The 245,970-nt window shown below is 32.4% G+C and overlaps 1 protein-coding gene across 1 annotated transcript; it reads right to left on the bottom strand.

The window, feature by feature from the left end:
* Positions 1-4,319: 4,319 nt before the first annotated feature.
* Positions 4,320-116,440, bottom strand: LOC127717654 (potassium voltage-gated channel subfamily H member 8-like). Its single transcript, XM_052223393.1, has 14 exons — positions 116,184-116,440; positions 57,364-57,594; positions 39,570-39,722; positions 24,469-24,635; positions 23,418-23,655; positions 22,086-22,243; positions 20,273-20,477; positions 19,535-19,729; positions 18,146-18,345; positions 15,280-15,529; positions 13,996-14,213; positions 10,051-10,241; positions 8,972-9,072; positions 4,320-8,003 (listed from the first exon to the last, which is right to left on the bottom strand). The coding sequence occupies exons 1-14, from the start codon at positions 116,260-116,262 to the stop codon at positions 7,213-7,215; spliced, it is 3,177 nt and encodes a 1,058-aa protein (XP_052079353.1). The 5' UTR covers positions 116,263-116,440; the 3' UTR covers positions 4,320-7,212.
* Positions 116,441-245,970: the final 129,530 nt, after the last annotated feature.

The following is a 245,970-nucleotide window of genomic DNA, read 5'->3' as shown; positions in this document are numbered from 1 at the left end:
ATTCTTTGAGATAGAATTTTGAAATAAATATGAGAATATAGGTTTTATAATATACCTTAGGAGAATAAAGAGAAAAAAATGGTGTCACCGAACTTGTTTTCTTGCTACAAGTAAAAAATGAAAATTTCACTAATATTTCAGTATAAATTTTTACTATACGAGTTATCTCCCCTTATTTGGCTAAGTTGAAAAATTGATTCTAAAAACACAAATATTTGGTATTTGTTTAAACATTTTAGATAATGCAATACATCACTTATTTTTCTTGATACAAATAAACAGTCTTACAAATAAATTGCAAATCTGTCTCAAAATTTACAGATTTAGGCAAAGAACTAGACCGATTGTGCTATTGTACAATCCAAGATGGCGGTATACAGTGAATCTACCTTAAACCAAATGGGCCTTATTAGATGAACTGCAAACACTCTACATGTTATAGAACTCTTGCAATTCCTCTCTGAGGGGTCCGTAGGTTGCGTATTGCCCCTTTTAAACATATACCCTCACAATACCAGTCCAAGTTTGTCGCCATTCATTCCGGTCTGCCTACCTTGCAGAACCTGCACTTTCTAATGATTGTACATTTGTTACCGTCCCGACTAAGCATTATATAGTTGTTTATATATATGTCGCTGGACGTTTTGCATGCATAATTCAATCATCCATGTAATGTAGTCTATACGTCAATGGGACAGCAAACAAACGACAAAAAGAAAGAGAAAAGAAATCTAGAGGTCAACATACGGTGCTGAAACAATAATTAAAATTTATATAAAGTAAGCTTATTATTAAATCTAGAATCGCACATGCATAAATTACACACTTGTAGACTCTGATTTCAACACCAAATTCGCTAGATAATATATATAAGTAAAACAACCACTGACGTGTCAACATACGGTGCTGAAACAATAATTAAAATTTATATAAAGTAAGCTTATTATTAAATCTAGAATCGCACATGCATAAATTACACACTTGTAGACTCTGATTTCAACACCAAATTCGCTAGATAATATATATAAGTAAAACAACCACTGACGTGTCAACATACGGTGCTGAAAAAATAATTAAAATTTATATAAAGTAAGCTTATTGTTAAATCTAGAAACGCACATGCATAAATTACACACTTCTAGACTCTGATTTCAACACCAAATTCGGCCCTCGGGCTGATATTGGTATCTCGGGATGATACAGCATGTGATACGGATTTTGCCATGTAGTATTCTCTATATAATGGATAACACAGTTTAAAGGTATTCTTCAACTCTTATATTAGGAATTGAAAGTTTCTCATAAGTCAGTTGTTGCTGGATACCGATATTTCAACTTTGATTAAATATATTTTTTTGTATTTTTATTTATATATATGTTATGATGTATAATATTGTTTTTATATTGGTATGTGCCACTATATAAAATACTCTATCTGTGTCTCTGTCTGTCGTATATAAGGGTTTCTTTAAATGAACCAGCTACATTTTATATGTTTTTACAGACTACCATTGTCGTTTAAATTGTCTCATGGTGTCACATAAGATAAGTGTTGAACTTATTTTGCTACCAACAATTGGCGATTGTAAAGAGTAGTTTGTTTATTTCCTGTATTAGAAGCTTCCTGAGTCAAGTATGAAGGTTTCGGTATTGGTTTTACATATAATTGAAGGTCATGAACTTTAGTTGTGTACATCCTTGTGCTTCGGTCTATGTGTAAATGGAAATCATCACCTTATTTCTATTTAAAGAAAATTCTTAGCTTCCGGTTATACGCCGTACAACTGACCTGTACACTGTAAAAATGGTGTTTAGATCCTAAATACAATTCTAAACACATTTTTGTGCACTTTTTTTTTACACGTTTTGGTCTAATAGTGTATTAGTACAATGTGTTTAGGATTATGTTTAGGATTTTGTTTAGCTTAGAAATAATATTCCTAAACACTTTCATTCTAAACACATTTAAAAGCGTTTACATTCAAGACATGTTTACATTTAATGTGCTTACTGAGAAATGTGTTCAGAAATAAAACACAATCCTAAACACGTTTAGATCTAACCATGTAATACAAGTGTTTACTTTCTATGCACGATTTTTACATTGTATTATTTGACGTTTTAATCTCGACAGGTACCACCGCACACCGCTCTATACTTGAAGAGAATGTTGCGAAGTCAGTATGTATTTCATTATATTTTTTTTCTCCAAATGAAAAAAAATATTAAATTGACCAGAGTCAATATGTTTCCAACAATTCGTGAGGGTGTGGATGGGGGGGGTTACAGAATAGAGAATAATGGGCAAAAATATAAAGAATAGAGAAAAATTGAACAAAAAAAAGGAGAGAAATAATGAGGTGCTAAAATATAAAGAAAAGAGAATAATGGGCAAAATGTATAACGAATAGAGAAAAATGGCCTAAAGAAAATATAGAACACAGAAATGTAGGACCCCCTCCCAATCCAGACCCTCATCAGTTAAGATATAAACATGGGTTTATACATCTATAATATAAAGTAACAAGCACATGGGTATTAGATTCATGATTACTTTAACTAACATGACCAGTAAATGTTATTCCCTCAAAAAAATAAAAAAACTTCCTCAATTTTGCTCCTTGAAAATATTAACTATCTATGATGGATTATTTTTCATTTTTGTCATAACACACTTATAAAATGGAAATACTGAATTAGTAGTAATACATTCTTTGTTCTCTAAAGGCGTGCGCATGTTGGATCATAGATGTATCATAGATGTATCATAGATGTATAAACCCATGGGTTTATACATCTATGGTTGGATTAAGAAGAAACAGATTCAAGAAAAAAAATGTGACAATTTTGTTGTTTTAAACGCTTACACAAACTAATATAAATATCAGAAAGTCGTCTGAAGCACTTGCTGTACATTATGTCATACAGAAGTTTGTGTAAAAAAACTGTACTTTGTTCTTTAGTAGTTTATTATAATTCGTGGGATAACAATTATGGTGGATTTTGTAGGTAAATGTGAACCTCGAATTTCGAATTTTATAGCCGACCATACGGTATGGGGTTTTCTCATTGATGAAGGCCGTACGGTTGCCTATAATTGCTTACATCCACTTCATTTGAACTTAGGTGGATAGTTGTCTCATTGGCAATCATACCATATCTCCTTATTTTTATATTACTATAAACTTGCAGATAGACTTTGGGAAGTCCATGAAGACAAATATCCTTGAAAATACAATTGTTTTCTGAATCCACGTAAATTGTAATCCACGAAAATAAATGACTCCACAGTATACACATCGTAAAGCACCATATTTGATTGTCTGAGATTGTATATTGCGTGCTAAGATTAAAAACTTCAAGTTGGGACCTTTGATGACATTTTACCAAATTAGTCCACACAAATACATGTATTTGTACACACATATTATATCTTGAAATAACGTCAACCTATCCTCTATTATTACATGTGTTCTACTTTTTTATCCCTTCCTCTCCACATTGGATGACCGATGAATCTTATTTAGACAAAACGCACGTCCGGCGTACTAAATCATTAGCGGTATCTTTGATGTGTTTTTACAATGGCTGACCTCAGTACAAATACCACTAAACATAATTTAACCAACACAATAAATATGTTTTCAAACATAAAATGAAATTATTTTGAACTTCAAATATTTGTTAGAATGCTCTTAAGATACCTACAAACTTTTTCTTAGTTTGCAACTTCAGGATTTCACGCCTATAATGAACTCTTCAATTTCTAGACGTATGATGACTGTATACATATTTATCAGAAGACCATCGTTCATGTCTAAGTCTTGGACTCTTTCGTTTATCTGGCACCTGGTTTTTATGAACTGTGTAATGATTAAATTTTCGAAAAGAAACTGAAATGAATCTGCCACCTTACATTTCTTTCTTCAAATTGAACACAATTTGTGTCTTTTAAACGCCACGGTTATCTTTCTTTGCGAACAGCTGATGTTAAGATGCATGCAATAGACTATTCTGTCGAACCAAATGGGGCTTATATCATGATATGAGTTCTATTATAGAACCAATGTTACTGTCCATTTGGTCTCTATGTTATGTGTAAGTATATGTATTTGTCACTCCTGTTACGCAGGAACTCTGCGTCTGAGTGTATTTTGAATAAAATGTAAACAGTATAGAGATAATTGGATATAAAAATTTTCAACCCATATTTTAACGAATTCAAACAAAACAATATGTTAAATCATGTGACATTTTCTCTCTCTTAATATATAGTATGTCTATATACATGTCATATCGATATGATGAAAAACAGAAGATTAACGTTATCTCAAAAAATTTAATTAGCATAACAAAAAGAATATTTTTTCAGCAACCATTACATAAAACAATACAATGATATGTAAACACGCGAATGTAATTAAATATTTTCATGGAATGGTTAATTTCTCAACAATTAACAAATATGGCGGGCTATGAACTTATAAAACTATAAACAATATCATCGGAATTCTGTAGAGGATCGGTTAAGGGAAACATAGTCGTAGATTAGAACACAGAAGAAATAGGGGTTTATCTGAAGGTGGTATACAAATACTCCGTGTTGAAGACCGTACTGTAACCTTTAATGGTTTACTTTTATAAATTTTGACTTGGATGGAGAGTTGTCTCATTGGCACTCATACCACATCTTCTTATATCTAAATAAGATAATGCAAGCATTTCTTATGAAAGTGGGAAAAAATTGCGCTTGATCTGCAGTTTCTCAAAAAGATTTTATACTGTGTAGTAGACTGGGCTCTCGGTCATAAAACTTTACTCACTTCTCGGACTACACCATTTGTGCTCGAAAACCAAATCCAGTATTTTGATTGGTTGTATTCTGAGTCTGAGTACGATAAATGTACTCGAAAGTTTAATGACCGCATGGTGAAAATCACATCAAAAGGATTGAAAAATCTACCAGCTCTAAATTAAAATATGGACACATTAAATTCTAGTAGAGGGGGATTAATCCTTTTTTAGATTAAGATTTCACCGGTTTTGACCATGTTGTTTTCATTATTCTATTATTAAAGGTCTGTTGACAAAAAGGTTTTAAATTCCGGCAAAATAACTGCCATTTTTCTTCAATAGGAATTCATGAATAGGTAAAGTTACTGTACACAATCATAGTGTATTTATTACATTGACAATACTTTGTTAGATATAAACAATTGAATATATTTTTATGTTTTGACGTAATTTTCAAATAAGTAATTAATTAAGGACCGATCAACACAAAACAGTAACGCATGTGGGTATTCCTAATAACAGGAAGCTGATACGGAAAATAGAAAGAATGAAGCAGGAAACTAGGTTCCTGTTAACTCATGCATCATGTATTGCTTAACACAGACACCAGTTGAATTGGCCTTTACAATAAACATTACATAACAATAAATATTATCACAGCTTCATTGAACATGTAACATAAATAAACACATTGTCATTATACAATGTCTAACAGATGACAATCTATTTACAATGAGCGAAATACCAGGAAAAATCATGAACTAGGTAAGTCTTGAAAACGTCACATTTTGGATTGTTGATGTCATTGAAATTACGCCATAGTCGGGATTTGCTTAATTATAGCATGAAATACATGTAGGCTAAATTCTGGAAAATAATGGTAAAATTTGAATAGAGCACATGCGTCGTTAAAACTAATGTTTTGTCAGCAAATAGATATACACAAAATACACATCTTGTGCAAATATCTTTTTGGGCGAGGCTCGTGCTCTATATAATTTCTTACTATCTGAGAGTCAAATTGTCTCATTGTCTTTGCTAATTCGCCATTTTACTCAATTTACTGTCTGTTCATGTCTGTTTTAACAATGACTGGCAACTATTTTAAACTAACGTTCGATGTTTTATCATAGTACTGGAACATATATTCAACATTTATTTTGCAAATTTGAGAAAATTTCAAATACAATTTATTTCAGTGTCAATTTAGCCCTAAATCGCAACAAGTCTATTCCTATGATAGAAAAACCTAACTAGAATATTAGACCCAGAAAATACAAAAATATGTATAACATATTTTTCAGACGTCTCAAAATATAAGGCGTTTAGATGCACAATTGACACGGCGTGGAAACGTTTGCTGATGCAATGACTATAAAATGCGAGTCATTAATTTCATTACACTTAATAGAAAACAGACCGACATTCTAATAAATTCCAATTTAAGGGCATACGATACATTACAGTGGAGTTAATGCCGTTGCTTACGTGAATGTAGTTATTTTGCGACGTCATAATGTTGCATATCTGACAAAGATGCATTTTTTGACTGATTTTAACCATTAGCTTGAAATGGTGTACATGAACCCCTCTTTTTAAAAATGGCATTTGGCGTGATTATGTATGAAGATTATTTTTACCAATTTTTATGAACAAATTCCTGATGATTTTTAAAAAAAATAGATATATATATATATATATATATATATATACGGCAAACAATGAATAAAGAAGAATAATTTGCGATGAATTGTTGCACAATTTTAGAGAATACTTATGTAAATAAGATTTTCCGAATGCTTTTTCAAAAAGTCGCCTGTGTTTATCTTTTGAAACAAAAAATATGTATGTCTGATCAAAAAACCAAAATTTGTCCTACCAAAACACAATAAATTTTAGTAAATGTCTAAAATTTCGACCCCATTTATCTCTAAAGGTAGCACTTGAAGATATATCTATTTTATTACATATTCAAATTGACTAGATAAACAATGGATGGTATGCAAATTTACGTAAAAAAATGCATCCTGGGATCAAAACTGTATCGTATGCCCTTAATGGATAAGAGATGGTTTGTTCCCTTATATCTTATAGTTAGTTTCAGCATATAATATCACACAAATACAACTTTAAAAATGTAAAGTACAATTATGTAAAATAAAACTAGTAAAATATAATATTAATCAAACGTAATTAAACATATGCCACGTAGGAATTGTAAATAATTACGAACTTTCAAAATACAAATGATTAAGAGATTTGTCGTCCTACTTATATACCCGTTTTCCTTAGCCCTATCAGCCGTCACAATTACAGATTGCTTTCCACTATCATGTGATTTAAACGCATGCGTAGTCAAACTATTTCTTGAAGACGGAGAGAGAGGCGACGCACATTCCGCCGACCCTTTACTGTGTCTTAAAGATCTGTCGTCCTACTTATATACCCGTTTTCCTTAGCCCTATCAGCCGTCACAATTACAGATTGCTTTCCACTGTCATGTGATTTAAACGCATGCGTAGTCAAACTATTTCTTGAAGACGGAGAGAGAGGCGACGCACATTCCGACGACACTTTACTGTGTCTTAAAATTGGAGACAATGGAGATGGGTTTTCCATTATAATTCTACTGGTTCTCGGGCAAGGTGATATACAGGTAGGAGAGCCACAATTATTGTTTCTTGGAATAGGCGAAATAGGTGGAACACAATCCCCTTTATGCAAATTGTCTCTCAGGTCAAGCTTAAGAAATCTATTGACCGTTTCTGTGGTATCATCCGGTTTCCGATCATTGTCTTTATTGGCAAAGATATGAGCTAAAGTGTTATTCAATAATTGCTTTTTTTCAATGAGAGGTGATCTAAATCTATCACCTGAATGTCGTTTGTAACCAGGACTAGGCACGCCCAATGTTAGAGATGTATTGTCCATAGATTCGATACCTATGTCCTCACTAGTCGGTGATCCGAATGAAAAAGATGGCTTTACATAAGGTGAATATGGCGTCGATGGTGGTGACTCCGAATGGAGACTAGGGTTAGGGGTCAGCAGTTGAACAACAAGTTTGAGATTACCACCAATACTACACAGTTCGTTACTGATCGTCGTTATTCGTTTCTCTAACTGTTTAATGTTTGTTTTTGTTCCTTCTACTTCTATTTGTAAACTATCAATAGAATTTGATAAAGGATCATTTGATTTCCCTGAATCTGAAAAAAAAATCCAATGGAAAAACATTATACTTTAAACAGGAAAATATCAAATTAATATGTTCGTGGATTAGAAGCAGACATAATTTGTCTTTTTGTTAGTGCTTCATGTGTGCGTAGTGTCAATCGGATGATTCAAGTCTTTTGCAACTGATTTTAAAAGTTTGATCTTTGCTGTTCCACCACTGTTGCAGGTTAGGTGAGGATAGAGCACTTATCAACACGTTTGTCACATTTGTAATGTATCTACCAGGAGCCTATAAATGAGTGATAGGTTGATGTCTGCCTATTTGTTTTTTTTTAATTGTTGTGGTTTAACTCAGGCAGTTGGGTTTTCTGTTTTAAATTGTTTCACATTTTGTCATGCCATGCCGTTTCATTGCTAACTATACAGTATGGGTTTTGATCCTCATTATAGGTCATATCATAATCTTTTATTTTTAAATAGAAGTAACATGTTCGCTGAGTACTATTTTACGTTGTTTCTTTTTGTCCGTTTTCGTTGTTTTTTGTCGAGGCGTTGCCAGTATGTAAATAGTCGACTTTTGAGTTTGAATTTCCCTTTGATATCTCCCACGTCTCTTTGTCGATCACATGCTTTTTTGAATAGCTTTATGTGACCTGCATGTACCAGTCAACATTTCTAAACCTTTCGAAATACAAAAAAGATCAATCATCAGCAATCTGATCTATTAAAATGCATTTGTATCATAAATAAATTAAGACGACAGTTGTATACCGATGTTAAATCGATTAGAATGAACAAAATATATGTAATAAAAGAGAAACAGAGGGAATGACATGAACTTCGGAAGGATTTAGAAAGAATGCGCCAACAGAGAAGCGTTTCCTGTTATATATGCATGCATCACAAACCATGCAATGTAACAATCGGGATAAGGACAAAATCGGTTAATTGTTTGATGCAACATATATAAACTCAACAAAAAAAGGATTAGACTTTTTACCTGTCGCTGAGTTTAATCGCCGTCGGTCCTTTATGGAAGATCGTCGTTTTGGAGAAAATGAACTATGGGAGCGCTTAGTTCCAAATGCTACTCGTTTTTCCCTATAAAAGATATTACAAAAACGTAATTTCAGAGTATCCTCTCTGAAATGAACCATGTAAACACTAGCAATATATCTAGTATAAATTCGTGTATCGGTATGTACACGGACTCTTACTGAATAACCAATCAGAACACCTATACAATGCAAACAACATATTTGATCCCGGAGAGCTGTCAATAAAGAAGATCGAAGATATAATATTTTTATCGGAGATATATGCAGTCTGATTTGTAGGTAAAGTTACTGGCTATGAAATATATTGAAATATTCATAATACTCATGTTTTTACCGCCGTGCCTAGATTGCCATAGACAGATGTGGCATACACTTTTGGAACTTTTAATTAAATGCGTTTAAAATCTGTTTTTTATTTGGCCTTACAAGTTTTATTTATTCGACCGGCACTGATGAGATGAAACTCGCGTCTGGCTAACAAAATTATAAAGCCTGGTATTTGTCTTAGATATTTTCAATACATCATTTTACATACATGTTATCACCGTAATACACATGAAAATTGAAATTCAACAATCTCATTTTTCTTGTTTTTCTGTGCGCTGTAGATTCTCTTTTTTATAAATTTCTAATCTAAGGTTTGTCACACGGAATTTACAACGTGCTACTTTCATTTACTAGCATTGGGTCAATATCCCTGTTAAACGCAGAGGGTATCACTAGCTCAGTGGACTGTGCTTCGGTACTGACATGATTTGTAACATATTTTTTTTTAAAATTCCCTGTTGATACATTAATAATTTCTAAAGTGCTATTTTCATTTGATATTCATTAAATTTAAACATAAACATTATTATTCTTCTTCCTATGATGATCAAATACTCTATGTATATCTTTGTTGAAAGACATGGGATGTCTTTACAGAAAATGAGAAAAAGCTAGGCAAATAAAAATGTAGGTACTTACTATTATTCAGTTAAACAAAATAGCCATAAAAGCTAGTAAAACACTAATTTCTTACCTTGTTTTTATATCTCCATTAGGTAATGGAAACCGGAAGTTCTGTTTACGAAATGGGGACGTGGGACTTCCGTCGACATTGGAATCTGGACTGGCTGGACTTTCGTTTTTCCCATCACTGTCCGATTCCTCGTCGTCTTCTGATATAGATGGCAGTGTTATTATCCTGTGAAGTTTTGTTTCTCCTTCACTCTACAATTTGAAGTTTTTAAACATATTATATCATTTTCCTACTTTACATTTTAAAATGAAAGTTAACGGATATTTTATCACAACAGCGTGTGATATCCATTATTGTTATTCATAAATGTTTAGAAAAAGGGGTACAAACTCTTTATTTACACTTGCCAAGAAGCTGTATGAAATTTCTGTGTTAGTCGTATAAAAGAACATACACATCAGAAGCAATATACGTGTAGTAGTATTTCCCTGCTATTTGGCCCTTGAATTCATATGAGCATTACATTTTGAAATATACACGTTATCTAGACTTATGAGTGTTGAATTCCTTTTGCTATCTTGAAATCATTCACAAAGTCTTTCTGCAATTTTTCATTTTTAACCAGAAAATAACCAGGTATTTGGTTTAGACTCATAGCAAATAAAATATAAACTAATAAAAAAAACCATCATAAATACAATGATCATTGGAGCTCGAATCAAAACTGTTTGAAGGCCAAATCACTAACGAAATTGAAGAGCATTGAAAATCAAAAGATCAAAAATAACTATGACAATTTTATCTTCAGAACAAATAGATTACAAAAATTTGCACCACATTTGGTTTAGTTCTTAAAGGAAATAAGATAGACAATGTCACACTTCAAACTTCTGTAAAAAGTAAAATAACAAAAATACCGAACTCGAAGGGAAATTCAAAATGGAAAGTCCTTTATAAAATGGCAAAATCAACACTTCAAACGAATGGAAAACAACTGTCATGTTCCTGACTTGGTACAGGCATTTCCTAATGTAGAAAATGGTGGATTAAACCTCGTTTTATAGCGAGCTAAACTTCTTACTTGTATGGCAGTCGCAAAGAATTCCATTATATTGACAACAATGTGTGAGCATAACAAACAGACATAATAGGTAAATATGATAAATATTGGGGAACAGCAGTCAACATTGTGTTATTAAAAAGGATTCAATAACATAATTTAGTAACTTATCATAAAACAGACGACAATACTATGTCCCAAAATAAATCACAACATTTCATTTTTAGTCTCGTATTAATCTAAGATTGCAATCATCACAAATGACTGAATTACGACTTTAGTGATAAACATTGAAAACGTCACTTTCGACCAAAAGAGTAGTGGGCATGTTGCTATTAAACTTTGAACATGTTTAAACACACACTAGGTGCTTATAAAATGTACACAAATCCTTTTGTGTAAAGTCATTATTGGGTAAAATCTAAATATGTTTTAAAATGTTGTCAGTTGTACGAGTCTAGTTGCTGTTTACAGCTATATGGATACTCTTTTATAAAGTTGTATATTTAACACTTTTAAATCAATTAAATACTGAAAACGATTTTTTTTTTGTTCTTGTATATTTGACACTATAAAATCAATCAAATACTAAAAACTGAAAATCGGTCATGAATAAATCTTATGTTTTAGTTTTGCGCTGATAACCTTTTTCAAAATTATTGCTTCTTGCTCTTCAGCGACCTTATTATTTGATACTTTATATGAAAGTTTCTAGGTGATTTGTCCTTTTAGAGTCACTGATTAATATGCATGTATCACAATTTCTTTAAATCGCTTGATGAGGGGATTATACCATTGTCTCGTGAACTTATACAAAGCCTTATCATTTCGACCTGAATCTACTTTGGGCTAGGTTATATAGAAAATGGTACTAATTAACCCATTCAGTGATAAGAAGATTATTATACTTCTTATCAATACCTTGAATAGAAATTACTCTGTGTGAATGTCAGTAAATATAATGAGTGTCGTTTCTCTGCAGAAGTAAACGCTTATTGAGATATTTTCAGACATTGACTCTATGATTTTGATATGAATAATCGATCGTTTGTACAATGTGGTATGTAAATCATTTTGCCAAGTCTAAAAATACATTTCTGTCTTCAATTAAAGACCTTTTCCAATTAAAAAAATGTAGGCCACGTTATGTGCTATGTTAATCATTTGCTCCGTCTAAAGGTACACTTCTATCTTAATTTAAGAATTTTTCTGATTAAAAAAACCATGTAAACTGCCGATATCCGGGAACATGACAGACGATTGTTTTCCAAACCTTTATCGAATACGCCCTAGCATCGGAAGCAATGAAGATGAATAGATATTGGGAGTGAAAGGCTCAAAATATCTAATCCCCAAGTCCATCAAGGCATCAACTGGAAGAAACATCCAGGTTACTGATGGATGCAGTTGTGGACTATGTCGGGACATTGGTTAGGCATAATCCATATGAACCAAATACTGTTCTTTCATTCATATAATTCATTTAGAACCTTCTCAGAAACAAAACAAAAAAGTATCTCGCAAAAAATAGTTTATTTCACCTCACAATATATTGATGATGCCTTGTCATTCAATAACCCACATTTCAAAAAGTGCTTGAACCTCATATACAGCCAAGTAAACTTGATATTAAGGATACTAAGATACTAGTGCATATTGCGACCTTTCCTTGATATTGACAAATATGGAAAACTCCAAAATAAAATGATTGCCAATTCACAAACATGATGACTTCAACTTTTCAATTGTCAACTTCACAATTTTCAGCAATGATATACACTCTGCCACAACATATGGTGTTTACATATCTCAATTGATTATATAACTTTACCATATCTTGGCAGTAACAGGTAGGTCTTCAATCTATGAAGATACGACATGAGAGTGTCCAGGTAATCGAACAAAATACATCTCTGATAAACAATCAATAAGATGCGCGACCTCGTAGGCTAGGCAAGAAATAAGTGCATACAGAAATGACTTTCCATTTATACAAAAGAGCGAGACAATATCCAGGGGGGCATCGAAAATTATAAGTCCAATAAAAACCAGACAACACCAAGTCAATAAATGAAAATGAAAAAAACCATTTATTGATGATTTGAGTTTTAATCTTACAATATGTCAAGTCATACTATACACAGGGAACTTTCGAATCGTATGATGGGTGATAAATGTAAAGCATAAGATGCGTACCCTGTCGGAACAACTGGTTTTGCTGCGTTTAAGATTCCTTTTCAATTCTCAGTATTGTTTGCTTTCACCTTGTCGCCTTCTGATGCATAAACTGAACATCAGTAAATTGCATACATTCAAAAAAGTATCACCAAACTCCAAGGTAAATTAAAAAAGGTGGAAAAATTGACAAAATCAAACGTTAGACTGTATGATTCTACCTCAGTACTTAAAACCTTCCATCCTTTATGGGTGGATTTTACATAGATAAATAAAATCGTATAATAAAAATGCAAAATGAGGATATGATTGATAAATTGATGTATGCCTTTTTGTGCCTCTTTGTTACATTTGTTTGTTTTTATAGTGATTAAGATGGTAACACAATGTTAACTGCAGTACCCCTATTTTTGACATTTTTACCCTATTGTGTTTGTTTGTTTTTTTCACGCATCTTTGTCAATATAATGGAATTTGATGCGACTGTCATACAAGTGAAAGGTTTAGCTAGCTATAAAACTAGGTTCAATCCACCATTTTCTAAATAAGAAAATGCCTGTACCAAGTCAGGAATATCACAGTTGTTATCCATTCGTATGATGTGTTTGAGCTTTTGATTTTGACATTTGATTAGGGACTTTCCTTTTTGAATTTTCCTCGGAGTTCAGTATTTTTGTGATTTTACTTTTTATCCAATTGATGTAATGGATTTAAAGGATTTAAACTGCAATGAAAATACATGTACTAGTAATGTCAAAACACGCTTATACCTCTTCATCTTCATATCCATCCTTGAGATTATATGTCAGATCATGTCGAATGTCCTTCTGAAATTTCTCCGCAAAGTCTGGATACAGTGATAACACATCTACAAATCCTCGTATATTTATACATTGAAGTTCACAGTAGGTCAACGATCTGACGTCACAACAGGAAATTCCAACTGGGTCGTCCATATTTATATCAGCACCAAATAAATCACCCTTCCCTGAAATATAAAGTGACATTAAAGTAAAGCAGATATAAATACCACGTCAACACATATGGATTCTGGAATAATCTGGATAAATGCGTACTGTATTCATGTATAATACATATTTCATAAGTGAATTATTTTCGGTGTTTAAAAATTGTAAAAAATAAAAACAACACTTTATACATGTAATGAGTCCGAAGCGCTTTTCTGGATTAACCTTCATCAGGGACGGTCAAAGCCGAATATTTGAAAGCTAGGGATATATATGAACTGAAACAGTTGAAGAGCTGTATGACCAAAATTACCTTGAATAATAGCGGAGTCCATCTAAGGTCAATTTTGCCTGAGGAATTTGTGAAGTTAAGTAATTACCTTGTATTGTAAGGAACAAGCTTTCAAGGATGTATGATACTTTTCTTGTATACGGAGTTTAGTGATAGTCTGCCCTTTTGATATGAAAAAAAGTATGAACAAAAATACAGAACTTCAAAGTAAATATAAAAAGGGGGAAGTCGATAAAACTTGACAAAATCAAACGTTAGACTATATTAACAATTGGATATATGGAGATGCTAAATGAATGCCAATGAGACACCTATACAACAAAGACCAAATGAGATTGAGTTAAACATCTATTGAACATTCGACTCAGCTTACATCTTACATCAAAATGTCACCTTATAATATAATAAAGATTCACATGCGATAAGTATAGGAACAAACGGTAAATAATCACGACTTATTCATGTAATTACAAAGTTATTAGAATGTGATGCTTTGAGAATAGGTGGACACAATTTTCTTTTATAGTAGAATCCTAAATACTAGTTTTCAATGTGCTGATTGAGAATACTAGTATTTATGACTTTTAAAAAACAGTACTTTTGATTCCTGCATCAGGTCTTTTTTGGTTATATAGCTCTTCAACTGTTTAGATACTTATAAATCCTTGGCTTTCAAATATTCGGCTTTGAGCGTTCCTGATGAAAGTAAATCCAGAATAAAAATACAAAGGCGCTTTGGGCGCATGAAATTTATAACGTGTTGTTTTCATCTTTCAAATATTTGTCCAACATACCTAAAATAGCTACCACCATTTCTTCTTTCAAGACTTCCATAGATCCATTACACAGTAGATATACGTAGTTCACAGCATCCCCTTTGTGAGATAAGAAATCTCCTGGAGCACAAAATGCGCGCTTTGTATGAAGAGAGATGGACCTCAAACATCCTTGTGTGGCATCCTCAAATATTGGTAACGATAAGATGTCGTGATGTAGGTGAAGACCTATTTCTCCTCGTAGTTCATCGGGGAAATCCTTTAAAATCTGAAAAATGTAGTTTTATAATATCTAAATATCTAAATAAAGAAGATGCATATGCATTTTCACGAAGAAAAAATGTAAAAAGGAATTTTTATTTCAATGGGATAGTTCTTTTAACAGAAATATTGAAACATTAATGATATCAATTTAACTGCACCAGGTTCTTGTTTTGACAATTAATGTCACTTCAATTATGACCAAGGCCAAAATATATGAAAATCCAAAACTTAATGCAAACGTTCAAAAAAGATCTGATTAAACCCTAAAGGACAGAAAAATGACCGCCAATTCCGGACATGGAACAAGAGCTATATATATATGAGGGATATATATTCATTTCCAAAATTGTATAACAGCTAAATTTAAATATAACAATATCCGTATTTCAACCTGAGCTGGTGATATCCCCGGGGACTTACAGTTCACCAGCACAGGTATCCACCCCGTGATTTCAACCTGAGCTGGTGATATCCCCGGGGACTTACAGTTCACCAGCACAGGTATCCACCCAGTGGTTATAATAACTGCAGGATTTCGATATTAAGGCTTATAAAATATCTTTTTTTAGTAAAACCAAGTCAGCATGTATTTTCATGGTAGGAACAAGTGACATGAATAAATCCAATTACAGCTGTAAGATAATATGATATTTCAACAATACGGAATACGATATAATATCAATACTATGTTGAAAGTTAATGTCTCTTCAAACCATTAAATAGATAAACAGGTTTTGGTGTGTAAAAATGTCATATTATAAATGTCAAATGTAGTGAAACCGTGACGTAGTAAACATGTGTAACTACCATATTAGGCCTAAAGTTACCATTTTTCAGAAAGAGTTTGGTAACAAATAAATACATATGACGCGAGGCCGTTCCAAAACATTGTTTTACTCACATTCACATACATTTGTGTATTTGTATTAGATACAAAATATCCTTTTTGGGTTGAGCTTTGGGTCATATATTAATATTAAGCATGTTATTTTTTAATATTCAAGATACATTCATTACAGGATGAAGAACATTTGTATGAAGCTTTGCAGTGCACAATTTCACCAAAGATACCTGGTACATCAGATACGCATTTTGTTTACTTTAGACTCAGCAGTGACGCTCGAATCAAATCAGTTGGAAGGCCAAACGAAGTACGCATTAGATGAGAATTAAAAATCGAAAATTCCTATATGTTGTGCCAAATGCAGCTTTGGCAATCTGTGCTCGGTGAAGAAAATCTTCGAGTTTAGAATAATTCAACGAAAACATCATAGTTTTCTGAGTTTCATAACCTCATTTGTATCGATGCCGTTGTTGACAGACCAAGTTGCCTGGATGTTTTCTTACCTCATTTGTATCGATACCTTTGTTATCAGACCATGTTGCCTCGATGTTACCTGACCTCATTGGTATCGATGCCGTTGTTAACAGACCACGTTGCTCGATGTTACCTTGCCTCATTGGTATCGATGTCGTTGTTAACAGGCAAAGTTGCCTGGATTATATCTTACCTCTTTGGTATTGTTGCCGTTGTTATCAGCCCTACTTGCCTCGATGTTACCTTACCTCATTGGTATCGATACCGTTGTTAACAGACCACGTTGCCTCGTTGTTACCTTAGCTCATTGGTATTGATGCCGTTGTTTAAAACAGACCAAGTTGCCTCGATGTTACCTTACCTCATTGGTATCGATACTGTTGTTAACAGACCACGTTGCCTCGTTGTTACCTTAGCTCATTGGTATTGATGCCGTTGTTTAAAACAGACCACGTTGCCTCGATGTTACCTTACCTCATTGGTATCGATACTGTTGTTAACAGACCACGTTTCCTCGATGTTACCTTAGCTCATTGGTATTGATGCCGTTGCTATCAGACCACGTTGCCTCGATGTTACCTTATCTCATTGGTATCGATGCCGTTGTTTAAAACAGACCACGTTGCCTCGATGTTACCTTAGCTCATTGGTATTGATGCCGTTGTTATCAGACCACGTTGTCTCGATGTTACCTTATCTCATTGGTATCGATGCCGTTGTTATCAGACCACGTTGCCTCGATGTTACCTTAGCTCATTGGTATCGATGCCGTTGTTAACAGACCACGTTGCCTCGATGTTACCTTACCTCATTGGTATCGATGCCGTTGTTAACAGACCACGTTGCCTCGATGTTACCTTAGCTCATTGGTATCGATGCCGTTGTTAACAGACCACGTTGCCTCGATGTTACCTTACCTCATTGGTATCGATGCCGTTTTTAACAGACCACGTTGCCTCGATGTTACCTTACCTCATTGGTATCGATGCCGTTGTTAACAGACCACGTTGCCTCGATGTTACCTTACCTCATTGGTATCGATGCCGTTGTTTACAGACCACGTTGCCTCGATGTTACCTTAGCTCATTGGTATTGATGCCGTTGTTATCAGACCACGTTGCCTCGATGTTACCTTACCTCATTGGTATCGATGCCGTTGTTAACAGACCACGTTGCCTCGATGCTACCTTACCTCATTGGTATCGATGCCGTTGTTATAAGACCACGTTGCCTCGATGTTACCTTACCTCATTGGTATCGATGCCGTTGTTAACAGACCACGTTGCCTCGATGTTACCTTACCTCATTGGTATCGATGCCGTTGTTTACAGACCAAGTTGCCTGGAAGTGTTCCTGCATCCTGTGTTTGAGTGGTTTTGGTATATGATGTGTCCTAAAAAAATCTTTCAGATCTTTGGTTTTATAATGATAGTTGGCACGTCTAGAATACATTCGCTGTATAATGGCAGTCACATTACCAAATACTACTGCGTGCATCATGGCTGAAAGTATAACGGAACAATCAGTAATATACATTGTACGTGTATACTCATCTAATTACATAAATACTAAAAAAAACCAGGTAACTGAAAGTATAACGGAACAATCAGTAATATACATTGTACATGTATACTCATCTAATTACAAATAATATGAAAAAAGAAAGTGACTGAAAGTGAAACGGAACAATTACTGATATATGCTCATTTAGATATACAAATAATAAGCTAAATAAGAATTATATTAGAAATATAGCAAGCTGTGTTGAACTACAATCAATGCATAGCTTAACTGTGTAGAACTTTGTTTGTTTTATAATCGTTTTCTATTTGACCATGGTATTGTCTTTTTTTCTTCAACAAACGATTTTGTACTGTATCTTGGTTTGTCTAGATCTGTTGGTAACTGCAATTTGTACTGGCAGAGACGCCACTTATATAAGATGTTGTATGTCATGTTTCATTACAAGTCCTCTGAAATCTGTGATTGTACATTACCAACGATATACATAGAATAATGGCATTTTTGTTTTTGATACTGACTTTATCAGTAGAAAATCAAGCGAGCCCGCTAGGATTTGCTGATATTCGAGCTGCTGAAGTCAGTTTAAAAAAAAATGCCATTATTCTTTTTATCGGCAATTTGTCTTAACTGTATGTTTTTTTTTTTGGTTTTACACGTACAAAACGTTGGGATAGTTGTTCGGTTGTATGAATGAAGTCGCGTTCATTTCATTGATAAATTGACGCGGATGGACATGAACACGTGACGTTGCTGCATTGATACATGACGTCATTGCCTGTTATTTTCGAGTATCAAGTCCTGTCTATGATCTTGAAAATATTAGGCAATAACATCAAAGGAAAAAATATACAAATTGCCTATAATTAGGAATATATCACGGCTATCACACCTTGGTTGTGTTATTTTTAACAACTAATACAAAATGCCTATAATTTATTTAGGAATATATCACGGCTATCACACCTTGGTTGTGTCATTTTTAACACCTAATACAAATTGCCTATAATTAGGAATATATCACGGCTATCACACCTTGGTTGTGTCATTTTTAACAACTAATACAATTGATTTCTACAGTCGGGGTGACTTTATTCTCTAATGAGTCGAAAGACTATAATTTCATAAGTTCCAAACAATAGACCTAACATAATGTATAGACGTACTAACCACCAATTAACATGGCACATATTGAGAAAATTTTCTCTGCATTGGTATTGGCAGACACATTTCCAAATCCAACACTAGTTAAACTACTACATGTAAAATAAAGTGCTGTCAGATAGGAGGTCAATATGTCTGGTTTGTTGGTTCTGTTTGAATCTATGGGATCATCGATTCTTTCTGCCAACTCAAATAACCAACCTAAGAAATAACATCAAAACATCAACCATTGTAAACTTAAAAAGCTACTTCTACAGTTACATCAAGAAGTGACATCACTAGTACAGATTATAAGGTTCTCTGTACGGTATCATTAGACAACCATTTATTTTTGTGCGGTACTCATATACTAACAATCATTTGTTTACTGTATCATTAGATAACCATTTATTAGTGTACTGTACCTTTAAACACAAAAATCATATGTGTACTGTACAAAAAGACAACCATTTGTGTACGGTAACATAAGACGAAAAATCATTTGTTTACTGTACCATTGGACAACCATTTATTAGTGTACCGGCTGTACATTTATACACAAAAATCATATGTGTACTGTACCATTATACAACCATTTGTTTGTGTACTGTACCTTTAGACACATAAAAAACAGATGTGTACTGTACCATTAGACACTCATTTGTGTACGGTACCATTAGAAAAAAGCAAGACCATTATTTAAAATCAATACATAAGGAAACTGATTTCCTCTACCCTGTTATAAGTTATGTAACTCACACATACCTACTGTCCAGTTCTGTGGGTTATTTTTTAACTCCTTATATCCTATAGCGTACCATATGCATGCTAACCAATGGGCACTCATGGCAAACATACACATCAGCAGTGTCACCACAACAGCACTGTATTGCGAATATCTATCTATCTTCTGTAGAAGTCTGGCAAGACGTAACAATCTGGCTAGTTTGAGCAAATGTACTGGTGTTTTCTACCAAAGTGTAAAGAAAACATAAAAACAAATTCTTGAAAGCTAGTTTGATCAAATGTACAAACGTGTTCTATTGAAATGTAAAATAAAATGGCAATAATCTGGCTAGTTTGAACAAATATCCTGGCGTGTTCTGTTAAAATGTAAAATAACATGATAATAATCTGGCTAGTTTCAGCAAATATCCTGGCGTGTTCTATCAAAATGTAAAATAACATGATAATAATCTGGCTAGTTTGAACAAATATCCTGGCGTGTTCTATTAAAATGTAAAATAACATGATAATAATCTGGCTAGTTTGAGCAAATATTCTGGCGTGTTTTATCAAAATGTAAAATAACATAATAATAATCTGGCTAGTTTGAGCAAATATTCTGGCGTGTTCTATCAAAATGTTTAGAAAGCATGAAAATTTAGGTCCCAGAAGCTTGTTTGAGCAAATTTACTGGTGTTTTCTATCAAAGTGTATACAAAAAACATGAAAAAAATCTTCTAAACTTAAAAGGCTACTTCTACAGTTACACCAAGAAGTAACATCATTAGTACAGATTATAGGGTTTTCTGTATGCGATACCCGTATGCAAATAATCATTTGTTTACTGTAACACGACGGGTGCCACATGTGGAGAAGGATTTGCTTACCCTTCCTGAGCATCTGAGATCACCTCCAGTTTTTGGTGGGGTTCGTATTGCACAGTCTTTCGTTTTCTATGTTATGTTTTGAGTACTGATGTTTGTCTGTTTGTCTTTTTCCTTTTTCGCCATGGCGTTGTCAGTTTATTTTCGACTTATGAGTTTGAATGTCACTTTGGTATCCTCGCCTCTTTTTGACATCATTTGAAAATATACGTATCTGACTTTCAATATTGTGAAGATATCTAAAATATGAACAGATTGTTTTGCAGGATATGTTTTCCCTGTGTTTTTTTAATGTTTATTGTGTATAATTTTCATTATGAAACAACTGTTTTATGACTAATATGACACTAAAAAAAAATTTTTATTTGATTTGATGAAAATTTCTTATCTACCCTTTTTCTATGGTGATTCGTCTACCTCGATGAAAACTTTAAAAAGAATCACACGATCACTTATCAAGTTGACATTAAACAAAAACAGGAAGTAAAAAGGAAGTACGACAAGAGGGTCCAATACAAACCTTCCTTCTATAGAGATTCATCTACCACAATGAAAACTTTACATAAAATCACACGATCACTTACCAAGTTGACATTAAACAAAAACAGGAAGTAAAAAGGAAGGGCGACAAGAGGGTCCAATAAAAACCTTCCTTCTATAGAGATTCATCTACCACAATGAAAACTTTACATAAAATCACACGATCACTTACCAAGTTGACATTACACAAAAACAGGAAGTAAAAAGGAAGTACGACAAGAGGGTCCAATAAAAACCTTCCTTCTATAGAGATTCATCTACCACAATGAAAACTTTACATAAAATCACACGATCACTTACCAAGTTGACATTAAACAAAAACAGGAAGTCAAAAGGAAGGGCGGCAAGAAGGTCCAATAAAAACCTTCCTTCTATAGAGATTCATCTACCACATTGAAAACTTTACATAAAATCACACGATCACTTACCAAGTTGACATTAAACAAAAACAGAAAGTCAAAAGGAAGGGCGGCAAGAAGGTCCAATAAAAACCATCCTTTTATATAGTTGATTGCTATCTGTTTTAAATCATAAACTATATGTCCACTTCTACTAAGAAACGATGTACAAAAATTTAATGCTATATCTGAAAGTATAAAATAAAAACAAAATATGTATAGGGTATAGTGTCATAATAAAGATATGTTGGCTTATTTAGTGCATGTATATTTTTTAAATGTCTATCATCGGTTGTCATTTCGACTTTTCAGAATCTAAAAGATTATGGGTTATTTTCATTGTACAAAAAAAAAAGGAAACAACGTCTCGCCATTGGTTGAAAATATTACCCAGAAAGCATTAGATTCTGAAACGGCGTATAAGGCTAGATCAAAATAAATAAATGATACTCTGCATCGAGTATTTTGTACGATATTTCTCAACCCATGACAGTTAATTTTACAAACTTGCATGTCAGTGATGAAAATATCAAACTAGTTAGTTGAAACTGTTCATGCGTTAATCTTCCTGCAAATTTTTACTTTTTCATCCTATGATCTGTCAAAAATGTGTATTACTTCCTTTGGGCGTCATTAAGCACGTTTTCGTAACGTCACAAAATCAAAATCAGAGGAAGGCAAACAAAAATGACGACTTCACTGATTGTATTTTAATTCGCATTTTAAAACTAAGAATTGTTGAACAAGACGTTCCTGAACAACAACAGGTTGAGTATTTAGAAATATTCCACCAGCTAGGAAATTAAGGTGTAATTCGGCTGAAAATTGAAACCTCTTTTACAACTTTGAGCAAACGTGGCGAGTATCTCACCATTGGCTGACAAAATATTTGTTTTACACATACCTGTAGGATAAGTGTTTTGTTCGTTCTTAATTTGTTGTTGTCTCGTTTTGTATCTCAGTAAACCTCGTCACTCACTGATTGTATAATGGCTAGACCGGAGAATTATAATGCTAATTGCCTTTAGGGAAAACTTTGGTTCCAAATCATTAAGCCTAAGGTTGGTTTTCAGTGAATTGTATTCTTTTTTTACGACTATTTCCTTTTTGATTTATAGTTATCTCTTCTGGTTGAGGTGTTTAACTAGGCCGGGATTAATTTGTGGTTAACTTTGGAGAAACAAATTTGAGCCGAAACCCCCTTGCAGATGCATGTCGGGATACATTGAAATTCAAATTATAATGCAATCGTTATGTAACAACTATTTTCATCGGCTGAATTATGAAATGAAAACATCCTACATTTGATCGGCCTATACACAATATGTACACGTAAGATGTCATAAAAAACCCAAATCTTACCTATTATAAATAAAATTTCTACAACAACATCTGAGTAAATAGAATCTCGCGATTCTTTGACGTCTTTATTTGAAAATGCTGCATTATAAGGAACCATGATGGCAGTATAAAATGTACACAACAATATCAACCAATCCCAGCCGACTTTGAAAATTCCATAATGAGCAATCACAAATTTGGATTTTTTGACCTCTTGAACTTTGTACTCTGGCATCTGACCTGATATTGACCCGGTGAACTGCAAAATATATGTTTCAACATGGTTGTGTAATTATATAATATAATATAGTTTATGAAATAAACGTCTTTTTTCCAAGAAGAATCTTATTAAAGAAGAATGTAAAGTTGATCTATACTTGCTTATATCTACTTTATTTGAACTCATTGGCATTGGTTACCATACAATATCTCATTTTGTTATTTAGAAATGTAATTAAACCACCGTGGTGCTTAAAAACATTGTTTGTTTGAATATAAATCGATTAATTTTTGATCAAATGCTTCAAACAGGATCTTATGTATTGTTCATAAATATATCTGTACATTTGTTAGAGTTAGTTCATGGCTAATAAAAACTATAAACTGTGGATTCATTTTTTTTTCGTGGGTACCAATTCTCGCGGATTGAGTTTTTTTTTAAATTTGTCTTGGTATAATAATTTGTGTTTTTGCAGGAGTATATATGCCTATAGAATATTTGTAATTTGTTGACGATTTTAATTCGTGGTCTACTCATTACCACAAAATCCGCAAAAATTGGTATTCTACGAATGATAATGAATCCACAGTAATAATATCACGATTGATAAAGAAAAAAATATTATGTCTAGACACTTGTTTAATTTTTACCTCTTGTAACCTCTTGTAGTTTTTTGGTTATTGTGTCGTTCAGTAACTTTCATATTGGTGCTTATTAATATTTTATTTTTCAAGTCGTGTTTAATTACATAATTATTATATATTTATTATTGTGATATGTGGTACTATGTTACATTGTGTGCATTGTCCCGCAAAGACAATAAACATAAAAATATCATATTATTGGTCTTACATTATTGAGCTTCTGTAGTTTACTCTTTGTTCTGTTATGCTTATGTTTGTCGAACTGACCAGACAGCTGATAAAGGACAGCTCGACTTCTTCGTCTGTCATAATGGTAGTTAGTTGGCATATCAGAGCTGCGTAGTGGAATGGTTGGTGGATCAAACAAGTCTTCTTCTAAAAATAGAAGAAGAAAAAAGCATGGTGGATCAAACAAGTCTTCTAAAAATAGAAAAAAAAACCAATTAGCAACGTTGTTTTAAATATAAAAATCCTGAAGGGTTCTTTCGGGAGAAGTTGGTGTCATCTCTTTAAACGTCATCATGATATCGGGGAGGTTCAAATTTTGTAGCCATTATCCAATCCTTTTTTTATTTGATTGTAACATTGTGACATGATGACATCACCTAATAAGAATTATCATCGGACTTTTTCTTCCAAGAGCATAACAACGAAAGTCGCCAGTAAATTATGAACTGCTCATCCATTCTGAGCACCTGATTTCAGTACTAGTTTTCATCCATCCTGAGCACCTGATTTCAGTACTAGTTCTCATCCATTCTGAGCACCTGATTTCAGTACTAGTTCTCATCCATTCTAAGCAACTGATTTCAGTACTAGTTCTCATCCATTCTGAGCACCTGATTTCAGTACTAGTTTTCATCCATTCTGAGCACCTGATTTCAGTACTAGCTCTCATCCATTCATAGCACCTGATTTCAGTACTAGTTTCAATCTATTCTGAGCACCTGATTTCAGTACTAGTTCTCATCCATTCTGAGCACCTGGTTTCAGTACTAGTTCTCAACCATTCTGAGCACCTGATTTCAGTATTAGTTCTCATCTATTCAGAGCACCTGATTTCAGTACTAGTTCTCATCCATTCTGAGCACCTGATTTCAGTACTAGTTCTCATCCATTCAGAGCACCTGATTTCAGTACTAGTTCTCATCCATTCTGAGCACCTGATTTCAGTACTAGTTCTCATCCATTCTGAGCACCTGATTTCAGTACTGGTTCTCATTCATTCAGAGCACCTGATTTCAGTACTAGTTCTCATCCATTCTGAGCACCTGATTTCAGTACTAGTTCTCATCCATTCTAAGCACCTGATTTCAGTACTAGTTCTCATTCATTCAGAGCACCTGATTTCAGTACTAGTTCTCATCCATTCTGAGCACCTGGTTTCAGTACTAAAACTCAATTTCAGTACTAATTCTCATCCATTCTGAGCAACTGATTTCAGTATTAGTTCTCATCCATTCAGAGCACCTGATTTCAGTACTAGTTCTCATCCATTCTAAGCACCTTATTTCAGTACTAGTTCTCGTCCATTCTGAGCACCTGATTTCAGTACTAGTTGTCATCCATTCTAAGCACCTGATTTCAGTACTAGTTATCATCCATCCTGAGCACCTGATTTCAGTACTAGTTCACATCCATTCTGAGCAACTGATTTCAGTACTAGTTCTCATCCATTCTGAGCACCTGATTTCAGTACTAGTTCACATCCATTCTGAGCAACTGATTTCAGTACTAGTTCTCATCCATTCTGAGCACCTGGTTTCAGTACTAAATCTCAATTTCAGTACTAATTCTCATCCATTCTGAGCACCTGATTTCAGTATTAGTTCTCATCCATTCAGAGCACCTGATTTCAGTACTAGTTCTCATCCATTCTGAGCACCTGGTTTCAGTACTAAATCTCAATTTCAGTACTAATTCTCATCCATTCTGAGCACCTGATTTCAGTACTAGTTCTCATCCATTCTGAGCACCTGATTTCAGTACTAGTTCTCATCCATTCTAAGCACCTGATTTCAGTACTAGTTCTCGTCCATTCTGAGCACCTGATTTCAGTACTAGTTCTCATCCATTCTAAGCACCTGATTTCAGTACTAGTTCTCATCCATTCTGAGCACCTGATTTCAGTACTAGTTCTCGTCCATTCTGAGCACCTGATTTCAGTACTAGTTCTCATCCATTCATAGCACCTGATTTCAGTACTAGTTTCAATCCATTCTGAGTACCTGATTTCAGTACTAGTTCTCATCCATTCTGAGCACCTGGTTTCAGTACTAGTTCTCAACCATTCTGAGCACCTGATTTCAGTATTAGTTCTCATCCATTCTGAGCACCTGGTTTCAGTACTAAATCTCAATTTCAGTAATAATTCTCATCCATTCTGAGCACCTGATTTCAGTACTAGTTTTCATCCATTCTGAGCACCTGATTTCAGTACTAGCTCTCATCCATTCATAGCACCTGATTTCAGTACTAGTTTCAATCCATTCTGAGCACCTGATTTCAGTACTAGTTCTCATCCATTCTGAGCACCTGGTTTCAGTACTAGTTCTCAACCATTCTGAGCACCTGATTTCAGTACTAGTTCTCATCCATTCTAAGCACCTGATTTCAGTACTAGTTCTCGTCCATTCTGAGCACCTGATTTCAGTACTAGTTCTCATCCATTCTAAGCACCTGATTTCAGTACTAGTTCTCATCCATTCTGAGCACCTGATTTTAGTACTAGTTCTCGTCCATTCTGAGCACCTGATTTCAGTACTAGTTCTCATCCATTCTGAGCACCTGATTTCAGTACTAGTTTTCATCCATTCTGAGCACCTGATTTCAGTACTAGCTCTCATCCATTCATAGCACCTGATTTCAGTACTAGTTTCAATCCATTCCGAGCACCTGATTTCAGTACTAGTTCTCATCCATTCTGAGCACCTGGTTTCAGTACTAGTTCTCAACCATTCTGAGCACCTGATTTCAGTATTAGTTCTCATCTATTCAGAACACCTGATTTCAGTACTAGCTCTCATCCATTCATAGCACCTGATTTCAGTACTAGTTTCAATCCATTCCGAGCACCTGATTTCAGTACTAGTTCTCATCCATTCTAGGCACCTGGTTTCAGTTCTAGTTCTCAACCATTCTGAGCACCTGAGCACCTGATTTCAGTATTAGTTCTCATATATTCAGAGCACCTGATTTCTGTACTAATTCTCATCCATTTTGAGCACCTGATTTCAGTACTAGTTCTCATCCATTCAGAGCACCTGATTTCAGTACTAGTTCTCATCCATTCTGAGCACCTGATTTCAGTACTAGTTCTCATCCATTCTGAGCACCTGATTCCAGTACTAGTTCTCATTCATTTAGAGCACCTGATTTCAGTACTAGTTCTCAACCATTCTGAGCACCTGATTTCAGTACTAGTTCTCATCCATTCTAAGCACCTGATTTCAGTACTAGTTCTCGTCCATTCTGAGCACCTGATTTCAGTACTAGTTCTCATCCATTCTGAGCACCTGATTTTAGTACTAGTTCTCGTCCATTCTTAGCACCTGATTTCAGTACTAGTTCTCATCCATTCTGAGCACCTGATTTCAGTACTAGTTTTCATCCATTCTGAGCACCTGATTTCAGTACTAGCTCTCATCCATTCATAGCACCTGATTTCAGTACTAGTTTCAATCCATTCTGAGCACCTGATTTCAGTACTAGTTCTCATCCATTCTGAGCACCTGGTTTCAGTACTAGTTCTCAACCATTCTGAGCACCTGATTTCAGTATTAGTTCTCATCTATTCAGAACACCTGATTTCAGTACTAGCTCTCATCCATTCATAGCACCTGATTTCAGTACTAGTTTCAATCCATTCTGAGCACCTGATTTCAGTACTAGTTCTCATCCATTCTGAGCACCTGGTTTCAGTTCTAGTTCTCAACCATTCTGAGCACCTGAGCACCTGATTTCAGTATTAGTTCTCATATATTCAGAGCACCTGATTTCAGTACTAATTCTCATCCATTTTGAGCACCTGATTTCAGTACTAGTTCTCATCCATTCAGAGCACCTGATTTCAGTACTAGTTCTCATCCATTCTGAGCACCTGATTTCAGTACTAGTTCTCATCCATTCTGAGCACCTGGTTTCAGTACTAGTTCTCAACCATTCTGAGCACCTGGTTTCAGTACTAGTTCTCAACCATTCTGAGCACCTGATTTCAGTACTAGCTCTCATCCATTCATAGCACCTGATTTCAGTACTAGTTTCAATCCATTCTGAGTACCTGATTTCAGTACTAGTTCTCATCCATTCTGAGCACCTGGTTTCAGTACTAGTTCTCAACCATTCTGAGCACCTGATTTCAGTATTAGTTCTCATCCATTCTGAGCACCTGGTTTCAGTACTAAATCTCAATTTCAGTAATAATTCTCATCCATTCTGAGCACCTGATTTCAGTACTAGTTTTCATCCATTCTGAGCACCTGATTTCAGTACTAGCTCTCATCCATTCATAGCACCTGATTTCAGTACTAGTTTCAATCCATTCTGAGCACCTGATTTCAGTACTAGTTCTCATCCATTCTGAGCACCTGGTTTCAGTACTAGTTCTCAACCATTCTGAGCACCTGATTTCAGTACTAGTTCTCATCCATTCTAAGCACCTGATTTCAGTACTAGTTCTCGTCCATTCTGAGCACCTGATTTCAGTACTAGTTCTCATCCATTCTAAGCACCTGATTTCAGTACTAGTTCTCATCCATTCTGAGCACCTGATTTTAGTACTAGTTCTCGTCCATTCTGAGCACCTGATTTCAGTACTAGTTCTCATCCATTCTGAGCACCTGATTTCAGTACTAGTTTTCATCCATTCTGAGCACCTGATTTCAGTACTAGCTCTCATCCATTCATAGCACCTGATTTCAGTACTAGTTTCAATCCATTCCGAGCACCTGATTTCAGTACTAGTTCTCATCCATTCTGAGCACCTGGTTTCAGTACTAGTTCTCAACCATTCTGAGCACCTGATTTCAGTATTAGTTCTCATCTATTCAGAACACCTGATTTCAGTACTAGCTCTCATCCATTCATAGCACCTGATTTCAGTACTAGTTTCAATCCATTCCGAGCACCTGATTTCAGTACTAGTTCTCATCCATTCTAGGCACCTGGTTTCAGTTCTAGTTCTCAACCATTCTGAGCACCTGAGCACCTGATTTCAGTATTAGTTCTCATATATTCAGAGCACCTGATTTCTGTACTAATTCTCATCCATTTTGAGCACCTGATTTCAGTACTAGTTCTCATCCATTCAGAGCACCTGATTTCAGTACTAGTTCTCATCCATTCTGAGCACCTGATTTCAGTACTAGTTCTCATCCATTCTGAGCACCTGATTCCAGTACTAGTTCTCATTCATTTAGAGCACCTGATTTCAGTACTAGTTCTCAACCATTCTGAGCACCTGATTTCAGTACTAGTTCTCATCCATTCTAAGCACCTGATTTCAGTACTAGTTCTCGTCCATTCTGAGCACCTGATTTCAGTACTAGTTCTCATCCATTCTGAGCACCTGATTTTAGTACTAGTTCTCGTCCATTCTTAGCACCTGATTTCAGTACTAGTTCTCATCCATTCTGAGCACCTGATTTCAGTACTAGTTTTCATCCATTCTGAGCACCTGATTTCAGTACTAGCTCTCATCCATTCATAGCACCTGATTTCAGTACTAGTTTCAATCCATTCTGAGCACCTGATTTCAGTACTAGTTCTCATCCATTCTGAGCACCTGGTTTCAGTACTAGTTCTCAACCATTCTGAGCACCTGATTTCAGTATTAGTTCTCATCTATTCAGAACACCTGATTTCAGTACTAGCTCTCATCCATTCATAGCACCTGATTTCAGTACTAGTTTCAATCCATTCTGAGCACCTGATTTCAGTACTAGTTCTCATCCATTCTGAGCACCTGGTTTCAGTTCTAGTTCTCAACCATTCTGAGCACCTGAGCACCTGATTTCAGTATTAGTTCTCATATATTCAGAGCACCTGATTTCAGTACTAATTCTCATCCATTTTGAGCACCTGATTTCAGTACTAGTTCTCATCCATTCAGAGCACCTGATTTCAGTACTAGTTCTCATCCATTCTGAGCACCTGATTTCAGTACTAGTTCTCATCCATTCTGAGCACCTGATTCCAGTACTAGTTCTCATTCATTTAGAGCACCTGATTTCAGTACTAGTTCTCAACCATTCTGAGCACCTGATTTCAGTACTAGTTCTCATCCATTCTAAGCACCTGATTTCAGTACTAGTTCTCGTCCATTCTGAGCACCTGATTTCAGTACTAGTTCTCATCCATTCTAAGCACCTGATTTCAGCACTAGTTATCATCCATCCTGAGCACCTGATTTCAGTACTAGTTCTCATCCATTCTGAGCACCTGATTTCAGTACTAGTTCTCATCCATTCTGAGCACCTGGTTTCAGTACTAAATCTCAATTTCAGTACTAGGTCTCATCCATTCCGAGCACCTGATTTCAGTACTAGTTCTCATCCATTCTGAGCACCTGATTTCAGTACTAGTTCTCATCCATTCAGAGCACCTGATTTCAGTACTAGTTCTCATCCATTCTGATCACCTGATTTCAGTACTAGTTCTCATCCATTCTAAGCACCTGATTTCAGTACTAGTTTTCGTCCATTCTGAGCACCTGTTTCAGTACTAGTTCTCATCCATTCTAAGCACCTGATTTCAGTACTAGTTCTCATCCATTCTGAGCACCTGATTTCAGTACTAGGTCTCGTCCATTCTGAGCACCTGATTTCAGTACTAGTTCTTATCCATTCAAAGCACCTGATTTCAGTACTAGTTCTCGTCAATCCTGAGCACCTGATTTCAGTACTAGTTCTCATCCATTCTGAGCACCTGATTTCAGTACTAGTTCACAACCATTCTGAGCAACTGATTTCAGTACTAGTTCTCATCCATTCTGAGCACCTGGTTTCAGTACTAAATCTCAATTTCAGTACTAATTCTCATCCATTCTGAGCACCTGATTTCAGTATTAGTTCTCATCCATTCAGAGCACCTGATTTCAGTACTAGTTCTCATCCATTCTGAGCACCTGATTTCAGTACTAGTTCTCGTCCATTCTGAGCACCTGATTTCAGTACTAGTTCTCATCCATTCTAAGCACCTGATTTCAGTACTAGTTCTCGTCAATTCGGAGCACCTGATTTCAGTACTAGTTCTCATCCATTCTAAGCACCTGATTTCAGTACTAGTTCTCGTCCATTCTGAGCACCTGATTTCAGTACTAGTTCTCATCCATTCTAAGCACCTGATTTCAGTACTAGGTCTCATCCATTCCGAGCACCTGATTTCAGTACTAGTTCTCATCCATTCAGAGCACCTGATTTCAGTACTAGTTCTCATCCATTCTGAGTACCTGATTTCAGTACTAGTTCTCATCCATTCTAAGCACCTGATTTCAGTACTAGTTCTCGTCCATTCTGAGCACCTGATTTCAGTACTAGTTCTCGTCAATTCTGAGCACCTGATTTCAGTACTAGTTCTCGTCCATTCTGAGCACCTGATTTCAGTACTAGTTCTCATCCATTCTGAGCACCTGATTTCAGTATTAGTTCTCATCCATTCAGAGCACCTGATTTCAGTACTAGTTCTCATCCATTCTGAGCACCTGATTTCAGTACTAGTTCTCGTCCATTCTGAGCACCTGATTTCAGTACTAGTTCTCATCCATTCTAAGCACCTGATTTCAGTACTAGGTCTCATCCATTCCGAGCACCTGATTTCAGTACTAGTTCTCATCCATTCAGAGCACCTGATTTCAGTACTAGTTCTCATCCATTCTGAGCACCTGATTTCAGTACTAGTTCTCATCCATTCAGAGCACCTGATTTCAGTACTAGTTCTCATCCATTCTGATCACCTGATTTCAGTACTAGTTCTCATCCATTCTAAGCACCTGATTTCAGTACTAGTTTTCGTCCATTCTGAGCACCTGATTTCAGTACTAGTTCTCATCCATTCTAAGCACCTGATTTCAGTACTAGTTCTCATCCATTCTGAGCACCTGATTTCAGTACTAGGTCTCGTCCATTCTGAGCACCTGATTTCAGTACTAGTTCTCATCCATTCAAAGCACCTGATTTCAGTACTAGTTCTCGTCAATCCTGAGCACCTGATTTCAGTACTAGTTCTCATCCATTCTGAGCACCTGATTTCAGTACTAGTTCACAACCATTCTGAGCAACTGATTTCAGTACTAGTTCTCATCCATTCTGAGCACCTGGTTTCAGTACTAAATCTCAATTTCAGTACTAATTCTCATCCATTCTGAGCACCTGATTTCAGTATTAGTTCTCATCCATTCAGAGCACCTGATTTCAGTACTAGTTCTCATCCATTCTGAGCACCTGATTTCAGTACTAGTTCTCGTCCATTCTGAGCACCTGATTTCAGTACTAGTTCTCATCCATTCTAAGCACCTGATTTCAGTACTAGTTCTCGTCAATTCGGAGCACCTGATTTCAGTACTAGTTCTCATCCATTCTAAGCACCTGATTTCAGTACTAGTTCTCGTCCATTCTGAGCACCTGATTTCAGTACTAGTTCTCATCCATTCTAAGCACCTGATTTCAGTACTAGGTCTCATCCATTCCGAGCACCTGATTTCAGTACTAGTTCTCATCCATTCAGAGCACCTGATTTCAGTACTAGTTCTCATCCATTCTGAGTACCTGATTTCAGTACTAGTTCTCATCCATTCTAAGCACCTGATTTCAGTACTAGTTCTCGTCCATTCTGAGCACCTGATTTCAGTACTAGTTCTCGTCAATTCTGAGCACCTGATTTCAGTACTAGTTCTCGTCCATTCTGAGCACCTGATTTCAGTACTAGTTTTCGTCCATTCTGAGCACCTGATTTCAGTATTAGTTCTCATCCATTCAGAGCACCTGATTTCAGTACTAGTTCTCATCCATTCTGAGCACCTGATTTCAGTACTAGTTCTCGTCCATTCTGAGCACCTGATTTCAGTACTAGTTCTCATCCATTCTAAGCACCTGATTTCAGTACTAGGTCTCATCCATTCCGAGCACCTGATTTCAGTACTAGTTCTCATCCATTCAGAGCACCTGATTTCAGTACTAGTTCTCATCCATTCTGAGTACCTGATTTCAGTACTAGTTCTCATCCATTCTAAGTACCTGATTTCAGTACTAGTTCTCGTCCATTCTGAGCACCTGATTTCAGTACTAGTTCTCGTCAATTCTGAGCACCTGATTTCAGTACTAGTTCTCATCCATTCTAAGCACCTGATTTCAGTACTAGTTCTCGTCCATTCTAAGCACCTGATTTCAGTACTAGTTCTCGTCAATTCTGAGCACCTGATTTCAGTACTAGTTCTCATTCATTCTGAGCACCTGATTTCAGTACTAGTTCTCATCCATTCTGAGCACCTGATTTCAGTACTAGTTCTCATCCATTCTGAGCACCTGGTTTCAGTACTAAATCTCAATTTCAGTACTAATTCTCATCCATTCTGAGCACCTGATTTCAGTATTAGTTCTCATCCATTCAGAGCACCTGATTTCAGTACTAGTTCTCATCCATTCTGAGCACCTGATTTCAGTACTAGTTCTCGTCCATTCTGAGCACCTGATTTCAGTACTAGTTCTCATCCATTCTGAGCACCTGATTTCAGTATTAGTTCTCATCCATTCAGAGCACCTGATTTCAGTACTAGTTCTCATCCATTCTGAGCACCTGATTTCAGTACTAGTTCTCGTCCATTCTGAGCACCTGATTTCAGTACTAGTTCTCATCCATTCTAAGCACCTGATTTCAGTACTAGTTCTCGTCAATTCTGAGCAACTGATTTCAGTACTAGTTCTCATCCATTCTAAGCACCTGATTTCAGTACTAGTTCTCGTCCATTCTGAGCACCTGATTTCAGTACTAGTTCTCATCCATTCTAAGCACCTGATTTTAGTACTAGTTCTCGTCCATTCTGAGCACCTGATTTCAGTACTAGTTCTCATCCATTCTGAGCACCTGATTTCAGTACTAGTTTTCGTCCATTCTGAGCACCTGATTTCAGTACTAAATCTCAATTTCAGTACTAATTCTCATCCATTCTGAGCACCTGATTTCAGTATTAGTTCTCATCCATTCAGAGCACCTGATTTCAGTACTAGTTCTCATCCATTCTGAGCAACTGATTTCAGTACTAGTTCTCATCCATTCTAAGCACCTGATTTCAGTACTAGTTCTCGTCCATTCTGAGCACCTGATTTCAGTACTAGTTCTCATCCATTCTAAGCACCTGATTTCAGTACTAGGTCTCATCCATTCCGAGCACCTGATTTCAGTACTAGTTCTCATCCATTCAGAGCACCTGATTTCAGTACTAGTTCTCATCCATTCTGAGTACCTGATTTCAGTACTAGTTCTCATCCATTCTAAGCACCTGATTTCAGTACTAGTTCTCGTCCATTCTGAGCACCTGATTTCAATACTAGTTCTCATCCATTCTAAGCACCTGATTTCAGTACTAGTTCTCATCCATTCTGAGCACCTGATTTTAGTACTAGTTCTCGTCCATTCTGAGCACCTGATTTCAGTACTAGTTCTCATCCATTCTGAGCACCTGATTTCAGTACTAGTTTTCGTCCATTCTGAGCACCTGATTTCAGTACTAGTTCTCATCCATTCATAGCACCTGATTTCAGTACTAGTTTTCATCCATTCTGAGCACCTGATTTCAGTACTAGTTCACATCCATTCTGAGCAACTGATTTCAGTACTAGTTCTCATCCATTCTGAGCACCTGGTTTCAGTACTAAATCTCAATTTCAGTACTAATTCTCATCCATTCTGAGCACCTGATTTCAGTATTAGTTCTCATCCATTCAGAGCACCTGATTTCAGTACTAGTTCTCATCCATTCTGAGCACCTGATTTCAGTACTAGTTCTCATCCATTCTGAGCACCTGATTTCAGTACTAGTTCTCATCCATTCAGAGCACCTGATTTCAGTACTAGTTCTTATCTATTCTGAGCACCTGATTTCAGTACTAGTTCTCATCCATTCAGAGCACCTGATTTCAGTACTAGTTCTCATCCATTCTGAGCACCTGATTTCAGTACTAGTTCTCATCCATTCTGAGCACCTGATTTAAGTACTAGTTCTCATCCATTCTGAGCACCTGATTTCAGTACTAGTTCTCATCCATTCTAAGCACCTGATTTCAGTACTAGTTCTCGTCCATTCTGAGCACCTGATTTCAGTACTAGTTCTCATCCATTCTAATCACCTGATTTCAGTACTAGTTCTCATCCATTCTGAGCACCTGATTTCAGTACTAGTTCTCGCCCATTCTGAGCACCTGATTTCAGTACTAGTTCTCATCCATTCTGAGCACCTGATTTCAGTACTAGTTTTCATCCATTCTGAGCACCTGATTTCAGTACTAGCTCTCATTCATTCATAGCACCTGATTTCAGTACTAGTTTCAATCCATTCTGAGCACCTGATTTCAGTACTAGTTCTCGTCCATTCTGAGCACCTGATTTCAGTACTAGTTCTCATCCATTCTAAGCACCTGATTTCAGTACTAGTTCTCATCCATTCTGAGCACCTGATTTCAGTACTAGTTCTCATCCATTCTAAGCACCTGATTTCAGTACTAGTTCTCGTCCATTCTGAGCACCTGATTTCAGTACTAGTTCTCATCCATTCTGAGCACCTGATTTCAGTACTAGTTTTGTTTGAAAGGGGATAGTTTTGGTTTTTATTTATTTTTAAGAGTTGTATTTTGTACTTTTTCAGTGTGTTTGTTGCTTGTTTTATATCCAAACCCCCGTTTTGTCTTATTTCAAGCGTTCGCATATTAGATCAAGTTAGGGTTAGAGAGTTTGTATTAACCTATGATTTTTGAAAATGTGGTGACGTTGTATCGTTGGAGAAGTGACGTGTAACAATCCGTTATCACAAGATATGACTCATCGTTATATTTAAACAGTTGTAGCACGGCGGGTATAGCTCGTGGAACAGGAACGACGGCCCCTTTTTCCCTTGCTTGATTTCACCCCTTTTCTATGGTGTCTTCTTTTTAATCTATCGGTTTCTGCAGTAGTGTACTTGGGCATTTGTTTTATCTTTTTTCACTTTCGCCATGGTGTTGTCTGTCATTTGTTGAATTACCGCTTATGATTGCCCTCATGGTATCATATCTGCCTTTTTGTTATAAAATAAAACCAAACTACAATAACATGTGAGGAATTATTACGTGTTGTTGATCTTAGAAAGAATATAAAATATTAATGAGTAACGTAACCAATATATGCATTTAAATGTAATAAGGAGATGTGGTATGATTGCCTTTAGACAACTATTCACCAGAGACCAAATGTCAGCAACTTTAGGTCACCGTACAACTTCAATAATGAGCAAAAACGAACCGTATAGTAAGTTATAAAGGGCCTCGATATGACAAAATTTAAAGCAATACGTATATTTCACACAATTTCATTTTATAACTGCAATGTACTTTTATAGGTATAAAATTAAAGATAATATCAAACTTTAAATTTTATTTTCGTATTAAGATTATGAATGTCAATTTTATCTTAATGTCAAATCTTATAATTGGACACTGAAAAAGCAACTCATACCAAATAATCCATATTCATTCTTTCCGCGAATTATAAGGTAAAATATGAAAACTTTCTCCTTCGTCTTCCTTATATGAACACAAGACACATTGTATCTTCCCAATCAAAGATTTAATAAAGAAAATATAATAAGGAAGATATGATAGTAAAAAGTAAAAAGTTTTTTGGACAGGCATTCATCAACTCCAAAATTTATACACTGTTATAGTTGAATTATAGAAAATCAATATACCTCCGCTTTTTAAAGATTCAACCTCCGTGTTCGTTGTTTAGCAAACAAACAAAAAACAATCAATCAATCTTTAAATCTTAGCAAATTCGAATAATAAAACACACACATACACACACATACACACACACAAACTTTTAAACTTTGTAATAAGATTTCTTATTTGTAGAGAATAAAAATATTGTCTTTTCCAAAAATGTGTAATCCTTGATTTATTTTTCTTACAACAAAACTATCTTTATTTATAGTCAGATTTTTTTAACAACAACAAAACAAAAATGTCGTTAGTACTTTCTACGTTTATAGTGTCAAATACGTAATACTTGAATTAATATCTCGACATACCAATTAATATATAGTGTTTAAACCATTTCAAAAGTACACCACTCCAAACACGATCATTTATTTTCTTGAAATAAACATAATACAAAACAAAAATGATGAAATGAAATTTGGAAGAAATATAAATGTCAAAAGCTTTCTAGAGTAAACTTGTCAGTGTTACTTCTCGCCAGAACTGTTTTATATATGTCAGCCAACAAATCATTTAAGCTTTAAATGTCAACCTTTAAAACAGTCAACATTATAAAATATTTATTTCAAGCTTAGAATTGAGTTAATATATTTATATTAATGTTTTTGTTGAGATTATTTCTATAGATTTTTAAAGGTTACAAACAATGCAGATATAATTTATCCGTATTTCAATACAATTAAATTTTAGATGTTACACGTCGTCTGATAGGCTGAAAGTTTTTTGTCTGTCAGCTCATAGACATAATTTTGTCATGTGACCGTGACGTCATCAACGTTTTTTTCATGATTTATTCCTTAAGGATGGAATCTAGGATTGAATTATAAGGAAAGACTGTAATGTTTTTTCTGTCTATTCGAAATAAACTAAAAAATGGTGCACACTTTTAAAGCCCTAACCCTAACCGAAACCTAGATAACACGCTACGCGGGTTATTCAGTGTGCACCACATTTTTGAACTTTAAAATTCTCCATAGACAGTCATTCCTTAAATAAATTGCGTTTATGCTTCTTCAAAATAACATGAACCCTAAATTTTGAATTTGTATAGAACTTTAAGCAAAATCTAAAATGACATCCATTTAATTATAATGTAATCTTGTGATCAGAAAAAATGCAAACAAAACCTTTTTAAGTTTTTAATTTTCATCGATATGATCATATTTCTTTTTTGTTAGAAATGTTTACATAAATTCGCATCTCTCATAGATATGTTCTCGTCCTGACATGCAGGTCATAATTGTCACTGGATATTAAATAACCATCAATTCATCTTTTTTGAAGAGGCAAATCTAAAATCACTCTAATATACAAACAAGGGTTGTTGATAATTGTGGATCCCTTCTGTCATAACTTCGGTGATAAACAACAACATTGCAATTAAATGTTACATCTAGCATGACACTTCAATATGTTAGGGACAACCCGCAAAAAGGAGAATAGTTCCTCAAATGAATAACTATTTCTTAAATGAGGAATATTTTCTAGTGTTAAAAAACTTTTTGTTATCACAATTGAATGTCCCTTTGGTATCCTTAGACTCTCTTTTTATATTTGAAATGGCACATTTTAATGTAATATGCATCAAATTTTCCAGTCATGAACTGATGTATTGAGAAGTTACAAACCTATGAAATTTACTAGATATTGACAATGTTAAAGGCTACTAGCTTTGTAAATCCCTAAATTGAATTATAATGGGGTTCTTTAAGGAAATTGTTCTATTACATCGTTTCAAATTATGGCTCAATTGGAGAGACGTTTACTCCATTGGGAAATATAGTACACAATTTTACAGATTGTCCCAAACGTGTTTTGCAGAACTGGACAAAATCCAATGGTTGCTGATATTTGTGGTTCCCCATGTCATAACTTCGGTGATGAACAACAACATTGCAATCAAATGTTACATTTAGCATGACACTTTAACATGTCGGGGACAACCCAAAAAAATGGAAAATAGTTCCTCAAATCAGTATTCCATCTCTAAAACGAGGGATATTTTTTAGTGTTTAAAAACGTATTTTTTTGTCCACATTTTATATTTGAAATGGCACATTTTAATGTAAAATGCATCAATTTTTACAGCCATGAACTGATTTGCTGAGAAGTTACAAGTCTATGAAATCTACTAAATACTGACAATGTTTTGTAAAACCCAAAAACAAATAATAATGGGGTTCTTTACGAAAATTGTTCCATTACATCGTATCAAATTATGGCTCAATTGGAGAGATTTTTACTCCATTGGGAAATATTTCCGAATTTTGCGGATTGTCTCATGATAAACTTGTTTTAAAGAACTGAGAAAAAGTTAATGATTTTTGGGATCATGTTGATGCCTTACCTTCATCTGAGCCTGATTCATCTTTGTTATTGTTGTCAACAATGGACGGTGTTCGGTCTTTGGTAATATCTTTGTGTGATACTAAGAAAAGTACAACTTGACTTTTTTCATTCTTGATTGGCACAATGTCAAGTAAGCACCAAAAACCATTTTCTGGAATGAAACATAATGCATATAAAATAAGATGTGGGATGATAGCCAATGAGTCAACTATTCACCATGGTCAAAATATGTGGAGGTAAGCAACTATTATTATAAGTCACCATACGGCCTTCAACAATGAGCAAGCCCATACAGAAAAGCAGGCCATAAAAAGACTCGACATGACAAAATGTGAAACTATGTGAAACTATTCAAACGAAAAAAATGAATGATTTATGACAAAGATATAAACGAAAAACAAATATAACGGACAATAAACTATACGTGTATACATTTTCATTATGGCAGTTTATACTTTACTATGCTAATGAGTCAAAATTGATAAATGATTAAGTGCCAGTCTTTGTAAGAATCAGGCAATTTTGAAAAAAATCAAAACATGGCCGAAAAAAACCCACCGACCTAACCATCCTATTTTGAAGTTACCCTCATCCTGAGTTAGAAATGGTAGGTCTTTCGTTTCTGCGTGTCTGGTAATTCGAGAAATCTCTAGATAAATTTTGGTTAGATTGATAGCAAATTACGGAGTTAGCTCCCCTTAATTTTTCATTTCTAGTGCATTTCAACCAAATTATATCTTGAATTACCAGAACAGGACAAGGAAAGGAATGTTATATTCATGATCCATTATACATTTTGAACATAAATTAATGTAAACTTGAGTGGGTTTTTGTTTGTCATGTTTTCACCACAGCCTGATTCTTAGGCAGATTGGCACTTAAAAGAAACATATATATCATGAAAATTGTCAATTTGTTTCCATTAGAACATGTGTCCTTCAACAGAATAACGTGAAAGTCAATTGTGACACAATGTAAGAGCAACAACTCATATGTGGCACGTGTAGCTCAGATAAAAAAAAAATGAAATTAGTTTATTCACATCAGTTGAATCTGTATAAAAGAAAAACACCACTGGATGAGTTACCGTATTTATATCGGTGCTGGCATGCCTTGATGTATCACTTCGGTGTTGACATGTCAACACGGTTGACATTTGGATTAAATACGTGAAAAGAACTTTTGGTTCAAACTAAGTTTGTAATCATTTGTCACGTGCAAGAATTCGAGTTACTACTTTTTCGCTGTATGCCATTCAAAAAAGGATTAAATCAATTGTAACGCTGCATATATATTATAATCTGCTGTCTGAATGATCTGTATAGTAATTCTATCCAGGTTTTGTTCCCTAATTTTGTTACCCCTAATGGTACCCAGTGTTATAGTAATTGAACCAAGCTTATCCTACTGAGGACAAAAAACCCATCTCGTAGCTAGAGGTGTCGGCGTTTCAGCGGAATGTTACAAAAACACAGCATGTACTTTGGAAAGGACGTAAAAGGTTGGACCCGCGTTATTCACTCGCTATAGCAAAGAAAATACCACACAATCACCAAACGTTAAGAGTGAACTCTTATGGTGCTTAGGCTAAACTGTCCGATCCCACCCAACTTTTGAAACGGATACAAAATTGCTCGATCTCTCTGTTCTAATTAAGTTATTTACTATAAATTCTGTTTCATCCGTTTCATAGATATAAGAAGACGTGGTATGAGTGCCAATAAGACAACTCTCCATCCACATCACAATTTGTAAAAGTAAACCATTATAGGTCAAAGTATGGCATCCAACACGGAGCCTTGGCTCACACCGAACAGAAAGCTATAAAGGGTTCCAAAAATAACTAGTATAAAACCATTCAAACAGGAAAACCAACGGTCTAATCTATATAAAAAACGAGCAATACTTATAAACCACATCAACAAACGACAACCACTAAACATCAGGTTCCTGACTTAGGACAGGTGCAAACAAATCATGTTCATATGTTGATATTGTCCTTTTTGCGTTTTGGGGTTGTAAAACACCAACAATGTATCCCTTCATGTGAAACACCAACAATGTATCCTTTCGTGTAAAACACCAACAATGTATCCCTTCATGTAAAACACAATGTATCCCTTCATGTAAAACACCAACAATGTATCCCTTCATGTAAAACACCAACAATGTATCCCTTCATGTAAAACACCAACAATGTATCCCTTCATGTAAAACACCAACAATGTATCCCTTTATGTAAAACACCAACAATGTATCCCTTCATGTAAAACACCAACAATGTATCCCTTCATGTAAAACACCAACAATGTATCCCTTTATGTAAAACACCAACAATGTATCCCTTCATGTAAAACACAATGTATCCCTTCATGTAAAACACCAACAATGTATCCCTTTATGTAAAAAAAACAATGTAACCCTTCATGTAAAACACCAACAATGTTTCCCTTCATGTAAAACACAAACAATGTATGTTTTTATGTAAAACACCAACAATGTATCCCTTCATGTAAAACACTAACAATGTATCCTTTCATTTAAAACACCAACAATGTATCCCTTCATGTAAAACACCAACAATGTATCCCTTCATGTAAAACACCAACAATGTATCCCTTCATGTAAAACATCAACAATGTATCCCTTCATGTAAAACACCAACAATGTATCCCTTTTTGTAAAAAAAAACAATGTATCCCTTCATGTAAAACACAATGTATCCCTTCATGTAAAACACCAACAATGTATCCCTTTTTGAAAAAAAAAAACAATGTAACCCTTCATGTAAAACACCAACAATGTTTCCCTTCATGTAAAACACAAACAATGTATGTTTTTATGTAAAACACCAACAATGTATCCTTTCATTTAAAACACCAACAATGTATCCCTTCATGTAAAACACCAACAATGTATCCCTTCATGTAAAACACCAACAATGTATCCCTTCATGTTAAACACCAACAATGTATCCCTTTGTGTAAAACACCAACAATGTATCCCTTTGTGTAAAACACCAACAATGTATCCTTTCATGTAAAACACCAACAATGTATCCCTTTATGTTAGACACCAATAATGTATCCCTTTGTGTAAAACACCAACAATGTATCCCTTCATGTAAAACACCAACAATGTATCCCTTCATGTAAAACATCAACAATGTATCCCTTCATGTAAAACACCAACAATGTATCCCTTTATGTAAAAAAAAACAATGTATCCCTTCATGTAAAACACAATGTATCCCTTCATGTAAAACACCAACAATGTATCCCTTTATGTAAAAAAAACAATGTAACCCTTCATGTAAAACACCAACAATGTTTCCCTTCATGTAAAACACAAACAATGTATGTTTTTATGTAAAACACCAACAATGTATCCCTTCATGTAAAACACTAACAATGTTTCCCTTCATGTAAAACACAAACAATGTATGTTTTTATGTAAAACACCAACAATGTATCCCTTCATGTAAAACACTAACAATGTATCCTTTCATTTAAAACACCAACAATGTATCCCTTCATGTAAAACACCAACAATGTATCCCTTCATGTAAAACACCGACAATGTATCCCTTCATGTAAAACATCAACAATGTATCCCTTCATGTAAAACTCCAACAATGTATCCTTCATGTAAAACACCAACAATGTATCCCTTTGTGTAAAACACCAACAATGTATCCTTTCATGTAAAACACCAACAATGTATCCCTTTATGTAAAACACCAACAATGTATCCCTTCATGTAAAACACCAACAATGTATCCTTCATGTAAAACACCAACAATGTATCCCTTTATGTAAAACACCAACAATGTATCCCTTCATGTAAAACACCAACAATGTATCCCTTCATGTAAAACATCAACAATGTATCCCTTCATGTAAAACACCAACAATGTATCCTTCATGTAAAACACCAACAATGTATCCCTTTGTGTAAAACACCAACAATGTATCCCTTTGTGTAAAACACCAACAATGTATCCTTTCATGTAAAACACCAACAATGTATCCCTTTATGTAAAACACCAACAATGTATCCCTTCATGTAAAACACCAACAATGTATCCTTCATGTAAAACACCAACAATGTATCCCTTTATGTAAAACACCAACAATGTATCCCTTCATGTAAAACACCAACAATGTATCCTTCATGTAAAACACCAACAATGTATCCCTTTATGTAAAACACCAACAATGTATCCCTTCATGTAAAACACCAACAATGTATCCCTTCATGTAAAACACCAACAATGTATCCCTTTATGTAAAACACCAACAATGTATCCCTTCATGTAAAACACCAACAATGTATCCTTCATGTAAAACACCAATAATGTATCCCTTTGTGTAAAACACCAACAATGTATCCCTTTGTGTAAAACACCAACAATGTATCCTTTCATGTAAAACACCAACAATGTATCCCTTTGTGTAAAACACCAACAATGTATCCTTTCATGTAAAACACCAACAATGTATCCCTTTATGTAAAACACCAACAATGTATCCCTTTGTGTAAAACACCAACAATGTATCCCTTTGTGTAAAACACCAACAATGTATCCCTTTGTGTAAAACACCAACAATGTATCCTTTCATGTAAAACACCAACAATGTATCCCTTCATGTAAAACACCAACAATGTATCCCTTCATGTAAAACACCAACAATGTATCCCTTCGTGTAAACACCAACAATGTATCCCTTTGTGTAAAACACCAACAATGTATCCCTTCATGTAAAACACAATGTATCCCTTCATGTAAAACACCAACAATGTATCCCTTCATGTAAAACAACAAAAATGTATCCCTTCATGTAAAACACCAACAATGTATCCCTTCATGTAAAACACCAACAATGTATCCCTTTATGTAAAACAAATCATTAGTGCAAGAGGTCAAGGTCAGATCCAATGGCAAAATGAATTTAGTGTCACCAGATTTAGTTGATCAGTTATTAATGCTTGTCTCAATTTTATACTCCTTATTTGTACATGCTCCCTTGGTGATCGCTATGATTTATACGTCCATGTCTCCGTCTTAGCTATGACATGGCAAGATGTTCCCTTAAGGGTCGCTTAAATAATCTTTCATTCCATTAAAAAGAGATACATACGTATCAACCTTTTCATTAAAATTGACATCGCCAATCAGTCTTTTCACTAGAAATAACTTGATGTATTTGGTAGTCTTTTACAATAATATTACAATGTTGTTTGGTGTAGCCAATTTTTTGACAATTTTACCTATTATGTCTGTTTGTTTTGCTCACTATGTTGTCAATATAATGGAATTTTATGCCACTGTCATACAAGACTAGTGAGACGTTTAGCTAGCAATACAACCAAGTTTAATCCACCATCTCCTACATTAGGAAATGCCTGTTCTTAGTCAGGAATATGACAGTTGTTTTCCATTCGTTCCGTGTGTTTGAGTTTTTGATTTTTTCCATTTTATAAAGGGCTTTCCGTTTTGAATTTCCCTTGGAGTTCGGTATTTTTGTTATTTTACTTTTTACAGAAAATGTATAAAACAGAATAACCAAAGTTACATGTTTTCAGCTTAAGAAAATTACTTATATAATTGAGAATGGAAATGGGGAATGTGTCAAAGAGACAACAACCCGACCATAGAACAGACAACAGCAGAAGGTCACCAACAGGTCTTCAATGCAGCGAGAAATTCCCGCACCCGGAGGCGTCCTTCAGCTGGCCCCTAAACAAATATATATACTAGTTCAGTGATAATGAACGCCATACTAAACTCCAAATTGTACACAAGAAACTAAAATTAAAAATAATACAATTATATATATATTATTGTAATGTTGTATATATAACTCTATGCATTACTACTGGTTCTTAGTGATTTTTTTTCCTATACATCAAATCCTGACATTTTTTAGAACTCAAAATAGTCTGACAATAACAAAAAAAAAACGTGGTAAATAAATAGGGTTAAACAAAAGCAAAACGTCGCTCAAATAAAAAGAAAATCATAGCATAGCCAAAGACACGCTTCGGAAGATGACTGAATTGAAATCTGGGTAGACCAAAAATATATAACATACAATGTACAGAAAATGGGGTTAGGTATTGACTGATATGGGTAACAAGGCTATAAATCATTGTGGATAAAAAAAAAACTAAAAAATTCAAAATAAAAGTGAAAAGGCTTAAACATAAAATAACAGCTCAGGAAAGCATACATACACTGCACACAGGAAATGCATCGTGATTTACATTGACCAGAGGCGAAAGGGACGTCCATTCCCCCAAATATTTTGAGGGAAAATAGAAAAAGACTTTTTATATTAGCCATATACCATTCAATGAAATAAATATTTCATTCTCTATGACAAGTCAGTTTTAGCAAATGTGTTAATGCTTTTTAAGACGCCTGAAATATTCTGTATGTGTTTAAAAGGCGACATTTATATTGATTATTCATTTCTCGCACTTTAATTATAATTTGCCCTGAAACGAGAATATTTCTAAGGGAACTACCCGCTTAATCTAGCGTGAGCTGTAAACTTCTCTTATATATCATACTGACAATTTAAATCATGATTTAATTGTGAAAATGTCGTAAATTGAAATGATAAAATGGTATTCTGACAACTTAATCCAAATTTTCTATAGAAACTGATGAGAATGGATTTGAATTTTTTAAAACACTTTTCATTTGAGGGCTTTTAACACATTTAAAAGAAGAATGATCATGCAAGCAGGAAAGTTAATATCGTGTTATATCATAGATAGAAATGCGTGAAATGTAATACTGTAAATATGATGAATGAGAATGTGGTATATTTAGCAATTATTTTTACATTAAAAAAAAAACCCTGAAATGGGCCATTTTTTCATCAAATTTTACAGTTTTAGTGGAGCTAATGTCTTAAGTTTCCTGTATGGTGTTCTGTAGACTGTTTATGTCTTCTCGTTTTCTTTACTGATGCTAATGTCTGTCGTTTTCCAACTAATGGTTTTCATCTTATCTACTTGTTATCACGTTACTTTCTCGTTATTATCTCAGGACCAAGATAACAAAATAGAACTTCCGGGGTCTTTTATAGCTGACTATGCGGTGTTGGTTTTGCTCATTGTTGAAGGCTGTACGGTGACCTATAGTTGTTAACTTCTATGTCATTTGGTCTCTTGTGGAGAGTTGTCTCATTGGCAATCATACCACATCTTCTTATTTTTATTCTTACAACAGATTAAATACATAAAATATGTGACCCCTCTTCCTATTTCCTATTTGAAAAACAAAATAGTATTTCAGATTTTATTGAAGTTCGCTTACCAGGAAAATGTGTGATTCGCCTAGACACATTAACTTGGTTGACGTATACATGGTTTACAACACTATAAAACGACATTGTTGACTCAAGATTAAAAGGGGACAGCTGAGAACTCGAAGTCCATTTTAACCCCACCACATGTTTATAAGTCCAGAGTTTTGTCATTGTCTGTCGGTTTCTGTCATCATATCTTAATGTTTTACGTCATTTCTTGGATTTGATGTAGATTGCTGATCTTTTAATTTGCATGCTTAATTTATTCAAACCGTTTAAGATTCGGGCCGATTTGAGATATTGTACAGAAACCCGTCTTTCGTTGAAAAATGTTTGTTTAAACTCTAAATGTTATTTTTTGGTCTATTGGCTGCTGTGTCATTCTCATATACCCCTACATCACTTAAGGATTAATAAAGACAAATATATTAAGGATGTTCGCTACTCTGTTTCAAAATAACAAGCTTTTTAAAACACTGTTATTTATTGATATTATATACATAAAGGAACTAAAAAGGCAGAAAAAAATGAAGGGTTCGTGTGCTTGTTTTTGAGATATAAGCCATTGAAAATTTGGCGGGAAATGATTCTCTCTAGATTTTTCATACATTCAACATTGGTACCTTTTTTCATTTAAAAACTATGAAAAAATAACAAGGATTTTATAAGATTTTCAAAGATGGCATTTTAAACTATATGTAATCAAATTATGGGGAAACAAGTAGGGGTTAGTGGGCAAAAAATTTAAATGGCACTGCATGGATAAAACTAGAGGATTCCGAATATCTGGCAAAAATTCAAAAACAAGAGGAGCGAACATCCTGAATAAAAATCTGCAATAGGTATCACGAAATTGACATTGATATCCTTAAGAGCCTGGGGCTCTTTTCACAAAAAATCTTACGACTAAAATCGATTGTAAGTTATACTAAAATGTTCATTACTAACGAGTGTTTTACTCGTAAGATTTTTTTGTGAAATTAGTAGCAGGTACAGAACATTAAATCAACGTTTAATTTGGGTTACAAAATGTAGCACGTTAAATAACCAACATCAATCAATGTGACATTGTTTAAACGTAATTTAACTGTTCCAAGCATTTAGAATGCAAATTCCTATTGAAATTTCAACTTTAAATCAATACTGAATTGGAGCTCTAGCTTTATTGAATTAATCTTCCCTTTCAATTTAAAATCGACGACATCCATCAAATGTCTGGTTTAGATTTTGAATTATATAAATTATATAAATTTGTCCTTATTACTGTTTCTAATTGGAAAAAAAATTGTTTACTGAATTTATAAGAACTTAGAAATGAAAGGGGGAATGTGTTCACTGCCAAAAAAACTCCCTCATTTAATACATAAATGTTGTGTATCATTCATTCTCCGCTACTGTTATAAAACAATGGTATATCGATATTAGTCTCTATCTATTACTTTTTATGTATGTGGAAATTGTTATTACAATTATCTGTTCTCTTGTTATCTAAAGAGCAATCAGTTTTGATAAAACAGGAATATATAGTGCCATTATCTCAAATTTTCCAGATGCAGTAACACTTTCAGGAGATGTTTAATAGTTATAGATTTGGAATGAAATCTTGATTGTGTCTATTTTTCTGTCATCAAATTGCTACATTATCATTGTTTTTGTATGACAATATGAATCGCTGTACTATCTTGTCTTTTTCTGGTTTCATCGCTAAAACCTGAACTTTTTGCTGATAATAAACCCTTCCATGTAAAATTGTGATACGCCAAAAAAAAAAATCCCTCATTTAATACATAAATGTTGTGTATCATTCATTCTCCGCTACTGTTATAAAACAATGGTATGTCGATATTAGTCGCTATCTATTACTTTTTATGTATGTGGAAATTGTTATTACAATTATCTTTTCTCTTGTTATCTAAAGAGCAATTAGTTTTGATAAAACAGGAATATATAGTGCCATTATCTCAAATTTTCCAGATGCAGTAACACTTTCAGGAGATGTTTAATAGTTATAGATTTGGAATGAAATCTTGATTGTGTCTATTTTTCTGTCATCAAATTGCTATATTATCATTGTTTTTGTATGACAATATGAATCGCTGTACTATCTTGTCTTTTTCTGGTTTCATCGCTAAAACCTGAACTTTTTGCTGATAATAACCCTTCCGTGTAAAATTTTTGATACGCCTATAAGGTGTATTGTTTTGGAATAAAGTACTAGTATTAAGATATACAGCCATTTCAATTGATATTTATAGTGTGTCTTTTTATGTTGTAATGTTACACTACCGTCTCAGGTTAGGGTGAAGGTTGGCGCCTGTTAAAACGTTTAAACCCGCTGCATTTTTAAGCACCTGTCATAAGTCAGGAGCCTGTTGTTCAGGGGTTGTCGTTTGTTGGTATGGTTCATAGGTGTTTCTCGTTTCTCGTTTTTTATATAGATTAGATCGTTGGTTTTCCTGTTGAATTGTTTTACACTAGTCATTTTGGGGCCCTTTATAGCTTGCTTTTCGGTGTGACCCAAGGCTCCGTGTTGAAGGCCGTACTTTGACCTATAATTGTTAACTTTTTATACATTGTGACTTGGATGGAAAGTTGTCTCATTGTCACTCATACCACATCTTCTTATTTATATGTTAAACTATATCGTTAATCATGATGTTGACATCTCTTCCTTATACATGTACATGAAGCCATTTGCTCTTGTGAGGGTGAGCATTATTTGGAATTAAAGCAACAGGAAACATGTCACTGATAGCCCCCTAAACTCCCTATAATAAACTTCTGCCTTAAAATTATCCCTGTCTCAAATTCTTTTCCAACTCGATTTCTTCCTCTGCTCCTTTTCCAGCTTTCAATTTGCATCATTTAGCCATTCCACACAAATGAAGGTCAATTGATGCACAACTTTCTAATTCGTGAGTCACTATCCTCCCTTAATTCAGTTACTATCGTCTTCGTTCTTGTTAAGTTGATGTTACAGTAATGAGGGTCAGGATGGGGGACCTCTATTTCTGTATTCTTTTATTACTTAGGTAATTTTTCTCTATTCTTTATATTATTTTGCCATTATTTTCTTTTCTTTATATTCAAGCATCCCATTATTTTCTTTCATATATACATTCAGTGTATGTTCACTGGTGTTAATATGTCTTTTGATTGAGTTAAGCCATTCCAATTGATATTTTATAGTGTGTCTTTCTATGTTGTGATGTTACACTATTGTTTCAGATAAGGGTGAAGGTTTAGTACCATTAAAACGTTTAAACCCGCTGCAATTGTTTACACCTGTCCTAAGTCAGGAATCTGATGTTCACTGGTTCATAAGTGTTTCTCGTTTCTCGTTTTTTATATAGATTAAACCGTTGGTTTTCCCGTTTGAATGGTTTTACACTAGTCATTTTTGGGGCCCTTTATAGCTTGCTGTTCGGTGTGAGCCAAGGCTCCGTGTTGAAGACCGTATATACTTTGACCTATAATGGTTTACTTTTATAAATTTTGACTTGGATGGAGAGATGTCTCATTGACACTCATACCACATCTTCTTATATCTATGTATCTTTGCCCTATTTTCTCTATTCTAAATTTTTTGGCCCATTTTGTTGTAGATTAGGCTCATTTTTTCTGTAGATTAGGCCTTTTTTCTGTAGATTAGGCCCATTTTTCTGCTTTAGATTAGGTCCATTTTTCTGTAGATTATGCCCATTTTTCTGTAGATTAGGCCCATTTTTGTCGAGCCTGCGAGACATAGCGATCCTACATTCCGTCATCGTCGTCGGTCTGTGGTTAAAGTTTTTGAAATTTTAATAACTTTCTTAAACTATCCTGGATTTCTACCAAACTTGGACAGAATCTTGTTTATGATCATAAGATAGTATCCAGAAGTAAATTTTGTAAAAAAAAAATCCTGTTTATCCGTACTTTACTTATAAATGGACTTAGTTTTTCTGCCAGTTAACATAACATTCGCTCTGTGGTTAAAGATTTTAAAATTTTAATAACTTTCTTACAACATCCTGGATTTCTACCAAACTTGGACAGAAGCTTATTTATGATCGTAAGATAGTATCCAGCAGTAAATTTTGTAAAAAAAATCCTGTTTATCCGTATTTCACTTAAAAATGGACTTAGTTTTTCTGCCAGTTAACATTACATTCACTCGGTGGTTCAAGTTTTAAAAATTTTAATAACTTTCTTAAACTATCCTTAATTTGTACCAAACTTGGACAGAAGCTTGTTCAACATCATAAGCTAGTATCTAGAAGGAAATTTTGTAAAAATTTATTTCCTGTTTTTTCCGTATATTACTTATAAATGGACTTAGTTTTTCTTCCAGTTAACATTACATACAGTCTGCAGTTAAAGTTTATAAAACATTTATTAGATTCATAAACCATCCTGGATTTTTACCAAACTTGGACAGAAGCTTCTTACAATCAAAAGACAGTATCTGGTGTCTTAACGTGATTTAATGGTTTTTCCAACTTACTAACACGTTAATTAATATCGAATTAAAATACATGCTTGATAGTACTTTAGCACGCGGGTATGATAGTACATAAAGAATATATGGCAAAATCAAAGGTACTTTATTGAAATCATTTGCACCACGTGACTTTGTCCCTTTTGATCAAATTACTTCCCTTAGCTTAAGATTGAAAATATAATTTATTATAGATTTGCGGATAATCCAGTCCTTTTCCGTCATGTATCTAAAACTAATGTATCTTTAAAAACTTCCTTTGGCGGATATTTACAAAAATGCTGTGTAATTCTAAGGGAAACTGCTTAAAATTTGACTTTTTACGAAATGGGAAGGTTGAAATCATCATGTTTTTAAAAGAATTTGGCCAAAAACTTAAGAAAGCAGGTAAGTTAAAAGTTATTTAACTTTAAAATTCAACCTACAAGGTGTTTCCCTATATGCGAACAAATCATGAACAATATCTTCTTGCATGTGTATTTCTGTTTTGAATCTTGCTATTTTACGATTTTACGTCATTTTATTTGATCTTATATAGCAGTAACACAATGGTTACGCTTCCGATTTTTAAACTAAAAAGGCCGAAAGATTTCAGAGTAGACAATGTCCATTTGTACACGGACAGAAGCCTAAAAACATGAACAATTCACCTATATGCGAACATATTGTTCATTCGACATAGGTATTTGCATATTGGCATTTTTATTAAAAGGGCTTATATAATCCTATTGTAATGGCTGCCGTCATGATAAGGCAAAATGGCCGCTATGCAAATTAGCAAATTACCCCAAATTTTGCCATATGGATGATATATTACGAAAAAAAATATTTTATCATACTTGTCGTCCGCCATCTTTGGACATTACCGTGCGCTACGATCCATCACTAGTTTATAAGTACCAGTTCACAAGGTATCGTGTATCACAGCAGCCATTGTTCTTAAGTCAATTAAAGCTTTTAAGCTCGCAAACAATAAGAACTGATGTTGTTATTAAGAATCGGAAATTTGTATAGCCTGCGATCTAACTATTTCCAAGTAAAAAGCAATATCTATCACCTGATCCGCATGTACCGTTTGGACCAGGTACTTGTTATTCATGAACTATACAATCTAATTTGAATTGTTTGATGACATTTGTCCCAGTCCTAATCCTATTACACAAGGAATAAAGACGATCAAAATTTAATTTATTTTCAAATCCTTACGTAAATTTATTTTTTAAATCAATCTTCCGTGAGGGATAAAACTTGATCCGGATTTGATTTTAAGTTTGATACAAAACAGAGCGCTGTGTCAATGTTAAATTGATTGTTCACTCCAAGTTCGTGAGGAGCTTTGAAACAAGTAGTGTTAATATGCATTTTCTGTTGCTCAATCCTTATTTTTAATTGTAGTGATTATTTGTTTTTAAGGTCTTTCCACTCCGTTAGGAAAGACCTTATTGTTTTTCTAATGTTTTTTTTTTTTCTTTTTTTTTTTTTTTTTCTTTTTCTTTTTTTTTTTTTTTTTTTTTTTCTTTTTTTTCTTCCAACATTTTTATGGGAATGCCCTCCCCCCGTTTCTGTTAAAGTTATCAAGACCAAATATGAACCATCGATAGACCTCATCATGAAGTATTACCACATGACCCTGTTAAGGATTTCATCATCCCCTGTAGAAGTTATCTCCCTTTTATTGGATTTTTTCGACATTGCCTCCCCTCGTTGTTTTTAAAGATATCATGACCTTATGTGGACAATATGTAGATCTCATCATGATGTACTACCATATGAGGCTGCATTTGATTTCATCATCCCCTATGCGAGTTATATCCCCTTAAAGCAATTTCTTTCCTTTGCATTTTTCTCAAAAAGTATTAGGGATAGAATCGATTTGAAAACAGCAACATCTACAGGAACAGATGGCAATGTTAATGAACATATAAAATAATTTTGTTATTGACCCTTATAAGGAGTAATTTCTCTTGAAAAAATATACACAATTTTTGAAAAATTGTATTTCGAGAACCAGAAGTCGTAGAGACTTGGGACCTACACCAATAATCTTAAGTTCATGTGACCTTCAATTTGCACCTAAGGTCAAAGGTCACCGAGTGGAAAAAAAAATTACGCTGCAATTTCAAGCTTGCATATTAAGAAAACGATAAGAGTTTGCTGCATACATACTGTGTATAAAATGTTCCTCTCGACGAGCTCTACATTTTATACATTAAGCTTAAAAATGTCCGACCGTCTGTTCAAAAGTTACATCAAGATAATTCTTAAAACTATAGTAACATATGTATATCTTTTTAAATGTAACAGATATCAACCTTCTATAAACTGGAAAGATGATCAGTAATTCAAGACCTTCAATTTGAGGTCAATGTCAGGTCATGATGAAATTTAACCTTGACCTTCAGAGTGTACTATGACCTTGATCTTGTAACATTTGAAAGGTCAAGTGGTCTTGAGTTGAATGGGGGTAGTCCTATGTCTCTACGACTTCCGGTTCTCAAGTTTGATATTGCATCATATATTTGATAATTCATTGTGACCTTGATGAACCTTGGAATTGTCCAAATGTTTTTTTTTAAATGTTGTCCTTTTACTGCAGATCATTTTTCTTTTAACAGATTTGAGATATCTGTTGTCGTTTAAGAGATAATGCAGTTTAAAATTTTGCAAGCGGAGGCATGTATTTCTGAATCAACAACAGTTTACCACCTGAAATTTTCAGAAATTAAAGAGTTCAACATGATTATATGTTAGACTAAATACCAAAAACATTCAATGAAAAAAAAACCCAAAAACTCAATTTGAAATTTTCATGTTTTGCATTTACTTTGTAAGTTTCATAATTTCTATTTATACAATTGATATTGCATCATTTTTGGCACTTTGCCAAATGGGGTCATTTGATATATCAAATTGAAGGTTTTAACGAGCTCTACTCAAAAATGAAAATGTTAAACCCCTTTTACATCCCAGGGTGATGGGTGGGGTCATTTAGTGCAAACAATTCAAACTTATCAGATGGTTAGGTTGTCGCATATCAAATGAAAGTCCATAAAGCGTACATTTCAAATATCAAATTGACGTCCCCCAAAAATGGGTTGAGTGGGGTCATTGAGTGCAAAAAATAAAATTTTCTTTTAAGGTAAGGTTGTTGTATTTCAAATGAAAGGTCGTAACATGTACATTTCAAATATCAGATTCCTGTCCTCTAGAAATGAGTTGGATGGGGTTATTAAGTGCAAAAATCAAACTTTCTAGAAGATGGCGTTGTCGCATATCAAATGAAAGATCATCAAGTCTACATTACATATATCATACTTCCGATCTCGAAAATTAAGGCGGATGGGGTCATTAAGTGTAAAAAGCGAAAAGTTTCAGAAGGTATGCTTGTCGTATATCAAATGAAAGGTCGTACAAAGTACATTACGAAAACATCACTTTAACAGGAAAGACCTTTCAATTGTTTTACAAACAATTGAGATACTAGTTTGTCGGTTTTATTTTGTCATTGTGCTGTTATTGCGAAGTATTGTTGCACAAATGTTGTAAAATTAGCTACAACCTATAAAATTTACGATATGAATGAAAAGCACATGATATGATTTCCGCACACAGATCACGCGCATCACGAACAACCCAAATCAAGTACATTCGTGACAAAAAGAAAGGTACAATTTCCTTTACTATTTCAATATTTCCATTTAACAATATATGTGTCCATCTTAATTAGATTTGAAAAATAAGTTATCCCAGAAAAGAATTTTACAGGTGCGTCCTTTGTTGATAAAATGTTAAAATAAAACCAAAGAAAGAAATAATCATAATAATAATATAAAAAAAAACAACAAACAAATTGAAAAAAAAATGACTATTGAGAAATACATAAATGCAATGAAACGACCAGTCATCACAGTTTACAGGAATCATTACTTTGGAAACATAAGCCATGATCAAAAATATTTTAATGAACACAATAATGTACATATTTATTGCGAATTGTGGCTTTCTAGATAGGTAAACTCTACTCAAGTAGGAATTGATACAATAGAGTCAGCCTACAATTGCACTTGCTCTCGTGTTATATTGCCAATATATGATTTTCAAAGAAATTTTACAACATTTTTATTCAAATGTCGATGCGAACGGGTTGTAACAACACAATAAATTTCATTGTAATATTATTTTAAGAAATATTGAGAGGGATCAGGTGACTGACGGTGACTAATGTAAATGATTAGTTGATGAGAAATTTAAAATCTCTGATTAATGGCACAGCTTTCCTCATGGATTGTCATACTATCTCAGTCTGAATAGTAAGCCTATCTTTATCTAATGGAACAGCTATTCTCTAAAAAGGTAAACCAATATATGGCTGAAGATACACTTTTTGTTCAAATGTGCTTTGATAGCTGACACATGAGGGTCTGGATGGGGGTCTTCATTTTTGTATTCTTTTAATGTTGAGGCTACTTTTCTCTCTATTCTTTATTTATTTTTCAAATATTCTCTTTTCGATATTTTTGTTGCCCAGTTTCTCTATTCTCTATTCTGAAATATTATCTCCCATTTTTCTGTATTTTTTCAAAATTGTTTGCCCAACTGAATTATTCTCTATTCTTTAAACCCCATACAGACCCTCATATTTATTGCTACACGTAATGACAAAGCCTTTTTCTTTGAATATGCTTTTGATAGCTGACGAAATGTAAAATTAATTTGCAATTATCAGTAAGGTAAAATGTGCGTTCAAATATTCTTTCCATTAAATCATCCAAATTATCTCTTTGGAATTGAAATTGTTAAACGAACAAAAAATATGTAATATTAATGCAGCCTTTCTTTTCATTATTGCTTTAAAGATAGATGCATATGCAATTTGCAATTTCCCGCCACTTATAAAAGGAATTATCAGACATTGATGTTTAAATCACTACGTTTAAGTTAATATTGTTACAACTAACCGATAAAGAATATTATGCAATATCAAAATGACTAAAAGGGAAATGCAATCAAATTACCGATGCCCATTGGACAAATAAAAGAGTACTTAGCAAAGGAATTAAGAGCGGGAAACATTATAATTCTCGTATGTCACATTCCCCCTGTAACGTTGTTTGTGTTTGACAGCATATCATAAGGGCAATCACATATTGATTAAAACGAGAGAAAACAAGTTTTACTATAAATAACAATACACAAGATAAACATACAGTACTGCACTTTTACCCAAGACAATTATGATGAGGTAACCAGGTTCGCTACTGGTACCAATTAACAATCATAGATAGCTGACAGTACAAGAAACTGCCCACCTGGTACAGAGGACACATTTTATCGCGGTTGTACCAGCTAACTATCTGGGCCAAATTCTGAAGAGGTTGGCATAATTTATTCTACCCACGCGATATGAAGGAATGGTGTTTTATCAAGTTAAATTACACCAGATAGCCACCTAGTCAACACACAATAGATATAAGAAGATGTGGTATGAGTGCCAATGAGACAACTCTCCATCCAAGTCACAATTTGTAAAAGTAAACCATTATAGGTCAAAGTACGGCCTTCAACATGGAGACTTGGCTCACACCGAACAGCAAGCTATAAAGGGCCCCAAAAATGACTAGTGTAAAACCATTCAAACAGGAAAACCAACGGTCTAATCTATATAAAAAACGAGAAACACTTATGAACCACATCAACAAACAAATTGTATTATTGATATTACATTTGTACATAAGGGTGTGGATGGGGGTTTACAGAATAGAGAATAACGGGCAAAAAATATAAAGAATAGAGAAAAATGGACCAAAAAAATAAAGAATAGAGAATAATGAGGTGATAAAGTATAGATAATAGAGAAGAATGGGCAAAAAGTATAAAGAATAGAGAAAAATGGCCCAAAAAATGAAAGAATATAGAAATGAAGGACCCCCTTCCAGACCCCCTAACATGTCAAGATAAATATATCTAATCGAAATATACTATTGACTTACTGTTTCTTTGGTATAAATATATTTCTGTTTTAAGTTCTTGTCTTTCTTCCAGAGCCTCGTCTATCTTAGTTTTGTCCGTTTCGTTTGAATCAGCACCATATAAGAATTTACAGGCACAGCTCTTCCCCATAACTTGAGCTCGTGCGTATCCCGTGAGTTCACAAAATCCATCGGAACAATACACAATTGGGAAGCTCGATGCTTGAGCATTTCCAAGAACAAAGTTACTATCTGAAATGATAAATAATATGATTATAAAAAGCTGATACAGAAACCCAACGATACAAATAATGCAAAGTCATCTCGAGGTCAACAGTTATATACCGTCAACTAGAGGTCAAAACAGTCACCTAGAGGTCAACATACAGTCTTGGTCAATAGATATATGTCTATTCTCAATATAAAAATAGACATATATCTATTGATTGCTAATGAAACAACTCACCACCAGAGACCAAATGACGCAGAAGCAAGAAACTATATGGGACACCGTACGGCTTTCAACAATGAGCAAAATCAACACCGAACAACAAGTTGTTAAACTTCAATAATTCAAAAGGATAACAACTTGATAAAAGTTTGTCTAAGAAGTAATTAAATACCAGCAAATAGTCGATCGAACATTGACATTACAACAGCTTCACTTGAAAAAGACAATTTGAAAACAAATTTAAGAATCAGACATAAAAGGTAAGTTAATATGTAAGTTCTTGATTGTCCGAGTCTTAAAAAAACCAATCCAGAAGCGATCAAATATCTGTCCTCAACACTAAATTTCAAATTAATATAAAATAAATGGAGAATGTGTCCATGGGACACAGATGATGCTCCCGAATGCATATAATGTTATAAAGGGGCATAAATCAAGGTAAAAGTGACGCCACCCAAATTCGTACTTGATCTGTGTTTTGTGGTAATAAGCATTGTGTATAAGTTTCATAACATTTGGTTGAGGCAAACTAAAGTTAGAGAACGGAAACCAATTTCGGAACGTATGGACAGACAAGGGTAACACTTAATGCCCCCTCCGGTGACGGTGGGGGGGGGGGGGGTGAAAAATATTAAAATAAGATATGAGACAACAACATGAATATAAGAAAATTTGAATGATAAAATTATTAAGTTTTACCACGTTTCCTAAAGAATTATATCTACCTTGATCCTCCTTTATCAATTAGGCACAAACCTTTTGAAGACAGCTGAACGTTATTTCCACTACGTCATTTTTTATAAAGAGATGTAACTATAACTGTATTCGGATTACATCAATTTTGTTCATCAAATATCAGAACAATATATTCTTATTTTCAGTTTGAGTCCACTCGTTGCATTACGTTTGCACATACCGGATTGCGCAAGTACAAATTTTTGTCATTTTTTTATATCCATACGTTTAAAGATCATCCTCTATTTGAAGGTTTTCTGAGTCGGTGTAACTATTTAATGTCTGTTTCTCTTTTCATCTTCCAACAACAACATAATTCAACAGCAGATGTACAACAAACATTTACAGTACACCACTACAATAAACGGTACACTGAACTAGTTTTTTTTTATATGTACTAGTTTTGTACCATTGAGGAATGTAATGGGTTGCAATTATGTAGTGTTGTGTAGACTTTCATTTGTTGTTTTTGCCATGATTTATGACGTGTTGTGTAGACCTACATATGTTGTTTTTTGCCATGATTTATGTAGTGTTGTGTAGTCCTTCATTTGTTGTTTTTGCCATGATTTGTGTAGTGTTGTGTAGACCTTCATTTGTCGTCTTTTGCCATGATTTATGTAGTGTTGTGTAGACCTTAATTTGTTGTTTTGCCATGATTTATGACGTGTTGTGTAGACCTACATATGTTGTTTTTTGCCATGATTTATGTAGTGTTGTGTAGTCCTTCATTTGTTGTTTTTGCCATGATTTGTGTAGTGTTGTGTAGACCTTCATTTGTCGTCTTTTGCCATGATTTATGTAGTGTTGTGTAGACCTTAATTTGTTGTTGTTGTTTTTGCCATGGTTTATGTAGTGTTGTGTAGACATTCATTTGTTTTTGCTTTCTGCCATGATTTATGTCGTGTTGTTTAGACTTTCATTTGTTGTTTTTTGCCATGATTTATGTAGTGTTGTGTAGATCTTCGTTTGTTGGTTTTTGCCATGATTATGAATTTTGATTTCCTCTTTTTTATCTTCCGCCTTGTTTTTAATAGGAGCTGTTACCGTTTATCAGCACAGCCTCGTTTTGCTTGTTTGAAATTCAAAGGACATGTAATGTAATTGAAAAAATGAAAAGGCGTATAAATTTTTATACATAACAAAAAATCCCTACTCTCATCTAAGAAAATGAAAAGCAAATGAACAGGGCCTTGTTTGATGTCCGTTATCTAAAAGTCTTAGTAAGAACTTTAACATGGAGCAAAACTGAAATCTCAAAGCAGGTTAATAAGACAAGCTCTAGCACAGGTTTTAGCGGGAATCTTTTCTAAATTGTTGATACCGCTGCACATGCGCACTGAAGAAACAGATACAGTGTAATATAAACAAATGGTCTATTCGACAATTCCGATATTGACCTTGTAATTATTATTCCACTGTTCGAGTTGTTTCCCTTAGGAGGAACACACATTTTCATCAAAATGCAGAGCAAGCGGAAAGAGCAAATTTATCTGTGCGTCATATTACAATGTATAATTTGTAAGTTTTTCCAAATATTTAGTTACATTTCATCTTTGATTTCAAATAAAATATTGTTTTCAATAAATATTGGTTAAAGAGTCTATAAATTACTTTCACCTTATTTTACTTTATAAAAAAAAAATAAGAAGTATTGGTATGATTGGCAATGAGACAACTATCCATCCAAGTTCAAATAAAGTAGATGTAATGGACAGCAGTCCAGTTTGTCCAGTATAGAACCAGTCTAGAATTGACAAAGGGAAACAACTTAAATTAAAAGTTTGTAATAACAGACTCAAATCGGTATTGGGTAAATAAGCAATTACGGACTAAAGCGGGCAAAACAATCGAACAAATATTGTTCTTTCTACTACAAAAGTCATTAAACTTTGTTATTGCATCAGCACATTTAAAATAGAAAACGATTGTAATTTTTCATTTCAATTACAAATTATCAAGTCTAGATAATCTAAATTTGTCTGGCAAATATCAAATCTCCATCCATCATTTTTGCTGTTGATTTCCGACAGTTAAACTTCAATAATCAAGGAAAACAACTTGATAAAAGTTGTCTATCATATAATCAAATACACGCAAATAGTCGATCAAACATTGACATTGCAAGGGCTTCACTTGAAAATGACAATTTAAAAACAAACAAAACAAGTATAAGCCATAATAAGTAAGTATATCATCACGTTTCAACATTTTTGTTTAGAAATAAAACATCGTTAAAAATGCTGTCAGCCAAATCGAAGATACACTTTCAATTGGTAACAATGTTTTGCAATTCGAAACAAATCTGCTGTATGGCATATTAAAAGCAAACATATTTTTTGACAGATTGTTGGAAGGACTTTGAATAACTCTCCCAGATATCTAATACTATAAACTGACATGTGCCGTGTTGACTAAAACAAAAGGTTTCAAAACAACATAAATATATGTCTACCATTATAGCCAAGTAGTTGTTTGAATTGGTAATATAGTTTTTAAAACCATCCTTTTTTCATACACTTGTTTCGTCTTTCTGTTAAGCTGGTTCTCGGCTGACTACTACACTTTGTACATAAAGCTGAACGTTAATACATGCGGATTCCAGTTTAGTCTTTCTGTTAAGCTGGTTTTCGGCTTACTACTTTACTTTGTTCATATAGCCTAACGTAAATGCAAGCGGATTCCAGTTTAGTCTTTCTGTTAAGCTGGTTCCCGACTTACTAGTACACTTTGTTCATATAGCTTAACGTTAATACAAACGGATTCCAGTTCAGTCTTTCTGTTAAGCTGGTTCTCGGCTTACTAACTTTACTTTGTTCATATAGCCTAACGAAAATACAAGCGGATTCCAGTTTAGTCTTTCTGTTAAGCTGGTTGTCGGCTTACTACTACACTTTGTTCATATAGCCTAACGTAAATACAAGCGGATTCCAGTTTAGTCTTTCTGTTAGAACTACATCACGTAATCCACATCGTCTACAGCACAAAAAAGTGTCGACTGCAAGGAATTTGACGGTGAAACATGTATGTAAGATTTGGGACCAAACTAGCCATAATAAATATGTAATGAAACTTCTTTAATATACAGTAGCAATTGTCGATTTAAAAACACCTTTGAAGAAGAACACGTCCATGCTTACATTCTCCGCTCGTATCTCGTATTAAAATTTATGTCATGTACACCTTTATATTTATATATTGTGTAACTCAAGAATATCTTGTAAAAATTATTGGTGCATATAAAATTATTATCAGTATATGTATATATCTTATACGCTGTATTTGCTTTTGGAATAAAGTATTAAATACATCTACTTCATTTGGTGTCTAGTGAATAGTTGTCTCATTAGTAATCATGCCACATCTCCTTATTTTTATATCAGACAAATTTCCGTTTTCGTTGAATTTTCAGGGCCGCTTAATTATATCCCTTACCATACTTTCTTCTCTTTTTTAATACATTTTAATAGTGCTACAAAACAATAAATATTATTTTTCATATAAGATCAGAACTTTTCTATTCCGTAAATTAAAATGGAACTAGATTAGCTTTTTTTGTTTCAAAAGAATGTAGAAATTTCGATTGACCGACAAGAGTTCAATTTACAGAGCAGTTAGTGTAAACAATATTTTATAATGAATTTAAATATATCTTATACAATATGAATTCACATTGTGGCAAATAGGATTCAGAACCAAGCAACAAGTGCTTATATTGATCTGTCTCCTGGTTGTATTGGATACAATATAAAAAAAAATAGATCAAAATTGCATACTCTGTTACCTAATAAAAATATTGAAAATGTCAGTTTAGTTGAACTGAAAAAAAAAAAGAAAAAGAAAAATGCAACTATTAAGATGATAGAGCAGTTGGAACCTCAAGTGAATATGTTTTTATGTTCATCAAAAATACGTTAACAATAATTTCGATTACGTCTTAACGTTTTTGGGTTTTCCCTCTAATTCAAGATCTCAGATATTTTATCAATTTTAATCATCTTTTTACAATGCAATATTCCATGTAAAATGTGTCGGATAATTAAAGAAAAAAGATACAAGATATTGAATAAAAGAAAAAAAAACTGTTTCAAATGCAAGTATGGAGAGGCTAAGAAGAACAAATATATAAAACACCATATGACATCTAGATATCAAAATACGGTCTTCAATTATACCCTCAAGTTACAAGTGCCAATACCGTATGCCATTATATGAGGCTAGGGTGTTGATAGAGGTCCTTCATTTCTTTATCATTTTAACCGTTTTTCTCGATTCTTTATTTATTTTGAACATTATTCTTATATTTTAGCACCCCATTATTCTTTATTCTTTTTTTGTTTTGCCTATTATTCTCTATGTCTTATTATTTTCGTATTATTCTATATTATGTAGCCCCATCCAGATCCTCATGTTGGTGAGCCTTTAATATTAAATCGATCATAATCTAGAAAAGCGTTAATGCATTTGACAGATACATCAAAAGATCTGCCTACAACTTTTCATGTGGTTTAGAAGACTTTCCAAGAATAATCACATATGACGTTTAGAAGACTTTCCAAGAATAATCACATTTGACAAAGCATAAGGACTAATATCGTCGAGCCGATCAATTTACACAATACAGAAAGCAAACGTTTGAAATCTTAGGCCAAATCTGACAAAAATAACGACGCATTAAAGTAAGACAATTTTACAAAAAGAAGAAGGAGACACAGGCACTTGTCTGTGGAAGGAGAGAAGAAATTAGTATCGAAGGACAGCACATTTGTTTAAACCAAAGGCGGGGTGCTTATGTTGACAAGCAGATACCTTTGAATGTTTTAATTCGGAATCCCGTGTGCTACATTGCACGAGGGGTAAAAGAAATGATATATGCAGAATCAGCCAATCAAATGTAATCATTTTGTATACCAGCCTTTAATCTAGATTAAAGACAAAACAATCATCCTCATATAACTTAATTTTGAATGTAACACGTCTTCTGATTGGCTGAAAGTTTTTTTGCCTATCAGCTCATAGACATAATTAACGAGTCAATGATCGTTACGGACAGATAATTTCATCTTCAGATATACTGAAAAATGTTGACTATCGTCTTTACACACAAAAGTAAAATCACAAAAAATACTGAACTCCGAGGAAAACTCAAAAAGGAAAGTCCCCAATCAAATGGCAAAATAAAAAAAAAAAACACATCAAACGAATGGATAACAACTGTCATATTCCTGACTTGTTACAGGCATTTTCTTATGTAGAAAATGGTGGATTGAACCTGGTTTTATAGCTAGCTAAACCTCTCACTTGTATGACAGTCGCAAGAACACAACATATCTGTATCCACACAGATAATGACACCAATTATTATCTAAGACACAAGTACACAAATGAAAGCCTCACTACAGTCAACGAGCACACAGAATAATAATCATCACAAGTTGAACAAAAAGAACCATTATTATCACACACACGAAATACAAATAATAAGAAATATATCTATACAAGACTTTTGGTGTCGTTAAATCATTATTTTGTTCTTAATTCAGAATACAACAAGGTAAAGAACAGCTCAAATTTTGTTGTGGCTGATTAAAAAAAAAATTTAAAAATGCAAAAAAAATACAGTAAAACAGTTGACACTGTTGTCCTTAAATATTTAAGCATTTATGACTGAATTCAAGAATAACCAACTATAAATTAACTTCTGGTAAATTTTCTTTCTCTCAAAATATTTAAAATAAATGTGTAGAAGTACTTTAAGATATTCAGGTTGCCAAATGCAATCTTTTACACATAATTATACCGCAGATTAAGTCAAATTGATCCATGTTGACTATAAAATAATAAGTATCTTTATAAATATGAACTTAGCGAACTGAAATATCAGTAAATTGATTTGTTCCTTTTTCAATATCTTTAAATATTCTAAATTAAAACAATTTGATACACTATATCTCGATATGTAATAAAGATAATCGAATGTACAGACAATTGACATCTGTCGACTGGATGAAATGAATAATATCCTTAATATATTGAATTAATGATGTTGAATATAACTGAGTTTTATTGTTTCTTTTCAATATTAAACATTTGTTATGACATTTAGTGTGATTAAACTTAATTCAGGTTACATGTAATATGAAATATGCCCCGCACGTGGCAGGTTCGTTCGACTCCAATCTTATTTGCATTTGATTAGAAATGCTAGTTTTCCTACCGAAGGTCGGTGGTTCTCTTTGGCTTCCTCCACTAATGAAAAACTGGACGTCACGAAATTACCAACAGTATTGAAAGTTAAACACCAAATAATCAATCAATCAATCAATAAACATAATATGCAGTGCAAATTCTATGTACAAAGTTGTTAGAGGGTAAAAGGAATCTCGATTAAGACAAAGATTTTCAGGATTTATTAACTTTTGTTTCCTAAAATTCAGGGGCGGATCCAGCCATTTTTAAAAGGGGTGTGTTCCAACCATATATCCCCATTCAAAAGCATTGATCGTCAAAAAAGGGGGGATTCCAAACCCCGGAACCCTTCCCCCCCTTTTTGAATCCGCCACTGAAGGTCCAGTGGCAAATGTTTCATGCAAGATCAGGTCGAGAACACCTTAGAATACAATAGGTAGGCGGTCGAAAGTGACAAATGGCGGGATATTTGGACTCCCATTAGAAAATGAGCGTACCAAGATTTACAGACTATGGTAGAATAGGGAGCTATTGTTACCTTTGTGTAGCACATGTGTCTTTTTTAAGTAATATTTGTATAATTTAACCGAAAGTCTACTCTCCAATGTTTTGGTGACTATTGTTCATCTCTTCGTATTTTTACTTTAAGATAAGCTGTATTACAAGTTGAGAACCTTGATATTTTTAAATTTAAGACCAATTTAAACAAACAGCAGCAGGGACGGATACTGGATTTTTAAAAGGGGGCGTATATCCTTAAAAAGGTCGTATACCGCAGAGCGGAGCAAGGTGAAATGTTTTTGGAAGATTTTAATGTTGAAAAAATCATATGAATAAGGAAAAACATGATATAAATATTTTTTTTGTGATTAAAAGTTGGGGGTACGACCTCTATTCACCACTGAGTAGATGAAAATTGTGCTAATATAATCGTTTAAATAGCAGGTTCAAATGTATTACGTTTAATCAACTTAATTTACTGAAGTACATGTAACAGGCAAACAATCTGTCATTTGCACAACAACATGATTATAACAAAAATGTCAGTTAATGTAGGAATTAAGTACATGACTCGAACAGACCAATAAAAGTTCATTTTAATGGTAAATGGAATAATACGATAATCACATGAAACATTTTAATGCGAAAACAAGAATGTCTGGGATAACCTAGTAAGGCAAGCTTGAACCTAAACGTCTGTGAAGGCATAAAACGTTTGTTAGAACAAAACATTTGTAAGCAAAATATTCAAATGGGTTGATGCAAGAGTAATTTAAACTATATAAAATTGAACGCAACGCTTTCTGTCAGCAATAACATCTTACAGTGACGCTGTCTGTCATCAATAACATCTTACAGTGACGCTGTTTGTCAGCAATAACATCTTACAGTGACGCTGTCTGTCAGCAATAACATCTTACAGTGACGCTGTCTGGCAGCAACAACATCTTACAGTGAACATAGTCAATGGTAAAATTGCAGTTAATTAAAAAAAAAACAAGTTTAATGTCAGGAAATAAAATCCGAAGTGAGTGTACTGATTCAATGTATAACAGAAAGACTAGTTAAACCTCCCATTTTGTCGAAATAAGCATCGATATAAAAAAAAAATGGGCTCCAAAAGGAAGTTTTGTTGACGTTACAAATATTTCCAAGTGACTGCTAGAGACTTTTACTGTAACTCTGATAAAATCAATAATATGTATTTTGATTTGCATTTCCTTGACGGCTGTTAACATTTTTGTCATATATAGGTCAAAACTTATGACGACATACTGCTCATTTATTTAGTCAAACAAAATAGAATTTTAATCAGCCGGAGTAATTATGGTTTCAAAAACTCACCTAAGATTCCAGTCACGTGATACCAGACATGCAATTTTGTACGCCAGACGTGCGTTATATTTTATTTTATTAGACCGAATCGAAGCCATATACTACGGTAATTAGAAGAGAAAACACTAATTTGTAGATTTTTGTTTAACGTTTTTTTAGACAGTTGTTTTTGCTTTCAGTTCTTTTTTAAAGTTTTGACATGGTGTGGTTCGACTTTCTTTGGTGTACGCATCGCGATTGTCTCCTTTGTATCTTCTTACATGTATCAGAGTCTGGAGGGGGGGAGTCCTTCATTTCTGTATTTTCTATTTTTTAAGCCATTTTTCTCTATTCTTTATACTTTTTGCCCATTATTCTTTATTCCATATAATTTAGCACCTCATTATTCTCTATTCCATATAATTGAGCACCCCATTATTCTCTATTCCATATAATTTAGCACCCCATTATTCTCTATTCCATATAATTTAACACCTCATTATTCTCTATTCTATATAATTTAGCACCCCATTATTCTCTATTCTATATAATTTAGCACCCCATTATTCTCTATTCCATATAATTTAGCACCTCATTATTCTCTATTCCATATAAAATTTAGCACCTTATTATTCTCTATTCCATATAATTTAGCACCTCATTATTCTCTATTCCATATAATTTAGCACCTCATTATTCTCTATTCCATATAATTTAGCGCCTCATTATTCTCTATTCCATATAATTTAGCACCTCATTATTCTCTATTCCATATAATTTAGCACCCCATACCTCATTATTCTCTATTCCATATAATTTAGCACCTCATTATTCTCTATTCCATATATTTTAGCACCTCATTATTTTCTATTCCATATAATTAACCACCTCATTATTCTCTATTCCATATAATTTAGCACCTCATTATTCTCTATTCCATATAATTTAGCACCTCATTATTCTCTATTCCATATAATTTAGCCCCTCATTATTCTCTATTCCATATAATTCAGCCCCTCATTATTTAGCCCCTCATTATTCTCTATTCCATATAATTTAGCCCCTCATTATTCTCTATTCCATATAATTTAGCACCTCATTATTCTCTATTCCATATACTTTAGCCCCTCATTATTCTCTATTCCATATAATTTAGCACCTCATTATTCTCTATTCCATATAATTTAGCCCCTCATTATTCTCTATTCCATATAATTTAGCACCCCATTATTCTCTATTCCATATAATTTAGCACCTCATTATTCTCTATTCCATATAATTTAGCACCTCATATTCCATATAATTTAGCACCTCATTATTCTCTATTCCATATAATTTAGCACCTCATTATTCTCTATTCCATATAATTTAGCCCCTCATTATTCTCTATTCCATATACTTTAGCCCCTCATTATTCTCTATTCCATATACTTTAGCCCCTCACTATTCTCTATTCCATATAATTTAGCCCCTCATTATTCTCTATTCCATATAATTTAGCCCCTCATTATTCTCTATTCCATATACTTTAGCCCCTCATTATTCTCTATTCCATATAATTTAGCACACCATTATTCTCTATTCCATATAGTTTAGCCCCTCATTATTCTCTATTCCATATACTTTAGCCCCTCATTATTCTCTATTCCATAAACTTTAGCCCCTCATTATTCTCTATTCCATATAATTTAGCACCTCATTATTCTCTATTCCATATACTTTAGCCCCTCATTATTCTCTATTCCATATAATTTAGCACCCCATTACTCTCTATTCCATATAATTTAGCCCCTCATTATTCTCTATTCCATATAATTTAGCACCCCATTATTCTCTATTCCATATAGTTTAGCCCCTCATTATTCTCTATTCCATATACTTTAGCCCCTCATTATTCTCTATTCCATATACTTTAGCCCCTCATTATTCTCTATTCCATATAATTTAGCACCCCATTATTCTCTATTCCATATAATTTAGCCCCTCATTATTCTATATTCCATATACTTTAGCCCCTCATTATTCTCTATTCCATATACTTTAGCCCGTCATTATTCTCTATTCCATATAGTTTAGCCCATCATTATTCTCTATTCCATATACTTTAGCCCCTCATTATTCTCTATTCCATATAATTTAGCACCCCATTATTTAGCCCCTCATTATTCTCTATTCCATATAATTTAGCCCCTCATTATTCTCTATTCCATATAATTTAGCACCTCATTATTCTCTATTCCATATACTTTAGCCCCTCATTATTCTCTATTCCATATAATTTAGCACCTCATTATTCTCTATTCCATGTAATTTAGCCCCTCATTATTCTCTATTCCATATAATTTAGCACCCCATTATTCTCTATTCCATATAATTTAGCACCTCATTATTCTCTATTCCATATAATTTAGCACCTCATATTCCATATAATTTAGCACCTCATTATTCTCTATTCCATATAATTTAGCACCTCATTATTCTCTATTCCATATAATTTAGCCCCTCATTATTCTCTATTCCATATACTTTAGCCCCTCATTATTCTCTATTCCATATACTTTAGCCCCTCACTATTCTCTATTCCATATAATTTAGCCCCTCATTATTCACTATTCCATATAATTTAGCCCCTCATTATTCTCTATTCCATATACTTTAGCCCCTCATTATTCTCTATTCCATATAATTTAGCACACCATTATTCTCTATTCCATATAGTTTAGCCCCTCATTATTCTCTATTCCATATACTTTAGCCCCTCATTATTCTCTATTCCATAAACTTTAGCCCCTCATTATTCTCTATTCCATATAATTTAGCACCTCATTATTCTCTATTCCATATACTTTAGCCCTTCATTATTCTCTATTCCATATAATTTAGCACCCCATTACTCTCTATTCCATATAATTTAGCCCCTCATTATTCTCTATTCCATATAATTTAGCACCCCATTATTCTCTATTCCATATAGTTTAGCCCCTCATTATTCTCTATTCCATATACTTTAGCCCCTCATTATTCTCTATTCCATATACTTTAGCCCCTCATTATTCTCTATTCCATATAATTTAGCACCCCATTATTCTCTATTCCATATAATTTAGCCCCTCATTATTCTCTATTCCATATACTTTAGCCCCTCATTATTCTCTATTCCATATACTTTAGCCCGTCATTATTCTCTATTCCATATAGTTTAGCCCATCATTATTCTCTATTCCATATACTTTAGCCCCTCATTATTCTCTATTCCATATAATTTAGCACCCCATTATTCTCTGTTCCATATAATTTAGCACCTCATTATTCTCTATTCCATATAATTTAGCACCTCATTATTCTCTATTCCATATAATTTAGCCCCTCATTATTCTCTATTCCATATAATTTAGCACCTCATTATTCTCTATTCCATATAATTTAGCCCCTCATCATTCTCTGTTCCTTATACTTTAGCCCCTCATTATTCTCTATTTCATATAATTTAGCACCCCATTACTCTCTATTCCATATAATTTAGCCCCTCATTATTCTCTATTCCATATACTTTAGCCCCTCATTATTCTCTATTCCATATAATTTAGCACCCCATTATTCTCTATTCCATATAGTTTAGCCCTTCATTATTCTCTATTCCATATAATTTAGCACCTCATTATTCTCTATTCCATATAATTTAGCACCCCATTATTCTCTATTCCATATAATTTAGCCCCTCATTATTCTCTGGTCCATATAATTTAGCACCTCATTATTCTCTATTCCATACAATTTAGCACCCCATTATTCTCTATTCCATATAATTTAGCCCCTCATTATTCTCTATTCCATATAATTTAGCCCCCCATTATTCTCTATTCCATATAATTTAGCACCTCATTATTCTCTATTCTTGTTTTTTTTGTACGTTTTTCTTTATTCTTTATATTTTTTGCCCACTATTCTCTATTCTGTAAACCCCCATCCACACCCTCATGTATGTAGAAAAATTGTTTACAGGTGCATCATTCGTAAATATGAGATTTCTTTCAGATGTCATAAAACTAAATCCTATGTGTGCCTGTTCAAAGTCAGGAGCTTATAATTCAGTGGTTGTCGTTGGTAGGTGTCTGTTATATTTGTTTTTCGTTTATTGTTTTGTGATAAATCAGGTCGTTTGTTCTTTTTCTTTGAACTGTTTTACATTGTGTCATGTCGGAGGCTTTTATAGCTGACTATATGTTATGAATTATGCCCACTGCTGAATGCCGTATGGTGACATATGGTTAATCAAATTGAGAATGGAAATGGGTAATATGTCAAAGAGACAACAACCCGACCAAAGAGCAGATAACAGCCGAAGTCCACCAATGGGTCTTCAACGCACCGAGAATGTTTACATCCACTGTGTTTGCAATTTGTTAGATAGTTGTCTCCTTAGCAATAATACCAGTCCTTACAATCATCAAACTTTCGAGTACGAATATCGTACTCAGATTTCGAAATCAGACAAACAGAATACTGGATTTGGTGTTTTTACCTCAAATTTTGTACTCCGAGAACTGAGTAAAGTTTTATGACTTCAAAGACAGTTCTCCTTATTCATATAACATCATTTGAATATCATTGGGATACTTTTTCAACAGATGCTGAGTATAATTCAAATCAGAAACAGCAATTAAATTTGAAGAACTTCAATGTGTAAACGTTACGAGAAATCATCCTGAAAGGTTTGATCTGTGTCAACACCACGTACAATAAGAGAATCTAAATTAAAATCAGTTGATAAATAGACACGCACTCGAAATATTAGTAATATCACTTTATTTAATTCATATGCAGATAAAACACTCATCAATCACCTAGCTGTTTCAAAATGAATAACAATTACTATTGTACCAAACATGGTGATGAAAATGATATAAAAACGAGGATTCATATTTCAAAATTGTAGAACAAGCTAATTTAAAAGATATATTTAAGTGCATCCCATTTCCGTTAAAGATAAAAAAAAAATGAAGAGTAGAAAAAAGTGCCTTGATCAAAGCACAATGCGATAAAGTATTGTTTTATAAAATAATTCAATCATATCTATTTGGAATATTGTACAAAATGTTGCCTTCCAGCACTGCTTATAATTGCTGTATGCAATCAGTATCAAGTACTACAGTCAATTTTATAAGAGATTTCAATATTATCATTTGATAAGTACCCGTTCTATACGTATGTGAGATTTCGGATACGGTATCTGTAATATTAAAATGAGGAGATGTGTTATGATAAGAATGGATACGGTATCTGTAATATTAAAATTCGAAGATGTGTTATAATTACGAATGACCGAGACAACTATTCACCAGAGACTAAATAACGTGGACATAATCAATACATTTCGTTTTTTGTTTCCTTCTTCTAATCTTTTCTGTGTTTAATTGTTCGAATGAATCTTGGTAGAACTTTACAAATTCTCATCGTCTTTATAGTATTCATAAAAATAATTCATCGCAAATTAATCAATTTATAACCAAATATATAATATTAAATGAACCTAGCGTTGAACCTAGGTCTCGCGCCTATTTTTGTATTCCCTTACCATAATTTACATTAATATAATGAGACTAAAACATTAATATTCATGAGAGAAAGTTAAGGAAGAAAATATATCCAAGTCGTATCATTCAAATCATCAAAAACGAACCTATGGCACACGTAACGCACACATGGCACACATGGCACACTTTACGCACCCATGTCACACGTAACGCACACATGGCACACGTAACGCACACATGGCACACGTTACGCACACATGGCACACGTAACGCACACATGACACACGTAACGCACACATAGCACATGTTACACACAGATGCACACGTAACGCACATTTGACACACGGTCAACCGCAGAACAACTAATACCCAAACAATTTCATCAATTTCATAAAATATTTCTTGTTAAATATATACGTGATCTTTATAATAGGTTCAGTATAAGGAAAACATATCATGCATTGTATCTATGATCTATTGCAATAGTAAAATAATTTAAGCATGAGCAATTGTATTAAAGTCAGAACAAAGTGCTAGACTGCAATAGTGTGCCCTCTCAACGATGATAGGCAAAGCACTCGTAAAATTTTGAAAAACAGTCAACACCCCCTCTCCCCCCCTCCAAAAAAAGCAAACAAACCCCAAAACGCTACTAAAACAAATAACGATTTAGAAACCGACCAAAACCCTAGAATGAGTAGTTAGGCAGCTACCATTTGATTTTTATGGGGGGGCTAGGATGAAAAATTTTGTCCTGCATTTTTTTTTTAGTTGTAATCTCTGTCCTGCCTTTTATTTTTCACTCTATTCGGTCCTGCCTTTTTTTTATTAGTTTATCCTGACTTTTTTTACATAAATTGTCATCCTGCATTTTTTTTTTGCCAAGTTGCTCATCCTACCTTTTTTTTTTACTCAAAACTCCTGTCCTGCCTTTTTTTCAAATTTCATCCTAGCCCCCCCCCCATAAAAATCAAATGGTAGCTCCCTTAGGATTATTTATTAGAAGAAGAAAAAACACACTCATTTCTTAACTGTTGTTAGTTTGAATTTAACATCTTTAATTATAGGTTTGTTCATTAACGATGTCTGTGGAAAAGGAAATGTTTATCTGCACCCGTAAATACATTTCATTCACTCCAAAAATACAGACAAATAAACAAATAAAACGCTGCAAGATTAAACTATAAAAATATAATCATTCTCGTACAATTAATGAACTACATTAAAAGATTTTAAATATGACAGTATGCCTTCTTATTCTCAAACAATAGCCAATGATCATGTGCATCGAAACAAATTTGAAATAACGACGTCTTCGGTAGTGTTAGATACATTGGTACTTCCATGTCACCACAAAACTAATAAATAGCAACAGGGGCCTGCATTTGATCAAATGAATTATAAAGATTCGTATATTTGAATTGTCAAATGCACTTTAAAACGTCTGAAAACATAACAAAATGATTACATTGATTTGCTAAAAGCATTTTTCTAATAATTTTACTCGATGTAGAAGGTGATTTAGTTTATTATAATTCTTTCAACGATTTATTCCACGTAGAAAGCACTTTAGTGTATAGTGTAGGGTCAGTTTATCCATTCGTTCTTCGTTTTTCATTTCATAGGAAAATATTACGAAAGTGCAATATTTTCCATCACATCTAACGTTAAATAACCAAGAGTCACAATTCTTCAGAAAGAGGGGCGAAAGATTCCAAAGGGACAATCAAACTCACAAATCGAAAATAAACTGACAATGTCAGCTGGCTAAAAAGAAAAAACCAACAGACAAACAATAGTACACAAAACACAACATAGAAAACTAAAGACTGAGCAACACGAACCCCACCAAAATCTGGGGGTGATCTCAGGTGCTCCGGAAGGGTAAACAGATCCTGCTCCAAATGTGACACCCGTCGTGTTCCTCATGTTAGTTCAAACCCGGTCATAAGTCTAATTTGGTAGGTCACATTCGGGAGAAGGGGACGGGATTGTAGTTGACATTAGGAACATATCCGCTATCATATGTGAAACGGATATTCCGTAACGGTCAACCAACTCGTGATGGCGTCTGTAAAATTTTCGAAGGGATGATTTCAACTTCAGAAGCGTCATACTAATTAGTATGTAAGTCTCGTAACATATCGGGGGTCAGATAGAATTAAACTATCGGTTGTCAAAACAAGTCAAATAGTTTTGTTGCAACTAGCTGTTCAAACATTGTTTTTTTGTTGCTCTTGACCCATGATTTCAATCACGTGATTCGCATAACAGCACACTTAGAGCGTTCCATTATACAGATCATTCACATAATTATTCTTGGCGATGGTGTAATTTGTGTTTTGACCATCTGCTGATGTTATTTGTATTTTACCACCTTAAGGATGTTCGCTCCTCTTGTTTTTGATGTTTTTGTCAGATATTCGGAATCCTCTTGTTTTATCCATATAGTGCCATTAAAAAATTTTGCCCGGTAACCCCTACTTTTCTTTTCATAATTTTATAACGTATAGTTTTAAAAGCCATATTTGAAAATCTTATAAAATCCTTGTTTTTTTTTCATTGTTTTTGAGAGAAAAAAAGGTGACAATGTTAAATGTATGAAAAATCTAGAGAGATCATTTTCCGCCAAATTTTCAATGGCTTATATCTCGAAAACAAGCAAACGGACCCTTCTTTTTTTTCTGCTTTTTTTAGTTCCTTCATTTATATACTATCAATCTATAACAGTCTTTTAAAAAGCTTGTTATTTGAAAACCGAGTAGCGAACATCCTTAATACAGGCACTTCGGTAACCTGACGTTGTGTACATCCTCGGTCTTTGTTCTATGGTGGATAGATGTCTCTGGTATTCATAAAACTTTTTTTCTTTTTTATATTCCTTGTTAATGAATCAAGTTGCTTATTGTATAGGATTATGTAGCTTTTTTGGAATTACCAGTTGACGCTATTGCACATTAACAATGTATACAAATGACAAATTAATGGTAATTCAAGAGAGCGCATTACATTCGCGCGCACTTTCATTTGAGAAATTGAGCGAATTTTCAATGTCCTTGATTGTGACATTACCGAATGAGAAATCGCCGGATTTCTACTTGCATGCACATCACGACGGGAACTACAAGTGGAGCCGGAATTGCTTACCCGGGCCCACGAGTTCACTTGAAGTTTTTGTTGGGGTTCGTGTTGTACAATCATTAGTTTTCTGTGTAATGTTTTTGCGAATTTACGAAGTCAATTTAAGGACTTATAACGAAAATGAATTCATCCGTTATATTTATTCAATTAATATTTCGTACTGACAATTTATTATGACTTTTACTGGAAACTAAATATGATTATATAGCTCGTCTAACGGTAATATCAGAATTCAGCAATTTCATATCTCAGGCGAGACGTCTAGCCAAGTTTAAATATCAAGTTTCATTTATTAAGTGTTACCAATTACGTTCCGTCACATAAATAGTTTCAAATGATGAAATCAAACAATTTCCTAGAGACATAAAAGCTTTTAGGCATATTATATAATTAAAAAGGGATATTTTGTACTGCATGTATATAGACTTTATTCTAGTATGCCGTAAGTAAAAATTGTACTTAGATTAAATAAGAAAATACTTGTAACATGCTAGTCATTGTCAAAGCGAATTGATGAAGGAACATTATAACTCATAAGTCGAAAATAAACTGACAACGCTACGACAAAAAAGAAAAAGACCAAAAGTACACAAAACCTAGAAAACTAAAGACTCAGCAACACGAACCCCACCCAAAACCGGGGATGATCTCAGATGCTCTGGAAGGGTGAGTAGATCCTGCTTCACATGTGGCACCCGTCGTGTTGCCCATGTTAGTACAAAACTGCTGATAAGTCTTATGAAACAAGAAATAATTATGATCAAGTAAATAATAATTTGAATGAGAAGCATTTGTTTTTCATATTGTTTGTTACATAAAAGACCATGGTATTCAATAAATTTAGTATATGTGACAGTTATAAATTTTTACTCCTACTCAGACATATAAAATATGGTGTTTAGCTTAATACGGATAATCTTTCAAAATAATTTCACAAGAAAATATAGAAATACAAAAATATAAATATAGGAATAAAAATTTATGCGTTTGCCCAATGAGATTTAATCACTTTTATATTCCACATCAACAACAGGTTTATTATAGTTGAATGGATTTGAAAGTCGAGAATCTAAAAATTTAGTTCGTGATGATATCATGTAATTTAATCGTTATGATCAAATAAATGATAACTTGAATGAGAAGCATTTGTTTTTCATATTGTTTGTTACATAAAAGACCATAGTATTCAATAAATTTAGTATATGCGACATTTATAAATCTTTAAATGTACTTTTACTCAGGCATATAAAATATGGTGTTTAGCTTAATACGGATAATCTTTCAAAATAATTTCACAAGAAAATATAGAAATACAAAAATATAAATATAGGAATAAAGATTTATGCGTTTGCATAAAAGCACTTTTATATTCCATTAAGAAGAAGTTTATTATAGTTGAGTGGATTTGAATGTCGATAATTAAAATATGTTTCACTGCTACCACCATGTTATGTTGCGTGCTTGGCTGTTCGGGCCGTATGAGTAGTAAGGCATATAAACATGTGACTACACGGAGGTAGCCAGTTTTAATGCTATATCTTGAAACAGAAGTGATGAACACAAATAAAGAATACAGATTTGTACAAACGTTACATAGACAAAGAGACATGAAGGGGGAGTTTACTAAAGGGGTAATCCCAAAGCATTAACCGAAGAAAGACAGAAAAAAAAAACATTGTCAAAAGATATAAAACAAACAATAGCCCCAAAAAAACAAAAAACAAATGCACACAGGTATGTTATAAAAATTGAGAAACACAATCCCCACAAAACAGAATGAAATCAGGTGCTCCGGAATGGTATGCAGCTTCTGTTCAACCATCCTGATTTTCAATTGAAGTAAGCATCATGACAAGTGCCAATGCTGACACAGAAAGAAGGAGTTTTCATTTTTTCCTTGAGAACTTTTCCATTTCAATTATATCATCAACGAGAAAAAATTGAATAAGATTGTAGCTACACAAAACTGAAACGTAACCGTGACGAACATGACACATATTCCATAACGGACAGGACAATCACAATGTTGTTCCGAAATTTAAAGATATTTTGTCAACTTAATTTCCTTACTTCAAAAGCTGCCTTGGTGAAACCTTTAATAACAGAAAAATTTTGGAAATGCAAATCCAGGAATACTTTATGCTACATATGTAAATGTTGCTGGAAAGTGGCTCCATTTAAATGGAAAGTTTATAATGAAAATCGAAACCATCTCTTTTGTTGTAACGTTAAGTTCTAAATAGGTCGCGATAAATTTTGAAAAATATTATACAGGAGGTAAAAGGTTTTTAAACAACAGTTCAATGCAGATACATTGTCTTCATTGTGCTACGAATAGTTGCCAAGTCGTTCTGTTTCTACGGTACTTTTTAACACAGATATATACAAATGTATACAATATGCTGTGAAAAGTACTATTTATGTATCAACATTTGGCGTGTTTGTGAAAAATCTGGAAAAAGCGACTATTGTAGATGATAACGTAACTCTTGCGTTCGAAATTAAGGTTCGGAGTTATTTTTAGATTATAAATATTTTGTTTACACATCTTCAGTGAAAATAAGAAAAAAAAAAAGAAAAAAAAACACAAAATGAAACGTCACTTCATTCAGTATGTTGATATATAAAGTTAATCCATGTATCCAATGACCAATAGAACGTAAATAATTATATAAGAAAAGAAAAGAAAAATACATAGTAAGGATAAGTTACAACATAAATCTCAAGATATATCCAGGTTTTAAAGGAGGGTGTGAATGGGGGTTTACAGAATAGAGAATAATGGACAAAATATAAATAATAGAAAAAAAAATGGACCAAAGAAATAAAGAATAGAGAAAAATGAGGTGCTAAAATATATAGAATAGAGAATAATGGGTTAAAGGTATAAAGAATAGGGAAAATGGCCTAAAAATCAAAGATACATAAATGAAGGATCCTCCATCCAGACCCTCTTAAAGGGGTTTTGATTGACTTTAATTGATACTGTTATTAAAAAGCTATCGAAAGATTTTACTGAAATTATATTCTAGTCACGTTTATAATGTTTTGATAATAAAGCCTAGAAGTTTTCTAAATCAAAATAAGTATCTATAATGTGTATGATGTTCATATAATCATATTGATTATCGTGTCTATCCATTAATGTTGGCCGTCCCAGCTAGTAATCATATTAAACGGTACCAAATTTATTGCACCAGATGGGCATTTTGACAATTAATGTCTCTTCAGTGATGCCAGAGGACAAAATATTGAAAGTAAAAAACGTTTAAGAGCTGATATAATCGGAAAGGACTTAAAGTATTGTCAAACCCAAACAAAGAATAAGAGCTATGCATGAGGTGGATACATTCCTTAATTTTTAATGATTTCTAAGATTTACACCAGCAATTTTCAATAAAACAATATCAGTATTTAAATGCCAGGACCGACGTACTGAGCTACTCAGGAATGCTAATTTAAACAAAGAATGATGCACAGTGACATCAATACTTAATAAAGGGTTAAATATACCTAGAAAATTTACTTTTACTAGTTCATTGATTTAAGATGTAAAAGTAACATTATAAAGCTATAGTAAAGGGATCTTCTGTCCCAGGTTAGGTTATGCAGACATATTTAACCGGGCCACATTCTGTATGTGCATGTCAAGAGCCTGTAATTCAGTGATAGTTGTTTGTTGCTGTATATCATAATTGTTTTAGCCTATTCTTTTGTTCATAAATCAGGCCGTTCGTTAGTCTTAAATTTGAATTGTTTTACATTTGTCATTTCGGAATCTTTAGTTGCTATGCGGTATTGGATTTGCTCATTGTTGAAGGCCGTACGGTGAGCTATATATATATAGTTGGTATCTTTTCGTAATTTTGGACACTAACGGAGATTTATACTCAATAACAAACAAGTGCCTTTACCATGTGTTAAACTCTATATCGCTAATTGTCTAAAAGGTCGAGGTCAAAATACTAAGTAACAAACAAGTGTCTTTATCGTGTTTCAAACTCTATATCGCTCATTGTCTAAAAGGTCGAGGTCAAAATACTCAGTACTAAACAAGTGCCTTTACAATGTGTTAAACTCTATATCGCTAATTGTCTAAAAGGTCGAGGTCAAAATACTTAGTACTAAACAAGTGCCTTTACCATGTGTCAAACTCTATATCGCTAATTGTCTAAAAGGTCGAGGTCAAAATACTTAGTACTAAAGAAGTGCCTTTACCATGTGTCAAACTCTATATCGCTTATTGTCTAAAAGGTCGAGGTCAAAATACTTAGTACTAAACAAGTGCCTTTACCATGTGTCAAACTCTATATCGCTAATTGTCTAAAAGGTCGAGGTCAAAATACTTAGTACTAAAGAAGTGCCTTTACCATGTGTCAAACTCTATATCGCTCATTGTCTAAAAGGTCGAGGTCAAAATACTTAGTACTAAACAAGTGCCTTTACCATGTGTCAAACTCTATATCGCTAATTGTCTAAAAGGTCGAGGTCAAAATACTTAGTACTAAAGAAGTGCCTTTACCATGTGTCAAACTCTATATCGCTCATTGTCTAAAAGGTCGAGGTCAAAATACTTAGTACTAAACAAGTGCCTTTACCATGTGTCAAACTCTATATCGCTTATTGTCTAAAAGGTCGAGGTCAAAATACTTAGTACTAAACAAGTGCCTTTACCATGTGTCAAACTCTATATCGCTCATTGTCTAGAAAGTCGAGGTTAAAATACTCAGTACCAAACAAGTGTCTTTACCATGTGTAACTCCATATCACCCGTCGTCTAACATTCAATAACAGAGATTATAGAACATCTGCCATCAATATCAAATTCCCCAAAATGGCAAAAGACTAGTACTTACGAGGTCCCTGTATCATATTATCAGTATATTTAAAACTTTTATAACAAATTTGATTGGAAATTAAGGATGTTCGTTTATCTGTTTCAAATTATTCAAAATAACAAGCTTTTTAAAAGACTGTTATAAATTGATAGTATATATTTAAAGGAACTAAAAATCAGAAAAAATGCAAGGTTCTGTTTTTGAGATAAAAGCCATTTAAAATTTGACAGGAAAATATTTCCTCTAGACTTTTCATACAATTGATATTGGCACCCTTTTCTTTCAAAAACTATAAAAAAATTAACAAAGATTCTGTTAAGATTTTAAAAATTGCTTTTAAAATCATATGTAATAAAATTATGAAAACAAAAGTAGGTGTTAGCAGGCAATTTTTCTTAGGGGCATCACATGGATAAAACCAGGGGATTCCGAATATCTGACAAATAGTCAAAACAAAACAAGACAACTTCTTTAAAAAGATGTATGTTGCAATTACTGTTTCTTCAATATCTTTTATACTTTTGAGACATTGTGCGTATTACCATGAGGTGTGATTGTGACTCAATAAATGTGCACTTTGGAAAGGAAAATTAAAATTTCGACTTTAGATCATTTTTATTTTTAGACAGCATCATGAATATGCACGGATAAACATTTTTTTATTTTAATGCCTTTATAAATCAATCTAAAAATAAAAAAAGGTAGATATCAAGGGTGCATTCAGAACTCAAAAGTCGAAGAAAAACTTACAACAAGATGGCACATAACGTAGTTTCTATATTTAAGAATATTATTAAACCAATCTTTTTAAGGATTTGTGATTCGTTAAAACTTGATCACATGTAGGTCAAAAACAGCATATTGCACAGGGCATACAGCATGTTACTAAAAATACATTCTAGGGTTTCCAATTTTACATTGTTCATGCAATAGTTGTTGATTAATAATATAACAATTGTAGCCTTTGGTTGAGATCAATACGATGTTTTATCAACCTAGAGAAGCATATCGACCTCGGACATCGTCCGCAGTCAATATACTTCTCTCAGGTGGATATAACCTCGTATTGACCTAATATAAAGGCTATAATTGTATAATATAATATCTTATCTTACCTTCTATAGATTTATGGGGATATGATTGATTAATCGACTACACGTGGTAACCATATATATTTCATATAGGGTGTCCTAAAAAATACATGGTTAGTTACCATATACGGTTAGCAACCATATGGGGGTTAGTAAGGGGTTACTTCCCTTTAAAAAAAATGACATCTGGAAGGTTTTAAACAGACGAAGAAACTGGTAATAAACGATTGAAATCCATTCATAAAACAAATTTAAAGCTAACACGTTGTTATTGTTGTCATTTGTTTTTTGTATAGACAAATGGAAGTAGGTTCTTAAACATGTTAAAATTAAGTATCAGTGAAGTCTTTTAAATCACTTTGATAGGCCGCTAGTCTTAATACCAGATGGGAAGATAGTCGGTAAGATAAATTCGTTACACGGTGTGCTACTGACCTAATACGATATATATGGGGTCAGTAAATTCCATATGGGGATTCGAGCTTCGCTCTCACCCTATATGGAATTTACTGACCCCATATATATCGTATTAGGTCACTAACACACCATGTAACTAATATTATGTGTTAATATCTGAGACTAAATGATGTTGTCTGTTAATGTTGGAGATCGTGAGTTAATGAGTTCCCCGGGTACCAGGTTATTTGTTTGCCAAATTGAATTTTATACTAAACTGGCATTCATCATTCTGATACTAAATATTGATTAGCATCATAGAATTGAAATTAACTTATTGAAAAAAAAAACGAATAAACTAAATGTGTCCTGAAGCATTGATTTCTTTTCACTCTTTGACAACAGAGTCCGACACCTGTTTGCTAGTGGTTGTCGTTGTTGCTGTTTTTCACTCTTTGACAACAGAGTCAAGACACCTGTTTACTAGTTGTTGTCGTTGTTGCTGTCTGACATATTTGTTTATCGGTCATTGTTGTATAATTCTTAAAGTTATATGATTTGCATATTTGGAAAAACGTTAATATGATTGGTCGAAAAGGCTTCCGCACGCGGTTTTTGAAGTGAATTATTTTTTTGATAAATGATGTTGACGTTACTACTATTATATATATATTCACACGCCAGGCAAATCCAATGAACAAACACACAATAACGTGTGATAGACGTTACGATCGAGGAAAACAAATTCTTTATCAGCGATTTTTAAGAATTATAAGGATTAAACACTTAGTGAAAGGGCTTTATTGGTGTATAAACTGGACCAAGTCACTCACGAACATATCATAAAAGTCCTGCGGACTTTAATATGCTTGTGAGTGAATTGGTCCATTTTATACACCAATAAATTTCTTTCAAAAGATTTTAATCCTATAAGTACACCAGGAGTTAGGTTTTCTCTTTCGAATTATCGTGGCCTTTTTAGTTTTCTATACGGGTTGTTGGTAACCTTACATTGACATGTTATTTGTGACGTCTTTATTGATAGTTATAGCATCAATCATACCATATCTCATTATTGTTTTCATTCTAAACATGTAAATATTCAATTAATCTTTCAACTGGTTAATTAGTAAGAATATAAAAACGCAAACAGGCAATAAATTATCTAAATATAGCAGCGTAAAACCGATAACAACCTTAATCATTTAAGTTCTTGTTTCATTGAACAAAAATGACAGAAAACAGTGTTTAACAGCGTTAGGCTTATGGCCATCTAAGTAAACAATCTTCAGAAACCCATGAAATTTAGGATCCTAGAGTAAAAAAGTAAGTTGTACTGACAGAATACTCAAAATCAAAAGCTTAGGAATTATACAATCATGTAAATGATGATGATGATGATAGATTGCTGCTTAACGTCCAGCGGCAAATTAATATGCATATTCAGGACGAGAACATGCTAATGTAATATGAAATTTAGCCCTGCTTTTTACTAGACCAACATGCTAAGCCGGATTTTTAACGTGCTAGTTCACAAGGTAATAACAGTCCGCAGGAAGACATGTCACCTTACCCGGACACATTATTCTGACTCCGAGCTAACCTGTCTTTGCTCTTACTCCTTAATGCCGCGTGCTTAGCGGAAAAGCAGCAAATACCAATTGTAAAGTCTTTGGTTTGGCCCGGCCGGGGTTCGAACCCATGACCCCCCGCACTCGAGGCGAACACGCTATCACGAGATCACCGAGGCGGTATATACATGTAAATAGAAAAGTTGCGAAGTTAAAAAGTAAAAAGTGAAAAGAACAACAACAGCCCATCAAACTTCACATTTTAGACAAATGATTCAGTCAGGAATCAAAGTAATATTCCTAAGTAAAACTGAGGAACTTTGATATATTCAGTTCTTCATGTTCCGTTAGTGGGATTTGTCGCGCTGTTCTAAATGTTTACAAACGTTGTGCATATTCAACATCTTGAACTCATATAATGCTATCAGATTTAACAGAAAGAAGTAATAGAATTGAGTAAACCAATGAATGCTTAGAGAGGAAATCATAGAATTTGTTATCGTCATGATCAACATGACGGGTGCCACTAGTGGAACAGGAACTGCTGAACCTCCTATGGCACTAAAGTTCAGGGTTCACTACCACGTTTTAGAGGGATAAGCGTTGCTCATTATATATTTTTCTGTGCAGCGTTTTGAAGACTGTGGTTTTTCTTATTTTATTTTTGTTATGGTATTGCCTGTAGATCTTCAATATACCGTTTTTGAATTCTCTTTGGTATTATCTTCTCTTGCTTAGGAAATATCAATTCGATTAATATGTGTTTACGAATGATTACTGCTAATAATACATGGTCCGAAATCTAAACACCAATTCATTGTTTATAAATTTTGTCTTCGCACTAGATTGACATTTTAAACTTTTATTTTATTCTTGAGTCGCTAATGTGTCTTCTGTAGACAAAACACGTGTCTAGCGAACAAAGTTTCAAGCCTGATATCTATGATGAGTTTATTTAATCAATTAATTTTACATTGATCCCTTTCTAAATTCAAAAAGTCTCTTCTAGTTTTAACTTGTTTCCGTTTCTTAAAGAATCATTTAGTTGAAATTATAACGGCACCATTCGTGTAAGTATCTAAAATAGTCCTCAGTCGTCGTGTCTAAGTGCCATATCAAAATGTAGCCAACAGGCGGTAGAAATATGATCAATCTTGATAAACAATACTATATTCCTGTCCACGATCACGACATTCTCGATATAAAGGATGTGGTGTTTTATAGATTGGCATAATTATCTTTAATTTGTAAGATATCTCTATGGTAATTTTATTAAATGGCGTGGCATCCATTACGGTAGTCTGTTTCCTTCAGGCGCAATATGACAGTCATTAATGGTAACGTTATCTGAAAGTTCAACGCAAAATGTTTTGAAATATAATGTCATAATACGAAACGCCAACACACAGATAAAGCTGTCCTATTGAAAACCTTTGTCGGTCTATTTAGATGGATAAGAGTTTTATATTGTCATGAAATATCTATTTGTTGTTACCCGTGGTCGCACTGCATTCTCTTTTTTAGAGACCACTCGTACACATAGGATGGGCTTGTGTTTGTGTTTAAACAAACATACACAAAGATATGAAATGTTGTGTATTCCTAGCATTAGAATTTCGAACGATACGAAAATTTGCTATAAAGTCAGAAACCACAATAAAATTAATCTTCGTTCTAAAAATATCTTGTATGATAATACTACCTGACAGGTATACTAATGTCTTATACGATATAAGAAGTTTAAGGACATATGCACTTTGATTAGATCCAATATTAATTAGATGCAAAAATATTAATTTTAATTAAAAACTGTTATAATGTTATAATTTTTCTGCTAGGATGAAAAATTGTGTCCTGCATTTTTTTTAAGTTGTAATCTCTGTCCTGCCTTTTTATTTTTCACTCTATTCGGTCCTGCCTTTTTTTATAAGTTTATCCTGACATTTCTTCTAGAAGTTTCCCTTCTACAGTGTTCTTGAAGTTTCCCTGGTACCTATATATATATTAGTTAAATGCGTTTTGTTAAAATATACCTTTTCACTTTTTTGGTCTTTTGGAAAATGTTGTTTGTGCTGTATTTAGACCCCTTTAACAAGAAATTTGTTTTGCATTCACACGTATAAAAATTGCGGTTTTTATCCAACGCAATCATAGGTTTAAACGTTGTTTTCAATTTAGACTGTTTATATTTTTTCGTTTGGGCTTGTATTATATTTGCCTTCGGGTTTATATGATCCGTTCATCCTATTTTGACTCCTCAAAATTCAAGAGTCTATCCTAAATTGAGGTAAATTGTATGGCTTTCCAAATACCGTTTCGATTCCTAACATCACTGAAGAGACATTAATTGTCGAAATCCGGATATGGTGTACAAAAACCTTTGCACCTTTTGTTTGCGGTATACCATCTTTTCCGCAAGTTTATTGTTTTCTGTTTAGTATTAAATTTATAATTAAGATCATTTATTACATCGGTGATCCGTTTATTTGGCAATCGCCAATGGCAGTCAGCAGGGTTTAAGAACATTTGTTGTTCGACCTGTTATTCAAATGCGTTTTGTTAAAATGTACTTTTTCACTTTTTTTGGTCTTTTGGAAAATGTTGTTTGTGCTGTATTCAGACCCCTTTAACAAGAAATTTGTTTTGCATGCACACGTATAAAAATTGCGGTTTTTATCCAACGCAATCATAGGTTTGAACGTTGTTTTCAATTTAGACTGTATATATATATATATAGATGTCTATAAAAAGGACCAACCTGCAAATATACTATGTACCGGATCGTCTAGAATAGACGATACTGTGCAGATAAGGAAAAAATTATTTAAGTCCAGAGATTTGCACAACGATACTAATAAGATGGTATTATACGAAGATGTTGTTATTAAATCGTGTTGACAAATATTTCGGCTTAACAAAACAGTATTGTTAAAATTATTGACACTGAATTTGTTAAGCCGAAATATTTGTCAACACGATTTAATAACAACATCTTCGTATAATACCATCTTATTAGTATCGTTGTGCAAATCTCTAGACTTATATATATATATATATATACACACGCTGAATTGTACTAATATACAGTAATATACAAATATTCTAAGAAGACCTCTGGAGTTGTTTATCGGTAAATTCTACAACGTCATACTAGTATGTAAACTTATTGGACATGATATTCCGTTTGGATTCCGCAACAGTTAAGAGAATAATTCCGGATGAAGAAAAGTCTATGATCGTACATTCAGATATTATTACAGTTAAGGTGACATTTCAATTGGTATAAGATTTCTTGTAAAATTGTATAATAAAACTTATTTTTGTCTTTTGTTGGCTAACATTTAAAGGTGATTTCTGGCCGTAACACTAATTAAACCTTTAATCAGACTTATTCACAAGGGATATTGTTACGATACTGAAGTCATTAATAATTAACTTACGGGAGGGATTGTGGGTGGTTTTCATATTATGACGACATAATCTTTGGATCAGTTTGATTGAGGTTTGGAGCTGGTATGTCACTAACTGCTGGTAGTCCTCTGTTAATTTATGTTGATCATTGTCATTTCGCTTAGCTTTTCTGTCACCTATTCTAACATTGGACTCTTTTAAACTGAGTTCTACTGTGTGTATTGCTGTGTATTTGTTTATTCAAATTATCTAGGTGGGTTGAGATCTCACAAATCATGTTTACCCCGTCTCATGTGTGCGCCTGTCCCAAATCAGACAGCTCTAGCCTTTATTAGTCTTGTGTTGTTTTTCTTTCTGTTAGTTTACTTGTATGTTTCGGAATATGTGTGGCGTCCATTTCGCTAAACTAGTATACATTATTGTTTAGGGATCAGCTGTTGTCTCTTTGACTCATTCCCCATTTCCATTATCTTTTTTAGTATTTCATGCATATTTGATACAACTAACTATGCATTGTTATGCACAGGCACATGAGATGCAGTTCACATTCAGAAAAATATTGATCATTTCGTAACTGACCGAGTTAAGGATGTTCGCTCCTCTTGTTTTTGATTTTTTGTCAGATATTCGGAATCCTTTGGTTTTATCCATGTTTTTAAATTAAGAAATTTTGTCCACTAACCCCTACTTTTCTTTTCATAATTTTATTACATATAGTTAAAAAAGCCATATTTGAAAATCTTATAAAATCCTTGTTATTTTTTCAATGTTTATGAAAGAAAATGGGTGCCAATGTTAAATGTATGAAAAATCTAGAGAGAATCATTTCCCGCCAAATTTTCAATGTCTTATATCTCGAAAACAAGCACACGGACCCTTCATTTTTTTCTGCTTTTTTAGTTCCTTCATTAATATACTATCAATTCATAACAGTCTTTTAAAAAGCTTGTTATTTTAAAACAGAGTAGCAAACATCCTTAAACTCTAAGGAATATCATTTATTTTAACTTAACTGTTATAATAATTATTTAAGTGGACGTTTCAATATGGGTAAGGAAATTCCGTTTGTCTAATTGGTATAAGTTATGAAATGTTATAATTTATAAGCCGCAATAATAAAATCGTCGTTTTCCGTTCAATTTCCTTCACAGGAAACATCCTGATACGTTCATTAATAATCAATTCCCTTGTATGTTCTACCTTCTTAATACATAATTGTTAAGTTTGCAGGAAAGCTACGACTATAAATAGCAGAATATAGCACCAAGATACATCAGAACTGTCCAAAAAATCTGTCATAGAAATGATCAAAAACTTTCTAGTGATAGAAATGTTGAAATCTGTTCTAGAGTAGAACTGTCAGTATCAGATGTAGGGTGGAACTGTTAGAACCAGTCCTAGGATTGTACTGTCCTAGGGTAAAAACTAGGCTAAAGCTGACCAAAACTGTTCTATAATTGGTAAAAAATGAGCAATTTATTCTGAAGATCTATTCAAGATATCGAAAATTAAAATTAAAACAAATGTTTTAATATTGGTGGAAAAAGTACAAGTACCCCAATTTCATCACCTATGCTTATATTTCTAGCGATGTCAACGTTTTATGAACGGTAATTTACAGAAGAAAACCGTATCAGTGATACATAAAAATCATTGACATTACTTGTGCACTTCTAATCAAGTATTCTCCTTTATTTAAAAAATAAGACAATTGAATGCTATTCGCCGTTTCAGAATCTGGAGGACTATGGGTAATTTCATTGTTCGTATCCCAAAATGAAATTATCGCCATATCATTGGATGAATTTCAATTGTTTACATTTGTTTTAACCAATCACAACGTTTAGATTTTAGAACGGATAGCTAACTGGGTCAATGTCAATTATTCGACCTTAATTAATAACGATAAAGTAACAAGCTTATTTGTTTGTTATAGGTGACAATTCCCTAAGTTTATTGGCTTAAATTTATGGTGACATTTTAAATCCTTTCTGTAATCGTTTTCCCGGACAGAATGACATTAAGAAGATATATTAAGCCCTTTGTTATAACTTTAACGGTGACAGAACCAATTTATATGTTAAGTATAACATATACTAGGGCTTTATCAATCTGGAATGCAAGCTACCATCAATGACTTTCCAATACTAGGATTAGATTCAATTTGCTTATTCCGAGTTTTTTGCTAAGGTTTTCAAAGTGATATTAAAGCTTTTAAGCGCAATCATTTTTTTACTTACGATATGAATTTCCTTTAGCTGCCCGTCTTTTTTGAGATCAACCATTCATCTTTTTGTGTTTGAAATTATGAATGGTCAGTACCTTATGAAAACACATCCATGTTATCATTGGCAAATCATAAAAATAGAAACAAGTAGATTTAGTATTGTTGGCATTCCAGGCACAGCTTTACATATGACCAAATTTTCTTGTCTCTTTAGTACTTCATTTCAAGTCCACACCTATATATAAGATGTAAATACTCATAGAAAAAAAAAAATACTTATAATTAAGAGACACTGGCAACGAACCAAGATGCATTTACAAAGAAATCTTTAATGGCCTCCGGTATTTTGAGAGAGACAAATCATAATTATCTAAACGTGTTGATGTAGAAAAAAGATCAAAAATAAAGATTTGAAGTTGTTTTGTATGACAATCTCGTCTGTGCAACTGACGTTATTGTTTAAGTACTGACATCAAATTTTAGCATCACTGCTTTTAGTTAAGAAAATTTGAACATAATTCTTATTTATGAATATTGCACAGCTGCTAACATGGAATTCAATTGAAAAAAGTAACATGATCTGTGCGTATGAAATACCATTCAATCTCATCATTGTATATAGGTGACGTATCAAAACAAGTCTGTATTTATTTGAAATTGTTGCATTTTTCAATTTGAAAATCTGAACCAATTATATTTTAACAATTTCCTTTTTAGATCTTTCAGATTGATTAATTTTCAATGTTTTTTTTTTCATATTAAATATTTATATAATGTATAAACCATAATGATTCCATTAAGGATGTTCGCTCCTCCTGTTTTTGACTTTTTGTCAGATACTTGGAATCCTCTGGTTTTATCCATGTAGTGCCATAACAAATTATGCCTGCTATATTAACCCCTACTTTTCTGTTCAGGTTTTTATTATCTATGGTTTAAAAAACCATATTTGAAAATCTTATAAAATCCTTGTTATTTTTTCATAGTTTTTGACAGAATAAAGGTGCCAATGTTATATGTACGAAAAGACTGGAGAGAATGACTTCCCGCCAAATTTCCAATGGCTTATATCTCGAAAACAACGGACCTTTCATTTTTTTTCTGCTTTTTTAGTTCCGTTATTTATATACCTTTAAAAAGCTTGTTATTTTGAAACAGAGTAGCGAACATCCTTAATATATTTGTCTTTATTAATCATTACTTTATGAGTATGCATGTCTAAACGCTGTCATCTCACGTCTTACGTATTGATATGATAAAATTTGTGCTCGAATTCACAAAAGGAAATACAAATATATATATGCCTTACTTGAAATAACTCACGTATTAGAAGAAATGAAATTCAAAGGACACGTATTGCTTTGAATTATTTATAATTCATGCATCAATACATTTGAATTATTTATAGAGCAGTCATTTTATAAACGAGTACAATTATCTACGGACTGCTTTGAAACCTTCTCAATTATTACAGTTAAATGTCTCATCAAATATTCAGAAATAACTTTCCCAGACATGTCAAAAGGTCCCAGGCAAAAGTTCTATTTAATATGAGACCGTTCAAAGTTTTACATAAAAAAACACAAACAAATCATTTTATCTTAATCAAATAAGGTTTTAAAGACTTCCATGCACAAATTATATGAAAATGTCACAAGTAGAGGCGACAATTTAACGTTTATCGGATAGTGAGGAAAGTAATATCAGTCTACCTGGGAGGTATCTAGATCTTGCGATATGCTTAATACGACACATGCTCATTTTTTGAGATACGATAACTTTTTATCTACCATTTGTTTTATTGCGCATTAACAGCCATTAATGAAATATCTGAAAATAAATCAAATGTCAGTCTGACTTCCTTTTCCAGGAACATGTGATTTTTAAATGTCATCCTTGACCTTTATCTGTAACGATACATTGAATGTAAAATACCTAAATGAATACACACACAAAAGGGATATCTGGTGAATTATAAAACAGAGGCGAAAGATACCAGAGGGACATTCACACTCATAAGTCCTAAAATAAACTGACAACGAACGCCATGGCTAAAAAAGAAAGAGACCAACAGACAAACAAAAGTACACAAAACACAACATAGAAAACTAAAGACTGAGCAAGAAATAACTTTCCCAGACATGTCTGATACCTCAGTCATACAATTTACAGTATGAAGTTATACCAGGCAAATTATTTCCCTATAAGATTGGCGATGAGACAACAATCCCGAAAATACCAAAGGGTAAAAAATTAACAACCACAGGTTCTTAACAATGAGCAAACCCGTAAGTAAATCGGGAGATCTGATGTCTCCGCCATATTGGAAATAATCGGTCTCGATCGTTACTGAAATATGCAAGTTGTGATAGAGGAATGCAAATTCTTTGCAAGGTTTTTTTAATTTAAACGAAGAAAATTGTGTGTTTTATCTTATTATAACAATTGATTTTACCAAATACAGGAATTCTAATGATTTTACCAAATACAGAAATTCTAATGATTTTACAAATACAGAAATTCTAATGATTTTACCAAATACAGAAATTCTAATGATTTTACCAAATACAGAAATTCTTATGATTTTACCAAATACAGCTAAGGTATTCCTGGGGAACAAAATCCTTAGTTATCATTTCAAAGTTTTATAAACAGTCAATTTATTAAAATCACCTTATCAATGATAATTCAATGTCAACGCAGAAGTGCTGACTACTGGGATAAGTGAACTTTATTGACTTTAGATTATAAACCTTTAAAAGTCGACATGATAATAAAATAATATGGAAAAAATTGCAACAATAGTTTACCGATGTTCAATCTCAATAAGAAGATGCACATCAAAATAAATAAACAAAAAACTTAAGGAATCGCATCAACTCCAAAACCACTTATAACTTATCAAATATAAAAGAAAAACTACATTCAATATTAAAGATTTAAGAACATTACAATTTGATTCCCAGTAGGTTTAGTTCTGTTAGTATATTATCACATAAATAACAACCGTAATCACTGCTGTATGAAAGTACATGATTATTGAAATAAATTCAACATAGCGGTATTTAATCCGATTGCGATCTCCACGTTTCTAATATTTCAACAATAATTCTGACATGAAGTTATTTGCTGAGAACAAAAGATGCCAAAATGACGATGTTTTGGACGGACATGATGTATTGGTATTCCACGTCAGCATGTAGGTTAATGTACAAGAATCCCATAAAGCGATTGCTATTATTCAAACTCGACGAAAATAAGAAAACCAATTAAAGGAGCCATTTCCTCATTTGAAAGTGTTTTAAAGGATAATAGGAAACAACAGAAAACGTATTAACGTCTAATCAAGAAATTCTATTTTCAGCATACAAAACAAACAAAATGTTAATTTCAAATTTAAGAAATAAGACGAAAAAAGATATTCAAACATACTTCCAAGTGAAAAAGGATATGCCTACTCTTCTAGACCCACACGTTTTGAGGGGTTTGTTTCAGTCAATATTACTTTTTCTGTTTAGTATTTTTGGACTGTTGCTTGTCATTTTGCTACTATTTAATTTAACCATGGTGTTGTATGCTTTTATTCGACTAATAGGTTATGATTGCGTCTTTCGTATAGTCGTCCTTTTTTACCTATCGGAATTTTGGGTCCTTAATGCTCCTCAACTGCGTACCATTTTTGGCCTTTTTATATTTGGTACTTCGAGTGTCACTGATGCATTTTTTTGTAAAGACGAAATGCATGTATGCAGTACACAATTGTAATCCTGATATCTAAAAAGAGTTTATTTAATAGTATCATAATAACAAAACCGAATAATGACAATAATGAAACAGTATATGTCTTTGTTACATGATTTTCGTATTATAACAAATGTTTACCTAAAATATAAAAAAGTTAAAGAGTCATAGAGGTATGTAATGATATACAATGTTTGAATTTGTGCATTTTTTGTTTGTTTATGGTTTTTGTAAACTAAGAAATACAATTGTTCTTGTCTTAGGGCTGTTGTTTTCTTAACGTTTACACATCATTTCCTTTTATTAATTTCAAATTATGGAAAGGAAGAAAATTATTGTATTATTTCATAGCACAAAATCTTAAAAAGCAAGTGAGAAACACAAGTCTGTTAAAGGGCTCACCAGAGCTCATGCTATGATTGTTATGGTATACATACATTCCTACTTAAATACAATTTACTTACTAATTTACTTAAAGCAAAGGAAAAAATACTTTTATTAATAACAGATAATAAGCTCACTCCTCAATGCAGGTCAATAATCCGACCAAAGAGCAGAAAACATATATTTAAATCTAAACTATGAAAAATACACCTTTGCTGTCTGGTTGCAATAGTTGATATTTAAAGAGATTCTTGAATACAATCTATTTACCTGCAAAGGGAACCATTGTCGTGGGGAAGAATATAAGTAAGCGATATATATGAACACAAGCTTCTGTGGAGTTTTTATAATTTATAGAGACAAAGTCTAAATTATATAACCGCCTCGGTGATCTCGTTGTAGCGTGTTCTCCTATAGTGATTCACCCCAGCCGGGTCAAACCAAAGACTTGCAAAATGGTATTTGCAGCTTCTCCCCCAAGCACGCGACATTAAGGATGAACAGCAAAATCTGGTCGAAATAATGTGTCCGAGTAGGGTGACATTTCTTCCTTCGGACTGTTACCTTGTTAGCTAGCACGTTAAAGATCTGACTCAGAGTGTCGGTCTAGTAAAAAGCATGGTTCATATTGACATGTTCCCGTCCAGAATATGTATATAATTTGCCAATGGACGTTGACGAGCCATCATCACCATCTGAACTGTATTGTATTAAATCATAGGTAATGTAGAAGGGAACGCACAGCTTTCAACTATAAACATGTGTTTTTACAACATTTCAATATCTGAATCGTTCCAAGTCTTAGTATACTTATAGTTGTGAAATTATTAAACAGGAACCGTGTAAACACAATCAACGATCCCGATTCAATAGCTTATTAATTTATTACATATTAAACATCAATGAATCGCTATCGTTTTGGGGAAAATCAACATACAATGTACTGTTATTAAGGAAGTTCATTAATGGTTATTTTTATTATTCGATTATGTCACTGACCTCTTAATTGCTGTCCAACTATTGATAAAATAGGCAATTCAATACAACGCTGATTAATTGTAATTCAAAGTAAAGAAGGAACTATTGACAATATACGTTTTACATGAGTTGACAAATCAGTTTATTCTTTTTTTTTTTTTTAAATATGATGGAATGATGACAATCAAAAGAAGAAACATCGTTTGTTGACTCCAAAATCGGTATAATTGTATCCGAGCATTTCTATCTTCAACAAAAATCTTTTGGGTTCTACTAGCTAGCTAATCATCGTACCAACATATACTATATCATTATCTAAGATAAGGCCATACACCGAAGTCTTCATTAAAGTATGATGACACGGTCTTCTGTCAAAGTAATATATGGGATATTTCTTTTCCAGAATTACAGAGCTGACCTTGATGTTGTGGTACTAATGTTACTTATGAAGATGGAATGAGGACAATCAATAGACGAAATAAGTTTGTCGCCTCCTGTATCCATATATTTGCAGCTACAATGTATCTTCAACAAAGATCTTTTGGGCTCTATTAGCTAGCTATATAATCATCGTACCAATATATTCTGTATCATTACCAAAGATAAGGTCATACACTAAAGTTTCCAATAACGAAGTATGGTTACACTGTTTTCTGTAAGAGCATTACATGGGATATTTATTCTACAAACAAAAATGACCTTGCTGTTTAGTTACTTATGTAGACATTGATTTTATATATTCCTCTTTGGTGTCCAATATCGATGGCAGATAATTTATTGGACTTTCGTCAGCTACGTAACTGGGTCACATTTTTTCATTATAGTATATTTCCATAGGTGTATACTTATTTACAGAAACTGTATGTCAGCTGAGTAAACATATATGGGTTCATTGATGAAGGCCGTACGATCGCCTATAATTGCTAGCACCCACTTTATTTGAACTTTGGTGGAAGGTTGTCTCGTTGGCAATCATACCTCATCTCCTTATTTTCATATTAAAATTCTAAACTACTGAATTAGTGGAAATCGTTTGATCACATGCTATATTGGTCAGTAATATTATTTCGATGTGTAAAACATTTAATACTATGGTGTCAAGACAGATTTTTTGGTGTATCAAAACTAAAGGTACATTTATTTTAAACATATATTAATTGCTTAAATACGAAAAAGAAATAACACTCAAATTAATCATAATGATAAAGTTTTCTATCAATTTTGTACACGTATATTCTTGCAGAATTCACATTATCGATCCTTAATTTTGTAAACAAAACGAAACCTAACGTCCAAACAACTTCACACCAAAAAAAAAAAAAACAAAAAAAAAAAAACAAAACAAAACAGAAGAAACAAGAATGTGTCCATAGTACACGGATGCCCCACTTGCACTATCATTTTCTATGTTCAGTGGACCGCGAAATTGGGATCAAAACTCTAATTTGGCATTAAAATTAAAAAAGTTCATATCATAGGGAACATGTGTACTAAGTTTAAAGTTAATTGGACTTCAAGTTCATCAAAAACTACCTTGACCAAAAACCTTAAGCTGAAGCGGGACAGACGGACGAACGAACGTGGGGCATAACAACATTTTACGTAATCAAAAACATATATCACAAGACAAGGGTTTGGTTAAATTCAGTCATTTCAAACACTCTGAGTAAATTATTTAAAACAAATGACGTACATCATAGCTCATCCATAAACTCCAATTCTATTGTAAAAGTCTATCCGTTGATAAATTACTAAGGATTAGTAAGAGAGAAAAAAAAGGAATATACGGGGTGTTGTTTTGTTACATGTATCACTGACTAATGTCATTGTCATAATGATTCAAGGATGAAAGTACATTCAGTGCTGTCATCAATAGTATGACAATAATCTTAATTACTTACTGAAACGGAAGTTCAAAAATAGATTTAAAAACCTGAACCAATCTGCTGATCTGAATTCACAATGTTTGATATAATCGGTTAAAGGAAGTATTTAAGTAATAATACTATAATTTTGAAATAAATCAACAGCTCAATTGATTAAACGCTTTAAATTGTCAATATGAAAAACCCTCAACTACTCGAATATCCGATATAGTTATATGATACTACAATTATTAGAAAAAGAATGATGGTTCTGAAGTTTAGATGAATTTTCAACCGATTTAAAAGTGAGAGGAAAAAAAAAAGAAAACATATATGGGGCCCTTTATAGCTTGCTGTTCGGTGTGAGCCAAGGCTCCGTGTTGAAGGTCGTACTTTGACCTATAATGGTTTACTTTTACAAATTGTGACTTGGATGGAGAGTTTTCATTGGCTCTCATACCACATGTTCTTATATCTATGTAATATATAGAATAGTATAACTCCAATCGACGATTTAGAAAGTGTGTAAATAACCTGTATGTTGTTTATAATTGTAAATCGACCTCTGAATGACATTTTTTTATTTTGTTGTTCGACTGCTTTCTCTTTGACATATACCCCACGAATAATTTTATTTATAAACATAAATATCTTATATGCGCATTGATAGATAGTAAAATGACAAAATTGTGATTTTACTAATGGACTTTCAAAAACGTTAGTTGACCGTTCAAAACATCCTGCTTAGAGCATAAATCAATAGAGGTTTTTCATTTACACAATAATAGACTACAATAACCGCCATAATGATTCAAGGATGACTGTCAAATAAAACTGTCGTTCAATAGACAATAATACATGATTTCATTTCATTGTTAGTTTTAGTTGTAACTGGTAAATTAACGCAATTGTCGGCGACTTTGTACAGTCATGATATAAAAGATACATTGACATTATAAATCTTACGCAAAACAAAATGAGCTAGTACTAAAACTAAGGTTTTCTATTCCCTAAGGAAAAGATAACGATTAACCTATATTGTTTAAACATTTTCTGAAATTGACTCTATATTTTTTTATTTGATTGGCTTTCTGCACTTTTGTTGTACAGCAATGTATTTATCCATTCTGGCAGCAGCTAGATATGAGATCCTACAATCAGTAGACGTCGTAGGTGCAGTCTCTAAATAAATAAATGTTTGTTTAAAAAATCAATTGCTTTGTCAAATCTTGATAAATTTTGGATTAAACCTGGTTTTTATGGCTAGCTAAACATCTCACTTGCATGACAGTCGCATTAAATCCCTTATAATGACAACAATGTGTGAGCAAAAGAAACAGACACAATGGGTAAAACTGTCAAAAATTGGGGTACAGCATTCAACATTGTGTTATAATCTTAATCACTATAAAAACAAATAACTATGTCAACAAAAAAAAAACAAAACAAAATGGCATGTAGACAATCTATAGACCTAAGTAAATCACACAATGTACATTTTTTTTTATAGTACATTAGTTACAAATCACGGTCATTATGTACATGACATCATAGTTTATTACTTTCTATTCAAAATTAAAAGACATTGGCAATACTTTCTCGGGGTAACAATTTTCTAGATCACCGTCTGATCTATGTTCTATTTATATAATGTTCTGTGCAAAATTCTTAGGTTCAAAATCTGTCAACAATGTTGGAGAGGTTACAAATAAACAAAACACAAAATTGAAGCGCCAACACTGGTCACCAGAGTTTCAATTGATTGTTTTACTTTTCGCAGTACATTATGCAAAACAATATGAAATAAAAGAAACGTTAGGTATTCGTCAACAAGACACCAATATATATATATATATATTTATATATATATACATATACGAGAATATATTGAAGTACAGTAAAAAGGTTCTCATATTAACAGTTAACCAATAGTGGTACCGAACAAATGGATAAGAATTGTACTTAAACAATTTTAATAGAAGCACCGTTTAACATGCCTTCTGAGTTATGCACGAATTTAAAAATTAAAGTAACTGAATAAAGGCAATAGTAGTATACCGCTGTTCAAAAGTAAAAAAAAAAACGATTGAGAGAAAAAAAAATCCGGGTTACAAACTTAAACCGAGGGAAACACATCAACTATAAGAGGAAAACAACGAAACAACAGAATCACTGAAGTGCAACAAAAGCAAACGCCAACATACATAAAAACGGACTATTTGATAACAACTGCCATATTCCTGATTTGGCACAGGACATTCTAAGAAAACATGGTGGGTTGAACCTGGTTTTATGGCTAGCCAAACCTCCCACTTATATGGCAATGTTAAATATGATCGATAAAATGACAACACTACATGACAGCAATACAGTACAAACAAACGCAAGAACACTCAGCACAGAGAAACGCATAAATAAATAAAATAAATATACATTAGTAACATGTAAACCGCAGAATAACAACGAACATCTTCCATTAACGACAGCACAGGACTCCACAAACAATGACGTATTATTGTGACGTATATATAATCTTGAAATTCATACAATTAAATGGAACGAGATGGATTGTTTGAATTGATGCAACTGCTAACATGGATGGACGAATGCATGAAAAGTTGTGATCAAAAGTTTAAGATTCTGAAAAGACGAATTATCTCATTAGATAACAATAGTTTATAACAGAGTCACCGAAACAATGTTGACGATGACAAAAAGTGTAAAATGTAACAACATTTCTCGTGAATATTGAATCATATCTTTTCAAGCACAGAAAAACAAAATTGTCACTTAACGACTTATATAATTGGCAGATTCAGTACAGTATGTAAATTCAGTGTTAGACTGACTGATTGAGCTACAGATAGAGGTAGTACTAAGTTATTTGACCAATACTCGACACTTGAAAGTGTGACGAAGGCAATTTATATATTCACAATGTATTAAATATTCATTTTTATGATGATAAGTTTGAAAATAATATGTTAGTACTGCTTAACCCAAAATCTCTTATTACATGCAAGATTGACATAAAAGGGATATTCTCGAAGATATGAACAACTGCAGACAAATATAGCTCGTTTGAAATATATTTTCCATATCACTGAGGGAATTAATGAAATCCACTAGAAATACCAACTTTCATTCAACACTTTAAAGATTTCTTGCGAAGGCGTACTAAGAACACTTGACTCAGGATAGGGAAAACAATGGGTAGAACACCATTAACATCAGCTGTATAGATAAACCGTATGAATTAATTTGTGTAAACCTCAACTAATTCTTATACGAAATTAAGTTAAAACTTCAATGAATAGAAAGCTACATACAGAAACGAGGCTTCATGTCACGTGTTACATCAGATACAAAAGAAATTATATCCGATTCAAAGGATTATGGATGTTTGGACACAAAGAAGGAATTAATAAAGATTAGGAATTTCCAGAAGAAAATCGCAATATTTATATCTGATCAAAGAATAAGATTCAGCCGTTGATTTGATTTATTTTGAAGTCAATGAACTTATCAATTGTATTAGCATAATATCAATTTTTGCAAAGTTAAAGACACTATATTATAATAGTACAAAGAAGAAAACCAATTTAAAAGATTTTGCCGCTGTTGCTGTAATATGTTGTCTTATGAATAGAAAGCTAAATACAAAACCACATGTGAGTTTGTTTGTGCCAAATGTGGAGCAGGAACCATTTATCCCTCATGAGCACCTGCATTATCCCCCTCCACCCCCCTCCCCCGTTTTTTGGTTTGGTTTGTATTGCTCAGGTTTTAGTTTTGTATGCAGTGTTATGTGAACTTTTCGTCGTTTATTGGAGTTTATTTTGGCATGGACTTTTTTCTTTTACTTATGTCTCATTGGCAATAATACCACATCTCCTTATTTCATATCAGGAATGTTTAAATGTCCCTTTGGTATCTTCTGCCTCGTTTTCTTTTCTTATTGTTATCTTTTAATGAATGCTCTCTCATTGTTTAATTTTTAAGCTATATAGATATATAAGATATAGAGTCACTAATTCGGGCCCGGTCTGAAAGAACATACAAGAAAGAAGTAGATATTTGAACAAAATAGTCCCTATTCATAGTAGTAACTTTGTCAATAAGTGAAATATTTGGGTAATTTTGGTATGAAATGATAGCTTAAGGACTTTGGATTACTGTAGAACGAACCCTTGTGAAAAGTTTCTGATTAATAATCAATATATATACAAATCAAAATAAGAGGGCATATTTCCCTGCTGTTTATATCAGAAGTACCTGTTTTTGCACTATCAAACTTCCGGGAACCAGTGTGCTTTAATGCAATTAAAGGTAGGTTGAAATTTACAGCACAAGTCAGGGTAAGGTATAGTTTTGACATGGAATGACTGTCACTTTTTTAACTTAAGACAAAATAGCTACGAATGCTTGAAATTGCAGAATTTAACATAGAAAGCAAAGAGGTTATGAGTTCTAGGTTTTATTCCATAAGCGATATGTGTTAGTAATACTAGAACGCATCCGCGGGTCCGTGACTGAATTAAAGTACTTTTTTAAGCCTGGATTTATAGTATTCGTATTGTCATCTGATAAAGTCATGCTGATTTTAAGGTGCACGGTTTTCTCTGCTTTCAAAATCTTTCTACCCATCCTTTTTTTTAATTTTCTCTAATTGACCAAAATCAATAGTGGTATTGAGGACTTGTTAAATAGTGTACTATGGTGTAACGTGTATACAAAAACAACTAATGGAAGAATTCCTGGTTCTCCTGATAGAGGTGGGATTTGCAGACTGTAACAGGTAACAACCGGAAACTACATGTGACATAAACTATTGGTATCGGTATCGGATTCGACCCGGAACTTGTTAATATTATATTGGTAATAAAAGTAATAGCGTTTCTAAAAAGCTTGCCGTTTTATAGCTTATTATATTGAAAATTGTTTTTTTTTATTTGTAGTTTCATCCATTCAGAATATTCCATTGCACATAAATTGTATTGGGGTAAAAAAAATGGAACATTGGAAAGGCCTATATAGTATTATAAGGGTTACAATTTTCTCTTTGTGCGTGGCTATTTTTAACCACTGGAAAGAGCTTAATTTCTAAATCACTTGCGTTTTTGTCTATACTTATTTCTGTAAACTTTTTTATGAATAAATTTTTTAGCAGATATGTCACTTATTTACTCTCACTTTGATTGTTTGTGTTTGAGAAAAGTGTGATCAATGTCTTTCATCAATTGTCTCGATAAACCAACTCACAAACGTTTTAGATCGTACTGAATTTTTATTATACCAGAACTAATTTTCCCTTTATTCTTCTTGAGCAAGTTTCAGTCGTTTATTAGGCACGTTATGAAGTAAAATGAATACACGTGTGACTCTCTGATCGTTTTGTCAATTGAAATTGTTTAAATATGTCATGTCGGATCCTTTTATAGCTTTAAAGCTTGCAATGTGGTATGAGTTTTTCTCATTGTTAAATGCCGTAGGTTGAGTTGACGTATATTTGCTAACATCTACGTCATTTTGTCTCATTTGGATAATTTCCTAATTGGTAATCATACCCCATCTTCTTATTTTTATGTTATAAATATATGACTTGCTTATTTTCTGGACCATGGCAAACATATTTACTAAATTATGTTTTTTAACATTCGCTAACACTATTCACATGCATCGATCAAAGTTCAACTATATACCATATGTTGTCAGAACATTAAAATGCAAACATGTACATGAAGCTGTGATTATTTTTTTCTCAGATTTTAGCAAACGGAGTTCGTTCCTGTTCATTGCCTCAAGGTCTCATAGATTTAGAGCTTGAAATAATGTAGAGACATGTATCCATTGAAGAAACCAGAGTGTTGACCTTGTTAAGCTTTGGTGTTACTTTGGTTTCTGTCTTAATTATTAGGGAGCTACCATTTGATTTTAAGGGGGGGGGGGGGTACTCATCCTGCTTTTTTTATACTTAAAACTCCTGTCCTGCCTTTTTTTTAAATTTCATCCTAACTCCTATACAACCTGTACTAATTGCAATGACTGAAACACGTGGAAATTGTATGAAATGCATTGTTTAGTGGTTGTCGTTTGTTGATGTGATTCATAAGTATTTCTCGTTTCTCGTTTTTAAAATAGGTTATACCGTTGGTTTTCCTGTTTGAATTGTTTTACACTAGTCATGTTGGGGCTCTTTATAGCTTTCTGTTCGGTGTGAGCAAAGGCTTCGTGTTGAAGGCCGTACTTTGACCTATAATTGTTAACATTTGATACATTGTGACTTGGATAGAGAGTTGTCTCATAGGCACTCATACCACATCTTCTTATTTATATACTTCTTGATTAGTCAGAACGAAACAAAATAAGCGAAACATCTATACGGCTGCTGTGAATGAGAACAAGAAATGAGATGGATCACTCAGTAGGTGGTTATTACTGCAACTGGAGAAAATATTAAATGTGTGATATTTATATATAGTAACTATTAAGAAAATAAAACTCTCATGATAATTGGACATCTGTAGATTTTACACTAGTAATTGCGGGTCTAATAGAGCATCGCACATCAACGAAAGGACCAACGTACTTCGGCGAAGACCATCGCTTTTCAGCGTAACCATTGCACTTCAGTGTCCTTTTTTCCTTTGAAAGTTGACCTTATGAGTTGACCGTTTTGGCATCAGTACTTCACTGTACCGTGCTGGACTTTGGTGTGAACAGGAATTCAACGCATGTCTACATCAACCGACCCCTCGTCTATACTATCTCATAGGCCCGGGATAAAAGAACATTAAAATCAATTTTAAAATAAGTCATTGGAAAATACCTGTTTTCAGATTTTTTTATGCTTTTGAATTTTATCAGTTAATAGGTACTAAGCTTTAATTTGTGTTAACTACAGACAGAAGCATACGCGATCCTTCATTTATTCATAAGTTTAAATGGACGTAACATATATGAATGCTCTGCACAATCACGAGACTGGGTTACTCGGTATAGCGTAAATTAGTTAAATCACTACGTGTGTATTTTATACACCTTAAAACGAAATCACTGTTTCGGGGTATTTATAGATACGTGTGTAATATTATTATCCTGTATAACGATACGCATGAGTGATAACTGTAACTTTATTGATGATTTGTTTGTAGCTCAGGAACTTATATAAAATACACTAACAAATCAGTTATGAATATGAAAGGTAAAATAATATTTATATCTGATGCAAACAAAGACAGAACAAAACTCAATTCACCTGAATCACTTTTGAGTTTGACCTTGCGTCATTAAAATATTGATTCAACCCTTGACTATCAATCTTTATTGAACACTTCACTGTCATTTTCATGACCTACTATCATGCTTTTTTCCGGCCTCACTTACGGATACGCTCACATATATTAGATGCACCCCAATATTAACCAATCACACTTAAGAAAGGTTTTACATCATACGGAACAAGCTAATATTTACCAATGAGAATCCCTTAACAGATTTATCCCATAGTGACCTGAAACGTATGACTAATTAGACCGAGTCTCATGTGACTCGGTTAATTAATTATATGGAAAACAAAAGTGCCTGGAATGGTGTAATTTTTAAACAACACCATTGTCCTATATTCGTTATATATAAAGTTGAACATTCGAAATGCAAAGAGCCAATTGATTATTTGACAAACACATGTTTTGTTCAGAACGTCATTTTATACTAAGCTATAAAAGGGAATTAAAATGTTTTAAACTTCAACTTTTTTTATTTTTGAAGGTGCACAATTTATACAAGGTTTATTTCATTTACACTATTATCAGCTTTTAGAATTCTAAACTAAATGCACTAAGTTTAAACATTTGCGAATTGCCATTAAATAAACTTCAGCGTTAGACAACATCACGCAACAAATTTACGATGTCATTATTTCACAAGGTCTATTAAGCAATTAGTAAAACAAATACTGCATTTTAAAGGAAGACTTGGTAAACAAAGTGTGTATTTCTTCTACATAATAAACAATGTAGCTAAGTGTTTTTAGAACTTGTATTTTAAAGATGAACCATTTTCTTTTCATAATGTCTATTAATCAATTAATAAAACAAATACTGCATTCTAAAGGAAGACTTGGTAAACAAAGTGTGTATATTTCTTCTTCATAAAAAACAATATAGCTAAGTGTTTTTAGAATTTGTATTTTAAAGATGAACTATTTTCTTTGCAGAATATTATCTTTTAAATGGAATGTTGCGTTGTGCTTGATGCAGATGTAGAAATAAAATGGCCTGAAGTATAAATCTATGGTGTTTTGTTTTGTGTTTTTTTTTGGAAAACTTTTTTAACATTTCACATTTTGTATCGAAAAGTGATGAAAAATTATGAAAATTCCGCCTGATTATTTAACATTGTTAAAACCATTTATCTCTGCAGAGCAAGCAATGTTAAATCATAACAGTTTCTTTTGTATACATACTATTGTAGCATATACATGAATTTACTCTAAACTGAATATATGAAAATAAGATGCGTTCTGTTTTTAACTGCTTACAAACATAAAAGATATAGGAAAAAATCAAGTTCATTCATAATGGCGGGTATCTATTTATGACATCACAACATTCAAACCATATACATAAAAGATGCATCACAAAATCGACAATTGCACTCACTTGCATCGTATCAAAAATAAACAAAAAATTATGTGGTTAAACACCAAAGTAACAGCAACCAAACGACACAAATACTCAAAATACATCAAGAGGTCAACAAACGCCTTTCTCAATCAACAGTTGTCAATATATTATGTCAATCTTAAAATCATTACGGGTCAATACACAGGCTGGGGCTCAACCTACAATAACCTTGTATTACTTCATTGTTATAATTTTTCATTAATAAATACTGTTTAAACTAACCTACAATTTTGGTACAGACGTACGGCTTGGGTTTGAAAAACACCCCCATCCATATACTGATTGATGCAAAAATCCCTAACCATTCATATATTTTGTAAGAATATCACAACCCATTTATATATATTTCCGAGCTATCATGACATCGTATTTCAATGAGATATAAACCACATCTGTGATTCATATTATGAGATTAAAATATCAGAACGTAGTTTTTACAGACATCTTAACAGAAAATGAACATGTATGACCCATTGACCTATACATTTCTACACATTGATATATTACTTCCGTGAAATTGCACCCAATTGATATATTTGACATTCCAAAAAAGGTGACCCATACAAGCGGCACGTATGTGTAAACCTATATTAAGGAATAGACCTCCCCACCTTCCGTGGGTCAATACAAGTAGTGAATAAATTTAACATAAAAGATCTACCATCACCATTATATTTTGTCAGATAACACAATAACCATTTTAGAGCCATGATTTTACTCAAAAGTTATTATTTTGATTTTGTAGTATTTGCTAACTGCGCCAATTTAAACATTTGCGTAGTGTAACATATCTTAACTTATTCATTACGGAGGAAAACAACAGTTAATGATAATCCGATAAGTTATTTCGTTAATACTATTCTTATAAAAAACATTACACTTTAGGCCTGTTTGCATTGATATGATATTTTGCCATAAGATAAATCTTACCGCTAAATGTGGAATATTGAAAGAATTAATCGAGATAAGTCAAAAGAAATACAATTCTTGTAATACGGATATATGTCTTCGAAATCAAAGACAAACGTCTTGATTGAAATTTATTAGGATTCAAGTTCAAAGGGATTATCTAGGAAATCACATTTTCACCCATTAAATTAATGATAGAAACAAGTAAGACAAAAGATGGTGGTTAACAAGATTGATAGGGCGAAACAATTTCTAAATCTATTTCTGAATGACAAACTGAATCATATATGTTGCTTTCACGCGATTCATTCTCATTTCATTAACTATACAGATATTTGTTTTTAAATTTCCTTAAACTCAAACTTGATTATTTGAAAAGAAATGTTAACGAATTTTAAATCAGTGTGAAACTTTCTCATTTCTAGTTGTCATAGTTTGTCCAAAGCGTAGATTGTTTTTATGTTTTTACTTTTGTCCTAGCTTGTCGAAACCGTAATGTGTTTACTTCTTTTGTATGATAATGTAATCAATGATGTCGTGTTTGAGGTCAAGTAACGTGTACAAATATTGCATATATTGTTTTATGTGCTTTCGATGTAGTTGTACAACAAATTACTTAGACCTAAGTTAGTAGTAAATCGTGTCTTCAGTTTAAGATCTCATTGACGTTTACCAATATATACTTTTATTAATATTAACTACTTTTATGGCACCCTTTTTGTCTGAATAAAATCTCCAAATGTAAACACCTCCCTATTTTCTATTAATAACCCGGATCTCTCTAACTTGAATTATATTTGTATGGTGTTGAATGTTATGAATGTCATTAGTTTTATTTGCTAAGCAATCAATAACACAGATATTTCAATAACTGCAAGTCTGAATAAACAAAAGGTTCTTTTCCAATTATTGACTTTAATAATTGTGTTGTTGTCGATTTTGTCTGCTAAACGTTTTGCACGTAAAACTTTACTAAGATTGTAAACCCTCTTAGTTAAGCACTCATAAATCATAGAAAACAGTTTGAATATCAACCATAGACCAAATGCCATAGATATAAGAAACCATAGGTCAATGTTCAGCCTTCTTAAATGAGTAAAACCTAGTAGGGTAGCTATAAACGGTCCAAATATGACAAAATGTAAATACTTCGAAAAAAAGTTAACCAACAGCCTAATTTATGCAGAAATCAATAAACGAAACACAAATATGATAGACGGCAACCAATGACAACCGCTGTTTTCGTCTGTTAAGCACCATAGTCTTCGTATCTTCTCTTATTTATTTTTCCAATTTCATTTTATTTCATTTCAATTCTATTACTGTGCAAAATCAAGTTAACTGATGTAAATGCTATTCATTGAAAATAGGTCCAATGCAATTACGAAAACAAATAGTGTTGTAACTGCATGTCTGCTGATATGCTAATCGTACATGTTAAGTTTGACTTTCATTTCCCCAATCGTAATTACCAGATTTGAAAAATATTATTACACTTTGAGACAGTATACAGACCTGTATTCTAACAGCCATTTACTTGATTTTATTTTGATACAAAATGTTTATTTTAATTGTTAACTGACGAACAAAATTCGCTAGTCAACAATGGCTACAAAAAAAGGAATTTTGTCGCTTTTCTAAAGCCAGTTATCCGTCTTATATTCTAATAAATATTCTTCGATTTTCAAAACGTCACATATAACTCAAAATATTTAAATCAAATATAATGATTTGAACTTTGAATAAATGCTTTCTTAATTATCCGGCAAAAACATTGGAACTTTAGATTATGCAAGAAGAAATTTATCTGTTAAAGTACGTGAAAAGTATCGCATCGTTTTTCTTGGTTACTCATTTCCCAGAATGTGGCCTAACTAATAAGACTTATCACCGGGTTTGTACTTATATGAGCAACACGACGGATGCCACATGTGGAGCAGGATCTGCTTACCCTATCCGGAGCACCTGAGATTACCCCCGGTTTTCGGTGGTGTTCTTGTTGCTCAGTCGTTAGTTTTCTATGTTGCGTTTTGTGTTCTTTTGTTTCTCTTTTCTCTTTTTCTTTTTTTTTTTGTCATGGCGTTGTCAGTTTATTTTCGACTTGAGTTTCAAAGTCCCTTTAGTATCTGTTGCCTCTTATTAAACCAAATTTACATGATAGCTTGAAGAAATCTGAATTACCACATGAGATGTTGTTTTGATTTTTTTAAAAATAGAAGAAATCTTGATTATTTTGTTCTTCTTTCAAATTTTATATGGGAACTGTAGATAATAAACGTAGTTTGTTCGACTAAAAAAACATTAATTTGGCATTGTTCTCAACTATTTCGTCAATATCATAAAATATTGATTATTTTATAGTTTTAATGTATAAAATTGTCTAGCGAAGGCAAAACATCTAACTAATTAGCAGAACAACACCGTAACGAACAAAAGATCATTTTTATATTAATAATTTATTTGATTTTTAATTAACGTACGGAAGCAATTCAAAATCCTATTTTAAAAGATATATTATATCACTATTGAATTTAATAAGTGTGGTGTTGAATGTTGTCAGTTCCATTTATATTATTTGCTTACCAATCAGTCAAACAGATTTTACAATAACTGCATGTTTAAGTACATAATCGCTATTTTACTAGTTCTTGAATCAAATAATTGATGTTTGTATCGATATTAACAGATATTATCTGAATTTACAGCTAAACGTTTTGTATTTCCAATATAATCATTATAATCAAATGATTTGTTATTTAATGTTGATCATATCAAAGTAATAAAACTAACACATGGGTCTTCTATGCTCTTCAACTTCGTACTTTATTTGGTCTTTAAACTTTTTTTTATTCGGACGTCACTGGTGAGTCTTTTGTAGACGAAATACGCGTCTGGCGTACAACGTTACAAGTCTGGTATCTCTAATGAGATTTTTTTAATACACCCAAGCCCGAAAATTAAAGACCATGACAAGTAATTTGAAACAAAGAAAAGAAGGCGACTGTATTGAATGTTATCATTTCAATTCTTTTATCTCAAAAAAAAACATTAACAAAAAGGTCCAGTGAACTACCAATTCATAATCATTAAAAAGAAAGACCTCAAGTTTAAACATTTTTTATTTGCAGAAACACATATTGGATTCGACACAAGCCAATCAGACTTATGAAGTCTTCTCCATTTAACATATTTAATTATACATTACACATGTATGAAAAAGACCGGCAATACGACATTGAGGCGAAACTTTTATATCTCTGTCAAATTGTAACTTGTTAAAATCTGGCTTATCTCTTGAAAAAGTCATGATCTTTTTGCAATGAAATTATCGGACGTCTTTGTGTATTACTGATAGCTATTTTATTCTATTTTTTCCTTAATATTTTTTTGTCAACCGTTGTTTGCTTACTGTTCGAGAAACTTGCATTTTAAATTCTTAATTTCCTTTAAAAATATATGAACAAAAATACCGAACTCCAAGGTAAATTGAAAAAAAACCCCGGGGAAGTCCATAAAACATGTCAAAACCAAATGCTCCACTATATCAACCAACGGAACGAATGGAAAACAATTGTCATATTCCTGACTTCGTACAGACAGCTTGTAATGGAAATATGATGTGTTTAATCTGTCTAAAAATGGACTCTATGTATCTCTATGTATCATCCGTTATAGTAGTCCATTTTCTATTTATTAAATTTTATTTCCATTACTTGGCAAGAACACGCAAAGTGCTAAAATGCTATTACTTTAAACTATTTGCGATGCAATTAGAAAAACAAATTTTGTTGTAAATGCATGTCTGCTTAAATTGCTTTTTGTCAATCGTACATGTTAAGGTAGACATTCATTTCCTCTATGTCATAACTGTAATAACAAGAATCAAGACTATGATAACATTAGTCCCTCTTTGACAAAAGAAAACCAAGACTGATATTCTACAACACGCTTTCCTTGACAACATATTTACGCCATTTCAATTCTTGATATTTATCTAGACAAACTTAAATTTAAATGTTGAAGTCTACAATTAACCAAGTAAATAGATATTGTTTACTATAAAATATTCTGAATTTGGCTTTATTAAATTTTTTTTATTCATTAGAAATGCAATCTTTTCGATACTTTATTTTTCGCATTTATCTTGTCTATGATTTCGATCCTTTTAAGATATCAAATTAACGCAAGGGGATTTTATCTTAATCGGGAATTGATTTTTTTTTAAATCTTGGTGTTTGTTTAGCATAATTTATAATAATAACTGACACATCAGATAAACACAGACAACATAAATCTTATAAATTGATTGAGAAGACAAAGTAAGGTAACAACAAAAACAGAGGAATCAAATGACTGTATTTGGCAAAAACTTTTGAAATTTTGGGTCCTCAGTGTTCTACATCTTTAAAACTTTTTTTAGCCTTTTTAATTACTTTGATTCGAGCGTTACTTTTGAGTCATTTGTAGACAAAATGTGCGTCTGGCATACATTTTAATTCTGAAATTTAAGATGAGTTTATTACCTCAAAAGGAGGGATACATTGAACGTTAACAAGCTAAGCGTCTTCTGTTATTCATATATCTACCGACATGCAAATCCACACTCAGTCAAAAAGTCAAAATCGGCCAAACTGCATTGGACATCATTTTATGAATCTAAAGACTTCACTATGACTGCGAGGCATGTCGCTAAAGAGTTGAGATACAGACTACGATATAATGATACATGGTTGAGAGCTCCATGTTGATTGTTATTTGAAAAAAAACCGTCACGGGATGTATTTCCCAATTAACAATAAAGCGTTCCCGCAGACAATCTGATACCGTGCATGTGAACAGGATACATTATTTCAAGGACAATTAAATGATTGATATACAAATACCACAAGGCTATACGGATACAACTACATTATTAACAAAATATTGATTTGATTGATAATTACAATAAACCAAAACACATAAGGTCACATATGACAAAAATCAAATGATACGATGGCTGTAAAATATAATGTATGTGTTGAAATCAAAAGAATTTAATTTCATAAAAACATTATAAACAGTAAAAAAAACAAACATAATACGAAATTCATATATTTTTAGTACAATGTATTTGTTATTGTAAATAAAGGCAATAGTAGTATACCGATATCATAGGATAAAAATGAATTTCAGAAATAGATGAATTCAACTAAGTTCAAATTTACATGAGGGAGTAAAAACCTTTTCTTTTTATATAAAATAGTTTCAAAATTCATCAACAGATTGTTAAATAAAGTTGTGGTATAAATCATATCAGTATTGAAGCACTAACTGCTGAACTGATTTATTTTTTTGCCATTAAATGAATTGACAGTGGCCATTTGTGATACCTCCTATGTTTATTCATTCATTATTACAAATATCATACCATATAGTTATTCTGGTAAACATATATCGAGTTGCTGTTTCATTGTCCTATCTTGTAATTATATAAAATGATACAATATTATCTCTATTTTATATTTTCTTTCTTCTAGTGGTGATACAAATGCTTTTGTAGCCAATCATAACATTGTCTATATTGGACATTTTGTTCTCTTTACAAAAAGTTATCAGGGAACAATCATAAATATATATATATATAAGAACTGTATCGTATCCATGTTGATGTGTTATTAAATGTTATTTCCCCGAGAGTATTAATTTGAATGTGATTAACAATTGTCTATTTCATTTTGTACGATTAGCACGAGGTAATCATGCCGTACTGCAATTCTTTAGCTTATATTGTTGTAATCTAAAAAGTCATAATTTTCTTAGTAGAACTATTTTGAAGGTTTAATTGATGAAATGACTATTATTACAGTCCTTATCAAATTAATTATTTGTGATATAATAGATAATATATATTAAGTAATCGAGTGTTGTTTTCGTCGAATTAATATAGAAATAAATATCAGTGTTTACGTGAAAGCAATTATATGTGTCAATACACGACCCATTTTATGAAGTCTTTTACATCGTTAACGTAACGCACTCCAAAACATATAAATGAACTAAAATTAAAAAAACATTCAAGTCTAAGAAAGGCCAGAGGCTCCTGACTTGGGACAGGCGCAAAAATGCGGCGGGGTTAAACATGTTTTTTGAGATCTAAACCCTCCCCCATATCTCTAGCAAATGTAGAATAAAGAAACACACAGCAATACGCACAGTAAAACTCAGTTAAAAAGAAGTCCGAGTCCGATGTCAGAATAGGTAATAAAAAAGCAAAATGACAATGATACATGAATTAACAAAAGACTACTAGCAGTTACTGACATGCCAGCTCCAGACCTCAATTAAACTGATTTGAAGATTATGTCTGCATCATATGAAAATCAAGCACAATCCCTCCCGTTATGGGTTTAGTATCATACCATTATAAATCATATGAGAAGAACATAACCCGGATCATGCCAACAACTGGTTTTAGAATAAATGTGTTTATGTCCGATGCAAAGACCCTATAAATGAATCAATATTAATACCAAAATGCCTTCCTTAATGACCTGACAACAGTATCGTTAAGCTGTAAACCCTAAATGATAATGATAAGGTGATCTCAACATGCAGTTTTGCACAAAATGTAAGACGTTTGAAGTCCTACTGCAAATATGTAATAAAGAATTTTGAAATATAGCTACTGATGTTCGAAAAACTTAATTCAGGTGACGCTTACCCTGTCGATTTATCCTGTCTTGATCATGTTTTTGGAGTTCACGGATTCCCTCTGTTCATATGTGATGCGTTGATTTGTTCCTTCTTAATCTTATGAACATTTGAATGATATTGATAGTAGATAGATATAGGAAGATGTGGTATGAGTGCCAATGAGACAACTCTCCATCCAAGTTACAATTTATAAAAGTAAACCATTATAGATCAAGGTATTGCCTTACATTTATAATACGCTTTTTATAATTTTGAATTAAAAGTATTATCATATCTACTTATTTTACTATGTATTTTACAAAATAACGTACCAATTTACTACTTATTTTGCATTATGGAAAAAAGCAATTGTCCTGAACAAATAATAAAGTAAATTAAGGAAATTTTCTAAATCGATGGACAAAAGACCCATTAAAGTAACAAACACAAACTAAAAGAATCGCACAAAATGTTTAATTGAAATAATCATTTCAATTTATCAAGTTTAATCTGAAGAGTCTTTTATTTTTAGGGAAATGCAGGAATACTTATTCATATGTAAAAGACAAAAATCAATCAAAATATATAAAAGGCACAATAATAGGATTGTTAGACACTGAAAGCACAATTTATAAATAAATCATGCTTCAACCGTACAAGTCAAATCTATCAACAAAGATGTAGACAAAGATTAACAATAGCTCATATCAAGTGTATCAAGTGTACAATCAGATTGTACATAATTAAGTTCAATAAAATCTATAGACATAACTCTATTGATAACTGTGAACAAAAAGATTTACAATGAACTACTCGATTACTGATTACTGTCAACAAAAAAGATTTACAATGAACAACTCGATAGAACAATTCATAGCGAAGAAGAATCAAAACTATACTGTTGCACACATATGTTTTTTATGGAATAATTACAGGGTTTAATAGGCATTAGCTGTCAAATTCATGTTCACCGATGTACTCAAATTCTCATATATGATTTATAGGACACTAAAACGTATAACAAATTACAAAAAGTCTAAAACAAACAATTAACAATGCGTGGTCTCGATAATATGTCTCAGCATTTCGTGTGTATTTTAGTCTAAACGCTATCTAATTAACCATCGAGATGGCCTCCGTAGACTGCCGACGGTCATACAACCCAATATAAATATGGATATAGATAAAAAGCGAGCACGTACAATTGAATTTTTCATAGATTAAAAAGATAATGTTTATCATCGTTTTTACCTGTACAAAAATGATTTTTTGTGGATCGAATTCATCAACAAAATGGTTCACCTTTGGTTCACTTTCAATGTTGACATTCTTTTCACTTAAAAAGCTGAACACGCCTAGTACATGCGTAAACGATCTCCAACTAAGTAATTAGACTGAAGGTAAAATGAATACGGATTAAATATGGTTAAATTTTTGACTTGCAAGTCAATAATACACCAGCAATGCTTTTGAGTTTATTATGTCAAATTTGGGCCAAACTGACTTCTTATTACGAAATTCCGCTTTTATCTATACCTGAAGCAAAAAGAATCGTATTTTGATTTTTTTGTTATTATCGTAGCTAATACACCCTCAAAGAGGACAATATTCAATCCTGTTATCCTAGTGTTTTAAATTGATCCGAAATAAATTTTCAGGGACCACTATCTAATAACTGTTTCCTTCTTTAAAGAATCAACATCAATTGTTGATGTATTTCTGTGACCAGTACTGTCAATCATGAATAGAAAAAATATAGCCTGCAGACTTTGACTTTGCTACGGTAATAATAATAATGGCAACAGCGATAATGACTTTTGAAAAGTATAAAACGTGAATTATCTTTCTAATCACGAATGAAAGGCTAAGGCATGATTGAGTGGCGTTATTTTCCCTATAAGCAAAAGCGTATTAAGCTTGTTAATAATCTCATTATATCTTATTTCTATAGAAAGCTCAGCAAGGAGTAGTGTAAGTGGAACGTATCGGAAATAATCTCATTACATCTCATTTCTATAGATAGCTCAGCAAGGAGAAGTGTAAGCGGAACGTATCGGAAGATGTATCAGGCACATATAATTATAGTTAACCTTAACAATTGAACGACTTATCATATTATGTCTATTTATACAAAAGTCAACTGAGGTTTAATATGTATTTCATTTTAATTTCGTACAAGGTGGACAAAGGTTGATGCAAGTCTAGCCTTAGTGCCCAGTTAAATGTTTGATATGTCATTTCAGTCAATCCTAATAAATATCATTCTTAATGAAGCGGTTATAATTGCTATCTTATTGTACGTTGAAGACCCAAGATGAAATAATTTACGTAAAACAATGTTTTTTAGAGAAGTCTTGTAATATTTTTAAGAAATTAATTGATTTAATTGTAAATTTTTGATGCATGTCATGATGATGAATTTAAGTAATGCATATGTCGCAATTCCGCGAATGAAGTCCAAATTTGAGATATCGGCTATTTTTTCACGTAATTTTTGTTTTATGCTTTTTTATAGTTGATACGTTTGGCAAAGAATACAATTGGTCAAACATTTCATGTTTTGCGCATTGTGAAATATGTGTATTCAATATGAAAGTTCTATACATTTTCTTATCCACAAGAATGACATGAAATGCTACATTAGGCAAGAATATATAAACACAAGATAAATGTTGTTTTAATACTACTATTTTGTAGTTTTTGGTACTTTACATGTAAAATTTGATAAGACATTTATGTGATTGATTACACATTGTTTATACCTACTTAGATACTTAGGTTCTAATATGTTTGTCATTAAACATTTGATGTGATAACGTTTTGTTTTATTTAAAATCGTCGACATAGTTACTAGAATATGCCCATTAGAATAGGTAATGAACCATATTTAATAACCAATATAGGTATTACTATATACTATATATTACTATATATCCGCATACTAGTATAAGGATAGCGTAAGGATACACTAATGACTTACAAGTCAGGTTTATATACAAAACTTTTTTTATATTGTCATACTGGATAATCGAACACGTCAAGTTTATGTCCACTACTTTTTATATTGTCATATTGGATAATCTAACAGGACATGTTTATATACAATACTTTTCTTATATTGTCATATTTGATTATCTAACAAGTCAGGTTTATATCCAAAACTATTTTATATTGTCATATTAGATAATCTTACACGTCAGGTTTTATGTATAATACTTTTCTTATATTGTCATATTGGATAATGTAACACGTCATGTTTATATCCAATGCTTTTCTTATATTCTCATATTGTATAAACTAATGAGTCAGGTTTATTTCCAATACTTTTTTATATTGTCATATTGGATAATTTAACACGTCACCTTAATATACAATACTTTTCTTATATTGTCATATTTGATGATCTAACGAGTCAGGTTTATATCCAATACTTTTTTATATTGTCATTTTGGATAATTTAACACGTCAGCTTAATATACAATACTTTTCTTATATTGTCATATTTGATGATCTAACACGTCACGTTTATATCCAATTTTTTTTTTTATATTGTGGTATTGGATAATTTAATACGTCAGGTTTCTTTACAGTACTTTTTTAATCGTCATCGGGATATACTGTCATGTATAAGTTAATATTCGGATATGTTGTCATGTATGAATTAACATCCGGTTAGGTTGTCTTGTATAAGTTTACATCCGATTATTTTGTCATGTATAAGTTAGCATCTTGGTATGTTGTCAAGTATCAGTTAACATCCGGGTATGTTGCCATGCAGGAGTTAACATCCGGGTATGTTGTCATGTATAGGTTAATATCCGGGTATTTTGTCATGTATTAGTTAACATCCGGATATGTTGTCATGTAAAAGTTAACATCCGGATATGTTGTCATGTAAAAGTTAACATCCGGATATTTTGTCATGTATTTATTAACATGCGGGTATTTTTTTATGTTTTAGTTAATATCCTGATATTTTGTCAGTATTTAGTTAACATCCGTATATTGTGTCATGTATTAGTTAACAAACTTGGATAAAAACAGTAGTTACAATTCAATGTATAGTGTTGTGTTGCATTTTAAGCATGGCACACGTTACACACAGATTTTACTGTCGCTACTAAGTGATCATTAATCATTAATAATTTTTCCTAAAAAAAGAATTAACAACAACAATCTCAGTTAAGTAAGTCAAATTGTACTTACGTGTGCCATCAAACTTGGTTGCTATGGTATCAAGAAATGTGTTTTGCTGTTGGGCTAAAAAACCCTTTCTTGCCGTCATAATCCCTGTTAAAGTAACTTCTTTAATCCATCATATATTGGCACAATCGGTTTTTTTTCCACAGAGAATTACAATGATATCCAGTTTTATAGTTGTCGATCACAAACAATGTTTTTTCTGTAACAGACTACTAAAACACCATATAAAATACTTCTGAATAAGATGAATTCATGCAGTTCGTCAGCTGAAAAAATATGTTCGAATGAATAAATGACTTTAAAAAAAGATAAAAATAGTCATATTATAAATTAAGTCTAATTTTCAAATTTATTAAATTTGTAAGTATCAAATCACGAAGATTGCGACTTCGTTTAGGTTAGAGTTACCTTTAAATGTATATAAATAAATAAACTCATCATAGAAACCAGAATAAAAAAATTGATACGTAAAACGCTCGTCTACAATAGACTGATCAGTGACGCTCGAATCATAAAAGTTTAAAGGGCTAAAAAAAGTTCAAAGTTGAAAGCATTGAGGACCCAAAGGTCCAAAAGGTTTTGTTACATGCATCTAAGGTACTTTTTTTGTGGTAGAAAACCCTTTGTATTTCGAGAAAAAAAAGTTTTGTTAACACTTAATTTATGATTAATAAAAACTACAGGTTAGTTTCGTCAATTAATACTAATCAAACATTTTTTAGTCAAAACAAACAGCTTAATTTAAAATATAAAACGTACAAACGAAAACAATAAGGGCAAATCAATACAAAATCATAGGAATATATCCTGCACTTCACCAAAATAACTTTAGGTTATTTTATTAACCTTGCTTTATTTTGACGGTGTAGGGAATACATTCTGACCAATTAGTTTCAACATTTTAGTGGTAGGGTGATATTTCTCATAAAATCATTTCATATATTTACTTATATTTCATTAATTATAATCGTATAAAACAAATATTGTGCATATTAGTACATTGTATAAACTGAAACTATATGGTAAGTCACAACAGTTTCAATATAAGGCGTATGACCCAAAGATTAAAACATACAAGCGAACGACATCCTATATAAAATTATAAAGATATGGTTTGATTGCCAGTAAGTTAAACAAGAGAACAAATGACGCAGATGTAAGCACTTATAAGTCACTGCGATGCCTTTATTAGTGAAAAAACCCTATAGTAAGCTTTAAATGACCCTGACATGACAACATGTAGAATAAATCTAACGAGAAAACTATACGCTTAACTGTTGATAGAACAAACATGACAGACAGCAAGCAACCAACGTCAGCCACTTTGCTCGGGGAAGAACCTATTTTATTTTTTATAATTACTACAAAATTATAAACAAATTACCATAGTCAAATTATATATCCCTCAATTCCTGCTAGTACTAAAGTATTTGTTACTGAGGAGATGTCTAATGAGTGATGCATGCAGTGATGATAATCCATGCCCCGTTTGGTAGTAATACTTAAAAATAAAAACATTAAACACAATTGAGAACATTGCAACCAATAGAGCCTATATTGAAGAGCCTAATGAATCCACGATCATTTTTTATTGAGGGAGTTGCACCAATAGCTTATATATTAAGTTAAATAACATGATGAAGTGAAAGTTTTATCATTCAAACGATGTGAGACATGCAGTATTGGCTATCAGACAGAAGTAACCATCGAATAAAAAGATTACCAAAGGAAGCAATATAAACTTAAAAAATCAAGGCAACAATGGTTAAGCGATGTTCAAATTTGATAAATCCCTTAAAGTTAAAAAAAAAACAAAAAACAAACAGAAACTTATTATGGTGCTTGTGACACATTTTACTGGATATACTTCATCAGGCACACTCGTGGTTAGACTGATACATGTAATAATTGTATGCAATATATTCATGACACACAAACAGTATTGATTATAGGCATTTCGGGGCCTTTTATACCTTTTTATAGCTTTCTATGTCGTATGTGATTTGCTTATTGTTGAAGGCAGTATGATAACCTTTAGTCGTTAAATTTATCTCTGGTTGAGATTTATTTCATTGGTAATCATACCACATCTTCTTTTCTTTTCATAATGATACAGTTATTATTTTATTTACATCTTCAGAATTTAAATGCAATGTCAACTTATATAGATATAAGAAGATGTGGTATGATTGCCAATGAGACAACTCTCCATCCAAGTCACAATTAATAAAAAGGTAACCATTATAGGTCAAAGTACGGTCTTCAACACGGAGCCTTGGCTCAGACCGCACAGCAAACTATAAAGGGCCCCAAAAATTACTATTGTAAAACCATTTAAACGGGAAAACCAACGGTCTAATCTATATAAAGACGAGAAACGAGAAACACTTATGAACCACATCAACAAACGACAACTACAGAACATCAGATTCCTAACTTAGGACAGGTGCAAACAATTGTAGCGGGTTTAAACGTTTTAATGGTACCAAACCTTCACTCTTATCTGAAACAATAGTGTAACATCACAACTTAGAAAGACACAATATAAAATATCAATTTTTGTTTTATGTTTGTTTATAGTGTTTAGCATTAATTAATGCGTTATGAAAATATCAAATAATAACAAAGCAAAAATAAACAATCATTTAACGAAAACCTAATTAAGTGTGAACCGTATTTGCCGAGAAATATTTTTCTGTGGCTATTCCAGTGATGGTTTTATTGACTTTGATCAGCTATCCTTATTATCAATTTTACAGGTGAAATGGTTCTTTCCGCTTAACATGGTATTCAATATACATATTCTGTTAAAACGTTTACTTCAAAAGATTTTTGATTTGGTTTTCATGTATGTTTGAAATGTCATATGTTACGGACTAAAATTGTGAGCAAATGTGTCATATAAAATATTGAAATCTGTATTAAGATAACGTTCACTTAATATCTCTACGCCTACATCAACATTTTTTTATATTTAATTATCTTCATTGGAAATATTATATCTTATCCATATTGTCGGATGTGTATAAATCTGTTCCGTGTGTTCTTACTTCAGAACTTAAATTCGACTATTAGAATTAGAAAAAACCCATAGATATTTTCATTTGTTAGCAGCACTTATAAAATTGAGAATGGAAATGGGGAATGTGTCAAAGAGACAACAACCCGACCATAGAACAGACAACAGCAGAAGGTCACCAACAGGTCTTCAATGCAGCGAGAAATTCCCGCACCCGGAGGCGTCCTTCAGCTGGCCCCTAAACAAATATATATACTAGTTCAGTGATAATGAACGCCATACTAAACTCCAAATTGTACACAAGAAACTAAAATTAAAAATAATACAAGGATGACAAAGGCTAGAGGCTCCTGACTTGGGACAGGCGCAAAAATGCGGCGGGGTTAAACATGTTTATGAGATCTCAACCCTCCCCCTATACCTCTAGCCAATGTAGAAAAGTAAACGCATAACAATACGCACATTAAAATTCAGTTCAAGAGAAGTCCGAGTCTGATGTCAGAAGATGTAACCAAAGAAAATAAACAAAATGACAATAATACATAAATAACAACAGACTACTAGCAGTTAACTGACATGCCAGCTCCAGACTTCAATTAAACTGATTGAATTTCATTCTAAAACGTCATTTTGATAACAACCTCTTCTGAAATGTCTGAACATGAATTATTTAGTCATGTTCATTCTTTCAGTGTATTTTCAGACTTATCCACTACAGTAATTTCAATACTGTTCAGACGTATTGCTTGCATTCAGTCACAGAAAATACCTTAATAATCTATTGTTTAGTCTTTTCAGAGCTATTAAAATCAAAATAACCGTTTCAGATTAAAATGACAATTTCGGATCAGGATGACTGTTTCAGATTAAAATGGCTGTTTCAGATTAAAATTGGTTTACCAGTAGGGATGAAATTGTTATGAGTGTTAAAATGACCCCGTCGTCTTTTTCTTGAAAAAAGTGTCTAACATTGCCCAAACCACAATCTAGCTACGATTCATAGTTAATTTAAAACTGATGTCAGCCATTGACAAGAATGCTATGTAACCTACAATATGTCTTTAAAATAATAGCTTCAAAATGTATGCAATTTTATAAGACAACATATATAATGACCTTTTTTTTGGCCCATAAAGAGGATATTTATTCATTGGATCTTTAAGTGAGATCTTTTTTGAAAATTGTACGGACGAAATAATGATTAAATTGACAGTAACTGTGTACCAAAATAACCTTTACTCTCTAATTTTATCGTCTGTTGCTCCTTTCCCGATGGTGACATTTTGACTGATCATGTATTCCTAAGGCGGGTGATGCAATCATAACAGGATGCGCTTTCCATGTGTCAACACACCCGGTCTCGCTTCTTTTGGATTTCACACCATTCCTATAGTGTTTTGTTTGTCATCTTGACTTGTCTTTTTATTCGATTCATTCGATTTAGGAAGTTTATTCGATTTAAACATTGATAAACTTATGTAGCCTCTAATAAAACACGTGTATCAATGATGATACGTTTGTTATAGCCATATCTTGAATTTCTATTTACATTAATTACATCATCGTTGCAAGTTCTGAATGGATGTTTGCTTGGTATGATGGGTGTCATTATGGAGAATAAATTGTAAATACTTTCGGAGCATAAAAAGCTCATCCTTTTTATAAGTTCGTATTTTCAGGCTTTAGATTTTCGATGAAGTGTTTTGTTGATAGCTATGCGACTTGTGTATTTCTATTGTTCATGATATGATACATATATAGACAGATATTGAAAATAAAATAAAAAGATACCAAAAACAAACAGTCTAATACCACAAGTCTAAACATTAAGACAACACCATGACCAGTAGAATAGCGTAAACATCATGACCAATAAAAAGAAAATATCACTCGAATTCATCAGCGAAGAGCGGTAAATTTACTACGTTTACACCTTTATTTTCATTATAACGATACATACACCCAAAGGATAACCTGTGAAAAAGCTTTTATACCAAAGTCTTCCTCACAAAAATGTTTTTTTGTTGTTGTTATTAGCAGAAAAGCAAACCGTAGTCAACAGTAAGATGAAAACGAGAAATATTATTATCTAATAATAAAAAAACTAAAAAAAATATAAATTTAGAAAATATCTAACCTTTCACTAAATAGGGGGAAATTCCTCACATGTCTTACGCAAAATGTAAGGACTCCATCGCATGCTGGGTAGCATTGTACAAGATCCTTGTTTCAAAACATTGTTATAAAATATATACGATCTTTTATCGTTCATCAACGCTTATTCAAACCAGATTTTATTCCTTATATAATGCTTTTGTCTTCAACGCTTCTGTTTATGTTTTCAAGTATTCTCTTTATTTGAACAATTTTTTTTTCAAGTCTTCAATATTCTCTTGAAAGCTGCTTCAGGTTAATATGTTCATCAACGTTAAACATCATATGTTTTCTGTAACTCGAATAAAACAGATACACTGCATGCGATCAATAGATAACAAAGATTACTTCCTTTTTGTGACCAAAACAACACTTTATTTCACACTAATATTACTTCAAAGACTTCAATCAAACACTTTTTAATTATAAATTTATATTGTTCAGAACGAGACGGTACTTTAATTTCTATTCTTCAAACAACTTGATATAATACGATGGAAGAGTTCAAAACACTAATGCCATCTATTATTTATGATTATCTTCCTGGACTTCTTTTATTGCAAGAGAGAATATTCTATGAACACTATGGAAATTTGTCTCCTGAACGCTCACAAAAAAGTGCATCACACCTTGATTGTTTCCTATTATCTACCGATATAGTAGTAATCTCTTATATCCGATTCTCTGTCATGATTTCTGGTAAAAATGTCAAATTGATCATTCGAACATCAACACATAATCGCAAACTATTTTGTTATATACCGGAGCATTCCGATTGTCCAATAACCTTTTATACAGGAATAGAAAACCAACGTTTTAAACTCTTTTATATCGTAATTATTAAGTCCATTTGCATATGATACGTTACGCATATCTTACTAATTGCACTTACTTTATCTTTATATATAATCCAATATGGCATCGTTTTATTCCCAAGGAGAGTGTTCCATCTTAAAGCAATACGATATGATCTGTTATCCTCCTGACAGATTGTGACGAGTATCAATTAATGAATCTTCAACATTTATTTCTCTGACAAATCACTGAAAACGACATCACATCATTACCATGTTCATTTCAACATTACATGTTGACTCTATCGATTCGGATTTCAATTATTTTATTTTCTCTGTCGCTGTGTCGTTTTGATTCAATAAATATTGAAGTGTGTCGGTAGTGGTATAGTATTAGTCACAATTTTCATAGCTTTACATGATAGTTTCATAATTATTTTATGGCGTTTCATTTGACATATCTTAATGAATATCAATTGTTCAGATAATTATATCAATGAGTGAGATATCTATTTTTCATGGTATGTGCAGACTAATTAAATTAGTTTATAAAACTGATTGTTTTCAAATTTGTGTATAAATCGTTGAATTGATAAAAAGAAGGCGACATAAATTTACCGATTGTGTAAACTTGTTAATAAATTTATTTGGAATATACAAATCAAGAAAGACGAGTATCAATTGTAAGCTGATTGAAACTAAGCGGGAAAAAAGTATTTACAAAAGCATCGAACTCCAAGGAAAATTCGAAAGGAAGTCCATAAAACCTGACAAAGCCAAACGCTGGTCTATTTCAACCAACGGAACGAATGGGAAATCTATTGTCATATTCCGGACTTGGTACAGATTAGAAAAGGGTGGGTTAAACCTTGTTTTATAGCTAACCAAACTGTACGGAGCGAGAGCGTCAACAACATGAGCGAGTCCTGCCTGTTTTATAATACATTTCTATCAATAGTTTAGATGATGTTATCTATGATGATTTTATTTAGAATGCCTCTGATATATCAATATGAAGATTCTCAGATTTGTTTGAATTATTAATTAAAGAATTGATAATTGAAAACGAACATTTTGTATAAATCTAAGACTAATTGTACAAGGTTAAAGGTATTACCCTGTATCGATTCCAGCGTTCGCTCGAAACTAAGTAAAGCATGCTCAATTATCATTGTGTTTATGTAATAGTATTGGATATAACTACGGATTTATATTTTGCACGGTTGTTGTGGAACTATTAACGATCGCTAAGAAAATTTTAGCGATTTTGAATTCAACATCATGTTAATAATGTTTACACAAACATTGCAATCTCATATCAAATAAATAATTTACGCCTTAATTGACAAGTGTAGGAGTTAAATTGTAATACGTTTTAGTTGTTTAATGCATACTAATGTGGTTTAACGATGTCTGCTTAGATTAACGAAATCAAAAGGTCACAACAAACAAAGCACTTTTATAAATCAGGTAATACTAAAAATAGAATAAAACATAACAGTAAATACACACACAAACGAGACAAATATTGCTCAACATGCAGTCTTCAATAATTAATAAGCTGCACCAGAAAATATCGGAAGAATATTCACTCATTTGTCGACGTCAAACAGACAACGCCAGGGCAAACAAACGAAACACGACAAAAGAAAAACAAAACCAAACAACATTTCTTAAAACACTTTACAAAACACCAGACAGAAACCAAAGATTGAGTTACACGAACCCCAGCATAAACCGGAGAAGGGAGATGGTAAAATATGTTCCTGAAGGGTTATAGATTTCGTTTACTAATATCTGAGAAATTATAAAGTCATAACAAATAAAACATAATTATAAATAATGTTATAATTGAAAGAAATAAAAATCTCTAAATCGTCTTGTCAATTTGTCAGTTGATTAGAAAAGGACTAAATTATCAATCGCAGATAGGTCTTTGGAAAATAGTAATTATAACTCCAATTGAAAACGGGTAGGATACTTATTAATTCATACCTAATTCAGTAAAATAGCTATCTCAATTCAAATTTGAAATTGTACGATTATTTATAATTTATACTTAATAATTTCATGGATCAGCTGTATTGAACTTTACCTGATTATTGTGATAAGAATACATTAATATTTAAATGGAATATAAGAAAGTTTCCATTACATTCTCAACGATATAATTATACCAATTACTAAATAATTTGATCATAAATATTAAGTCTTATTGTGGTTACAGTCAGCGATGTTGCGTTTATAATCTATTATTACACAACCTATTAGAGATTGCATATAGCACATGATTAATCAACACACTGTGCTTTCCGTTTTATTTTTTATTTGTTTATTATAATTTTCAAAATAACGTATTCATGAGAATACTTGATAGTAGTTTTATGGTTCCTATTATTATTGTTTATTATGATAGATTGATATGAGATCAAATAATAGGGATAACAGAAAAAAATGTAAAGTAACAAAATTACCGAACTTCGAGGAAAGTTCAAAACGAAAAGTCCCTTATCAAATGGCAAAATCAATAGCTCAAACACCTCAAACGAATGGAAGATAACTGTCATATTCCTGACGTGGTACAGGTTTTCCTTACGTAGAAAATTTGGATTAAGCTTTTTTTTTATGAATATATAATAGGGATAATAGCAGAATATATAATATGGCTAACGAATAATTATGTACTTATGTATGTTCTGTATAAACCTCCTTTCTGAGGACACTACTTTGTAAAAAGGGGGGAAGGAGGACATTATACACACTATATCAGCGCAGATTATTGTGATCATTTGTCCACCAAGTTCTTTAACCTGGCCATGACATATGTTGTGGTCTTAGTTACCCCACCCCTGGTTACATGGATAACAAAAAGAAACTAAAAAGAAATCCGAAGTAACACCATAATCATTTAATAATTCTTGATCTTATATATTTTAGCTTTTGTCTTGTTTTTATTTTTATATACCGTTTTTTCGGTTTTTTTCTTTGTTTGTGTCAATACGGTATGTCTAATTTTACCTTGGGGGAATTAATCCCTCTTTTTCTGTCCCATAATGATTTTTTTTTATCGTTTCAATTATGCATTACCATAGAGTAATTAAATGTTAGTTTTTATAAATAACGTATTTATGGTTAACTCTCAATATATGATAAATATTGCAGAGAATACTTGATGGAAGTTTTATCTATATTGTTCCAAACCTTTTCTTATCAAGTTTCTACTCTTTAATTAAAAATTTCGTTTATACAAAATGTAGGTAAAATATTACGTACAATACGTGGGTATTGTTTTCCAACTATATTGTTCCATGCAGTTTCTAATCCCGTTTCAATTGTTCATTACCATAGCGTGCATTACATTTTTGTTTTTTTTAATAAAAAAAATCAATGATACCAAATATAGGTACAACATTGCATAGAATGCCTGGTGTTCTGCTCTAATGCATCACCTTGGTCTTAGGTCGAAGAAAGTTCAATAAATAATTTAATTTTTTTCAAATCATGCTTAAATTTTAAACAGTAAAAAAGAGATCTGGTGTATTGATATTTTGATGCAACTTGGTATATAATTTGACTTTATGAAAATAGGGATGTGATTGCCAATGAGACAACTATCATGTTAAGCCCCAAAGACGAAGATTTTATTCATTTCGACGCAGTTTTGCCTTTTTATATGTCTAGATAATTTTATATTTAACCTTTATGTAGCTGTCATTAACAGTAAATTGTCATGTGTATAAAACCAATTAACTGTTAGATCCATACTTATACAGAAGTGCTGTAGATTATTAGTGACTACTTCATTACATGTCATATTCAATTTATTGTTAACATTTAATTATGAATATTAACGATCTACAATGTTATTCCTCTGTTGTCTTATTGTGTTATTATCATCCGAATAAGATGTCCCGGATGATGATTTTCATGATCTTATGATAACTTAATTGAACGATGAAATTTGTGTCTTGTGTTAATTCCTATAACTTATAAAATAAATCTATTAATTCTCATATAAAAATAAGAAGATGTGATATAATTGCCAAGGAGACAACTATCCACAAGAGACCAAATGACACAGAAATTGACATCTATAGGTCACGTTCATTTGTAAGAAAAAAAATGTTTCGTTTTATAAACACCAATTTCAATCATTTAGTAGTGTATATCCATATTCGTTTATCTAACTGCCAATATTGTATCTTACATTATTAAAGGACCAAAAATAAAGAAAGAAAGAAAACCGACAATTGACTAATTTGAACATCGGTTCACTTCATTTGCCTTTCTATTGCATTTAAAAGCTTAACTTTGGTGTATCATAAATGATTGTTTTTGCATTTTATATACGTGCTTAAACTCATATTATAGTATGAAGCTAAGAAATAACTTTAGATATAAGACAAAGGATAAAACTTCAAAATGCATTTATTAGTGGCATTTTGACTTCGTTTACTAAATTGTTTTTCACCTGGCTCACAACGCCATGTGAGAATTTGTCATCACTTAGCGTCCGTCGTTCTTTTTTGTCCGTCCGTCCGTCATTTCTTTTTCATTGTAAACTGTAAAAAAAGTCTTTTTCTCTGAAACTGTGGACCTAAATGTTACCAAACTTTATCTGTATGTTTCTTATGTAATCTTGATTTTAAAATGTATCCGGGGATTGGATCCATCAACAAACATGGTCTATTTTGCTGAAAATAAGACACATCGGTAAAATTCATTATTTTTCTCAAAACTAAAGCAGTTAGGTTAAAACTGGCAGTGACAAATGACCAGCATGTCAAGGTCTACTGCAATTGGATTGTCAGAAAAATTGGACTATTCTTTTATGTGTTACTGGCCCTGAAATGTAGCTTTTTAACTATAACAAATAGAAGTGAATCTTTAACAGTAAAAAATACCAGAACAGTAGGATCTACAAATGAGGCAACATGGGTGAAATTGTCAATTGACCACCTATTAGTTGATTGTCCTTGGAAGATGACTTCACAATCTCATTAAACAGAGCTTTTTCTATAAAAAAGGGAATCGTAGATATAAATTTCTTGTTTTGGGTTATAATAATTCTTATTTTGTGAAGAACCACACTGATTCTATCAGAAAATATACTGAAGATGATATTATCAAAATGCTGGACTTTTTGATCGACAATATATTTGTTGAGTTTGGAGGATTGATATTTCAACAGATAGTTAGTATTCCAATGGGTACTAACTGTGCACCCCTACTGGCCGATTTGTTTTTGTACTCGCATGAAGCAGAATTCATTCAAAACCTTCTAAAAGACAAAAAAAAGCACCTTGCAAAATTCTTTAATTTTACTTTCAGATATATTGAAGATGTCCTTTCACTGAATTTCAGTCAGTACTTACATCTAATATACCCCAGTGGACCTGAAATTAAGGATACTACTGATACTAGAAGGACTGCTTCATACCTTAATTTTTTCCTCAATATTGACACAGATGGACGACTTCACACTCAAATGTATGACAACCGGGACGATTTCAACTTCCTAATTATCAATTTCCCATTTCTCAGCAGTAACATACCTTATGCCCCATCGTATGGTGTTTACATATCTCAGTTGATACGTTATGCTCGTGCATGTTCACACTATAAGGACTTCATATACAGGAGTGTGCTCCTTACGCAGAAACTGCTCAAACAGAGTTATAAAGAGGAAAGATTAAAAATGACACTCCGTAAATTTTATGGACACAATCAAGAATTAATTGATCTATACGATGTATCTGTGTCTGTGTCTAAACTAACTAACGACATTTTTACCACCTCTTAGATTGTGGTTTACCATCTATGTCGTCTGGTCTGCTAAGTACCTTACGTGACCTAATCCTCAATATGACTGTTTTCCCGAGTGTGAATTTGCATTGCTTTTAGACGTTTCTCGGTATTTATACATCTAACATTCATGTATTTAGTTATGATTTTTTGTTTGTAATTCTGGTTGGATATTGTGTTATGTCTTATCGTTTGTAGTTTGAATTCTATTTTTATTTTCTACATGTATGTAAAAGTTAAGATAATTAATCAGCTAGTTCATTTATATCATTTTTAGTTTAAAGCTACTATATGCACAGGATTTATTTGTTTTTACAGTTTTGATTTAGAAAAAAAACCGGTTAGAAAATACAAATAATTACACCATTACTAAGACATTTCTATATTAATATTCTTGTAATGGTCAGAAAATACATAAAATAACAGCATTACAAACTTAATCCCCATCTTAAGTTCTATTTTTAGAAATTTAACTGTGTCGTCACGTTTTGTGGCGTTGATACATTCTTGTGATGCACAGTTTATAATCAAATGTGGTGTAAATGAGAGGTGTCCATTTTTATTCTGTGGTTTACATGTTGTAATGTCAATGAATGTACTATTATATAATTTATTAATGTATGTCTCTGTCCAGAGTGTACTTGCGTTTAGTTGTAATGTAATTACTGTCACGAAATGTTGTCATTTTAGCGGTATTTTAACATTGCGATATAAGCGGGAGGTTTGGCTAGCCATAAAACCAGGTTCAACCCACCATTTTTTCTTAAAATGTCCTGTACCAAGTCAGGAATATGGCAGTTGTTATCAAATAATATAACAATAGTTGATGTGTTTCCTTCGGTTTTGGTTTGTGACCCGGATTTGTTTCAGATAAATCTATTTATGACTATTGAACAGCGGTATACCATGTTGCTTTTGTTTATTGCAATAGCAGTAAAATGAATATCAAAATTGCATATTTTTCTAGACAAACAATAAGGCTCTTGGGAACCTTTCGTTTAATCAAAATTTAGACATAATAAATATTGTGTGAATGAAATGTACCAACAATAAAATAAAATGTTATTTAATACCACCCTCTTTAATTTTTACCAAATGCCAGTGACGATAGACTTTTGGATCTAAAAAATGCATAACTTTAATAAACTTGCATTTATTGTTGTGTGTCATCTTGGGTTATATGTTTTCAACCTATGACAATTTCTAGTCTACCTTCCACGAAATATTTAATTAGACAGTTTTTAATGTTCATAGAACTTTCGAAAATTCCCGCATATAACCGAAATGACAATGATTTTAAGTTGACAAAAGACCTAAGAGTACAATAAATGATGCCTAAACTTTTATATACATACAGTTGTTTTATAAAATACAATTGCATTGTTATGATGCCAAGTGAAACATGTGAAAAGATTTATTAATTTTCAAGAGTTTAATTGACAGTGCGTCATCCCATAAATAGTTTTTTTTTTATTGTTAAATTGTCACCTATCAAGGTTTATCACATCAATTGGCAATGCATTTATCTCGAAAATTACACCGAGTTCATACAAACCTATACAGCTGGCATTATCTAGTTACATAAATGTTATATATACTTTGTGTTTCAGAATGGTAAAATCTGTTTGGACTTTTCCGATTCATTTCTTTAAACCCTGCGGAAGACCTTAACTATATTTGGTACTATCCACATAGTTACACCAACTTTATTACCTATCCACTTAGTTACACCAACTTTATTACCTTTTGTGATGTAGATATAGAATAGGGAATGGAAACAATCTTAGGCCATCAATTCGCCGTTTCAGAATCTAATGCATTCTGGGTAATATTTTCAAAAGTGTACACCAAAACGTTGTGATTGGTTAAAAACGTACTAAACAATGGAAATTCAACCAATGACGTGACGTTATTTTCATTTTGGGGTACGAATAATGAAATTACCCATAGTCCTTTAGATTCTGAAATGGCCAATTGGTCTTCAACGCAGCGAGAAAATCCCGCACACGGATATTGTATATATATGTATTGGTTCAATGCAAGACCTTCTCAATTTTACCTGAAGGTTGCAACTCAAAGATTTTACCTAACTAGGCTGTTTTTTACACCTGCAGGAACACAATAAAAATTAAAAAAGAATTGCAATAAAATTATAAAGTTAGTGAAGACGATTTAGTCCTAACTATTGTTCTTTCATGTGCCTAAAGACAATGTAAATAAGTCGTATATTGAATTTGAATGAATGCTTAAATATAGCCAAATGTATTACACGTCTACACACGCATACACACACATGCACTACGACACACAAATAAAACAGAGAGAGAGAGAGAGAGAGAGAGAGAGATGACTTTACGTCTAAAATATCAAGGGAACCCGAAAATATTGTAAGCTTGATGGGATGAACTTAATTTAGTGATATAGCATTAACGCAAACAAAGATAGCTCAAAATAATTAAGGAAGGGTTTTCAACAATTTCACATTATTTTATATCTAAAAAAACATAAAATGTACGTTGAGGCGTGTTTGGTTAACTTTTTTTGTCCAGAAAGAGACACAGAGGGTACCAAGGGGATAGGCAAACTCATAATTTGAAAACGAACTCACAATACCATGAAAAACGAAAAGACAAAGCGACAAAGAAACGTATGTATACAAAACACAATATAGAAAGCTAAAGACTGAGCAACAAGAACCACACAAAAACCCGGGGATGATCGCAGGAGATTGAAGAGGGAAGCAGATCCGTTTGAACATCTTGAACCCATCGTGTTGTTCATGTTAGTGGAAACCCGGTGAAAGCGTAAAAAAAAAACTAATTTTAAACATTTGATAAATCATCTTGCTTTATATCCTGTTTTTATATTAAGGCTACCGTGCTACCACGAATGTTAAAACTCTGAAGTGTATTTCAAACTGTTATTTGTTTTAGTTTCGTTCACTCAATAACTTTGCATACTAACTTAAAACCACTTGAATTTTTCAAAAAGCCATTGACGACTGACTTTATTTTTGGATCTTAGAAATGCATTCTTTACTTTTGGATTTTAAACGCTCATAACTTAAATACAATTTCATTTATTGTGTGTGTTATCTAGGGTAATATGTCTTCGACCTTTGATAATTTCTAATCTGCCCTTCCACGTGTTTTTACTGTTGAAATTACGAAAATTTCCCCTGACAACCGATAAGACAATAATTCTAAGTTGACAAAATGCCTAAAAGTACATTAAATGATGCCTAAACTAATCGATTCATAATTAATGTATTTATGTAAGGATAGTAATGATGCTATGGAATTAAAAAGTATCACCTTTTACGAGGTAAATAGACAGCGCGTATTTCAAAAATTAGCTTCCATTTTTCGCAATTGAAACAAAATAGGTGGCATGATTTGGTTATTATGTTGACAAAGTACACTTTACCGAAAGTGGGGGTTTGTACTATTAAGGCTCATCATCACAATAAAACGTGATTACAACTTGGAAAGTACTCATACATCAATCCAATGTTAAAGTTAAAAACCCTGGCATTACCTAGTTACATAATTATTTAATGCACTTTGTGTTTCAGACAGGTAAAACCTGTTTTGATTTTTTAGATTATTTTTTTGTCATACCGAAGTTATATTTATACTGTCCACTCAGTAACACTATTTAAATCATTTTTTGTTGTGTTGATATCTATTGTTCAATACAATACAATAAAATACAATACAATAAAATACAATACAATACAATACAAAAACGTGAAACTACACTTCAAATATTTCATTCGTCCGAAGCGCTATTCTAGATTTACTTTCACCAGGAACGCGTAAAGCCGAATATTTAAAATCTATGGATGTTCTGTATGAGGGTAAATCTAACATATTAGGCATAATATTTCAACACATACAGGGTGGAAAGTTTACTCATCAAAAACAAGAAAAGTATTAAACTAACTACAAAACCAAATGCATTAAACTTATATATAATTATCTATGTGCTACTAGGATCTGCAACGTTTCAAATTGCACTGGTTTTTCTGTACTAAAAGTAAATTATATGAAGTAAATAGTCAATTATTGACAAACAAACGATGATCTTTAAGCAAAGGATTTATTAGGATTTTTATTATTAAATCTATTAGATTTTGCACTTGTATATCTATTTTTTTTTCGATTCATCTTCTGGAGCATTGCAATTTATTTTAAACATAAAACATACAAACATTGGTGTAGAAATCATACAACACATCACTAGTAACCCAATGTTGACCAGAACGGTTGTTTTAAGCTAAACGATTATTTTGATCTGAACAGAACTTAGGAACGGAAAAATGAATTATTAAATCATTCAGTCTTTCAGTCAATTTTCAGCCTTCTCCTCTGCGGTAAATTTAGAACTGGTCGGACAGTTCGCTGGCAATCAATTAACATATATCAGTCTATGTTTATACTGTTCAGTTGTTATTAATTACCTATACACATCAGCATTATACTGGAATGGCACAACACTATATACGACAAAAATGACAAACAACAGTCTACAAAACACAGCATAGAAAATTAAAGTCTGAGCAACACGAACCCTTCCAAAAACCCGTAGGTAATATCAGGTGCTCTGGTTGGTTACGAAAAACCTGCTCCACAAATGCACTTGTCGTGTTGCTCGGGTTAGTTCAAATAATAATAATAAAGGGTAGGTCACATTCAAGGGAAAGAGGACGAGATTGCGGTTACGACTATTATAAACGTCGTCTTTTGTGCAACAGATATTCCGTAACGGTCAATCAACATTTTTCATGTCAGGGTCCGTACAGCATAACAGCCCTCTATTTGTTAACAGAGTATACGTGTCTATAATATCGATTAAATCTGTATGTATCGTTAGCATCTTACTTACAGCATGATGTAATAGTTAATGCAAAATGATAGCTTTAAATAATTTAGTGGATGTTTTACATTGTTTTATTGTAACGAATGATATAAGCAGGATATCTCATTTCTTTTTATAATATATTGATACCTTTGTTATGTATTATATTGTTTTAAATATCGAATTGTAAAGGATTTGTATCATTATAATGATTTAAATGTTTTAGTACGGCACTTAATTAGATTTTTGCGTTCAGATTTTTGTCTCTCTGTCAATAAATGATGTATTGTCTAGACTTATATGCAAACGTACATTTATTTGCAACAGAATAATTTCATATTAAAAAGTTGAAACTTAAAGTACGAATAAAACATTAATGTAAGCTAAATGCAATAGAACCAGTAACCAAGTAACACAAAGACCACAAAAAACCCTTGAAACGTTTGTTATCCATTCGTTTGATGTGTTTGAGCTTTTGATTTTGCCATTTGATTAGGGACTTTCCGTTTTGAATGTTCCTCAGTATTTTTGAAATTTTACTTTTTACAGTAAATTTTTAATAATGAGCTGAAAATTTAACCTTAAATTGATTGTTTGATTATGAAATATAGTGCGGTGGAATGAATTTTGAATAGTGTTATGCACTCTTTGTGATTTGGACTATATACTCCAATAAGAACTGTATTACAATTTTAAAATGGTCCTTAAAAATAGAAAGATGCGTTTAAAAAGAGGAAACGGATATCAAAAGGACATTCAAACTCATAAGTTGAAAATAAACGGACAACGGCATTGCTAAAAGAGAAAGAGAAAAACAACATTACACAAAACACAACATGGAAATTGACTGAGCAACAGGAACCGCACCAAAAACTGGGGGTGATCTCAGGTGGTCCGGAAGGGTACGCAAATACACATGTAGCACCCATCATAAAGTATACATTGGAATGTAAGTTATCCAATTTGGGCACCTTATTTTGCTTCTTCTGCTAATACTGAGCAATAATATCGTGTTGAGCATTGTATAAAATAAAGGCAATAGTTTGGTCAATATCCCTAATGTGCCTCAAAATGAGGAACTCAAAAGTTGTGTGTAAACAAAAAATCTCTGTGTAGTGATATTAGACACGTTTCTATGATAAACAAGTGACTGACCTTAACCATTTGTGTTGATTTGGAAAGTAGGGGAACATAGAATAAATGTGTAAAAACTATGAAGCTATTAAATATGTTCAAAGTATTAAATTTTTAAAGAACTTATTGTGTTAAAAAAGGAATTTTTACCACGAGGAGCCGCATCACGAAAGAATTTTCGGGGTTTGCCAATTTACGGAAAAAGTAATCTCACTTCGTACTCCGAAAATTTAACCACATATGTAAAAATGTCTAAGCTTCGAAACGAGCCATCATACATATCCAAGTTAACGATATGGACTGAGCAACAGAAGAAAACGTTACCATTACCGCCTATGGAGAAACAATTGCGAACATTGACCCAGTTGTATACCGCTATTCAATAGTCATAAATCGATTTAACTGAAACAAATCCGGGTCACAAACCAAAACCGAGGGAAACACATCAATTATAAGAGGAAAACAACGGAACATCATAAACACTGAAATGCGACAAAAACAAACCCTAACATACATAGAAAAGGACTATTTGATAACAGCCCCCATATTCCTGACTTGCTACAGGACACTTTACAAAAAAGTGGGTTGAACCTGGTTTTATGGCTAGCCAAACCTCCCGCTTATATCGCAATGTTAAAAATGCCGCTAAAATGACCACATTACGTGACAGGAATACATTACAACTAAAAGCAATAACATTCAGGACGGAGGCATACATAAATAAATAATATAATAGTACATTACAACATGTAAACCACAGAATAACAACGGACACCACTCATTTACACCACTATAGAATTATGAACACTGTGCGTCACACGAATGTATCAACGCCACAAAAAAAGACGTCACAGGTAAATTACTAAAAATAGAATATAAAATTGGGATTAAGTTTGTAATGGTGTTATTTTATGTATTTTCTAACCATTACAAGAAAACAAATATAGAATTGAATATTGTGCATATAGTAGCTTTACACTAAAAATTATATAAATGAACTAGCTGATTAATTATCTTAACTTTTACATACATGTAGAAAATAAAAATAGAATTCAAACCACAAGCGATAGGACGTAACACAACATCCATCCAAAAATACAAACGAAACATCATAACTAAATACATGAATGTTAGATGTATAAAATCGAGACACGTCTAATAGCAATGCGAATTCACACTCGAAAAAACAGTCATATTCGGGAATAGGTCACGTTCGGTACTTAGCACACCAGACGACATAGATGGTAAACCAAAATCTAAGACGTGGTAAAAATTTCGTTAGTTAATTTTAAAAAAGTGTAACAAAAAAAAAGGGACGGTCCATAAAAAATTACAAAAATAAAATTATATCAATCAACGAAACAAGTGAAATATAAATTTCATATTTCTGACTTGTAACTGGCATTTTCCGCAGAAAATGGTCGATTAAAACTTGTTTTATAGCTACCTAAACGAGCCACTTGTATGACAGCATAACAATTGTTTATAGTTCCGTTATGTTGACAAATGAAGTGAGCAACCCACCAGACATGATACTAAGTTAATGTTACAATTATTGGGATCCAGCAGGCAAAACTGTGTAGACATACACCACAGACATACAACACAACTGACTAAAAAATTCAAACACACATGCACATAAATCTAACAAAGTTGTATATTTAACGTGCAAGACAGAAGACATAATGAACCAATTCTCTATTACAATGTATCTGTTATCTCTCTGGTTATATATATATTAGGTCACGTTTATATCAAAATCCCGTTGTTATGTAAACCCGTGAAAAATTAATTATCGAATAACAAGAAAACCTTAAACTTTACACTATTGATTAACAATCAATAAACATAAAAGAAAAGGAAGATATCAATTAAGATATGTCTAGCTACCATAATAAATTTGTGTTAAACTAATCACTTTGACTGCAATATAGCATTACACACGCAACTTGGCTACGATAGCATTGGTTTGTTTGTTGTTATGACAAAAGATAACAGACGTAGAACAAGGAAATTCAAATAGTATATACTTTGTCGTCGTTACATGAACAAACGTCTTCCTGCCTTGCATGTTTACAATTCGTTTTAACATTCTAATAATTGTGCAGGTCTATATTTTTTTCAATTTTGTAGCATATTTTTCTATATTTCTTATTTTATTTGTTTGTCCATAATTACAAATCGTAATAGTTTTTACCCCGATAAATGCTATTCATAATATTCTAGCTCACAATTAATCTCTTTTCGTAAAAATTTAGCACCTTATTATTATTTTTTAATGGAATAAGTTATAAAGTCAGTGCTCATGACACGTTGTTGCTAGAATATCCTGTATAAAAAATGATAAACGTAAGCTGAGATATTAAGCAAATATTGTCATCTAACTATATACACGTATGTAGTAAGTTGTTTGTTTGGTATTCAAATCATATTGGCATATTTATATAGTACTGACCGATAAACGGTTGATTCAATGTCGTAATTTCAGACTGGACATCTATGTTCAATATAACAATTTGGAGATGCTCTAACAATACACAACTATCAAAATGATAGTATTAATAAGCATGATATGATGTCAAATGTAAAAAAAGACATTACCATGGGGTCAGTACAAAACCATGATTTGAAGAAGGACAGATACAATTTATGCCATCAGAAAAAAAACCGGACGCCAACTATCACATGATTATAGTAAAATTCCCGCTTACCTGGTGTACCAGTCGTGTTGCTTATGGTCAGCTGTAACACAGGCTTTCGATAAAGATCGAGCAAACGACTTCAACTACAAAGTACTTTTGACAGAGGTTTTTAATGTCTGAACTAAAAAAAAGATTCCTGTGATAAAATATATGTATTATTGGTCGCCTAAATTGTATTCAATTAACTACCATGCTGCTACAATTATCAAAACTGTTCAACTAATTAACGTTCTAATTAACTTGGTGTCATACTACATTGAAAATCAAGTTCTGTCTGTGCAAGTGAATAGATAATTATGGTTGTCAATACTTAATACCCAAATGATTTCTCAGTTCTTCTTTTTTTTATCATAAATGATTAATAAACCGATTACTCATAATTGACCATAAATTATTAAATATTGTATAAGTGACTGCATTGGGTAGATGACACGATTACTTTATAGGATACTCAAACAAAGTATAACTTATGGAAGATGATTTTTACGTTCCATATTGACTTGCCTCCCATGAAAACGCCTACAACTAAATATGTGGGAAGAAAATCCGATATCATCATTAGGAGCTTTATCTCAAAATGCTCACATCAGTAAATGTGTAAACGAAAGATGTATAACAGTATTGGGACTTGTATGACTAAAAGCTCACATAATAAAATGTGAAAACTAAATATGTATAACTACACTGGGACCCTTATCGCCAATTGCCAACATCAGTAAACGTGTAAACTATATTTCTACTTAAAACTCATATTACCAAATTTGTTTAACCACGTTGGCAGCTTCATCGCCAAATGCTCACATCAGTAAAATTGGTCAACTTTATATGTGTATTTACCATGTGAACATTGCCCCCAAATGATCACATAAACTTATGTGTAAATGAAATATATGTAACTATATTGGGGCCTTGATCACTAAATACTCAAATCAAGTAATGTGTACACTACATATGTATAACAACATTAGGGCCTTGATCACTAAATACTAACATCAGTGTATGTATGCACTACATATGTATAAACACAGTGGGCACTTTATCATTTTTTGTTTATGCCAAATTTTTCAAATCAGTTAATATGAAACCTTTATATATAAAACAACATTGGGAGCTTAATTTCTAAATATGCACATCACGTAATAAGTAAATTAAATATGTATAACAACTTCGGGGAGCTTTATAGTCAAATGCTAGTATAATTAAACGTGTAATCTAAATACGTATAACCACAACGGGAGTAAAATCGCCAAATGTTTAAATCAGTTAATGAGTAAATTAAATATGTATAACAAAATCGTGGAGCATTATAGTCAAATGCTCAAATAATTTAACGTGTAAGTTAAATACGTATAACTACCATTGGAGTCAAATCGCCAAATGTTCAAATCAGTTAATAAGTAAATTAAATATGTATAACAACATTGGGGAGCATTATAGTCAAATGCTCATATAATTAAACGTATAAGTTAAATAAGTATAACTACATTTGGAGTTGAGTTAAATCTTCAAATGGAAACATCAGTAAATGTATACAACATATATGTATAACTTCATCTTTGAGACTTCATCACCAAGGATTCACATCAGTAAATGTTCAAACTAAATACGTATAATTTAATTTGAAGCTTTATGTTAAAACAAGACTAGACAGAGGATTTACACTAAATATTTGCGTACTTAAGGAGGTACTATTTGACTTAAATGGATTTGGCTCTTTTAATTTTTACAACATTTTGACAATTTTACTTTTATCTGTTGACAAAAATATATAATTTCAAGAAATTTGTGCTTCAACATTTAGAGGAATAATTTCTTGGATATACATGTAAAGCAGTTTGACGAACACTTGTTTTGTTCATTTAGGAGCACGATTTCTCTTTACTTATAGTATGTGATTAAAATGTTCAGTTTATTTTTACTCCCTTGGATGTTCTGTACCACTTAAGATTCGTCAAAATTATGAAAGAATATCTAAATAAACCCTACTTTTTGGGCAGACAATGACAGGCTAACAACAATACTATGACGCCTATGCAGACATGAAAGTTACATGAGTTATTGGCATTCCCTCTAATATTTCCAATATAGCTTCATTTATGGAACAAAATAATAGATCAAGCTATACAGTTGTTTAATTTAACATTAAATTGGTACTATAGTCCTCTAAAACTAGAAATGACATATGGAATAAAACACGTGTCTGCCTTTAAAGACTGTATGTTGACCTGTAGATACATATTGTTATCGTGTGTCGTTAAATCTCATTGACCAATACCAAATATAGCCTTTTATTCATATTTTGTCACCGTAAATATGTCTATAGTATGCTTAGACGATCAGTCCACAATAAATAAACTATAAAAATTGTATGTCCTAAATGATTATTTGGTTTAGAATTAAGTAGATTGCTAGATAAAACTATGTTTAATTACTTTTGACATGTTTAATTTAGTATGAGTGTTTGTTTTTTGTTTTATTTAAAAATTCCAGGTTTGATATGCAAAACTTTTTATAAAAAACCCAATAAGCCTTAGTCTTTCTGTCTTTCTGTCTTTGAATTTAGCTCTTCTTTAAGGTCCTTTTTTGTTATGTATCTTCTTATTTTTCAGCGTATTTGAGTACCCCTGGTCTTCAAATATTTTTGTTTGAGCGTTCCTAATGAAGGTAAATCGGACGTTTGAAATTTATGAAGTATTATTTTTTATTCCCTTTATAAATATTCATTGTTGATATAGCTTTGCTTTTACTGGACATTGACTCCACAAACAATCATCATACACATTGGATTATCATAGAAGCTTCATTAAAGGATAAAACCAATTAAGGATATAATTCTACCAAGCCTAGTTTAGCTTTCGACGTTAATAAGAAGTCATGGCGTTTCACTCGTTATAAATTCTATGCAATTATTTCACAAGAAGTAGTTAGTGCGTTCGTTGAATATTAACGACCTAAGAGGTTTCAATTTTGGCACCAAGTGTTCATGCCAGAATCGACATGACGCGGAATTAAATAAATGATAATAATTGTGTTGATTATTTTGAATATCTAATGATTATTGAATTGGACTGTGTAACATCATATTTCCGACTGATATTATTCATTTAATGAGGTAAATTATATTTATGTCACTGTCATCATTAGGTGACTTGTCAGTACTGAATTATTATATATCAATGCACTCCTTAGCATCAGTGCACCACTACTTACAATAACGTAATATAGCAAGTAGTAAAAGCGGAAACTAACACGATATAAAATTCAATGCAACCATCTTTCATTGCACAGTTTATTATTTAGCTCTTTAGTCTTTAATGAATGATTTAAGTTCTGTAGATGTATGAATTGACAATAAGCTGGCTGCGTATGACCTACTCTATGATGAAGACAACACAATAGCTTACCAGCACACTTGTTTGCAGATTTTATCGTGCTAACCACCAAACTACGTTCTTATTACATTCAGGATGTTGAAGTGGGTCAACCATACAGTTTTACCGATTCAGATTGAAAATTGTTGCACTACTCTTGTCCTTTATTTTATAACAATTTCATTAAAAAAATATACACTAAGAAGGAACTAATACATACAACAAAATAACCTTACTACAGATAAAAACAGAAAAAAAAAGACAAAGATTATTATGGCCAAACAACATACGGAAAAAGAGACAAATATTGGCAATACAATGGCCCATCAACGTACGAAACAAGAAACGAATACAGACAACCCAATGTCATAGCACTAAGCGATGGCGAAATCTGAAACATAATTTCCTCAAACAAATATAAAAAACAAAAATAAGACAGACAAACCAACGGTCTAACAATAGAAAAAAAATAAATAGAAACGAATAGAGACAAAACAACGGCATGACAAATTTCTAAAAGAGAGGAAAACACAGGGAACAGAAACAATAGACGAATAAAGAATGAAATCCTGATAACACAGGGACCTTCTTACAAACAAAACAAAGAGCTTACAATAGATGAAACGTGAAATAAAACTGTTAACACGAATTTCTAACAGAAGAAGAGCAGAGAAATAAACACACAGAATAATCATAGACAACAGAACTACCAAACAATATACACAGAAAGACATAACAGATTTACCTAACAACAGACAAAGAGACGCAAATACAGACAGCACAACAACCTTGCAGTAGATGAAAAGTGAAATAAACACAGACAACAGAACTGACAAATAATATACACAGAAAGAGACAACAGAATTTCTTAACAATAAACGAAAGAGACACAAATACACACAACGCTACAGCCTCACAGTGGACGAAAAGTGAAATAAACACAGACAACAGAACTGACAAATAATATACACAGAAAGAGACAACAGAATTTCTTAACAATAAACGAAAGAGACACAAATACACACAACGCTACAGCCTCACAGTGGACGAAAAGTGAAATAAACACAGACAACAGAACTGACAAATAATATTCACAGAAAGAGACAACAGAATTTCTTAACAATAAACGAAAGAGACACAAATACACACAACGCTACAACCTCAAAGTGGACGAAAAGTGAAATAAACAAAGACAACAGAACTGACAAATAATATACACAGAAAGAGACAACAGAATTTCTTAACAATAAACGAAAGAGACACAAATACACACAACGCTACAGCCTCACAGTGGACGAAAAGTGAAATAAACACAGACAACAGAACTAACAAACAATAAACACAGAAAGAGAAAACAAATTTACCTAACAATAGACAAAAGAGACATAAAAACAGACAACACGTTAGCCTACCAACGGACGAAATAAGAATCATATACATACAACACAATAGCCAAACAATTGACAAAATAACCTAAAGGAGACACAAACACAGATACAAAGAGGCTTTACAATAGACAAGAATAGAAACAGTTATAGGCAACACAATAGCAAAGCAACTGATAAAAAGAGAAACAATACAGACAACACTTTAGCCTAATACAACAAAGAGGGACACACATGACTACAATACAATGGCCTTGCAGTTGACGTACAGAGACATAAATACATATCACAAAATGACCTCAAACAAGACGAAAAGAGACACAGACACAGACAATACATGGTCAAACAATAGCAGAACAGTAAAACAACAATGTTAACAAAATAGCTACAAAAGCACTGAGCTCACCTTGAAAATGTGTATGGCATGTCCATGTTACGTCCCACTAGGAGTAGTTGGTGACAATGTCATGTTTAACCCTCTCATTTTTGAAATGTTGGTAACTGTATTTTTCGATATTGTATATAAGCTCATATTATTTCCATGTTATAATTCATATCAGTTCATTTTAACATCACTTTTATCATTCAATTAAGGTGCTATAATTCTATTTAATCTCTATAAAACATTCGATGATATGGTATTAAAATATAAGCGGATGACAAAGTCAAGCTAAATTAGTTTGATAAATAACCAGTGTCATGATAGATCACGAACATTATCATGTTTTGTTTTATCTTATCTAAATTCGCTTATTAATTGCAGAAAATTGTATTGATTTTAACATGTTAAAGTTTTCGTGTGTATCTTTTGGGGATAATATATAATCGGAGCCAAAAAACAAGTGCTGCCATATGAAAGTCAGAAACACAAAGTCCGATTTTCTACATGACTAATAATATATAAACATCAAAAGCAAACAGTAAACATTTAAAACATGTTATCAAAAGCTTATTTCTAACGGTATCGTTTGTGCTACATGTTGAGCACATCGGGTTATATATGAGGAGGAGGATAGGATTACACTTCCGGACCATCTGAGATCACCCCGGTCTTTTACGGGGGTCTTGTTGTTCAGCCGTTTGTTTTTCTATGATGTGTTTTATATACTGTTGATTTTCTATTGGTCGTTTTTTTGTCATTGCATTGTCAGTTTGGTTTTGACTTATCAGTTTGTATATCCCTTTGGTTTATGTTGCCTCTCTTGTAGTATATTAAATCTATACTATATATTTTCAGATTAACAATATATACCAGATATTCCATGTTAAACAGCCTCAGAAGAGACAAAATACAAGTTACTTCACACACTATATTGCATAAAAATCGCTTTTCATGAATTCTCGTCATCAGTAACGCTAAAAACCAAAACTTCAAAATCAAAGGATGTAGTAGTACTTGAATACTTGAAAATCTTATAACGAAAAGAGACCTTAAAAGAATAGACAGATTCATTTAAAGTCAATTTCTTTATATTTATAATGTATGTAGATATAAGAAGATGTGGTATGAGTGCCAATGAGACAACTCTCCATCCAAGTCACAATTTGTAAAAATAAACCATTATAGGTCAAAGTACGGCCTTCAACACGGAGCCTTGGCTCACAACGAATATATGGAATATGAAGATAACACTTATTAAATGTTCTGCCTTTAAAAGGTGAAAACTGATATTTTTTGGCAATTTGATATTTTAAATCATCCAATGACATTTTACGCGACCTAACGCAATCTTAAGATCAGGAACCTGATCAGATGTATTCTTCCGTTACGCCCCCCTTGACGTAGTTGGTGACTCTATATCATTTTCAACCCTCTGATGTATAGCAGCCGTTAACTGCTTATTTAATTTCAATTATATCATCAAATAAAGGTGCTATAATTCTATGTAATCTCTATAAAACATTCGATGAGATGGTATTATTATATGAATGCATGACACACACGACACAGTCAAGTTAAATTCGTTTGATAAATAAGTAACTGTCAGGATGAATCACGAAGATTATCAATTATAATTCCATGCTGAATTTAAGAAATGAATATCAAGACGTCATTTTTGTGGACAATATCTTATATAAGTGAAACAAATATGCTGAAATCACAAAATAATGAAACAAATTAAAGGAAACATAAAAACTGTTTGATTTCCTTACCATCTTACCATCAAATTTATAAGCAAACATTCTAAACAAATATACATTTCCAGCAGAGTTATGTATGTGTAAGAAAAAGGTTATTGCTATCATTTAAATAGCATATTTGAATATAGAAATAAGGAGATATGGTATGATTGCCAATCAGACAACTATCCTACAAAGTTCAAATGAAGTGGATGTAAGCAATTAAAGGCAACCGTACGGCCTTCAACAATGAGAAAATCCTATACCGTATGGTCGGCTATAAAAGGCCCCGACATGAAAAATATCAAACAATTCAATTGAGAAAACTAACGGCCTAATCTATAACAAAAAGTTTACGGAAAACAAATATGATAGACATGAACCAACAAACGCTATCGTATAACATACAATTTTCTCTATTTACCTGAGATCACCCCTGGTTTTTGATGGGGTTCTTGTTGCTTAATCTCTAGTTTTCAATGTTGTATTTAAGTACTTTTGTTTGTAGTTTTTCTTTTTTGCCATGGTTTTGTCGGTTTGTTTTCGACTTATTAGTTTAAGTATCCCTTTGGTATGAAAGTTTTACAAAAATACCGAACCCAAAGGCAAATTCAAAAATGGGAAGTCCATATAAACTAAAAAACAAACCCTCTTAATCAACGGAACAAGTAATAAAACAACTGTCATATTCCTGACTTGGTACAGGCATTTTCAGAAGAATATGGTGGGTAAAACCTTGTTTTATAACCGACTAAACTTCCCACTTGTATGCCAGTTGTTTATAGTTCCGTTATACTAACAAAATTGAGGGAGCAACCCAAACAGACATAATAGGTTAATGTGACAATAATTGGAATCCAGCAGCCAAAACTGTGTAAACAAACATCACAGATATACAACACAACTGACTAAAAGCTTTTGCTTCTGTTTAATCGGTCTCATAATAGTTATGATACAACTCATCTGATACCTTACAATGCACCCGAAACACTTTTCTAGATTTACCCTCACCCCGAACACTCAAACTATACACGTCTATAGCCAAGGATTTATAATTTCTTGAATACATAGAAATCCTATGACCAGCATTAGCCTAAAAAGGATACCCAAATTCATCTCAGGTAAAATTTGATTGCTTTATAGTGTAATAAAGCGCATAACTAATATTTTTGACAAATACGATATTTCATACTAATCAGTTTATTGTTGTGAGGTTAAATTCATTTTTAAAGGTAGTTATTATATGTAATCTATATGTAACATTCCATAGGATGGTATTATTATTTAATCTGATTATACAGACTAGATTGTTACATTAACGAAATAACTATCTTTCAAGATAACTCACGGAAAATATAACTCTGTTCTTAAATTCTATGTTTTTTTTTCAAATTTGCATTCGGAATGTTTTACAAAACCTTATCAAAACTGAAACGCACGAACTATGTTGCCATACAAAGGAATAAGAACAAAAGGAATATCTGCTTAATTTTTATGCCCCCGCAACTGAAAGTGGGAGGCATATTGTTTTAACCGTGTCCGTCCGTCCGTCCCATTATGGGTATATAGCTATTCAAGATAACTCCTCCTACATTTTGAATGCTAGGAAGTTTTCACTCTGCTGGTTGTTTGTACACATATTGAAGGTGTGCATGTGATCAGGGTTTTTATTTTTATTGATATTTGCTCTTTTGGGAGATTGTTGAACTTTGTCATTTTTCAAGTTTATACTTGCAAAAGAGGTGCTTAGCTATTCCAAATAACTCCTCAAACAGTTTGGATGCTAGGAAGTTTTCTACTTGCTGAATTTTTTTACATATATTGTAGGTGTGCATGTGGTCAGGGTTTTGATTTTTTTCATATTTGCTCTGTTGGGAGATAGTTGAACTTTGTTATTTTTTGCAGTATTTACTCGCACAAGAGGTGCATAGCGTTTCCGGATAACTTTTCCTACAGTTTGAATGCTAGGAAGTTTTCACTTTGCAGTCTGTTTGTACATATATTGAAGATGTGCATGTGGTCAGGTTTTTAATTCTAAATAATATTTGCCCTTTTGGGAGATAGTTGAACTTTGTCATTTTTGGATTGTATTTTTCGTTTGTGATATTTTTCCTCTTTTTTCTGTGACTACGCCTTATTAACGACTGTTTCTCGGTCTTTAGATTCACATGTAACGTTTTAAGGACATTTTAAAATCTCTTTGACTTTTTTGTTTGCTATATGCATTGTATTGTCTGTTTTTTTCTCCTACTTAGAAATCTTGATTGTATTTTCATTTTGTTATATTTTACCACTTTTTTTCTGTGACTATGCCTTATTACCGACTGTTGCTCGGTTTTTAGATTTATATGTCACGTTTTAAGGACATTTTAAAATCTTTTCGATTTTTTTTCTGATGTTTTTCCTACTTATAAATCATGTTTGTTTTCTTCTTTTGTTATATTTTACCACTTTTGCTATGACTATTCAACGTTGTTTAACTGGAAAACCGCACCTAATCTAATAAGTAAGAGAATAGCTGCTGTACGTTCAATGAAGGGGAGGGGGGTGGCAAGATGGCGTCCATTAGCAGTTTAACTATTTTTGATTTTGCTCAAAACTGATAACAGTAAATTTTAAATACTGATAACAGATAACAGCAATTTGAATTATCTTAAAAGGAAAAAAAAATTAAAAAAACCAATAACGGTCATATTTTTTTCACACTTAACAACAATATAAAAATAAGGAGATGTGGTATGATTGCCAATGAGGCAACTACCAACCAAAGTTCAAATGAAGTGGATGCAAGCAGTTAAAGGCTACCGTACAGCCTACAACAGCGAGAAAAACCCATACCGTATAGTCGGCTATTAAAAGGTAACCAAATACATATAGTTGGGACCTTCAAACGTTGAGAAGAGGCCTTAAGCTGAGCTGTGGTAGTGACATGAATATTTAATTCAGGACTCTCTGTGAAGCGTACGGCCTTGAATGTCGTTGAATATATAATTTCAGTCTTACGGACTTCTGTGTAGTATTTACGTCATACCACCACTATATTGTTGGTTGTTTGTCGACCGGTAAGAACAAAAACGCTTTGCAAGTACTAGAATTTTGTTTTAATCTTAGAAATTGGCGTATTACTTATTATTTTATTCATTTCTAAAGTATTTTCGAAATGTGATATGTGAATATCAACAATGTTCAGACAATTTTTCCAATAGGAATCAAGTGACTCTTTTTCATATTTCTTCCGTTTACACTATGTTTTACAATAGGATGAAAGAACATCTTTAATAACCTGACGACACTCTTCCCAATTTATTTTCGACGGAGGACGATATTTTGTTCCTTTTTTCAGAAAGTTTATAACCTCTCGGTCTCGGTCCGCTGTAATTACATGACCATATTGGTCACATCTAAAATTGAGAATGGAAATGGGGAATGTGTCAAAGAGACAAACAACCCGACCATAGAACAGACAACAGCAGAAGGTCACTAACAGGTCTTCAATGCAGCGAGAAATTCCCGCACCCGGAGGCGTCCTTCAGCTGGCCCCTAAACAAATATATATACTAGTTCAGTGATAATGAACGCCATACTAAACTCCAAATTGTACACAAGAAACTAAAATTAAAAATAATACAAGACTCACAAAGGCTAGAGGCTCCTGACTTGGGAATATGAATATCAGGCACAATCCTTCCCGTTAGGGGTTTAGTATCATACCATCATAACATATATGAGAAGAACATAACCCATGTCATGCCAACAACTGGTTTTTAAATAAATGTGTTTAGTGCCGATGCAAAGACCCTATAAGTGAATCAATATTAACGCCAAAATATGCAATCTTTAATGACCTGACAACAGTATCGTAACTATATCCCTTCTTAATAAGTCTATTTAAAGGTTTTGTTAGCTTCAGAGGTGAATATTGACATTTTTGTGCTTTATAAAGAATATTTCCATAAAAAATTGGATGTGAAATACCTGAACGTATAAGAAGTCTGCATGTTGAGCTATATTTACGAATGATGTCCTTATACCGATGATAAAATTTAGTAAATGTTTTAACTAGTTTGTGATATCGAAAACCCTGGTGTAATAATTTTTTAGTAATACATAAATTTCTCTCGTTAAAATCTAAAACATTGTTACATACACGAGCGAATCGTACAAGTTGAGATATATAAACACCGTAAGATGGTGACAAGGGAACGTCACCATCTAAAAATGGATAATTAACGATAGGAAATGAAAAATCATCTCTTTTATCATATATTTTAGTATTAAGCTTTCCATTAATGATATATATATCAAGATCGAGGAAAGGGCAGTGGTCATTGTTAGTATTAGCTTTATTTAAAGTAAGTTCAACAGGATAAATTTCTTTAGTATACATACTGAAGTCGTCATTATTGAGATCCAAAATATCATCCAAATATCTAAAAGTATTATTAAATGTGTGTATCAGATGTTGTTTCGATGGGTCCTTGCTGATTTTTGTCATAAATTGTAACTCATAGCAATAAAAAAAAAGGTCCGCAATAAGTGGTGCACAGTTAGTCCCCATTGGAATTCCAATAACCTGACGATATACGGAATCACAGAAGCGAACAAAAATGTTATCTAGTAAAAATTCAAGGGCATATATAGTATCAAAGCATGTCCAATTGACATAGTTTTTTTTGTTTATTGCTACTAAAAAATGACCTAAAAGAGTTTGAACATATATATTCACATTCTGACTTTTTAAATGCCAATTTAATTAGGTGTGTGATTTTTTTCTTAATGAGAATGTGAGGCAATGTGGTATATAGGGTAGAAAAATCAAAACTTTGAACAGATTCAAAATCACCAATATATGCATGTAATTTATCAAGTACTTCCAACGAGTTCTTGACACTCCAAAAGTAATTAATTCCACTATTTTCGAAGGCCTTATTTGAACAATTTATTATCAGGTTTTTGATTGTACCAAGTGTACTGGTAAGAAGAATAGACAATTTAGTAGTGGAACAATGGCTTGAAGACGAAATGAATCTATATTTGTAAGGTGTATTGTGTAGCTTCGGAAGCCAATACATAGTTGGGACTTTCATTGTATTTGGTTCTGCTTGTAAAGCGGTAGCTAAAATTTTAAGTTTGTTACAGATGTCGTTTTCTGAAAATGGAGTCAGTTGGAATGTTGGTGAATTGGTGATTTCTTTTTTCAGAACCTCAATGTCAAATTTAAGTCAAACAATAATAATATTATTAGCAGCTTTATCGGCCGGGACAAAAACAAATTCCTTGGCTAGTTCTTTTAGTTTATGTTTGATACGAGAAATAGGTTTATTGTGGTTATTGTTAAGAGTAAAATGTTCTTTAAAATGTTGAATACGTATATCAACTATGTTCATTACTGAATTAAAAAAAGAGTCCAAAGATTTTTTGTCAGCTTTTTCCCGTTTTATCCATTTCAAACAGTAAGTATGGAGTGAGTCGTGGATGATATTACGACACTCATTCCAATTAATAATTGACGGGGGACGATATTTAGGTCCTTTACTGAGGAATGATTTTAACTCTCGGTCTTGAACGATGTTAAGATCTCCTGTTATAACATGGGAAATGGGTCCATAAATGTATTCGGAATTACTGCAATTACATGAAGTAGGTGTATTTTCACTGATATTAACATCTTTACAATTGGCTATAATTAAACACAAATTTCCGGGTAGATTTCTTGTAAATATAACAAATAAGAGGAAGCTCAGTATTATCAAAATATCCCGGAATTTGTTCTTTAACTGAATGGTCGTTAAAAATACCGGCAATATTTACAAAATCAAAACCTTTATTTACATACTTTATTTTAATAAACTGTTTTTATGATCTTCAGGGCGATCAATTTTGGGAAACAGTTTAGAATAACAATATGCCATTATAATTAGAACGATTTCATACTTAGGACTGCTATATGAAATTGTGTTGCAATCCTCTAAAATTTTATTTAACTTATTAACCGGTAATGAACAGAGCTTTGTTAACAGATAATGTCTGCCGTTGTTTTTTGAAATAGAAATTAGGTCCGAAATATTGGTATGATTGGTCCGAAATTTTCTTTGATTGCGTTTTTTTCTACGACCATGAGAAAGGTTTTTACGAACAGTTTTAGAAACTATATCCAAAATGTTAACAGAATCGGTTCTTGATATATTACCAATTCCCATGATATTATCATTAAGACCGAGAGGGTAGACTGTCTGTAAGTTTTTAATCCAATTTAATTCAATTATTTTCCGTGATCGTACAAACTTTGAATGAGATTCACCAGACTGCTTATTTACTACTTCTAAAGGTTGAACTGCTAAATATTTAATAGGATGATTGTGCTTCTTAAGGTGTTGATAAATGATACTTTTGAATTTATTGGGTCTTTTAAAAAGATACAGATGTTCTTGAGTGCGTTTAGATAAATATCGTCCAGTTTCACCTACGTACTGAATACCGCATCCCGGTTTGTTTCATGTGAGTAAATAAATAATACTGTTTGTTTTTCAAGTTATTTCAGTTTCAAAATTTAAAGAAAATGTGCGACCATTAAACGTGGACCTTACCGTATTGTTGGTGGAAAGACGGGGACATGAAAGTCATTTTTTGGCATGACACTTATCGATAGAAGGGTAACCACGATTTTTATTGTTAAAAATGTTAGCGATGGTAGTATTTTTAGATAAGCGATTTTGAAGATTGAGACATGTAGATACCCTTTGAACGAGTTTAGTATTTAATATTTTTCCATTTCTAAGCTTCATATTTGTTTTTGTTTGTGAATTATATTAGAAAGGAGCAAAGACTGGCGTCCAGAATATGAACCAGCATACAATGAATTAAATTATGTAAAAATGATAAATCTGTTCGGCTAAAGATGTCAAACGCTATCCGTATTAATTACCCGAAAAAGAAAGGGTATATCAGGGTAGCGACTGACGTCTGACTAAATAGTAGAATGGGGCTGAATATTGAAATACTACTTTTTGATAAATATTCCTAAAGTAATGAACTAGAGAAGTTCTCGCTCGGACACACACTCCATAATCTAGTATATTATAAGCTAAACTTCGATGTTTCACAGTCTCATGTCTCATGTAACAGGAGCATTTTTTCTATACTGACGTCTGATGTTACTGACTTATAATTAAAAATTAAACTTCTACTGGTTTTTTCATACGAAGAAGAAATTATAGGGGGCTCTATGTTATCAAAATATGGAGGTATAAAGTTTTGAATAGTAGAATCATGAAAATACTAGACAATTTGAGAGAACAGTCTATGGTGACAAAATAAGGTAATAATACGTGTACACTAATTTTATGGACTAATTGGCATTTGACCCTATCAATTTTAAGAAAACAGATGACGGCTAATTAGTCAATAACAGTTCATAGCACATGTATTTCCAAAGTTTAAAAATGCCTTAAACACCTAAACAGAAAAGATATTGCCCATCTTCTTCAATAACACTTAATTTTTGCTCCCTTTTTTGTAACGGCAGACTGAATCATTCATTAATCTTTAGTTTTCTGTGTAATGTTTTATATTAAACAGTTGTTTGTCTGTTTCGTATGGCCAAAGTATTAAATGTTTCAAAGTATGGCTTTCAATCAATTACAATTTCATGTATATTTCCCTTTTTTGTTCAAATAAATATCAAACCGAAAATGACATATATAAATGATATTATAAAACTTTTTCATTAAAGAAAACATGTAATTATTGTGGTTTTGTGGTTGTTGTTGGTTCATGTCTGTCATGTTTGTTTTTCGTAAATTGTTTTGTTATAAATTAGGCTTGAATTGTTTCATATTTTTCATGTCGGGGCCTTTTAATGACAACCATACAGTATGGATTTTTCTCATTGTTAAAGGGCTTACGATTGCCTATAATTGATTACATCCACTTCATTTGAACTTGGGAGGATAGTTGTCTCATCGGCAATTATACCACATCTCCTTATTTTTATAAGAATAGGTTAATGTGACAATAATTTGTATTCAGCGGCCAAAACCTGTGTTAACAAACATCACAGACATACAACACAACTGACTCAAACCTTTTGCTTCTGTTTTTACCGGGCTCACAATAGTTATGATACAATTTATCTGATACCCTACAATGCACTCGAAACGCTTTTCTAGATTTACCATCACCAGAAACGCTTAAACCATAAACATTGATAGCCAAGGTATAAGTTCTTGAATACATAGAAATCCTATGACCAGGATAAGCCTAAAAGGATACTCAAATTCATCTCAGGTAAACATTGATTGATTTATAGTGTAATAAAGCGCATAACTGATATTTTTGACAACACGATATTTCATACTGATCAGTTTATTGTTATGAGGTGACATTTATTTCAAACGTTACTTATTATATAACATCTTTATGAAAAATTCAAAAGGATGATATTATAATTTAATCTGATCATAGAGATTAGCTTATTCCATTTAAGAAATGACTATCTTTCAAGATAAATCACGGAATATATAACTCTGTTCATCAATTCCTAGAAATTCTACTGTTTTTAATTATTTACATTCGGAATATTTTCACGAAACCTGATCAAAACTAAAACGCACGAACTATGTTGCCATGTAAAAAGGTATAGAAAGGAAAAACAATAAAAGGAATATCTGGTAATTAGGTAAAAAGGTAGGAAAACGCCTCCTTAAGTGTTGCTAGGCCAAGGTTGCCATGGCAACCACGTCAATGAGTTTCCCGTACATTTTTGGGGATTTGGCATTAAAAAAATAATTACTGAGCAGGCATTCTGAAACAAAACCAAATTTTATTTAATGGTATGTGTTAATATTATTCAGAAACATGATACTTAACAAACATAACAGCAATGTCATATATGAATAATATTTTGGCTGAAAATTATCACAGCCGCAGGAGCAGAAATCTTTTTCATTGTATTTGTGAAGGCAATTTATACACATGTAGCATGAACAAAATATACAGTTTTGCATCCACCTCCATTTAAGTTGTGGTAATGAATATAAAGTATCAAAGTTTCAAGTCAATAATTTACAACAAAATTTTTAGGATTCAGGGTGCTAGGATGGTTGCTATAGAAACCAGAATGTGTCATTTTTGTTTTTTTTTTTCTTCTTCAGATATTCGAATATATTATTAAGATTACCCAAAAACAGTTATAACTATTGAAATATTATGTGAAAACTATTGAGCATTAAATGACATTCAATTTAACCCAAGATAAAGAAAAGAAAAGATAACAGAAAGAAGCGAACAATACGTGAAGAAAATGTTCAGGATAATTAATGCTGCTGTTTTGTTTACAGGTCAACAGTAAGAATTCAAGGTCTTGTCAAAAGTGCTTAGCAACCACCCTTATTTGATACAAAAGAACCTAGTAACCATATATGTTTTGATTCAGGACTGGATTATTACATTACTAGTCCTTAGCAAGCATTCATTTATAGTGTCAAACTGCCTAGCAACCATTAAAAGTTTTCTTTTAATAAGTAATTCTTTTGAAGAACACACATCGTATGTACCGAATTATTGAATAACACTGACTTGATTGTACACGTGCATAATTCAGAATAGCTGATTATATGGAAAATTCAATTTCAAGGTTGAAAAATATAAGGGTTTGAATACAAATCCAAATACAAAAAAAAAAGAAAAAAAAAAAGCGGTATGATTGCCAATGAGACAACTCTTCACAAGAGATAAAATGTTATTTTTAAGACAGGTCCTTTGAATCTACAAAAGCAAGCCGAAATGAAAACAAATGCTTAGAGAACGAGAAATTTATTTCTTTGGTTAGGGTTGGGCTTTTGAGTAAGAAGTTTTGCGTGGATAGAATAATCATTTTCACCCGTTATAAGGCTGGATAACGTACATGTATTTCATTTTTTTTTTTCGTCGAAAAAAAATATTTTCTTTTGTGTACACATCTATTTCTTTTTGCAAATCGTATGTGCATCTGAATGTACAGAAAGTTCATTTTCAGCATGTCTTTGTTATTGATATTAAGTTCTAGATACCATCACATTCATTTTTTGAGCAGCCCTTTTCCCAATCATAAAATATAGAATAGCCCTTAACTAGCTCAAAGACCTACTCTGACTCTGCTCAGTTACTGCTTTAAATTTTGTTTTCTGTGGATAATGTAAAACAAACCTCCTTTTTAAAAACAAATGCATTGTGTTTTGCAAAATTTACTTTTTTCATGAAGATTTTATCTTTGTGTTCACGTTTTCTTCCTATCTTTTACAGTTTTTTTAGCCAATATTAAAATCTTAAATCTAGATTAACAAATTATATTAAGACAATAACTACTTAAGAAAGTTGACTCACAATTTCACCAATGTTAACCAGTTGGTAAATCTGATCTTTAAGCTAACATACGCTGTACATTCCCTCTGTTTACCTATGAAAATTTTCAAGAGCGGCAAACAAATTAATGACAATTTATTTCAACGTATTTTAACTCTTTTCTTGTTGATCTGAAAGTATATCTTTATCTATTATATTTCTTGAAATAAACCCAAAACGCAGAAAGGAGGAAAAATCATTATATAAAAAAAGTTTCTAAAACAAAAATAGTACCCAATCTATATGATCCACTGCAAAATATAGTTTCTAAAACAATAGTAGAACCCAATCCATACGTATACGATCCACTGCAAAATGTAGTTTCTAATACAATAGCATAACTCATTTCCTACAATGCCTCTACAAAATGTAGTTACGACAATAATAGCATGACTCAGTCTATGTTATGCCTTTACAAAGTGAAGTTTCTTTTTTTGTGTACAGTTTATCTATTTATTTATTTTATGACAATTTGTTGCACCTGGGGCTTACATGAATAATACAATCTCTTGGTCCCAGATTGTCTATTCCTTTGTCTTTTTTTTAAATATCAAAGACTACTAGATAATTTTATTTTTAAACAAACCATTATTTCATAAAAAAAAGTATTGTATTTCGATACCATGCGAATAAAAGTCTTTAATGTGTTGATCAAAAGATACAATTTGTTTTATGTTGCATAACAGGAGTGATTTATATTGTACAGTGTGCAAATAGTTATTTGTTTTACTTAGAAATATAATCTTTAAATTATAACGATAAAATATTAATATGATTTGCGCTAAAATGGACATGTATATGTACTGCATGTTTTTTGTATTGTTTTTGTAAATAATATCGTTTATTTCCAATCACCTGGATACATAAACACTAAGCAGTCCAGAGCAGCTGACAGAAAGGTTCCTGCTTTAATTTTACATATCCCATTTGCCATGGAAAATACAAATGGATGACAAAATACTCTCTATATAATATATTCAATATAAAAACCAGCATCTGTTTTCAATTAGTTACTGTATTCAAACCTTGATATCTTGCATTTTTAAATAAATTCATCCTTTTTAAATACATTTATAAAAATATATATAATTATTTATTTATTTTTTTTCTTTCTAAACATTTACAATGTTTAAAAAATGAAAACAACACGTTATATAAATTTCATGCGTCCGAATATGGCATGGTATTGGTTGCAAAAATTTGATATTTTTCATTTAAATGCAATATTTCTTATTTAACTGGTATATTTCTTCATTTAATGCAATATTTTTTGATTTGAATGGTATATTTTTTCATTTAAATGCAATATGTTTTATTCAAATGGTATAATTTTTCATTCAAATGGTATAATTTTTCATTCAAATGGTATAATTTTCATTCAAATGCAATAGTTTTTATTCAATTGGTATAAAATGTCATTTGAATGCAATATTTTTTATTCAATTGGTATAGTAGTTTTTTATTTATATGCAATAATTGCATTATGGGAAATTCTTTGACGTCATAAGGTCAAATTTGCAACAACGTTTGTGATTGGTCGGAAATTGTTTGGATTTCTCCCCTTTCTTTCTAAACATGGGTGACCAAGAATTAAAAAACGCGTCAGAATAATGCCCCTCTAACTAAATCTAACGTTCATGCGAGTCCTGCACTGGCTGTTAAAATCTTGTGGTCATAACTAGTATTTCTTTTGCAAAATTTCGATGGTCAAAACGTTCGGTCAACTTTTCAAAAACCGTTTCATTGTATATGGATTTATATGCAAGTATATCGGGTTTTTTTAAATAGATTAGACACCGTTGGTTTTCCCGTTTGAATGGTTTTACACTACTAATTTGTTTGGGAGCCCTATATAGCTTGCTGTTCGGTTTGAGCCAAGGCTCCGTGTTGAAGACCGTACGTTAACCTTTAATGGTTTACATTTACAAATTATGACTTGGATGGAGAGTTGTCTCATCGGCACTCATACCACGTCTTCTTATATTTATATACAACGTTAACCAGACGTTTCTCAGACTGTTTTCTTTTTTAAATAAATCCTTTGCCGCGCGTTGTGTACTGATTGATTACTCAGTCTGGGAGAACAAGATTTATTTCAGTACCAGTTGTAATTAGGTTTGAGCAAACTTCCAGTAATTGCAAATACTCTTATGTCGGTGCTTTGTGTCTATTGTCTTAATATTAGTTTTTTTGTGCGTCTCGTACCGATCTTTTGAGTTAATTTGCTGATTTGTGCAGGTTGTTATTTTATTGTACTGTTACACCACTGTCCCAGCTTCGGGATGGGTTGCTCACAAACATGTTGTTGTACTGTTACACCGCTGTCACAGATTAGTGGGAGGATTGGGATCCCGCTAACATGTTTAACCCCGCCACATTCTGTATGTATGTGCCTGTCCCAAGTAATTCAGTGGTTGCTGTTTGTTGCTTTGTTATACATATTTGTGTTTCGTTCATTTTTTTGTACCTTAATTCGGCCGTTAGTTTTCTCGATTGAACTGTTTTACATTTTTGATTTCGGGGCCTTTTATAGCTGACTATGCGGTGTAGGCTTTACTTATTGTCGAAGGCCGTACGGTGACTTATAGCTGTTGATTTCTGTGTCATTTGATCTCTTGTGGATAGTTGCCTTATTAGCAATCATATTCCATCGCTTTATTTTTATATTATATACGTGACTTCTAAACTCGTGTTTTCCTGAACAAGCATGAAATAATTTTTACTGGGCGTTAAACTTAGCAACAAACAATCAATCAATTTAAACTTGTGTTAAATAAGAGGAAAACCATTTGATATTTATTTATTTGTTGGGGTGGGGGACAGAAGGATTTCATATATGAATATGGTTGCCTGGTGAGAGCTGAAAAAAAGGCATGATTAGCGAAGATTGAAATGAATAATAATGCCCTCTCTTCCCTTCCCCATCCTTCATCTATAAATTTAAACTGACCACCACGGAATAGCCCAATAGTGTTGAAAGTAGCGTTAAACACCAATCAATCAAAATCCCTTCCCAAAAATATCAAATAATCGTCCCTTAACTGTTATTGTCCGTGTAGTTCTTATATTTATCCAGCTTATCGTTCTACTAAGGCTGTCATACCATAAAAACGTTTATAAAACAGCTCACATTCTAATATATCTGCATTCATAAATTTATTAATTTCATTTAGACTAAACGACGCCATGTTTGTTATGTGCTTCTGCCGCCAACCTTTCAAAAAAGTAAAGGTGGAAGAGAGCCAGAAGATCTTCCCAATGCAAAAAAAAAAACAGAAATGGACTTTTTCTGGCTCACTTCCGAAGAACAAAAAAAAAACCGCGCCCCATTGATATGTTTTAAAAACGCCTTGCCCCTACCCTTTTTTCCAAAAAAATGGCATTATTAAATATATAAACATATATATAATCATCAAAATTAAAATTCTATTGTATTTTTATAAGACCTACTTTATTACATGACCTGGGACTAATGACAATCAATTTTTCCCAAATTAAGTTAAGAAGGGGGGGGGGCAAATTAAGTTAAGAAGGGGAGGGGGGGGTGGTAGGGGGTCAGTGAAAAAAACTATATGAATTATTTTTTTTTTATCCTACATTGAACTTTTAATGTCGTCCCTAATGTGCAAAAAAATAGATAAGGGGCGGGACCAAACCTATAGTTAACATAATAAAGAAATGATGAAATATACAGAATACATTGATTGACTTTTGGTTGCCTTATATCCAGTGGCAAATATGTCACGCATGTTTAAGACAAATATAATAGAGATCAAAGGATAAAGAATAGAGTGAAATGGAAAAAAACTAAAAGATATAGAATTATAGAAACGATCTTTGATCTGAAACCCCTACCCTCACACACACACCATAACCATTACTGACAATACTCGCATATATACATCTCTATACAAATATCTAAATTTGAACCTACTCCTCCCCCTCTAGACACCGAGGTTTTGGATCCGCCCCTGTTAAATGTGTCTAATTATATACATTTTGTACGGGTCTAGATAATAGGTAAACGTACAATCATATAATTTGTTGGATACCTAATTATATTATATAATGTGTCACAAAATAAACTTGTATACCCCACTTCCCAATGCAGTATTGAAAAGGAAATCATTTAAAAGTCCTGAAGATAAAATATGTTTTGAAATATGCCCTGCATTATTATTTATGCAAAGACATATAGTAATTATTGAACTACTGTTGGGCTTGAAAAAAATCTATTTAAGGGATCGGGGACGAGAACATTAAAAAAAAGCTTAGCAACGAATCCTTACTGTAAAATGATTTGCAGCATAAGACATGAGAGCACATATTATAGATAGTATTCAATATGAAGTTCACGCCTCATATAGTGAAGTCCTATTTGATAGGACTATTGTTGTAACATGGGTTAGTAACTGGTTCCAATTTATCCTGAATTGTCTTTATTAAAGAATTAGTTCCGGAGTATTACAGCTTATGTCTCTACTTGTGGGTTTCTGGTTCTGCTGTCGTAATTAAGGGATTTTTACATGTAGTAAAAAAGAGGGGGCTTAGTCCAAATAATTGTAACGTCCTGGATGCTTTTTATTCTGTTTTCATGTGTGCCTTCCTGCAACGTCTCTGAGGATCAAGAAAAGTAAAAAATTATATAGCACTAAAGAACGTCATGATTACATGTATCTGGACTTAGAAGGGGGAGGGGGGCTAGCAATGTATTTTTTTTTATTTCAATGTGTAGACTGTAGGAGAGTTTCTTCAGAAAAGGTGTTCATTGGAGGTGTTTTTGCCATGCACGCAGGCATCTGTTTCTATCCATGAACAAGTTGTGTGTCAAATTAATTATTATTACTTGTCACTCGCATCTTTTGCTCGTCCTGGCCATTATTGGCATTAACAGCCAGTGCACGAACTCGCACGAACGCCAAATTTAGTTAGAGGAGCGATATTCTGACGCGTTTTTTTAATTCTTGGTCACTCAAGTTTAGAAAGAAAGGGGAGAAATCCAAACAATTACCGACCAATCACAAACGTTGTTGCAAATTTGACCTTATGACGTCAAAGAATTTCCCATAATGCAATTATTGCATATAAATAAAAAAAACTACTATACCAATTGAATAAAAAATATTGCATTCAAATGACATTTTATACCAATTGAATAAAAAATATTGCATTTGAACGAAAATTATACCATTTGAATGAAAAATTATACCATTTGAATGAAAAATTATACCATATGAATGAAAAATTATACCATCTGAATAAAAAATATTGCATTTAAATGAAAAAATATACCATTCAAATAAAAATATCTTGCATTTTAATGAAGAAATATACCAATTAGATAAGAAATATTGCATTTAAATGAAAAATATCAAGTTTTTGCAACCAATACCTTGCCATATCCGAAGCGCTGTTCTTGATTAACCTTCATCAGGAACGCTCAAAACCGAATATTTGACAGCCAAGTATGCAGGAACCTAAACAGTTGAAGAGCTATATAACCAAAAAGGACCTAAAAATATAGCAAAGTTCAAATCCTATATCGTGTAAATAAAAGACAACAAGTATGAAATCTTCTGTTATTTATTCTGACCGGTAAAATACCTGTCAGGTGTCAGGTATAAACAGCTACAGGACACGTGCTTCAAACGCTTTAGAATTTTCGATGAAGGATTATTTCTATAATAAATTTATTGATATTTCTATAGTCTCTCATAATTCTTTATACAATGACTCTTGTATTTTAACTTATTACATTACTGTTTTATACAATGTATATATTATGATAGTTGTATTATATATATTATAAGTGGTGAGACTTTAATAAAATAATAAATCTGAATCTGATTCTGTATGTACATTTATAAAAAAAAAACACAATCTGTGGTAAGTAAAATACTTTTACCAAAAAGTAATACAATTTTGTAATATGTAATATACATATCTATAGAATATAAACTATAAGATTAACGTATATAAATAATCGCGATTGTTGGTAAAAAAAGGTGTAAACAATACACTAGTTTAAAGTGTGCCTTTTATATTCAAATTGTAAATATAAATATAATACCGATGCACTAGTTATTTCATAAAAATGTATATATATATATATCTACAAAATGAGGAAAGAATAAGAAAAGCATAAACGCATTCGACTATTAATAGTAATTACAATATTTGAGATAAATGGTCAAATTTGTCTATTCCGAATAAGTTTGTGTTTGTTTGATTTAGCGATCATTTTGATAAAATCATTTATATCCATCTTAAAAATACGGAGAATGGATGTTTTGTTGAATTTAATGTCGTTGCGACCTTTCCAAATACAAAATTTTCGCGAAAACACTATAAATTTCCAATATTTATTTGCGTTTTATCAATATCATGATTATATCCAATGATCACATTTTGGACATCAAAGTTAAGCGTTATATCTATGCTCAGAGACATGAATATTTTTGTTTCTTCAAAGATGTTTTGAATTTTATAACAATAATAGAAAAGATGCTCTTGAGTTTAAAAAAAAATTGCAAGTTAAGTTACGTAGGCCATCGGACTTTTGCATTTGGTACAATTTAAATTCAATATAATGTAAATTATGTAGTGATTTCGATTGGAATTGGAAAATATTGTTTGATACAAGCAGCTTGTGAAGCTTTTTCTAAACTGATTGCCAGTCTAGTTCCGTATTAAATGTTGAATTCCATTTCATTTCACATTTTGCACTAGTACATTTAAGTAGTAGTTTCTGTTGTGTCGTTGTTCTCCTCTTATATTTGATGTGATGATATTGATATTATCTGCTACATTGTAGAATGAAATGCAATTCATTCTCTATTACTCCTAAATCACAAAAAATACAATTTCTTTCATTTCTATTAGTACCAACATCAACCAGTTTCAATACAAAGGTTATGTAAAGACAAACGAATCCTTGTTATACATTTACGAAAAAGTACAGGAATGCATTTCTGTAAATAAAATTGCAAAACTACATTTGTTACCGCATACTTGATTAATCTACACTTTGCAGAAGAATCTGATAAAAAATGTAACTCTTGGTAAGCTTGATCAAACAAACGCTGTCTTATCAAAGGTAAATATGAGCTGTCTACATTCAACAACCACTGATTATCACACAAATTATTCATACCAAGACTATATATTAATCTTTTTACATATGTCGCCCAATTCATACATTTTGAACAATTTAACACAAGCTCTTTATAACAAGACCTTAATATACAATTGTCATTCACTAAAATTTTGAACAAAAATTTAAGTATTCTAAAATTATGCTCATACTGCAGTGGAAATCTACCTAATTCAAAGTAGACCATCAAATTTGAGGTCGTTCTTTTGACAATTAATAACATTTTGCAGTAGTCCAAATGGACCTTTTCTATCATAGGAGATTTGTGTACTCCCCATATCTCACACCCATACATTAATATACTACTAACATAAGTATCAAATAGACTAAGCATTGTAAATACATTTAAACTTAGTGTTGAAGTAGTTCTCCTCATACTGAAACTAGCTTTTCTACCTTGTTCTGCACAATGTTTCTGTGTATTAAGAAATTTACAATTATAAGGTAGTAATACACCTAAATAACAAAATTGTTCCACAATATCCATTTGTTGACCGTTATAGACCCATGTCTCATTAGGCCGTACAATTTTACCCTTCCTGTATACAACAATTTTTGTTTCCTTTGTATTAACAGACAGGCTCTATTTTTCTGTATAAACTGATAAAGTATTCAACATGTCATGTAAACCTTCTACTGTTTCAGACATCAAAATCATGTCATCAGCATACATCAACAAAAATAATGTTATATCTTGAAACTCTAAGGCACAATTGCTATTAGCAATACGTTCATTTTCAAAGTCATTCACATAGAAATAAAATAAAATAGGAGAAAGAACTTCCCCTTGCATTAAACCAAGATTGTTACAAAAGTAATCAGAGTTTAGCCCATTGAATCTAATACAGGTTCTAACGTTATTATGTATACATAGATTTTAAAACAGTTTTCCCCGGATACCTAACTTGGCAATTTTGTACCATAAACATAAACGATTAATTGAATCAAAAGCTTTCAAGTAGTCTACAAAGCAACAATATTCTCTTTTATTTTTACAGAGTGTATTTTGAATAACAGAGTATAAACAAAAAACAGCATCAACTGTACTATAACCATTAGGAAAACCAAACTGTGCATCAGATAAGATATCATTAAGAGTTGCACAATTTTACAATCTTTTATTGATTATTGTGGCGAAAGTTTACCTAGATTGCTGACAAGGCTTATACCACGATAGTTTGCTTCATCGTTAGTTTCACCAGATTTGAAAATTGGTACCAGGATAGCATCTGACCATGCTGATGGGAAATATCCACTATTCAATACGGCGTTAAAAATAATACATAAATATGGCATGATAAAATCCTTGTATTCAATAAAAAATTCATTCAGCAAACAGTTTGGACCATGGCTTTTGTCCCTTTTAAGTCCATAAATTGCCTTTATAATCTCATCAGCAGTAATATATGCATCTAACTCACAAAAAAACAGTCATTATTAATCACTTCAGGTCTCGTGTTGCTAATTGGCACACTTGATACAAGTTCTTTGAAATACATTTCCTCTGATTTTTTTCCTAAATAACGCATAACATTTTCTTGGATTGTCTTTTTTAGTTTACACAACATATAGCCATCCTGTCGTTTGTAACTACGTTAGAGCTTACATTCATAATTCTTTTAAGATTTTTTTGCACTGTTCAAATCTATATGACTATTAAATATTTTTTTACAGTTAAAAGTATGTAATCTTTTACAGTAATCGGCATATAGCTCTTTAAATTTCTGGTCAAACCATGGTTTATCAGTATTTATTCTCTGAGTATTGGAATTTCGCTTTAATTTCAATTTTACTTTTGGCATTTGTTTGAAAAAAGAAGCTGTCACATTTGTTAAGCACTGAGTGATGTTATTTACGCACGTCATACCATCCTGAGACACTATGTCCATGTTATTTATTGTTGAACTTAAATCATCAGCATTAACTAGTAGGGCATTTTAACATAAGTCCCTAAATTCTTTATTCCATTTAAAAAATTGAGATTCTTCACCATCCATCAAATGTGAATTTATATCATTGCACTGCATAGAAAAGTCAGTTTTAAAATTGAAGCATGATCACTGTATATTGTAAAATTACTTGTAATAAATTTTAAAACTTTTCCGATGTTATTTGGCTTAGCTAACACGTAGTAGATTACACTTATATCTTTTGGACCATTGTATGTAAAATCATTTGAAGGTCCATCAGGGTGACGCCCATTTATAATTCTAAGTCCACTGCTCTTACACAAATTAAGTAGTTTTGTTCCATAGTAGTTGGTTCCAGCATCTGGGTTGTTACGGCATGACAAAGCCTCATCAGCAACATATGTAAACAAAGCACCAACCCTTTCTAAAATACTATCATGTAATTTATGATTTTGTACAAAATCATTCATATTAGCTGTTCTAGCATTTAAATCACCAATAACAAAAATATTTGGACATTCAGCTGAGTAATGTATCATTTGAGACTCAAGCTCATAAAATAGATCACAATTATGAATCCTATAAACGGATGAGTTCTGTGGTGGTATATATAGATTTGCAATTAAATAGTCACTTTCACATCCAGTCAGTTCTTTAGCTATCTTTATCCAAATTAATGTCGCATATGAAATGTCAATTATTTTAACATAGGGTGATAATATTTTTCTTATCATTACATACATACCACACCCTTGTTTATACTTTTTTCTAGATAAAGGAATAGATTTACACAAAAAAATCATCAATTTCAATATTACATGTATTATTGATCCAACATTCTGAAAAAGACACAATATCATAAGTACAAATAAAAATCTTAAATTTCTCATCTTTAATTTTTTCTTCAAAACCACCATTTATATTCCAAGATAAATACAAATTTGTAATTAAAAATTCCGATGATTCCTATGATACTTGCATACCATTTTTATTCCTGACATCGGCACCATCATGATTTTGACTTTTATGTAAAACATTTTCTGTATCACTAAATATATTCCTTTTTTTTTCCTTTTTCGCGATTGCAATAGCAACATCTAGTGGCCCACCTGAATATAACACACCTCCAATAAACAATTTATCCTTAATAAGCCTTGCTTTCACATCTAAATCACGAGCTCTTTTAAGATAGGGAATTATTGATTTCCTCTTTTCCACAACAGATTTCGGATATTGATCTGTAATTAAAATTGTCGAACTTTTCAACTTGCAACTCCTTTTACGAACACCGTCCCGTTTCTGCCTATCACTGAATTTTACAAATATAGGCCGTATACGTTCCTTGCCCTCATTTTTACTCAATATAGCTACCTCATGTTTTTTGCCAAGGCAATAATCTTCTCCTTCACTTTCTTTTATTCCATGAAAAAGTAAATAATCGCGCATGTATTCACACTTGATAGATTCAAGATCATTGTTGAGCTTTTCACATGTTTCATTTGCTTTGACAATTTTCTGAAGGTTGTCTTTTGAATCTGACAAGTTTTTAGAGTCACGTTTGATAAATGTCATATCATTGCACAAGGCTTCACACTCTGATGCAAGTTTCTTAATATCAGATTCTATCTTTTTGTTTGTTTTTTCGTGCATTTTAATGTTTTCATCGAATGATTTGGCTTGTTTCTACATCAAGTATACGTTTGGAGAGTTTATTCATATCACCTTTCATTTCACTCAATTTAAAATCAACACTGCTAACTGCACTTTTTATTTCATCAATACTGTTCATTTAAACTGACATAGCTTCGTTTCTCGATAACAGTTCGGTTGCCCGTTGTGGTGTTGCCGGGGCCGCTTGCGTTGGTGTAGGGCAGGGCATATACGTAGCCCCCATGTGGAATTGCTGCGTAGGCGAAGTTACAAAAGGTGATGACATCATGGACATGTTGTGAAAATTAGTGTTATTGTTCATGTAAGGTTGACCATTCATATTATTGCTTAATGGAAATGTTTGTTGAGAATTTAAAATGGCGGACAAATCAAACGCACCCGGACTTGGCTCGTCTTTGTTTTTACTTTTATCCGTTTTTTCTTTGGCTGTTCGGGCTCTTGAGTTGATGCCATTGAAGTTTATAAAACCACTTAAACATAACTTTACCGCTCGAAAAAAATTGCAAACAATTGTAAATCACATTTCCACTGGAGCCGATGTAAACATGAAGCCACATACATCAAGGGCGATAACTACTAATAAGTTCAAACCATGCAGTAACCGCTTTTTGGTAAAAAATTGACATATAATTAATTTTAATTCTATTTAGATCTTTACAGGTACATATGAAATATCCAATACCAATTTTTTTGTCAAAGTGTTTTACCCAGTATTTGTCAATTGCATTCCAACTTTATGTTGGACTTTCCAATAAAGGCAACAGTAGTATACCGCTGTTCGAAACTCATAAATCGATAGAGATAAAAACAAATCCGGGTTACAAACTAAAAAATGAGGGAAACGCATCAAATATAAGAGGAGAACAACGACACAACAAAAACACAACATTAAAATGTAACACACACAGAAACGAACTATAATATAACAATGGCCATTTTCCTGACTTGGTACAGGACATTTTAAGAAAAAAATGGTGGTTGAACCTGGTTTTGTGGCATGCCAAACCTCCCGCTTTAATGGCTACGTCAAACACAACACCAAAACGACAACATCACATGACAGGAACATAATACAAATAAATGGGAGAACATATAGGACAAAGAAACACACGAATAATAGCTAACAAAAGGTACTAGGCTTAAAATTCAATACGCCAGACGTGCGTCTCGTCCACACAAGACCATCCAGTGACGCTCAGATGAAAAAAGCTTGAAAGCCAAAACAAGTACAAAGCCGAAGAGCACCGAGGACCAAAACTTCCAAAATGTTGCGCCTAACACGGCCAAAATACTATAAATTAATTTTATACGTTTGCTTGTTATGAAACTTTTTTGCCCTTTAGCCTCACAATATACAAACCTTTTGTTTCATCAAATTCAATTTTGGAACCGGAGGCTTTTTCATATATTTCCAATATTTCAATGGCTTTTTCAGCCAATTGTTCGAATTTGTTAATAAGTTACGTATCGTCCGCAAACATTGATAATTTAGTTTCAATATGGTCGATTTCCGTTGGTATTTTGATACCCTGTATTTCTACATTTGCGCAAATGGCACATGTCATTGGTTTCGCTTGTATTATGAATAACAAGGGGCTATAAGACATCCTGCTTATTAAAAAGGCTATAGATAGAATCCCATTTGTATTAATACAAGTGTTGGCATTTTTAAATAGCAGTTTTGTCCAGCTACAAAATTATGACCAGAATTGGAGCCCTACATAATCTATGTTCATCACTTATATTTCTCCCCTTTACAAACCCTTTTTGATCCGGGGAATAATTTTATTTAACAACGGTTGTAGACGCTCTGCCAATATTTTTGATATGATTTTATAATCCGTATTCATCAAGCTGAAATGCCTCCAGTTTTTTTTAGTAATTCTCGTTTCCCTCCCTGATATAGCAATGTTAACATTCCTTGGTATTGCGATTTACCGAGATCATTCTCGTCAAATACTTCATTAACTACTTCAGTGAAATCCGATATGATAAGGTCCCAGTATATTTGATAAAATTCCGATATAATCCCATCCTTTCCCAGTGACTTACCTTTCTTAAGATGTATAACTGTCTTTGTTAATTCATCAACGTCAGTTTGTCGTTCTTTATTTTGTCTATCATCGTCCGTCAGTTTCCTGTCAATAAATGCGATAAGTTTAACTGCGCTATTCGTCCCAACCGTCAGTGCTAAACAATTCGGAGTAAAATTTAACCTGATCTGATAGTATTGAATCAATGTCATTTTCATTCAACGGAGTTGGGGTGACATATTGATATTCTACGTTTCTTTTTTTCTGTTTTTAATTTTTCTCCCACTTTTTTTGTCCAGCTTATATCTTGGAATTGTATCAACCAATTGTTATGAAACTATACCATAATTTTAACCAGCATGTGCAGATTTGCAATCGGGGTATGGCATTTTCAAGATGGCCGCCGTTACCACGGAAACAGCAAAAATGTCCAAAGTTAACGAAACTTCACACAAAAATTGACTAGCATATGCAGATGTCCCATTTGACTTTGGAATTTCCAAAATGGCAGCTGTTACCATGGAAACAGTAAAAATGTCAAAAATTTCAAAATGCTCCAAACTCAATGAAATTTTCCAATTATGTTTATTGGCATGTGTAGATGCCCTCTTTGACTTTGGAATTTTCAAAATGGCTGCTGTGATCCTGGCAATGGGGGAACGAGGGTGCCATCCGTTATTGCTTGCAATTACAAATCTAGTTATAATTGCCGTCCGAGCATTTTAAACGATCCAATAATTTGTTTTTAGCTTTCTTTTTTCTAAATTATAGAAATATTCTTATTCAAAATGAGATAAAATACATTCATGATGAGTCGATTCTGATTAACATGATGATTGATTATTAGTACTTGTTATAGTAACTCTTTTACTAAAACATTTTTTTGGCAAAAAGTCAAAAGTAGGCAAACATTGACTTTGAATTGCAATATGTGCAGATTACCAATTGACTTATTTGTAGATCTTATTTTTTTGTTGAACATTGTTGCTTATATCAATTTACTATATCTTATATTGCTTTCGTTAAAAACACTTAAATCGGAGAAAATTGTCACTGAGGGTCAATAACTCGCTTAAGGAGAAGACAAACTGATTTTGATCATGTTGACATGTCTATAGATCTCATATAGCTGATTGACTTTGATGTTTAAAGTTTGAATTCTCTCTGTGTTTTATAGTTTTTCAACATCTTGTTTTGCTGATTGTTTTAGTTGTGTACAATTTCTCTTTATTGACCATAAGTTTTAACAAAACACAAAGGATGTACTAAGCATTAGAAGGGGGAAATTGACTGAAGATTCATGCCAGATTTGTCTTTCTTCTAGATATTGTCTGGCTTATTCTTTTTGGTGTATATTGTTTTTCTCGATTTAATGCAGCTTCAAGATTACCTTTAATTAGACTAAAAATGGATAACAAACGACATTTAAGGGCATAACGCCTATATGGAGTCAATAGACAATTTCTGTCATGTTGATTAATTAGTCTTGTTGGAAATATTTGCTATCAAATTTTCCATCAATCTATAATAGTTTTCAATACAAATAACATGAATATATTAAATTACTTTCTATCCGAGGCCCCAATGATGCTGTATGATTCGCCTGTTATGTGTGTGTTTAATTGATACAATGAAAATAAAAACATTTCTAACAAAATCAATTTGTTACTCAACAGTGTCCTTTATTCTATATTATTGTGTATTTGTGGCCCTTCAGATGTTTTTCTTTTATTTACATACCGTAGGAATGATAAGTTTTGGTTTCAAATTGCTTAGTAATTTCCGAGAACCATACTTTTGCACAAGTTTACTGACGAAGATGGTGGATTGCAAGACATGCGAAAAGCTTAAAGAAAGTCAACAAAAATACTGGGTAAAAATCGTCGTTTAAAGTCATTTTAAGCATTTTTGTGATTCTTTATCTAAAATAGTTTTCAAGTAAAATAACTGTTAAATTTGCTTAAACCTGGCATTCACTTTCTGTTCTGATAATTTTAAGATAAATAGATACCTATCGACCATAATATACCGGTAAATTGAGCAAAGAACTATCGTTTTCATTCCAGCGTCCTATTTTTCCTGTACCAACCATAATTTTTATCAGATGGCAACAGAATATGGGCTTTTTACAGGATATATGCTACGCATAATTACCAACAATATTTGATTATGCAGTTTCAAAGGAAAATATTTTAGACAGACAATGTACTCAATGATGACAATGACGGACGCCCAGTGGTTGCTACACATTTTCCACGATAGGAGAAAAATTGCTACTTAAGACTTCTGCAACGAAATTGACCGCTTACCCCCATGTTGTAAACTTATATATATATTCCTGGGGAAACAGCCTTAGTACTTATATCGAATGCCTTAAAGTTTCATGAACACTAAATACATACAAAAAATATCTAAAGATGTTTAAAGTCAGAACAGGAGACAACGCAGCTGAGGATTAACTGAAATACACCTGATTAAAATCATGTCAGTAACTTTTTTCTGTTCTTAAAAGGAATTTGGCATTCTGATTGAGAGAAAGAATTACATTTTAGTTTCAAAATTTAGAAATTTGGCACTAGGAATCAAAACATTGATGATTGCTAGGCATTAACCAACTATATGAGAATGGCTACTTCAGTCTTTGGTAACGACATTGACCGCTCATCTTTCAATAAGGATCTGTATAACAGTTCATATTAGTCCGAACTCAAAAATGTATGGTTGCTAGGTACTTTTATATCCATTAAGGGTCGTTACTAAGAATTTTTGACATGACCCTAACCTCATGCATCCAACCTTGTTACCAAATAAAAGCTATAATCATTCTCGACATTTTCTTATTCAAGGCATATTTGAAATAATTTCTGGCAAAATCTAATAATAATGACTCAAAGGCAAGGTCATCAATAACCTTTTGTCTTAGATCAAACTTAAGGTCATTGAATGAGCAACATTTTTCGATTGGTATTCATTTTTTATCTGTCATAGTTTGTCAGATATTTCAATAACATGGTCAAAATTATTTTACAAGATAACAAAAAATTAACTTTTAGGTTCCCTTAGCAACCACCCTAGCAACATGAATCCCAAACTTTTAGTTACAGATTATTACTAGGCAACAGTGTAAGTCTACAGTAACAACTTCAATCTAAATGGGTGTGCATGCAAAAGTGTAATTAGTTCATGCAAAATGCCTATAATTTGCTTTCTTGAATACTATTAAAATTCCCTTATTTTAATCAGTGTTGCCACTTTCTCCCCTTTTCATAAAAAATATTTTTTTATCTTTTATATTATTAATTAAATGTTATTTTTTAATGAACGCATGTTAAAATATTCATCAAAACTTAAATGTGTGCATGATAACTGCCTAAAGATGGTAATTGTTCTACCTTAAACAAATTGCAAGTGTTAGCCAAAATCTAAGGTGACCCGTAACCATGGCAACAGAGACATAAAAAATTCTTGTCGATATATTTTTATATGTTTGTCGATAGCTACTAACCAACAAAATTCCAAAATAATTAAAGACTAGTTGGTTGGTGGTTACAGAATATTGCTATTAATCTTTCAATTATACAAATTTAACACCTATTTTATCAGATGATAATCAACAACAGAAAAAAAGGAATGGAGAAAACATCAATTACAGAAATTAAGAAATGCCTTACTCATCACGTGACACAACACTGACAAACCAGATCAATTATAAACTGTACAACTAGTAAAATTAAATACTGTTGAAATATATTATAAATATTGTTATACACATGTACGCATGCGACTAGTTGATCAAAAAATTTCTGAGGCAATTAAGTTCACTTTTTATTAGGTTTTTTTATTTTACTTTTGTTTAGTTTTACATTGTGATATTATTTTCATTATATTTGCATTTTTTTTATATGTTTTATATGTAATGGTAATGTTTATCCTTTGTCCTCAGAACTGTTTTGATTTCAAACTTTAACATTGAGCTGTGACAGATAGTTCTTAACTTTACATGTAATAATTTAGCTTTTAAATTAAGTAATGTATTCGGGTAAGACAAGTTGCGGGATGCCTCATTAACGACTTTTGCTCGGTCTTTAGATTTAAATGTATTGTTTTAGGGAAATTTTAAAATCTTTTCGACTTTTTTGTTTGCTATATGCATTGTATTTTCTGTTTTTTCTCCTACTTTTTTTGTTGTTATATTTTTACCACTTTTGTCTTTGACTATTCATCGCTACTATACAGGAGTACTGTACCTAGTCTACTAAGTAAGAACCGCCTCAGTAGTCTCGTGGTACTGTGTTCGCGTCGAGTGCAGGAGGCCGTAGGTTCGAATCCCGGACGGGTCAAACCAAAGACTTTAAGATTTGTATTTGCTGCTTCTCCGCTAAGCACGCGGCATTAAGAAGTAAGAACAAAGACCGGTCGGCTCGAAGTCAGAATAATCTGTCCAGGTAAGGTGACATGTCTAACCTTGTGAACTAGTACGTTAAAACTCAAGCTCATCGTGTTGGTCTAGTACACAGCAGGGTTAATATTCATATCCCATTAACATGTTCTCGTACTGAATATGCATATTAATTTGCCACTGGACGTTAAGCAGCCATTCGTCATCATCATCTACTAAGTAAGAGAAGAGCTGCTGACTGTTCAAAAACACTTAATGTTACACCCTTTATTTTGGTAAAGTGTGACTTCTGAATTGATCAAAGTATTGTATGTCTTCAAAGTATGGTTTTCGATCAATTGCAATTGAATGGATCATTGCTGTATAATCTTAATCCTTAGTTAATCTTTAGTTTTCTGTGTAATGTTTTATATTAGACAGCTATTTGTCTCTTTTGTATGGCCAAAGTTTTGTCTTTCTTTAAAATATGGTTTTCGATCAATTACAAATTCATGTTTATTCCCCTTTTTTTCAATGAATATCAAACCAAAAATTACATATATAAATGATTTTATAAACTTTTCAGTAACGAATGCATGTAGTTATATTGGTAGTGTTTGATTCCTATATTTTCTATATTAGCTTTGCCTCTATCATCAATGAATAGACATTTGTTATCGATAATGTGCATCTAGTGCAGTAAAATTAGTAGCGTTCATGTGACTATACTCTTTCCTGTACAGTTTTGTCGCACTCTAAACTATTTATTTTGAGTCAGATAATTTAATTTGCAGAAAAATGAAAGTGACCGAATACTCGTATATCAAAATTAAAAACAGAGACACCATCTGATAATGTCATATAGCATGTATAGTGTGACTAAGTATAAGCATTGTTTAGGGCAAGATACTCGTATTTACAACATTGTGTAATGCAGAAGTTGCATGTTGCGAATCAATAAATCTCTGAGATAAAATATAATGCTATATTATGCAACTTTTCTAATAATATGACATGTCTGGGATTCAACTGGTATCCTAAAAAAAATAATATCAGACTACTTCCTGTCTTCGTTTGTTTTTCAAAGGAAAAAGAAGTCGTTTAACATTATATAGCATACATGATGCTCTGCATAAAATACGATATACTAAACAAATTATGAAACCAAGAATGCTATGTTCCATGGTAACAAGATATCTTTACTTTGATTAGTCTCGTAAGTAATATCGGAATAAAAAGGCAACCACCAAACAGGAGATAATTTAAAGCAAATTACAGCGTATAAGATGATAACCATGTTGAAGTATATTGCGGAAAAGGAAAATTTCCATCATAAAGTTTTTAACAGTTTACCTGATTTAACGTTTTTTGATGTTCAGAAATTTTAAATAGATTTCAGATCAAAATGGATATTTCAATATAGAATATGTTTACAAATAGTACCATATCACCAATGCTGTATTCAGAATTGGATTTTGCTCTCACTCATAACAAATCTAGTCATTTAATTCGACGTAGAGAAAGACATTTATGGATAACACAATATTTTTTATCCTCAGTTGGTTATTTTCGTATGTAATATTGGAATAAAAAGACGTCAATAACTACTATGTACAGATAAACGCTTAAACCGAAAAATAGTAATGCAACAAAACTATCAAACTGTCGGAAATTGTTTGAAAACCACAATGCCGAGAAAATTGGAAAATGGCATAGTTCAGCGATTATGTGAAACGATGACACACATGGTAACTTAATATCAAACGTGTATCAAAAATGTTAAACTGAGGATATTTCAAAGCGTTGATTTATTAATTAATTGTTGGTTTTGAACACTTTTTATACGCAAGTATAGTACTAAATTGGATAGTTTATGGACGGCGGATGCCTCCGTGATTAAGGCTACTGCAATGTGTACATATAAATAACCACCTACATGAAACCTCGGCCAAAGACAAAAAAAAAAGAAAAATAGAAATAACACCCTAAATAATGTTTAGTAAACATGAAAATGAACATAAGTATGCTACACAATCTTCTAAGCTATGAACCAATCAACACAATTTATAATATAAAATGAAGCATAAAGACAAATTTGTTTCACGTTCAAAAACGATTTCTTAACAAAATGTTTGGTATTTAAAAAAAATGCATAAAGGCAGAAATAAAACTAATGGAGTATCCAACAAATATATTTGAATCATAGTCATTTCGTACCATAACCATTGTGTACCACCCATTTCGTACCAAAACAAAAACCATTCGTACCAAAACAAAAACCTTTTCGTACCATGACCATTTCGTACCACATGGAAGATTATAATGTATACCATTTGGTACCATATGGAAGATTATAATGTATACCATTTTGTACCATATGGAAGATTATAATGTTTACCATTTCGCACCATTGTATGCTATTTTTATATATTTTCATAATTCAGTACTGAAAGTAAGTTTTCCTATGTTAAGTAGATCTGCTTCATCATGTAGCAATTGAGCTAAGGTGGTGTAGACTCCTTTGTTGTCGGCAACCGATTATGCCACCCCTCGACATCATTGTTGGTACGTGTTGGTCTCATGAAGACAAACCAAAACTCAATAGGCCTGTCGTACTCTCCATGCAGGTGTTGCTGATATAGTTGGTAAGCTGCTGAAGTTCTGGCAAAAACAACTTTTTATGACTATAAAACCATATGCAAATTATTATTCTTTTGTTGTTTAATTAACCTATTTTTTTGGGAGTCAAGGGATTAATTAACGATAAACACTGTCCAAACACAAAGCTTGCACCTATTGAAGTCTCCATCTAATTCTTAATTATAACAATCTTAATTCATTATAACATGAACAAACAATTACTGATGTTTATTTTTTCAATTCTTGTCAATATATTTTTATATGTTTGTCGATAGCTACTAACAAACAACATTTCAAAAAAATCTAAGACTAGTTGGTTGGTGGTTACAGAGAATTGCTATTAATCTTTCAATTATACAATTTTAACACCTATTTTATCAGATGATAATCAACAACAGAAAAAAAAAGGAATGGAGAAATTAAAAATTACATAATCCTTTTAAGAAATGCCTTACTCATCTCGTGACACAACACTGACAAACCAGATCAATTATAAACTGTACAACTAGTAAAATTAATTACTTTTGTAATATATTTTAAATATTGTTATACACATGTACGCATGCGACTAGTTAATCAAAAAAATTCTAAGGCAACTGAGTTCACTTTTTATTAGGGTTTTTTTTTTTACTTTTGATTTACTTTTAATTTGTGATATTATTTTCATTGTATGTGCATTTATTTTATGTTTTATATGTAATGGTAATGTTTATCCTTTGTCATCAGAACTGTTTTGATTTCAAACTTTAACATTGAGCTATGACAGATAGTTCTTAACTTTACATGTAATAATGTAGCTTTTAAATTAAATAATGCATTTGGGTAAGACAAGTTGCGAGATGCCTTATTAACGACTTTTGCTCGGACGGGTCAAACCAAAGACTTTAAAATTGGTATTTGCTGCTTCTCCGCTAAGCACGCGGCATTAAGGAGTAAGAGCAAAGACCGGTCGGCTCGACGTCAGAATAATCTGTCCAGGTAAGGTGACATGTCTAACCTTGTGAACTAGTACGTTAAAACTCAAGCTCAGCGTGTTGGTCTAGTACAAAGCATGGTTAATATTCATATCCCATTAACATATTCTCGTACTGAATATGCATATTAATTTGCCGCTGGACGTTAAGCAGCCATTCGTCATCATCATCTACTAAGTAATAGAAGAGCTGCTGGCTGTTCAAAAACACTTAATGTTGCCCCCCTTTATTTTGGTAAAGTGTGACTTCTTAATTATCAAAGTATTGTATGTCTTCAAAGTATGGTTTTCGATCGATTACAAATTCATGTATATTCCCCTTTTTTCAATGAATATCAAACCATATATAAATGATTTTATAAACTTTTTCAGTAAAGAATGCATATAGTTATATTGGTAGTGTTTGATTCCTATATTTTCTATATTAGCTTTGCCTCTATCATCAATGAATAGACATTTGTTATCTATGATGTGCATCTAGTGCAGTAAAATTGGTAGCGTTCATGTGACTATACTCTTTCCTGCACAGTTTTGTCGCAGTCTAAACTATTTATTTTGAGTCAGGGAATATAGTTTGCAGAAAAATGAAAGTGACCGAATACTCGTATATCAAAATTAAAAACAGAGACACCATCTGATAATGTCATATTGCATTTATAGTGTGACTAAGTATAAGCATTGTTTAGGGCAAGTTACTCGTATTTATAACCTTGTGTAATGCAGAAGTTGCATGTTGTGAATCAATAAATCTCTGAGATAAAATATAATGCTATATTATGCAACTTTTCTAATAATGTGACATATCTGGGATTCAACTGGTATCCGAAAAAATAATGTCAGACTACTTCCTGTCTTCGTTTGTTTTTCAAAAGAAATAGAGGTCGTTTAACATTATATAACATACATGATGCTCTACATGAAATACGATAATTACAAATTATGAAACCAAGAATGCTAGGTTCATTGGTAACAAGATATCTTTTACTTTGATTAGTCTCGTAAGTAATATCGGAATAAAAAGGCAACCACAATACAGGAGATAATCTAAAGCAAATTACAGCGTATAAGATGATAACCATGCTGAAGAAAATTGCGGAAAGGGAAAATTACTTAACTTTCCATCATAAAGTTTCTAACAGTTTACTTGATTAAACGTTTTTATGTTCAGAAATGTTAAACAGATTTCAGATCAAGATGGATATTTCAATATAGAATATGTTTACAAATGTCACCACATCACCAATGCTGTATTCAGAATTTGATTTTTCTCTCACTCATAACAAATTTAGTCATAGACGTAGAGAAAGACCTCTATGGATAACACAATATATTTTTACCCTCAGTTGGTTATTTTCGTATGTAATATCGGAATAAAAAGACGTCAATAACGTTAACTACTATGTACAGATAAACGCCCAAACCGAAAAATGGTAATGCAACAAAAACATCAAACTGTCGGAAATTGTTTGAAAACCACAATGCCGAGAAAATTGGAAAATGACATAGTTCAGCGATTATGTGAAACGATGACACACATGGTAACTTAATATCAAACGTGTATCAAAAATGTTAAACTGAGGATATTTCAAAGCGTTGATTTATTAATTAATTGTTGGTTTTGAACACTTTTTATACGCAAGTATAGTACTAAAATTGATAGTTTATGGACGGCGGATGCCTTCGTGATTAAAGCTACTGTAATGTGTACCTTTAATTAACCAACTACATGAACCCTCGGCCACACAAAAAGAATAGAAAAATAGAAATAACACCTTAAATAATGTTTAATAAACATAAAAATAAACATAAGTTTGCTACATAATCTTCTAAGCTATGAACCAACCAATACAATTTATAATATAAAATGAAGCATGAAGGCAAATTTGTTTCACGTTCAAAAACAATTTCTAAACAACATGTTTGGTTTTTAAAAAGAAAATTGTATAAGTGCATAAAAGAGTTCCGTGTAAATAAAACTAATGGAGTATTTAACAAATATATTTAAATCATGGTCATTTCGTACCATAACCATTGTGTACCACCCATTTCGTACCAAAACAAAAACCATTTCGTACCATGACCATTTCGTACCATATGGAAGATTATAATGTTTACCATTTCGTACCATATGGAAGATTATAATGTTTACCATTTCGTACCATATGGAAGATTATAATGTTTACCATTTCGTACCATATGGAAGATTATAATGTTTACCATTTCGTACCATATGGAAGATTATAATGTTTACCATTTCGTACCATATGGAAGATTATAATGTTTACCATTTTGTACCATTGTATGCTATTTTTAAATGTATTCATAATTCAGTACTGGAGGTGAGTTTTCCTATGTTAAGTAGATATGCTTCATCATGTAGCAATGGAGCTAAGGTGGTGTAGAGTCCTTTGTTGCCGGCAACCGATTATGCCACCCCTCGCCATCATTGTTGGTACGTGTTGGTCTCATGAAGACAGACCAAGACTCGATATGCCGGACAGTACTCTACATCCAGGTGTTGCTGATATAGTTGGTAAGCTGCTGAAGTTCTGACAAAAACAACTTTTTATGACTATAAAAGCATATGCAAATTATTATTCCTTTGTTTTTGAATTAATCTCATTTTTGCGGAGTCAAGGGATTAATCAACGATAAATACTGTCTAAACACAAAGCTTGCACCTATTGAAGTCTCCATCTAATTCTTAATTATAACAATCTTAATTCATTATAACATGAACAAACAATTACTGATGTTTTTTTTTATGCAATCATCTTAAATAGTGGGTTTTGTTTGATAGATAAATGATATAGATTCAGATTCAATATTTTATTAGAGTCTCACCACATGTATAACATAAACATTAACATACATATATAAAACTGACAATAAAACGACATAATCTTAAAAAATAGACATATTTATCAAAACGAACTGAATCAGTATAAGGGAAATTGCCTATTAAAACAACATTGTCATAAAATAAATTCCATACTAATATTCCCAAGTCATTTCTAGTATTTAAAGCTGAATATTTTTCATGTACCATGTATGATATAATAAAGTTTAATTTTCCCATGGTACGAAATGATATAGCCTTTTTGCCATATGGTACGAAATAGTAAAGCATTTTTTCCATATGGTACGAAATGGTTTCTTATGGTACGAAATGGTTTATATTTATGGTACGAAATGGCAAATGCATGGTACGGAATGGTATTTTTGGGTACGAAATGGCAATGGTACGAAATAGTTATGGTACGAAATGACTTGATACCATATTTATAATACTGTATAGATATTAAGCCTCTAACATTATACATCTATAAGTGCAATAACATCTCATACCTTAAAAGTAATTTTCGTCCACAAGGAAATCGAATAAATTATTATTTGCACATTGCAATTCCTTTTTCACAGAAAATGGTTACAACGCATTGCCAAAAACAGTCAATGACACTGTTACTAGAAATTGCGTATATATAAGGCTGCAAGTAAAAGACAGATGAAAGATACTCACACTCATAAGTCGAAAACAAACTGACAACGCCATGCCAATAAAAAACGAAAAACGATCAAAAGACAAACAACAGTATACGAAACACAATATAGAAAATTAACGACTGAGCAATGAGAACCCCATTAAAACCCGGGTGTGATCCCAGGTGCCCTTGGATGTTAAGCAACGTGATTTTTATTATTCTCACTATTTCCAAACAAATAAATAAATGATAATAAATAAGTTTTATGCGTCTTCCCTTTCGTCGTTATTTCTAAGTATTCAAAACAATACGCTTCAAAAGAGCATTAAATCTGATAAGATGATTACCATGCCTAAGTATGCTGTGTCCGAAGAACCACTATGCATTTACATTCAGCACTTTTTAATAGACGAATACTATAAAAACCTCTTATATTATAAAATCTCATTTGCAATGTACAATAAAAAATTATCTTCAAACAACCTTAACTAGAGAAGTGTCAAAAGAGGGGCGAAAGATACCAAAGGGACATTCAAACTCATAAGTCGAAAATAAACTGACAACGCCATGGCTGAAAAAGAAAAACACAAACAGACAAACTATAGTACACAAAAGACAACATAGAAAACTAAAGACCGAGCAACACGAACCCCACCAAACACTGGGGGTGATATCAGGTGCTGCGGAAGGGTAAACAGATCCTGCTCCACATGTGGCACCTGTCGTGTTGTTAACTAACTTGCTGTGTTAAGCATTTTACTATGCACACACGTGACATTGGTTGAAGACATAATGAACCCAAATGATCAGGTACTATGACTTCAACTTCGGCTACTAGTGTTGCATATAGACAGGGACAAATAGATTATGTACTCTATGCCAAATTTTCTCCACGTTTTAGCTTGGTTTGATAGGGCATATGATCAAATAGCTGTTGGGTTAACATTAAATTTGGTTTTCACTGGCCTATACTATATTGCTGCATTGTTTAGACTTTTTATGTCTACGAAAAATAAACATATATTTTTTTTTTTTATCATATACGTTGTAAATAGCATCAATATGATAGTTTTTGCATGTTTGTAACGAACAGAAGTCAACTAGCCATACATTCACACCTAGGCTGATAACCCAATATCAGCCCTATTTAACGTCACGTGGTCGGGCTGATATGGGGTTATCAACCTGGGTACGTTCGTGCATAGGTAAAATATTATAAAAAGATTAAAACATGTCAGTTTACTTATCGGCCAGGGTATCATCCCTCGACCCATATCAACCGTCGCCTTACTTCTCGGGCTGATATGGAGGTACAGGGATAATACCAGGGCAAATATAGAAAAGGCCAAGTATGAATCTGTATATATTAAATGGAAATATTTGTGCTAAGAAAAGGAAATTTGTTATGAAGAAATAAGAAATGAAAATTTATTCTTGAGAAATTAAAGTTGAAATTTGCGTTTTTGTTTGATGATTAAATAGCTGTAAAGGTAACGTTGACTTTAGATTACACTGATTTGTACTATCTTGCTCCCTTTTTCAAACTTTTTATTTTAAGTTGACTATGCACATACATTATTAATTATGTTAAAGAGACTGACAACAGATTTGTGCTCACAAATGAAAATGTATTCTGGAGAAATAAGAAATGAAAATTTATTCTGGAGAATAAGAAATGAAAAATTGTTCTGGAGAAATAAGAAATACTAGATTTATTCTGGAGAATTTAGAAATGAAAATGTATTCTCGAGAAACTAAAAATGCATTGTATAAAAATCGTACGAAAACAGACTTGAATAAGACAGTAGTGACACTTTTCATAAACATATCTATTTAGTTTACTTTGTCTTCCTTTGATATGAGTTAGAATGAAATCAAATTCGGACTACAGCATTACGGATAGGGTTACACTCATGAACAGGTTTTTTTGAATTTGCCTTGGAGTTCTGTATTTTTGTTATACTTTTCGCATCATGTTTTAGTAGTGTCACATGTCATCTCGCTCATCATAAGTATTAATTGTTTTTGGTTCCATTATATTCAAAATGTTGGATGAGCAACCCAAACAGGAATAGTAGGTTAATGTGACAATAATTGGATCCAGCAGCCAAAACTGTGCAAAAGTTCATCAGAGACATACAACACAACTGACTAAAAAATTCACACAAACATACAAATTAATAGTTAGCTTCCGGAGCATATTAATGTATCTCCAGTCTTTTAATGGGCTTCGTGTTGCCAAGTCGTTATGTATCTTTTGCCTTTCTTTTATGCACATGTAGTTGTTTTGTTGACACGTTAGACCTTGACGTTGTCATTGAACTAATTTATTTCTGACTTTTTAGAATTACATATGAATGTAGAGATGCTCCCCTTCTCCAGGTTCACATTTCCTGCTTGAATAACAAAGACTGAATAAAATATGTTTGATATTGAAAACGTGCTGTGTACTATAGCGGATATTGTATACTTTATAAAAACTTGTAAAATGTGGCAAGGCATTGCTGCACATAACAATTGGACAGAGGCTTTTGTGCCGGGCATATATCAGGGGGATTTTTTGTTCTGCTCCTCATTTCAATGGTATCCAACCAAACTATTCAATAGAAAAATAGAAAATGCAATTAACGTTTTCTTATGACTATATAAACTTTCACTGAACTTTACACACAAAAATAGATATAAGTTTATTGTTGTTTGTAAACTGGTGTCTGTTATTATATGGCTCAATTTGTCAATTACTTCTGATGATCATGTTTTCCTTTAATTTTATAACTATTATTTCCAATGAAGAAGCATAATCAAATTTGTAATAATCCCAGTGGACAAACCTTGACCTTTCTTTTTTTGTGAAATATGAAAAATAATCTATAATTAAAGACCCGACAAAACTATAAAAACATAAATGATGTCTTTTCTATTTGATTGCTTAACTCTAATGCCTGTTTCTATTCCAATTTTATGACGTGTATTCATATATATTAATCTCATTTGTAATCCATTAACTTAATCAGTTATTTTCAACCACTGCACATCAGAAATATACCACAGGGTATTCATATATAGCAAGACGAACTTAATAAAAAGTAAAATCACAAAAATACTGAACTCCGAGGAAAATTCAAAACGGAAAGTCCCTAATCAAATGGCAAAATCAAATGATAAAACACATCAAACGAATGAACAACAACTGTCATATTCCTGACTTGGTACAGGCATTTTCAAATGTAGAAAATGATGGATTGAATCTGGTTTTATAGCGGTAAACCTCTCACTTGTACGACAGTCGCATCAATATCATTATGGTCAAAAGAGAAGAGACAAAAGGGCAACTAATAGTCCTTAAAACATAAATATACCAGTAAAAACTACAGATTGAACCCATGAAACCACACATATTTATTTATTAAATTTAAAGTTTGCAAGTAGTTCCTTGTTAAAGACTTATCGATTGAAACCATGGACAAACACAATAAACAACTGCCATCAGTTTTGTCACAACATATGACGAAATGTGATTACAAAATGTGTCCTTTGTTAAAAGTATGATACATTGTGAAATACTGATATGATGAAATTAATCTAATGATGTTAGATCCCTTACAACTCTGTCAAAATGAAACGCGATGTCCAAATTGGATTAAGTGTATTATATATCTTTGGAATTCAAAATTTCCTAAGGGTCTTTCACTATGATAGTCAATGGTATATTAGGATTTATTTAATTTTTCATCGCAATGACTAACGATGTAATACAAATTCCCAAACTACACTAAAATTGTGGAGCAGCCTTTAAATTAAACGAATCAATATTATGTTTTCTTTGGTATTTTGAACGGAGTTTTCATCTGAATTATATAAATACTCTTGTTTAACAATAAGGAGCAAAATGGTTCTATATAGTATGCATTTAACAATAAAAAAAATCTGCAAATAGAAATTCTGATGGCTTTTCAAAGACATATTTTTATTCGAGCGTCACTGATGAGTCTTTTGTAGACGAAACGCGCGTCTGGCGCAAATACAAAATTTCAATCCTGGTATCAATGATGAGTTCAAAACAAAATGAAAAAACCCAACGCTATGTGATAATGCAATACACGAGTAAAGAATGACAGATTAAATAGATAAACAAAAGATATACTAACACCGTCGAGGAAAGTTGACTTTTGCTAATTTTAACTATTCTTTTCAAATCCCTTTTGGTCACATTGATCTTCAAATAATTGATACACCCTAACATTCAAATATTTTGATCAGAGGGTTCCTGGAAGAGGTAATTCCAAATAAAACCAGTCGAACAGATCAGATCAACGTATTATTTTCATGTTATGGCAAGTCAAACAAAACGACATCGGGGTAATATGCTATAAAACCAGGTTCAATCTACCATTTTCTACATAAGAAAATGCCTGTACCAAGTCAGGAATATGACAGTTGTTGTCCATTCGTTTAATGTGTTTATGCTTTTGATTTTGCCATTTGATTAGAGACTTTCCGTTTTGGATATTCCTCGGAGTTCAGTATTTTTGTGATTTAACTTTTTTCTCACCAACCAAAACACGCTTTTGGAGTTAAAAGAACTTTCTAACCTTTGTTTCAATAATACCTTGTTAGCAGCAATCGTTCATTCAAAATCCTAACAGGAAACGGGGAATATTAGAATAGTACACCAAATGCTGGTACTGCTGAAATGTTGCTCCATGAAAAATGAAATTTCAAAACTGGAACATTTAAGTCTCTGTTTAAAGTAAGGTTTAGTTCTCTCTGAAGGTTAGTTGATAATGCCTGTACCAAGTCAGGAATATGATAGTTGTTTCTATTTGTTCTGTTATTTGATATAATGGTAAAATCATTCGTGATACTATTTCGGGTTTTATGGATTATTTTTCAATTTGCCGTGGAGTTTTGTTTTTGTTATTATAATTTTTCTTCTCAACCAACATTAGATCTCAAAATTTATTCATAGGCTATAGTTAGCAAGATGGAAGGAAATGTGCACAGTTGGTTCACATTGAAATTCAGACAGTCGTTTGCCAAACAAAGACCATTTAAGCCAACACATATGTTTTTAAATAATACAAAAAATATCTAATACGTTTTAGATAACATTTTGTTAGAAACAGAGTTTCAACAGTCCTTACACGTAGTAATCTACAAGCGTTAAAAGAGGGACGAAAGATACCAGAGGGACAGTCAAACTCATAGATCGAAAACAAACTGACAACGCCATGGCCAAAACAAAAACGACAAACAGACAAATAATAGTACAGATGACACAACATAGAAAACTAAAGACTAAGCAACACGAACCCCACCAAAAACTGGGGGTGATCTCAGGTGCTCCGGAAGGGAACGCAGATCCTGCTCCACATGTGGCACCCGTCGTGATGTTTATGTTATTACAAATCCGATAAATAGTCTAATTCGATTGATCAAGTTCGTGAAAAGGGACGGGTATTGTAGTTACGACATAAGGGATATCCGATATTATCTGTGAAACGGTTATTCCATAACGGTCAACCAACTCGCGATGGCGTCCGTAAACTATACTAAGGGATGATTTCAACTTCACCATTTGGAACTCTTGGTTTAATAGCTTCCTTGTGAGCAGCAATCCTCTATCAAAGAAATCATGATAGGAAATACAAGCCCGGGAATATCGTATCAATTGGGAGATATATACTCCGTATGCAGTCGCTGCTGGAATGTTGCTACATAGAAATGGAAAGTTTACAATTGGGAAGCTGAAATCATCTCTTTTGTCGTATAGTTTTGTTTTCAACCGACCCTCATTGTCAATTTCTAGATGTAAGTCAAGATATGAGGCAGACTTAACTGTATCTGTAGTATCCTTTATCTCTAGTTCGATGGGATGGATTCGTTCAACATAGTCTCCAAATTTTATATTATTTAGTGGGAGAACATCATCTATATAGCGGAACGTAAATTTAAAGGATATTGCTAACTTCTTATCTTTCTTAAAATAGACCCTTCGATATGCATCTGAATATGTATTGCACATCAAATGCTGGTTCTGCTGAAATGTTGCTACATGAAAAGAACGCACTAATTGAAATTTGAATTAATCATCGGTTTCCTTTGGAATGATGGCATCATTGTAGTAATTGAAATCTCGCAAATAAACCCATTGTATTACAAACTGAAAATGTCATTGCAAAAAACGCAAAACGACCACTAGACAAACAACAGTTTTCAAAACACAGCATAAAAAACTTAAGCCTTGCAACATGACCATCACCCGCAACCGAGAATGATCGGTTTAAAATTAGGGAAAACAACACCAACAGATACAAAAACAATTTTATTACATACTGACCTTGTCATTGCAGAAAACGCAAAACGACCAACAGACAAACAACATAGCACAGAAAACGAAATACTCAGCAACACGAACCCCATCTTAAACCGAGGATGATCTCAAAAGCTCAATTTGATACAAAGAAATGAAAAGATCACTTTATCTGAAAGCATACCTTTTGTTGTAATGTTTTGTCTTCAACCGACCGTCATTGTGCAAAACCCTTATTGTAAAGCAAGTTACAATTGGTCCTAACATAACAAATGTTAAACAATTTAAAAAACTTACACAAGAAATTATCGGCTTGATTTATGTGAAAACAATGAAAGAACAAATATATATAATATATAGCAACAAACCATAACCACTGAATTACAGGCTCCTGATTTAGAACCGGCATATACATAATGTGGTGAATTTAATCATGTTTGTGGGAGCCAAAACCTACCATAACCTGTGAAGACAGTGGTTTAGTTACACAACCAAAAAAAATCAAACTATAGTCACCTATCTCCGTTCAATCTATAATTTATTAAACTAAATGCTTTACATACTTTGGAGGCATTAACGGCAGAAACTTCAAGCCTCACTTAAGTTGTTGTAGTTTTTGTTATTCGCCGAAGATATGCATTTACTATGATGATAATATAATGATCAATAACAATATATATTAAATATTAGTTTTAGAGATTACCTGTACTTTGTCCTGTCTTATTATATTTCGTGTTTTTTTACTCTGGTCGGTGTTATACTGTCAATATGGTCACCTGAACTTCTCAGGTAGAGCATGGAATAATGCTGATTGGGAGCTCGACTGGCTGTTCATAAATACCCTGCAACGTACGGTTTGAATAAGGACGTTAAATTCTATGTCGTGTGAAATGATGTTAGAAAAATCTGAAATAACTAAGCAGAAGGGCCTATTGCAAAGTAAAATAACAAAATATTGACACGATTTGCTCTCTTACTAAATTCAGGGCTAATTCATGTCTGTCGACAAACATTTTGAAATGTACCTTTTGGATTAATTGTTAGAATGCTATCATAATATGCAGGAAGAAGATTAGACAAATCAATAACATCAAATATGTAACGTCATGTAGAATATGCGTGCATAGTTTAAGTCGGATTATACATAATGCGTAGTAGCTGTATTTCTTTGATTTCCTTAAAAACCATCTTCTGGCAATATATAAATACCTTGTAACGTTCGGACTGTTTTTGTTAGATACTTTTCTGCTTTGTATCAATATGATTAGTTAGCCCGTTTTCAACTGACTTTTATAAGTTGTTCTTATATTGTACAGTTACGCCACTTTCACAGATTAGGGGGAGGGTTTGGCGACAACAAACTAGTTTAACCCTGCCACACTCTGTATCTGCCTGTCCCTAGTCAGGAGCCTGTAATTCAGTGGTTGTCGTTTTAGCTGAATATCATATTTGTTTTTCGTTCATTGTTTTGTACATAAATCAGGTTTTCACGTTTTAATTGTTTTGCATTTCTCATTTCGGAGCCTTTTTTAGCTGACTATGCGATATGATTTTTGCTCATTATTGAAGGCCGTATGATGACCTATAGTTGTAAACTTCTATGTCATTTAATCTTTGGTTGAGATTTGTCTCATTGACAATTTTACCACATCTTCTTATTTTTATATTAAATAGTCTTTTGCCATATTTTATAAGGCATATATCATTATCTATTAATGTTTTCGATAGTCTGTTATGCGCTATAAGCTTATTCTAAATGCTGACGACAGTTCTTTTAGTTTAAAGTTAATTTCTCGTTCATGGGACTTTAGCTTATTATCTGTTATTTAATATTTTTTTATATCTCACGTATCCTGAGTTTCTTGATCTCACTTAAACGTACCAAAATATCTTGGTTACTTTAAGAAGAATAAGAAAATTTGAAGTCATCATTGAATAATGATCAAAGATGAATTGCTATCAAATGAACAACACGTTGATTTAAAGAAAAATATCAACTTGTTTGGGAAATTGTAAATCGGCTTAGAATAAGAGAACACATCAAACACAGATACAGGTCATATTTTCTTTCTTTCTTTAAGTATGTTAATCAGCTAATAAGTAGTAAATGTCGGTTAATAAATACAAAGTAAAAAAAATAGAAAGGTGTACTTGGTTGACTTTAAGGTCAATAATCTTATTTTATATTGAGTAATTGTCACCTTTAAGTTATTAATCACATAACTTGCAGACTATAGAACTGTCACGTACGATGTTTGACGTCTGAAAATTATAGACACATATTTAATACTGACAATTACTGTAATTCAAATGTACTCTTGACTAGAAATCAAGACGAATAACAAATAATATGATTACTGTTTACTTTTTCATCCAAACTAACTAACAGCAAGGCTATAGCAATGATTGCTATTACAGCAGATATTTCGGTATTCAGCGGTAAAATCTATAATTGTTTTATTATTTTGTTATATAATTTCATTGGAGGATGCACTATTCTATAAAATTTTTATTAGGTTTTATTATTTTCGTCTTCTTCCTGTTGTTAATAGGAGCCATAATTTATGATTTTAAAATATTATTTCTGAAAAAATATAAAAGTAGGGAGATATAGAATGATTTCCAATACGGAAAATATTCCCCAAACACTACAAGACGATGATCTTAACAACTGTATATCACTGTGCAATCTTCAACAATGAGCAAACCCAATCAAAAGCATTTTTTGATAAATAACTTATCCATGATTGTTTATTTTTAAAGGTGTCAACTCGAGGAAATCCGAAACTAATACTGTTGATAGCGTATACTTACATCCTATTTTTAAGATAAAACATGATATGAGCTGCGGCGGATATACATCGACCTTATGCAAATGAATATCAATAGATCTGTTAACCTAATTTGGGTTGAAAAAGTCTATAACTGTTTGAAAATTGGGTTGTTATAAGTACTCTACAAAACAGACCCAAATCCAACTTTTATTTCGTATTTGAATGTTCGAAAAATTAATCCAAGTCTTATACATTTACATGTATACGTATACCTGTATACGGTCGATGTCTATCCGACTCAGCTCATATAATACTTTAGTATTGCAAGAATTATTTGACTGAATTATAAGATTAACACAATGTAACCGTAACTAGTTTTTTTCCGGCTCATATTTCAAAAAAGAATTTATGTTCCGCCTGATATAAAACATCTAAGCTAAAGTATATTGTATCACATTTAGGGACGTAGAAATTAATACTTTCAAATTGATAATTTATAATTTTCTTATAAATTGACTTGAGCATTTGAGAATGATGGCATATTGTTTGTCAATACTCAATACGAAATACAGAAGAATATTGAAATTCTGCTGTCGATGTTTCAGTAATCTACCAATACTATAGAATATATACAAATTATATATGTTGCCAGACGTTTGGGATTGGCTTGTATAATTAAACGAATTGTGCCAAATTGTTTTCTACTACATAAAATAATTTGTCAATTCATGACTGAAACATATGCTATGAATTCAAAAGTTTAAGCATTTTTATTTGCTAGGTTTAGGCAAAATGTATTATGCAGAAGTAAAATACACTTTTGAATTCTTCTCAATGATACCATATAAATATATATATATATAACAATTTCAGAAAGCATGTAAAGCGAACAATTCTTTGGGTAAGTTCACATCTAGTTTGTTTGTCTGTCTGTCTGTCCATTTCTTGGGTATTATACGAACTATTAATAGAAAAAAGGCAATTGATCAGCAAAGACTGGGAAATTATGAATTCTGTCTAATAAGTATACATGTTATGTAATAAGAAAGCTTTTATATGTTTATAATACCGTTTTATCTATTCAGCGTACACGTAAAGAAATATTATAAAAATGCTGATACGCATTAGCCAAATATTGTAAGGAATCAAAAGCCCCTGCCATGTTCGGGATTTTAACCTCACAACCTTATTGTTGTCATGATAGTGTTACAGTAGCTGAGCTACTCAAACCACTCAGCCACCAAGGCGCAAACAGGACAAAGACATAACGGCCAAAAATATATAAAGTCAGCAGTGCAAAATAACACTTTTCTTGAGTTTTAGTTTTGAACTTGGTTTGAATAACATCGTTCCATTACCTCACAAGCGCTGTTCAATGAACAAATACTTCTCTTGTCAATTTACAGTTCACCGTTGATGATACCTACCCAAGTAGTCGTCATATAACAGGCCGTTTCAGAATCTAAGGCCTATGGGTAATTTTATTGTTCGTACCCCAAAATGAAAATAACGTCACGTCATTGGTTAAATTTCGATTGTTTAGGACGTCTTTAACTAATCACGACGCCCTACTGTACATTTTTGAAAGTATTACTCATAATGCATTATATTCTGAAACGGCGAATTGTATGCTGGTGATTCCAATGTTGAGATAACGTCTTTTTTATATAACAGTAATCATGGACGCAAAAAATAGACATGAATGTTCCGTTAAGGTAATGTTTCTGTTGCTCAGTTATTTGTTCTTTATGTTGTGTTTTGTAAACTGTTGTTTGTCTTTACGGCCATAAAAACCTCTCTTTTATTATCTGGCCATCTTCTTTGGCTCTTGAAAATAAGAATGAGTTATACATCTATGATAACGCACGTGCACCTTTAGGCTTTTATAATGCGTATTTATATTAACGCTTCTTACATTCACAATGTTATGCAAAAGCTGACGAAGAAGCATCATTATCAGATTTAGTAATGAAATAAATATTCATCAAAGATGTAAGGATCATAATGTTGTACGCCAGACGTGCGTTTCGTCTACAAAAGTCTCACCAGTGACGCTCAAACAGAAAAAAAATAAATAAAAAACGGTGCGTCATTAGAGAACATTAAAGAATCAAAGTTCCGAAAGGGTTTGCCAAATGCAGCTACAATAATTCTTTCCTTGGGGTAGAAAATTTATTTTTTTCTAACAATTCAAAGCTTAGTCAATGATGATACTAAGTCTTGTCGAAACAGAAGTGCTTATAACTGGAAATGTAAAAAAATTGCCATGAAATCATGAGACCTATGAAACAAAATATTTCACATTTAACTATATGTTTAACTTCAACAAAGATACCAGTCTTACAACTGTGTCGAAATGTTTATTTTCTTAATTTTCTTAAGCAAAATACTATAACAAATTTTTGTTCAGAGGCCAGCTGAAGCCTGCCTCCGAATGCGGGATTTTCTCGCTGTGTTGAAGACCCATTGGTGGCCTTGGGATGTTTTTTGCTGTTTGATCGATTTGTTTCTCTTTGATAATTTAATTTCCTATTTCCATTCTCAATTTTAAAATACTATTATAAATTGTCATTTTTTCTACTAAAATATGTATCTAAATATCAATATAAGATACACGATGCAATATTTTGTATTCAAGAATTATTTGATATGGGTACACGGAGTGATATGATATACGTCAACTAAATAATAAAACAACGACACAAATACAGAAAAAGTTCATTATTTTGGTTCAGCAAACAATTTGTTAAGGTCTGGGGAATGCTCATTTAATTGCTTTAATATAGCATTCGTCTTTGGTAAGTGACATTTTATCAAATTGTATGGAGAAAGAGTTATACTGATATCATTGGACCGCTGTTGACATTGACTTAATCTATAAATATTACTTTCATCATACTAGTAATAACAAACGATAAATTGTAATCAAGTCATTGTAAAACGGCATATTGATTGATTATTTGATTGATTGATGCTTGCTTTACAACTCACCAGTACAAAAAGGCTATATCGCAGTAAACTCCATAGCCGTATTAAGGTTTGGTCTATAATTGTTTATAAGAAAGGAAGTTGAAATAGAAAAAAACTTAATATTTTCCTCCCGTTTCCCTCCCAACTGTATGAAAATTCAACAAACATGTGGTAGTGGAAAATCCGATCTGTTAAAACTTTATTAGAAAAATAACAAACAATAAAAATAAGCGTAACAAGTATATATCCTCATTTGTAACAGGTACAAACATTGATGCGGATCAGTATTCAACAATCCATATGTCATTGAGTGGTTATCTATAACAGAGAATAATGATTCGGAAATCGACAAAATATTTTCGATTCAACCGAATGACATTTTAAGAAAACCATTGCTGTTCGCAAGCTCCGTAAAGCACTAGGCGCACTTTTCTCCTTTCTTAAATACAGACGAACATATAGATATGGTGGTTTTGGAGATAGTGTTGGTTCAAAAACTTACTTTACAAAACAACACAACGTTTCAGAAAACTCCCACTCACAGGTTCCTCGAACTATACGGCGTAACTTAGATCTTCAAAATATTTAATGCGTCAAAAAGACTTGAGCTGATGATCGGATTGATTGATTTATTGGTGTTAAATGCCACTTTCAGTTCTATTGGCTATTTTGTTGAGGTCAGTTTTTATTTTTAAAGGAAGCCGGAGTGCCCAGAGGAAACCTCCGACATTCGACAGGAAAACTGACAACCCTAGTCAATTAAGATTGGAGTCGAGCGCACATGCCATGGGCAGGTTTCAAACTAACAACATCAGTGTTAACAGGCTAGTGATACAGTAGTTGGACTTAGACCACACGGCCACCAAGGCCCTTGTACATTGAAAGGTAGACCTATGTTTACTGAGAACTTCGATATTTCCCCGACATAGACCATATAAACTATGAGGTAAAAGTGTTTTATATCTGTTCGTGTCACATTGATTAATAGAGAAGATGCAAATCAATCTTAAACACGGACGGAGGGAATTACATAAAACTCAAAATGGAAAAATACCGGTTCCATTGACATGGCAAGAGTTTTAAATTTAACTATATAGATATAAGAAGATGTGGTATGAGTGCCAATGAGACAACTCTCCATCCAGTCAAAATTTATAAAAGTAAACCATTATAGGTCAAAGTATGCATGCATTACCTGTTATGCGAAACCAGACTCAATTAAAATGCCACAATCGGATATAGGAAAACGAGATATAACAGGAAAGTTCCAAATGAGGAAAAGGAGGGTGGAATTTTGGGTATAACAAATTTAAAGGATCTCTTGTCATAACGTTGAACTAAACAGTGGTCGCGTCCTTATACAATTTCTAGATGACTTCAACTTAACCATTTACAAGAACTCTTTGTTACGTTACATAATTGTAGGAAGCAATCATCTTTCAAGAAAAACCTGGTAAGAAATATAAGGTTCAAAATTTGACACAACTTTTGAGATAGCTTTTCAATATATAGATGCTGATTGTATGTCGTTATATAAATATAATTAAAGAATAAATGCAGATGGCGAAAACCAAAAACGTCAATTGTGGTGTAAATTTAAACTCTCAAACAAGCATAACTAATTAGCCTTGGTAATCCATGATGTAAAGTTCTGTAGAAGATGTGTTCAAACATGTATAGTCACAAAACCTTGAATGACTTACCGAAATAGACTATTTACCGGATTTGTAATAACATAAGCAACACGACGGGTGCCACATGTGGAGCAGGATCTGCTTACCCTTCCGGAGCACCTGAAATCACCCCCAGTTTTTGGTGAGGTTCGACATACGCCAAAAAGACAAACAATTACATAAAACACTACATAGAAAACGAAACTGACATACGAACTTAAATACATTTCAATTAAATGATCAAACCTGATGCGTAAACATTTGACAACTGTAAGGACTTTGCTGAGATTGTTATTTTTTTTTTACATCAACAAAAAGTGAATAACAAAAATACTAAAACTTTAAGGAAAATTCAAAAGGAAACAAAGGATTTTAGAATAGTGTTACGGGCGACACATTCAAAGCAGGAGACATAAATAAGGTTACATTTACGTTTCCACAAATAATTAAAACCTTTAGTAAATTCTTTAATAGATACAAAGATATGGTTAGGAAATTTGGCTGAATAAATTTATTCCTCAAGGTTATCAATTTAATATCGTAGAAAAATCTTTCAATATCACATTTATTGGTATTAATTAGAAATGTCATCGAGTACTCGTGAATTCGAGTATCGCTCGGTATTACCGAGGATAGAATACCAAAACGATACTCGACTAATCGGTTTCCTGTTAAAATATTGCTGTCTTCTTTATATAAAATATATCTTCTTGAGAAGCTCTTTCGGAAAATTAAATAGGCATCAATGATTAATCATACTAGTAAATAACATACATTAAGTTTCAAATGCTTGTGCTAAATTGTCAATTAAAATGCCTCCGAAAATACGTGGACTACCTAGGGACACTTTAAACAGAACATGTCTTAGCCATTCCGTCACATCGGAACCGTCAGAGGAACTATATTCGTCTGCAAGACTGTAATTTACAAAGTTGCAAAACCGACTGTCCCCAATAATAGGTGACAAGAAAATATTTCCAAATAAAATAAATTCGATGCATTCTCTTGTGACCCTCAGTGAATAGTTAAACTTTTAATCATTACGCCTATGTCAACATTTGTTTTCGTAACGATTATCAAATTATCTTAATTGTTTGATATGGTTTTTCTTCGTTATAATTTTTAAACAGGTGTTCATTAAATTATATTGATTAGATTATTTGTTTTTTTTACTTAATTAGTACTTGTTGGTAATGAGCTAATAATTATGGTGTGTAATTACGTGTCCAAGATGCTTATTTAGATGGTTTTTCGTCTGTTGAACTACAAACCAAAGAATGTAAAATACGAATTTTTGTGTTTCCGTGTTGTAGATATATTCCCGAGCGATTACTTGAGTAGCGCTCGATAAAACCAACGAGACAGTACTCGATTAGTAATTGTTCACCGAGTTGACATCTCTAGTATTAACGTTGATTTTGTTTTTGAAAAATTAAAACATAAATTAATATATCTTGCTATATAGGATCCTACATCCTTTTAATAATGTTACTTATATTTTAAGCATTGCTCAGCGACATGCGTTTCTCAGACTGTATAATCTGATGAGTATAGAGGTATCACACTAAGTAATTGTTTCTGCAAACTTTTTACTACTATTATTAATGAAAGTCTCACATTGTGGTCCACCGAAAAGGACATTTTAATTGATGTTCAGTTTGGGTTCAGACCCGTCATGGCGCAACTGATGCTATTTTTGCATTACAATGGAAAGTTTAGTCAAATGAAGAAAATGTTTATCAATGTTGTATGGTAAAATGAAACATATGTGTTTAAATGAACAAACAAAATTGTATTTATTATTGCTACTGCAATGGTTTATTCTGAGTTGGGAATTAGATTTCCGTTATTGATATCTCGTAAAGTAAGAATAATAAAATATTGGATTCGTCTATTACGGGCGAGAAATTGTATTCTAAGTGCTATATATAATGAAAAGTATGATGAGTGTGAATCAGGATATAAGTCATCATAGGTAAATAAGATGTTAAATGTAAGTTACTTAGCTTAAGTTTGGGACATGTATGGTATTCCCAGAATGTTGCATGCGAAGAAGTATTATTGAAAGTATAAAAAAAAAGGCTTCATTACCATTTTCTTCAGGAAAGAAATATTTTTTTTTTCGATTCGCCATCAGATGTTCTATTTATAAACATCTGGTGGATAATTTTCAATTACAGTTTTATTTGACAAAAAACTTATTTCCACAATGTATTAGATTTTTAGCTAACTATAGACTTTGTACACATAAGCTAAATATTGAATATGGTAGATTCATAAAAAGAGTAAGAAGTGAAAGGTTATGTATTTTATGTAACCATGGTGATATTGAGGATGAATTTCCAAAATATGACAATATAAGAAAATTGTATATCAAAAGGTATTATTATACAAATGCATCTGTTTATAAATTAGTTCAGTTATTGTCAACACAGAATGTAAAGTAATTGTCTTAATTTAGGAAAATAGTTAAAATACGCCAGAGATTTTAAATTTTCAGGACAATCCTTTGAATGATTTATACATTGTAGACTTGCCTCCGATTGTATTTGAAATGTTCTGTTATGATATACATGTATATATTTATGATATACGTATAAGCTATATTGCTTCTGATTTGAAATAAGATATTAAACCTCTATCCGTTGGATGTGTAATGATAAATACTTCAAATTGGAAGAACATGATTTATGTATTTGATGTAATTGGCGTTGAACTAGTTTTTCAGTAAAAAATAAAATCACAAAAATACTGAACTCCAAGGAAAATTCAAAAGAAAAGTCCCCAATCAAATAGAAAATTTCAAAAAAACAAACACATCAAACGAATGGATAACAACTGTCATATTCCTGACTTGGTACAGACATTTTCTTATGTAGAAAATGGTGAATTGAACCTGGTTTTATAGCTAGCGAAACCTCTCACTTGTATGACAGTCGCATCAAATTCCATTATATTGACAACGATGAGTGAACAAAACGAACAGACACAATAGGTAAAAATGTCAAAAATAGGGGTACAGCAGTCAACATTGTTGTTGTAAATGCGAGTACCCTTATTTCGGTGCTTTGTATGTATTGTTTTTATTTTAGTTGTAATTTTGTTGTTGCCTGGTAACGATCTTTTGAGTTGCGAGTAGTGCAACTGATTTTAACAGTTTATTTTTATGTTGTGCTGTAACACCACTGTCACATGTTTGCGGGGGGGATGAGCGCTTACAACCATGTTTAACCAACCACATTCCTTATGTGACTCTCCCAAGTCAGTAGCCTGTAGTTCAGTGATTGTCGTTGTTTCATGTCTGTCATATTTGTTTTGCGTACATTATTTTGTTATGAATTAGGCCGTTAGTTTTTCAATTGAATTGTTTAACATTTTTCCTGTCGGGTTCTTTTATATCCGACTATATGGTATTTGTCTAATTCATTGTTAAAGGTCGTACAGTTGCCCACTTCATTTGAACTTTAATTTGATGGATAGTTGGCTCATTGGCAATCATACCACATCTCCTTATCTTTATATTACAAGTGTTTGTTTCTGTTCTGATCACTATCCACTTTCCAGATCACCTGAGATCCCCCCAGTTTTGGTGAGGTTCGTGTTTCTCAGTCTTTGGTTTTGAATGTTGTGTTTTTTGGACTGTTGTTCGTCTTTTTTTCAATTTTGCCAAGGCAATGTCGTTTTGTTTTGGGCCTATGGGAATGACTATTCCTGTATTAATTTCTGCCTCGCTTTTATTGTTCATATCTTTTAAATCATTCGAAATACTAATGTTTTTCTATCGATTGCCATAGTTAGTTTGGCACAACAGGTTTTGAAGAGAGCTTACATATACCCTAAACTAGTATTGCAATGGCAAAACACGAAAAACGACGAAAACAAAAACAACAGTAAACAAAACACAAGATAGAAAACTAAAGATTGAGCAACACGAACCCCACCCAAAAAATGATGATCTCAGATGCTCCGTCAGGGAAGCAGATCCGACTAAACATGTTTAAGATATAATTCAAAGGAGATATGTAGCCGGCATTTTTGAAACAGCAACCCGACGATAAAAGTTATCATAGACATCTAGAAACCAGCATACAGGCTCCAACAATAGAAATATTTACATTTGATATGACAAGCTTTTAATCATCCCTATAGCGTTCTAACACTGAGATATCACATAAGACAACCATCAACGATGTTCATAGGGCCGGCACATGCATATTTGGTAGTATTTTTATGGTATTATGGACTCCCAACCTTTTTACCTGAGATTCTGTTGTGAATATCCGTGAGCTGCCGAAAACTTTAGGACCAACAAGACATTACTGCTACTAACTTGTCAACAAGCGATAAGGTGACGTTAGTATATCGATGTTCAAACCTCTTAAATCGATGAGGAAGAGACCAATGAAGGTAAGAAACAAAAACTGAGAAAATGGTATGAATTCAAAGAGGAGCGAGACTGAATGCGTCAATAGTCTCCTCTATGCATTTAACACCCGCACGCGACGTCAGAATACGTTTTTTTATTTATCGGTATGTTATGTTTCTTTTCATGTTTAGTGCAATTGTCTTGCTGTATCCTGATCAGTATCTTATATTGATATGATTCCATTAGCAGGTGAATCAAATATTGTAAAAATTGAAATATTATTTCAATCTATAATAGTGTTTTTGTTTGCTTACAAAACCATTAAAAAAGAACACTGACATACTCGCAGATTAATTACAAAATAGTAGAAATATTCATGAATATTGCAATATTCTTCATGTACAAATTATATTTCATGAGGGATACATTGCACTATTGATGCTGTTATTATATTATTATTGTGTATATTCTCAATAAATTGATTCGTCTAGAAAGAGTCACATGTTCAACGTTATTGTCTAGGGTATACTTAAACAACAGATAGAAAAGTGATACTGCTTGGTTATATTTCGAATATCTGATACAATCAATCAAATGAATTGGGGATTTACTTCTGGCTTATTGACAATGATAATATAACAATTGTAGCTTTTGTATGAGGTCTATACGAGGATATATCAACCTAAAGAAGTATATCGACCTCGGACTTCGTCCTCAGTCGATCTACAGTAAATATACTTCTTTCGGGTCGATATGTCCTCCAATCGACCTCATACAATACTTATAATGTATTGCCTTTCATTCAAAATGATAAGACCCTCATATTGATCTACAGATCGGTTCAAGCGCAGTGCTCAATAGCAACGATTGATGCAAATTAAAGTTTGGATGCATTTTGCAATAAGTTGCTTTATAATTTTTGAACGAGACCTATTGCATTTTTCACCATTTATAAGACATGAATCGTGACGCTTGCGTGCTGTTAAATCACCAGAAAGAATTTGGACTAATTAGGTATGACAGTAAGAGTATTTTACATTATTATCATGCCTTATTCACACGTACATTTAATTCGAATTGAATTCGAATCGAATGCGAATCAAATTCGCTAATCACGTTCACACAATCTTCTTTTTTAATTCGAATTGATTCGAATTGGCTAAATCGCATTATTCAATTAGCATTACAAATGCGTTTTTGTTCATACGAACTTAAAGTTAACGTCGTTCGGACAGTAAAGCGAATTTGACGCGCATTGTTATTCGAATTCGAATTAGAATTTACGTTTCGAATGCGAATTAAACTAATTCGAATTAGTTAATGCAAACCGAATTCGAATTACGTGTGAACGCAGCATCAGGTTATTAAAAGCAAGACACAAACAAATATATGTGATCTGAAATATTAATTGTTATTAATGAAATGATTTTGTTTTACTTTCCGTTTTCAATTTGTTTTTTAAATTTTTGTTAGAGAGTTATTTTAACTTTTTTCTTGTAAATCCTATCTAGACGTGTGTTCAGCAACTTGATCAAAAAGATAAATTTGATGAACATGATTGTAAAATGATCGTTAACCGTTAATAATGGTTTCACAGTTACAACGTCTGACGTACACAATGTTAATACTAGTATTTATTATGAGTTTATTAGTATACTGGTTCAAATGGAATTCAGTTGAGTCTGACATTTTTTGTTGTGTTTTATTTACAAGAGCAAATTGATTAAACTATGATTTTGCAATAGACACTGACTAAAAGAAAGTTGTATGTATGAGTATCAATAGTATTATGACATAATTTATGAAATGACAAGACTTTCATGTGCACTTAAAGATCAGGTCATGATCTTTCAAACACAATGTTTGATCAACAAGCTTACAGCCGACTGCGCGGTATGGGCTTTACTCATTGTTGAAGGCCGTACGTGTTGCTTAGTCTTTAGTTTTCTATGTTGTGTCATCTGTACTATTATTTGTCTGTTTGTATTTTTATTTTTGGCCATGGCGTTGTCAGTTTGTTTTCGATCTATGAGTTTGACTGTCCCTCTGGTATTTTTCGTCCCTCTTTTCCAAATACAAGAAAGGTATTGAATGATTCCGGTTGTTCTGTTATCGTCCTTTTTGGGATTTTATGCACCAGAGTTTAATATGTAGTATTTAAATTTTGAACTAGACAGCCATTTTAATCTGAACCAATGTTGGAGACTGCAAACGAATTGATATGTTAATTTCTAACATGTTAGTTTTTAGAGTTAATTAAGACAAGTTTATTAGATAAATTTCAGTACTTTTCGGATACTTAGTGTGCAGCTGGTTAAGCTTGTTTAGGTTAATTTTCTGAAGGGTTTTCTAACCCAGGAATACACTTTAGCTGTATTTGGCAAAAACGTCCGGAATTTTGGGTCTTTAATGCCCTTCTCCTTTGTACTTTATTTGACCTTTTATACATTTTTTGATACGAGCGTCACTGATGAGTCTTTTGAAGAAGGCATGCACGTCTTGCATACACTATTCAATACTGGTATCTATGATGAGTTTATCTATTATTTACCCGTTCTAAACAATGAATACTGTGGATTCATTATTATTCTTGGGAACCATTTTCATTTATTTTATGGTTAAGGTGAACCATGAATTTTAATTTTCAACGAAGTTGAAGTTTTCCCTAGGTTTGTATGCAGACTTGTCCACAACCATATAATCAATTATCCACGAACATACAATTTTCGATTCATCCATGAAAAATGGTACCCACGAAAATAAATGAATCAACAGTATGGAATTTTATTAAACGTGTCTAAACAGTACTGGACTAATGGCAGTCAAAACTTCTGAATAACACTAAATTGACTTGAATTTTACTTGATATTTTCACAAGAGGTTAAATAGTCAGACAATTTCAGATCTTTTTGGCCGTTTCTTCATAAGTCAAATTAATTCGTTAATTAAGAACATTTAATAAACTTTTGGTTTCTACTTTTGTGCATATGAAAGGGCACTCAAAAGCCATAAGCGAAATAAAGACGTTTCACAAAACGCCTTTAAAACAATGTCTACACGTGAACAGAAGTCTTCAAAAATGTGAATCACCATTAAAAAATGCAAACAAAAGTGAGGGAATAAGATGAACACATAGAAAGAGCGAGACCGGGAGCCATATGGCGGTAAGGATTATTTTTGTTTTCATCCTTCTTCCTGAGATAAAAATGCACGTAATGGTATGTTTATCTAAATTCAATATAAAAGTCAATCTATTACTTATGATTTCTTACACCAACTTCATAAGTGCGATGGATATGTACGAAGTTCAATACTTTTGTCATTTATAGATAAACCATTAGCTCAAACAATATTTCTTCAGTTAAACCATCACATTACAATATAAAACACTTGAGGTAAATATCTTAGATTCAGAAACAAGCAAAGGTATTTGTTCAAATCTGTCTCGTAGTATACATATGATGCACTTATTGATCATAACATAGATATTAACATGCTATGCAATAAATATACAAAAATGAAAAAGATAGAAAAATATAAGAAAAAACAAGAATAAACACTAAGTTTTGTAATGAATAGTGTGGAATTGGAGGGGTTCTTTGATAAAAGCCATTACTATAACAATGGCCAACCAGATTATTGCTTACTTGTCAAAATATTTAATTGCTTGATACGTTTATGTATCATTCTAAAGATAATCTACTCATTGATAGTCATGCTCCAAAGTATACTTGATATCTTTTATAGCACTATAAACTCTCGGTGAACTTTGTATTCCAAAAATAATGATATATAATTCATCCGTGGTTTAACTATTGAATTTGTATCAGTCATGTAGTACATTATTTCTTATCATGAATGTTCCATATGATTTAAAGGAGAAAAATGATACTTTTTCATGAATTAATCCAATTGATGTAGGAGGACGGCACTAATGGAAGCCTATGGAAAATGACACTGACTGATTCTTCTTTCTTTCTTTTCGATTTCATTCATTGATTTTGTATTTGACGATAAAGACGCATGTTTTCAAAGTCTTTATTTGATATTAAGTCTGATCTTCAATTCAATCAAAATCATTATCAATTTCACAAATATAGCTTGAAAACAGGATTTGTATTGAAGGCAAAGGTATTTGACGACCATCTTACCTTTTAATCAGATCTTTTTAATGCAAATTGTGATCCCATTAAAATAGCACATTTTTATCATTACGTATATCTATATTAGATATGAATATTTTATCTAAACTAGAGGTACTTCGATATAAAATTCACAACATGATAACCCTGCCCATTGCATTCATATTAAGGTGGTAAATAACACTACAGGGATATAACTCTGTAAAAATCAGCTGAACGTTTCAATCACGTTCTATTGTTAAGGAAATATTAAGCTTCTCAATGATCAAAATCAGTGTTTGTCAAACTGCTATATATCGAATGACATTTTTCCGATAAAGTGAGTGGTTCAAGTTTTTTGAAATTTTCATATCTTTTTCAAAGGGTTAAAGTAAATATTTTGGCAACATTTTATGAAAATTAAACGAGCCAAATTAATTGTAATAAAGGTGTTTGGTACCATCTTTATATACAGATGATATTCTAGATCCTGCTTACATTCATTCCCCCCTTACTCAATGTTCCTCGTAATAAACTCTGTGGTGGTGGTCAATAACCCTTTATTTAAATTGGTAAACAAATCCTGTTTGTTTCTATTATTTTCAGAATGAAGAGGAAGACTAAGGATACATTATCAAAAGTTGTATTCACAGACGGTCTATGATGTATCATTGTCATCAAGGGGTACATGTTAGAATATATTCCCAAAACACAGCTGCTACAATTGTAGTCTTGAAAAATAACACATTACTATCTTATGGACTTTTTTCTTTCGTATTTACAGTTTAATAGTCATATTGGTTTCTCACTATAGTTTACAAAAGAAAAATAAGTAGACAATGTGTTTGAAACCTAAGATAAACAATATAAATCATTGGAATCTGTACCTTTTCATATTTATAATAAGGAATTTTGATAATATTCATGAAACTGAAACAATTAACAGTCTAATTCTTCCACAAATCAAACAAAAATGAAGAAAGTAAAAGAAAAATGTAACATTTTTTTCCATGCGTTAAATGACAAAAGCGGCTCCTGATACCTGATAGTATATCTCGGGTTTCAAACATAATGATCACGTGGTTTGGCAAATAAAAAATCTCTCTGCTGGTATTTGAAGAAAGAGCAGCCGGTATTAGAACTGAAGAGCTCTAACAATCGTGTTGGTCCTCTAAGACAAACCTTCCTGAATTATTTTTTGCATGAGATAATTGAAACCCTTTTTTATTTCACATTTCATGGTTTATAACCTGAAAATTAAATAAAAATGCTCGACAAATGTAGAGTTCAAGTTACTATCCTACTGTTGTGTGGATGACCATTTCCTAAGTATGCAAGATACGCTATGCGATTCAAGACACACTCGTTCATTGTATGCCCACTTGTATTAATATGTCTTTTGATTGAGTTAAGCCATTTCAATTGATATTTTATAGTGTGTCTTTCTATGTTGTGATGTTACACTATTGTTTCAGATAAGAGTGAAGGTTTGGTACCATTAAAACGTTTAAACCCGCTGCAATTGTTTGCACCTGTCCTAAGTCAGGAATCTGATGTTCAGTAGTTGTCTTTTGTTGATGTGGTTCATAAGTGTTTCTCGTTTCTCGTTTTTTATATAGATTAGACCGTTGGTTTTCCCGTTTGTATGGTTTTACACTAGTCATTTTGGGGGCCCTTTATAACTTGCTGTTCGGTGTGAGCCAAGGCTCCGTGTTGAAGACCGTTCTTTGACCTATAATGGTTTACTTTCACAAATTGTGACTTGGATGGAGAGTTGTCTCATTGGCACTCATACCACATCTTCTTATATTTACATACAAAACCCAGGGTAGGGAATAGTTCACAATCAGGTCGACCATTCTTGTATCTTAAAATCTAAGACCACAAAAATTTCCCCTGTGAGTTAATACACAACAACAGCATATCAGTTGATACAACATGCGTGTTCAAACTTAATTATCTAGATCAGCGGAATACCAAAGAATACATACGAGAGTGTTGAGTTCAGAAATCACTTCAGTCTACAAAAACAACTAATTATGTATAATAGCGTTTTATAATGCAACTCTGTTTTGCCTGAGTAAAATTCATTCATTATACGTTCTTGTATAATACCCAAAGCATCCTTGTTTAAACAAATTAAACACATTAGCTAAAAGAACAAAGATTACAGACGAGATCGCAAATTTTACACACATACATGTATCGATTTTAATTCCCTAAAGTAACGAGCCACCATGATTTTATCCTAACTCTCAACGGCGACAATATATATATTTGAAGGAGTAGGAGTTATTAACTTAGTAATATATATATATATATATATTGCTTTGTAAAATACTGATTTTCCGGATTTAAAAAAAACTAGTCTAGAACGAATTACTAAGTATTGTTTCTCCCAAATCCACCACGTTTGAAACTTTCTCATACATATAATGTGCTCGTCAGTGAAACCCTAATTTCACATTTTTCTTTTTTTTTGCCATGGCATTGTCAGTTTGTTTTCGACTTATGAGTTTGAATATCCCTTTGGTATCTTTCGCCTCCGTGTTTAAATCTTTAGCTTAATCATACTGTAGAACATGGAACATATGATCTGTCGCACTTGAAGCGATCACACTTCTACGAACAAACAACATTTTTTATGTTGCTGGAGTAAAATAAAAGGAGACCCAAAAAAACTATTTTCAGTATTTAATGTATTTTTCCTACTACATATATCTATTTACGGATAAATCATAATGCAATTTGAAATCAAGGTCAATCCATTCGGCTGTCGGTTGTAAACCGGAAGTAGCTTATTTTCTCCATTATTTGATAGAAAAGTACATAGAAACCATATATTTTGTGAATCAATGTAAAGTTGAATGTTCGTTAGATGCAGACGTCTTATCTAAATTCATTACTGTCTAAACGTTCAATTACCATCCTTTTTAAAATTACTCTTTTTACAACTGTTTGAAGGAAGGAGGCAATCTTTCTACTTAATAAACAATTATTTTAAATGTAGTCATCTTTTTTTTTTATTGTTTAAACAGTTGATGTACTCTAACATGGATTTAATCTGAATGCTTTGAAATTTAATGTTTATTCATTTTACTGTCAAAATAAAGAAAATAAAATTGAGAATGGGAATGGGGAATATGTCAAAGAGACAACAATCCGACCAAAGAGCAGATAACAGCCGAAGGCAATGGGTCTTCCATGCAACAAGAAAATCCCGCACCCGGAGGTGGGCTTCAGCTGGCCCCTAAATAAAAATGTGTACTAGTTCAGTGAAAATGGACGTCATACTAAACTCCAAAACATAAATGAACTAAAATAAAAAAAAAAACATACAAGACTAACAAAGGCCAGAGGCTCTTGGCTTGGGACAGGCGCACAAATACGGCGGGTTTAAACATGTTTTGTGAGGTCTCAACTCTCCCCCTATAACTCTAGCCAATGGAGAATAAAGAAACACACAGCAATACGCACAGTAAAACCCAATTTAAAAGAAGTCCGAGTCCGATGTCAGAATAGGTAACAAAAGAAACTAAGCAAAATAACAATGATACATAAATGAACAAAGGACTACTAGCAGTTACTGACATGCCAGCTCCAGATCTGAATTAAACTGATTGAAAGATTACGTCTTCATCTTATGAAAATCAAGTACAATCCCTCCCGTTAGGGGTTTAGTAACATACCATCATAAAATATACATACCAACAACTGAAAAAACATCTTTTGCATGAGTTGCAAAGTGCTTGCAGGTGAGACATACATGAAATATTATTTTCTTTAATTTATTAACATAATTTAATTTCTAAAATTGTGAGGAAACATGTCAAATTTAAAATAAACACTGACAGGCTTTCTTCTTATGTGACTACAGTTTGTTTTCTCTAGATGTATTTTTATACAATGAGATGTTGATGAAATTAAAAATTGCATTTATTTATTGTGAAGACAATTCCTTTCATTCGTAGCTCTAACATCTTTAGTATTGTACTGTTGTACTTTTTTCTGTTTTTTTTTTCCATTAGGTTCTGCTTCTAGTGTTGCGTTCGAATTTGGATTGTTAAATATATTGGTCGCTTGGACTAAAATGTATAAAAGCATTTAAAAAAATCTAAATTGAAAACCAAAGAGTGTTATTTGAAGCAGAGAAAGAGAAGACCTTTAATTTATTGACTGATTGTTGTTTGGTTAACGTCGAGTAGCAAATAATTTATCCATGTTCAAGACGAGAACAAATCAATAATTATTATAATAATCATAATTAAACAGGCCTGAAAATTTAAACGTTTTACAAAATGCTAAAATTTAGAAAATATTGCATAATTGTATATACTCCACCAGTTTTAAAAAAACATTTTATGTAATTTAACTGCCGTTATCGGTATTCAAACTACTGACGGAACTTAACTGATCATTCTCTATCAAATATCTAAATTTGATATTTTCAAAAGAACAAGTGCAAAATTTACACCATAAAGATGTTAATGCCTGCTAGAGAACACTTGTGTTAAAGATTGCTTTCAGTAAAATTCAGTATTGCAGATTTGATTCTCATATCTAAATTGTTTTACCGGTTGCACATTCTAGATTTTGGTCAGTTTCAATAGAGAGTCAAGCTCCGAACGCACCTAATTGTTCTTCACAATATAATTGTTCTTAACAATATATATACTTCACTCAAACATACGTATTAGATGTTGTTTTAATGCACTATACATCAATAAAAGTCGACGTATCTCCTACAGTGAACCAGACGTTAACTTAATAATGTTCAGTTAAAATGTCAAATTACCAACAAATCAATTGAAGTCGATGACACCTTGTTTGTCAACATATATCGTAGTTCACTTCAGTCCGAAAGGAATAACCATGTTTATGTCATAGCACCAACATATGTTGGTAAACATTTATCACATTCTTGTTAATATCTAACACCACGGGTGCCACATGTGGAGCAAAATCTGCTTACCCTTCCGAAGCACCTGAGATCACCCCAGTTTTTTTTTGGGGGGGGGGGAGGGGGGGGTTCGTGTTGCTCAGTCATTAGTTTTCTTTGCTGTTTTTTTAATTTTAATTGTTGTTTGTCTGTTGGTCTTTTTCTTTTTTAGCCATGGCGTTGCGAGTTTACTTTCGACTTTAGAGTTTGAATGTCCCTTTGGTATCGTTCGCCTCTCTTTTACTCGTTCGTGACAAAAATGTTCTCTGTCAATATTGCGCTTTGAATAACACATTGTCATTTAAAAATATAAAAGTTTTGACGTGATAAGAACCTGAATCAGTTTATGATATTAGTACACTCCATGTATGTTTACTTTTCTACATTGGCTAGAGGTATAGGGGGAGGGTTGAGATCTCATAAACATGTTTAACCCCGCCGCATTTTTGCGCCTGTCCCAAGTCAGGAGCCTCTAGCCTTTGTTAGTCTTGTATTATTTTTAATTTTAGTTTCTTGTGTACAATTTGGAGTTTAGTATGGCGTTCATTATCACTGAACTAGTATATACATTTGTTTAGGGGCCAGCTGAAGGACGCCTCCGGGTGCGGGAATTTCTCGCTGCATTGAAGACCTGTTGGTGGCCTTCTGCTGTTGTCTGTTCTGTGGTCGGGTTGTTGTCTCTTTGACACATTCCCCATTTCCATTCTCAATTTTCTTTTGAACCAAAGATGAGGACCGTACATAAGAGTACCATTACTTTATAGTTCAAGAGTAAACTGGTCATGCTTAATGTACGAAATTCAACCATTATGTGTTTTGGTTATATATTTAGTTGTGGTCTTAATTTAAAAAGATTGTTACAACCTTAACACATGTTTTTAAAACTGATAGTAATGATTTTAAACTTAAATTTTAATTTTCAATTTTTAGACTTTTTCTACCCCAAAAAATAAACATCTTCGGTTGAAGAAACAGAAATAAAACAGGACAAGAATGACATTTCACAAGCAACAGTCTTCTGCACTACCCTGCAAAAAAGGATGAGCAACATGATTTCCAGCAAAAACCTGGAATGATTTCAGGTGGCAGGTGCGTATCCAGGATTTTGAAAAAAGGGGAGGGGCCCCTGGCAAGCCCACATGTGGATTGAAACTTGTAAAAAGTCTATGCATTTATATTAATATTCGCCCGATAACATCATAATTTAAAGAACCCCTCCCCCTTTATCTGTCTCTGGGTGGTCCAGAAGTGTTATATTAATAGAAAATATCCTAACCATACGTGACACCCGTCCTATTTTCATTGCAAAAATGTATAACAAAAATAACGATTAATTCAAAAAGGTGAAGTCCATTGAAATTGACAAAATCAAACGTAATCATTCAACGGAACTAGTGAAAAACAACTGTCGTATTTCTGATGGTTAAACTTGGTTAGCTAGAGGAGAGGCGAAAGATACCAAAAGGGATATTAAAACTGATAAGTCGAAAATAAGCTGGCAACACCAGCTAAAAAAGAAAACGACAAACAAACAACAGTACACAAAACACAACATAGAAAACTAAAGACTGCAACACGAACCCCAACAAAAACTAAACCTCGATCTCCCATAAGTGTTTTTCAATTGTTCTGCTGATTAATAGCGTTTGATTTTTTCCGTTTTTATGGACTTCCTGTTTTTGAATTTGCCTTGGAGTTCGGTATTTTTGTTATTTTGTAAGACAGTATTTTTTTCATAACGTTGTATTGATAAACTTGGGTGAGTAATCCAAATAGATAAAATAAGGTTATGTGACAATTATTGGGATACAGCAGTCAAAATGTGTAAACAGACATAACAGAAAAACAAAACGAATTCGATGATAAAAAAGAGTAAGAAGAAACCATGGGGCTGTCAAATATCATAACATAGCCAAAAATGAATAACAGGGCAAACAAGGAAAAAAAAATACATGACATAGAATTTTAAAGACAGAACAAAACATTCCCCATCAAAAGCCAAAATTAAAAGGTGAGAGAATTGATATTATTTTCACACATGCAACATCCTACATGTAACAAAACAATACAATATAAAATAGAAATTCATTCATATTGTCATTATTATTTACTGAATAATGTTATCTCATGGTCAGTAATTCACAAACAATGCATGGCAATTGTTATCTCATGGAACGGCATTTTATGATTGTATATTTGTGTCGTAGCAACATCACTCACTTGAATCTACACTTTTTGTTATCATATGTTGGTGCTGATCTTTAAGCTACATTATTATTACGCGATTATTAAAAAACCACTTTGAAATGATGATTTATAGGTGTCGTATCATTGAATTATACGAATTCAAATTTTGCCTATAGGCCAAGATCAAATGCACAAATACGTTAATTTAGGAGACAGTAGTATACGGAGGTTCAAATCTCATGAATTGATAAGAAATATCAAAGTAACAAACAAAATCAGAGGGAACCACACATTGTTGTAACATTTTTTCTCTCTCATTTTTATATTTCAGCTCTTTTAGAATCTCGATGTATAATTCTTGGTTATGTGCTTTATAAACATATTAAAGGACCTTGTCATGATAATTTTCCCCATGGATCTTAATCAGTTTGAAAATTTACAAGTTACCAAGATTGCCATCACAGTAAGTTAAGTCAACCAAAAAATGATACTTACTATAACAGTTAAAAAACAATGAAAACAACATGTTATAAATTTCTTGCGTATGAGTCGCTTTTCTGGATTAACCTCTGGAATAATTAGGAACGCTCAGGAACGCTCAAACCCGAAAATTTGAAAGCCAAGGATGTATGAGAACCGATCAGATGAAGAGCTATATGGCCAAAAAGGACCTAAAAATATCCAAAATCAAACTAATATTAATTGTTTTACCTAGTAGTCAGCGAAGAAACTTTGAAAATATATTTGTAAATAAAGCAGAGATTGCTTATTTTCAGTGTAAATATAAATTCCAGTGTAGAAAATATGCTCATGATTCAAACAACTATATTCAGTGCTTCACAAAAACATTTCATTTTCCCAACAGTCTGTAATATTTGCAAACTAGGTAGATGCGAATTGAGACAACACTATTAGGATTAAAAAAAGATACAAAATGCAAAACCAATGCAAATGACGGAGAAGACATCCAATAGTGGATTTTGTTTTCCACATCATTCCCCTACTAACCCAAACTTCAACACAATTAGAAAGATAACAACCTATAATACAGTTTGCACACTACATTAGGGTAAAGAGCCATATTGTTTGATATGATTTGTAAGACAGAGACTTGATACACACAACCATGTCTCCTCATATACATGTAGTGTTGCAGGAAATCTTGGCAACGATTAAAAATGCTATTGTTTGGAAAAGATGCATATAAGTACGAAATTAACTGTAAAATGTTTGATAAAGTTCGTCATTTCATTAAACAGTAAAAAAGATTTTAACATTTCAAGTCAAGAGCTTTCTTTTCTCTTTCTGTCCTTTTTGCTTTTTTTGTTGCCATGCCAATGTGTGACTCCTTCCTTTATTTTCTATAAGTGACGCTATATTATGTATGTGTTTGCTGTCATCATATATGTGTATTGTATATGTAAGGAGAGGACTTAATAAAAGTTGTAATAACTTGTGTCCAATCTTATTGCTTGATTAATGCAATAAAATGTTACCAAATTAACGATTAAAATGTTATTGAACATGGACTAATGTTATGTTACCTCAGAGATCTGTTTACAAGTGGCAGATCTAAAATGAAATATTCATGTTGTCTATCAGAAGTATTACTGTAATTATATTTTTGCAAAAAAAAGGAATTTCTTGCATATGTAATGTCGATAAGGTTAAAATAAACGTATTACATAGCCATAAATGGTTATATATATTTGATATTTTTACATATCATGTCGTTTTGACTCAAAAACCTTCATCTATAGGGAAATCAATTACACAGTATATGCATATTTCAAATGTCTTTCAGGAAAACTGTATTTCATTTGATGCCGAATATCAGTTGGCAGTTGCAGATATATATAACAAATAATGATTCGAAGCTCGGTACTGTTATATTATATCTGACTGAAGGAAAATTGATGAAATTGTTAGTGATGGGAATTTGCAAACACTATATGGCACGGTAGTACAAATATCCAGAGTGCATGCAGTCAGACAATGAATTAAAAGTAGCGGATTACAATAGATTGTTATATTCAAACAAATGTTTTCAGTATAATTTGTCTCTGTATAATGATATTTTAATAATAAAGGTCACCAATATTATTCCATGGTAAGTGCTTTTGCAATTTAATATCACCAATAATGATATTTCCCATGTTTCTGCTGCCATATTAGTTTATATAATACAATTGCTTTTTTGAACAAATATTATACAATGTCCTGTATATGTGATATGGACAATTTATATTTTAATGTCAGATACATTAAGTTTTTTTATAGAAGAGAGGCGAAAGATACCAAAGGGACATTCAAACTCATCAGTCGAAAATAAACTGACAAAGCCATGGGAAGAAAAGAAAAAGACCAAAAGACAAATAACAGTACACACAACACAACATACAAAACTAAAGACTGAGCAACACGAACCCCGACAAAATCTGGGATGATCTCAGGTGCTTCAGAAGGGTAATAAAATCCTGCTCCATAGCAATAGCATGCATTTGAACATAAACATTATGTCTTTCATTGGAAGGAGCCGGAGATCTTGAAGAGAACCACCGACCCCGGACAGGTAAACTCACAATCCTAGTCAATTAAGATTCAAGTCAAACGTACCTACCATGTGCTGGTTTCGAACATATAACATAAGTGTTGGTATGCTAGTGATACAATAGCTAAACTACTTTGATTACTCGGCCACCGAAGACTAGCTACGAAGAAATGTAAATAGGTTAAATGTTTAATTGATATAATGGCTAACATGTTTTTTTGGAATTATATAGTGACATTGCTTTTTATATCTACATTACATTTAGTGTCTTTTTACTTCTTAGTTCCTTGTCGTCAGTCTGCATCTCTTAAATCGGTCTTTCAAAAGATTATATTGTTAGCAACTTTATTTTTAGGTTCGTTTTCATTAATTCTTTTATGCCGGAAAGACTATTCATCACATCCATGTGCTGCGAAAATATAGGCGGACAATCAATTACTACACAAAAGCTTAATCTTGTTAAAAAGCAAGAGGTGTATGTATCTCTCGACTTGAATTGTTTCTGAGATAAAACCCTCTTGTAATGCAGATAAATAAATCTCACATGCATAATATAAAAATAAACGTTTGTCTTTAGAAGAAATTGGTTTGAAATCTATTTTAGATGCAAATTGAAATTAGGAACATAACAGATGCGAATGATTCACCATTTGTTTGACATAAAACAATTTAAGTAAAGCGATATGGCTATGATTGCAACAAATAACGCTACTTTGCATGTGACTATTCACATTTCTCAAACAAATAAAACTATTTAGTCCCACAAATGAAACTAGATGAGAATAGCTGCTCGTTACAATTACCATCACTCACTGTTGATCTAGATTGTAGTTCATAGCTAGAAATGAACTTGACCTTACGAAAGATTTGACATTTATTTTCAAAGAACAACTAATGTAAAATACTTTATTTTATATTGATTGATTGATTGATTGTTAGTTGCTTAACGTCCAGTGGCAAATATTTCATGCATATTAAGGACGAGAACAAGTTAACAGTAAATTCAATAGGTGGGTTCTGTAATAGGGGCTTCCGGGATTAAGGTCGGAGAAATTTAGACTGCCACGGGAAATGAGGGTATATTGGATAGGGACAGAAATTTAGCCTTCCAACAGGTCACCTATAGACCCCTCAAAGAGTTGTTGCAAGGGTTCTTAACGTGCAAAGAGCGTGGCACTATCTTTACACGAGGCATCGGATTTAACGTCCCCATTCTGACCGGACGTGGCTGCAAATTTGTACATCCTGCACAGCCAAAAGGACGCCCCACTTTAGCAAGGGTTTTACTGCCGGTCGGAGGTAGACCAATGGTGACCATATTTCTATTCCCCAGGCACCCTTTGGGGGCTTTTTTTTTAGAATGATTTATTCAATAAATAAAATATATATTAAACCAACTTATGTTTAAACACATACATAATGAAACCATAAATCACAATCGAATTTCACAGCTGTTGTTTTCTACAAAACTAAATGTCCATTTACATTCCATTTTTGTCTAATTCGATATTCCTTAACCTTTAAGATTTAAAACAGGATTCATTGATAGGCTTTTATTAATATATACATTGAGCAAGACATCTGTTAGATTTGACTTTGTAAATACAGCTGTTTCATAAACAATGCCTCTTTTGGGGAGATATATAATATTCATAGATATTTTGTTTTGTTTACGTACTGGTTCACAGATATGTTTCATCTCATAGAGACATAACGTGGGAATGTTACCAGTATAAATGCACATGGAAGGCGGTGGAATTGAATTCTGTGTAAGACATAAAGTCAAGGGAGGGTTAGTGCAGAATTTTAGTATAAATTTAAACTCTTAGAAGTTCGGGGCATATAAATGTTGAAAATATGCCGAATAGCCCTATGTTTTGACCTTTGAATAAAAAAAGTAGTGCATATCAGCTTTCCAATCTAGGATATAATTCGTTACGAAATTTAATAGTAAAAGGGCACAGTTTTAACCGTAAAGGGAGTTCCTATCGGAAATTGCATTGTCTATATTTACAGAAATGCAACCTATTGAATTGTCAAAATGAAGTCAATCATATGATTTATCTCAGATTTTGTCGACTAACTTTCAATTATTCGGTTAGAAATGTTCTGTAAAATTTGGATTAATTAGTTCAATTTAAAATTGTTTTATAACTTACGCCTAAAGAGCTGTTCTGGATTAACCTTCACCTGGAACGCTCAAACCCAAAGTCAGGGACGTATACATACGTGGAAACAACTGACTGATAGATCTTTGTACAACTAACGTTAACAATCGTGATTATGTAAATGTGGTTTGGAAAAGAAATGTGCAACAGAATTGTAAACATGCAGATTCTCTAAAAAACTAATTTGATTTAAAAATCTTAACGTGTTCTGGTTTTCCCGTTTGAATGGTTTTACACTAGTAATTTTTGGGGCCCTTTATAGCTTGCTGTTCGGTGTTAATAATGCTCCGTGTTGAAGGCCGTACCTTGATCTATAATGGTTTACTTTTATAAATTGTGACTTGGATGGAGAGTTGTCTCATTGGCACTCATACCACATCTTCCTATATCTACATTCATGTACATTTGAATAATACGTGTACTCACTCAAAAAGTCTTAAAACCATATCAAAACTGAGTAAGACTTCTTTTAATGAATATATATGAATAAATAAATCTCACTAAGAATAACTATATAAAAAATAGATCTTTATACACAAATGGATAAATAACTTACTGAGTAACTAAATATTATATATTAATAAGTTGAGGAACTTATGGCTAGTATTGATTATATTGGCTGGAATCATTTAACATTATGATTATAACTATGTACTTTTTAGCGGAGAGAAAAAGAAACTACATATGAAATATTAGAACCCTTATTTATGAAATTTTTCGAGAACAAGTCGAGGAATAATTTTGCTTTATTATGAAAAAAGCAATAGACGACTCCTATCAAGAAACAAAATAAGTAAAATGCGAATAATTGTAGGACACAGAACGGCGGTCACTTGGTATTTCGTATGGTTTGGTATGAAAAACTGATATCAATATGGCATTTTACCATTGAATTAATCCATGTTGAGCAAAACATTTTATTATCTGCCTCTTAATTTGGGAACTTCAGTATATTTTATTTGACAATGAAAGGATATTGTATTTTTGTTTTTGAACTCAAACCTTGCGTTGGAGTTTATGTATATTGATTTAGATAAATTACATGCTGTTTGTTTTTTTCTTCGGTTAGGTTGACAGTTATGACTTTTTGACTCTTTAATCTGCACTTCCATGCCATCTTAATAAGAACACGTTTGTAATCATATAGTCCCTTGAAGTATCTGATTTCAAATTTAGTTGATGCAACTCTTAAAACATCTACTTTTTGGAAACTGTGATGAGAAGACTAAAGCTATTTACAACACCTGCGTGCATTTCGGCAAAAGAGCTTATCAGAATGATATGTGTATTACTGTGGGCGATAATTAGGTAATTTATTAGCAGACATATTCCTGTTTCGTTACGATTACCAATTCGTGGTCAAATTTAGTGAAGTGCCTTCTAAATTTCATTTTTAGATAGATACATTTGATACCGATACCTTAGTGACACTATTGCTGTAAAAAATCACGAGCTCTTTATTCATACTGCAGAAATGTACCCCTAGGGAACTACATTGTATCTAAATAAATAAAATAAACACATCAGTAATTGGGATATTTCAGTATTACATGAGAAATATATTTAAAAATTTACCTATTGTTAATGTGATTGTAGAGATAATGTAGATGGTGAGCTTTAAAGCATTTAAACCACAAAAATGCTATATGTTGATTACCATAGAGGTAATAAATTTATGTTAGCGATTCGTGTAGTGATATCATCTTCTCAGTTAGTTTCTATAAATTCACAATTCTATGTAAGAATCTTCTCCCCTTGTGAATATAGCGGACCATTTCGGACATAAATCGGTAAGACCATCACCGTTTTTTTCTTTCAATTTTCACCGATTTCCGACCGTACGACTTTGTTATACTTTTTTAATGGTTAAGCGCTAAGATAATCTTATATGATATTCAAAAAATCATTTTTGTTGCAATTTGTTTAGATTGAATGTGTAGACAGACTAGACTAGACTAAATCAGCTTATTTCCGAAAGCAATTAGTTTATCAAATATCATTTATGAATAATGTCAGTAAATTAGAGACAAAGCAGCAATTAAAATTAGCACCTTATTTTGCAATGTTCCTCAAATCATTATATATAAACAAAATATGAATATTTAAAGAATCGTCGTTTCTGAAGGATTTTAATTTTTTTCAGAAAACTGGAATCCACGAATTTAAGAACCCACGAACATGCAACTTTTGCTCAAACCACGAAAATTGATACCCACGAATAAAAGTACTTTCAGAGTAAATTAAATTTTCATTCGATGAATTAGGATGGAACAAAGGCAGTTGTAGACGCATCAATTCTGTTTTTCATTATATCATGAAAATAACACATTTCGTGAGATTCGCGAGTTCAATGCGCTTTCCTAAATTCATCTTTATCGAAAGCCCGAACATTTGAATCCGAATATGTATATATACATACAATTGAGAAACGTCAGGAGCTTTTTGATTTATTCAGCTTACAAATGTTACATTAGTTGGATATGCATTTGGTCTTTTACATTTAAAATTTAAAACATCTCAGAAACTCCAACATTCGCCAGGGTTAGTGTCGCTTGTTCTGCATGTACAGTGGATATCATATTGATAACGCAGACGAAATACGATATAGCCATTTAGATGGTATAAAAGCTTATCTGAGCACTGAGTCTGCTGACAAGGTATTTCCGCTTTGTGACATTCTGACAATACAAACCATTTTCAACTCAGTAGATAAATCAAAAGACTTCACTATTTAGCATTAAAAGAGGGACGAAAGATACCAGAGGGGACAGTCAAACTCATAGATCGAAAATAAACTGACAACGCCATGGCCAAATATAAAAAGACAAACAGACAAACAATAGTACAGATGACACAACATAGAAAACATAGAAAACAAAGACTAAGCAACACGAACCCCACCAAAAACAGACGTTTGTCCCTATATTCAAATTCCTATAGATATGTGCTTCAAATATTGAAACCTATAGCAATATTCAACACAATTAAATTCTACTTATATTTACATTGAGTACAATGCAATAAATAATAAAAATAGAAAAATATGCAAATTGCATAAAAAGATATTTAAAGGGAAACACATTAATACTGTTTTGCATTATGCATTTCCTAATTACCTAATAATGGGACTGATAGAAAATCAAATGGCGTCTCTCATATTTCTACGCATTTGTAAAGTTCATAATTGTGTGAAAAATAGATCATTAATACAAAATGTTCCTCATTCGTCTAGATTACATTTATTGTAGGAATTGTGTCGTATCTTTCTATTAAAACTATAATTCAATTAAGTAGTTGCTAACCAATATTTTAGCCCAATGATCGTTAAATTCATTTGAAATAAACATAACATTATTTATTGAGCAATCCCTCAAAAGTGGAACATGGTGGACATTTGCACTGTATGAATGTCTCAGACGTGGTAAAAACAGGTATAAATTTCCAAAACAATCATATATGGTAATTATCGAAATATTTATAATATATATGTCTTTTCTATGTTTATTACACCTTGAACTATTTTCTGTTTAAACGATTCAATCATGCTGTTGATTTCATTTCAGTAATTTGAGCGTTTGATCATCAATTCTGTTCTATACGTTTATTTTCTATATAAACATGCATAGGATTTGATATATCTTAGCGTCATTGTTTCTCGAGTTTACAATTTTCTAAAGATTTTATTTTTTTTTATTTAATTATGGAATTGAGGCCATTTTTCGAAAATTTTTAAAAATGCTTTTATAACCACATACTGATTGCCTATTGAAAAACTATCTGAATTATATCTTCTTTACCTTTATAATGACTGCCAACCTTCGGTTCATTCTAATTTATTTCTAATTATAGACGAAAGTATGATCAGCTTTGCAATGTGAAATAGGAAGTTATTATAAATTTAGGACATAGTTGTATTACCAATCGGGATATGTAGGTACCAGAAGTAAATCAGTTTTAACAGCTCTAAAAGTACTGAACAATAAACGATAAGTCTTGTCCAGTCTTACAGTCAGTTTTCAGACTTAACCACTGTGGTAAATTTGATATTGTTTAGACAATTCACATCAGACAATTAAGATCTGTTCAGTCTTCATTTAAGCTGTTCAATACTTTTACCAGTACACATCAACTTCATACTGAATATTTGGAAAAGCAACTGAATAGTACTAAATGGAATGCAAGCGAATTATCTTAACAATAATAAATTTACCGCAGCAATTAAGTCTGAAAATTGAATACAAGACTGAATATGGCTTGATAATTGATTTTTTTTAAGACTTTTCAGATGACGTAGAGATGAAAATGACCGTTTAAGGCTAAAATTCGTTTACAAGTGTATGTCTTATACATGATTCTTTGTGTCTTTTCAATGTTTAACAAGTTTAAGGTTTCGAGTATACCCTAAAATCCAAAATTTGTATATGATTGATTTGCATATCTCGAATCCGTGAATGTGTTGGTCCCTTAGAACTTCTAAACTTAATTTACATATCAATAGACGATGTTGCTGAAACTAAATTTGTTACCTATACAAAACCTTTATCCACTTTACTATGATATATTCATGCACGTTTCAAATAAAAGAAATCTTTGGGTCTAAGAATATTAAAATTGATAGCAAGAAATTTCAAATGTTTTGGTTCAGATTTATAAGGATTATACCAAATTTAAGAGGAAACTGCTGTGCCGCTGACTGGCAAACCTTGAGACTAAGAAAAACACGCAAAAATTATAAAACATGAATTACCAATGATATATTGCTTAAGTATTTTTTGATGATATAGGAAATATTTCATTACTATTTTTACTAGGTATTTTTTATGTTATCTACAATTTACAAAAAGATGAACATGTACATGTAATTCAAATCCTGTATATTGAACGACATTTGACTCAAATAAGCTCCGGAGTATCATATTAATTTGGATATATATAATCCAAATGCAGGCGCTTCTGGAATGTTGCTACCTAGAAATGGAAGGTTCTCAATTGGAAAACTTACATCGTCACTTACGTCATAAGGAATTGTTTATCAACCAACCATCACTGTCAATTTATAAGTGTAAGTCATGACATGAGGCAGACGAATGCATTATAGACGCAAGTCAGGATGTACGGACGACTTAATTGTGTCTGTTGTATCCTTTAATAAAATTTCGATCGGATAGATCTGTTCAAATTAACAGTTATTGTTCCAATATTGGTATTCTTTTCGTATGTCCTTCAATTATCAACATACAGAAGCATCATATTGCTTGATGATGCAGCTGATATTTTAAAATAAATTTAGAAACATGTTTCTTATTCATCATGTTCATGAATGATATCATTGTAAAATTGTTTAATCAATTTTCCAGCTGTGATAATGATTTAAATTTCTCAAATACAACATGAACTATATCCGTTATGTTGTTTCTTGTTTTCAAAATAGTAATGTATATGAGATATGCAAGTAGTCATAGCCGTTCTTAACTCGTAGCTTGTTAACGGTTATTATTGTATTTTATAGGACTGGTTTACGAACATTCATCAGTTTTAACTTTTCAAAGTTTAGAGTTTGACTTGATTAGTGTTGTGTGGATTCAATTTAACTGTCGCCGTGCTCGACCGAATTTTAAGCATTTTTTACTCTAAATTTAATTGGCTATAAACAAGATAAACACAGAAATAGGATAAGTTGCTCGCAGTTTTTTTATTATTTTCTCTTGCGTACAATTTGTTTTTTAATTAATTTTACAAATTTCTACTTTTAACAAAAAACATATAAATACATGTTATAAACATGACAGCAATTGTATATATTCTAATGTGAGTAACTCTGAATCGTCGTAACTACAACCGCCTTCGATACTAATACGTTTAAATACCAAACTTTAAATAGTGCCATGAACATGATGAAAACACACCCGTACAAATCGCCAAAACTTTTCTCATTCCAAATGCACCTTACATTCAACTTTATTAATAATAAGTACTGTTGCAGAACCAGTTATACAAGTTCAAATATATATATATAAGTCATACAAATGGTAAACGGGGAAAATCCAATTTCAAACAAACTAAATATATATAACATTACCGTATTATTGTAGGTCCAACATATTTTTCTGTTTTGGTATCATACGATATTTAAATATTTTAGCCTCGAGCCTCACTAAAGAGATCTTAATTGTCGAAATACGCTTGTCGTTTTTCCGGAAATAAGACACAATTTCTCCGTCTTTGATTTAATTTAAATGTTTTATTCACTCCTCTTTAATTCCGGCATATTCGCCATTTTTGTCAAAGCTCAATTATTGAAGAATTTCCTTGACATTTTGTGACTTCATGACACCAAAGCGTAATTTAACATGCAGTATATTTTTGTTTAAATATGTATAAGTAGTTCAGGCAAAAATGTATAAGTTTTGTCAGACAAGAATAATGTTTTTGAGTCGTACAATGCAGGAGACAAACATTCTATATTTGGTCCGTTTACATGAAGCTGTTTTAGTTTGTTAATCGTACAGTCTTCACATGAAATCTTAAAAGTAGATGTGCTAAAAAAATACCGTTTACTGTAGTTAGTGTATTTTCTCTAGAAAAAACATTGACTTTGTGTTGATGTTGAAATGAAAATCACACACATTATTTGCACTCAAAGGCGATAGTTTTTTTCCTGTAACAACCAGCTGATGTGTAATTGTTTCTTGTTGTAAACTGGTAACTAAAATAATTTATTACATTTATTGTGAAAGTTTATATTGTGAAGACTAAAAAATTGAAAAAGAGACAAGCATTTATTACAAGAACTGATATTTATAAACACTTCATGTAGCAGAAAAGATGGTTTTAAAGAAAATATTTTGCTTTGATATTTTGACAATTTATTTTGTACTGTACATGCTGTATTGTTCCAATACTTAATCATGTTAATGTTAGTTAAGTATTGCTTATTTTGTATTTTTTAGTTTTAACCCTCTCAGAAGGTTTGTTTATCAAGTAAAGAATTTAAGTTTATTTGTCTTTCTTGTGAGCCATAACAGCGCATCTTGTGCATTAGAATTGACACAGTTTATGTAATTTCAATTATATAATGTCCTTTGTTAAAACGTTTTAGTCTTTTTTGTGATTTAATTTTTTTTTATTTCTGGCATAATTGTGGTTGATGAACGTGTGTTTTTATTGCCAATTTTAACGTTAAATTTTGTCAAGTTCTCATAGAAACCCCTTCTCCCTAAGCGATTTTATGTTGAAAATTGATGATTTTATTACGGTACCCATTAAACATATGCATACCCTAACAGAATTATAAAATAGAATGTCGGAAACCATGACTTCACAATCTCTAAGCCTTCGGATGACCTCATGAAATTGTTGATTGTTACAATTTGTCGGTGTTGCAATTTTCTAACTTTCTCCGGAAAAGATGAATTTGGCTATTTTTAAATCCATTTTTTGATATACAGCTCCTATCGTATTCTAGTCTTATACTTCCTTTGCTTTCCAGTTTTGGAATGATGAGCGTTCTGGATGAGGGTAAATCAAATTCAGAGAAACACTTTGGACACGCACAGTTATATCAGTGTTGTTTTCGTTATAATAGGCATTTTCTCTTGTCTTATATATCAAATGACCACTGTTAACTATATGGTCTTTTTAACACAACAAATAGCAATTTGCTACTAGATATGCATGTTATATAACTCATATGAAATATGCATATCAGTTCCTTTCTCTTTCATATCAACAAATTAGCATTAATTCTATTCTGACTGACTCATTATGCTAGTACAAATAAAGGCAACAGTAGTATACCGCCTTCAATAGTCATAAATCGATTTAACTGAAACAAATCCGGGTCACAAACCGAAACCGAGGGAAACACATTAACTAAAAGAGGAAAAAACAGAACAACATAAATACTGAATTGCTACAAAAAACAAACGCCAACATACATAGAAACGGACTATTTGATAACAACTGCCATATTCCTGACTTGGTACAGCACATTTTAAGAAAAAATGTTGGTTTTGAACTTGGTTTTATGGCTAGCCAAACCTCCAGCTTATATGGCAATGTTAAAAATACCGCTAAAATGACAACATTACGTGAGAGGAATACATTACAACTAAACGCAAGAACACTCAGGACAGAGACATACATAAATAAATAATATAATAGTACACTACAACATTTAAACCATAGAATAACGACGGACACCTCTCATTTACACCACAATAGAATAATGAACTGTGTGTTACACGAATGTATCAACGCCATACAAAGTGACGTCTCAGGTAAATTTCTAAAAAGATCTAATAATTTCTACAACAGGCATGTTCATTGAAACATCGGGAAAACTTATCGTGAAAGAATGAGGTACCATAGTCAAGCATCGGTTTCTAATTGTGAAAGATCTGGTTTCATATCGTGAATGCAAAATACAATTCAACTTCAAACTATGTGAACAAATCCGATGTATTATAAAAAAAGGCGGCAGTTGGTTTAAGCGTCAGATTAAAAAAAAGACTGTACATGAAAGTGTCTTTACAGTTTTCATAACCCTAGTCACCTGCATGTTTTTGATTATCATTGATATCGGTCGTCATTTGTACCTTTGACGATAAGTCAACCCAACTAGGTGTAGTAATTGAAGGTTTGTATGTATACCATTTCGTACCTCATAGAAGGTTTGTATGTATACCATTTTGTATCTCATGGTAGGTTTGTATGTATACCATTTCGTACCTCATAGAAGGTTTGTATGTATACCATTTCGTACCTCATAGAAGGTTTGTATGTATACCATTTCGTACCTCATAAAAGGTTTGTATGCATACCATTTCGTACCTCATAGAAGGTTTGCATGTATACCATTTCGTACCTCATAGAAAGTTTGTGTGTATACCATTTCGTACCTCATAGAAGGTTTGTATGCATACCATTTCGTACCTCATAGAAGGTTTGCATGTATACTATTTCGTACCTCATGGAAGGTTTGTATGTATACAATTTCGTACCTCATAGAAGGTTCGTATTGTATGCATACCATTTCGTACCTCATAGAAGGTTTGCATGTATACCATTTCGTACCTCATAGAAAGTTTATATGTATACCATTTCGTACCACATAGAAGGCTTGTATGCATACCATTTCGTACCTCATAGAAGGTTTGCATGTATACCATTTCGTACCTCATGGAAGGTTTGTATGTATACTATTCCCTACCTCATGGAAGGTTTGTATGTATCCCATTTTGTATCTCATAGAAGGTTTGTATGCATACCATTTCGTACCTCATAGAAGGTTTGCATGTATACCATTTCGTACCTCATAGAAAGTTTGTGTGTATACCATTTCGTACCTCATAGAAGGTTTGTATGCATACCATTTCGTACCTCATAGAAGGTTTGCATGTATACTATTTCGTACCTCATGGAAGGTTTGTATGTATACAATTTCGTACCTCATAGAAGGTTTGTATTGTATGCATACCATTTCGTACCTCATAGAAGGTTTGCATGTATACCATTTCGTACCTCATAGAAAGTTTATATGTATACCATTTCGTACCACATAGAAGGCTTGTATGCATACCATTTCGTACCTCATAGAAGGTTTGCATGTATACCATTTCGTACCTCATGGAAGGTTTGTATGTATACTATTCCCTACCTCATAGAAGGTTTGTATGTATCCCATTTTGTATCTCATAGAAGGTTTGTATGCATACCATTTCGTACCTCATAGAAGGTTTGCATGTATACCATTTCGTACCTCATTGAAGGTTTGTGTGTATACCATTCCCTACCTCATGGAAGGTTTGTATGTATACCATTTTGTATCTCATAGAAGGTTTGTATGCATACCATTTCGTACCTCATAGAAGGTTTGCATGTTTACCATTTCGTACCTCATGGAAGGTTTGTATGTATACCATTCCCTACCTCATGGAAGGTTTGTATGTATACCATTTTGTATCTCATAGAAGGTTTGTATGCATACCATTTCGTACCTCATAGAAGGTTTGCATGTATACCATTACCTACCTCATGGAAGGTTTGTATGTATACCATTTCGTACCTCATTGAATGTTTGTATGTATACCATTCCCTACCTCATGGAAGGTTTGTATGCATATCATTTCGTACCTCATGGAAGGTTTGTATGTATACCATTCCCTACCTCATACAAGGTTTGTATGTATACCATTTTGTATTTCATGGTAGGTTTGTATGTATACCATTTCGTACCTCATAGAAGGTTTTGCATGTATACCATTTCGTACCTCATAGAAGGTTTGTATGCATACCATTTCGTACCTTATAGAAGGTTTGTATGCATACCATTTCGTACCTCATAGAAGGTTTGCATGTATACCATTTCGTACCTCATGGAAGGTTTGTATGTATACCATTTCCTACCTCATTGAAGGTTTGTATGTATACCATTTTGTATCTCATAGAAGGTTTGTATGCATACCATTTCGTACCTCATAGAAGGTTTGTATGTATACCATTTCGTACCTCATGGAAGATTTGTATGTCTACCATTTCGTACCTCATAGAAGGTTTGTATGTATACCATTTCGTACCTCATAGAAGGTTTGTATGGATACCATTTCGTACCTCATAGAAGGTTTGTATGTATACCATTTCGTACCTCATAGAAGGTTTGTATGTATACCATTTCGTACCTGATAGAAGGTTTGCATGTATACCATTTCGTACCTCATGGAAGGTTTGTATGTATATCATTCCCTACCTCATGGAAGGTTTGTATGTATACCATTTTGTACCTCATAGAAGGTTTGTATGCATACCATTTCGTACCTCATAGAACGTTTGTATATATACCATTTCGTACCTCATGGAAGGTTTGTATGTATAGCATTTCGTACGTCATAGAAGGTTTGTATGTATACCATTTCGTCCTCATAGAATGTTTGTATGTATACCATTTCGTACCTCATAGAAGGTTTGTATTATACCATTTTGTATCTCATGGAAGGTTTGCATGTATACCATTTTGTATCTCATAGAAGGTTTGTATGCATACCATTTCGTTTCTCATAGAAGGTATCGATAACGTCATAACCAAAAAACTGCAAGATACTCGTGTATTCTTAATAATATGGTCTTTTTTTTTATTTATTATGTGAAATGTATAAAATTATATCAGATGCATGTTTTACTTACCAGTTTATATGTGCACCGCAAAGACAAATATGCATACCTGTAATCAGTTTCATGGTGTCGTTTTTTATAGTATACATCAGGCTGTTAGTTTGTCTTTTGATTTGTTTCACAGTTTGTCATACCTGCGCCTTTCATATCACAATACAGTATCTGTTTTGCTAATTTTAAAGGCCGTATGGTGATCTTTAATTGTTCACATCTTTGCTTTGGGTCTATATGGATGGTTGATTCATGTTAATCATACTCAATTATCATGTCTTGTATTGTTTTTGTATTGTTGTTTTGTGTAAAGAACCAGATCCAATTACATTGAACTTTCATTACAATATTCCCAAACAAACGGAAGAGGAAAAAGAGATGTATGTCCTGTCTACAATAAAACCAATAACATGTATAATGAAAAACGTCGAAAAATTATTGGAATACTTGCAAGGATATTTGCAGAAATAGATACGTAGTCATTGACCATTCACTATCATTTTTACGATCATCAAAAAGCGGTAAATGATTTTCCCTATAAAAATATCAAATTGATCCGTATTTTGCAAACTTTGCGAAGAATCTAAACACAACAAATGTAGGGATCTATGTAAAAAGTAAGATAGGCGCCATTGTAAAAAGAAAAGTCATTCGGGCATCCATTTCATAAAATAGTATATGCTTGTTTACAATTTATTTCATTGAAAAGTTGAAGGGCAATTTGTTGTTTTTGTGGTTTGTAAACACGGTGAATGTATATCCTTGAATGTTCTATTTTTCTCTGAACTAATCATTATTTCTAACTATTTTGATATTTTTTTTTTTATTTTGTCCACTATTTGTTCTTATAATTCAAGTAATTGGATTGAATATTGACTTTGCATGTGTCTTCTATAGTTAAACTATAATCCACGATCCGATAAAAGATGTTTCTTGATCAGATCTTACTAGATCAACGTAGGTTATTTTTTCTCGATAAACCGTATGACAGCCGTGTACAATGATTTATTAATTTCTTATTTTTTGCGTATAATAAATCTTCGCAAACACCTTTCTTTTGTCGAGAAAAATTCACCGATCGGAATCGACACATATTTTTTTGGCATTCATAATGTGTTAATTCGTAAAATAATCTCTTTGTGATTGAAAATTTTGGTATTTGTAGATTTCTTCCCATTTATTCAGAGCTTGGTGACTATGCTTGACAGATTTTGTATTATTTAGTATTAAACTGATCAATGCGATATCTCATCCATCACTGCTTTTCGTTTTATTTACGCATTATTCTGACATTTTTTATTGCCGTATGAGCATAGCGAAGTAGAACATAAATGACAATTAATGTATAACTTACAACATGCTTTTTTAGCCTGAATTCGTTTGATTTTAGAACTTAACATCACATTTTTACGATTCGGTATTAATTTGATAGAATATTAGTGAAAACAAATTAAGTGCTTAATATAACAAAAATCAAATTAACCAAAAAAAATTGCTTTCGAACATTTTTTCAGTTCATTGTGATTAAAACGTGAGTAACGTTTCCTATCTGTTCGTAAAGAAATTTCTTATCAACTTGTTTCATCACGGATCAAGTTTAAATCATGCCAATTATCAAATGACAATAATTGTACAACTATTAATTTGATTGTTGGTTGCTTAACGTCCAGTGGCAAATATTCCATGCATCTTCAGGACGAGACAACTATTAATAGATAGTCAATCCATTGTCTTTATGTCTTTTTTTATATCCTTCGGAAAATGATTATTCTCACTACAACTATAATGCGATAAATTATCAATTACAGACATGAAAATAACACAGCAACGATTACTTCTAAAATCATGAAGGTAATATCGTGTGTTATAATTTATATGATACTTCGATTGATTGGTCTTTCAAATTAATTTTCAATATACACACCTTGCCGATTCGGGATGTAAAGGATTATTGTTTGTAACTTTCAACATCGTACCTAAGACATATCAAAACGTTGTGTTTTGTAAACGATGCCATAAACGACGGATGAATATTAGGGTAATGGTATAACATTATTTCCATTTCGTGGAGTGCAGGTAGGTCCTGAGGTGCAATTCGGAAGCAAGACGTTTGTTCAGTGTTGTTAACCCTTATTTATATTTTATTTAATTTGTATTTCATCGTGAAAGTGTATAATATATGGTACGTACTATCAACTACAAAGTTTATCGGCGTCTTGGTCAATATACTAAAAAAAATCTTGTTATCGTAATTGTCAAATATACTATCAACTACAACTTTTTTGTTGGCGTCTTTGTTAAATTTGTTTGTATGTTTGTTTAAATTTTTTAGTCAGTTATGTTGTATTTCTGTGATGTATGTTTACACAGTTTTGACTGCTGGATGCCAATGATTGTAACATTAACCTATTATGTCCATTTGGGTTACTCACTCAATTTTGTCAATACAAAGAAACTATAAACAACTGTTACACAAGTAGGAGGTTAAGCTAGCTATAAATTGGTTATCAAAGGTACCAGGATTATAATTTAATACGCCAGACGCGCGTTTCGTCTACATAAGACTCATCAATGACGCTCAGATCAAAATAGTTATAAAGCCAAACAAGTACAAAGTTGAAGAGCATTGATGGCCCAAAATTCCAAAAAGGTTGTGCCAAATACGACTAAGGTAATCTATTCCTGGGATAAGAAAATCCTTAGTTTTTCGAAATATTCAAAGTTTAGTAACAGGAAATTTATAAAAATGACCATATAATTGATATTCATGTCAACACCGAAGTGCTGACTACTGGGCTGGTGATACCCTCGGGGACGAAACGTCCACCGGCAGTGACATCGACCCAGTGGTGTAAATAGTTATCAAAGGTACCAGTATTATAATTTAATACGCCAGACGCGCTGGTACTAGGTTAAGAATAAGACAGTTGTTTTCCACTCGTTTCGTTGATTGATAACGTTTGATTTTGTCAGCTTTAATGGTCTTCTCCTTTTTGAACTGCCTTGGAATTTGGTATTTTTGTTATACTTTTCTACATTACCCATAATGCTCAAGATTCTGAAAAAAAGAAGCAGAAAATACATAGGAGACAACAAAAAAAACATTAGTGAAAACACCAAACATCACCACCTTGGCTAAAAAGGAAAATGACAAACAAACAAACACCTGTCTCCAGAATACTATACAAAAAAAATAATCGTTGAGCATCATAAACCGCAAAAAAAAAAAGGAAAATCGCAGGCACTGCTCCGGAAAGTTGTACAGAGCCTGCCCCGCCAATAGCGCCAATGGAAATATGAATTCAGTACTGGTAGGTTGCAATGACTCTATTCATAGTTTATTTGATTTCATCTTTCTGAGTTACTACCATCAAATACTTTTTATAGAAATCTGATTCTTAAATTGTTATCAACAGTCTTTGCACAAAACATATAAGTAGTTATCTGTGTTTTATGGTTATTTGGATCAAATCTAAATTTAACATCGACATGAACAATGACTTACAATTCATATAAGATATATTTAGTAAATGCATAACCGTGTCATTTGTTATCACATGATCAATGAATCGTTTATGTTGCTGGTTTGTCAATTCAAATTTAGTGAGTGTACTATTGAGTGATAAATTTTATTGGTAGATGTTTCACAATGTTTCTTTGTTTTTAAAGAACAGAAGATTGAATCAAGTTCAAAGTTGTAGATTTTATGAGATGGATTGTATTTTGTGACATCCATGTGTTTTGATTTTACTAGGAATTATCTCAAAACTTACCATTAGGACACAGATTAGGGACAATAATAAACTTATCAATTGTAATTCTAACGTGATTTAATGTGTTCAGTTAAGCACGAATGCTTTATTGTTTTCCTGTGTGTATTAAACATGAATTTATTAGAAGGATGTGCCTTGTTATTAAGATAGACCGAAAGTCAAGTGTTGTTTTTGGCTTCTTTTGTTAATTTGTTCTATGTTAAACATAATCTCTTGGTTTGACATCATTGCACGAATATTTAGTTGAATTCAGCTATTATTATTCCTAAGATATATAATTTGTAATTTGTACCTTATGTTAATGCTATTCCATCCATATGATTACAGTTTAGAGCACAGTGGTAAATTCAATAGTTCAAATAAAACCTTTAAAAATTCGTAGCATGTTGAATAGATTTAAATATACTATCGAAAACCATACCGACAAAACCAGGAACAAAAAATAACGACGAAAAAGACAAACAACAGTTACAAAATGTTACAGAGATATCGAACCGTAATGAACTATAGTAATAAACTCAATGTTTAAACTAAACACAGTAAAAAAACTTATTTTCGAGGATAATTTATTTCGCGTTTAGCCACTTTCAGCAGACTTCGCGGCAATTTAATTTCGCTGTTTTCTAATTTCGTTCATGTATCTATTAAAGAAAAGACCCAAGTGTTATATATTTGCGACCATATATTTTCGAGTTATTTATCTACTCACGAATGTCGCAAAAAGGTGTTGTTTTGGTGATAGGTTGAAGATCCTTTTCATATATTAAACATGGTGGCTTCATAAAATTCTGTCAAGCAACAGTCGCGACTTTTATGCATAACCAACCTAATACACTATTGAGGAATACACCATGAACATTGTAATGCATGACTACTAAAGAGTATGTTATATTAGGCAGGTTCATGCATTATACTTTAAACAAGTTTCTGGGAATAGAAATATGGTCACTCTTGGTCTTTTCTCGACATGCAGTAAAATCCTTGCCAAAGTTGGGCGTCCGTTTGGTTATGCGGGATGTATGAATTCGCAGCCACGTTTGGTAAGAATGCGGATGTTTATTCTGATGTTTCGTGTAGAGAGAGTGCCACGTTAAAACCCTTGTTACAACTCTTAAAGGGGTCCGTAAGGGGACTATTGCATGGCTAAATTTGTGTCCCTATCCAATTATTCCTCAGTTTCATGTGACAGTCCACATTTACTCCCCTTCATCCCTGTCGACCTCTTTTACAGGACCTACCTATTGTATGTATCGTTTATGTGTTCTCGTCCTGTGACATGCATTAAATAGTTGCAACTAGGCGTTAAGCAAAAATCAATTATTTTGTTATGATTAATATTAGTTTTTGGCATCATTTAATCAGATATTAGAGTATGACTTTCTGAACCATTAGAGTATGTTGAATGCTTTTGACACATGAAGGACTTTTGGAAAAAAAATTTAAAAAAGATACTAGTAATCTGATTGAAGCATGTGAAGTATTCATGTAAAAATATTTGATTCTCATTATACAATTCTACTTTGTAGTTGAAATTATCTGTAGACATTATTCAACGTTTTTTAATGTTTAGGAATCGTTTTATTTCAGTTATCTTTTGAAGAAGAAGTCTTTTAATTTTTATTAACATATGCAGGAGATGGATTAGAAATTTTCTTCCTTTGAAAAGCAATGATTTACATTTTTCAAAAGAACCATATATCATGCAAATCAGCAATGCAAACGTCTTTGATATTGTTTTTTTCTTTCTTTCTACTGTTTATTGATGATCTGGGTTGCATTAAAACAATAAAGAATAAGGGACCAACACTTCAGCAAAATGGACCATACAAAATAAAGAATAAAAACAACGTGCAAACAATAAAGAATTTCAGAGTATAAAAAGACAAACAGTATTTTCGGCATTGCTTTTTGATATTTTTGCAATTTTACAAAACAAACATCTTTTGTAAAAAGTAAACTAATTCCATTGGTCAGAACATAATTTTCAATGTGTTGTTCAATAAATGTTCTAGTGTTTTAATTTTTATATTACAAAATGTACAATTTGGATTATCACAAATCTTACTTTTATGGAAATAATTATTAGTAGCTAAGATTCCATAATTGAATCTATACTGCATCCACTGTATCTTGGTATTTGTTTGACAACAAATTGCAGCTTATTAATTTTTTTTCAATAATTTTGATCAAAACCAAAATTTTTACTCCATTTCAACTGACTATTGGGAACGCTTTCATTTCTAGTTAAAACAATATACATATCTTTAGAACCTTTTGAACAAGTCGTTTCAAAGCAGATGAAATAAAAGGTAGTTTTAATTTGTGAGTTTTTCCCACAAAGGATTTTGATGCCTGTTTTACAGAGATTTAAATCTGGTATATCTCATAAAACTCCCATTTACCTGAAACATGTCTTCTAAATTTCATAAAAAAGATGAAAGACGACCCATCTCCATTTACAATACCATTCACAAACCTTATACCCGTTTCAAACAAATCTTTGTCAAAATTAATTTGATTTTTTTACATTTATGTTTTGTTTAGCCAAATCGGACTAACAAGAACGCGTTCCCAACTGTCATTTTCATCTTTTTCTCTGAATAGTTTCTATGCTTTCAGAATTTATTGTTGATACTTTGTTATAGTTTTTCTTATATATAACTTTCCACAACCATATCATTTTTCTCTTTCTACATGCACATTTGACACAAAAAACTTTTGCAATTTGTTTTCTGGTCTAGATAATCTTTCTTTATCGAAGTACACTTCAGTGCTTAAATAAATATTATTTATCATTTTAAGTCCCCCATCTTCAATATCATTTTGTCATTCTATTGTTTGGTGAACTCTAAATAAAATTGTAAATAACTTCATTAACATTTTTATGAATGTTATCACTTGGATTTGGATAGGATATTAACAAATGATTTAGAATAACCAATGTCAATGTCTTTACAACAGTAATTCTGCCAATAATAGTAATATTTCGTTTGGACCACTGTTTAATTACAATTTAATTTTACAAGTTTTTCATCATAATTTATTTTCACAATTCTATCCAGATTTACATCAAAGCTTGTACCTTATATTTTAGAATATGGTTCTCTCCATGAAAGTTTCTATTTTGGCATAGCACTTCATTACTATACTTTCCGATCCAAATAACCTGAGTTTAAAAAAAAATATATGTAAATCAGATAGGATCCAGAATAAGAGATGTGTCATCAGCAAACTGTGAAAGATTGTCCTCAACTTGAGTAACGGTTATGTATACTGGTAAGAAATTCCCAAGAATTGGAATCAAATGCCTTTTCAAAATCTAAATCTAAAAGACATAGAATAACCTCTTCTTCGGTAAATTGCTTAAAAAAAATCAAAAGAAGATTTTCTCCAATGTATCTCCAACTAATAAACCCAGTCTGAACAAAATATATCATTTTATCTTAAACTTTTTTACTCCAAAGCCAGTTTGTATACTGTATTTAATAATAAAGAAATGTCTAGTCGTGTTTCCTTTTGGCAAGCATGTAATGATTCCTAGTGTTTTTTTAGTAATCTATAACCCATTAATCTCAGTGCTGTAGTTCAAATACAAAAACTATCAAATCTATCCAAAAAAAAATTGAAAAACTTGTAGAATAGCCCTCACATTCTGGTTTTTTATTATTATTTTTATTTATTTAATATCTTTCAATCCTTCTTCAAGTTTACTCGATTTTCGACTTTTGACTGATCTTTATTCTTATATAGATCTTCATGAAAAGTTTTAACTTCTTTCAAAATTTATTTTTTTTATTCTAAACAACAAACATATATATCAGGTCTTTCTCCCTCTTCTACACATTGTATTCTTGTTCGAATTGTTCTCCCTTTCAGTTTTTGTTTCTTATATTTTCTATTTCATTTTTTCATAAATATGCATTGAGTCTTCGTCTACCGTTTCTTCCAAAACAAGTTTTTCGTTTTTTCTTCTCTTTCTTTTTTCTTTTCCTTTATCTTATCATTTGAATATGAAATAGTTTTGCCTCTAATTTCCATCAACAATGTCTCAAGTAATAACCGAATATTTGAATCAAAATTAAGATCTTCATCATTTTTGTCATCAGTTCTATTTAGCTTATAGGCAAGTGCTACATATTGTTTTTAAACGTCTACAATTTTTTCCTTAATTAGGTCTTTCAACTTTTCTGTGGAAAGACCTATTGTATTTGTTCTGATTATTATATTTTTCTTCCGCCAAATTTTGTAATCGCGTAAGATTTTTGTTCCGCAATATGTCGCTAAGATATTTCTTATATAGTATCATACAGTTTATGCGCTTTTTATTTTTACCCATTTTAAGCTGAACAATTTTCTTTGTAAGAGTTATCTCCCGATTCACTGTTTATCAAGTGTGTTCATCTCCTTCGTAACAAAAAAAGATATCGACAAAATTCTTTTTCTAAATTGTTCGTTACATCCTCAGGAATTTTTGGCTAATTTCGATCGAAGCGATTCAATGAAATTTTAAAGCAGTTATCAACCTTTACCAAATAAATTTGTCGGTATGTTTTTTTAACTCATAAATCGTTAACCGTATAACCCTTGAATCTTTTTATTTGAGGTCCCTAGGTCCTTACTTAGAAAATGAGGTCAAGGCCAAAGGTCAAGGTCATGTTCTCAATTTTGACTTTTCCTTGATTTTGCATTTTCTCAAACACTTTTAAGATATATATGAAACAACAAGTGCAAAATGTTTGCTTTAATGTAATGAAGATATGTTAAATTTGGTCTGAAACAATCTAATGGCATCTTATAGGAGTAAGTGCCCCTGAAATGTCCAATTATAAGGTTAATTGATTATAATTCAACTTGGTTCATTATAAAGCCATATGACCTTTTTCAAAAGGTTGGATGACATATGACCTTGAAGAATGACAACCGGAAGTGACTTTGAGAAAATCGGAAGTAGCCATTTTTGCACTTTCTTCATGAAAAAGTACTTGGAATCCATATATTTTGTAATTTTAATACATTAACTTATCACTGAAGACTAGAATTGGTTTTCGATAAACCGGAAATGGCCAATTATCTCCGGGTTTGCAAGCAAACGTATATAGAAACTATATATTTTTGGAATCAGTGTGAAAGAAACTATTATATGAGACCGGAAGTGACATTTACTTCACAGGAAGTAGCTTATTATCTCCCTTATTTCACCCAGAAGTATATAGAAACCACTTATTTATCGCATCAGTATGAAGAAACTGATGATCAGATGTCAATTTTAACTTTGAGTAAACACGAACTAGCTTCTTTTCAATAAATTTAAGAATTGCTGTGGAAAGACCTTTACTTGTTCTCTGAACAATTAGTTTTTAATAATCTTTATATATTCCGAATCGAACAATAATGAGTTTTTTAAAACTTCTACAATCCTTTACCTCGCTCAACAGGATTACATTTAAGATTTAATGTAACCATAGAATGATCAGAGCGATAGCTAAGCTCAATATTAAAATTACGGATAATGCTTTTGGAAATGGTCAATGAGACACCTTTTCTCGATACATTCAAGAACGTTTTCCAGAGCATTTGGGTCATTTCCATGCAAATAGTTAAAATAACCTATATTTAAATTGAGAACAAGATTAAAATCACCAAATATCTTAGACGCATTCATGGTCATCGTCATTATACATCACCTACTCTTCATGATGTCTCTATTAATGACCTGCTGTCATTTATTAGCTTATTCCTGACATTCGCACGAAGCTTTATTCATTACCCCTTTCAAAACTTTATTCTCCGTATAATTTATGTTTGGAAACCATTGTTACAAACCCCCATTCAAACCAATGATCTCGGAAATTGCAAGTCACAGACTTTTCAAACCAGTTTGTAATTGAGAAGATCAAAAGGAGAAAAGATCAAATCTAAAATTTGCCTTTGCCAAGAAAGGTCTCGGCCAATATCCTTCATCATAAATCAGTACACTCAAAAATACCTCCGCATTTTAAAGATCAGTCTGTACTTATCATTTCTTATACCTATACCAAACCAATTGCAACTAAAATTTTCAATTACAAACAGGTGTTTCAGGATCTCAATATTGACGACTTCAAGTCTAAACCTCCCTATTTGACCTGTGCTAGTTCCCCATTGATATCTATAATCCGGCTGGCCACGTTATTAATGGTGACCTTAACATTGTCAATAGCACTTCTCTGCGAAATGTGTTATCCAAAGGTCCGAAATATCGTGAGCCTTAATCCATCAATTGGAAACACAACTTCAAAATACTGAAGGATTCAGTCGAGGATTATGCCTCGGTGCCCAAGTGGTTTAAGTAGTTACTACTGTAATCACTAGCCAGTCAACACTGAGGTTGTGAGTTCGACCTGCTCGTGCGGGTGTACTCGACACCAATCTGTATTGACTAGGATTGTCAGTTTTCCTATCGAAGGTCGGTGGTTTTCTCCGGGAACTCCGGCTTCCTCCACCAATAAAAACTGGCCGCCACGAAATAGCCCAAACGCGGTGCTTAAAAGTGGCGTTAAAACACCAAAAATCAAATCAAATGTATTTCCTATCATGATTTCCTATTAAAGCTATTAAGCCAAGATTTCCAAGTGATGAAAACGAAATCATCCATTCGGAAATTTTACAGACGCCAACGAGTTGGTTGACCGTTATGGAAAGATAGTTTCACAGATGATAAAGGACATGTTCCAATTGTCGTAATTACAATCCCGTCCCCTTTCCCCCGAATGTGACCTACTGAATCAGACTTATTACCGGATGTGTACTATCATCAGCAACACGACGGGTGCCACATGTGGAGCAGGATCTGCTTACCCTTCCGAAGCACCTGAGATACCTTCCTTTTTTGTAGGGGTTCGTTTTGCTCAGTCTTTAGTTTTCATTTCAAAATCATCTATGATAGACATAAAATAAGCATAAAAAATTGGATCATCTGTATTTGGTCCATAACAAGTTACAAGAGTAAAATGTAAATTATCAACAACTAAGTCTTATACTATATAATTGCCACAATCATCTTTCTTTTCCTTTAGGACCTTAAACCCAAAATTAGTATTAAAAATAACTGCAACACCTCGTGGATTTGAACTGTATAATGAAAAAAAATCATATTCTAACATAGCTTTAGTATTATTTTCATTTTTACGTAAGAAATGAGTGTTTTTCAGGCAGTAAATATACTTATGATTCTTTGATCTTAAATAGTTAAAACAAATTCTCATTTTATCACAATCTCTCAAGTCATGGTAATTATTAGTTAATACTTCTAGCTTGTTTAGGGCACACATGATACAATATAAATCAATGCATTAACTCATAACATGAATGTAAAGAAATCTAATAGTAATATATGATTATTCCTGTTATGTTGTTCTTCATTTTGTAAATATACTGATTGAATACATCAAACCAATCAGGTAGCAACATATAAAACCATATAAAGAGGATAACTCACACAAAACTAGACAAAAGTAAAATGTAATGGAATGATATTGTAGAAATGAAATAATAAATAGATTAAAGAAAAAATTATAGAAGAAGAAAAACAAAGGGATAATAATAAAAATAGTTTATCGAAATGGCAAATAGTTTTGTTCATTTTAGTTTGATGACTTGTTTTTTTGCAGTTTAAAAAAATAATTTGTTTATCTTTCAATTTTTTATATGATATATCAATTATAATAGAGTTATGCTACACTAGTGCTACATCGTATAATTTCATAATATATTATTTTTCAACTATTCTACAAATTGGAGACAAAGTATATGCATAGTCCTTGTTCCATGAAGAAATGTAAAAAGCAGATAACTGTTAAGTGTTACTATTATAGGGCATCAAAAGTCAACTACAGACAATGTACATGTATCAATGAAAGTCAATTTAATCTCCGTATTTCCTTTGTCTCAGACTTATATTAATGTCATCAAATTATTGAACTTCAAATGTAGAAAATAAGATGTCCTTCTGTATATACCGCAGTTGAAATTAACAGAAAATGATATTAAACGTCAACAGAAAATCATGCACATTTGATTTTGTATACCCTTATGCAATATTATTGCAACTAATTATGTCTAACCTATCATGATTTCCTTGATAGAGGATTGCTTCTCACAAGGAAGCTATTAAACCAAGAGTTTCAAATGGTGAAGTTGAAGTCATCCCTTCGTAAATTTTACGGACGCCATCACGAGTTGGTTGACCGTTATGGAATAACCGTTTCACAGATGATATCGGATATGTTCCTTATGTCGTAACTACAATACCCTTCCCTTTTCACGAATGTGACTTACCGAATTAGACTATTTACCGGATTTGTAATAACATAAGCAACACGACGGGTGCCACATGTGGAGCAGGATCTGCTTACCCTTCCGGAGCACCTGAGATCACCCCCAGTTTTTGGTGGGGTTCGTGTTGCTTAGTCTTTAGTTTTCTATGTTGTGTCATCTGTACTATTATTTGTCTGTTTGTCTTTTTATTTTTGGCCATGACGTTGTCAGTTTGTTTTCGATCTATGAGTTTGACTGTCCCTCTGGTATCTTTCGTCCCTCTTTTTCTAAAGATTTTTTTAGACTTGATTGTTTTTTCTTATTTCCTGATCTGTAATAATACGTGACTGTTAGATTCTTAGATACGCAAGTTGCTTCAGGTTTATCAAAATAAGATGCTTTATGTTTATTATCCTTGTTAAAATCATTAGCTTAAACCTACTTAAAAGTGAAATAAACATGATAAAGATGAATTCAATTTGAATTTAAAACCTGAAAGTTTGATTAACATAATCAAGTTAGAAAATCGTAAAAAAAAACAAGTTGGTTTATCAAGTTAGTCAATAATGTAGATGATTATTTATTGTTGAGGCTATAAAAACAAGACAAAAATAAAAGAACGGAGACAACTACTATAACACATATTCCACTATGATTATACTAACACCATGCGTGTGATGGGCATGTTTCTTGTCTTATTATAATACGTTTTTAAAAGGAATCTTCTATTTAAATTTAACAAAAAATAGGTTAAACTTTTCAACAGCTACTACAAGTGCATTTGTCACTCTGAACAAGTAGCACATGTCAAATTTAAGTTTTGGAGTAGATTAATTCAATACATACAAATATGGCAATTGAAGTTTCTTAGATTTAAAGACATATCCAATACATGTATATATTATTATCTTACCTTCTATACATTTCTTTGAATATGATTGGTTAAAAGCGTCCGCGTGGAGACCGTGTATATTCCATATTAGGTTAATAGGGAGGCGGGGCTTATTTCATACACGGTTAGTTGTGATGTTACGTCCCTTTATAAAAACAAAACGGTACTGAGAAGAAATCTTAAAGGTTTCAACAGACGAAGAAATTGATGATGAAGATTGAAATAAATATTGATAAAACACATTTAAACCTAACAAGTTGCTATTGTTGGCATCTGTTTTTGTAGGATCAATGGAAGTTGTTTCTTAATGCTAACGGTATTGAAGACTTGCTCATTTTGATAGGTCACTAGTTTAAATTTCACACGTTAAGATAGTCGATAAGATAAGTTCGTTACATAGTGTGCTAGTGACGTAATACGGTATATATGGGGTCAGTAAATTCCATATATACCGTATTAGGTCACTAGCACACTATGTAACTAATAGTATAATGCTTGGTAGTTCTATTTCTCCTAACATACTGACTATGTACTGTCTACATGTTATAACATGTCGAAAACAGATCATCCTTCTTCAATTATACAGATATATTTTACCATTTTTGATCTGCTACAAAAAATTATGATGTAAAGAATGCGACAAGAAGGATAACTTTTATTTTCTTATTATCTTGCAAGAGTATACAAACATTTGACTTTTCTTCCCTTCACCAAAGTATTCCGCATTCCAACCTTTTAGACTAATTGAAAGAATAGGTCTTGCTTAGTTTAAAAAAAAAAGGCCAACGTAGAAACAAGGATCTTGCCTTAAGGATGGAGACATCATATTTTGTAAAAATTCACTCAGATTCAAACAAAATATTCTCTGAAACTGACATTATCAATATACTTGATTTCTTGATTGACAACACATCTGTTACGTTTGGAAGAGGTGTATTTCAAAGAACAATCGGCATTCCAATGGAAATTCATTGAGAACAAATTTTTATGACAAAAGAGAAGATTTGAGCTTCCCAAACGTGAACCTCCATTTATATGTAGCAACATTCCAGCAGTAACTACATATGAAGTATATACCCCCCAGTTGATACGATATTCCAGGGCTTGTATTTCCTATCATAATTTCCTAGTAAAGCTATTAAACCAAGATTTCCAAGTGATGAAGTCGAAATCATCCCGTCGTAAATTTTACGGACGCCAACAAGTTGATTGGCTGTTGTGGAATATCTGTTTCACAGATGATAGCGGACATGTTCCAATTGTCGTAACGACAATCCCGTCCCCTTTCCCCCGAATGTGACCTACTGAATCAGACTTATTATCGGGTGACTACTCATATCAGCAACACGACGGGTGCCACATGTGGAGCAGGATCTGCTTACCATTTCGGAGTACCTGAGATACCCTCCTTATTGTTGGGGTTCGTTTTGCTCAGTCTTTAGTTTTTATGTTGTGTTTTGTAAACTGTTGCTTGTTTGTCTTTTTCTTTTTTAGTCATGGCGTTGTCAGTTTTTTTTTTTCTACTTATAAGTTTGAATGCCCTTTGGTATCTTACGCCTCTCTTTTTATAGATATCATTTCCAAAATCATCTATGATAGACATAATATGAGCACAAAAAATTGGATCATAAGCAGTTGATATACTAATGATTCTTTGATCTTAAATAATTAAAAACAATTCTCATTTTATCACAATCTCTCAAGTCATGGCAATTAATAGTTAATACTTCTAGCTTGTTTAGGGCACACATGATACAATATAAATCAATGCACTAACTCATAGCATGAATGTAAAGAAATCTAATAGTAATATATGATTATTCCTGTTATGTTGTTTTTCATTTTGTAAATATACTGATTGAATACATTAAACCAATCAGGTAGCAACATATAAAACCATATAAACAGGATAACTCACACAAGACTAGAAAAAAAGTCAAACGTTAAGGAATGGTTTTGTAGAAATGAAATAATAGATAGATTAAAGAAAAAAATCGAAAGAAGAAGAAAAACAAAGGGATAATAATAAAATATTTCATCAAAATGGCAAACATTTTTGTATACTTTAGTTTCAAGACTTGCTTTTTTGCAGTTTAAAAAAAAATAATTTGTTTATCTTTCATTTTTTTATATGATATATCAATTATTACAGAGTTATGCTACACTAGTGCTACATCGTATAATTTCATAATATATTGTATTTCAACTATTTTACAAATTGGAGACAACTTATATGCATAGTTCTTGTTCCATGAAGAAATGTAAAAAGCAGATAACTGTTAAGTGTTACTATTATAGGGCATCAAAAGTCAACTACAGACACTGTACATGTATCATTGAAAGTCAATTTAATCTCCGTATTTCCTTTGTCTCAGTCTTATATAAATGTCATCAAATATATTGAAATTCAACTGTAGACCAGATATCCTTCCGTATACATCGCAGTTGAATATAACAGAAAATCATATTAAAAAACAACAGGAGTTACATGTGTAACCCGTATATTGATTAGGCAATTTTTAGTTCCTTTTGGTCATTTGGTTCTTTAACTTTTTCGTTTCTTATATATCCTAGGCTTTCAAATATTCGGCTTTGAACGTTCCTGATGAAGGTAAATCCAGAAAAGCGCTTTGGACGCAAGAAATTTATAACGTGTTGTTTTCATTTTGGTATAAGTCGTGTTTAATTTTAATAAACAAAACAATCATGGACATTTGATTGTGTGTACCATTACGTAACATTCTTGCAACAAAGTTATGTCTAACCTAAAGTTATTTTAAACTTGACTGTTTTTTTTCTAATTCTTCTTTTTATGGTCTGTAATACAAATACCTGGTAATTTTTTTCTTCTTATTTACTGAATAGGTTCTGTCTATGTTCATATGAGTTTTTGGACCATACGCGTATGGTCATGACCATATGCGTATATACTCATGTGGTTCGACCATACGCATATGGTCCGGGTATTTAATACGATGAACGTTACATTAGATATGACCCTTCAAGGTGTCATAAATTAGCATTTTCTAAAATGAAATTGTGACTTATTTACTCAAATGGTAATCATTGTTACATGTTTAATGAAATAAAGTACAATTTACTCAATTTACTGTGTTAACGCTTTTTCAACTGATCATTATCGAATTTTACTTACGAAACAGAATATGTCGACTTCGACTTTGGAATATAATTTCAACAACCTTATATAAATGAACCGTTAAACAAGAAATCAACTGTTTAACTCACAGGCACTCGAGAAATTGCACACTCTTTTTTTTTTGTTTCCTTTATTTTGGTGTTTTAATTTGTTTTTAGTAAATTGAAATTCCTCAAATATTCAAATAATTTTTAGTTATTTAATGTGCTCATGCTTCTATTCATACGATTTTTAGTTATTTAATGTGCTCATGCTCCTATTTATACGATTTTTAGTATGAATAGGAACAAGAACACATCAAGTAAGCAAAAATAATTTGAAATAAGGAGGATTAGGAAAATAAAATAATCTAAACACCGGAGAAAGAAGAAAAAGGTCGGTGGTTTTATGACAAAATTGACAGGATAAATTGATGTGCTTTAAATTGACTCTATCGAAGTCAAGATAGCAGATACACCAAGATTCAGACAATATGTCAAAGATAAAAGATTTCAGTAAGTAAATTCTGCCGATTTTGCTTCGGAGAGCGAGCTGTGCATTCTTATGAAGACAATTAGAACTTATTCGAAAAATAACTGTATGGTCTAAATACTCATATGGTCCGGACCGTTGATAACCAAACGATACGCGTATGGTCGGACCAGGTCCAAATATCCATATGGTCCGGAACATCTACATGTTATGAGATTTCAAAAACAGTTCATCTTTCTTCAACTATACAAATATAGTTTACCATTTTTAATCAGCTACAAAACATTATGATGTAACAATGAGACAAGAAGAATAACTCTATTCTCTTATTATAAACATTTTGTAAGGGAATTTGGTGTTTACTGTTTTACCTTTCTTTCAAACGCACTTAATGACAATACCACTTAAATAATCAGATTGTGATGTTTTGCAGTATTTTGAGAAACAATTTTGCTTTGTATCTTTTTTTTTTTTGTCTTTTTTTTGTTTTTGTTTTTTTAATTGTTTTAACCGTTATTGATAATTTTGACATTTGTCATCAGTATTAAAAAGGTACTTCATTTATCAAGATGAAGTAGTAATCTCTAGTTTTCAAAATACTTTTAAAATAGAAAAACATAGGATACGGGTATCCATCCTTTACACAAAGTCAGTACATGCACAGCAAAAAACACATAAAAGCAAAGGAACAGAGCTTTTATTTCTGTTCTTCATCTCAAAGTCACAGTGAGGCCTTTAATCTTGAATCTTTTAGCAATGCTGCCTCAATTAAGTCAAATATTGCAAACATAATTAAAAAAGAACAATCATTTAAGGCCAGAAGTATTAACTGATTCCCATTATCATTAATGTCGTTTGTAGAACTATGATAAGTATACTGATAACATATAGTCTTCAGAAAGAAAACGATTGCCTTTAATTGCTTACATCCACTTCATTTGAACTTTGGTGTCTTTTGTCTCATTGGCAATCATATCACATCTTCTTACCTTTATAAAGGAAATTAAGAGTGAACAAGACTGACAAATTAATGTTGAGTTTCTATTTATCCTGACTTCATGGTATACTTTGTTTAATCAATTCAATTTAAGCCCACAATACAGCGACTCATCAAAACATAAAACAAAAAATATAACTATGAAAACATGGAAATGTTGGATATAGGACAATGAGACAGCAACCTATTAAAACCTCTAACAAGTTAGACTATGAATGAAAATGTATGGTATCAGTCAATAAGTTCATACCTAGACAATGAGACACCCTCCTACCAAAACCTCAAATAGATATGCATAGACATATGCATAGGGAAATAGTCAATGAAATAACAACCTACTTTAACCTTCACAAATATAACTGAATAGAAATATTGGATATAAGTCAATGAGACAGCAACCTGTCAAAACATCTAACCAATATGACTATGAATGAAAATGTGGGGTAAAGGTCAACGAGACACCTACCTACCAAAACCTCAAATAAATATATCTATGAAAGGGCACAACGGGAAATAGTTAATGAAACAACAACCTACTTAAACCTCCAAAAATATAACTGAATGAAAATGTCAATAAGTCAATGAGACAGCAACCTAAAAAATCGATCATAATCCTCAATAAATATGACTTGATATGGATATGAAGGTTATTAAACTTCGTGATTCTATTAAGCTGTTTTTGTGTACTGTCCTAAAATATTTTAGTTATTTGTTGTTATTCTGTGGTTAACATGTCGAAATGTACTATTATCTTATTTATTTTTGTATTTCTCTGTCTTTGGTATTTTTGCATTTATTTATACTCTGTTCCCGTCATGTAAAGTTGTCATTTTAGCGGTATATTTAACATTGCCATAAAGCGCGGAGGTTTGGCTAGCCACAAAACCAGGTTCAACCCACCATTTTTTTTAAATGTCCTATACCAAGTCAGGAATATGGCAGTTGTTATTTAATAGTTCGTTTCTATGAATGTTGCATTGTTGTTTGTTTTTGTTGCACTTCTGTTGTCTGTTATTTCGTTTTTTTCCTCTTATAGGATTTGTTTTCTCTCAATCGATTTATGACTTTTGAACAGCAGTATACTACTGTTGCCTTTATATAGCATCCAAAGCAACATAACCTACAATAAATATCAATGCATACATTGAGATTTCTAGTATAATTACACCTTATGTAAGAATCCTGGGTTTTGATTGGTTGATAGCCAGTGTATTTTTCACCAATTTACTTTTATCAAATGAATATCGTTCATTTTTTAACAGCGCCGGGGTATATGCAAAAAGGATATGCCTTTTTTACCCTCTCTGCCGTGGTATTTGCCAAAAAATACTCTATCCGACTGGACGCTTGTAATGTCACGAGCATCAATGCGTTTTATGTCACGATCATCAATGCGATTTGTACGTTAACATTCGGTGTAATTAAACAGATATAGCATGTTCTTGAGGGGTATTTGCGAAAAATACCAGTCTTGAGAATGAATTTCCCTCGCCTTACGGCTCGCGAAATTTAACATTCTCTCGACTGGTATTTTTCGCAAATACTCCTCCTTAACATGATATATCTGTTCATTAGTCGATAAAACAGCAACCAAACAAAATCATATTAACATGTCATTGGATAAATTGAAATGAGGGTTATGGTATTATCAAACAGCAACTTAAAAAAAACATATTAAAAAAGATGAAATCATCTCTTGTGTCTTAAAGGTTTCTTCTCAAACGATCCTCATTGTCAATTTCTAGATTTAAAAATTAAGCCGCTAGATTTCCACTTTGATTTATTTCACATTTTTCACGTTGGAGCCTTTTATAGCTAACTATATGGTATGGATTTTCTCATTGTTAAATACCACATCACCCTCTTTAAATATGAACCGCAATAAAATTTTTAAAATCAAATCAAATTAAACATAATCATTAAACAAGATTTCGCCATATCTAAGCCGATTTATCCTTTTCCTGGCTGATTGGAAAGTTTGGAGTGGTTTGTTTGATCTCATTTCTTTTTGGTCGAAAGGTTTTGCTTTTGTCTGAATTTCTTATCATAACTTCCCGAAAAGCGACCATGTCTGATGACTTACTTAGAAGGAACACACCTTTCTGGTTTATCTCCATTTTGTCTAAAATCTTAAGGAACTAGTTGCCACCACCGAATCTTGTCCGATACAATGTTTCCCCTTATGACAGTAAAATTTTATAGCTTACTGTTTCGATTGCGGAAATACCACAGTCGATGAAGTGGTCGAATATATTGCCTCATTGACAATAATACTACACCAGTTCGAATCTCGTCCTTCATAATATTTCTCCACTAATGATAGTTTAATTTTAAAGTCAACTATTTCGATTGAGGAAATATCATATGACAGTCGTTTAGCAGTGGCATCTGATATAAAAAAAAAAGTATTTTCCTCACCACTAGTAATGGCCTTCAGAAAACCTTAAAACATCCGTGACCAATTAGTGACAGCTGTATTAATAAAACAACCTACACCACCTCCCGGTTGATACAAACAATGTGGGGAAGGAATTGCTTATGTTGTAAAGCTGCCAATACTAGCATTTCTTCCATCAGCTCCTTTACAGAACAAAGTTATACCATCTACACAAATTCCAACTGTAAAACGGAGAACTCAATTGATGTATTAACACCTGTTGCATTCAGTACTTGGGAGAATCAATGGACAAATTTAATATTCGGCTAAATAACTATCGATCATGGTACAAAACCAACAAAAACTGTCCCCTCACAAGACTTCTTCGCTAAAAGAAACATCCTTTTGATAATATTACTTTCCAAATCATAAAAGTGAACACTGAGTGGGACACCACGGCGAGAAGGACAAGAGAAAACTTTTGGATCCACCAGGTCCATACTTTAGAACCTGGTGGGTTTAATGAAAAAGACGAGAAAAGATACAGGAAAGATAAAGAGTAATTAATTATACAACATCGTCCTTTATATCTCTATAATATTGTCCAATGGGAGTTGCAAACTTCAACCACAAATTTCGTAATTAAATAAATAATCTTGAACTTCATCAAAATTTTGAACTATTTAGAAGGCTGCAAAATTCATGTACAATGAGCTGCAAAAGTTTCTTATCTGCATCCGATTTCACCTGGATAGATGCACGCTCGATGAAGTTAGTTTGTCTAGCGAAATATTGCGTTTATTTTATATTGCGTTGTAAATAGTTTTACATTTTAATATTTACATACTAAATAGTGTGGTAAAATTACATTCTTAGGCAATTTATATATATCTAAGGGATCAATTTCAATATCCGATTGCATTCTTTTGATGATAATAATCCTTGCTTTTATTCATTCACTCAAGTACACTGAATAAATGTCAAACTTATTTGTATTTAACATTAGTAACACAACGGGTACCACTAAAACAACAGTTTAAAATTTCGACTTATTTGTATTTAACATTAGTAACACAACGGGTACCACTAAAATAACTAGACTCAAGCTGGCAGCCACTTTTAACAGCCAATCAAGATAGCAGCCACTTTTTTCCAGCAGCCAATTTTGATGATATGTCTAAAAACCCAAAAACTATAACAGACTCGAACGTTCCAAAAATCTCAAAATCTAAGTTAAACGTAATTTAAAAGCGGAATTCGACAATTTCACGGCTTGTAGTGATTCTTAAAGGATTTTTTCGTTTTAAATACCAATAATGATAGCAGCCATTTTTTTTCGAAATTCTAGCTACCAATACGATATATGTATTATTTTTTAACGTCTAAATGACCACAGATGTTCAGCCTTAGAAGTGAACGTCGAACAAACCAACACAAATGACGTCAGTAACTGAAAGCACTCACTAGCTTGATTTCTAAATCCGGCATATTGGTGTCAATGTGTATAGAAATATCTAGTTTCTACATAACTAATATATGTGCAGTTAGCCGCCGGTTCGATATTCTATATCCAACTAGCTGTGAGCAGTCGGTTCAATATTCAAACTTATTTGAATATAATCCCTTATGTAAGTTGCATAATTGTCTTTATGTAAAATATAGTTTTTATCGATAAAACAACATTAAAGATATATTTTATATACAATATTTCTTAAAACAATAGAAATATAACCTTAACACTAGAAACATTTAAAAAATATCAATAGAAATATTTATGGAAAGCCCCCCACCTGTCCCAAAAATGTATAGTAAAAACCTACCAACTTTGAACCCCATCAATTTCCGAATGGGCCTAACTCCCAAAAATTCATTTCAGTGTGGCCTTCCCCAAGTTATTACCTTTCATTTGAGCCATGTCCGGTGGCGAACTTTACCGTACAGCGCTGGCGAGGTTAACCGAAAGAATATAGGGTGTATACATTTTTTTTCCTTAACAGCAACTTTGAACCCCAACTATTTCCGAATGGGCCTAACTCCCAAAAATTCATTTCAGTGTGGTCTTCCCCAAGTTATTACCTTTCATTTGAGCCATGTCCGGTGGCGAACTTTACCGTACAGCGCTGGCGAGGTTAACCGAAAGAATATAGGGTGTATACATTTTTTTTTCCTTAACAGCAACTTTGAACCCCAACAATTTCCGAATTGGCCTAACTCCCAAAAATTCATTTCAGTGTGGCCTTCCCCAAGGTATTACCTTTCATTTGAGCCATGTCCGGTGGCGAACTTTACCGTAAAGCGCTGGCGAGGCTTACCCAAAAAATAATTTTAGTGTGGACTTACAATAGTATACGCGAAAGTACGGGAACAATTAAATGACATATTGTTCTTAAGCCTTTTTGCCAGTATTGCCGACATTCTGGGGGCTTCAAAATTCAAAACACATTAGCTTATTTTAAAGTGATACATTATTAAAACTATTAAAGTTCTATAAAAAAGATAACAATGGATTTTTTTTTTGTAAAATTTAATAGTACGTTAACTTTCTTCACAAAATTCATTTAACAGTTAGTTTAAACAAATTTCATTGTCTAAATATACAATAGGATCGGATACAAGTTATAAAAACTTAAAATAATATAAT

The sequence above is a fragment of the Mytilus californianus genome, unplaced genomic scaffold, assembly GCF_021869535.1.
Source record: "Mytilus californianus isolate M0D057914Y unplaced genomic scaffold, xbMytCali1.0.p SCAF_10, whole genome shotgun sequence".
Taxonomy (NCBI): domain Eukaryota; kingdom Metazoa; phylum Mollusca; class Bivalvia; order Mytilida; family Mytilidae; genus Mytilus; species Mytilus californianus.
The sequence above is the reverse complement of the archived record's forward strand: the minus strand, read 5'-3'. Positions and strand labels throughout refer to the sequence as shown.

Coding starts and splice junctions, on each gene's coding strand:
- LOC127717654 (XM_052223393.1), bottom strand. CDS start 116,262: ATGACGGCAAGAAAGGGTTTTTTAGCCCAACAGCAAAACACATTTCTT. Junction 24,636..39,569: donor TGAATCAGGCTCAGATGAAG/GTAAGGCATCAA, acceptor TTCTATTTTTAG/AAGAAGACTTGTTTGATCCA. Junction 14,214..15,279: donor AATGGTGGTAGCTATTTTAG/GTATGTTGGACA, acceptor TTTATATTTCAG/GGAAGGGTGATTTATTTGGT.